At 44.8% G+C, this 284503-nt stretch overlaps 21 protein-coding genes across 24 annotated transcripts in view; 14 read left to right on the forward strand and 7 right to left on the reverse strand.

The window, feature by feature from the left end:
- The window catches only part of LOC131265269 (microfibril-associated glycoprotein 4-like), a 978-nt gene extending 504 nt beyond the window's left edge, over positions 1 to 474 (reverse strand). The window contains exon 1 of the mRNA XM_058267530.1: positions 1 to 474. This exon is cut by the window's left edge and continues 296 nt beyond it. Coding sequence (XP_058123513.1) covers positions 1 to 474 — 474 coding nt within the window.
- Positions 475 to 8664: 8190 nt separating this feature from the next.
- On the reverse strand, positions 8665 to 28109 carry LOC131265270 (uncharacterized). The gene is made up of 16 exons (XM_058267531.1): positions 27541 to 28109; positions 22582 to 22715; positions 22274 to 22416; positions 20342 to 20681; positions 20161 to 20214; positions 17780 to 18061; positions 17271 to 17399; positions 16490 to 16563; positions 14932 to 15032; positions 13287 to 13535; positions 13048 to 13160; positions 12336 to 12556; positions 11707 to 11803; positions 11336 to 11481; positions 10878 to 11114; positions 8665 to 9508 (listed from the first exon to the last, which is right to left on the reverse strand). The coding sequence occupies exons 1-16, from the start codon at positions 28107 to 28109 to the stop codon at positions 9338 to 9340; spliced, it is 3060 nt and encodes a 1019-aa protein (XP_058123514.1). The 3' UTR covers positions 8665 to 9337.
- A 12859-nt stretch (positions 28110 to 40968) lies between these two features.
- On the forward strand, positions 40969 to 44046 carry LOC131266418 (hydroxymethylglutaryl-CoA synthase 1). Of its 2 annotated transcripts, XM_058268933.1 has the most exons (2): positions 40969 to 43552; positions 43813 to 44046. In XM_058268933.1, the coding sequence occupies exons 1-2, from the start codon at positions 42174 to 42176 to the stop codon at positions 43877 to 43879; spliced, it is 1446 nt and encodes a 481-aa protein (XP_058124916.1). In that variant the 5' UTR covers positions 40969 to 42173; the 3' UTR covers positions 43880 to 44046. The 2 variants fall into 2 exon arrangements, with proteins under 2 accessions (XP_058124916.1, XP_058124917.1); XM_058268934.1 differs by having other exon boundaries at positions 40969 to 44046.
- Positions 44047 to 48424: 4378 nt separating this feature from the next.
- Positions 48425 to 50203, reverse strand: LOC131265271 (alpha-N-acetylgalactosaminidase). Its single transcript, XM_058267533.1, has 7 exons — positions 49850 to 50203; positions 49609 to 49783; positions 49442 to 49536; positions 49217 to 49378; positions 48912 to 49124; positions 48653 to 48814; positions 48425 to 48556 (listed from the first exon to the last, which is right to left on the reverse strand). Exons 1-7 carry the CDS (start codon positions 50201 to 50203, stop codon positions 48425 to 48427), a joined length of 1293 nt encoding a protein of 430 aa, XP_058123516.1.
- Positions 50204 to 51732: 1529 nt separating this feature from the next.
- On the forward strand, positions 51733 to 59862 carry LOC131266583 (V-type proton ATPase subunit C). Its single transcript, XM_058269154.1, has 9 exons — positions 51733 to 51950; positions 52748 to 52910; positions 52983 to 53136; positions 57208 to 57394; positions 57458 to 57556; positions 57646 to 57901; positions 57969 to 58066; positions 58140 to 58275; positions 58353 to 59862. Exons 2-9 carry the CDS (start codon positions 52779 to 52781, stop codon positions 58446 to 58448), a joined length of 1158 nt encoding a protein of 385 aa, XP_058125137.1. The 5' UTR covers positions 51733 to 51950; positions 52748 to 52778; the 3' UTR covers positions 58449 to 59862.
- Positions 59863 to 60350: 488 nt separating this feature from the next.
- On the reverse strand, positions 60351 to 61640 carry LOC131263328 (queuosine 5'-phosphate N-glycosylase/hydrolase). The gene has a single exon (XM_058265511.1). It carries the CDS (start codon positions 61638 to 61640, stop codon positions 60474 to 60476), a length of 1167 nt encoding a protein of 388 aa, XP_058121494.1. The 3' UTR covers positions 60351 to 60473.
- A 252-nt stretch (positions 61641 to 61892) lies between these two features.
- Positions 61893 to 62839, reverse strand: LOC131263901 (small ribosomal subunit protein mS38-like). The gene is made up of 3 exons (XM_058266179.1): positions 62734 to 62839; positions 62210 to 62670; positions 61893 to 62136 (listed from the first exon to the last, which is right to left on the reverse strand). The coding sequence occupies exons 1-3, from the start codon at positions 62756 to 62758 to the stop codon at positions 61936 to 61938; spliced, it is 687 nt and encodes a 228-aa protein (XP_058122162.1). The 5' UTR covers positions 62759 to 62839; the 3' UTR covers positions 61893 to 61935.
- Positions 62840 to 63468: 629 nt separating this feature from the next.
- Positions 63469 to 64135, forward strand: LOC131265272 (uncharacterized). The gene is made up of 3 exons (XM_058267534.1): positions 63469 to 63588; positions 63671 to 63808; positions 63887 to 64135. Exons 1-3 carry the CDS (start codon positions 63469 to 63471, stop codon positions 63965 to 63967), a joined length of 339 nt encoding a protein of 112 aa, XP_058123517.1. The 3' UTR covers positions 63968 to 64135.
- A 76-nt stretch (positions 64136 to 64211) lies between these two features.
- Positions 64212 to 99035, reverse strand: LOC131266891 (uncharacterized). Its single transcript, XM_058269572.1, has 18 exons — positions 98893 to 99035; positions 89629 to 89721; positions 89309 to 89526; positions 89083 to 89232; positions 88687 to 88773; positions 76862 to 77073; positions 75689 to 75824; positions 74589 to 74644; positions 73716 to 74503; positions 73432 to 73490; positions 72596 to 72909; positions 70336 to 71875; positions 69984 to 70263; positions 69788 to 69914; positions 66652 to 67548; positions 66284 to 66298; positions 65413 to 65654; positions 64212 to 65149 (listed from the first exon to the last, which is right to left on the reverse strand). The coding sequence occupies exons 1-18, from the start codon at positions 99033 to 99035 to the stop codon at positions 64936 to 64938; spliced, it is 5571 nt and encodes a 1856-aa protein (XP_058125555.1). The 3' UTR covers positions 64212 to 64935.
- A 13366-nt stretch (positions 99036 to 112401) lies between these two features.
- On the forward strand, positions 112402 to 141973 carry LOC131267669 (heme transporter FLVCR2). Of its 2 annotated transcripts, none has more exons than XM_058270599.1 (10): positions 112402 to 112528; positions 122079 to 123334; positions 123762 to 123876; positions 126943 to 127045; positions 128998 to 129222; positions 139033 to 139174; positions 139378 to 139568; positions 140163 to 140287; positions 140509 to 140619; positions 140723 to 141973. In XM_058270599.1, the coding sequence occupies exons 2-10, from the start codon at positions 123193 to 123195 to the stop codon at positions 140994 to 140996; spliced, it is 1428 nt and encodes a 475-aa protein (XP_058126582.1). In that variant the 5' UTR covers positions 112402 to 112528; positions 122079 to 123192; the 3' UTR covers positions 140997 to 141973. The 2 variants fall into 2 exon arrangements, with proteins under 2 accessions (XP_058126582.1, XP_058126581.1); XM_058270598.1 differs by having other exon boundaries at positions 112440 to 112667.
- Positions 141974 to 148478: 6505 nt separating this feature from the next.
- On the forward strand, positions 148479 to 154696 carry LOC131263653 (uncharacterized). The gene is made up of 2 exons (XM_058265885.1): positions 148479 to 148606; positions 153913 to 154696. The coding sequence occupies exon 2, from the start codon at positions 153949 to 153951 to the stop codon at positions 154378 to 154380; it is 432 nt and encodes a 143-aa protein (XP_058121868.1). The 5' UTR covers positions 148479 to 148606; positions 153913 to 153948; the 3' UTR covers positions 154381 to 154696.
- Positions 154697 to 160254: 5558 nt separating this feature from the next.
- On the forward strand, positions 160255 to 162111 carry LOC131263652 (juvenile hormone esterase-like). Its single transcript, XM_058265884.1, is given in 5 exon segments — positions 160255 to 160356; positions 160432 to 161472; positions 161557 to 161823; positions 161825 to 161856; positions 161931 to 162111. Coding segments are annotated over 5 exon segments (1605 nt in total). The 5' UTR covers positions 160255 to 160272.
- A 1255-nt stretch (positions 162112 to 163366) lies between these two features.
- On the forward strand, positions 163367 to 165196 carry LOC131265273 (juvenile hormone esterase-like). The gene is made up of 3 exons (XM_058267535.1): positions 163367 to 163561; positions 163641 to 164684; positions 164753 to 165196. The coding sequence occupies exons 1-3, from the start codon at positions 163367 to 163369 to the stop codon at positions 165194 to 165196; spliced, it is 1683 nt and encodes a 560-aa protein (XP_058123518.1).
- Positions 165197 to 165929: 733 nt separating this feature from the next.
- Positions 165930 to 167773, forward strand: LOC131265274 (juvenile hormone esterase-like). Its single transcript, XM_058267536.1, has 3 exons — positions 165930 to 166151; positions 166218 to 167261; positions 167330 to 167773. Exons 1-3 carry the CDS (start codon positions 165930 to 165932, stop codon positions 167771 to 167773), a joined length of 1710 nt encoding a protein of 569 aa, XP_058123519.1.
- Positions 167774 to 168510: 737 nt separating this feature from the next.
- On the forward strand, positions 168511 to 170366 carry LOC131265275 (juvenile hormone esterase-like). The gene is made up of 3 exons (XM_058267537.1): positions 168511 to 168732; positions 168811 to 169854; positions 169923 to 170366. The coding sequence occupies exons 1-3, from the start codon at positions 168511 to 168513 to the stop codon at positions 170364 to 170366; spliced, it is 1710 nt and encodes a 569-aa protein (XP_058123520.1).
- A 759-nt stretch (positions 170367 to 171125) lies between these two features.
- On the forward strand, positions 171126 to 172975 carry LOC131265276 (juvenile hormone esterase-like). Its single transcript, XM_058267538.1, has 3 exons — positions 171126 to 171353; positions 171420 to 172463; positions 172532 to 172975. Exons 1-3 carry the CDS (start codon positions 171126 to 171128, stop codon positions 172973 to 172975), a joined length of 1716 nt encoding a protein of 571 aa, XP_058123521.1.
- A 1863-nt stretch (positions 172976 to 174838) lies between these two features.
- Positions 174839 to 189264, forward strand: LOC131265277 (uncharacterized). The gene is made up of 7 exons (XM_058267539.1): positions 174839 to 175060; positions 175135 to 176178; positions 176247 to 176678; positions 185024 to 185471; positions 187441 to 187637; positions 187716 to 188759; positions 188824 to 189264. The coding sequence occupies exons 1-7, from the start codon at positions 174839 to 174841 to the stop codon at positions 189262 to 189264; spliced, it is 3828 nt and encodes a 1275-aa protein (XP_058123522.1).
- Positions 189265 to 194009: 4745 nt separating this feature from the next.
- LOC131263650 (juvenile hormone esterase-like) lies at positions 194010 to 198905 on the forward strand. Its single transcript, XM_058265881.1, has 6 exons — positions 194010 to 194285; positions 195370 to 195516; positions 197176 to 197724; positions 197790 to 198137; positions 198209 to 198504; positions 198590 to 198905. Exons 1-6 carry the CDS (start codon positions 194010 to 194012, stop codon positions 198756 to 198758), a joined length of 1785 nt encoding a protein of 594 aa, XP_058121864.1. The 3' UTR covers positions 198759 to 198905.
- Positions 198906 to 199757: 852 nt separating this feature from the next.
- LOC131263651 (juvenile hormone esterase-like) lies at positions 199758 to 201495 on the forward strand. The gene is made up of 3 exons (XM_058265883.1): positions 199758 to 200696; positions 200754 to 201104; positions 201175 to 201495. The coding sequence occupies exons 1-3, from the start codon at positions 199758 to 199760 to the stop codon at positions 201493 to 201495; spliced, it is 1611 nt and encodes a 536-aa protein (XP_058121866.1).
- A 313-nt stretch (positions 201496 to 201808) lies between these two features.
- Positions 201809 to 212884, reverse strand: LOC131267668 (aspartyl/asparaginyl beta-hydroxylase). 2 transcript variants are annotated; one of them, XM_058270597.1, is made up of 10 exons: positions 212715 to 212884; positions 212280 to 212451; positions 210348 to 211019; positions 209185 to 209348; positions 208696 to 209022; positions 208298 to 208553; positions 205036 to 205112; positions 203541 to 203887; positions 202745 to 203467; positions 201809 to 202675 (listed from the first exon to the last, which is right to left on the reverse strand). In XM_058270597.1, the coding sequence occupies exons 2-10, from the start codon at positions 212329 to 212331 to the stop codon at positions 202525 to 202527; spliced, it is 2769 nt and encodes a 922-aa protein (XP_058126580.1). In that variant the 5' UTR covers positions 212332 to 212451; positions 212715 to 212884; the 3' UTR covers positions 201809 to 202524. The 2 variants fall into 2 exon arrangements, with proteins under 2 accessions (XP_058126580.1, XP_058126579.1); XM_058270596.1 differs by having other exon boundaries at positions 212707 to 212884.
- A 1147-nt stretch (positions 212885 to 214031) lies between these two features.
- LOC131267147 (E3 ubiquitin-protein ligase Topors-like) lies at positions 214032 to 219180 on the forward strand. Its single transcript, XM_058269926.1, has 4 exons — positions 214032 to 214706; positions 214808 to 215214; positions 215294 to 218398; positions 218463 to 219180. The coding sequence occupies exons 1-3, from the start codon at positions 214464 to 214466 to the stop codon at positions 218328 to 218330; spliced, it is 3687 nt and encodes a 1228-aa protein (XP_058125909.1). The 5' UTR covers positions 214032 to 214463; the 3' UTR covers positions 218331 to 218398; positions 218463 to 219180.
- Positions 219181 to 284503: the final 65323 nt, after the last annotated feature.

A 284503-nucleotide genomic window follows, 5' to 3' on the forward strand; every position in this document is an offset into this window, starting at 1 on the left:
GAGCCAGAACTCGCCGTGCAGTGTCCCGAAACCTCGCTTGTACTCCTGCCAGTCCCGGAAGAAGTCCACCGAGCCGTCGATGCGCCGCTGGATCACGGTCCAACCGCCTCCTTCGTACTGCTGGTCACAGAGAACCGTCATCGGCTCCCGGAACGGGTGCTCCGGATCGATCTGGTAGATCCCAGACGAGCGCGATGGAATATCGTGACAAGAAGCTGCGAGCGGCACCAGAGCAGCACTACTTCCGGCTATGCGAGCCCCCGTACCGGACGGATTCACCTGGAGCTTCATGAGCAGATCGACCATCTTGGAGAGCTGACGCACGGTATCGTTCGTGAAGGTGAGCAGATCCGACTCGATCGCCTCCATCGAGTTCAACCGGGCGGACAGCAGCTCGTAGCCGAAGCCGGACAAATTTCCATAGCACACGGAACAGAGCGCAAACAGAACAAGTAACCTTCCCGTCACACTCATGATGTTAGATTCTATTTGGTTATTAAAATTCCACTAAACTAAAGAATCGTTTGAACACAGTTGCGTTCGACTCCAGCGCGCGTTGCCTACTGAGCATAAGTTATTTAATCTTCCTTCGCAATCGCCAACGATGCCGAGTTCAGTCGGTAAATCCCCGCGATGCAATCGAAGGCAGACGATGGAAAAAAAGGACCGCAAATACGGTCAAGCTTCTTGTATGATTACAGCCAATTATCAGCATCGTAGCGATGCATCAGCCATCCCATTTTATTTCTTCCATTTACTTTCATTCCAATAATCTCGCTATGGTTTTTTCTTCTCAATTGAAAGCAAATTGTAGTAGTTGATAAAGGTGCGAGTGGGACTTTTATTTGCTTGTTTGAACGTTTGTCTCAAATAAATCGGTGATAAGAGAATGTGGTAAATAGAGTGGGTTCTTATTTCCTCAATTCAATTCGCGATTGAATTCACGTAAAGAAAAATGAACTATTTTCAAATTACCATCGTTAAATTACCAGCAAAAAAGAAAGATAACATAAACGTGTTGTTTTGTAAAATACTGTTTTAAGGTCGTGTATTTGGAACAAATAATCCAGCATGACGCTTTTCAAAACAGAATTCAAGAACATTTTTCCAAACTAGCCAGGTGAACTTATTTGTTCTCCAAAAATCCCCACAAACTGCAATTTCTCCTCTTGACAAAGTTTTAAAGCATTGCTTCGTCACTTGAACGGGAAACCTGGGAAACTCGTCCTCGAGTGTCCGTAACAAGGAACTGCTGGTTACTCCGCGTTTACGGTTCAGGGGTGATTCGTTCAGTGCACGATAGTTTAGCCCACCAGCACCGGCCTCATCCACCATTTGACCATTCGATAATTCGAGTTTAATGAGAAAACTTTCTACAAACCGAGACCCGAAACTGCTACGTGGTGTTTCACGGGGTTTGGAAGGACGGGACAACCAAAAATAACAAAAATCAACCGATTGCATCGGGGAGAGAGTAGAGATCGAGTTGGAAAACAAAGCAAAGAGGAAGAAAGAGATTGAAAGGGAACGGCACGAATTTACTGGATTAATTTTTATCAATTTGGCAAAGTTTAATTAAAAATACTACCCTTCCCGCACACGGAAGTAGTTTTATGACGAGAAAGTTACGCTTAAGCTTGTCCGTCTGGCTAGGAAAGAGCCGAAGGGGCTGTAGAGCTTGTGGGAATGATGTTTAAACTGTGGATGTATTATTCATTACTGGATTACCATGCCTAATATGTCTGCATGAACAATTTATCACGTGAACGGTGCAAGGTTTGAAGTGAGTGATTATACGCTATCATGCAGACGGCTGTGGATTAAAATGGCTCCTGATGGAATCAATGTTGTGTGTACAACCGTTTCTGAATCTGAACTGAACTGAACTGAATCGTTCAACACAACACAAAGCCCCATCATCCGCACAGAATGGGGTCCTAATTGAAACGCAATTGAATCAAAAGCCACTATCCAATTTAAACGCTGGATTCTCGAAACCAGCGCCACTAATAGATTTTCCGCCACCAACGGAATCCGTACGCGTACCACAATCGGATGATCACAATAAAATGTGACTCTGTTTTATCGGGGATAATGAATCGCATTGCATTGCTGGACATTCTCTAAATCAGCTGTGTGTTGGATTTGTTTAACATCCTCGCTGGAAGCTGTTTTTTTTTTGTTTTGCAATGTATTCCAACGGGCCCAGTGACTGAACACTTTAATTGCAGGCTTTTTTCCCATTACCAGCTTTACTAGTTGGTCCAGAGATATGATTATTTTGATGTATAATTATGCAATTGCCATCTGGGGGCACTAAATCGAAAGTCAATAATCACGCGGTTTACGCCAGCCTTTGTTATTTGCGTTAGCTTCAGGACAGGAGATTAGTACAACCGATACAAAAATTACCTAATTACATTTACATGACAAATCATGCCTTCTAGTGACGCTAGTAAGTATCATTATTGCTATTTATTGAATTATGAAGTTATACCATGTACGAAGAGTGTATTAGTTGATTTTGATGATTTATTTATGGCGCAAAGTTGAATGTATCCGTTGATGATATAACCATATTATATCAAGCACCAAATATAAATATCTATTTTCTTTTGGTTATGCTGCAATTTGGTTTGTTGAAAAGTGTTTGTAATTGATGATGTTGTATTCTTAATTTGAACAAAATTTCTTAAATGATCATGCATTGATTTGCTAGATTAGATCAACAAGTTGAAATTGTTTGGCCATCGTTCAACTTGAAATTGTTGGTAAAAAAAAACAACCACACTCGAGAAGAACTAACGCTTTCACACAGAAGCATGCATGTCTCAAAAGTTTCCGACTCTAAACTACCTTTCGTTTCGTGGCGTTTTTAACCCGTTTTCTTTGCCACACGAAGAAGCTGTTGTTATTAATGCTTCAAATTTATCTTCACTCCTGTGCTGAAAGGTAACTGGTAACTCTTAATTTGCACTACCATCACTGGACGCTTTGCCCTTGAATTTTCATACTCAAAAGTTTTCGCATTCCGAAACATCTTCATTCCCTTCCATATACCCCTTCTAGGGTAAACTTTCCGTGTGCATTAATTATGACTTGTTTCTCGCCTAATAAATCAACACACCGCTGTTGGTGCTGCTCTTTGCTTTGTGGAACTGAAAAATGGGCTCCAGTTTATGGAATGATGTAAATTAAGGAATTTCTTTCAATTAAACGAGTGCTTGGATGGAGCGTAGGAAAGTTATATATTTACTTAAACGCTAATGGAAGGCAATGCGTAATCATGTTTATTGGTACATAGTATTTTTTGTTCTTTAATTATTTACCAATGAAAACCGTTTGGTTGTATTGAACATTCAATTCAGTTTGCGTCACTCAACGGTAAAATAATTGCCTCAAGTGCATGTAGCAAATAAATGCCCTCAAACGACTCTCGTGTACTACATCAAAAATCATTTGCGTTATGTGCTGAACGGAAAACCACTCACAACTCGGGCGAGCTTTCCCAACAGTCGGGATGACTTTTCGGCAACGGTCTCTGGCAGCACTCGAAACTTTAAATTGCCAATCAACGGTGCGGATTATTCGCAAATACTCGATCGACCTCCGAGCGGGTTGGAGCCGAAAGCGTCCTGACCAGCATCGACACAAACATCGACTCACTCACACAACTGCGACTGCACAACTGCGCAAGCAGTGCAATTATTAGCGACCTCTTCGGAAAATCCATCCCGGGTGCACCGCGCCGGACCTCAAACCATTGCGACCACCGTCGGATACGTCCGGCAGCTTGTTGAGCGGCTTTTCCAAACCACTAATAGTTGTAGCTTTCGCGGTACCGATTGCACATTTCCGTATGGAAATGCAACTCACAGCGCGCGTTCGAAAAGTTTCGGAAAACCGCAGTGGAAAATCGATTTCAATTCGCCGCCAGCAAACGGGGCTCGGAAAACAGTCGAATGGGTGGTGCGTGCGATTTATGGATGCAAATCGGTGGAGATTTATTCCGAAGCCAGTTGAAAACAGACTTCATCGATGCTTCATTGTTATTAACAGGTCAAAAGACGAGCGAAAAATAAACATTTTCTTGTGCAGTTCATGTTAAATCGGTCTTTTTTTTAATAAATTTTGCTATTTGTTTGTTGTTTATAAGCTCAGAATCCAAAATGTTGAAACTTTAAATATGTTTTCAAACCTGTACTAGAACATATTTTGGAACTTATTTCCATAATTCGATAGCTCAAAGTTAAACCTCTTTATGAAACTTTCTAAACTAACTCTACATTGGAGCAAAGCGTAATGCTCTTTGGTTTTTAAAACAAATGACTTATGACAGTTCCCTTTGAACTATGATGAACTAATGATACTAGTTTGCATGATTCGGCGAGCTAGGATTCAGCTTGGGATGTGTGTCCCTCTTGCATCGTGTCGTTGTAAGAATATCCACTCTATCGATCGTTAAAAACTTATGCTTAAATTCACATCGTTAGTGAAGTCAACAGTTGTTACTCTACCTCTTCAGATATGTATGATGTTTCTGAGGAAAACGTTCAGTCCTCACAACTCTGGATCTAGTTTCTACTGCCCTTTCAATTGTTTTTCTTTTTTCTTCACTTAGCTATTCACTCACTAACTTCAGGGAACTTTCCTCTCTTTTTCATGTCACAACGCACAACAAATTCGATATCAATCGGCAACAGTTATCGGAAGTTGTCAGCGGAGTTCGTTAGAGAAAGCATCGTTAGAAAAACTTATCTTTTTCTCCTCCTCTGAAAAGTGGGAGGTGGGAGGTCAGAGCAGAAGCAATTTCCGGGGAATGTACATGTTTCATCAGCCTTACATTACTTAAAAGTCCACATGTTCTAACATTTTCCTCAGAAAAGGCACGTGTTAGGCATGAAATTTTCTTCGAACTTCGAGCAGCAGAAAGAAACAAAAAGATTGTGAAATTTAGAGTTAATGATAGCTTGTAATTACTGTTCAACATGTGGGCTTTTCACATTCCTCTTCTTAAATCGCGTCCCTCCCTTCGCTTGCACGTGCTTTTTATAACGATACAAACTGCGTTTTAATGATGCCGCTCGTACTCCATCGCAAAACGTGATGTCCGATACGAACGACATGAACGGAAACAGAAAAATGTTCATAAAACTTTCGCAGCGACAAGGCAGAAAATTCCCGTTTCGAAATGACTATATTTATGAACCTATTATTAAACAGCACATATAGCACTTCGTCTGGCCCGGTCCCGGGAAAATCACCGAAGGCGTATCGGTTGTGAATTTTCCTGCCCTATTGATCCAAAGTTATTGGACAATTTCCAATTTTCCCTACCAGCTCCCTGACCACCCCCCGGAGCTGGTCGGCCGGTTATTTGGTTCTAGAATTCAAATCAGCTGATTTGAATATTCATAACATTCTTAATTCCGTTCGATTGTATAATCTGCCACCCCCCTCTTACCGTCAACTGGCAATAGGCGTTTGGTTTTTTGCGATGCCGAAAAGGTCAACTTTGAAGGAACTTGTTATTAGACAAGTTTCTGCGGCATCTTGTTAAAAGTTATTTGGGGAGGGAAGTTTTATGAGTGAACCATGCGTGCGATACTAACAGATCGAAAGTATTATTTAACGTTCAATGAATGGTTCTAACCAATGAAGAATTTAAATCTTACAACAAATAACTGTTTGAAGCAACGCTGATAAACTTCAATATACATTTTTCTATCAAAGTCATGTGAGACACATGCTGTGGGGAGTTAAAAAAATACCTCTTTTTAACTTTAACACGAAAGTAACTTTGACTTCAACAAACGCAAGAGCTAACTCACCAACAAATGGTACTTCACCCGGCCCAAGGGGTGGTGTACTATCTGAACCCGTTATATTGTTCCTGGGTTTTTATTTACAACCTTACTTTTATTTTATTTACCGCTCTCGTTTTTCTTCCGGTCCAACTTACATCTGCTCATCATTGGTTCGTGCTGTGTTCGCTTCTTTTTACCCTCGGAGAAACACATTTTATTCTCTCAAGATTTTTTCGCCCAACATCCTCGAAACCATTCCGGTCCCTGTACGAAACATATGTTACAGCAATGCCATTAGAAAGTACATCTCATCCACCCTGCGCCGGACCGCCCGCCCGAACGGAAGCGTTCCGGGATCTGTTTCCGACAACCCAATGAAAAATAACCAGACGCCAGCTGTGGGCCACCTTCGGCGAGTGTCCTGTGCGATGCTGGAAAACTGGCACTGCACTTTCCCGCTTTCACCTTTCACTCTGGCTCTCCTAACTCTCTTAAGGACAATTATGGGTTGAAAATAAAGCATAAACACACAAAGTGGGACAGCATGCGCCATCCTCAAGCCCTTGCAACCCTTGAAGCGGCTAAGAAAGTTTTCTCTGCGACAATTGTCCGGCGTTCTTACGTCGTCCCGGAAAGCATGATGGTGTTGAATGGTGTTAATATTTTTTCTTGTCTCTCTGTTCCACTTCATAAACACTGGTACTAAGGAAGGATATGAAATGTATGACACGGCTCGACTTTCAGCGCAGCATGTTTGAGCCACGTACGACCGAGTCGAGGAGGGTAAGCATGCAGAACGGATGATGCTCGTTATGCGCTATTTAAGAGGACACTTTTTTAAAGACTCGATTTATCATAACCACCCCAAAAGAAAGGGTGTGACAGTGGTGAACATCCCTAGTTTGTCTGCTCACTGATTGGTGAGCTTAAAGCTAATTTCTTTTTTTGTTTTCAGACGGACGCTTAAGTCCGCCATTACTTTACCCCCGGAAATGAAACGCTTGGGCGAGGATTTATCACTGTCCGCTTGACGAATAAACTTGTTCACTTATTTCCACTCGAGCAATGATAAATTAAATACTGTTTGGCTGCATCCTTTGGCCACCGTGGAGCAGCTCTCGGGCGAAATTCGAAACAATTTGGCCGTCCGCTTGTGGAATCGTGTTTCAAGCATTTTGCAGCATTTTCCGCCTAAACGAGGAAAGGAAAAGCGAAGCTCGCACATTCAGACCAATACAGCGGGTTCTTGGAGTCATTTATCAATCTGTCAATAAGAGCCCTTCGAGGTTCGAGCTCGTCCTAACCTCATCCATCCATCTATCCATCCGTCCGCGACTATCTCGAGCGATCTCGTCTTCTGCGCCACTTCTGATCTCAGGCCCGGCTCGTCAAGTATCAGCTCATCAATTAATCTTTTCCCGCTTCTGGCAAAATAACGGCGGAACAGATTGCAGTCGTCCGAAGGCGTTAAGTCAGTGTGGCTTTGCTCCCGGATCCCTCCCTACTTTTGGGAACGGAGGGGAAAGTTAACAAACGGTTCTCAGAAAACTCGACTCAAGTTAAAATCGAATCAAACACGCGCCCCCTCGCCCGGCTCAAGCGGCCCCACTTTTCCTCGGTCCGTTTATTTCCGACAAACTTGTTCAACTCATGCGAGCAACCAGGGGCAGGAATGGTTTAAAAAGTCATTATGGTTTCAATTATTGAACATACTTGAGCGAAGAAACGAAACGACCGAAGTGCACTTGCTCGAGCACAATTGATAACGAAGTTAAATTAATTGCCTAAATTTAATTGCTAATATAATTGATTCCATCAAGAAATCACTGAAAGGTCAACAGAACGGTTTTTGTAGTGATGTGAATATTTTAAGAGTCAGATTTTCAGCCAAAATCAATTTATTACAATTTAATTTGTTCTAAAAGGGAAATGTTGAGTTAAGTTTGTTAAGTAAACCTTTCACGAAGGATTTTAATGAAGTTAAAAATGTCTTCAATTTCTCTAAAAATATTTATAAAACGTTTCATACCTACGAATGGAATGTAGACTGAGTTAAGCTGAAACTTCAAATGTGAAAGAATTGCCCTCCAAATAAAACAATATTTTAACGAGCACGCGATAAAATTAAATCTTTTACTATGAAATGAAAATCGATCGGTTGAAAAAGATTTTGAAGATCACTTTTAATTAGTACAGCGGGATGAAATTTAGCTTAAGCGCATTCTACTCATGATGACAAAGTTTTATCTCTTTTATCATATCCGATAACCGCGTCAGACATCCTTTAATCTCAACATACTTTCCAACCTGTTTAATCTTCCGGTGGCCCCGAAATGCGTCTCACTTTTCAGCGTTTATTATCATGTGTGGTCAAGTTTTCCGACCCCAACCGCATCAAACACATACACACACACCCGGGCATGGGCACACGAACCCGACAATGGTTACCAACAGCACTGCAGTCGACGCCGTAAAGCACCTTCTGCTGACAGGTTCGAGTTATTAATGGTCACCGGCATCATCAAAGCAACTTACGTTACACGGGTGGCCCACCCCCTACCCCGGATGCGTCCGGGGATCGGGGTAAACCGCAACATATCATCACCGTTATAGTGTGCACCCGATACCACCCGAAAGGCATCGAACCGCAGCAAGCGGGTTTTCCGTTATTAATATGTAAGGCTAGCGGTGGGCACGTGTCAGGCTGTCTCGAGCTTAATCCTGCTCCAAATTGGGGGGTGAGAGTACATTTTTAGGACAACTTACCAGCTCGAACGGTGCAAGAAAAATGCTTTTGTGATGTGACGCAATAAAACCACCATTTGAGTTCACAAAAATCACTATTTATTCATGCCGCATTCATGTACGCTTCATTTTCAATTAGTAAAACTTTCCACCACTTTTCTTTTGCTAGAAAATGTTGAGTCATAATCCTCTCTTTCTTTCTTTCTCTTTCTCTCTTTTACTCTCTCGGTTTATCCCACTGAATTGTGTCGATACTCTTTGATTTCTTCTATTTGTTTTTAATATCATAAGTCCTTTCACTTTGCTTTTGATCTGTATATGGTTAGGTGTATACGAACATTTAAAAATATGTGTTGGCCATTTTTGTCCCCTCATCTTGTAAACACTGGGACGCGTGTGACTGACTCCCACGATTGTTTCATTTTTACATCTTTTATTTGCTTTTTGTTCTCGTTTTCTTTGGATTTCCATCTGCTAGAGTTTATCAGCGACGCCATCGTGTGAGTTGGGGATGTACGACACCGACGAAAAGAGGGATTTGCTGATGGATGAAGGTCCTTTAAGGATTTATTTCGATTTATGTTTTTTTTTTCCATCAACACACTGTTCTTTCGGATAGATTTGCATCGGGCCCCATCACACACCCACACCTAAAGCAACGCAACGAAAGCCCGTTCCAGATGGATTGTGAAAGGGAAAAAGAAAATCTTCAAACCGCAGCCAGGACGCAACTAGCGCCTGAAGCGTCCCTTTGACAGCTTCCACCGGGATCGGGCGAGCCAAACCTAGGGCACGTCCTCCGCCTCGGCGTCGTGGTCGTTGTAGATGTCGTAGCCGGTCTGCATCTGGGGGTTGAGCGTGTCGTCCGTCTTCTCCGTGGCGGTCGTGTTGTATCCTATCTCGTGGTAGCGGATCGGGTAGGTCAACTGATTGCCCTTGTCCCATGTGTACAGCTCCTACGGGGTTGTCAGGTGCGCGGCCGAGACACCGGGCGGGGGGAGAGAAAGAGAGCCCGTTAAATGCTTGACGGTGGTGCGCATGTGGAAGTCTTGCGAAGGGTCCATAAAGTCGACCCACAAGCTCAACTTCCCCAAAAGCTACCAGCTTCTTGACGCATGAATGAAGGATGAGAGCCGTACACCCAACCCCGCTGCACCCTTTCCCCGTTCCGGGGGCGTTCGTATGTGTTCGGAATTGCTAAGAACGGCGGCACGGGATAGACATAGGTACGGCACACACACGTGCTCGGTGGAATATTTATTTCTTGGTGAAAAGTTAGATGCTCGAAGTTCAATATTTGATTAGGCTACTTGGCCCTTCCACTGGCGGAACCTAACCTTTGGAAGGAAATATGGTAGAATAAATGGCAACGGTGAAGGGGAGGAATGTTTGCCAAGGACGTGGTCGAGGGACGGCACGAAAAGAACCAATTTAATTCGATTTCCCACGGATGCGAGGGAAAGTTGTTGATCTAAGGAAATTAATTTCCTCAAGAGAATTGCGCTTGGAATGGTGGCACTGTTGCCGCTTTTCATTTCTGGTTTTTTTTCCGCTCAAGCGTTACACACATTTTATTCTCGGTGTCTATTAATGTTCCCTATAGCGTACTTAATGCACAGCAAAGGAACTCAAATAGATGATGCAATAATTTGAGATGTCTTCTTGTAACCCCGAGATGTACTGCATCATTGATGCCAGATGTGCTTCCAACGGGACCGAGCAACAAACAATAAAACATGTACATTTTGTAAATCATAGCACAAACCCTCCTACACCATAACATCCACCACCGAACATCATTTGTTTCGTTGCACTCTATTTCCTGAAGCACTTGAAGGAGGACACCCAGCCCGGGGTTTCCCGTTCAAGATCATTCGTTCTCTTTAGCAAAATGGCTTTGTCATTACTTTTACTACACAGCTGCAAGGAACCGTGCACCAGCATCCTCCGCTGGAGATCCCGAGGAAATGCTCCGATTTCAAATAAGACGGTCCACAAACATCAAACAACGACAATGGCACCAAAAGCAACAGCGTAATGCAAACAGTCCTCGGACCTCATGTAACTGATTGTCTCATTAATTATAGATTCTTGTGCGGAAGTAGGAGAGAGAGACTCGAGCGGAAATAAAATACACCGCCCCACCGTCTGCTCCCCCACGCACGATGGAGGAAAACAAGAGCCGGAAACCCGTTTCCCACTTTGTCCTTTTTGGCGCGTTCTGTCATCAAACGAACGGGGATGGAAAGGGTGCACCAAACTCACGGTAAATTTGCCTCACTTCCTCGAGTGCAGTTTCTGGTGGAGAGAAATGTATTCGGTTACCTTGCTTTTGTAGTTATATCCGACGGTGGTCGTCTTCCGGAACGGGTTCGTAAACACGAGGTTCACTTCGAGCAGCTTGCTGTGGTAGAGGTCGAGGGCGAGCCGAATCTTGGTGTTCCGCTCGGTGACGGAATCGATCGCGTACAGGACGCCGCACACGATGAACATCTCGCCCACCTTGTGATGGTTCACGCTAATGTTCCAGCCGTACTGCACCGTCAAATTATTTTCGTTCAGCTAGGGGAAAGGGGGAGTGAAAATTACAATGTTACATCGGTGTTGTTTTTCGCACGAAAATTAGACGCGACGATGGCCGTGATGCACCGGTGCGGAATTGGGTTAATGCAACTACGACGGTTGCTGCGTGCAAGTGCACATCGGTTGACGCTTCTCCCGGGGAATGGAAATTGAAAACCATCGCTTTCGACCACCGCGAGCGCAGAATTAATCTTTCTCACCTTGGCAACCATTGTGTTGTTCGAATCTGGCGTACCGTAAATCACCCACAGCCCATTATCGTCGACGTTGAAGTCCATGTAATTAATTTCGGTGGTGTACAGATAATTGGAACCGTTCGTCGTGGCGCCCTCGAGCTCGTTCATTGCTGGCGAAAGCAAAAGGAAAATACGGATTTGTTAGTTTTTCACCACCACCGGTGTGACGGAAAACGTTGCCAACAGGCTTCAGTGATTTTGACAGGTGCAATTCTCCTTCCACGACTACTACGATGACGCTCCCCGTCGTTGGCATGCATCGACGCACTTGCTAGTTGGTAGTTTGTTGCACCGACGAGCACTTGTGCTTTTAAGCGAATAGATTGATCCCTCACCTGTCTGTCGTTCCACGTTCAAGTCGAACTTGATGATTCGCGGCGAGTTGCGTTCATTGTAGTAGAACGAACCGTTGTAGACGACGTGTGCGTTGCCCTGGAAACAGGTAAGCCGACGGTAAGTATGATTTGTTTGAAATTGGCAAAATTTAGTTCAACATTTGGGTTGGTATTACACACACGAATGCAAACAACAGCGATTTTCAAATCAAAAGTGAAAAGCATAAGTATTCTATTTTCCAAATTCAAAAATTCAAAATAGAATTCGAATAGTTCCAGTAAGATCGAAAACATTAAACATTAAAGTGATTCGTAGAATGCAATGGATAGTCCCTATCAGAGCTAGTGTAAGTTGGGAATCAAAAGCAAAAGAAATCACGGAAAGCATTGTGGGAGTGGGACTTTTTGGAAAACTGTTCCTGACTACCAACTTTTCAACTATCGACAGGCTGCAACATCAATGGGAAACTTAGCCGGAAACTTTTAGCCCGTAGTGCCCCTCTCGAAACGATTCGGGTAGGGCCACCCTGTTAACTCCACACGACAAAGTCCCTTCACACACACACACACACACACACACACATTTCGGTCGTCGAAACTGAACGGAGCGTGAACGGAGGAGTACCTACCCGGAAGGGGCGCTCCAGCCGGTACGTCTTGGTGGCGACATTGTTCCGGTACGTGGTCTTGTTGACGAACTCGTACAGCCGGTGGGTGTCGTTCTCCCTGGTGGCCCAAACTTTGCCCTCCATCACCTCGCTCCGGGCGGCCGGATCCTTCAGCCAGGCGCCGTACGACTGCTCGGTGTACTTGTGGTAGACCGGTTTGCCGACCGCGTACAGGACACAGTCTGGAAAGTGGGTACGTTAGAGATGGATGAAGCGGTGGCGTATCACGACCCCGGATTGCTGTTGCCCTGGTGCTAATTTGCTACTAATAAGGTGCCGGACGGACGGATAGGCAAATTTACTCGATAATTTGGCACTGTTTGCGAAGCCAACGGAAGAGCAGTTGTGGAAATCATTATCATTTTGTATTAATTAATTTAAATCCTTAATTTCAACAATTCGTTTGACACGTTAAAGAATAATTTTGGGTTCGATAAATGGAAGTGTCTCTTTCAATGTAATTTCTAGTTAACCCTTGTGATCTGATTTAAATAGTTATTCATTCTAAATCTCTTTTAAGACTTGTTCCTAACATCTCCTAGTGTTAATCAACAATTTAAAATAAATCTTCTTACTATCTTGAGCAATATTTTATCATCAACTGTGTATTCTGTAGGGTAAATATGAATTACGGGAACCCGCAAGGATGTCTACGCCTGGTCAGTCGATTTACCTGTCGTCCTGTTGGGTAATCCGGTGAAGCTGACATTTCCGATGGGTTTGATTTCCAGACTGCCAGAGAACAGATCGTACATCGACACGATGTTATCTTTGCACTTGAGGTCCCTGGCGGGCGGAAGCAATCGACGTCGACGGTCAGAAGAAAAAAAAAACCCCAAAACGCAAAAGGTCAGTACCGCATCATTGCGAGGCCGGCCTCTAATTAACTTTCGTCGGCGCTGGCGAGCTTACCTCGGATCCGGACACTCCGGGCAGGTCGTCGGCGGTCCGCAGATGTCCTCGTACGACTCCTTCTCCGGTGGCTTGGTGCCGTACACGTTGGTGTCGGTCGAGCCCGGCGGCCGGATGATGTACGGCGAGTGCTCCATCAGATGAAACTCGGCCTCGGTCACGCCGAGCTCGTTCTTCGCCGCGCAGTGATACTCGCCGAAATCGTTCGGCCGGATGTTGGTGATGTTCAACCGCATAACGGATTTGTAGCTAGATGAGATTTTGTTTTTGTTGTTAGCGTTTGGAGTTCACGTGAGCGGTGGGTGGAAAAGAAATTGTGGGACGGTCGGAGATGGAAAGTCAAACGCCACACCGGGGAGTGACACAAGTCGTCGCCATGTTTGCGATGGCGCGTTCGACGCTGTCGTCCGGCCGAACTAAGCACTCATAAAACTCAATTACTAATTTCAGGTTTCGTTTAACACAATTTGGGCCGGCCGGCTGGACCGAACGTGGTCATCAGGCCGTGATGTTGAATGGTCGGTGTATGAATATAGCGAGCTTTAACAAGGCAGGGCAGGGTCATTTTTAGCAGACAGCACGTGCAAAAATTGTGCAGCAGACTTTTTGATTATGCACAAACAAACGCTTTAGGAATACTAAAAAAAGAAGTTAATAAAAGTAAACAAACATTTTACAATCATTTCATTAGATTGTACTGGTGCGTCTGTTCATGAAAGAGTAGACTAGAGAACACAACAAGGGTTTCATAAAAGAAAGAAACAAAAAAGCTTTGTGAACGACTCAAACTACATTAGACTGTTTTAAAACAGAGCTACTTTTTTGTGCCGATGTGAAAATAACACAACTTCATGAATTTTATCAACAGCAACTTTCACTGACTCTCCGAGCGGAACATTTTATTTACTAAAGATGTGGAAGTCTAGTTCTGGTGGGGATGTTTTACTGAATTACCCTGCTCTGCCGTAATCAAGAGACACCGGAACGACTGGAATTGGACAAGCCAGTGAAAGTCCACTAATTAAACAACAAACGCAAACAATCCATCGCCAACGGGATCTGTGTCATTTGTATTCTTTTTGTTTTGCCCGCTTCCGGTAGCATGTTCCAAGTTACATTTTCATAGTGAATAATGGACTGGTTTTTATCCGGAATCGAGAAACGACTGCGACTGAGGAATCTGGTTGACAACGGATGGAAAAAGCAGGAAGAAAATTTCCCCATTTTCATTCCGTTTTGCTCGGGGGAAAAGCGAAAACAGGAGGAATGTAAAAACACGCCTGAAAAGTCTCCTGGTTGGGCCTACGTCACGTCACGGGAGGAAATCGAAAATGTTTTTCCACTAAAAACCAACATTAAATTGGGAAAGAAAAGTGAAACGGAAATTCTCTTGCCGTGGAGCTAGAAGTCCTTACACAACAACTGTAACAAACGAATTTGTTTATGCTTGTTGGCTAGTTAAGAAGATGTTTACTCGTTAGCTAAATGGAAAAACAATCGTGAAAATGCCTCTCTTGCTCAATAATGCTACGTTAGGGCATCCAGGATATCGATTTGACATACTTTGGCTTCTATATCGATCGGGTTCTTATAGACACGCCGTGCCACGAACCGGAGCTCCTTTAACACTCCTTTCTCTACTTACCCGTCGTAATGGGTTTCCATCTGAAATTTATCGCCATGCTCCAGCAGCCGCCCGCCGGGATAGCGTTCCCAGTACTTCAGTGCCTCGGGGAATGCTTCCACCTGTAATTACACAAAACCGATAGCGATGGTTACGGCCGGTCGAACGGATACGAGGATGGGAATGGTCCGGTGGGAGAATGGTTATTGACAAGTGATGCATTTTATTTTTGACGGAGCTCGAAACCTGGGATGATGATAATCATGTGTTGTTAAAGTTTCCGAGAAGCAGCATAAAATTATCCGCTTAAATATTATTGACAGGCGCATCACTGAATTAATGTTTTTCCAGCATCATCACAGATATGGTATTTATGTTCAAACAGACAGTGGTTAAAAAAAAAAAGAAATAATAGCATGTTTCACGATGTTCAATTATTTCTGACTGACATGGGAAAAACATCTTTAACAGACCCATTCGATATCAATTTAACTTCGAATCCAAACCAACGTTCTGAGAAGCACGTTCGATAACGGGAGGTTCTCGAACTTTAATCCCTTCCACATCTTTACAGTACCAAACATTCACCAGAAAAGTGAAATTGCCCCCATGGAGGAAAAAACAACACAACCACCTGCTGCTTTCCATTTTCCCTACTACCTACATCCGTTTTCAATCTTTACTTTCTATTCTCGGATACTTTCCCGAGAAAAAAAAGAAGAAAGCCGACCAGAAATGGCGCTCGATGAGATTCAATTTAGATTTATGAGTTCACTGCACGTGGTTGGGCAGCGGTTACCGATTTGATTCGGTTCTGTGCTTCACCCACTCGCATGCGGCTCGTAGACGGAGAAAACGGGGGAAACCCCTAAGCCAGAACCTAACCCTCGGTGGGCCGAACGCGCCGGGTGGAGGGGGGGTGAAAGGGTGGAAAAGTTTAATAAGATTTATGGTGGTGAATCAATTTGCGGTTTACTCGTAGAAAATAAGAAAAGCACCAAGCGGAACCGAAAACGGCCTGTCAAAAGTGTTCTACCGAAAAAAAATCTGTAATCGTGGGTTCTTTAGGCAATGATATACACAGAAATAAAAAAGATAACAACCACCATGCTACAATAACAGATTTTTTTCTACAACAACAGCGTTACATGTTCCCCACATGCCCATGAAAAATAGGCCGTACACCGTGTGCTGGGGAGAAAGAACCAAATTTATGAGTCGTAATTTGGGATGCTTTCCGCACGAGAAAACCGCATCCAACCGGGTCCTCTACAAAAATGGAAAATGGCTCCCGGCTGCATCGAAACCCGTTCCCGGACAGATTGCGTCCACTCGAGCCACGTGATGGAAAGGCCTTACGGAGGGTCTCATTTTTCTTGCCTCACAACGGCAGGGGGGTTTTAAACGTGCCCCAATAACGGTTTATTTCTCCTTTTGGGACAGATTGGCATATCTTGAAGAACGATTTTGAACGTTTTTTTGGTTTTAAACGGTTTAAATTGGGGGATTTCTTTTGGAAATAACACGCTACGCTCCGGGGGAATCCTGAGAATGAAGGGTTTTGTGAACGCACACTTACCTCACAGACGAACGTCACCGTGGAACCGTTGTGTGCGTACGCCATTTGATTCCGCACGCGTATCAAGGGTGCAACTGTGGAAGAAATGTAAATGTGTAGTAGGGGGGCAAAAAACAGAAGGAAAATTGAACTGGCGTATCATTAAACCCAACGAAGGCCAGACTTTAAGTAAAGCTGGCTGAAGTGGGAAAATCCGATTGCTCGCTTTTCCGAGGAACGTCCTCAATGATGAACTTGCATCATTTTCGCACGAGTCTTCATTTCGTGGCATTAAATCAGCATGTTATCTCGCTCGATGCTGACGCTGCATCGCTTACAGCCGTGATCCTTATTAGTCCCGGTTGGGTTCCGAGAGTTTGGCGAGAAGCCCTTCTCACTTGGAGTCGGTCGATTACAACGTAGCAATCCTCCACACCGAAGCCTTATTGGCAGCGAGAACACATGTTGCCGTACGTCGGGAAAGGCTCCGAATTCGACCGGCTTTCACTAGGATGAGGTCCTAAGCAAGGCAGCGTCTTCATCCCCCATTACAGACCCTTTGCAAATAGCTGCCCTTTTTCAGCCGTCCTCGAGAGTGTGTGAACTTGCCAGCCGAAACGAAAGGATCGTGCAATTGCACTCCGGTTTCGGAGCGCTCAAGTGTGGTCATTTGGGTTTCGCAGGCACTTGCAAGGATCATCAATCGCCCGGAGGGTCAAAGTGCACGATTGTCTGGCGAAGCCTGCAGCCAGCTTCCCACCGATAGTGGAACCCCCCATTCTTCTTCCGCCCGAAAACTTACAGTGCACTTCGATGTTGAACGTCTGGTTCGCCGGGGGTGAGATGCCATTGTCCGCCAGACATTGGTACGCGCCCATGTGCACTCGATTGATTTTGGTGATGTTGAGCGTGTGGCCTGCCATCGATGTCGCTGTGGAAGAGGGAGAGGAAAAACGAGTGAAAGCGGTGGCGGCGGCACATCTAACGATGGTGGTCGACGAGAGCATCCTTTTTCCGTGCGGAATAATCGCTGATGCAGAAAGTTGCCATTGTGCCGGGGCGCATTGTGTTCGTACTTTCGGAAAGGCCTTTCCTCTTTTTTTTTCTTCCCATTTGTGGTTTTTACCAAGCGCTAGAGTAACCGTTCCGAATGGCCGATAGCGATGGGATTCACTATTTGCCTCGAACCCCATTATTGACCCCGAGCTGAGCGTCGGCTCGTGGAGTGGTTGAGACCCCACGTGGGGTGCCATTGTAATTTGCCGCAGAACCGGATGTTCGCCGCGGAGAATCATGCCGAAGCCAACTTACCTTCCCAGGCACCGTTGGAAATGGTTTTCCCGTCCGCCCGGCGCCACTCGACGTGCGGTCGGGGTGTCCCGGTGGCGGCGCATCGTAGCCGCAGGTGTGTCCCCTCGTGCACCACGATGGGGCGGAGGGCCTCGACGGTGCCGGAGCCGGCGATGGACGGCGGGACGAGCAGCTCGTTCGAGAACGTATCGTTCACCTTCACCTTCCACGCGTTGATGCCGGGCGTTCCCGGGGTGCCGTTCGTACCCGGCCGGCCCGGTTTGCCCTTCGGGCCGTGGATTCCTGGAAGCGAGAGGAACACGATCAAACACGAGCTCGAGCTGAAAGCAGCACAAACCGCACACCACCTCCGCAAACCCCGGAGTGAGATTGATTTCTTGTCGTGCGCGTTCTAGAAGGTGCTTTCCGTTCGAACGCAATGTAATGATGTTTAACGACCGGGGGGAAGGGAAAGGGAAGGAGGGAAGAGACGGTCGTTGGATCACCGGGTGTAAGCTCGTTTGCTGGCTAAATCTGCACTCTTCCACCATGATCCAGAATACCACAAAAGCTTCTAACAAAGTGTGTGAACATTTCACAAAGCCTTCAGCTGAACAGGATACTGGGAAACATGTAACATATTTTTCTCCATGTTTCATTTTTTCTGATCCACTGTCTTTAAAAAGTTGTTTGGATTAGAGGCATACAACCATGAGTTTTAACAATATAGGCATAACGGCCATATTCGTTCAAGCCTGCCTTTGTAGGCTTTTACTAGACCTTTTCTCTTTGTGTACGTGAATAGTTAGTCCTGTCGTACAAGGGAGGGTTCGGTTTCGGTTGCGATTTGATAGCTTTAAAATTAGTTAAAAACAAATGTAAAAATATTAAAATTCCAAAAATAGTATTTTGTAAACAAAAAACAAAATGTTTTTATCTATCAGCTATTATAGTTATACAAAAGCATTGTTAGAACTAAATTATTTGTTCAGAACAAAAATGATACACAAGTTTACAAAATGAACACTTTTTAGTTGACATTTTATTTGTCTTGAAGTCCTGCTGAAAATTTTGTATTACTTTGGATGGTCTTGAACAAATATTAGCATATTTTCGAAATTCATACATTGAAAAGGTTTCTACAAAAAGTAAAAATCAAACGTTGAGAGCGTATAAAAAACAATTGCCCCTCTAAAGATAAAGAAACAATGTTTTCACATTTTTGATTTTTCACTTTTCCTCGACCAAATGATGCTATTTTCCGTGCATCAGTTTAGGGTGTACCGTTAACCCTTAGAGTAAAATAAATGTGCAACGCTCTTACCCTTTCCTCGTGGCTCGCCCTTGCTGTCGAAACCAATCAATCTGCATTTGGAGTCGATAAATCGAACACCGGGCGCCAGCGGGCGGGAAAGCGGGCGCAATCCCTCCGAGGATCAACGATGGTTGTGAAAACATAATCATGGCTGAGAAATTGCGCCGATTTTCGGCGAGAGTCAACACCGCGCCAACCCCGAATCCCCGCAACCCAAACAATCTATTTCGGTTCGGCGGGAGGATTCGATCGATGAAAGACACTTTCAAGCCGCCCATTCCGCGCCCTGTTCTCGCGCTCAAAGCTCAAGAGGAAAAGCGTCCACATTCGCTGGTTCGGATCTTACACCAGCTACTCCGAAGATGCATTGCAAACATTTAATCAATTCGAAGCTCAATCCGATGGTTCGGGTTGTTGGATTGAAGATGGATTGTAACTGGTTCAATGAGGAGTGGTAGGAAGGGTGAAAGTACGCGAAGGTGATGCTAGCAGCACTGTAAATCTTCGAATCGTTACCAGTTTATTTAACGCCGGTGCAAAACAAACAAGCCTTTGAAGCGAAAAGGGGAGCCGAACAAGCAAAATGGTGGAAATCGATTTCATTTCGATTGGCTTTCGCTACTTTTTCGAAAGTTAAGAAAGGGCTCGGTTGTTGAAGGCTCTTGGAAGGTAAAGAGGTTGTTGGTAAGGATTAAATATTAGACTTTCATCCTAGATGAGTCACAAAAAGCGAACTCACTGTTCTAATTCATCTTTGTACTGTCTTTTAAATGTTTAGGTACTCAGGAAAGCGAGAACTAACGTATATTGAACATTTCTGTTAATTAACTTCAAAGCGCATCCTTGTGCGTTTAAGATTGTGTAACAGGACGGAAGCACAAAGCCCATTCTACCCATGAATCTCAGCCTCTAATTAGCTTTACAAGCATACGCGTCATTCTCCGTACATAACCCGCATTGATACAGGTTTAGAAATCTCGATAAACATCAACTAATTCCAAGAATCACTTTGGAAGCACACAACAAACACGGCCATGCGTGAAAGCACAAGCACTTGTGTTCCTGGTATGCTAATTATCTGACTTACCGCGTGGTCCAGGCAGCCCGGGTGGCCCTGGTGGTCCCATCGGTCCCGGTAGTCCTGTGGGAAATCGAGTGGAAAACTCCTTACATTATGACGTACCGTAATCGGAGATGCATTCATGCGATGCTCGAAGCCATCGGTTCGAGTTCGCAATCGAAGCTTAGAGTGCATCACAAGAGCGTACCGTCTTTGCCATCGATTCCGTGGCGTCCGTCGATACCGGGAATGCCGTCCTTGCCATCCTTGCCCGGAATCCCGTCGGCCCCCGCCCGTCCCGGGACACCGTCCAGACCGGGCTCACCCGGCACTCCGTCCCGCCCGTCGAGCCCAAGGTTGCCCGGGTAGCCGATCTCGCCCTTGGGTCCCCGCGGACCCGGCTTTCCTTCGCGCCCGTCCACCCCCGCCGGCCCTGGCAGGCCCGGATCGCCCCGGTTGCCCTTCGGACCCGGGATGCCGGGCAGTCCGGGGGGTCCCGGTGGACAGTATTCCTTCGTCGCTCGGCAGAAGCCGGTGATGGCATCGAACTGCAATGCGAAGAAAATTCAAAATATGTATGTTATTTATCGAAGCAAGAAAATTGGCCAACCTTAACCAATGGGCTAAAGTATATTTGAAAAATAAATAAATAAAAATAAAATATAACAAATTTGACTTCTTGGAAAAATTGAAAATCATGTGGTTCAATAGTTCAATTGGCAGAATCATCTATCAAATTATTTTGATTTGCGACTGCTTTCTAGAGAGCAAATTTTAAAATTGATTTCAACTTAAATTAGAAACCTACCATAGGTTTGTTTTATTCAGTAAAAAGTTTAAAACAATCTGTTTACAGCAAAAACAACTCAAACCCAAGCAGGGTGTATTAAAAATAAATGAAAAAAATGTTTCAACACTATGAAAATAAAGCTCAAGCAAACCGTATTTATTTTAAATAAGGTCCCATCAACTTAAATTAGAAACCTACCATAGGTTTGTTTTATTCAGTTAAAAGTTTAAAATAATCTGTTTATTACAAAAACAACTCAAACCAACGCAGAGTGTATTAAAAATTAATGAAAAAAATGTTTGAAGACTATAAATCTCAAGCAAACTCAGGCAAAACATTATGAACAACAACAAGGGAGAGCGGAAAATCCAATGAAATAATTAAACCATCGTATTAATTATAAATAAGGGCCCATCGCACATACACACACACATATGCTGAGATCGATATTCCCAGCCTTAATTAATGTTAATGAAAATAGCGTTAACAGCAATTGCATTCCATCAATCCGGCCACCAAGAGACGCCGGCCTGGAAAGTGTCCCCGTCATTTCCGCCATTTATGTTTATTGGATTTTGCGCTCGAGCCCGGATCGGAAACCGATTGACCGATAGTGAGCGATCGGATCGGAAGCGATTGGAACCGGAGGCACCGCATAACCATTTTACGACAATTGCCATAAAATTCGCTTCCGTGATCCGCAAGAACCCGAGGGAAGGGATTTTTTGGATTTTTCTCCGACCCGCCGGAATGGTCCTTTCTTGTTGAACGATCGGATCATATGATACTCCAGTGTGGCCGCATCGGAGCATACGGAAGCCGGAAGCAGTAAAAGGGAATAAAGTGTCGTCTCGCAGCCGTATCGCGAACGTATCACATAAATCCGGAAACGGCACCGCGTCATCGCCTGTCCCGGAATGCACGATGGATGGATCGAATCAATCGTATTTCGCTCATAAAATCAGCAGCACGAACGCTTTACACAACCCTCCCGGGTGCTTCGGGTCCCTCGCGTGCGCCATTGCTTATAACAATCCTTCCATTGCACGCTTTTCCGGCGCAGGGAAAAAATGGGCCACATCTGGCGGAACAGGAACAAGGGGGACGGAGCGCGGGCAATAAATAAAGAAGAAAAATATAGCTCCGGGGGAATATTGTCATATCGCTCGTGGAGAATAGAAGCCGTGGTTCAGTTTTGCGGTGCGATGCATTCGTGTCAACGATTTTGATCCTATTTCCAGCGGCACGAGAAAAATACTATTTCACCACCCTTCCCAACTTCGTCGCACCTCTTGCCACTCCCGGGGGCGCGACGACCGAAGGATCCCAGTATCCAATTCAATCACTTACCGGAATGCGAGAGTAGCTCGTCAGCCAAACCCAGGTATCACCTCCGGGGGCTGCCCCCTTCAGGCCCGTCTTCTTCATTATCTCGCCGTCCTTCTTCTCCAGCTCGGACCGCAGCTTCGGGTTGAAGAACTCCACATTCGGACCTGCGCGCGAGGAAAGTAGGAAAGTGCGGAAGGATTCAATTATCTACCTTACGTCCTTTACGTTTCCGTGTTTTACAGCCGTCCCAATGCAATTTCCCGCCCTTATCGTTGAGCTCATAATTCGCTTGACGAGAAAATGAAGAATACTCATACCGAGTGGCTTACCTTCCTGATCCGGCACAAGGTTATCGTCGAAGGGGTTCAGATCGCGCTTCACTCTGGCCGGCGATCCCTCCCGGGACGACATTTTGCGTTCGTTTTGTACTCTCTGATTCGCTTCTAAGTAAGGCAATGACGTACTGGAAGGGGAGGAACGGTTGGGGGGAAAAGCAATAAAAAGGATTCAGTTTCAAATATGTTTTATCATTCATGGCATTACTCTAAGAAATACGAAGATTATATAATCGGGTAAGGATACTTTGCAGTGTCCTACGACTTTCTCGTTCACTCATGAATCACAAAGTATTGTTTTCAATCTTTATTTCCACGCGCACACCGGTTAAATTAAGTATGAATAATTTAACTTTATCTTTCTCCCACCGGAACCAATATTGTTTATGAAGCACTTTAAAATATCACTACCGCCGTTTAATGGCCGCCGCCTTCCTATCTCGCCCCAAAACCGAAGCGCAGCTGTCTCATAGATCTCCATACAACGTAAGCTATCAAAATTTTAATCATGCACTCTCTGTCCCAAAGTTATCCGACCTTCGTGCACCTTCTAGCAAAACGCCGTCGGATGAGGCAGCAATTTGAAAACTTTGATGGTAAAAAAATATGCCATCGAAAGCCGAAGGCCAGGAGCGATACAAAAACAGCGTCTCGTCTGGCGTTGAGGTTTCCGATGATGAACCGAATGGAACTTTTACGATCGTCGATGAACCCAAAGTTCACAAACCAACCTCATTTGAGCTGTTTCTTTTTTTTTTTTTTTGAAAGCCAAAACAAAAGCGGCTTCGGACTAATTTTTCAAATGACGTACTTTCGCCTTCGAAAGGAAACGACAGTTTAAGGTTTAATCTTTCCCGAGGCATCATCAACGAGGCTTCAAAGGGGAACGGAATAGTAAAGTGGGGCGCCAGTAAAAGCCGACAAAATGTTGGGCACGATTCGCATGAAAAAGTGCCATAAAAAAAGAATCACAAAATGCATCGTAAATCTCCTTTCGGGTGTATTATTCGGCAACGATGAAAGAGTTGTGATAATCGTTTGCCAAAAAAGGCACATAGCTTCGAGGGAAGCTGGGTACGCAATGCAGCATGTCGAGACGACGGAAGTAAATCTTTTGCTTGAGGCCAATTTGGTCCTTTATTGTGTGTGCTATATTTAATTTCTTTTAAGCCATATAGAACCTTTTTTTTTTGGGGAAAAATATTTTCTAAAATTTAAGTACACCAGAGAACATACAGGTAGTGTTGTGTCAAGTAGCTCTTTTCAGTGAGCAGAGCAGAGCCTGCTCGCTCGATTAGATAAGTAGAGTGAGCCACCTAGCTCAACTTGCTCACCTACTGAGCATGCTCACCTACTGAGCATGCTCACCTACTGAGCATGCTCACCTACTGAGCTTACCCACCTACTGTGCTGGTGAGCTCACCTACTAATCTTGCTCAATTACTGAGGTGGCTCACCAAACTCAGTTGTGCTGGAGACTTTCTTTGGGAACCAATACAGACTGAAACTGCTTTGGCATCAATTCCACTAATTTAGTCATTAACAAACGGTATTCTGTTTTATGTACTCTGCGTCCCATTTTCAGTTCCTTGTTGTACCTTGGCATAGGTCGATCTCAAATAAAGTTTAACATTTACCAACCGCATTAAATGAACTAGTTTGACCTTCTAACCTATCAGCTTTACGACCTAAACTAAAGTTACTTAGCTGTCGGTTCAAGGAGATAAAACATACTGTGTTTACTGAGCTACCAGCACAACTGAGTATGCTGAGCTACCTCAGTAATTGAGCAAGCTCAGTAGGTAGGCAAGTTCAGTAGATGAGTAAGCTAAATAGGTGAGCTAGCTCAGTAGGTGAGCCACCTCCGTTTTTGTATCCGGGAGATAGCTCTCTGCTCAGTTAGGTGAGCTGAGTGGATCAGGTAGCTCACCGGCTTACTACACAACATTACATACAGGCTTATCAGCTTCTCTCCATCAACCATCAATTTTGTGCAAACAAAATATGTACCGGTTGATGCGAATGTTTCTCTTTAACTTTGTGTTCCATTTTCCCCTTCGCCGGAGCCTCATTAAACCCAGATGCAGCGTAACAGTATTTGAAGTACTAAAATTAAAACAATTTCCTGTCGCCAGTTTCGTCAGCAAAACGTGACTCTGTGGCGCAAACAGGGCCGGGTTGCATTAAACTACAGCAAGCCCTACACACACACACACCGGAAACTTCTATGTGCGCTCCATGTGGCGCATTTCCCGTTACGCCACTCATATGGTGTAGCTGTGGTACGGGCTTTATGGGATAATTTTCCACCTACACCGACCCCTCCCAGCCCCCCCATTTCACACACACACACACCGGAAGGCTTATCATCATCATCAGTAGTTATTAAACAAGTGCGGGCTGGCTCGAGCCGTAATCCGTGCCGTGTACTGTAACCGAAGACACGGGCCATTTTGCAGCCAACCCGGTTACCGGTTCCTTTTCCTTCCGCCTTCATCCATCCATCCGGTCGTGTGTGTGTGTGTGTGGTGCTGATTTTAAAGAAATTACAACCAAACATTGCAGTTGATGTAGCTTGCAAATTGGGCGGATGTATTCGGTAAGCCAACATTGCAGCCTGCCGGAACACATGTTCGCAGCTCGTGCCCTCTCGGTGGTAATGGGTTGGCGCTGGGAAATACGAAAATTTTCTCCCCCCTACCCCCTCACCAGTTTTGGCTCACTATCGTAGCGAGTTTTGTCGGTGTAAAGTATTATCAACTTTTTCACCGATGCAGTTGTCGTGACTGCGTTTTAGAATATCGCCCTCATCATCATCATCATCATCATCGTCGTCGTCGTCGACGCAGTGTAAACCCTGCAGGAGAAAAAAAAACAATGCGGACACACCAAGACGGTGAGCTCCAGGTGAGCCTGATGTCGGAAGCTTTCGTACGAACGAACAACCGGCTAAGCTCGGGTTGGTTATGCAAACCAAACAACTTACGACGACCAACGCAGGTGTTCCGCTTTGGGCAACTCTGGGCAGGACATTTATCAAGCCGAAAGGCACACGTGCAACCGCATTAACAACCGCACCACAAACAGACAAAGCCCGTTGGCCGTGTCGGTCTCAGACGTTACCCGGAACAAGTGGAGATCCGGAGATTATCGTCCCTCGGAGCGAGTAACGTCCAACGTATTATTTCGAGAAAACCGAACCTCGTAGTAAATCTTGCCAAAAGGCCGACCAAGTTTTACGCCCGGAACACGCCGATAATAAAACATAATTCCAGTAATCGCCTGGCACAGCTTCGAAAGTACTTTTGTCCGACGACGTCATGCTGTAATCCCGGAGCCAACCAGCGAACGATTATGACCCGCCTGCCTACACCTGACCTGATTTCAATAAACTTCCAATTCCCGTTACCGCCACGGGGTGGATTGCAGCTGGATCAAAATGCAATTCCATTTACTTGAACAATAAACGGATGCTCGAGCGAAACGATCGTTGATTTTATTTTTCCATCCTGCACTTCCCCAGGAGCGCTTTTTCACCAACTGACTCCGGAGTCGAAACAGTTTCCTAGTTACCGTTTTACATTTCATGGCAAATGTATCTGCTAACGATAACGCCGCATTACGGCTGACTTGCTGCTTTGGTGAAGAGGGCATCGGGAATCAGAGAATTTCGCATATTTAGTTTCATTAACCTATTCTGCAATGTTTCCCAATACCAGTTTTTCTTTTTTTCCCTCTAGTGTTTGAATTTGTACTGCAAATGCTATCCAATATCCGTACTCCGAAATGGTCGCAGTTTTACTGTTATGGTTTCCAAACAAACTGGGATGATCCGCGCGAGCTGTAACCAGTTAGCGGAAAACACTTCCAATCATTTATGCTACCGTTATCCGGTTTTCCTTCTGCATCAGGTTTCAATAAAAAGAGGACGTCGGTAGAACTGTTTGTTTGCAATTTAATATTGCTTTGTTTCACGGTTCACAGGGTTGTGCGTGGAATGTTTTTCTTTTGCGTTTTCCGAAAGCAAGTAATGCTTTCTAATAAAATACACCGCTCGGCAGCCATAATCATAGCGCCGCGTGTGTTTTCGAAGCCGGTAAACTAGTCGAACCGTAACGAAACCGGATACAGCATATTCCGAACCGCGCGGATGATAAACACAAAAAAACGCTCGCTTCGCTCGATTTGCAACGAATTTCTCCATTTTGGCACGCGATTACAATGTTTCCCCTGCGTTTTGTGTGGCGATAGATAAAACTCGATGCGTATTAAAAGAGCTGGCTTAAGCTGGCCCGTTTTACGACAGTAACCCACACCCTGCCGCCGCGGGTAAATATTCCGAGTTCAGCACTTTCCCGGGGTTTGTTCCTTTTTGCGTTTTGTAACCTCCGAAATAGAATACTTTGGGAAATTTCTGGCAGCAGTTTGAACAAAAAAAATAAAACAACGGTCCTATGAATAATCGCATGTTCCGCGGCTCAGCAGGAGCTTTTTCGGAATACACTGGACCAAACCACCCGACACTCCGGCCCCTCACCCCCCCCCCCCCCCCCCCCCACCCAAAAGAGATGGGTCGCCCAGAGCCATTTCAATTCATTCGGCGAGATTAGGGAACGGTTCGCGGGAAAGCCCAAACATTTGGGAAAGCCCAGTGTTTCCGATCGTGCATGAGTTAGTGTCGAGTCTGTTGCCAACAAAGCGCGTTGCCTGTGAGCGCCCGGCGGTTATCGTGGCAGCTTTTACCACCACTTAATGGACGATTTAATCGGCTTCGTAGGGAAAGGAGGGCTTCGGTTCCAAAACGGCCCGCGGCTGAAGCGTTTTGGGCTGAAATGTTCAATCGATTGATTTTAAAGTGTTCGGGGAAATGTGTTCCCGAGGTGAGCGAGGTGTGAAACGCAGCGTGGGAGAGGAAACACGGTCGAGGTGGTAAAACCCGAGCCCGATACTCACCTAAATTCTGGCACGGTCCGTCTAACGTACGCCAGCAGCTCCCCGCTGAGTTTATCGATGTTTTGCTTCCAGTAGGCGCTCACGAGCGACTCCACCTGGCGGCGCAATTCATCCGCCGAGGGGGCCGCCACCACCTGCACCGGAAGCTGTTGCGCTGGCTGGCCGGGGGCGACCGGTGGCAGGCGGCCATCGACGTACGCGAGCAGGCCGGCCGAGAGCACAAACATTCCCATCAGCAGCACCCCGAGCAGAATGTACACCTGGCCGAGGCTTAGCGATGCACGTTTGAGCTCCACCTGTTTGCCCGCCGGACCGGTTCCACACTGCACAGTCTTTAGCATCGCCTCATACTGCGAACGCTCCTCGCTTCTGCTGCTGGCCTTCTGCTTCGGCTTACCTTCCTTCCGCGACGTGTCGGATGCAACCGGTTCCTGTGACGCCTCGTCGGACGTTCGCCGCTGATCTGACGCTTCCGGGCACGCTGGGTCGGTGGACTGTGGGGCCGAGTTTCCCTTCCCCGGGGAGGACGATGGAGACGCCAACGGGGGCGATAGCCGACGGGAAGTCATACTCTACTCCTCGGACACACACAGTGACGGGTCGGGTAAAAAAAACACTTTTCTATTTCCACTGGAAAATGGGTTGCCTACGGATGCGGCCGATCGCGATTGACATTTCAATTTCCTGCAACGAGAACGAAGGATGCTCGGTGAATGCGCGCGTAGGTGACAATCGTCATTTGTGGATATTTTACTCTCGTTTTCGAAAGTTAGGATGACAAAGTTCGAATGGAAAAAGGCTGTCGTTGACCTCGACGACGACGGTGACAACGATCCTTTCACCGGCAAATGTACTCGAATCTACGCCTGTCATCATGTTAATCATGAAAACTCATCCAACATCAAAGTAGCAGCCGACTCTTTGTTCAGCGGTTTCCGAGCACTCATTTGATTCGTAGTAGTAGGCAGGGGGTTATTCTTGATGTATTATTTTTCTTCCCTTTTCGGGACCAAAACATAAAGATAGCTCGATGGCGAAGAGCGCACGGTAGAAGCGGTGGCTTTTGAAGCGTCCTTTGGAGAAATGGTATTCCCAAAGCGCTCATCATATCGTTTGGCTGCTCGGCTAGCGAGTCTTTTTTGTAACTTGCCCTCTTTTTCCGTCTCTTTTCTTCTTTCCCTCCTTAAAACCATATCGTTATCTTTGCCTTTCCGTTTGCCAAACACTACAAAGCAATCCACCCCGCGGTCCTTTCTCTTTGGGTGAGTACATTTTACGGGCATCATAATTCCCGCTAGCTGCTGGCGGCACAAAATGATCTCGACGCACCCGTAATCATCAAACGCCGGTCGACGGGGAAATGAATTTTCTATGAATCGACATTTCCCACGCCGCCCATCGCCCGGTGGGGGGAGGAGTAGCGGCCGGAAGGGAAACCGGGAGGGAAATTCTCATCATGAACATCATGGGTCACCGGAGAGTACGACTCCAATCCGAGCTGTGGGTATGCGAACCGAAGAAGGAAAGGAATTCGAATCTGTTAACCTCCCACCGTTTTCACTCCCTCGCGGTTGATGATTAATGAACGTGCCCGCGCCCATGCGGCCCAGAGGAAAGAAAACCAGTCGCTGATGGCGGCTGATTCGGATTATTTCGTTTGCCTAATTCCGCGAAGTGAATGCCCGTAGGTTTGCAAGCATCGTACCGTTCGGCTGGAAGGCAAGTAAACCTACTCCTCGTCAAATGTTATTTTTAAGTAGCCGAACTCGAACAGTATGAATATGAATTTTCCGACCGGGCGCGGATCGTGGATAATACCGAACGTTATTACTTTGACCTTTCCAGCATTGGTGTAGTAGCGGTGTTTCTTTTTTTTTGCAACTGATTCGCAAATCATGCTAATTGATTAGAGCCTCGCTCACCAAACTGTATGAATGTATTATGGATGACTCGGTAAAAAAGTTGTTACTCCAACGCAAGCAAACTCAATGCTCGGCCGCCGGTTCGCATGGCCAATTTGAGTTAATTGACCACAAATTACTTTAATCAAACCGAGATATGGGAATTCACGGGGTGGGTGAAAGGGGATGGGGGGAGAGAGGTATTTTATATCATAGTGCAGGATAAAACATACTCAAAACGATTTATTTATAATTATTAGGCCATCTTAATTGTGTTACTTGTTTGCATGCATAATATCTTTGTATTTATATTTTGTTCAACGCAGTAAAGTATTTTCTACAAACAAAAAAGTAATGTTTCTATACATCTTATGCAGTTTATGCTGCTTACTATGTTTTCACTAAATAACGAGCTATTATAATTTTTTTTTTCATTTTTAAATTTAGGCTTACTGAAAAACTCAAAACTCCCTCAAAAGAAAAAAAAAGCGATCACAACATTTTCATTGCATTTTAAAGCTCCAAATTAAACTATAAAATTTAGTTTACAACGAGTAAATGGAAAAAATTAGTATTTTTTAAAATAAAATTATTCCAGATAAATTAAAGATGGAAAAATTGTGACAAGTACATAATATCTATGTTAAATCAACCATTATTATTTCCCAGTAGACGTGTTTTTGTGCAACAAATATCACTATATTGCATGTTATTTAAATAGTTTGCTCTTCATGTTGTGATGTACAGTCAGCATGCAATAATATTTCTTGAAGGGTTAGAACTCTTGAATATTTGATTGTTGAACTCCCGAAACGGTCCCCGAAGTTCCTTGACTCTTGAGCTCTTGAAACGGGTTATTTCATATGATGCAAGAGTGGAAAATTCCCCCGGAAACTCTTTGCTCGAGCATGGTCTCGGTTGTTTGCAACATTTTTGAGTACGACATGTCCGTCCAATTTTCCGCTTATCGTTATATTACTCGGCTCTCCCTACCACGGGATGGCTAGTAGTGACGGGCAGAACATTTAGTTATCCATTTCGGACGCCAGAAGGATGTAAATCTCATTTCCGGTATGCAGCACACGTCGCCGCGCTGCTCCGCGTTGTCATCGGTGAAGCAAAAAGTGATGCCAAACTGGAGAATATACATATTCAGCTGCCATTGCACCAGAATAAAAATAAAAAATAAGCCCGTCAACGCAAGGCATTCCGGCATGTCTGACTTCCGGTTGGTTCCGGCAACGGTCGGGACCATGCTTTTCTATGCTCCATTTTGTTCTCTTCATCCGAGCGCGGAAGGCAGGAAGATGGTAAATATTGCTCCGGTCGGTTGGCTTACTTTTACCGTTGACGAATGTATCCTTGCGGGCGCGCGTTCTGACAGGAGTTATGAAATTCTGTTACAAGAAACTTGCTTGCACTTCGGCAACGATACGAGCGCCACCTTCTGACCCGAACACCGCGCCCCCTTCCCCCGGGGGGATTGTCCCGCGTGTCGATTTAGGATGGAAATACCCGGTTCCCGCTTCTATCTGCTCGGCGCAGCATGAATATACAAAATCGTAAACATACTTTTTTATTGCATTTGGTCTACAGCCAACTACCGGCCCGTCTCCGCTACCCTCTCCCTCTGCTCTCGCGAGATCTAAGCGTGCATTTCGAAGCGCTGGTTCTTGTCGAGGCTTCCGAGCCAACCACAAGGTGCAACCCGGGCAAAGTGGATAAGCCCCGGCGGATATAAACCGAGCAATATGCATGACAAGATTACCTCGCTTTCTTTTTTATATTTCTTCGCCGGCAAACAGTCATGTAGATAACACACACACACACACGCGCGGGCTCCCGGGAGGGATGTCATATAGAAAGAAATTTTACATCCCACGTCTCCTTGTGGGATCATATATGCATTGCGCGAAACATTGTTACCAACTTAGGCCGGGCTCGGGAAGCAGAAGAGGAGCTTGAGCCATACGTATATGTAGTAAAAGCCAGCAGTTTGCTTGCCTACCGCCGTACCAACCATCGAGCGCTCACGTGGTCTATTTTCTTCCCGGAATGTACACAACGTAATGCCCGTAACCGTGGGGCAGCTTCGTAAACTCTTTCAGTGAAAGCATTCCACCGGGCAAGACTTCAACTCCAACACGGGACCTCCTTAAACGGGAGCGAAGGAACGAAGAAGTCGAAGCGGTCGAAATTGAAATTCAAACGGAAGTCGAAATATTGTGCTTGAATAATTTAGGATGAAATATTGCTTTGCAACAATCATGCATCATCTACAAATTGTGGCATCGAACCGGAATGCTGAAGAGGAATGTGTGAGTGTATGTGTGTGTGTGTTTCTGTCCCGACCCGAGCATCCGAGCAATATGGAGAAATTTCCATTCGAATCCATAACTAAACAGGGAACCAAAGGGGAGACGGCCATGAGGTGGGACCAATTGAACGTAAATTGAAACTGAACAGATGATTTGTGGAGGCAAAAATGGGCGAAAGCACGAAACGAACAAACGGAACCCATCAACGACCAGGCGCCTCCATGATGAGTGAAATTTGATTGCACGTGGTTCGGGGATACCGAACCGGGTCCGGGTGTTTGTTATTGGCTCGGAAAGGTGTGATTCATGAAATGGAGCTTTTGTTCTGCGCCACCACCATTGCCGGTGCCCTTTCTTCATCTATTTGACATGTTCTAAAGTGCCACGGTTTACCGTTCGTTAATCGACGTCCGATGGGTTTTCCTTTATTTTTTTCTTCGCTTCCTTTTGAACGCAACTCAACATCTTTTGTGTCGGGACAAAAGGGAAGGTAAAACAGAAACCATTTCCCTGCTGTTCGATCTTGCTGGAAACGCTCGAACAACAAACAAAGCGGCAGGTGCAATACCCCCCCCCCCCCGCCTCCTCTTTCATCCAGCGAACTGGACAACAATAGCGCTGACCAGCGTGTGCTTTAGCTAACAATGAATTTCATATTCCACCGTCGTCGAAGAACTTCTCGGAAGCCGGGCCCGAATTTTAAGCTGCTATACATGTGCCCTAAATTAGAAACGTGCCAAAAGGAAGAGGGCCGACAAAACGAAAAAGAAAACAAACAAGGCTCCGCATTCGGATGGAAATTGAAATTTTTAGAGCCCACAAGCTTAGGGATCTTTCCTTCCCCCCATCATCGATGGCTTTTAGAAGTTTCTTCCGATCTTTAATCGAAAAGCAATAGGCCGGGGGGGGAGGGGTGGGCGGCTGTATCGCAGAAGCCGACAATCCATCCATGCCCCGTTGAAATCGTGATGCAACTTGCACGTGCTGCAGTGAGTTTTCCCATTGCATACTGATCGCATCGAAAGCGGCGTGTGCGGAGAATTTTTATCCTGCCAACATCGGGCCGACAGCTGCATCTGCTCTCCCAGCAGCGCTGCAGAATGCACACATCTGCTTTGGGGCACTTTCAATCAAACGCAAGTCACACGCATGGCGCAAGAACGTCGAAATCCGGAGGCCTTATTCGGCGTGCGTGACGAACAGCTCGACGGAAACGTGCAGGACTGTTGGCATTTGACGAGTACCAATCCTTTCAACTAGCGACGTATGTGTGTGGGTTTGGGAGGTTCAGCGCAATGGATAGATTGACAGGCGCGAAATGGACGAAATCCGGTGGCCAGAGGATTCAACGACCCAGCGGAGCGAAAAGTGAAAAATACCTTTCCTATTCCTGTTGCCGGATATTAGTGTTTGTAGATGATCGACACGCATCGCTGGTTTTCATCCCAAAAGAATAGATGAGCAAGATAAGAGAGTGTCAGCAAAAGAGATTCAAAATGCCTCGGGAGTAGTTGCGCTATTGAAATTATTTCCAAAATTCTCATTTGCCTTTCCGGCTTATTTCGGGTTCTTTTAATTGAAAATTTTGAATCAAAATCATGGAGCTAAATAACGATGATGGAAATTGTGTTTTTGAATTCGCTTATTTGAATCGATAAATCGGATTTGTAGCTTAAAACAGTATGCAAAATTGTTGAATTGAATTGTTCGCTACATTTCATGCTTGGTTAATTAGAATTATTTGATCTTATTCTCAACCCAAGAATTGAGATTCTTTTTAAAAGTATAGTTTTCAAGAGCATAGAATAGTTTGGAATAAAATAAGTAGACAATACTGAATGCCTTGTAAATCGACTTAGGCCAGTCGAAAGTTTACAAGTCCAAAAGTCAAAATATGGATATCAAGAGACACATAATTAGAGAACGTTTAACGCGAAGGTGTTATTAGGAATATTACGTTGACAAAAACCAAAGTTAAATTACATTTTAAACTGATTTTTGGATTAAACTGGCAAAGTTAAGAAGCAAATTACATAATAGGAAGTTTCCCGATCACTGCCAGAATTACAAACACGAAATCTAACTCATATTACAATCTTTATTTCGCTTTAACATTGACGAGATTTTGAATATGTCTACTAAAATCGATTTATGATAACAAAACAAAAACTTCAGTATTGTTGTCTTTTTGACATAATTCTGGAACCTTTGTAACCTTACGGCAAATTGAGCATGAAAATAACTCAAATGGAACTGGATAACGACGATAATACCAAATGAAATAAACATTTTCCACACACATTATTCGAATAATTACATTCAAATATATAATAAGTAACATGCTGAGTGAAAAAGAAAAAGAAATGATTGTTTAACTGAAGTTCATATCATTTTACTCGGGATTACAACATCTCAGAGATTGATATGCAATAAAATTTATCAGCAAGAAGTAATCACTGATCAATCAAAGCTTTCAATAAATAAGCTCCTTTATATATGTTCAAACAAAGGATGAAAAATAGCCTCTCAACCGGATCCAAATACATATTCTCCCACACACACTCACACACTCCACGTGCGTGAAGGCTGTTCAGTATGGGAAAATGGCGCTACTTCACCATAACTGGCAGCTGTTTCGATTGTCGTTATAAAAAAACACCCAAAAAGCGAAACAACGGAACGTCGGGAACAAATTGAGTCATTGGTTTGTGGACTGTTTAATGGACCATTACTAAGAACCATTTGTTTGCTTTAGCACTTTTCCTTTCACCACCACCACCACCACCATCACCCTCCGTGGATGTGAAGTGGATTCGGCAGCAAACGGGAGTGAACAAAATGGCAACGAGGGGAACTTATTTACCCACTAATCCACTTTCACCGTCCATGCCCATCATCGCCAAGTTCCCTCCCCCCTTTCCCCGCACCGAGCCGTGCAAGATTTCATTCCAACTTCAATCCTCGCCCTAAGCCTACAAAATGGAGTTCGGTCTGGAGTGAAATCGAAATGGTGGTCGAAAAGTTAGATCGAGGCATATAAAAATAAAAAGCCAGCTTCTCGAGGCCACAAAGCACGATTACGCCTAACGAAGCTAATTTAGTTCAACAAGATTATAACGTTAGATAAAGTGCCAGTTTTGCAGAACTTCCTTTCCTCCCGCTTTCTTCGGCTCGGCGTTATCTTGGCCTCTCTTAAGCCCTTTATCTATCGCTACCCGGCCGGTTTCCCGTGGGACTGGCCACTTTGCGCTCCCGGGCAATGTGTTCCGGGAGGACCTCGTCTGTTTTTTTGTGTGTGTGCAACTTCATCGATTCGTCCACAATCCTCCTCCTCCTGGTTCAGCCGATGGAAACGAATGATAAGAACAAAAGCACTCTTGCGTGGCTTTCCTCGGGAATGGCGTTTTTGTTCCCCTTCTTCCCATTCTTTTCCGTTTTCTCTTTCGCGGGCTTTTAAACGCGAAGCGTCTGTTTGAATGATGTTAACATCGTGCCAAGAGAGGGGACGATAGATGGATCCCAATTTTTCTGCGTTTCCATTTTCGCCGCAATTTGCGAAAGAAAACCCACCTAGCTTGGGCTGAGATGGGTTCATTGAACCCCGTTTTCTGCAAGCTCATTCCAAGGAACCACCAACCAGAGCTCGCTTCCAACTTCGTGCCAAAGGCTCGGAACCAACGAATGCCGCAATGCCTTTGTCTGAACCGATTGACACAGATTCGGCGTAAAGATGCCATAAATTTGGTTCCCGCGCCGTTTCCCTGCACGCCCCACCGGGGAAAATGGAAAATGCGCTACCTTCTCTTAACTCAAACCCCCCCCGGGGCGAGGCGTGCGTCGCATGCACAATGTGTATGTGTGCTTCTTAACCATGATTAATCGCACGGAACGTGCTCAGGAAAAGGAGGTTGCCCGTAAGAAAAACGGGCTGAGGAGTGAAACGAAACAAAAAGAAAAAAAATCCAAATCGATCCCCAAGAGTAAAGATGACAACTCCACCGACCGCCGTCGACCCCCCTCCCCCTCTCGGCGGAGGAGGTAAACAAGCGGAAGGACCGATAATCGAAGAGCAAGCATTAATGGACTGCCACGCCGGAAGCGGACCCAGATGGCGAAACCGGGACCGGAACCGGGTAATGCCTGCCACCGCGAAGTCAGATTTTCGATCTTCGATCCCGAGGAAAACCCCGAGGAAGGATTTCCACCCGCAGAATAAACATTCATTCCGTTCCATTCGAGCGAAGATGAACTACCGAACGGTAAACGGTGGAAGCCCTTGGTTGTTGATGGTGGAAGCCCCTTGCCGAAGGTCCAGATGGGGGTAAAATCATCGTAAAAGCCCTCTGTCATCCGTCACCGTCCTGATTAAACCAACGTTAGCGGACACAAGTAGTAGAAGGGGGGAAAAAACGCAGAGAAATCGATCGGACGGTGGGAAGTGGCTCCCAGATGGAATTACGACGGGATTATTGGGTGTTACTTATGGCAGGATAAAAAAAAGACGGGAACTAGTCCATCCGTCTCAATTGCTCCCGGAGAGCGTGAAACACCCGGTCAATCATCTGTCAAATTAATTAGATCTATAATCCTTTCCAACATCCCTTCCCTTCCTCCTAAAAAGCTTCAAGAGGGGTAACTTTGGGGTCGATTGAGGCATTGTCTCGAATCTGTCAGGAACATCGATCGGAAGACTTCCACGAAAGCGTGCTTACATCGGAATTCAAGGATCTTAAAGCCATCCCGGCGTGCCACGTGATGTCACCGTGCATGGATCGGTGCTTGAAACCGAAGACTTTCCACCGGGAAAGGGGAAAAACTTTACCACGCTGCCATTTCTTTTTGCGCCTGTAACATTCCCTTAACCTTGTGTGTTATCTTTCGCGCCCTTGGCTAATGAAATTTTCATTCCATTGAGACTGCTCCACCGGCACCAAGTACGTGTCGGGGGGAAAAGAGTTTCTTGTAGCCGCGAGTTGCTTTTTGGTAACGGCAAAAAGAAACCGGGGTAACGGAAAAAAGAGAACCTCGCCAAAAAATAACCTCGACCCAATAATGTGGAATAGAATCGTAAAGATGAGAAACTTACACACTGCGGACTGCGGCCAGGGCACCTCGTTTGGGCTCTTTTTCCTCTTGGAGTTTGTGCTCGTGTTTTTTTTTTTCTTTTTGGAACGCCACGAACGGAAGTAGCCCAAACCACCCGCGGGTTGTCGGGCAGCAGTAAGAAATGCGTTTTTATCACGTCTTCGCAGCGCAAAGAAACCACCAATGTTGGGGGGGAGGAGGGGTGATGCCACTGACAGTACTCTGGTGGTTGGTGGGTGGAAGTCAGAGCGGCCCTACGTTCGCCCACTTCCAGCGCCCAGTTTCACAAATCGGTCGCACAGAGCCACGAGTTTTCCGAGGACACTTTGAAAGCGCAATTCTTTTCCTTTTTTTTCCACCCCCGCGAATGCGGTGCTGCCGGAAGCGACTTGTGGTCCAGGCCGGGGGGGGGGAAGAGGTTCGCACTTCACTTAATCAGACGTTCGCCACACTCCGGCACGAAGAAGCTGGCAGGGCGCGTGATTTTCAATCTTCTACGCCTTCACGACTTCACGACGCTCGCGCGCTCCCAATGGCCACGGCGAGCACGAACCACAATGGGTTGCGCTGGGATAGGCTTAATGCAGCTTCTTCACGACTTTGCCGGTTGCTTTCGAGCATTGGAGTGGGCACTCAACCCGCAGATGCACAAAAAAACCAAGGTACACTTAGTAGAAAGAATGAAACTAAAGAGAAAAGAAAACAACTCAAACTATTTTAATCCGCACGACCGGAAACACTAGCTTGCACCGAAGAATCTGAGCGGCAACCGACGCGGACACTTCGTTACACATTCCGGGTTGCAACACGGTTAGACACCCTTCCGGCGACCAGTTCGAAGCGCGACTGGCGAGCGGCTTACGAGCAGTTCGCCGGCCACGCTAACGATTGCGGCGATTGCGGGCCAGCTTCCGGTTCTGCCGCCGAGCACGCACCAACACGCGGGCAGATCTATCTTTACACTTTCACTCCTATCCACTGGCCGTTGGCGCTGCCGCTGCGGTACTTCCGCAGGCAGGCGGCGACGAGCTGCGATAAAATGTGACACACTTTTTTGCACCCATCGGATGCGAAGAACATAAAGAAGAACATGCTTCCCACGGTGAAGAGGGGGGGGGACGCCTGATGGGATAGGGAGGGAGTGTGGTGTCCGATAGTGGCGCCGATTCCCACTCTAAGCCACACTCCGAGACAAGTTTAGTTTCAGCTGCGTGTTTAGGAAGGTTCGGTCGAATGGTCGAAGCGTTAGATATGACTTTTCCGTTTCGTGGTCTATGCGAAGGTTTCCACCCACACACGGAGGCTGCTATCGCGGTTTTTATTTTTTTTTACTTCACTGCCAAAACCAAATTCACCACAATCTCTCTTTACAGTTCAATTTTGGAACTCCGTTTTAAAGCCTATGTCCATTTCCGTCGCGTAAGCTGGACTTGTGCAATGCGTTTTATTTTATTTGGCTGCAAATAAAGAAAACAAGAAAAACCGACCTCATGGCATAACCTTCAACAACAGCTGTTCCCAGCGTCCAAGATATGCTATCGGTGCTGAATTCGTGCCGTGTGCAATAAAAACTACTTCCGGCTCGAGCCACGAACAAGTGGTTGCTAATTTGTTTTTCATCTTATTTATGCCTATTTATAGCCCCCCATCGTGCCTTTCTGCCGTGTTTGCGCACATGCAGTGTGCATGTTTGTTTTTGCTGTCCCCATCGCTGCCCTGCCGGTCCCTCGGTCATGTGGAAAATTCATGGAAACTGCTGCTCACACGGCTGAACACTTGAAATATATCCGTTTTTGTCCGCGGCGCAATGTTGTGTTTTCTTTTCCGCTTCGTGCCCTTGGGAGTGGGCCTCGTGAAGTGGCGCGCTTTGCTTTTTTTTTGTTGTTGCCCGGTCTCGCTGTCAACCGATGAAAAATTCAGCAGCATGAAACAAGTGAACCGGAAATATGAACAATTTTGTTTCATTTTTTCTTCCCACCCACCCAGTTTTGCTCGAATAAATAAATGCAGCGAGATGTGGATCTTTTTATTTGCTTTCATCCGTTTCGTGCTGCTTTTCTTCTTCCGACACACCTCAACGCACAGTCATGCTTCCGGGATTTGTACAAGTCCTTCCTGCTTTCCATCACCGGGTACACGGCCCCACAAACAAGCACGCACACACACACACAAACACCGGTTGACGGTTGGTGACCGGATTTAAACGTTTTCTTTTTCCAACCGGCTCCGGCAAAGCTCACTTTTCACCTGTTTGGGATGGTTTTTATTTTTCCTCCCAGAATTTGACACATTCTCATGCAAAACCTTCTTCTGCAGAGTTCGCACCGGATGCTAATGCCGAAGGTATTTTTTCCTGCAAAGTCCACACCGGCGTGGGTAACTCGATCAGGAAACTTTTCCCTTTTCCCGGCAAATTCTCCTGTCAAGTGCGGCGACCGTGGGTGTGGGTGTGCGAAAGTAAGAAAAATAAATAAGTAAATATTCGCCTCCAAATTACGCACGGGAATACGAATACGTAATATACTTTGCCCGACCACGCGGGCCTGGCATACGGGGTTTTATCCACGCGAACAGAATCAACGCACCGACTCGACTGATTCCGAAGGCATCGGAAACAACGTTTTTGTTATGCTTTATGCTGCGTTCCATGGGTGGCAACGTGGTTGTGACGGTTGCGAACGGAGCCGCCTTGTAGCATAGTTCACGGTTCATGCAACGTTTTATCACGAAGTCTGAACGCGAACGGCCTCTCCATTCGTGCAGGACTCGGATGAACGTGAATCAACAATTCCCCCGGCTGATCCTCTACCCAACCGGGCCTCCTACCCGTCCAAATGTGGCCCCAAATGGTTGCGCTTGCTGTAAAGCACGTGCAATCAATGCTGCGGCCTCGTGCGCAAGCGCGTGTTTATGTTTTGACTGGTCCTTTGAACCTGAACTCCAAAGGGACACACACGCTGCCACCCCCCATTTTCTGGTGGGGGTCGTGGTACCGGCCATCATTATGGGCGACATGTACAACAGCAAGCATATTGCGATAAAAAACGGCAGACGCCTCACAACTGACAGCTCGCACCGGAAGTAATGTGATTTACTTTTACGACACGCGTGCACCTTATCATATTTCTAAATGGGCTATTTTATCATTTTTATCGTAACTTGATGAAGGTCCATAAAGCACCGGAGAAAGAGACGGCCGTTTGAAGTAGGGAATGGTTTTGCAAACGTGTGGATAATTTGAGTACCAGGAGCCCCTGGGCGAGATGAATCGATGTTGATTTGTTGTTACGTTTTTTATTAAAATCGATTCTTATTTTCGTATTTCATTCCACAACGCTGAAGCGCTGTAATGGTGACATATTTTCAACATTTTTTTTATTTTGTTACAAATTTTTCCCTTTAACAGAAGTTCAATTACCCTTAACAGGCATTCAAATTTCTAATTTCTTCAGCGGTACTAGGCGTCTCCATTGATAAAAGTATTCGCTTGTTTTTTACGATAATAAGTTTTTTTTCTTAACTACTCACTATTGTTAGTGTAGTTTCATCTCCTCATATTCACTTTCACTTTCGCAACCCCAAAATCTCAAATTTTATCACAATTTTTTTAGCTTGAAACAGGTGTAATTGTAATTGTAATTGAAAGCTTTACAAAACCATACACTGGTTAAAATTCAACAAGAGCCATTGTAGCTGTTCAAAAACATCGATTTTTTCAAAAAGAAAGAAATACAATGTATGAAAGATAGTTAATAGGCGTTATTACTGCGAATCCCATTCAAACGATGGCCGGTAAAGCATTCAGAATTAGAAGCAATATACAATCAATAGAAATTACCACTGCATTTAAGTGTATTACGCCTATTATTTTCGAACCACATTTAGATGTTGGGAAAATCACATGTCGATCAACTGTCTCTTTGAATATTCAACTACTGGTATAATACCGGTTCGATAACTTTTAATTACCGTTTCGATGACCGTCAAAATGTCAAATCATAGACTGTCAAACAGATGTTCATCAAATGTAAACAAACATGGAAAACATGAGTACATAGTCCAATTGGCCGGCATGATTTGCATTATACAAAAGTACAGAAATTGAAGTAAAATTAAATCAATAATGGTGGTAGAACCAGGCTCCTAATGAATGAGTTGGTTTAATTTACACGTGGCCAGGGGATCCCAATGTTAAAGACTTTGTTTCTTATGTTATCATTAAGTAAAAGAAGTGAAAAAATATAGTTTGTGTAACAAGTTACAGCCGGCCTGCAACTCGTTCGTACTAATTGTGACAAACCAATTGAAAACCGTCGAAAATCTGGTCAAATTCTAATTATGCACATCAGAGTACAGTAACTGCATGTAATTCCGCTGTGAGGTGGCGTAATAACTTTTTCCGCGAACCGATCATCTTCGCGGCCGCGACCAAATACACGTGTGTGTGGTGGAAAGCTTCTTTTCTCATAACATCTTCGCGAGACACGCGGTTAACATCACGCCACCGACACCGCAGGCGATCAGTCTTGCGACGGAGTTTGCCGCATCCGGACGGAATCGTCTTCACTAAGCCGCCTACTGGAAGAGCATCTGGACATTGTCGCCCACCGACACTTGGAGCTTCTTTTGCTGCCCACTGAAAACTGGCTTGTTCGCAGTGCGTGGATCCGAGTCCGGTCCTACGGAGATACCGATAATCCGGGTGACATAACGCACGATTCCGTAACCTCGAAGCCATCCTCGCTCGCTTCCGGAGACACATCGAGAGGAAAAGCCTTCGTCAACCTTCACGACACGGCCGCTAACCGGACACGGTCGCGTAGATATTATCAATCGAATCTCGAAGTCATCGTTTGAACACGTGTGTTATGTAACGTGGCTGAAGACCGATATCAGGAAAGGCCAACCGAATACCGATAGCCAAACGGAAGACCTCTGCGAGTGCGTTTTAGTAAGCGAGTGTGTGTGCGTAAGTGTATGACCGTAATTCGGACCACAACGGCGTGTCTTCGTTGCCCACAGTGGAATCCGGTTTCCGACAGTGACCTACTAAACGGCCCGGTACGCAGCTAACGGGGCTTCCTCGCGAGTTTTCCGTACGCCAGCTGGAAAGAAAACGCGCACAGGAGCAATCTTCCCCGCCGAAGACGAACGGCGCAACGAAGAGAAAACAGAAACGCGATCGAAACGCAAGAAAGCGTCGATTTTGGTGTGATCGCCGTCCGAGCGAAGCAGCAAAAAAAGAAAGTTAAGCTGTCCGCCCGAGGGGGATAGTCAGCGTGGAGAAAGTTTCCTGCGCCAGTTCAGTGTGTGCCACCGTGCCAGAAAGATGAGCAGCAGCAACGCAGCAGGCCACTGGCCCGAACGGGTTGGAATCAGGGGGATGGAGATCGTGTTTCCGTCGCAATTTGTCGAACAGACGGAACTGGAGGCGTTCGACGGTGTGTCGGCGGGCAAGTACACAGTCGGGCTGGGCCAGCAGCGGATGGGCTTCTGCTCCGACCGGGAGGACATCAACTCGCTGTGCCTTACGGCCGTGCGGAACCTGCTCGATCGCCAGGCGGTCCCGCTCCATCAGATCGGTCGCCTCGAGGTCGGCACCGAGACGATCGTGGACAAATCGAAGAGTGTTAAGTCGGTGCTGATGCAACTGTTCGAACCGGCCGGCGTCACCGACCTGGAGGGAATCGACACGACGAACGCGTGCTACGGTGGAACTGCCGCGCTGCTGAACGCGATCAACTGGATCGAGTCGTCGAGCTGGGATGGCCGGCTCGCGTTGGTCGTATGTGGCGATATTGCCGTGTACGCACAAGGGACGGCCCGACCGACCGGAGGAGCCGGTGCTGTGGCCATGCTGATCGGACCCAACGCACCACTCTGCTTCGATCGGGGACTGCGGGCGTCGTACATGAAGCACGCGTATGACTTCTACAAACCAGACCTCAGCTCGGAGTATCCCGTCGTCGACGGGAAGCTCTCGATCCAGTGCTACCTAAGTGCCCTCGACGCGTGCTACCAGCTGTACGGCAAGAAGTTTGCCCAGCGTCACCCGGACGTCGTCGCTCCCGTCACGCTCGACACGTTCGGCGCGTTCATTTTCCACAGCCCCTACGGCAAGCTGGTACAGAAATCACTCGCTCGAGTTGGCTTGAACGATTTCGTCCTCACGCCCCCCGAACAGCGCGCCAAACTGTTCCCCGGGCAGGCCGAACAGTTCGCCAACGTCCGCCTGGAGGACACCTACTTCGATCGGGACGTGGAGAAAGCCTTCATGACGCAGTACGCAGCAGTTTTTGAGGCGAAAACGAAACGCTCGCTTCATCTGGCGAGTCAGATCGGCAACATGTACACACCCTCGGTGTACAGCTGCCTCGTGTCGCTGCTGATCGGTTCCGACGTGGACGAACTTCTCGGCAAGCGAGTCGGTGTGTTCTCGTACGGTTCCGGGCTTGCCTCGTCGATGTACTCGATCAGCATCACCACCGACCGTGAGCAGCTGGCCGAGTTCAAGCAACATCTCAACTACGTCCAGCCGCTGCTCGAACGCCGCACCAAGGTCGCACCGGCCGAATTCACCGAAATGATGGCGGTCCGGGAGAAGAACAACCACGCGGCACCGTACGAACCGACCGGCTCGGTAGAGGTACTCTTCCCCGGCACGTACTACCTGAAATCGGTCGACTCGATGCACCGGCGAACGTACGAGCGGGTTCCACCAGAGCAACCCTCCTCCTGAGGTGCCCTGCGCCAACGGACGACAACGACTACCACATCCCCCCTCCCCTTTTATAACCTATCACTTCCTTCATCGATGGTGCCGCACGCTCCAAGAGCGTGGCACGCTGCCACGGGCGGTTGACAACAGGACGGAAGGCGTCCACGTGGCTTTGCTTTTTTTTACACTGTACCTCACAGTTTGGTAGATCGTTTACCAGTAGAACAGTAGTGGTTAGTTAGCATGTTAGGAGAATATCCATGATGATTACCCGTTGCGCCCGGGTACCGGGACATTGGACAGCTTATCTCTGTTGATCCGAATGGAAACCATTCGGTTTTGCTCTTTTTCCCTGTTTTTTATCCTCCCCTTCTGCATGTATGTCCTTGTTCCCCGATGTTCTTTTGTTAATGTTAGTATTATTCATTTGCTTTTTTTTCTAATTTGTATTTTTACCTAATAAAATCGAAAGACAAAATGTATGGTGAACTGAAAACAAACACACGGCTAGCGTATTCTTTCATTCAATCGTACTGCACGCCAAACTGAAAGAAATCAAAACCGCACACGCAGCAGAGGGTCTGTAAACTTGTTCATCTTGCCAACGGCTGTATGGCACCATTTTTCACACATTTCAGTGGAAAAAGATGAGCCCTGCGGGTGCCGTCGTTCGCCGTCGGTTCTGGCCACGCCACCAATCCATGAATCATCGCAACGTGATAACATAACGCACGCCGCTATGGCAGCGGGGTGTGTTCGCGAAGAAAGCAGATCGCGATCATCGTAACGTCGTCGAAGAAGGCCGGCCACAGGGAACAGGTTTCGTTTCCATTGCGTCGTTGCGCGGTTGCGATCGTGAAGATCCCGGTTCCGTATCGATTGTGCCACGTTTCGACTATTTATCGTACCCGCGCGTTAATGTGTTTGACGCGACGAATGTTCCCCCAATGATGTTGAATTTTGATGTTTGATTTTGTCTAATAAACCTTTGCCATCGCTCTCCTTCAAGTCGACACGAGGCAACATTTTTGCCGTCTTTCCTTTCCTTAGTTATTCCCAATAACCTTGGAAAAAGATGATGAAACAAAAAAAAAGGAGTCTCTCAACAGGCAAAACCAACGAATGACTACAAACCACGTTTTACGACAATGTTTGTTCTTTGGTTGTTCACGCTTTGGCTATGGGTAAACCCGTTTTTAGAGACGATTTCAATGTCCAGGAACTGTTACAGCACGGCATGGTCCGGGAGTCTACAAATTATGGCACAGGTTTGGGACGAAAAGGGCCAGAAAAGAAAAAAAAATCATCGAATGATTCGAAAACTCAAAGTTTTTAGTATGTTCTAATGCAATCTAACCTTTGAGTTAATTTGAATTAGTAGAGTTAACATTTTCATAGATCGATTTGGGTTAAGAATTTCATGTAGTTGATATAAAAAGTTAAAAAAAACCGTAAAAAAATGTTTCATCTAAATTTGATCTGTAGGGTAACTGTACCAATAGTGGTGCACTTAGTAATATAAATACCAAATAAGTGTAATTTATGAGTGTTAAGAACACAATATTCTACATATTTGAATCAATTATGATCGAAACATGACTTTTCTTCTGAAAAACATCTATTTTCACCGTAAACCATACAAAATACACGAAAAAAAGCGTATTTTTCTTCCTAGTCGGTTGCTCCTATTATGGCGGTATGGTTCCTATAGTTGTGGTATCGTGTTCCTATAGTGGTGGTAGTACGAAAAACTTGAATATATTTTGACTATTACTTAGTTTTGAAGCATATTTCAAACAGAACGGTAAAATACTCCTTGACATATGCGTTGTCATTGAAAAGACTGTGTTGTTTTACCGAAATATGTCCAATTTTAATTCATAAAAAATGCTCTGAATATTACAGCTGAAACTATAGTATATGCTTTATAGCGTATCCTTCGCCCGCTTTCTTTTTTCTTTCCTCTGCTTCTTCTGCTGAGCCTTCTCTCCAGTTCCGCTTTGTTTATTTTGTAGAAACAGAATAAAATCATTAAATTTACCTGATTATGTTGGCCAAAACAGGAATAAAACTAAAATATACTTGTGAAAAACTCTATGGCTACTATAGGAACAACTTGGGTTTTTTGTACCTATAGTGGCACTATAGTAAAAACTATGAAAATATAATGAAATTATGCTAAAATGCACTAAGTTCGTATAAATCAAATATATTGGGGTATGTCAGTAGCGAAATCGTATAGTTTTAATGATTTTGCAGTAATTTATAGCCTTAAGGAAATCATGATATTCGTTATATATTCTTAAGGAATGCAGCATGTTGGGACAACCTGTTTTGAAAATATGAATTTTGGAGCTTCTATATTACGGAATGGGATGATTCATCTTTTGAACACTCCGCAGAAGATCAAAGAACATTTCATAGAAGAACAAATAACTCCATTGTATATATATCGGCGTAGAGCTAGGATTTTATTCCACTACAACCACTATTGGTACTAGCTCCACTATGGGTGCACTTACCCTAGATGCTGCTCATTTAAAAATGCTGCATTGCAACTAAAGGTTCTAATGGTTTTCACTGTTACATTTGTTAAAGTCTGTGCTGCTGTGTAACATAATTCACAGAAGTGAAATTAACAAATGCAAAACTAAAATTATACAATGATCGTCATGACATGGTATGTTTACTGTTCCCAACCGCTAAGAGGAATCAGTTTGTTGAATGCATCGCAGTGCCCTCGCGGGATGGACTTTGGACCATCGGCAGTTGAACACATAAAGAAAAGCGGAATGTGTCATCGGAAGTGGGCATTTCGAGATGCAAGAAACAGCGAAAGCGCACACCGTCAGCCGTACATATAAAGTAAAAACACAGACACAGAAAACAATAAAAATGGTACCGCGCGTGAGCATGGCCATTTCATCGTTAGTTTGAGCTTATCAAGCTAAGAAAAATATCAGCTGCATAGTTTGCAAGCTTATCACGTATCGGGATCGACTGAAGAAATCTATTCCTAAATCTCTTCCTCTCGAAAGAAGCGGAAAAACTTCAACAAGTACGTACCGAGTAAAAAAAACGCTACATTAAAAAACTTTTCGTAAGTGCGATGGCATTTGACGAGGCAAACTAAAGCAAACGTACAGCTAATGGGTTTTGGTGCCCGCGGGGGGGGGGGAAATGGGCTTTCGCAGACCACTGTTTACCGATGTGGATCGTATTGATAGAGCATTACAGCCTGGCAAGGGGCTGATGCCATCCCGCCCGAGGCTATTTTTTTATGCTCACCAAGTTTACCGAAACTCAACCCCATGGACAACGCTGGTAAAGTTGCATAACAACCGATATTTAACACCACAGTGATCGTCAAGGTGGTCTCTTGTGACGGATTTTGATTTTCACAATGGATGTGGGGATCGGTTTACACATACATCGTTTATTCTCTTGAATTTTTTTTATTATTGTCAACGTGTTCGATCGATTTACGCGAACAACAAACATACGATCAACAAAGCGTGGCTCGTGGTTAACTTCATGACTTCATACTCAAAACGTTCACCCGAATGCAGGGAAATTTATTTATAACTCAAGTTTCCCACTGTTACCTCGGTATAATCATCCAACAACTCGACTGGGCTAAGCAACCACTTGAACCGAACACGCGTTTGTTTGTCGAATCCCAAATACATACTTATCGGCCATAACCCAGCAGCACACTTCCGGCTGAACAATTTCGGTGGCTTCCGATTCCGATGCACAGCACCGCTGGGGGCTAATTCCAATTTTTAAATGAGATCAAGGTTCGTGGAAAGAAAGAAGTAAAGTTCGTGGAAAGAAAGTTCCAGTAAAGTAACGAATACATTTTTTATAATTTTGAGAAAGATTTTCCGATTGTTTTTTCCTTGCAAAAAGGGGGTTTTAATTTTGTTATTTTTATAAGCTTAATTAAAACGAAGTAAAATTATGAAAATTAAATTATGTTGATTCACCGTTTACGGATGTCAGCAAACATTTGTTCCAGTACATCTTGCCATTTGATTGTGTTAGGAAAGTTGCAAATACATGTGGCAACATGCGATAACTGCTCGCTGTTCGATCCCACCACGTGCGTTGTTCCGGATTGGTTGTACGGATTGATAATTGTTTATTTTCACCGTCTTTCCTTTCATGACGGCATCGGAGGGTTGCACTTTCCTTGTGCCGAACCGTTAGCCGTGTGGACGAGGTGTAATTGGCTTCAATTTAGCACACACTGCAACGCCGAATGCAACGTGCGAATGAAACGTTCCACATCCGAAACCAGATGGGTTTTGTATGAAAGTTGTAAAGCGGTCGGCGGTGAGGAATGGTTTAATGGCTTAATTTACGCAGACCGTTTCCTTATGGTCAGTAGGGTACGTCCCGATCCACCCTCGCCGACGAAGCGAGGGTGCAAAAAATGTGTGAGTAAGCAGTCGACACTCGAAGCAAGAGATCATATGTAACCTCACTTGAAGCAAAAGACCTTGAGCAAAAGACGAGAAGCAAAAGACAGTAAGCAAAAGACCAGAAGTAAAAGACCATGACACTATCGAAACGGGAACGGACAAGCAAGACGAGTTCTCCACCCTGACCTTGGCCGCCACGTTGTTGGCGAGGTGGGAAGCCGCTGCATGCACGGTGGAAGCATAAAAAAAACGGGATATCCACAGGGGTGTTTATTTGTGTTTGCGCAGGCCACTGTATGGGGCAAAAACAACTCTTATGGTGCGAATCGGCGTGTTTTCATAATACAAACAACGTTGCAAAATACGACCGCATCGCCGTCATGACCTATGATGGTAGCCTACGTCCTAAATAATACCTAATTTAATGATAACCGATTAGAAGCGGATAAAATCCGTTCCATACTGAGGCACGAAGCGGAAGAAGTTGGCCCCGGACGGGTTGACGCGTGTTTCAAAGTTTGCGTTGGCCCTCAGCAGCATCGGTTTGGCGTCCGGGTTGAAGAGATCCTGCAGAAGTGGGATCAGACGAAAGACGGAACGCACATTTACATCCTTGTTCACACACAATGCAGCGATGGGTGTATCTGTTTTCCATAAACTTACGTAAACTTTGTAGCCCTTGATGATGGTGTTGTTGCTGAGCCCGACGTCCTCCTGAAGGTGCACCGTCACCGAGTACGGGGCCCCATCTGCACGGCGGCTAACAAAGGCAACGGCTTGCGTCAACTCGTGGCCCACCCTTGGCAGTACTGGCCGTTTCCAGATCTAAGCGTTTCAAAAGACAAAGATATGACTTGTAGCGCGTTTTCTCTTTCGAAGCTTCCCCATGATTATGCAACGGTCATGCCTATGCCTGCATTACCTCCATTTTGTTGAACGTCTTCACAAGTCTCCCCTGAATGCCGAGTGGGTCCTGGTTCACCTTTATGATGGCCCGGTTAAGCAGGAGCTCCTTGATCTCCGGCGTGACCTTCGCCAGATCGTTGGAGATAAGCACGGGTGCTGCTAGAATCGTCCAAACGGCCAGCTGGGATTTACTCTGGTCGTAGCTTAGTCCGTAGTTTCCTAGAACCAACTGGCAGGGGAACGACGCCACCACGCCACCATTTGAATGTTGATCAAGTATTTTGAATGAGTCAAGTAAGTAGCGAGAACAGATAAACCTACCGTGTCGGGATCATTCCAGTGACCCGGTCCATGGTGTGGTACGATTCTATCCTGATTGTCAGCAAAGTATTTCGTTATCTCGACCACCGACTCATGCGAGTCCTCGATATCGCCCCAGTTACGCCACATGTTACAGGTCTTCTTTAGCTGCTCATAATCGGGCTGTTGGAAAAAAAGAAAGTTTGAACCAACCACCCATGCCTCTTAAATCGCACCTTCACTCACGATGATGCCATCGTACTCCTGGTAAGCCGGCCACGAGCAAGAGTACAGTATCGGTCGCCCAGTCCGATTCATATATTCACCAAACTTAATGTAATCTTTCAACGGAAAAATGGAAACGTTTCTTTCAGTGATAGTAACGGAAAGGATCGATAACACCACAGTCTTACCATCCACCATCAGCTCAACGTCCGCGTAACAGCCATCGATTTTGATAAAGTCCACGTGCCAGTCGGCAAACGTTTGTGCGTCCAGCTTGAAATAGTCCATCATGCCCGGATAGCCGGCACACGTTTTCGTGCCAATGTCTTGATAGATTCCAAACTTAAGGCCTCGCTCGTGGATCTACACGGAAGGGAATGATCATCGTTTTAATGATACGAGCGTGAACGAGTGGCTTATTTTTCTCACATAATCCGCTAGGTGTTTGATTCCGTTTGGAAATCTCTCCTTGTTCGGTTGCAGAACGCCATCCTTGTCGCGTTCATCGGCCATCCAGCAGTCGTCGATGTTGACATACTCGTAGCCAGCATCACGGTATCCTTCCGACACCATCAGATCGGCCATCCTTTTGAACAACTTCTCACTGATGCACTCGTCCGGGTACTTCTTGCAGTCCGTAATGCACCGGAAACGTTCCCAGCTCATCCATCCCATCGGTGGTCGGCGTGCCAATCCATTCTCCAGCCCTAAAACTTGCTCGTTGATGAACCAAACTGTTACAATTGCTCCGAGCAGAAACGCCGGGATCCTGACGTGAACCATCGTCGAACGTTTCCAAAACCTAACAACACCGGGACTAGCTTTCTCAACTGCCGTTGGGCTTCGTTTTATAATGCGACTAGAACGGTTTGAACGCATAATCTAACCCAGTAAGATAGGTGCCGGTTTTATCAATCGTGTCCAACTGTTGACTCTGGTACTCAAGACCATAAAATGCCCAGCAAGACGTCGCAAAGAACATCGACCCGCGCAAAGCCAATTGAAGTGTGCGGTATTTTGATGACCCAAATTTTGTTAGCAGGCTCTTAGGACTGTTTATTGGCCACCGTCTAAACGGCTTTTCATCGGTGCAAGTATTGCATAATGACATTTTCTATATTTATGGGTGTAGTTTTTTATCAGATAACTTTGATGGTTTAAACGTGACGACCAAATGCAGGAGGATTAATGCAATAGTGGCATGGGTCAACATAACTTTTTGTTTTCGCATTTCTGGGTCACAAATGCTGAATCTTCCGTATTTTTTTTTTTTTATTGATGATTTGCTGATGTTCGGTGCTTAATTATGCCAAGCATGCCTGCCAATGGAAACTAATTAGAGGTCATTAGCGAAGGCTCATAATTACGGAAGTCTTAAGAATATGTTTTTATATAGGAACTTTGGATTGAAGTTTTTTCTTCACCTTCCATATATTTGTTACAATTAATTATTTTGATAAAGTAGGTGGACACGTGATATCACATATATCATATGTTCTGTAGATAGGTGGAAACGTAATGCGTTCTGTAATCTAAATAGAATCTTATACCACCAGAAATACATCGCTAATACCCCTTTTGTAATTTCAAGGGTATTTGTGAGCTTTATCGTTTTTTTTAAATTTTCCTAGGATGTTAAATCTCATAATTTAGTAACGGCATAAATTTAAATTTAAGAATATTTGAAAATCATTTCGTGTCACCCTGTGTTTGCATTTGGTAAATCTATTTATGTTTTTCGAGATGAGGGCACAGCCGAACCTATAATAAAGTGGTACATTGTAAAAAGGGCGTAAATATTGCAAAGTTAAAACCAAATTTGCAATTTTAACCAATATTTCTACTTTTAATTCATGCTTCCATGAAGCTTTGTTCAACCAAGCTTGGCTAAAAGGTAAATATTTTTTCTACTGAAAATTACAACTCTGCTGTCAAACGTCGGTGGGGTATAGTGATGGGGTAACTGAATCCCTACAGAGATTCGAATCTTTCGATTTAAATCCATTCTAAGATCCGGATCTTCGAATCCGAATCCCAATCCGTCATATCATGCGTGCTAACCAAATTTACCAATTTTTCATATTATTTGTTACTTTAACAATTGTACAATCAAGGTTCGTATTTATCCAAAATCGAATCAAAGCTTTAGAATCCGTCCGGGATCCAAATCTTTAGAATCTGTCAGATGGGATTCAAATCTTTCGAATCCGTCAAATGGGATTCGAATCTTTAGAATCCGTCTAGGGATCGAATCTTTGAATCCAGATTCTGTCAACACTACACCAACGGTTACCTGAGGTAGGCGGAAGGGGTGAAAAGTAATCACGTGAATATTTGTAGATCTGCTGGTTTTGCGAGCTGCTGCCCGAATCGGAGGATTGCGTATCCCGTGTCCGTGTTTTTCGGATTTTTGCTATCGTTGACCACCGTTTTCCGTCGGTCACTAGGCGTCTTTTGCTGCCTTCCGGACTGTTGTCGGCTGTACCAGCAAAAAGTGCACTGCGCGGATAAACGTTTGTGTTTGCAAGTGGTAAGTAGCCCGAATGTTCCGCAGCGATCTTCTTCGGTTTCACGGGCGGCAGGAGGATTTTTCCCGGCCAAAAAGTAAGCCTCCAAACTGTGCAGTGAAAAATAGAATCGTTGTTGATGAAAACACCATCGATGGGAGAGAAATAACTCCTCGGTTAGCTATCGAAAATACGCTGTGACTGTGAAAACCGTACATGAAACAAGAAAATCAATAATGGTTGACACTCGGTGCAGGGAAAGCCCGATCTTCTTTAGGGGATGCAAAATTAAACCAGGGAATTGCTGTCGTCGAAGGCTTGCACAAACTATTTCCCAACTGCATCACAGCCTGCATTCTACGCTGGAATGTTTCGTCCTGTGTGCATTCCAGCGGATGCAATTGTACGCGAAAAAGTAAGATGTCATGTGACTTATCAGTTCAAAACAGCTGACCATTTTTTCGTTCCGTGCGCTCGCTGTCTCGCTCGATCCGTCCCTGGCACCGTGGTGTCCCATCTCGCTTGGACGGTGTGTAGGTCCCGTGCACCAAAGCAAACGCTAATCGAAGGCGCAGAAAGGCATTGCATAAGCCCGCGGGGAAGCGCGTCCAAATCCTGAAGGACTACTTGACCAATGTCCTGACAAGTGAAGGGTATTATTTGATTAATATCGATTTTCGTTCATCGACTTAAAAACAAAGCAAGCGCAGGCAATCCATCGCAGAACAAGGCGTCCGCGATGCATGCGGACAAGTGGATACATTATTTATCATTTATAGTAGAAAACTTTCCCTAATAACTCTTTACTTTCCTTCCGTAGCCCCACAGTTAACTGCAATTGAGTATCCACAATGGCGGAGTACTGGTTGATATCAGCACCGGGTGACAAAACGATGCAACAAACCTGGGAAACGATGAACAATGTGACCAGCAAGCAGAACAACCTGTGTGAAAACTTTAAGTTTCACATTCCGGATCTGAAGGTTCGATGGAGGGAGGGTAACCGCGGGCCACATCGAGCGGTTTCCAATCAACTACATTTTATGTGCTTTTAGGTTGGAACGCTCGATCAACTGGTCGGTTTGTCGGACGATCTGGGCAAGCTGGATGCTTACGTTGAGCAGACGACCCGTAAGATTTCCGCCTACCTCGGGGACGTGCTGGAAGATCAGCGTGATAAGCTGTACGAGAACTTGCTGGCCAACAACAGTGAGTAATTTGAATCACGCGGGGGAGAAACGTACATTTTGGGGTACGGATTTATCTAAGATACTGCAGTTTGTAGTTTATAGTATTCCTAACGACGCGAATCTGACCAGGAAGTAGAGTAGCCGCATTGCAATGCGCAAAAAGTGGAAGTCAATCATCGGATCAATTGTCGTTCTAAACTCTTTTTTTTCTTTGTAAGGTAGTTGCTATGCTTTTATGCTTTCGTTCGAATTTCATTGCTCGAAAAATTGTGAATCATATTTTAAATGGGGCTGTTCGAAGAAGGTACTAACGAACAATGCATGGTAAAGTTTCTTGGGACACCGTTTTTCTTATGTCATAAATCGATTTTGTTTTTACCACATTGCAAAGAATTGACGATCAGTTTAGCGATCGTCATTTTGCATCAATTCTAAATTTTGGTTTGGGTGATGTTATGTAACTTTTCTGTTATCGAACCCACCACGTTCTTCACCGTTCCTGGACCCTTGTTACCTAAATCCATCTTAAAGACATCCCATTAAAAATACCAAACACTTCCCGCACACACTTTATACGCAATATATACATCCAAATGGTTTTGGGCTCATTACGAAGGCTCGGAGGGATCGGATGAGCAATCCGCGCCCACTACACACGCGGAGCCACCTCTGGAGGCACCGTTTGAGGACGGTAAGCGACAGTTATCTATTCCGGACGATATATCGGCGAGTAGTCGTCCCGCGTTCGTCAGCTATCAGCGACAATATTCTTCCGGACAGAGCCAGGAAGGCGGTCCAACGACAAGTTCCTCGCGCTACGGCAGCCTAACAAACTCATCCTCGTCCGCCTGCTCGGGAGAAAATCAACATGGACCGGTGGTATGCAGCTGTCCGACTTCGACCACCCCGACAACACCGTGCTCACCACCGACGGTGATTTGTCAATTTTTTGACGACACTTCACAACCCGCATCCCCTCATCCCGACCCCGACGGCTGGTGGGATGAGGGTAAAGGTGGGAAAAAGCATAAATCAAAGCACAGAAAATCTCCTAAACCACCGGCCAGTCCGGCTAGCGGCAGTCATAGTCGGAAGGCTAGCAGAGGAAGCCACCAGTTCCTACAGGCAACCGACGATACGGGCTTGTCCTGCGGCGCACCGGAAAGCGAAGGATATAGCGCACCGGAGATGGATCAGGGACCGGAATCTGGATTCGAGTGGCGATGGTTTCATAGGCGCAAACACTCGCACAAATCCAGGTACCGACACACACACACTCATTTCCGGTGGGCGTACCCGTACAACGCCTCCCGATGGTGTCCCGTTGTTGCGTGTCCCTCTTTGTCGCTGTGGATGTTTTTCACGCTTCACGCTGTACCATGTGTGTTGTTTTCAAAAAGTTTGTGCCATGTTCATAATCTGATTCGTTCAAATGTAAAACTAAAAATTAAACTAGATACATAGAACATCAATTGGCCTCTTGCAACGGTAGACTAGCGATGATACCTGTAATTTAATTCTATTCTACACCTCCCTTAAACTTATGCAGTTGTGAGTTAGAAACAAAAATTCGGTCTCTCCATAAAAAGTGCGATACAAAACGATAATACTACTGGTACATGTTTATGAGTTTTTTTTAGCTTACTTTCGTGTATGTTTTAAAAGAGTTATGATGCTCTTTTAGATTATCTTTCTGAGTTTGATCCCTTGTCATGTATCTTTGTTCATCATATGTGCCGGTTGTAATATTGTTTCGTATGATGCAATGCCTTTATCAGTACAGGCCACGTTTAATATTATAGACTAAATTGGGAAAAGATTAATTTATTACATTTCGCTGATTTGAACACCATGTTACGGTACATAGTTCTTTGAATATTATCCTCGTATCGTATCCGTGTATGGTCACTTATTGTATGAAGTTCCTGTCGATCTCATTTCCATCCTAAAACACCTCCACGATCATCATTGGTCCTTTGATGGTATACGTGTCAATCTCTGTCCCTCTGTGTTTATCTTGTAAATGTTCTATTACAATCCTGAATATCTACATTTTGGTGTGGATGATGTGAATATATGAGAAAATGTTCATTGTTTAAATAGTTGTACCATTGAATGTTTCATAAGAGCTTCGTTACAAGCGCTACACCTTGTAGCAGTCTGCTCAAAAACACGGTGTTTGTTTTATGTGTTTGACGAAAAAAAAAACAGATCGTCTTTTTTGAATGAAAGGAAGTGTGTTCTTTTGCAAATATGTAAATCTCGAACATTCCAAACTCCCACTTGCTTCCCATCCTACGCCATCCGCCGGCGGATGGCGGCTGCCAACAGGAGTCGCTCGTCGAGCCATCTGTTCGGTGGCGGAAGTGGCCACGGTTCGGGCCACAGTCTCGTCGGCACCAGTAGCTGCTGCGGCGGCGGTCGAGCTCTCGGCAACTCCCGACACAATCGTCGTCCATCCAGTCCCGATCCGGACGACGATGAGTCGGATGTGTACGGAGGGGCGGCCGTACTGGATCCCGTTGCTTGCCCGCACCCTCCTTCCCATCCTGGAGGAGGGCCACCGGCTTCATCCACTGCGCTGGCCCGTAACGGTCTTCACCTTCGAAAGCAGTCGACGACGGTGGCAAACAAAGGGCATCAATCGCGGGCTCCTTTGGCGGCGGTCATCAATCCAGGTCAGGCCTACCTGGTCCTTACTACTGCCACCATGCCAAAAGTCACCACTCACGACACTTGCAAACACACTTTTATTATTGCTACTGTTGAAATGGTTGTTCTTTACTTTGCATACGCCTTTACTTACTTTTGTTCTGTTCTTTTTAGCCCAACGAAAACCACATGCCGTTGACCGTTGCTCGTGCACCTCCCGTTTCTGCTTCCGATTCCTTACAAAACTCTCTATGGACTGCACCAAAAAGGAGTTCCATTCCACCCTTTCTTCTATGTGCTTGGCCGTTTTTTATTATGCTTGAATAATGCCCCCGTTCCTTCTTGTTTGTTGTCGATATGTGTCGTTAAACACTTTTAATCTCTTTATCGCATCTGTTTTCTCTTCTTTTTAAATTTTCCAGTCCTTGCTCGTTACAGGATCGACATTATGCAGCAATAATCCCGTGTTTGTGTGTGTGTTTTGTCCTTGCGCATTCACGAAAAAATGGAACGATACTTAAACCTATTAATTCCACCCCAAAACGAACAAACAATATTCTCTCCACAAAAACAACAACATCCCCTTCTCATTATCCTCGCTAATCCATATTTTCTTCCACTTAATTTACCTGATTTATGTTTTCCTTGCAAGTGAACGAAGTAGTTTCACATTGGTCCAGTCGGTTGTTGTTACCTTTCTTACGCTTCTTATAGCGTTTAATTTAAACTTTAAAACAATTAGCAAATTTTTATTCATGTTATAAAGACTTTTATTTTCTACTTATCTCCAACCCCCCTATACCTTTCCTTTGCTTCGACCTGTTAAGTTCGATAATTTGTTTTATGTATTTGAAACAAACCAGCATTTTGTTTTAGTTTCAACTGTCTGTGCGTTTCCGTTGGTATCCGAGAAGTTGTTTTCTGTTTTTTAGTGTAGCTATTGAAAGTTGAACACAATTGAACGATTTGATTACATTACATTTTCGATGGTTGCGTCAAGGCAAGCTTCTACTCTATTCAAGCTAGTCAATGAATATGCGTTCGAATGATACAAGTTTACGTGTTACGTACGAAGGAACTTCCCGTTTTAGCCAAACTTGTCCCATTGCTTTGAAGATTTGAGTGTTCCTGCCTTTAAATTATGTCCCGCTTTGCTGTTTTTGTACATTTCGTAGAATGAACAATTTCGATGCAAATCGTGGTTGATGCATATACCTATTGAACAGCACGCGTAATAAATATTCCTTTTTCAGTTTGTGTCCGTGAAATTAAACTTTTGATTTTATTTTGCCAATTTTTTCTTCCGTCAATAACTTTCATGTTTTGTTTTTCTTTCTTTCAAAGCACTGAGACACGGCTGTTGGTGATGAAATGTGCCACAAGAACTATCGTTACTGATCTGCCTTTCTTTGTCTTCTTTCGCTCCATTGTGTAATAGATGACCTTACCTCGTACATCACCCGGTTCCAGTGGGATCTGGCCAAGTACCCGACGAAACAGTCGCTGCGCAACATTGCGGACATCATCTCCAAGCAGGTCGGACAAATCGATGCCGATCTGAAGACGAAGTCTGCCGCGTACAACAATCTGAAGGGTAACCTGCAGAATCTGGAGAAGAAGCAAACGTAAGTTCAGGGTGGGGAAACCGGTGACTGTTGGGATCTTTACCCTGTTTTTCTTTCTTGTAGTGGCAGTTTGCTGACCCGCAACTTAGCGGACTTGGTGAAGAAGGAACACTTCATCCTGGACTCGGAGTACTTGACCACGCTGCTCGTAATCGTACCGAAGTATGCACACGATGGTAGTCCCCAATCTGGTGGACGAGATAGATTTACTTTTATTTGTCTTAACGAAAACGATTTTGCGACTTCCGTAGGGCCAACATCAACGACTGGAATGCACACTATGAAAAGATCACCGACATGATTGTGCCCCGCTCGTCGCAGCTGATCATGCAGGACAGCGACTATGCGCTGGTGAACGTGACCCTGTTCAAGAAGGTGGTGGACGAGTTCAAGTTGCACGCTCGCGAGCGCAAGTTCGTCGTGCGTGAGTTCGTGTACAACGAGGAGGAGCTGGCTGCCGGCAAGAACGAAATCACCAAGCTGGTCACGGACAAGAAGAAGCAATTCGTAAGTAAACGGGACCGTGACAATTGAGGTTGAATTACCATCACCTTGTGTGTTTCGTTTACCGCAGGGTCCGCTGGTCCGATGGCTGAAGGTGAACTTCAGCGAGACCTTCTGTGCCTGGATACACGTGAAGGCACTGCGCGTTTTCGTCGAATCGGTGCTGAGGTACATTTTTGGTTCTTGTGCAATTGTCTTTCTTTCTTGAGGTAAAGTAATCATGTTCTACCTACTTCCGTAGATACGGTCTGCCGGTCAATTTCCAAGCCATTCTTATCCATCCGAACAAGAAGAGCACAAAGCGTCTCCGGGATGTGCTCCAGCAGCTGTACGGACATCTGGATGGTTCGGGCTCATCGGCCGGTGGCAATGCGGATGTAAGTATTCAGCTTCGTTTACACTCTGTCCCGCTCTGAAGCATGTGCTAATGCACTTTTCTTATGTCATCCTCCAGAACGTTGATATTCCTGGGCTCGGTTTTGGACAATCGGAGTACTTCCCCTACGTGTACTATAAACTTAACATCGACATGATCGAGACGAAAGTTTAGGGCGGGATAACCCTTGAGTAATCGGGGAGCAAACACCAGCGATAACAAATCAAGCTGCATTGCATCACCGCTACACACCATACGTGCGCCGTTCAGAATGTTGCTCCATTCGACCAAACTACTAGTTTTGTTCCCTCCCGATTCGATAACGTCCCCAAAAATCAGGGTGCGTTATGCATAGAGAAAGCGCTCGGGTCAGCTTCCCCCCCATCCCTACTGTATTTGTTATGTTTTTTCTCGCACAAAATTCTCGTATCCTTTCCTACACATAAAATTCTTCTAGTTGTGGCACAATTCTGTCGCTAGTTGGGATTCCGTTCAACAACACCTTGCGTTCTCGATTCCCACACGTTCCGTAGACTATTTGTTTTCCTGTTTGTTTCTATTTTCTTTTATATCATTCTCCCCTCCGGTCCTTTCTACGGTCCAAAGGGGAAGAAGTTAAACAAATTTCGCACGCACATCCTTGCGTTGGTTGGTCTGTTTGTAAACTGTTGATTATTTTATTGCTGATTTTTTATTGATTATTGCGTAATGTAGAAGGTACGATAATCGAAGCACGAATTCTATTCGATTCAGTGTAATATTAACTTTATGTCGATAAGTGTTTATAAAGTCAACGAGTACTACGATTCGAGAAGTGCACTGGGCGAGTTTGGATACATTGTAGTATAAAGACCTTGATGGACGAAACTGCTAAAAAAAAATGTTGTGTACATCTTCCCACGTTGGCTGGTTTGGTGAAGAACGGAACAATACCACCCTCATCCGTATCCGTTCCGTCGTTCAGGGTCGCTACTTAAAAAAGAACACAACCCCCCTCCCCGTGGTCCAAACACAATTATAGTATTATCTCGTGTCACAATCACATTCACCAACCGTCGTCCTTTTCGTCGTCGTTGTCGTCGTCGTCGTGTTGAAGTCTGAAAGACTGTTCGTGGGTCTCGTTGGTAATGCTTTCCTTTGAACCGTCAGTGTACCATTCGGATGACGCCCTGGTTCCCGTCACGAAATGCGTAAATTATTCTGTTACGTCCTTTCCTTCCCTACGGACTCATTGATTTCGTTCATTTATCGGTCTGTCTGCTGCCCAGGTCTCGGAAGCCAAATAACACCAGCATAAACATCGCTACAAGGCAATTAGGAAAATTAACATCATGTGCCCCTGTCCTCTCTCTCTCGCTGCCCCTCTCCTCTCCGCAGACAAGGTCCGTTTTGCCCGTAGTAGAGAAAGGTAACTAATATGATGGACGTATAAAAACGAACACGCAAAGAGTGTCAAAAAGACCGTGATCGCATGGTCAACGTATATTGTAAGCTCTAAAGTCTAAACATCCCGCGCCATGCCGGAAGATAGTCCCGCCCCGAGTCCCGGTAACGGGAGGTTCTATTAAACTGTACTCTGTAAGGCATTTCCCGAAAGAAGAGATCGTCTATTCCAAAATGCGTATATAACTATTGTTAAACTGGATTAAACTGTTCCGCTGCTGGTATGGAAGGAAACAATAATCAACTAGTTCATACTTGGGCATGGAAATGGCCGATTTCCCTGTTTCCGTTGATGTCCTCTGTTAAACTTCGTGTAAATAAAGCGTAGTTCCGAAAAGAATTTTAGGCATACGATGGAAAAGAACTATGATATGCACATAAAGATAGCAAATCAGATGGAAAGGTAGTAAAGATTGATAATGGAACTGTTTTGCAAACAAATAATTATGATGATGCTGATGATGATAGGAACATTCCAAGCGAAGCGATGTATTCTGGTTTCCTTTTTCCATTTGCTACGAAAGAAACTGATATTAGTGCGTTGAGTTGACTTTCCACCGGTCATTTTGATTTCTTTCAACAAACGATGAAAGAGTGGAGATGAATAATGGAACAAGTTTAAATTGTTTGTGATGTTATAAAATGGGTTACACATTTTATTGATTTCGAGACGACACAAAATTACACTGATGAGATAGATAGTGGTGTTAATGGTCGAAAACTAAAAGATGAATATTTTCATGCAGTCATTAGTTTTCAGTAATACACGCTGACGGTTTTATGGAACGGGATGTACTCCAATTCCGCCGCATGTTTCCTACGATAATCCCACAGGAAGTGATCCAGAAGGATAGCGTTAACACAGCTCGGTTTTATGTCCGGATGGTTTGCGATAAGTTTCTCCCGCGTGACCACCTTCAGCCGCTCGACGATATGGATGGAGGCGCCCCGTATTTCCAGCTCCTCACGACATCCGTTCTCCAGCAGCTTGTCCTCTTTCAACAGTGCCATAAGCTGCTCGCTGTACGATAAGGTGCCGAAGTGTACGAGCACCTGCGGGACGCGATAGTCGGCAAACATAGTGATGGCATCGATATCGTCGAACTTTCCGAGTCCTTCTCCGCGGAAACAGGACCACAGGTCGCCCACCAGGATCTGTGCGCGTTTGTAGAACGTAACCGGGGTTTCGATGCTATTGTTTTCACCGTGCTTTAGGATGGCGTCATCCCGGAAACACGGGAATTCGTCCACTACACGCTGGAGCAGCCTCACGGCGGAACCGTTGCACGCACGGACACAATTTTCAAACAGTCCATCGTAACGATCGAGCAGCACCCGACCGACCTCGTGCAGGCAGCGAACTCTTTCCTCGAGCAGCGGTGCCTTCGTGTCCGGTTCATCGGAGCGTAGGATTTTTTCCATCTGCTCCAGCGTGATGGACACGTAGAAGGACGGGTTGGTCATGTCGATACCTTCGCGCATGGCCCGATTGATGGCGGCACACAGGGCAAAGTAGCCCGTTTGGCCTTCCACCTTCCACTTGGTCGCATCGTGGCCCGGCGTCCAGAAGCAAAAGTTAAGCGTGTCGATGAGAAATATCCAATTCACCGCATTCGGGTCCTTTGCGGCGGGATGGTGCTCGTGTTGCGAAAAGTTTTCCACATTGATTTCCTTCTCCTTGATACCAAGGATCACCCGGTCCGCTAGCTTCTCGATCGCTGATTCGTGCACGCTAACGTACTTTGCGTTTTTCACGATCAACTCACCCGACGGGCCGGGAAGAAGCTGCGCTGCCATGGTTACTCTTACAGACGAGTGGTAGGATACTTTGATGAGATTACAATTACGAAATTTGTGTAACTTGGTGAAATACAACGGAGCACGTGTTCGTAGCAGAAGCTGACGAAAGCGCGCGCTCGACATCTGCGTTGGTTTTGTTTACGTTGCTCGAGAACCAGTTTTTTCTCCATTTGACAGTGGATACCGATCGTTTATATCGCTGGGGTTGGATAGCTGTAGGCACAGCTAAAAAATATAGATTTTTTGAATATTTTCATATTCATCCATATAAAATTGTTGATGAAGGAAGCGTGCTCCTAAATAAAGCAATTGCTTCATCCAGTATCCACAGTTTCCTCTCTTTTTGAACCGATGGAAATCCAAATGTGGTCATATCCGGTCAAATCAAATACTTTATTGATTGCACTACAATAACACACTATTCAATCCCCAACTTTTGCTTAATGATAAACTGGGGCAATCGTTTGCCTTTCCAGAAGCGTGGAGTAGGTTCATCGGTTGCCTGTCTCAGTTTACTGGCCACGTACGCCTCAGCGGAAAACTTCTCTGCCTCCTTGATTTGATTCAACAGTTCTGCCTGGAACAGTTTCTCCTTTTTCAATTCCCGCCGTTGACGAATCTACATGAAGAAAAACGACGGTAGAAAAAGTTTACTGTTTCACGCCTACATAAAAGATTCTCCAGAAACGTGCCTTAAGCCACTCGAACTTCATCCTCTTGCGCAGCTTCCGCAGTTTGTGTTTGCGCATTTTGCGCCTCCGAATCACGATCAAACGTGCGGCCTGTTTTCCGTTATCATCCTGCGACACAATGCCGGTGGGTAGATCAAGTGTGGGGACTATCTTGAGGCTATCTCCGATTGGCCCATCACCTGTCGGTCGTTGCAAGGGACATTCGATGATTCTCGACACCAGCGGAATGTCTATGATTTCCTTCAGCGGTATTAAGGGATTTCTTCGAATGCCTATTTCCACGTTTCCTGCCCACGTTGGGCTCAAATACATCGACTGTAAACGAAGCAGTTCTAACCGCTCGTTAACACTCGATACTTTTGCCTCGGATGCTCGTTTCAACTGCACGATCGGCAAAGAGGCATTTGCTGTTCGTTCCTGAAGCGCGATGCGGCTGAAGCTGCGTGCCAAAGAGGCAACTCCTGAGGAGGGAAACATATTAGCCAACGAAAGAACCACAATGGTGTCTTATTGCACTTGAATACCTTTAATATGCCGGTGATGGAACATTTTTAGCGACCATCAACAATTCTTCTGCCGCACCACACACGGATGGTTATACAATTTGTTGTTTTGGTTTTCACACCCGGTACCAAACCAGAGTTGGGCGCTCGGAGCAAGAACTCACAGCACACAGTGAGCTCTTCTACTTAAATTTCTCTTTACATTCCGAAACTGTAATTCATACTGCTGCACAAAATGTTCAAAAGTATGCAATTGCAATGCATTGAGATCATTGAGGTTGAGAACAGTTTAGAAATGATTTCATGAATCATGAGTTTCGATACGACTCCTCTACGCAAAGCCATCACTACATTCAGTTTGACATTCAGGTGCCTAATGGTTGAAAACAGCACAAATTGGTGGTAGAAACCGGAAATTTGAATGAATTCGATTCTGTTGCAAGAATTACTTAAATAAATTATATTATATAACTAATTAAAGAAGCTTTTGAGAATGTTCAGATGCAAGAAAATTACAAGAAGTATAAAACTAAACTACGGTAACAGAATAGGGATTTGAAATAGAGATCAAAGAAGTCCTTCTTGAGATTCGTATGATCCTTTCCGCTAGTACGCATGTGCCAATTTTATTCTGTTTTTCATTTTTCCCGGCCCACAAGAAACACAGAAATAGTTGACGGTAAACAAATCTCTCACAGAAGAGTAATTTTAATTGAACCGACTGGTGAATTTGCTGTAGAAAATCATAGCGCCAAAATGAAACAAACTGCCTCCGTCGATCGGTATTTCCTCGTAGTTATCCTTTTCGCCAATGCGTTCGCCGATAAAGTAGTGTTCCAGTTTCCGGAATATGATTTTAAAGAAAGTAGCAAAAATGTAAGTAAACCGATCGATTCGATTGGGATCTAAAGCACTCCAACTGCAATTAACAACGATCGATTTCTTCGCCAACGTGTAGGAACTGAAATTCCGGGAGTACGAGTCGGCCTGCGAACAAAGTTACCGCTGTGCGACGCTCGATGGCATCGAGAGGACCAGATGCGTGCGGGAGTGTATGTCCCCTTCCTGCTATCAGGAAATTTACAAATTTGATGAGGTACGCAAAATGCCACCGCTGGCACGGCGGCATAAGTAAGTAGCAGAATATTGATCGGTGCGAATGTTCTACTTTTAGCTCGAAGAAGGTGAAATCGATGTACGACTGAATTCCTTCCGTGCCTGCTTCATGCAACGAGTGAACCGCAATCGTGACTAAATGTCTCCTGCCCTTCAATCACCACACACACACTAGGCGCATGGTTCCTTCGCACCGGGCAGATGGGTAGATGAAAAGTATCAGTAATATCTGTTCAGTATTAAATCGTCACTAGTATGGAGCGAGTATTCCAGGACCCACTTACCTTCTGACTTAACTGATCAATCAATTTTTTAATAAACTCTCGGATTTACTTTAATCGCAATTTCGGATGTTTTGTTTCGGAACGAAATCGGTTAGAGAGTAAGTTTTTATTTTTCAATGCTTTATTTTCCATCAAATCCATTTTCGTCATCTTAACTGTTCAAGATGAGAAGGAACTAATTCTGAACGAAAACTAATTGCTTCTACAAAGCTCTTATAGAGAAAAAAAGATAGGAAAGAAAGTAGAAGGCAAACCATAAATGCAAAACAATAGAAAGGCAAAACGCTGATATACAAACCAAAAAGGAAAAATAAAACAAAAAGGAAAAAGGAAAAAGTAAAATAAAATAAAATAAAAAGGTGCACCGTGGAGATGAAACAATATCCAAACGAAGGTATTGAAAACGTGGCAGATAATAAATTAACTCTCCTTGTCTGCCTTCCTAATCCTACCGTTACGCTAGGGAGGTTTCTGCTTCGGGTTTGATCACCGGGAGGAATATGAAATTTACTGGGTTTTTTTTTGCATTATGATGTCGTCGCCCCGTGGGCCGGTGCTTTTGCCTCTTCCCTTTACCAAACCTTAAAGACGAGACAACCGGTGGCGGTGCGAATTTGGTTTCGAACATGACTAAATGATATCGCACTGACTCCCCCGGGGTTGTCTGGTTCCAGAGTGGATTACCGATTTTTTTTTTGCGACGACATTTGAATGGCACAACGACTGAAGAGATATTCCCTTGGCAGGGGAAAGGGGAAGCTGGCAGAGACGGCAGCTCTCCTCACTTTTTGTTTCTTCCGATCACTTTTTTTTCCCTCCGGGTTTACGGTTTGTTCCTGAGGCTTTCGAAAAACTCTATACTGGTCTTCAGATGACCCGGCAAAAACACGGGACTGCTAGGACGCTCCGGAGACGCATGGCCACCATCGATTCCACTACCAACACCATCACCTTCACCACCACCACCACCATTTCCACCATTGCTACCGGGCAGTTCCTCGTGCTGGCCCACCTTGTGGTCATCGGTAACGTTGGTCCTGTTTGCAAAAAAGGGGGGCAAAATGGAAAGAAAGAACATCATCATCATAGCTCATTGAGTCCGTTAAGCCCGGATCCGCATGCCATGCGCCAATCTATCGCGGCCAACCGTATGGCCGCCGGCACGGATTACATCTAAAACACACACACACACAAAACCATTATCACACTAAGTTCTAAACTAGTTTAAGCGTCCTATTCTACCAGCTACTTCTACTGCCTAAAGTACGCCCCGCCCGAGCCCGTCCGATCGACGACGTACTTATGCTCACGGATCTGCTTGGAAAGGCTGCGGGCCGTGATGCTGTGGCCAGGCGCCATCGGGTAGAACGTCGACTGCTGCCGGTACGCTTCCAGGTTGATCTTTCGAATTTCCCGAATCTCGTCCCGCACCGCGATGCTGCTGGTGCTGCTGTACTGCCGCTGTCCTTTCGTGCCCGCGTCCGGCATCGCACCGGAGCTACCGTCCTCGTTCAACACATCCGAAGACTGGCGTAGGAAGTCCTAGGCACGAAACAATGATCCGATTAGTACCGTCGTCGAATTTCATCATGCATTCAAATGAAGATCACAAATCGAATGATTCCAAAACACATCATGCAATGTCACACTACACGTGGCGAACGGGAAGTATAGTTCCCAAATGGATGATGCGGGAAGGACATTGTTAGTTCCTGTGGGTTGTAAGTTACGTGGTTAATTCACGGGACACACGGTTTGATCTGTGTATTTGTAGTAGTACGTCTGCCTGTTTGGGTGCATGTATTGTAGGTGTGTGTTTTAAATTTTATTTTATTTAAAACATGGTAAGAAAATGAGTCACAAAAAATTACACATTCATTCAGTGTTATGTATTTGAGGTTACATTACACATGTTCTCCTACGGTACATCTTTACCAATGCAAAACATCTTTTTAGCTTTCAATAAATGTTTATAATTGTTCACTGCTCATGATCGGTTGTGTGTTATTTTAAATTTGTGTAGATTGAAACATAAATGTTCTAAATGCCACATTCACACACACACAAAACATGCACTACAGGAGGAGAGAAAGAACGATTGCGTGAACGATAGCGAGCGAACATGATGGTTAGAGAGCGTGGCTTTTCAGCGCCATATACTGGTACATTACCTTTCTAAGCTTGACCTTTTATATGCCATCATATAGCATCACCATCATCATAAACAAAAAGTCAAATCAAAGACACACAATCCGACGTGTGTGTTTTGCGATTTTAGGGGAAATAAAAAAGAAATACAAGAGGTGAGAAAAGGGTAACGAAAGATTCACTTGCTGGAGGAAAAAAAGCGGGGTGGAGCTAAGGTTCCAGTTTGGATATCCTTGATAGAACACCCTTGCTGACAGACTAACTCCCACTGATGTCCACCAACCGCAAAAAGTTTTACCTAAGGAACTAAGTTCTACTCTAGAAAAGCTAGGAATAAATATCCGCGTAGTTAAAACATCCACCGGATATATATATCCCCCCGGTCACCTACCCGTGGTTTGTAGAGTGGTTTCGGTGGCATCGTGGATACCTCACTGCAGCTTCCACTGTAGCACTTGGCCAGCTCCTTGACCGATGGCAGCACGTCGATCACGTCCCTTTCGATGATGGAAAACTCGCTTCCGTTCGTCGCACGTGTCGCCGGGAAATCGATGTGCAGCGACGAGTGCATCGTGTGCCCGGGGCTGCTAGTGGCAGGGGTCTTGGTCCCCTCACCGGTGGCCAAATTCGAGCTGCTTCCGGTGAAGCTGAGTTTTCGCTTCGGTGCGAAGAACTTGATCGTTTCCGGGGAGAGAGGTTTGACCGCGAACTGCGCCGGCCGTAGGAAGCCTCGTTCGTCCTGACCACCGATCGGGCTCGAAGGTTTGGCCGTCAGAGAGGGCGCTTGAGCGGGGCTAGGGCATGCTGACGCACGATGCACCGGACTCGGTAGCTGAGGTAGGATCTGTAGGATGGTTTCGGATTGCGCGGGCACCCCGGAACGGAACACCTTCGCTTCACCGGTCGTCAGATCGTAGATGCGCGTCACGTCCGAGTCTTCGCTGTAGGTCAAGCTGTCCAGTTCCGGGCGAGCTCCCGAGGACGAGGTTGGCGAGTTGATGCTCACCTCGGACGACGAGCTGATCAGCGATCCGTGCGGTTCCGGCTCGACGGGTACGAGGAAAGCTTCACGAGCCGCCGTACTGAGGTGGTTCACCTTGGTGCCCCCCTTCTTCAGGATGGGATCGTCCGATGTGACCTGTACTGGGCGGGCGGCAAAGACGTTCTCCGCACCGGGATCACGTGGTTTACCGAAGCTACTCGAACGAGACAGAGAGGTTCCGGAACCGGGTGCCAACTTCAGCTGGTTTGATTCACCATCATCCACGTTGCGGGCGAGAAGCAGTGACTGTAAAAAAGGTGGGAAATTGTTAATGGTTGACAACCTTTCAACTTTTTTATACTATTTAACGATTAATTAATTAGTACACAATAATGGAGCTTGGTCGTTCATTAGTAAGGTAGCATTTGTTCACCATCGCATAGAGAGTATTAATTACGCCGTTAATGGAATTCCACCTCCACGTCCACTACGGAGGAGTTAAAAATGTGTCTATATGCCTTCGTTATGGGTAGCTGCAGGTTCCTTCCACACCTGAAAACCGTATCGAGGAATCTGCTCACTTTTTTCGATTCGAATGTTGCCACTTTTCATCTTGCCATTTCCTTCCGTTGCCGATTCCTTGATACGCGTTTTTCCGCCTTTTCTTAGTTGAGCTTGGATTGGTTAGTTCTTACTCCCGGCTCCCCCGACCACCGAACGGCGGACAACTTGGCGCAGGCAGGGTTCGTTTGTGATGTTGTTGGATGGCTGTTGCTGAGGTTGGAATGATGCTGCTTGGTGATGCCCGTCATTAGTGTCGGTGTTACGGTGTTTTGTACCATGTGTTCCCTGTGGTTAACTTGTAGCCCGTCGATGAAATGAATGAATCCTTATGTCGCTTAACTAACACTACGATTCCTTCTACGAGTAATGTACCCTCCTGTCCCAACCACATTCTAAATGCATACGGATGGAAAAGGTTGGAGTATATTTCAACAATCACCAACAACAGTTTATGGGGTTGCATGAGGGCCAAAGTTAATGCTTAAGCTGTCGTTAGGTGTGTGCGACATATATGAATAAAAATGTTACAACACCACCGGATCAACGAGGATGTGCGAGAGGACATTGGACAAGGACAACGGAACGAAAACTTACCCTCCCCACGCGCCCTCCATTGGGACAACAACGGTGTCGCCAACGGATGTGCGCAATTCGCTCCGCTTCGATCGTGTTTCTTGTGGCGACGGTTTGTGTGTTCCCTGAGCGTCTGAGTTATGTGTTCTGTGTCACGTGTTCTGTTGTCAGTGTCTGCAAGAAGAAACTCCACACCAAGACACAACACTCGACGGGCATCTGCCAAACGCGCGCCAGGCACGCCTAGCACGAACCTCCCCAACATCAGGCACAAACGAAACAAACGAAATGAACAATGGCACGAGGGACAACGCATTCCAATTCCACTCAGAAACGGTTCCTTTGAGGTTAACACACCCATTATGATTTTGCTGCTTATTCGGTGGCTGGAGATGGACCAAATGTTATGGAAATGTTTGCTTTCGTGTATTTGCTGTACGGAATGATTCGGGTCACATGCGTGTCTGTTGTTTTACTATCGGCCTACTGCGGTCTCTTTGAATATGGCTTAAAACTATCCACGTACTCCCGTATGAGTTAAAATAGAATGTAACATTTGCTTAAAGATAAAATCAATGTCTTAAAAACAATCTTATTAAAAGTTTCATCCGGAGGATGATAAACGACCACTATCATCCTGCGAAAACAACAACGAATGTGAGTTTTGGTTTTGTTGGCACTGAATAGAACTGCTTAGTAGCCATTGCACAATTGCTTCCTCTCGTGGCCTGCTGCGTCTCGCCGAAAGTTTCGCTCATTTACTCAACGTCGACCGCTGACTATCCGCCCGGCGGATCGCGGGAAAGGTGGAAAACTGTTCGATTCGGTTTTTCACGCTCGCACTGCGCCGTAGCGTGCAGAGGTCGGTGAATACCGTTTCGACCACGGGCCCCGCCAGCACCTGCGTCGGCACGCTGCTGTCCGACGACGACGGTGCTGGCTTACGGGGAGCGGTAAGGTTTCGTTCGGCCCCGGTCCCCCGCCGCGAGGAGGACGCATCGGGACCGGGCGAAGACGTTTGCTCGTCAAAGATGGGATTCAGGACAAAGTGGCGCGTGGTGGCGTGCCGTGCCCGGAAGCTGTCCCGCTTGTAGTCGTTGTGCAGCGTTTCCTGCTCAAACTGGGCGATAATGTGTGCCGGTATGTCGACCGCCGCGGCCGTGTCACTGCCAGCGGCGGACGGTGTTTTCGTCTGGTAGCCCAGATCGACGGACGAGGGGCGCGGATTGATGCCGTGGCCCTGGTGTGTGCCAGCGTCGTGCTGCGGGAGGCTTCGGTTGGAGCGCACGGACGGCGAACGAGCTACCGGGGAGCGGCTCGAGGACGATCCGGTGGCCGACGCGTTATTTAAGAACCTGTCCATGATGTAGGAATCGGTCGGTAGATGATAATAGGTTTGATGACTCACTTTCTCGTCGTCGGTACTGTGCGATAGCTGCTGCGGCTGCTTCTGTTCCACTCCGAGGGTTTGCTTCAACACACCTCCACCCGCTCGGAGACGCTCCGGATCGTTGATATAATATTCCCGACCGATCCTACAAACAAAAAGGTGGGTAAAGAACGAACTAAAGAACTCAAGCACACAGCGATTAAAAAAAACCTACTTTTTCTTCTCCGACAGAGCTCCACCCATCACCGACTGCAGCGAACGATCGTTCTCCGTTCCGGAGTCAACCGGTTCCTTCGGAGAATCCTCATCGTCCAACAGCACAACGGCGGAACCGTTTGGCGCGGCATCCTTTTTGACCAATCGCTCGATCTCGATCATACTGGAGGGACGGCTCTTCTCCGAGAGCCTGCGCTGCAGAGCGTCCGGGGAGTACGGATTGTTGGCGATCGGCTTGGCATTACGCCACTTCAGATGTTCCCGTTCTGCAATGGATCCTTGAGAGAGAAAAACAGGTTAAAACAATTAAGTCTATCAAATCGAAGCACCTTGCGTCGCGAAAATCTTACCCGGTATCAACGTGTCCGCTTCGTCAAGGGACGGTTGATTCTGTTCGTCCATACCACCGTCCGCCGGCACGGCTTCCGTATGATGCCCATTGCTTTCCACTGTCGGCTGCTGTTCCGCTGTCTTTTGTGCTGGAATGATCGAAGAGTCAGCGACGATCGAGGTTTGCGGTGGTGCGTCCGCCAACGACAGTGGGACGTCGAGCGACAGTTCGCTCACAAAACGGGTGTTATTCGAGGGGTTAGTGTCAATGTCGATGGTGCTGGTGCTAATGCAAATAGGTGTCGATACTTGATCCGTGATGTTAGTTGACATGCAATTGTTAATGGTGGTTGTGGTCGAGGCGGTCACGATGGTGGTGGTGGTGGTGTGTGGCGATGAGAGGGATGGAAGGTCGCTGTCGCTAAATGGCATGCTGGTGTCGTCGATCTTCGACTCCGAACGGGACTCGATCGACGCCAGCATCGTCTCCTCGGTGCTAGTTGATGGCAGGGGGAAGGACTCAGTCGCTTCATCGGCACTCGAGGGAACTTCCATCTGCGAGGGAGGATCCTCGATGGAAGGTGTACAGTGTACTGTCACGCTGTGATGGGATGGTTCCGGCGAAGACACCGTGAAAGCCTCCGATGATCGTTCCTCCATCTCTACGGAAGTATCGGAAATGATCTGCACTTGCTCGTCCATGGCGAGGGCTTCCTCAACGTACTCAATATTCTTCAAACTCTCACTGTACTCGGCCATTCTTAGGCTTCCTATCTCAATGGGGCTCGGAAAGGGTTCTTCAAGTTCCAGTAAAGGATATTCGCGGATTGGATGATCTTTGCATGGACTTACTTCCGACACCGTAGGATCTTCCAAGGCCCGTTGCAACTCTTCTCCGAAGGCGTCGAGTGCTTCCAGCGCTTCCGGTGGTTCTACCATTTCCCATTGATCCAATTCCTCCTCAACTGGCTTTACATCCAGCCCCTCCTCGGCTGATGGTCGATTGAGAATGCCTTTAAGTTCCTCACAGTACGCCCGCATCTGTTCCGTTACGGCCACAATTCCAGGATTACGTTCCGGACTCGGTATATTGTTGTCGAACGTTACCAGATCAGCGTGGAGTGTGATTTGTGATGGTTTATCTGTATCTCCCTCCTCGTCCTGAAACGGATTACGGTTCGGTGTTTCGACGACGTTGGGTGCGTTAAGAGTTTTTAGTTGCTCGGAAAACTCTCGCTGCTCCTGATCACGCACGTAAACCGCTGCCGGGGGTGTCTCCCGTATCTGCAGCAAATCGGGCGATGATTGTGCCGTCACGATGGGACGCTGTTCCTGTTCTTCTGCATTATCGGACTCGCTCTGTTCTACAATGGAACTAAACTCCTCGTCGCATCGTTGGAGGCTGTTTGAATCGTGCGGCATATCGGACATACTAAACGGGCCGAGCTCCTCGAAGGACTCGACTAGCATGAGACTGTTGTTGGTCGCCTCGGATACCGTCCTATACTCACTATCATCCTGGATACTATCCATTGGGGAAAGGACAGCGTCGGGTGTTGCCTGAATCGGTTCAATCAGCTCTTCAGCAGACTCTGATATCCCGTCCAAGGAAACATTGACAATGGAAGCATTACCAGAGTTTAAAACTTCAGCTGAGATGGAATCCAGTGGTTCCTGGAAATCTTCAGAAAGCACCAAAGAAGACACAATCTTTTGTTGTGGTTGCTCATTTAGGGTGTTATCTTCCACTGACACGTTCTGCGAAGGTTCCACAGAAGTTGGATCGATCGGTGGCTGGTTTTCTTCCACACGCACAGGGGAAGACACAGACCTTTCAGCCAGGGCAGCTTCATCAACCAGTTGGTCCACTTCAGGGGTAGATAGTTCTTCGATAATAGAACCAGTAACTGTTTCTTTTTCGACATCTTTAGTCGCTAGAACCTCCATCGAGCCTTGTTCAACCGATACCGGATCTCCTTCTGAATGTGTTTGGGTAGATACAGGCTCCTCTACCAATTGCTCAAGGGAATCATCGGTTAAGACAACATCCCCAGTTGTTGCATCCATCACCGAGCTCGGTTCAATTGGCTCCTGATCGTCATTAGATTGTTTTGCGAAAGGTATAATGTCTTTGGCTTGATCATCAAGGTAAGGATCGGTTGAGATAACATCTTCGATCTTTGCCTGGACCTCTGATATCGACGCATCCGGTTGCTGATTAGCTTCTTCTTGTTTCGCTACACACTTTTCAGTCGGGCCAGCTTCATCAACCGGGAGGACCTCTTCGGACAACTTGCCCTTTTCACCGTCCTCCAACTGAACCGTCGCTGAAAGCTCCTCCGAAATCGTAGTCAGCGGGGAACTGTTTTGATCGAACGATTCCTCCATCGGTGTAACCCCGAACGGTGGATCGGAATCTTCCGGATCCATCAGCATCGGCGGTGGAAGCTCCTCCGAAATGGCACCCAACGGTGAACTGCTTGCCATCCGATCGAAAACATCGGTGATCGTCATCATGATCGGATGGGGTGATAGGACCTGCTGCACCGGAGACCCCGGCGGTGACAGAGAATCCAGCAGCAACAGTGGTGGCACTTCCGTTTTCAAACGCTCAGATTGGTTAGTGTTCTCTCCAGCGAGGGCATTATTAGTAAGATTAGTTTCTCTAGCACCACTACCGTTTTCTACACTACTCGACGGGAGGCCCACTGGCCGTCCGGTCGCTACGGTTTCTACTACACTGTCTGCTACGGGATTTGATGGATAAATATTCGAATGCGTATGGTGTTGTTGAGCTTGTTGTTGGTGGTTGGCGGCTGAAGAAAACATGGTTAAGGGAGAGGATTCCGGTGTGAGACAGGCTACGGTTAGTATAGTGTACGCTCCCATACCAAAGGTGTGCGGAAAGGGAGGGGGCGTGTGAGGGTTAAGAGGGTTAGTGCATTCGAAGGGTAGGGCAAACTATGGACGGTGAGCAGTGGCAGCCCACCCGATGGCCAATGTTATTCTGAGCTTCTATGGGTTACTACACGGAGCTAGGGTTGTCGCCCTGGCATCGCCAGTCGTTCGAAGGGTTATGGTAAACTGTAGGACTTGCGGCGACCGGGATGACTTACCTCGATCTATTGGGATTTCTTTGCGGTCTCCGTGACCGTTGGTGCTGGGTTCGGAACTCCTGAAAAAGAAGCGAGAAGGGAATTAGTATTGTTTGCGATAACCAAAGCCTACTAGTGCGTGAAAGTATAGATCAAGTGTTCGTGTGCATACATTTATCATAGGACGAAGGACTGAAACGCAAGCATTTGCAGGTTTAAGCTACATTGCGGACAGGAAAGGACGCTATTGTTTTTGTTCGTGTGTAAATGTGTATGTGAGTGAGATCGACTTGAGTGCTACTCACCGATTGTCACTAGCTTCGGTGCGTTGAAGTAACTTCACGTCATCCGTAATGACGCCGTTGTTCACTTCGAATGGATCGTTCAAGAACGGATTGGTCAATGTGGGATTGGTGGTTTCCACCTTTTCCACCACCGGCCCAATACTGATCAGATCCTCGAGTATGGTTCCGGCGGATCGGTCCTGTTCCCCCAACAGTTGACTATTTTTAGCCTCCGACAGCGCCTCCTCGTTGGCCGGTAGCGAACTGATCGACACGAGACTATCGGCCGGGAAGTTTTCCTCCTCCAGCGAGTCCTGTGGCTTCGACGAGGACGACAAACCCTCGCTCGTCTCGTCCTTGCTGCTCGATCCAGCCGTCAGTGGACTCGCCTCACTCTTGATGACCTCCGGGGCCACGTTGCTATCCGACTCGTACCCTTCGCAGTCCGAGCCCGCCTCGGAGAGATCGCTGATCTCGTCCGCATTCTTGTCACCGATCAGCGCCTTCACCTCCTCCGTTGGCGATGGCACGAGCATGGCGATCGACGACTCGGTCGTTTTCAGCTGGCGCTTGCGAAACAGCCAATTCTCTTCCCACGTCCCGTCGGTCGCGTTCGACTTGAGCGACTGCAGATCGTCGTCTTCTGCGCCCGACCCCGAACCGGTGGTAGTGTCGGAAAGATCCGGCAGCGGAACCTTGTGCCGCTGGATGTAGTCGCTGAGGTAGGACTCGTCCGTATCGGACAGTCGGCGATCGCCCGACGCACTGTAGCTGGCTGCGGCTGCCTCGTGTGCTAGGATCTCGTCGGCCTAAAGTCATCCGCCGGGTGAATCGAACCGAGTGATACGGAGTGTGAGACATATTGCGCGTTAAGCTTACGCATCCGTCACTTACCGTTACGGACATCTGTCTGAGGGCTTCCGCGTTCAGCGCGCCCTTGGGGTGACTACCTCCTGCACGGACAGGGGACAGGCCAGAGGGAATGGAAAAGAAGGCAGAAAAATAGGATATATCAAGAAACAGGATTGGGATACCAGAAGCATAGGCTCGAAAAGTAGCGAAAGCATTAGCACGCATAAGCGAGAGGAACCCGAGGGGGTTGGGTTCGGCAGAGTTCACAACCTATGACCGAGCTGGTATTGTTTTGCAGGAAGCAGTACCATTTCCCAAAAAACTTCCTCCAACTCCATTAAAAAAACAGCTCTAGGTCGCTTTGGTTGCACTTGAGACGGACAGTCAACAAATCACGGCAAAACAAAACTTAAACGTCTCAACATGGACGGCATATGCACGTGGTTCAAAGAAATCTAATTGCATTACCCAAAAAGAAACAAGGAAGAACACTTTCTTCTCTGCTAACAGAAGGAACCACGCATTTCACAACGAAAATAAACGTTGGCGGAAGAAGTAATGCAATTATATACACTTTCCCGGTAAACAGTGGTCGACTAGAGTGTCTGGTTCTTAAAAGGAACAATGTTGAATTGTCAACAAACGGAGATTAACCTTTCGGGGCAAAAGTTCACAGCCCGTATCCAAACACGTGTGTGTTTTGGAAAGTGTTGAAAAGATCCTATACGAGCAGGTGAAGATCGATGGCTATGAGGTTAGTATGTAACCAGAACTTGTGGTGAGAGCTGATACCGTAACCATTGAAATTGAAAGTCACATAATTGGATCAATTTTAAAATCGTCCGTCCGTTCTTGGAACAACGATCGATAGCACAAAAGGTAAGACGCTAATGTAAGATTGACTTTGAAAGATATTGCATTGGCCAACGGAATAGATGGTGTTCACGTGTCACTTGAGAAGTCGGTACCTTACGTTATCAGAGTTCACGTGCAGGTATAGAGGCAGAAAACATTGACGATAGAACACGATCAATAAGAAGCAACATTAAGGTTCAGGGAAGGAAGGAACATTCGCACATCCAACACTTTACCGATTAGCCGTAAGTCTTCTCCTGCTTGTCCACGTCGGTGGACATACTCACCTCCTTCCGTCAGCTGATTGTGGTTCACGTCGACCGGTCCACCACCACCACCACCACCACCTGCAACGTAGTACGGTTTGGCTGCCACGTCACCGGCACTAGGGAAGTTTTTCGGATTCCGATAGTCGTCCACCACCTGGGGCGAGAAGAAAATATTCGATCACGAAGTACAGATAGATCAACCCGATGGCAACCGTGAGCACACTGAGCATTGCATCTGACGCTGAAGAAAACTGCTACCGAGTACTTGAAGACACTTTGGTACGTGTCTCTTATTTGGGGGGCACTGACACAAGACGTTACACCAAGATGCAAAAAGTTTGATATGTGAGTTACGGAAATAGAGTTCTTCTGTTCCTCACTCACAGGGGACAAGTTCAATTAGCGATGGAAACACTTCACAGCCCACAACAACTACACACGCTTATCACTCTTTTCATGTGGTGCGTCTATTGATAAAATCTCGTTACAAAAAGCAATCTTTCGCCTGCATCACAGTCTCTTGGACGTTTCGAAGGCCACCGCACTGTGTGTTGTTTAGATCACAACAACTAGAACTGAACATCGTCTGCTCCAGGGCAGGGACAAATCGTAACTGAGAGCTCGATTGATTTCTGCCGAAAGTGAACGCTAGATAAATTCGTCAAGAAACGTAGCCCCTTCGGGCGATGGTCGATTGCCTTCGGCCGTTCGGTTCTCCGTTGGGTTCTGTCTGTCTGTCACCGTGGTGCGCCACGAGGACCGAAGAGGAATCCGTACAAGTGTCACTGTTGCGAACGGTGGCACCTGCTTCCCTGGCGTGTTCCCTGTTTGAATGAGTATTGTCCGAGGTCGCACTAGCTGTAGTTTCTAATCATACCTTTCGAAGCAAATGTTGCTCTTACTCTGGTCCATTGTTTGCCGTCTTTGCTCGCCAAACCAGATGGTCTTCAGTGTCACATCAGGTTCACCAGAATGGAGGCGTTTCCTTCAGGAAATCGATTATCCATACACTCTACCACCCTCTTAATCGGTCAGTCGGTCGACCGGGGGATTATACGGTAATCTACTTTGGGGTCGAAAGTTAACACTTCACTTCCCAACGCAGATGACGTGCAGGTAACCCCCAGTGCTCCAAATTCGATTGCCAACGGGAACTTGTCTACGGGCCTACGACGACTAGCGACTACCTACCTTGTTGAGCACCGCAGTGGCAACCAGTTGTTCGTACTTCTTCGGATCGAAGTACGGCAAATGTTCTTCCGGCCGTAGCGGGAGGCCACTGTGGTTCAGCAGCTCCGGCAGCTTAGCGATCTCCTCCAGGATCTTCTGTATCAGTCGCTTCAGCTCGAAGTGCTGGTCGCTCGGGCTGTGATGCTGCTGTTGACCTTCCCATAGTGGTAGATCTAGTGGGCGGGTGGCAAAAAAGGTACATTTTTATTAATCAAGTAGGCACTAGGACGACTCGAGTGAACTAGGGAAATGGATAGGCTCTATCCCCAGAAAATCTTTGACAGGAGTACTAAGAAGCCATGCGCTAAAAATAGATAGTGAACGACTAATTGAACAGAACGTGCGTAACGAATAGAGTGATAAAGTGATTCTCATGCCACAAAGGTAGAATAGAGCAAGAGAGAGATATAATGTGTGTGTGTGTATAGAAAGCCCTAGTGAATGAGTAATTGTTGCTGAAACACGTGCTGTAATGGGATGCAATTAATGATTTCACACTCAGTGGCGGAGGTCACGCCGGTTTTCCAAGGGCTAACACACATCTCAAGTACATCATCATCGTCATCAGAGGCTACTCAAGCTACGGTCGGTGTTAAAATCATCAGTTGGTTTTCGTCATACGCTTAGAGTCCAAGAGACAAGAGGTTTTTCTTCTCCTTAACCTGCGATCGCTTTCTTCAACACTAATGTAATGCTAATGTTCTTTGCAAGATGCGAAGAGGTCAGCAGTAACCGGTTCCGTCTTGTAGCTGCGAGTGACATGCAGATTCGCCCCGAGGATCGACCGCTTAATCCAGTTCCAAACGAAGCAAAGGTTATTTTAAGCTCGTTAAGGGTATTTTTTTGCCTCGCAGTACCGGGGCAAGTAATTACTGCAACGGACGAGGTACTGGTCATGAGGAGGTTGCTTAGCTGGTTAGAACACTCTCAGGTGATCAGCCGTTCTCTAGCTGATGATGACGATCATAAAGGCAGTCGATCGACAAGCTCGGTTCAGCGGGTCGCATGTGTAAAATGTGTTTGACTAACACGCGCCGTACTAAGAGAAGAGCCGAACAATCGAGCTTTTGAAAATGTTTCCGTTCATAAGATGCCTCTTTTGATATAACTTGAACAAATTGCCAAATGAAAGTGCAGTTGTTGTGCGAAGCAATGTGTGTTGTGAACAACGTCACGACTTGTCGACGCTGCGAATTACGTCAACAGCGTCGAGATAAATAAAAAATTTAATTGCATTCAATTTAACGGAAGGCAAAATTTTGTACGATCTGTTTGGAAACATTTTATTTTGTCTCCACGTTCGCGACTAAACTAATTGTACAGAAGAAATTATGCATTTTTGCACGTTTCTTCAAATATGTTTTTCTGTTTTAAAAAGCTTTTTTTCATTTTTTTTAAGTTAGTAGAAACTAAGTAAAACAAATTTACCTAATATTTGTGTAAAAAGTAAAACGAGAAACAATTCAAGTAAAACAAATTAGATGGCAAAGTAACAAACCATTTGTTGGCAAACATGCAAAAAGAGAAGAATAGTCTTAATCACCATGCTGCTTACGTGAAGTGTACGGAAGATGATTTCACGGGAAATAAAGCGCCAAACCCCGCAATGACCATCCGCTACGACGTCAAAGATCTGTGTTAGGTAGCGTGCGCGAATTGAGCATTTTTTTAGTGGTTTCTCGCACAGATTGCGAAAAACAGCAATTAATCCGGGTGGTTGGGGGAAAAAAACGAAAAAGAAGCCATAAACATAGGCAATGTCGTGCGTCGGAAAGGCAAAAACAAAACAGAAACCAAAATCTTCAACACAAAAACACCGGTGGCTCGTACCTTTGGCACGTAGTTTGGGGGGGGGGGGGGTAAAAAAATAACAAACCCAAACAACAAGGAACCACCAACCAGCGCGCGGTCCAGCGGTTTGCAAACTGATACCGACCGAGAAGGAAACCCCTTAAGCTTCCTCTAGCTAACTTTGGAGGCCTTGACTTCCGAACAAACTGGCCCCCTCCTCTCCTCCCGCCGACGATAGCGTCCGTTTCGTTTCGATTAATCACGCAAATTATCATTGCTTACACCACTTGCCTTTTGGCGGAGGGAACCCCGCTGGAAAGTGGGTCCAAGATTGCGTGTTTTCCACATGACTGCAGGTCGACAAACATGCTTCCCCCCGACGGACGGACGGTTGGGCGCGGGTGATCTTCCTTTTGTCGTACTGGGAACGCCGCGCCGGGGAAACCGGTGCGATTTGCATAGCGCCGCTTTTTCATGCTCGAGGCAACCAGAAAGCGAATGGGCCCGATTTATACGCTCGATTTGAGGAAGCTTGCATTCGATTTCGATAGAGTAATTGATTTTGAAGACAAGAAAAATAATTACACTTGTCTTAGCAATGTAGTTTAGATTGTAATCACAATGAGAGGAGGACCAACTTCGCAAACAGGTTGTTGCAATGAAGGTCTCACCTTTTGACGGTTAATTAAATGGAAAAAGTGGATTAAAACATTTCTTGTTTTTATTGTATAACATTGAATAAAATTGTATTTGTATCAAATATTAACAAAAAAAAAAAACATCGCACTTCATTAGGTTTTTCAAGAATACAACTTTTAAAATCAATAATCATATATTTCGAGCCTGAAATAGTAAAAGTATTGACACCGAGGGATTTTAAAAATCGCAATTGAATTAAGAATCACTGGATGATAAAAACATGTTGTAATATAGCTCCTTTTAATCGACACCATGCCATTAAACTGGGAAACTATAGATTCATTTTGATCGAAATAGCAAAAATTGCGATCCGTCCTTCGGTACGACCTTCATCATGCAGTGCTCGGTTGTTGGAAACCTGTTCCTCCGATGGGAGGAAGATAAATAAAAAAACCCATTGCACTGGACGAGGTCCAAGGCAATTATGATTGCATGGCCGTTGCAGGGAAATTAAGACGCGGCTGGCGAGGACGGGTTGGTTGCAACGTAACGCGCACCGTTCAATTTGACTGCGCCGTGAAGGGCATGAAGGTCGCGAAATTGAAGAACGAAAGGTGAGCCCTCGAGGGCGCCAGGTTGTTGCGCCACGCCGGTGTCAAGTTCAGCAGGCGACGGTCTTAATCGACGGTCGGGTAAGATATGAGATAACGATCTCACTGCAGCAATTTTCTTTGCGATTGATACCCCGAACTTGGTATCTCTTTTCGCCCCTATGTTAAAATGTAAATATACGTCACGTTCTGCAAATCTATTTCATTTTCTAGTTTCATTGGGTTTTTTTGTGAATTTAACTCACAAGAAAGAGTGCCGAAGGCTTCGTTAAGACAGTGCTATAAAATCTAAGGAATTTGCGACCGAAATTTATCGATTTATTTATCTCTTCTCTTATAGAATGTCTGCAGTGTTTGTGCGGATTATCTAAATACATGTTATGATAAAAGTGAGCTTCAGAGCCTTGGTATCGAGGAATGTAAGATACGGTAGCTAATTATGAGAAATAGTTTCCGTTTTATCTTTTATGTCACATTACACATTCGACTTCAAAACAGGTGATAAAATTCCAAATCTGTCCTTGGTTGCCTGCGGAAACTATGATAAGCCAAAAAAAATCGCATTTCTACCGTCTAATGTCATTATCCAGCTTTCCGCGGAGCAGGAAGTAGGAAGTGTTCGTATTTAACCATTATGTCACGATACGGCCGAACCATCCATGACCGATTGGCCGGCGGTTCCGAGAAGAGAATGGCGTGAAGATGGCTTCAACCGGAATTCGCATCAAACCACGGCATCATTTCGCGTGCGGTTGGAGGCTTCGAAACTTTCCTTTCCTTGATTATTTCTGTCGTTCGAAAGGGAAACTAATACAATTGGCTAACGTTGAGGATGAATTTGTAGCCGCCACGCGCGTGTGGCGTAACACCAGCGAAGGTAAGCGGTAGGGCTGTGTGAAAATCGGGGGAAAGCATTCCCTTCGGTTGCCAATGGTTTGAGAAGCATATTCAACCAAAGGACGCACTCGTTCGTGGTGTCCTTCTCATTTTTTAGGTCACCGTATTGCAGCGCGCCCAAACGACACTTCACACAGTGCTAGAACCAAAATTTGCCATGCAACTTTGCGACGCATTTATGCCGTTAAATTACGATGTTTATGCCGAAAAAGGTAAACAGCTTTTAGCCGGTGGCCTTGCAATCGGTACCGATAAACTGTTTCTTTTTCACCTCGGCCACACGGGTTGCACTCCACTCTAATCGTTTACCAGTTTAACGGTTAAAATTAACGTGTCAGTTACGGTCTTTAGGTGTTTGCATTTGTAAGCGGTATATTTGTCATTTTCTAAATATGAATGTCACCATCAAGAGGCGGTGTAAATTAAAGATGACGAATTAGTGAGGAGAAAATCGACCTCGTCATTTACATCAATCATTGGCAAGATTGATTGATTGCGCATCATAGATGGCTTCGATTGAGAAAATCAAATAACAAACTTTGTTGGTCAATGTTTCAGTCATAGCATAACAGAGGTTTTAGACCATAGATCTTATGTATTTAATTATTAAAATATGTTATCAGACAAAGTCATGTTTGTAATTATACTCGCGAAGTAATGGAATATCGAACCGACTGCTTACCTAGCACAACTTGGATGATGTGGACGATCACATACGAGGTGACAGCGGTGAACAGATAGTAGCTTAGCATCGAGCAGCTGCACACTTCCATCTTGACGCTTTCTTAAATGTATTCTTCTCAAGGAACTATTTTATCACAATCAGTACACACCACGACCAATCACAACCTGTTCACTGCCCTCTTACCGAACGCTGCGTGGGAATGTATAGAATTGATTTACCACTTCTATTCCGAACCGTTTCGAATTGGAACACTTCGAACATTTACGCCGGATGCGGAAATAAATTGCAAATCAACTCGAAGCACTCGCGCACTTGGACGATCAAAATGGATCGATTTTTTTTGGGTTGGGTTTTTAAGTGTTCATCCAAAGCAGTCCCTAATTTCCATCCAAAGTTTCTTCTGGCGTCCCGTGATGATGATGGTGAAGTTTTTGTCCCGCTTTAAGCCGTGGTTCGCGTCTTGTCGACATGGGTTTTTGCCTATGGTAAGTGTTTTTACCCTGCATCAGCACAACTTAATTAAATTTCGCCGAGAGCCGAGAGCGAAGATGTTGCGAGCCGATAGTTCACCGGCGGCATTTCGATGCGATTATTGGAAAAGTTTCATTGTCATTCATCGGTGGCTTCAGCCGGTGGTGTTCTCCTGGAGCTGGGAAAACTCCCATCAAGTTGGTGTGGGAAGAAATATTTCGCGACACCTTGTGCCTTGTTCGCCGATGAAGGCATTGGAAGTGATTTAAGTCTTGCTAAATTCAGTGTGATGCTGCCCCCGGGTTCCCATCTCATCCATGCAAAACATTTCCATGTCTAGTTCAATTTTCGACTCTGTTCCCGTGCTTGCACTTGGCGATAAGATTAGATTTGATTCGGTCGCTAGCTGATAAGATTGGTTTGCTGGTGGTGTTTACTTTCAACTTTGCACATTGAATGTTCATAGCGCCCACACCGGGAACAGTTCGAGGCGAAAAAAAGGAACATCTCCGCAAACTAAACCGCTAAAATCCCGGAGCGGATTATAATGTAGGATTGCGTGGCGGTCGGGTTTGTTCGGAGGCCGAAAATGAGGCTTAAGATATCGGGGGATTTCAAAGGGATTAAACATAAAGGTGGCGCTGTCTGGGTCGGGAGTAGGATATCGTTTTTATGCCGTAGATATTATGGATGACGATAACGGCACTGGAAGGTTTTGCTTACACTGTTAATTTCTAGCGCTCACTGTATACACTTTATACTAGAACTTTGTGTAACTTAGACGTTTGAAATAATTAATCCTTGGAGTTATAAGAACCACTATAAATCATATTTCTCAACAAATTCTTTTCGAGTGTGGCATTAATTGCATGCCAACCCTCGCTTCAAACATAGGTAGATTCTTTACCGTCTGAAACTTTCGTCTTTTCGAAGCGTTTTTTACCAATGAATTTTTATGAATGCGTTCTTCCCACTTCCCCAAAAAAAGAGGCATAAAAACAGAGAACTTAACATTCGACTATAAAATGAATAGTAATTGAACCGTATCATCGTGCTCGTGTGCGGTATTAAATTAATCTGCCACATTTGGAGTCATAGTTCACTTCCTTCCGACGTCGAGAGCAAAAGAAAGAAACACAAAACTGACGGGAAATCTCTATAGGCTAGAAAGCTGAAAAGAGTCTTTTTGAAAACCACGAAAAAATGGAAGTGAATGGAACTTTCTGAACCTCGGCCAGGGGGACACAGAGCATGCAGCGTGCAACGAAAAGGAAAGGTTCCTCCTACCCATAGAAATGAGGTGTGAGGTTGATGATTGTTAAATTGCTAATCAGGCACAGGTTTTAAGACAAGTTTCTTCCACAATCGCCGGTGGTAAAGGGAAGAAGGAAAAGAGTTGGTGTAAAACTCAAGCAAAAAGCACACACAACAGTGATAAGGCCAACCCCAACCGACGGGGAGAGATGCTTTCCCAACTGTCAAAAAAAAAAAAATGTTCATGATAACTTATTCATAAGCTGTATCGAGTGCTTTTCGATTTCGGTTTGATTTGCCGGCGACGTTGGGCAACGTTTGGCTAACTTTTCCACCGATTGAACTTTCCACCCGAGCAACTGGTTCAATCTCGGTGGCCATCTTTTCACCTGTCCTACACGAGCACGATGTTTTTTTTCGATGCCGGTCACTAATTGGGAAATAAAAGCCATTGGAGGCTCATGCTTCACTAAAGATTATCCAATTGGGTTGGTTACGCGGTGACCAGGTTGCGGTGGAGTGTGGCACACGTGCAGAAGAAGATGTCCTGGCCAATCAATGGGGAAAGGTTGGCACTTTTTGGGGGGCAGCTTGTCAAAGGTGACTATGTTGACGTAATACACAGCCTGTTGCTTGATAAGTCACATAAGGCACAATTAGGATTGATGCACTCCATTTAACAGTCTTTTATAATGTTGAACGAGTTATTTAATTTGGAAAATTTAATTCATGTCTGGTTTCATGACATGAAAAACAACTATGCCTCATCTCAAGTGGAAATATACTCAAAGGAAGTTGTAATAAAAAGGCCCAGAATCTACTATTTCCGAGCCTACAAAAATAACTTCCCGATCCTAGAGATAACAAACCGACAGAGATATTCGGCATTTTGTTTCTATTTTCCAACAGCACACCGATAGGACGGTCGGTTTTCCACTCCACACGCACCACAATCAATCAAAACAGCAATAGGTAGCAATTTACGGCACCGTCCGCGATTTATGATTTGCGTCCGAAACCGCGTCACTATCGCCGAATTTCGTGAAACCCGACCGAAGAGCGCCGAGGAACGATGTGCAAGGCGATTATAAAACAAAACACTAGTCATGGGGAGGATTTATGGCCCATTGCAAGGGGGAAAAGGGGAACGGAGCCGAGTGTTCGCTGATACCACGCAATGTGAAATTGATTCGTCGGGAGGATGCTCTAATACAATGTGCAGCAAACGTGCACAAAACAACCAACGAACACCAAGAAAGGTAAGAAACGGGACATAAATCCTTCACGGCGTAACTGGAGCACGTAAACGGAAAGGAAAGCCGTGTATGCAGACTGGACAATTGCCGCCACTATCAAGGATGCAATCAAATCAGAAACGCAAGGTACTTTGGGGAGGGTTTACTTCCCGCAACCGGATGTCCTTGGGATGGGAACTCGTTCCGGGCGTGATTGGATGTCGGTCCAATTGTTATTTTTATTAACTTCTAGCCTTAGGAATGGACGACCCGGGTTAGGGACTACTTTGGATGATGATTTTTTCTAGTAAGTGCCACGGTGTGGTCACAACTCTTATCACGCACGCACTGGAGAGCCACCATTCCACTATTGCCACACACAGTCCCATACGCTGGTGGGTAGGTGTATTTTATTTAACTTTATATCCTCATTAGGTCACACTTGGCGCAGGGCACCGGTATTGGCCAGACACTCTTATCAGAAACTACGAATGTGCGCTACCTCGCTCGCGGTACTTAACAACTAAACCGTGCGCTGGTGTTTCACCCTCGTTACACTGTTCGCTTTATTTATTTTTCGGGCTTGATGTTGTGCCGCGAACCACCGTCGTCGTCGTCGTTGTCGACCGCCACCGTAATCGTGCGCGCGTCCGTTCAGAACTGAGCCGACCCTCGACAACCGACTATCGGTGAACCCGCGCACCGGTGTGTGGCGCTTGTGGGGGCCTCCCAAACACACACCGACACACACGGCACAAACACCCCCTTTCGGAACGGTACCGTTCGCGGTAATCGCGGACTCCACACGATCTCACTTCCACTTGCTGTCTTTCTCTGTTTCTCCATTCTGCGAAACCGCGAGCCTCACGCGAGTTGCGCATAAGATGGAGCACCTTCCGTGTGTGTGTGTTTGGACTTTGGGGCACCTGTTGGTAGCATAGAGCTCCCCGGATGGGCTTCTCGCATGCAAAAGGGTAAGGTGTCGAAAATCCTTGGGCACAGTTTACTCTCAAGAGATGATCGCGGATCATGATCCCCTACCTGATTGTTCTCTCACAAATCTTGTCCACAATCCATTCATACAGGGATTTTCTCGCGAATGTGATCTCACGCTCCTATCAAAGTCCACGACGTTTCTGGCCATAAAAAGGCAATCCAAACATCTCACGGCAACGGTCTCCAGGGAGAGAAGGAATGATCGAAATGGTGGTGTTGGGATGACACCACGAGAAGAAACCAAGTCCCTCAAGAGGAATGGGATTTTACGCAGTTTGACTTCCTGCCGGTGGGAATGCTTTCGTTTTCAGCAACCCATTCGGTGACCTTAAGAAGGACAAGTGCCACTCAGGCGGGAAGCTTTATTTTTCCTTTCTTTGTGTGTGCCTTTCGGGCGTCCATCTTTCATTATGTTTGCTTACGCGCCGGACGTGTCTGAGAGATGCGAAGATCTTGTCTGGTACATCGACGTATGCAAACATACTGGAAGGTGAGGGACAGGAGTTGGTCGGCTTTGACTTGATGGTTCAATCGTGTCCGTTTGAAGTATTATGTAATGTGGCGATCGGAGTCATATTGTAGGAATTAGTTAAATTGATCGGTATCGTCGATCAACTCACTCCGAGCGATGTCCAGCAGGATGGATCATTTTAATGCTCCACGTGACGCGACTCCGCACGCCCTGGAGCCCATTTCTGGTATGGGGCTGCGCAAAATTGCCTTATCATCGCTATCATCATTATTATCATTACCGCCAGCGCCATCCAGGCACTCGTCGTTCGCGTTAGTGTTCGTGCGTGGAAACTTATCTTCGGCCGCACATAAACCTCCCGAACATAGATGTCTCAAGTTCAGGCAAACAATGACAAACACCGGCCACATTCCGCCCCAAATGCACCGTTATCAATCGATTGACGAAAGTGTTTATCAGCGTTTTTTTCACAGTTTTGGTTTGTGGACCAAATCTTTTCTGACACGATGGAATGGATTTTCATTACGCGACCGAGGGTGACAAAGAAATCGGTCCCCGGGGGATGATAAAAATCGACGCCCAATGGCGGGCGAACAAATCCCACTGATTTTACTGATAGTGAAATCGATTTTGGGACCTTTTGGATAGAAATCAGTTCGAACGGTCCACGGTAGAAGAATCATTTTGAAAGCCACCGCGAGCTGGAGATATCCATATGGTAGATAAAGTGTATGCAAGAGACAGTTCAAGAACAGGTTTGCTTCCCCAATTGTGTGTCGAAGCGAGGAAACGGCAAGATGAATCGAAGATGATACTTGCTCTCCTGAAAGCAAACAATGACCGAACGTTTGATTGGAGGTCCGTGTTTAAAAACTGCGTGATGAGTCATTTGGGCAAGGAAACCAGCGGTGAGCAATCCATGCCGGATTGTATCGACCGTTGGGACGCAAAAGTTGTCTTGGAATTAATCAGAAACACAATGAGTATACCATTTCAGCGGTTTGGCGCCTTTGTCAACATTCCTGGGTGATTCAGAAAGGCGTTCAGGCGAAAAATGTTCAGAAAGTTATGTCCGAGTATAAAAACATGTTTAATAAACTTCGATGCTCCTAAAATTATTGAAAATCTAGCAAATATTAAAAAAAGTTACAGTTTGAATTCAAAATATTTTTCTAATATTGATTTAAGTCAACGAACATAACAAGCTTTCAAAAGCAATGCCTTCTTTGTTCTTGGTTTTCTCAAACATAATTCAAGTTAAATAAACTATCTCAAAGCAACCCAAATGCATATTTTACATTTGTTTCGTCACTTGGGTTTAATAGATTTTTTACAATGGAGGTAGTTGTATGCTTGTAAAACTATTTAAAATTCGATAAACTACAGTTTCTAACTCACTGGAACTTGTCGAAAGTGTTGTGAAAAATTGTGTTTTAGAACGTTAACACGTTAACGTGACACGATGGGACACATGCTCGGACCGTGATGATCAATTGTTCGCTCAAATCCTTTCGGAAAAAACTGTTTTTGCCATACGCGGTACGATATTCCATCCCAACGTATCGTACAGACGACGTGAAAAGACGCGTGAACCAATTAGTAACACTTTGATGATTTTGCTCCACCCGAGGGCAACAGAACCGTTTTCCCGGCTAGCACGTGGGTTGTTGTTGTCGTCGATGGAAAAGGACGAAGCTCTAAAGCTGCAAAAAATATGGTATAGTGTCCTCGGAGCTGAAACCGATGTTCCGTTGTGGTGTGTTTATTTTTTCCAGCACCGTCGAACTCCTTCCTTTTCCAATTGTTGAATGCATGATCTCGACGGTGCCTCACCCGGAGAGTGACACATTTTTGCGAAAGTAATTTATGATCACTCGGTCCGACTAGCGGAAGTGAATTCGACCGCCGGAACCGACCCTTCGACGTTTTTTTTTATTCCCTTCGCTCACACACAGCTTCAACGGTGAAGGTCAGGGGTAGAGGCGTGGTGCTGGGAAAATTGCCCCACTTCGGAACATTGTTGTACGGTGCGCGGCTTCACTTTCGGTCAGGGAGAGTGCGCCTGAGAGCACAGCCTGGCGTATAAAGTAATCAATTTTAACACGGTGCGACTTCCGGTCCGTAAAACACCGAGATCTACACGAATTGCACCGAAGTTCAAGCGCAAAGGCTAGACCGATATACGCGGTACAACAAGCTCTCGTGTAAGCTTGTAGGAATAAAAACTGAAGAGGGAGAGAGGGGGTAGCAGTTGAAGGCAAGATTAGATAAAAAGTGGTTTAAGAACGAACATGAGGCCAGGTTCTCAATGCGTGCATTGGATAACAACAGGTGAGAAAATTACAAGATAACGAACGAGCACTGACTCAAGGGCACCGGAGTGGAGCCTCCCGGAATATTAACGGAAACACATGGAAGGAAAGAAAATACATTTTGCGTACGTATTGCGTGCAGATAGAGCTAGAAGGCAAACACACAGGAGGAGAAGAGTTTGGTGCAGCTGATTGTGCGAGAGTTTTGAACAATACAACAGTTAGGCCCGATTGTGAACACAGAGTGTTTTGCACGAAACATTAATAAAACATCGGTAATTTTTACTTGTCATGCAAATATTTGATAGGTGGTGGTGAAGTGCGCTACAAACGCTACCGGTGATCGGGAGTGTCCTAGGGTTTCCCGAGGCTCCCTTGTAGTGGATTTTGTTCGTAAAATCTCATCCGCTTTGAGACTCTTACCCGACATTAGTGAGTGATGTATCGAAAGTTCAAGATTGTACAGACACCTGCTCAAACGTGTGTGGAACTTTCGGAAAAGTCTTATATCTGTTGGGGGTGAACGAAGAAAAATGGAGTGACCAAATGAGCCTGTTGATTGTTAAACGGTCTAAAAATAAGAATCGCAATGCATTTCCGCAATCCATCGAAGAAAACGGAATAGTGGTTTGGTGAATTTAGTGATGCGGTGGTGAAGTTGCCTGCAGGTATGCAAACCGCACTGCATCATTGCTTGCTCGACTGTTTGAACTGCTCGACAACAAGCGCGCGGGAATGTAATGAATGTTTGGCGTGGTTGTGTTTCAATTTCCACGTGGTGTTCGACGGTAAATAAGAAAATAGTTGTAGCGCACTTACAGCTTTCGTGTTTCATGAGCTGCCCAACGGAAACATCGTCTAGCGGTCCGTGCAGCATGGCCGACAGCAGTTCCTCGATAAACTCCCGCACCTTGATGCGCTGGTTCGCCGAAACCGTCGAGCTGCTCGTACTGCGGGCGTCATCGGCATCTGGTGAGATGAGATTCGGACAGAAAAGGGCACATGTATTACTGGTAATAGGTGCGATTACCAACCACGCTCTTACCCAAGCCAAGACCGAGCAGATTGCCATCCCTCAGCTCTACCGGACCGGGCTGCTGGAGCCGGGCGGTCAGCTGATTCAGCAACCACTCGCCTGCCTTCTGCTGGATCACGCGATTCGATTGACACCCGGTGCATTCCCAGATGCCGATCGATTCCACCCACTGGCAGCAGTTCTCTCCGCGGCAGACCAATCTTTCGCAACCACGGCATGTTGCGAAGCTGGCTCGGTTGAATTTAGCGGGGAGAGAAAGAAAACAACAACCACAAACTGGACATTAGAAGGGGGTTCTCGTTCGGGTACGGCCAAGCGGTTGTACCTACCTGTCTGTGCTTTCGAGTTCGACGTTTGCGTTACACATGTAACACTCCGCCACATCGGGCTTTCGTGATGAGCGCCTTCGTTGGCTTAGTTTACTGCAATAAACGAAAAGAATAGAATAAAACAGATTAAAAATACAAATTATAGTACATGTAGAATAAAATCCTGTTTGATTAAAAACAAAAATATGTTTGTCGCCATGAATATTACATTGATTGTCAGACTTTATGTGCAAACAATAATGAAACACAAAATAATAATTCTAATAAACTCTCGCTGGAACTAATCCGGCTTATTTATGGGACTGCATTTTTGCAGCGAGGAACAGCTCTAAATCCAATTGAATCACTGGAATACATCTGGATCAATCCGTCCGCGGTGACATTTCACTTTTCCCAGTAAACGGGACTAGCTTTGCACTCGCTGGACAATAATTAGACATGCATGGCATCCACAACTGTTTCGCCGTCTGCCCTGCGACCGGTTGAGGGCATTAATTCCGTTCGATTAATTCATTCCGCAAGTTTGGAACTTCACTCAAGCGCGCCCTGCATTCGTAGCAACGGCTAGAAGCTGACGTCGTTCGGTTGCGAGGTGGAAGGAAACCTGTTCGCAGTGCATTTAGGGAGACCTGGTAGGACGCGAAATTGGCTGCCAACGGTGTCTTGCGGGTTGGCAAACGGTTCCATGCGCCCGGCGACATTGTCGGTTATATCATCGTGACGGCGTGGTGGTTTTAGTTCGAGGATTCACGCTCTCCACCTTCGTTGATCGATGGGGTAACGATGTCTCAGAGCCTATCCCAGAAGAATTGGGGTGTATACTGCTTATGAACTGTTTTCTTATCGTTATTTGCGACAGGTTATTTTTAAATTCGACCACTAAATAAAGAGTCTTGATGGTTTAAGCAATTTAATACTTAGCGCAGTACTTGGCAGACATCTTCCACTCGATCGATCAAACCATCATCAAGGTTTAATTTTATTTTGTTAAAAATCTCCAAACCATTGGAATCTTTAGAGATTTTGAAATATGTTCAACACCTTCAACTCCCATCTTTTTAGCTTTCCTTTTGAGTGTTCAAGTGGTAATTTAACGAGCGTGAAAAGGGAGGAATGTTTCTATTTCATCAGATAAAAATGAATTTGAACCTTTTTCCGTCTCATTCCCTTCTGATTGGTTGGAGGAAGCGAACCAATTAAATCGGTCGTACACTTTCTCGACTCACTGCGTTTTATCGTACCTTACTGCATCATGTTCGATCGCTGACCGTGAATGATGAATGGAATGTTTAGCTGCACATTCCAGGGAGCCAGAAGGGAAGGATTACAAGGTCTGGTACGAATGTGTATAGTGTTTTTGCATAGCTTAGTTCCCTATTTTCAGCCGTTGGTCAATCACTCGTGATGCAATTAATTTTCCCCATTCGTTAAAAGTAATCTTACTTACTGGCGGGGAAAATTATCTAGCAAGGGATGAGTCGCGTTCACGGTCGGTGGATTTTGGAGGTGCCTCCTAAGGTGCCAATTAGTCACAGGTATTCAGAGTTAGCAAAAACAAAAACAATCAATTATGTAGCTTGCAGGGCATCACTGCTCTGCTTATCAATTCATTATCGAAGTTATGCTCACACACACACATCCACTCGGGCATGGGATCGCGTGGGCGCAATCTCTTCACGGCACAAAGAAAACCTCCTATCGGCTTTCCGGCCGAATTCGGCCCGATTGTGAATGTGATGCACTCAAAACCTATTAATGGGATGTCGTCACAAGATTAACGATCAATTAAAATGTGACGCCTTAGTTTTTTATGTGCCAAATGGCCTTTGACATGGCTGTAGGTTGATAAAAAGTGGAATAAATTTTCGCACCACATCTAAGCCACTAAGATTGAGTAACATCAAAGGGACATTCATCGTTGGTCATTTATGAAAAAAGAAAATAACATTCCTATTCGGTTTAACTCGAAGTTTGTGTAAGTATGCTTTTTATACTTTTGGGATTGAACATTATTTTTACAAATGAAAGATTAATTGTTATTAAAAATGTAGAAAATCGGTTAGAGAGGAAATGTCAACAAGCATCGTTATAAAATCCTAACAATAACCCAGATGGTTTTTTTTTAACTTTTCTTATATTTGCATTTAGAGTAGCATGAGGCAAAGCGTCTTGCAGGGTATTAGTGCAGATTACATGAAACTGCTATCGACATGATTAACTGCCAGAATTCTATAAAACGAAATATAAATGCAAAAATAAACCATTTTATGAGACACAACCCTTTCTACAAAACAATAACAACAGAAGCTAAGAACAATTTGTAAGATAAACCAAATACAGATTGCTTCTAGAAAATAAAAACAAGAAGCAATTTTAAATAAAGTGTCCTACGAAGGTTATAGTAGGGTTACTCAATATTTATGATATTCCATGCAAAACTTTAGTTAGAGTGTAGTGATTTTGAGTGAATTCAATTTCCAAAAGTTGGGAAACTTAACGTATCGAAACAAAAATCATCCAACAGAGTTTTCCATTTTTGTTCCTTATAAAAACTAAAAAAAATGAGTTTTTAAAACCCAAAAATAGCACAATTGCATCGCTTTACTCTTTCCATTGAAGATTTTGTCCGTACATCTAGAAGCAGTTTCAGATGGAACCACTCTTTTCTCCCACCTCGTTCCCATTCAACACGACGCGCGGGGCAGACGACAAGCGGTAATTTCGCAGCTGATAAGCTACTTTTACTTTCGACCGTGGGTCGCGATCCCCAATACCTCCCAAGCCACCCTTCCCTCCCCCATTCGACCCGCCACCCAGTTTCAGTGCGTCGTCTGGATTGCGTCGACATACCAGCGACGATCGAATACAGGAAATGGAGGTTGTGACCAGACCACTGAAGGAGAAGAAAGCTAGAGAAGGTAAGGGAGCGAGAGATAGAGCGAGGGAGAGAGAGAGAGGCTTACAGTGGGACACGTATCACGCAACAGTCGCGATCGTATTCGTTGCGCGCCCCATCCATCGCGGGGTCCACGGGGCCGTGGACCGGACCGGCTTGGCTTTTGGCTTCGATGCGGCAACGATCGACCGAACGCGACCAGTTCCAGTTGTGCGCGCGCCACGGAACGAACGCAAGACGCCAGGAAAAAACGTCGCCAACCCGGGTGCGATCACTGAGAAAGTAGATCGTTGGCAAGTCGCGAGCACGGAGTGGAGAATTCAAAAGAAGAAAATAAGTCTACCGAGTTAAGAGCGTTACGACACGCGGGTCGAGCTATAAGAGACAAAGAGACGGCGGTGCGAGTCGGACAAGGAAATGGTAGATGGCAACAAGTAGATCCCCGGTAACAGTTCACATTTAAATTCGCGAATTGCCGCTAGGCGTCCCAGAAACCAATTACGGGCTTATTGTGTGCGTGCGTATTGTGTGATAAGCTGTGTTTGTTGTGACTGGCATCCGAGACCTTTGGCTAGGGAAGGCTAGGAGCGAGCATCGGAAGCGCGTGTTTGTGGTTGAAACAGCGGAAATGTGCAATTGACACTATCAAGCCGCACTTCTCAAGCGCTCAACCTTCCCGCGCGAACCACATCTCATCAACCAACCCCGATCCGGCCCTCTCCACACACGATGGTGCTGACCGTGTTTATGGTGCAAACGTTGACGACGCTCCTCGAGCCCCCGCCGGCGATCGGCGGTGGTGGCGGCGGGAAGGGGCTGATGCAACCGGGCCAGTCGCATCAACCGCAGGCCAACATCGCGGTGTTTATGTTTCTGTTCATGCTGTGCGCCGCCGAGGTCGTGTTCATCAAGCTGCTCGCCCTGACGTCCTTCGGCGGCGAAACGGTGGCCACGGCTCCAGCATCCTCTTCCCCCGCCCCGCCAGATGCCCCCGCCTCCTCGCAGACGCCCCCCATCGACCGATTACAGCACGGCGTCGAGGTGCTGCTGAACGGCACCGGCGAGGAGCAACCGGGGGTGTGAAAACGAAAAATGGACGAAAGAAAAACGAGCGAAGTCATTTTTCGGGCCACGACGCTCCGCGGAACGGAGCACATGTCCTTGGAAATTGGAAAATCGCCTTCCCTTGGACTAGCAACGCCATCTCGCCATCATCATTCGGGGCGTTGAAGAAATGACGCCGAAAAGTGAAATCTTTCGTGAAGCTTTCAAAACGAAACAAACACCAGTGATGAAGCGTAAAATTTCAACAATAATAGTATAGTAAGGAATAGGGTAAAAATATGTCTGTGCAATATAGATAAACTTTTATTTTAAACCTACAAAGAGTGAGACTCTAAGGACGCATTGGTGACGTGTTGTTATGGGGTATTTATTGCAGCTTGTATAGTTTAACAGATTATTAAAAGCTAGAAGCGTACAGCGAAAGCCGTAAATGTGTAATAATGGAGTTGATAAAAAAAAACAAGTGATAGCAATGTGTATACGAAAAATAAAAATTAAATTACGGCACTCGGATTAACATATTTTCTATCGATTACCCAACGCGCCGTTCGGTTCGAACTGAATACGCCCGAATTGTGTTGCCAAGTGGAATAATTTTCTATATGAATGATGATGACGATCGAACAACAACAAGCAGCGGGTGCTTGATTATCATCATCGTTCTCGTTAGGTGCGTGGAAAATGCTTTGGCCGAGCTAATTCGCGAATCCCCGCGGGGATCATGGATGGAACGGCACGTCATCAGCATCACAATAGGACGTTAATCCATGTTGTGCGCTGCTGCAAAATAAAGAATTTTTGTGATGTTTGAAACATATCAGATGCAATCGATGGGTACTAGGTGAAACAAGACCAGGCAGGAGGATTAAAAGTGCATTAAACCGAAATACAAATATTAGTTTTTGTTCGTAATGCAATCAGGGGGAAGTTTAAAAAAAATCACAAGGAGATTTGGATAAATAATAAAAACTGCCTCCTGATTGGAATTTACCATATGTTAGATAACCGAGTGTTAAAGAATGCACAAGGGATGTACATACGTAACATACAGGAGCATATGAAATTTAAAAATAAATTATTCCTATAATCTAACACATCACATTAAAGCCATCGTTTAACTCATTGTAATTTGACGTTTAAAATAATTAAAAAACAAAACTGGTTAAAGAGGAGAAAGAAACACAGTTGTATATCCGAAACGATCTCGTCGAACGAGGAAGCGAGAAAGTGTATGTCGCGCCCGTCGTCATGGTGATGCCTTTTCTGAGTTGTTAGAAAACGCGAACGAAGGGTAAAATAGTTTGTTGCAAAATGCATTGCCAAAACGGGGTGGAAACATGTTCAAGCCAGCCATCGCGATGTTGTAGAGCGTGGATAATCGATTAAGTTTGTTTTTCACGTTTTGTTTTGTTATATATTTGAAGTTGCGAAATTGTAAGCTAAATTGATGTTGTGGATTGGTTAAATGTTGTGCAAAATGAAGTATCTTGTATTTTGGAATCAAAACGTGCGTCGGTTTTGTGTTTCCTCTATCTCTAAGTCTCTCTAATGTAAGTACAAATTTATTCGGTGCCCACCAAAATTGGTTGAAAATGATTCCTTTTCCGACCCACCGGATACGCTGAAGCATCCGATGAATATGCATTCTGCTCGCAGTGGTGGAAATTGTGCTCGACCGAAAGGCAAACCGTATAAAGAAAGGTGTTTCGATTTGGTGGTAATCTTTTTTTGGTGTGATTTTCTTCTACTTCTGCCTGCCTGCTGGTTTTCTTCCGGTTTGACGTTTTCATTAGCATATCGTGTAGATCGATGACTCGGTTTTGTGTTTCCCTCTATGATCAAGTGCTGGACTGATCATCCGAGGCGTGTGTTGGTGCATTCAATGGAAATAGGTTGGCGCTACACTTACGCCAAACAAGAATCCCAGTCATTCCCCATCCTCTGTTTATGTTGGTGTCTGCATGCTTTGCATCCAGCATTGGGTAATAATTTGTGTTTCCATAGCCCCTTCGGAAGCTTCTCCCTGCCCGGAAAAGGAACGGAGTCAAAATGACGTCCTCCGGTTGAATCCAATTTGGGATCCAGTCACGTTCTTGCAATCCAATGTCTACCATCACAATGCAGGGAAAGGAAGCGGACATACTACCCAAACTACTTCCAACCAGCGCCAGTCAGTTGTAACTCCCTTTGCATGACGGTCAATCAACTGTATAATCGAAATGGGTAAAAGTCCATTTCCGGAACGGCGACGCTGCGTTACTTAATTCATCAAACCGACAAACACCGAATGACGTGTGACGTTGACGAAGCCGTCGTCGAAGCCGTTAAATATTATCAGCGTCGATACAGTCGTAAGCCGTGACGGTTGTCTTCAGGTTGAAATGGTAATTAAATGCGAAGAAAATAAGTGGCCCCATTCGATAACGGAGCGCGTGATGTCAGCGTCGGAGTTGGTGTAAGGTGCACGTTTCTTGACACCTTGGCCTTTTTGTGGTATATCCTTGCACCTCTCGGAGATATAAGTGAATCGGTTAGGAGAATTAGTAGTGAAACAACATGACTACCTATTTTTCTAAAGGTTGTGAAAGAGGTTCCAACGAATCTGCTACACTACGAACAAAAAACTATGCGTGCTTCTCAACTAGTACACCACAAAAACACACACATAAACCGAACACGACACTCACTAATGGTTGTGGTTTTACTAAAAAAATACGATCTACACTTGACTAAACTTAGATGAACTACTTCTACGGAGGTTCAACGACCGAGGTTTGTGCTTAGATACTGTTATAAAAAAGCAGCTTACACCAGAAGCGTTAGGTTTAGTACCCCTTTGGAACACATCACTGTAGCACTTATGAAATTTCGCTTCCCATCCGGCACTCGCACTTTACTGCAGCTGGCAGATACTGATCTGCAATGTGAACACTCGTTTTAGTATTGGTCACAGACAAAAAACAAACCGACTCATCACGACTGCAACAACCTTCCGCATGATATTTCACTGCCATTCATCTCATTGGAATATTTTACTGGGCCATTTTTGCGTCACACTCTTTTTTTCCGCTGAAGATCACAAGTTTAAACCGTTTTTCATAAACGGAAAAGAACCATAAAACGGGGGAAGTAACGCTTTCGAACACCACCACACCTGGGCACCAGGAACGAAAAGCCCGTCTGCGCGTACGGAAGTTAAGCTTGCTGAGGACACCCTGCAGAGTAGGTTGCGTCTAGAACGAACGCCAGCCGGTGACTGCTCGGCCCTACCCGGTAGCGTAAGCGACGAACCCGTCAAACTACAGTCCATCCCGCACCGATGGTCATCCCCTATGGAAAACAACGAACGGCCCGCAATTGGCCGACCAACCCGTCCACCGTGCCTTTGTTTCTTCCCCTCTGGCTCTTTTTTTATGGTTTGTTTTCCCGTTTCGTTACAGCGCGTTTCCTCCCGCACACGATCGCTTACAGAACGTTTCCCGTCCCGCTTGCGCACACCGGAACTGGATAGTTCTTCTCTTGTCGGCTCGTGTTTTTATTCCACAGAAGAAATTGTGTTCCGGATCGCTTTTCCCCTTCTGGTGGTGAGTCTGAAAAATGGGGCGAAACACGGGGGTGATCAACGGAGGGAAAAACGTACCACACCAACATGCACAGCGTGACTCAAGTTCGTGTACGTTTTTCCTCCCGCAGATGTGTTTTTTTTTTGTTCATCTCCAGCTCCGCACTTCCTCATCGACTAGAATAAAAGCCCTCCGTGAAGGTTTGCGCATGTTTTAGCATAAAATAGACACCTCGACTATGTTGGGCTGGATCGCCGCGTGGCCACAATCGACGAGCGCTGCATACACTTTCCCAAGTGATCGTCAAAAGGGACGACCATGTCTTGAGCCGGTCCAATGCTTCCGTTAGCGGTGCTAGAAAGTGCGGGGACGGAAACACAGTCCAACTGTGCGTACGTGAGCTGTATTCGGTAGCCACCCGCTGCTTTTCCTAAACCGTCCGACGTAATTTCTTTTCCATTCAATCTGGGTGGTGTTTTATTTCCGATTGTTGATACGTCAAGACAAAGTGCTGAGTGGCTGTCTTTAGGGCCAGCTACGAACCTACCCCGTGACGGAGAAGAAGTGCGTTCCATCCCTTTCCCTCTTGTATGTGGTTGGGGGAAACTAAGGGAACCTTTTCTTTTCGATTGTGAAATGACGATCGTTTACAGTTAGGGTTATAACCACCCGTTTTAAAACATCTTTTAGCCAAGATGAACAGATACCCCGACCGCTGCTAATAAAGTGCGTATTTTTCTTTTCCTCTTTCCAATCTTCGGTACGATTAAAACGATCAATCAAAATACGTTGATCGTGGTCAACCAGCACCGATGGACCGGGGGCAGGGAACGACGAGGAGGAAAAGCGCGGTTTCCCGACCTGCGGCTCCCGTCATGTGTGACGGAAACGAACACCGACGCACCTTCTGCGTCCAGCCAAGCGAGCGGACACCGTGTGTGTCCAATTGGAGACGCATGTGTGTGGCCGTTAGCCGATGACTTCCGGTCCGCTGGTGTCGGTTAGTTTTTCGCCATTGGGGAACTGTCGCACACTTATACCCTCTCATGCAGGTGTGTTTTGTTGGTAACGTTTTGTTTTCTTCTCCCCTGCCACCCGATCGTTGTTTGCGAAGAGACGAAAATTTAAAAGCAGTTTTCTTTTTTGCTACATTCAGGAGAAAAGCGTTAGTGCGTTTGTTTGCCGTTGGTGAAGGTCATGATTGTTTATGATTTAGCCGGGGGAGCAAATGGAGCGGGGAGGCTTGGGAGGGTTTTGGGGAAACACACAAAGCATAATGTTGGCACGTGTGATTTATGAAAATACATTCAAAAGGAAAGTAAATGAGAAGAGGTACACAATCGTACAAGGATCGATTGAAAGGAAAATTATTCATTACTTTTGTGATCACAATCATATTCAGATAGATTATGCAATTGGGCAATTTTGTTCGTTTTAAAATAAAAATAAATGTGAATCAAAACTGGGTCACAACATTTTCGAAATAAATGATCTGATTTAAACGCCACTAATTTTATGTTAATCAAAGTGTCAATCGAAAACAGCGAACAAGACGAGACAATACATCTTTCTTTAAAAAATACACAATTTAATGCATCATTCCCACCCAATGCAATAATCGAAGAAGAGACAATGTTAACCACCATTCACAACATTGCATTGCATAACGTGCATTGTGCACAGAATGCGAAAATCCACCGCACAACTCATCTCACATTAAACGGTCTAATGTCATCATACCTGCGCAGCAATCGGTGACTTTGGGCGACCAGAAAGATACTCCCAGCGACGCCGATGAGCAGCGTCATGCCGACGCCCGGCGTCAGCTTCATCGTCGACCCCGGCAGCCCCGGACTGCCAAGAAACAGGTCCGTCGGGAGCATTCCGTTGGTTGGGTGAGATCCAGACGGACCCCTCTGACTCTGAAGGTGTCTACTTTAAGCCTTTTTTCTCGAAAAACGTTGAAGATTATTTTTCCACTGGACAAACACCCCGAGACTCATGTCACCCGAACGCTTTCGACACTCCCAACATTGGCGATCTTCTCAACTGACACTACTAGGGATGGGGGGTGATCCCGTCACTTTCACATTAATTGTCTATTTTACACGCTACGGTTTCGGTTTCGATGCGATTGTTTTACCGGTATACGTGCAACCACACTTTAGCCGGCAGGTTTCCCTTGAGACCGATCTGACAACGGAAAGATGACGATACACTTAGATCGGCGATCTGGTGGTTAAATTGAATTCGCAGTGACTCGCAACTTGTATTGTGATGTTGTCCATTTTTTTCTTCACTCCTATCAACCGTCCCTAGTCAACACTCACATGGTTTAATTTGAACATGATACCTTGGGACGAGCGACTGGGATTGATGGGAGATTCCGCAAATAGCTGTAAAATTGTTGATTTTCATTCCATTAACACCATTAACCAGTGGTCAGAAGCTCTTAGGTTGGTTTATTTCGTCGCTTCTTGGTGGGAAAAATGCTGAAGATGGTCGTGATCATGCTTTTCCCATCGTTGAGGTGATATTTTTCAGCGTATCTCGGAACACTTTTTTAATTGTTATCTTGATGGATGAATGCAGTTAAACCTGGCTTAATCTAACTTGTTCAACTTAAATCAATTTAAAGTGAAATCTTTTATTATCACATTGCATTCAAAAACTCATACTACTTAAAGTAACATTCCAATCAACTCAAACACAAACGTATAAGTGACCCTATCAATGGTTAGATAATAAATCATTTAACAGCCCGATAAGACAAATGAGTACCGTTTTTTATGGCATCCGGCTCATGATGTCATGTTAAAGCGATTGGAAGGATTGCATTGGACGACTTTAATTAGTGTATGTGCAACATACGAAAATAAAAACGACAAACGTGCCTACCGGCAGGTTTACATTTTGTTGGACATCGTTATCGATGCCTAATCGCAGTTGATAAGGATAACAATCGAAGGATTTCCTTAATCTCGCTCATTTGATATTTGTTGCATCAATGTTTCTGATAAAAGAACAAACAAACTAGATCAACAAATTGCATTCGATTTAAATTGGTTAAGGGCATAAGGATTAGGAACAAGATAAGAGCTTTTATTTTGGAAAAGTGATTCATCTTGCCTTTGTTCAAGAAGGGATCATACGGTTAGACGTCATGTCTTTTAAGCAATGAATGCAAAAGCTGGAAAAACAGATATTTTGTAACTAAGATTTTGAATTGTCTACAATGATGTAACTAGAGGAATTCTGACTGATGTCATAAGTTCGTGCAATACAATGAAATAGACAAGATAACGGGACACTTGACGTTAGTCTAGGCGAAGTTCCGGCTTGTGTTTACGACAAAGGAGTTATTTATTAAAACATTAACCATTTACTCCTATGCAGGAACTATTGTAACGATATTCCTGTTTAGGTTTCTTGTCTTTTCGTGATGTAAAGATGACCTTGATACATTGGTAAGGGACACGTTAGTTTAATTAAAATTTTCAACACAGACACGACCATCTTTTGCTCCAGCTTCACTGATAACAACGCCCACGACCAACATCCACCGGCTGAGACACTTGTACGCACGTGATGTTTGTCGACACTGAAGGGCCTTTTTCGCTGCCAGACGCCAACGCAAGATAAGCTTGTCGCGGTGAGCCCCTATATGCAATCTACACCACCATCTACGAAGTGCTAAGTGTTTTGTGGGTACGCGAGCGATTGAAATGAAGGCGAAAAAATATACATAACCACGTTACTGCGAAAAAGTCACATGATTCACGTCACTCGCGAAATGTCATTAGTGTTTTACTAAATAGGGATGATAAGTACGAGAACAATTTGAACTAGCAGAGTGAGTTGTGTATCACAACTTAAGCTAACTAATTTATCTAATTCTGGACCAATTTAAAGTCACGATGAAACAGCAGTCGAATGAAACCCAAGGATATACGGCTTAATGATTGTTGCTTCACTTCAAAGATCTCACGATAGGTTGAATATCTCAACCTAAAACAGGATGAACACCAACATTCTCACTGCACTTTTGATGTCAATCCTGCGCAAGCCTTCGCATCGAACTGCAGCAACGAATTCGTCGCCGTGCGGCCTGAACGAGCCTCAAGGTCCTCGCCCTTCGAGTCGCGACTTACTCCTCTCAGGTTGTACCATACACCTGCGCTTATCTGTTCGTGATTCCAAATTATCACCTCCACCTTCCAGCCATTGCTCGCTCGGAACTGGGTGAAGGTGTGCGTGCCTGTTTTTGTTTCCCCCGTTTCTACCACTACGGGATACAGCCTAATGTACACTTTTAACACCGTTTGAACGTCATGCAACCGGAGAAAAACTCGCTGAAGGAAGAAAACGGCACTACCAATTGGTTCCGCAAACAAACGGGCGGGCGGAGCACGAACTCTTCGAGTGGCGAATTCCCGGATACCTTCAATTGTTATTCGCATCCTTCGCGAATGAGTTTATTTGGGGGGTGCTTTTAAAAATAACTCGTTTGCCTTCGACACGCTTTTACAACACTTTATAACTTGCGACGAACTGAAGACGCAAGACACCAGGACTAGCGGGACTTGCCTCGCCGATATGCTCAAGCCGACTGATGCCGTCGATGTTTGTTTGCCATTGCCACCGGTTTCGGTGCATGATTTAAACCCGACCGCGTGTGCACCGCTCCACGTCCGTGTGATGGATCGCCATCTCGCAGGTCGATCTGTCCCCAGATTGGCTGCGATCGAGCGGCCCCCGAAGGCGCACCCGCCTTGGGTAGCGTTCGCATCAGAAAGTAGCTTTTACTTCCCAAACTCGTGGTGGACACGAGCGTGGTGGTCTCTTTCCAGCAACAAAGATCCGCCGCCGACCTTACCTTAAGAAAACAATCGTCGGCCGTCCGCAAAGATCCCACCGGGCCCGAAACAGTGAGGCTCGAGCTGGCCACGGAACGTTCCCTTCGAGTGAATTCCTTGCGCTGCCCCCTCCGGCAAAACGGGTGCACCGGACGATTTCGGAGATCTGTCACATTTGGAGCGTTTGATTGAGCTATTTACCGTTGAGGCCGTTGAGGCAGAAACTACCCTTCAGGGGTATGTTCAGTTCAGGGCCCTTCAACAACGACATCATTGTTCGTTCGCCAGCCCAGGGCTTTTCATTTTTGGGAAGTCTTACACCTCCGAAAATCGCATGTCCCCGCGACAGCCCTGAACAAACACGCGTGTATGTGTGTTCCGTTGAAATACGGTGCAGGCTTCGATCCGATTTCGGGCAAAACCCGTTGGCCGCGCTCATTTCGCTTTTTTAATTGGGAATTGAAAATGAGCGAAAGTGGCAGGCGAAAGGTGCTGCCCCGGAGGGGCACTGCGATGGGTGTGGGTTTGTTTTATGCTAACATGTGCGCCCAAGGTGCTTTTCTTTCTCGATTGCGTGAGGTTCCCATTTTTTGTTTTGTCTCAGAAAAGGATCAGTTTACGGAAGGAATGGGGGTTGGTTGGTGTGTGATGATGGATGGATCCGTATGTCCACTTTTGCCAACTGCTCCACCCGAGGTGCCGGTCGATAAGTTGTGAAACATATGCATGACACATAAGATGGCCTGAGATCTCCGTAACATAGTGTAAAAGACTCTCTAAATCAGCGATGCCAAACCGACTGTTAGAAAATAAACTCCTATTAATAACGCGATGAAAACAAATCGACGGGAAAGGGATCACATAATTGGTTCCGACACCAAGCAATAGCATGTTTTTACCCTTTCCTGCTATGTCACATAGCCTAAGGTTATTTCGTTGGTTCCATCATTATATGTGTTTGGTGTCTTTCTTAATGATATTGCTTCCCCGGGCAGTAGATAACCTATAATCAAAGAGGCACCAGATAACCTATAATATATTTTTCTTCTATCTTGAAGTGATGAGTGACACTTTTGCTTTAGGTCGAAAGGTGGGACTAACCCTAATGTGATGTATTAATTATCAAATGGAAGGTACCCGTTCAAAATCGTCACACATGTTGTGGAAATTAATCTAAAACCCATAACATACGAAATGTTTGTTTTCAAGAATTATTTTTTTAATAAATATAACCAAAATTTAAGCGAAATCCCCTTCAATAGGCTCTGAATAAATTGACACAAAATTCAAATTTTATGCCTCAATTCGATCCCTTGCATTCGGATCAGTTTAGAAGATGGCTCACATTAAGCGGTCGAGTGCTTAGCTATTATTATTCTCCATCGTAGTCGATATCAAGTGTGCGCCGGAAGTCACGCTTCAAGCTCATAAATCTTCTTCTATGCCAAAGTTGGGTCGGCAGCATAAATCCATTAATCCACCGCAAATGCATCGAAAAATTTCCACCTGCAGTCTCAACGATTGAGCGCTCCGCTGGAATGTTGAGCGTATTGCATACCCAAAGGCGCACAACGCGATGCTCATCGATCGTTGCACCACGCGGTTCGCCGTTCGACGATTCCGGTCCCCGTTTGAAACTATTTGCCCTTTCCCCAAGGCGAAAAATAAAACTATCAAGCATATTCTATCATTTCCTGCTCCTTGAATAGGGTTTTTTGAAAAAAAAGCTGTTCGTAAGACTCACCTTAATCGTTCTCGGCGTCGCTGGTAGTCGGGCTGTTCGGCGGTCAGCTTTTCCAGTATGAGCCGATACTGGCGCAGTTTGTCGCTGAACTTAGACAGTTCGATTAGCATTTTGGCGATGGAAGAGAGCCAAAACAGTTGCAAACCAATATTAGGTGCTTTTAGGCCACCCAAAATGTCACTGAAGTGCACGCCGGTATTTGCAAGACACTTTTCACTAGACTATTGCACGTTAAATTCATTTTCTTTTGCTGGCTGAAAGAAAAAAAATGGGGAAAATATATTTTCACTAAACTTCACGACACAAAATAAGACAACCATCATTGATAATAACTCTATAAAATAAACGAGGGTTTTAATTTGTAATGGAAACTTGAACACCACAACCAACAGAAAATAATAAATACGCTTAACTACACGGAACAGATGTTCTAATACGTCGGCGTTGCTTCAAAGTATTATGTCAATGTTTACACATAAGATTATCAACACACCACAAGACACCCAGCAACAACTGCATCTCTGTTTCTTCGTTCTTTGCGAGTTAAGAACGCATCCCAGTAGAATAATAACCGAAGCTGGTCCACGTTAGTGGTGGTTTACTGTGGCAACGACACTGCGCATTGCACCTTAGCTTCCTCGGGAACACACGTCACGCACTACACGCGGCACAATTGTTCTATTAAATGTTGTTGGCACCGTTTTGTGCCACCGATTTCCAACCTTTTTTTTCTTTTAAAGAAGGCAACCCTACCGAGCACATTCCTGCACGCAGCATCGACAAGCGAAAGGCCGGGTAACGGTGCGAAGGTAATAATCGGTGGTCCGGTCGTGACACTCGGGAGCTGCTGCTTCAGCACGCGGAAAACCGATAAAGCAACGTCGTGTGGGTGCTGTTAAACTAGTACCGGTTGCGTATTCTGATGCGGTCACAAGTCGAGCGCGACTGCTTCGGGCAGACGATTGGAAATAACTAACTCCAACCTGGCCAACCTGGAACCCCTGAGGACCATCGGAGTAGTTAACGCTGCACTGATCGCGGCGATTCTACTTGCAGGAGTTTTCTTTTCCCGCCCGCTTCGTTCGTCACATGTTTCGCTAGTTGTAGTAATTCTATTAGATGTCTTGCCGTGGATTTGCGGAATACCCGTCCACACAGGAGCACATTTCCTCCTAGGCACCGAGGTGGAAGGGTCGCGGCGGTCGATTAGCAATTTTCTCACGTTTCGTCACGAGCATGAAAAATAGGAGCTTACCCGCGTGGAGGTCAGAAAATGGCACGAACAAAAACAAAAAAATCTCACAACTAAAAAAAGAAAACTCAATAAGAGAACTAGCTAGAGAAAACAGAAAAAAATCCATCCATCTAGATGATCTTATTTTGCGAAGCGGTGGCACACGACAACACCCGCGACAGATCGAGGGAAACCGGCCGGGAGTGGGAGATAAATTAACGCAACTCCACCTAAATACAATAATGAGGCTTGAAGATCGTTTGCCCCACCGCCGACGCTGACATTCTCCGACCGGACGACGACGGGCTGCCGACTGACTAACCGACTTCTGGCCCGTCCGCCCGGTGCCAGACAAATTGCATCCAAGGAGGCGCAGGTGGCCTTTCGCCGGACGGCCCGTTTTTTTCCATTTGCTTTTCCAAAGCCACCAGAAGGCCGATCTCAGATGGCCAGATCTTCCAAGCGCACGCGGGAATCGCACCCATTTGATGAGCCGCGAGAGGCAACCCGCAACCTTCGCTTCGGATTGAGGTTAGAGGCCGTACAGCTCTCGTGCTGAGAACGTCCGACTTTTCCGACCTGCCTGCATTCGTCCCCACCCCGGGGCGGTGCTTTTCATTTCCGACGGAAAAATGGAACAACCACACCAGCCAGCGGGGTTAACCGAAAAACGATCGTATCGCTCACTTTTCGCACACCGTCAGCGGCCGCCATCAGCCGACGCAGCATCTTCGGCGGAAGCAAATCAACGTCAAAGAGGAAGAACTGGAGGCCACTTTACGCACGCGTCGACGTATATTATGATCACTGCGGTAATACACGGAACTCCAAACAAACGAACCACCCTTACGAAGTACGTCCCTATCTCTGGGGCCCCGCCGTTGCGATGACGGGCTGTATGAGCCCCGACACGTTCTCGTTTATCTTTGACAGCTGTCTTCTGCACGGCTTGTTTTTTATCTGGAGGCCCCCTTTTCCCCTCTCTTTTCTCTTCGCGTCCCTCGTGTGTTTGTCCAGCTTATCACTTTTCGGTTCTCCTCTTGCCGAAGGTCACATCGCAGTTCACGTCCCCTGGAATTGATCACTATCGTGTGATGGAAGATACCCTTCTTTCTGCTAATTGATCGTCACCTACCCACGATCATCAGTCACGGTCACATAAGAGACCGATTGGTAGTCCAGTGTTGCTAATTTTCATTTCATAAAGGTTTCACTACACACATATCTGTAAAACGCACTACAGATCCGGATGATCGAAAGATTCCAGCAAAATTTTGCAGGGGTCGTCAACCCTTTACTTAAGCAGAGTGTTACCATGTTATCGCAAAGTTTTCTTAAATTTTCTTATTATAGAATAAATGTTGGTCTGTGGATCTTAGTACCATTTGCAATACAAAAGAATATACAGCTACAATTTAAAAAAAAAAAATTTTATGTCACCGATCACACGTATTACCACATAACAAGAAATGCACTATTTTAGGATTTTTTACACATTAATTGAATTGCGAAATTTATCGTAATTGATTTTAGCCTAAACTGTCATATGTTTTGTTTTCCGGCCTTATACAGCTCCCAGCTCCCGGACTTTGGCGACCTCTGAGCTAATGTTACACTTTGGCACCGGTGCGTTAAGTGATCCTTTGGGGTTTGCGAGTGTGCGTATTCGACATGCACGATCTTCTACCTTCGGGTGTCCTGTTTTTTTCCAACGTACCCGTCTGTTTGGATACGTTGTTTAACACTTTCACGCTCGAATTACACTCACTCTTGTGCAGTCAGTAAACGCTCTTCATTTTATGTTTGTTTTACTTTTTGCCTAAGCCACCAAAGCACTTCTATTTACGCGAAAGTACCTCGCAACAAAACGAACCAAAAAAAGCTCCGTCCACAAACACGTCAACGCCGGTGGACTGCCGAACAGCTTCTGCGACCTCCGAAATATCGTTCGCAGACCGCGAGCTTCCACCTCGGGCCGCTTGACGCAAACCTTCGCGTCGATGGGCGTTAGGCGCGGGGGAGTGAAGTCACGGTGTGGCCAGGTGCCATCTTTTTTTTTTTTATCGTAATTTCGTGCGGCGAAAGCACACCTAATATGACGCACCGGTAAAAAGATGCTCCACCGTCCCCGGGACGGTTTACAACGCGAGGTAATGGTGTTGGTTTTACAGGAGAAAAAGAAAACTTACATACCGCCGATAGATAACCAAATACCGGCGATCCAACACTGTCGGCGGTAGCAGCTGTAGTGAAACTGAAAAATAAAACACGCGAACAAATTCAAACACACCGTTGGCCGACGTGTGTCGTTGTGTTGCGACGTTAGAACGGAGCGTTCAAAGGAATCTACAATCTCTCACCATTAGTACATTCCGTGTTATTAGGCGCGGGTCCGACATTTGCTACAGCCTCCCAGCTATCCTCTCCACACGCTAGGCCCATTGTTTTACATGGTCAGGGCCACAGTAGTTGGATGTTTGTAGTTAATCGTGTAGCTACATGACTGCATCCACTCGCCTTACCCCTGCCGAGCGAGATGAGGGCATTGCATCTTTGCTCGACTTTTACACACGTGTGTGTTGGTCCATGTAGATAAGCTGCACCAACAGTAACAGCTACTGAGCCGGGTAGCTGGTAGTGCTAAATATTCTCACGTGAATACTCCCGAGCAATGAGCGTTACTAAAAGCCCCCGTTGAGCGGTTGGGTCACACTCCGAAGATGATGTGATCGGGCGAAACGTGGAGTCAAAAGAGTGCAATCAGTCAACACGAGCGCATCAAAGTGAAACATAAATCATTGGGGGAGGAATATATTTTTTCCGCAGTTACGCGAGTTCCCTTTTAAGTTTATTACGTCGACGTTTATTACGTCGTTAAGTTATCGGAAAGCGTGTGAATTGGACGAACATGTTGTCATACCGAATAGTTGAAGAACCGTATCGCAATCAAAAACATCTTGTCGGTAAATTGTTTATAGTTTTCCAACATTAAAAGAACGATTATTAAGAAATCTTTATTTCATGAAAACAAACCGAAAGAATGATGACATTCCAACAGTAACAAGAAAATAGAAAAGTACCCTAAAAACTCGAAACAGAACGACCACGAAAGGTAAACGAGAAAATGCAAATGAAATGAGACTCGACATCATAAACTATTAACTTTACAGCAGCACAATAAAAAAAAGAGAACGAAGGGTGGAAAATTAAATAAAAGGGTACATCATCATTATCATCCCCCGTTCATCGGTGTCGCGGGCCGAGCTTAACGACGAGCACGCTCCAACCTCCTCTCGGAATGCCGGGCGGTATGCAATAATTGCGGCGACATTGTGTTCTCGGCCCGTTGTCGGCCCGTTGGCGTCTTGGCCGGCGCTGATAGAAAGGACCCCGAGGGCGCGAGATACTCGAATGCTCGAAGGGGTTGTGTTAATGCACACACAGAACAATCGTACGGACCCCTAGGGGTAAGAGGCGATTTCTACGTGAGAAAATAAATTGCTAACCGTGTCGACGCGGGAGAATCAATTACAATGGTTGGCATGGTCGTTCGAGGGGAGAAGGAGAGGTGTGGCTTGAAGGAGGACGCAAATTAAGCGGATCAAGCGAAAGGGTACTGGAAAAAAACAGATCGGGCAAGATGTGTGCAATGGTTAAGATGCTGATAAGCGTAGTTGAGATACCGGCGGAGGCGACCGTTAGGAGTTGCTTTTTTTTATTGTTTTCCATCTTTTAATCTGGAACTACAAATCTATATCTCCACCGTGATTACGAAGCGGATGAAACCTTCCAACTTCCTGTAGAGATAAATGAGGGGTATCCAATGTCCATCCGAAGGTGCTTGTTGTGAATAGCTATTCGTGATGCACCGTCAAGTTGTGACTTCGTGTCTGTCTAGGTCTCTTTTTTTAAATCTCCCAGTTGCTCAATGATGGACAGTGTCGATGCTGAAGCCCTGCATGCCAAATCCAAGTGTTACAGCAGCGCGCAAATGAAGGCGTTAGTTGATACTGAAGGGAAACCGGGGAAGATGAACTAATTACCAGGTCACCACCGGTGTTCGTGCGTCGGACTTTTCCTTTTATCTTGCCACATTTATCTGTGGTCCGCACACACTTTCTTCTTCGTGCTACATCTAGACGTTCCCTTCATTCACAACGATTCCGTATTCCAGTGCGCCGCTGCACGTCGTTACGCAAGGTAGCAGCAGTAGTAGCAACCATGCGTGACCGACGCGTTGCCACCCCCGACAGGTTGGATCCCTCATCAGCAGATGTGACGTATGCTTGCAGTCATTTTCCAGATGACGTATGGATTACCGAAATTGTCTCACATTGTTTGTTATTTACGAAAACAGAAAAAGGATAAATCACAGATAATCAGCGAAACGGTGATAATGACGACGATAGCAACTAAAACTTCGAATGGAAAGAGTGAGGTTGATGTAAGTTATTTTAAAAATATACGTCACATTAAATATGCACGTGGTTCCTTCCAGCGCCCTGTGTCTTGTAGTATTATGCCGCCGTTCATTTGTCCTAGCAACTTACCATCGTCCAAGCCTACCAAAGCGTTTATAAACTCGCTCCAAGTTACGAAGCATCACGACGCCTTTCGCCGTTGCCATAGCGATGGCGTGAAAGCTCTCGCCCGCCGTCGATCTCACCGATGATGTTGGTGGTGTGAGTCTACACTGCTTCCAAGCATATACTTCTTCGCGCGCTCACCACTGTCAGGCGAACGGCGGTCTAATGGCGTATCACGTGGTACAACTGCTGCGTCGTTTCTTATCGCCAAACAAAACCCGCGCGTTCTTTATCGCCCCAAGCGGACCCTTTGCATATACCTGCGCCCCTGGTAGTGATGTTAGACGAGAGAAAATACACGATCCACGCTATAAAAGTACTTTGATTAGAGGCGAGGGAAGTGTTCCCCGTATTGCTGGAGCTTTCCATTTGGACGTAGTTCTTTGTTGCCCTTCAATAAAACGAACCTAAGAGATTAGAACAAGATGAGTTTACCTTGATAGGAGAATGGAAACAAAGTACGAGGTAAACTCCGACACATTTATACGGGTACAAATACATCGCCAGTATAATGTTTATGGGGAAGTTGGAGAGAACGCTAGCAGCTTCGTCTTAACCGGGTTGAAGGATTTTCCAAGCTTGCCACCGAGCACAAGGATAGAGCTTTCTCTTTGTAAATTATATTTCTATCCTCTCCATTCAACCCTTGTAGTTTTATATCGACTCATCCTTTTCGGGTTTCTGTCGCCCTGGCAGCCGATACTGGTGGAAAAGTGAAAAACAACATAAAACGCTCGCCATTGCCGTGAAGCATTCTTTAAGGATGCGGTTGTATTGCTTATTTTAAATTGTGCTTTTTGAACACCCTTTAGGATCATTTTTCATCTAACGGACCCGGGGGCTGAACAGGTGTTTGGGTTGGGCACGTTCTTCCGATTTGTTCTCCTTCGCATATCCGTTCCTATTGCAGCCGGTGTCGTTGGGGTAAAGTCGTTATTTTTCCTGATCCATCGTCCTTTTGCGCGTTCAAGGCGCTTGAGTATGTGACAGTGAATTCTGGCGGCAAAGTTACTAGATCCATGAGGTTGATGGTTACACCAGGCAATGACGAGATTTATGGTTGTCGTAAAACAAACGAGGAGACTCAAAGGCTTACACGGAATACCGAGGGTTGTGTCGGTTTCATCTTCTGTGTCGAAACAATGGAACCAATGTAGTTTTATGTTCCTTTTTCGAAAAGTTTAACAATATACCAAATAAAGAGAACAATCTGTCCAATAGTATGACATTGGCAATAAAACATACTCCTTATGTGGTATAACACATTATTGAAACCATCGGGGGTTATTGGACATACGCTTTCAACCAATTTCTGTCCAATGGCAATGGTGTGAAACTATTTACGCTAATTTTCTGACTGATAAAATGAATAAAATACATTACTTAAGATATCTATTTCAAAAACCGATTAAAAAAACTTTTGTAAAAAAGACATTTTCCACAGTAAAACTTTGCTTAAATTACTTTTTCAGGTTTTCCTGTATCCTTATCCCAATAGCAGTCCCTCAATGACTTTGTGAGACTCTGACGTAAACAACCCAATTCCCTACGGTGTACGAGTTTAGTCAAACAAAGGGATACCTTGTCCTTGGGAATAAAAATAAATGATCAAAGTGTTTGCGGGAATATCACTTTGGAAAAACAAACAACACATACCGGGCCGCCTCAGACTGCGTTTCTGCCCCGTTCCCGTACCGACTAACTGACTTCCTGAGCTCCCCTCCCCTCGGTGGCATCAAACGTTCGTTTGTTCGATTTGTGTGGGAAAATTTTTACCAACTCCCAGTCTCTGGCAGCCAGGCAAACAGGAGCATAATGGATCGCACCACGGGATGGCTCACTAAGACCACCGGCAATCGTACGACCAGCAGCAGCAGCGGCCTCTTCAGGTTCTGTAGGGGGGAGAGAGCATATTTTTATCCATCTATGTTTAGCACACATAACCGACAACGGTCCCCGGAGGGACGCGGTTCGATAGTAGCATTCCCCAGCATAAGCATAAAATTCGCTCTCAGTTCCACTTCAGTGTGCGTCGTGAGCTCGTTGGCGAATAGTCGAGGAATCTTGAAGATGTCGGCGGTATGTTTGAATGAAACGGAACATTAAAACTGAAGGAACGCGGAAGACGAGCGGCTTCTATGTTAGGCTGGCTATTTATTCCGAGCACGGTTTGCCGGATGCTGAGCAACGAGAGAAAGTGTTTACGCAGGCCACGAATAAGCACGTGATGTTGGAAGAGGTTCCCCATTCCCCGATGAACGTATCAACACATTTTATCTTACGGTAGCCCCCCCGATATTGAGAGAGAGAGAGTACGATCTTCTGCTGCGCATGGTCCGAAACGTTATCACCGATGAGTACGAGACCAGTAACAGATGTGTTTATGTGCCGCAAAGAATCCCACGTTACCCTGGAGTCCTTGTTTGGTTACGATTTTCAAAATAAACTACCATGTGAGGTCGTCTGCTGAAACGTTATTGCCTACCTTCAGGCGTTAAATTCCTTCCCGGTACTGAGAGCGAAGTGAGAAGGCGGCAATGCAACGTGTGTGGGAAAACTTGTTTTCCATCCGACGCTCAGTGAGAAAATAGTCTGATCCGTTTCCATGCCAATATGTCAAGTGCTTTATCGCGTGTTCAACACCAAGTGAGTTGAGTGTGACCATGGATTACCTCGTGAGATACGACGTTCGTCAGCCGTGTCTCGCACGTGAGAAGGACTATTCGGTCGCGTTTTAGAACAACGTTTGCATCGGGGGACTCGTGATAACAACGAATCGCACAGCCAAGCGACGCCAACATTCGACTCCACGCCTCCGACGGGTTCGGTTCATCATCACCAGCAGCAGCAGCAACAGCAGCAGCAGCAGTGGCAAGCAGCCAAGAAAATAGTTTCCAATCGCGCAAAAGGGATTCCCCCGAGGGTTAGCAACCGGTTCGCACAACTGCCTTTGAAGGTACGTGGCGCGTGCCGTATACAACACTCGCTTCCAAACAGTCAACCGGTGCGCACGTGTTTTCGGTTTTGCCTCAACATTCCAAGGGCCTTGGCCCTGTGTCTATCCAGCGGACTACCTGCGCCAGGTTGAGCCTACGGTGCGTGCATAAGTGCATTGCTTGAGCAAAGCAGAACACGATTTGCATTAACAATTCCTCAACTGTATCGATTTTAGACCCAAGGTTCAAACAGCCAATGTGTATTTCGGTCGCAACTACGTCTACTGTTTCCCGTACAAAGTCATCAGAAGGCAGAAAAAAAGTGAAACTATCAATACAGTTACAAAGTGGAAGCAAGTAGCCAGTGTGCGGTTGAGTGTAGTTACCGACAGCAGTACTCAACAGTACTTTGTAGTACACACCACTCGTGTCTGTTAAGTTTGTGTTTTAAAGCAACTGTTAAACAAATTGAGTTTTGAGTATATTTAATCGTTGATGATTGCAGTTTGTACATGCACTACAAACATCGCGAGTGTTTGAAAACATCACAGCATACGTTGCCGCCGTCAATGTCTTTTTGAAACTCTGAAACAGCAGGTAATAACAAAAAAAACAACCTTGGGTCGAAATCACATGATTACTGGTGCTGCACACAAGTGTATGTGTTTAGTTTTAATACACGTGGTAGCCGAGCGGAGGGAGCGATAGTACCGCCAATCGTCGTAATGTGGATGAGTTAAATGGACACCGCACGGATCAGCTGGTCGTTTGTGGCAGCACAAGTGAAGTTTCGCTGACATTAAACGCTCATTTGTCCGAGTACGCACTCGTCGAGCTGTTAGTTCCCGTCGCGGCACTGATAAGCGCAATATCGGAATCGAATGATTCTGCAATCCCTTCAGCTGTTCGCATTGGCTATTCTACTGCCAACAGGGTACTCGGTCGTTACTGATTAGGGCCACGTTAGTGCTATTGTTGGTAGTATCAGCTGAGTGCGATGGTGCGCCCGTACGGAAGTGAATAGTGAAGTGAAACCAGTACCGCTTGGGTTAGGTTTTTAGCTCTGCAATTGTATGCGCATCAAAATTCCCTCGCGAGTAATGGTGAAGTGCCGACAGTAAACAAATTAACACACAGCTTAAAGTGAAGACTGTGCTGCTGCTGCGACACTTAAAAAACTAAATGCTGGAAGAATCCCGGTTGACGTAAGTTGCTAAGTTTGGCTAGAGAGAAAATAAAATAAACTTAGATTACCATACCTTTCTCAAAAGCATACGATCGTGCTGCTTTGTCTCCAGATCCATTATCGTGAATGTGACTAACCAATATAAATATGGGTGCGCAATGCTTTGCAAAATATCCCGCCTTGTTTGCGGTTGTGGTTAGCTCCCCAGTTTACGGTTTTAATGGTTTTTATTTTATTTTTATTTTTTGTTTTCAAGTAGCAGAACTCAATACAGGTGTTCAGATAGCACACACACACACAAGGCTTTTAGACTTGGGAAATACCACTTTTGGATAACCAAGGCCTTTGTCGTAGCGACAGTCGTAACAACTTGTTTTCTATGAGTATAGAACTGAAAAAACCAGTTTCATACAATAAGAAGATTGTGCTAGAACTTGAGAACATCTTTAGTTTGCTTGTTTTGGAAAAAATAGTATGTTAAAATATTTAAATTCAACTACTATCCCATGTACTAACCCATCTACTATTTGAACAAATGTTTCGACAATTTATCATCAAAATCACAGTTATCGCAACGGTTTAGCCTGCGTGACAGGAACGAATAAAAACAACCCTATCCATCAGCTAGTCTGAGTCGGACGGAAGCAAATTGCTCGCGTAATGCTATCACAGCTGAAAACAATTTAGATCTTCAATCTGCGGCACGCTGGCCGCACTATTTGCACCAACGATTTCATGCTACTTACGCTACTTATGACCGACCGAGCGCCCGGAATGGTACGGCCCTATCTTCCCAACATCTGAGACAATGAAATAATTCAGAGTCGTTCTCGGCAAACCGCATAAAGTACGATTTAATAAAATCTTTTCCTGTTCGTGCACCAAAAGAGACTAAGTTATCTATTAGATTCGCAGTTTTGAGGTAATATTTAATTTTAGGGCAGCTTACTACAGGAAAGAGAATAATTTGATACTAATGAATTTATTACAAACCATCATTGTAACATGCACATAACTGTCAGTTTAAAGTAAAGGAAATCTGCCCTATCTTAAAATCGGTTGTTTGATGCACATGTCGTTTCAGTGATGGTTTAAAATAACGTTTAGCATTGTGGCCACTTGGGCGGCACCATCTGTCCATTTTACGTGACGTTTTCAGAACCGTTACATAACCTGTGCCTAGCTCGTTCAACGGGCTGGTGACATCAGTCCAAACAGCAAATGATGCTATTAAAAAATCCTTTTTGAATCAATCAGGAAAAACAAACGAAAGCCTTGTGGTGTTTGCTCGATGCTTTCGAGGCAGCACACAATGTCGCTTCATTGTAGCACACGTGGTACCGTCGGTAGCCGTCCAATGATGATAGATCGATTAAGTATTTAAAAATAAGTTGGAACCGTTTGACTGCGGTTGCTTTTATTTGCGAATGATGAACTATTAGTGAAGGTGGCTTTCGTAATTGGTTTAAAGTAAATTTAGGCAGGAAGTGGAAACATTAAATAGGAAGTGATTAAGGTCTCGATTGTTTTCCACACAGTTTGTTCGATGCTGGCTAAAGTCAACATGGCAATTATCTTAATGGATCTTGTTTAAATTGACAAACATGTAATGCTGTTTGGATAGTTGTTGCATTCACGTCGATAGTTCAAACACTGAAGTCGGGCAAACATTCTCACGAAACGTGGGTGTTGGACACTTCAGCCTGTAAAGTTGGATCATGCTTTCATTCCCATAATTGTGCTTATACTGCATCAATACATTACGTAACACATTGGTCTGTAAATCTAGAGTTCTATTATCTAATTGGAAAACCCGTACTATGTACTATTTAAACGGATTTAGCTAATCATGGATGAATATGGTGTACCGACAAAGACAGGAACTGTTTTCCTGGTTGTAGCTGATATTTAGATGAAAATAAAGTACGAAATCCTTTTCGCTTACTTTTTAACACGAACAGTGCATAAACCTAACCAAAAACAACCCTCCTCTGGACCAGCTTGAACCCATCGAAAAAAAGACTCCCTCAGCAACGCACCGAAACAAACAGACCACATCCAATTGGTTTCAATTTGCCGGATTACGTACGATAAGAGATAATCTGCGTACCGCAATCGGACGAGTTTATGTTTGTCCCATCCGTGCCCTATACCAAACCCAATGTCAGTCCATTTCCCGATTTGCGGTGCCGCTCGACGAAACGCCAAGGTCTAGGTTGATTTTCGGAGCATGGCACACCGGTTTTATTGGTTCATGAGTGTGCTTCCACACGGAAAGGACGATTGGGACAGGGTCCATTCCAAACCATCTCCGGACCGTAGATAGATTTGCAAAGCACTTGGCGTAAATTGTGCCATAAAGATGATCTTATACCACCTGAGATTAATTTACGATTTCGCAAATTTTTTCCCATTTATCACTTCTTCAGGTTCCTCTCTTTCTTCTCAACTTTTCCTGTCACGCTCGAATCCTTGCGACAAAAGGTAACTAACGAAAAAGCAGTCGTTCACTCCGGAAATGGCAATTACCAGATGAGCCGAAGAGTAAATGTTAGCAAACAACTTCGTTCTCACAAAAAATAGGACAAAAGACAAAGTTTACGTGAAAAATGTGATGTGGTAGTGCTTCCAGAACAGCTGGGCTCGGGAAAACACCCTGGATTTGCCTTGGAGTGTGTTAGGTTTAATACAGACTATTCATTATGGCATCGAGCGCACCGTTTGACCAACAGCCAAGTACGCTACAGGGTAATAATGTTGATTTCAATTTTCGCAATTCTCATTGCCATTCATGTTACGGTCGGCAAGAATATAAATTGCCAATCGTCTCGCGGCTCCTGTTTACGTCCATCAACGTTCCAATTTGTTTTGGCTTCCTATTTAAATACTCGCAAATTGAAAGCGATTGCGACGACGGGACATTTTGACGATTGTTATTATTCGTTTTCTTTACGTCTCCGCTACAGTGAGGTGTTCTAAAAAATTGCAGGTAGTCAGGAAAAACAATCCCAAAAGCCATCAGCGCAAGCCAAAAAATCTGCATCGCTCAAAACAATAAACCAAACAAACGAGAAGCTTTAGGGATAAACGCGCGTCCCCTCGTGGCAGATTCGCTTACAATGGAAATATAGAATGTTGTCTGTCAGTCAGGCAGAAAAAAATTAAGGAAAAACCCCATTACCGGCACTCGGTTTTCATTTCCACGTCGAAAAACGCGGGCACAGACAGGAAGTGAGGATATTAAAACGCCCCCCAGTTTCCGTTCGCGTCTCCGGAAAGCCTCGAGGGTGGATCGTAGCGTCGACATTTTTACGATGGACTTTTCTCGCCCGAACGAGCGTCATTTTCTCACCATCAGCGTGGAAACTTCGGCTAACCTGTCAGCCACAGATAAGCCGGACGAGGCTTGACCTCCCATAAACGCGCGAGCGTGCCCGTGACAATTGTGTGGACCAGCTAACGGTGACACTTCGTTATAATAAACATGCCACAGTGGAAGATGGGCTTTCTGAAGACCGAAGTATCGAGCCGGGCCGGTTTTTAAGGACTACCGAGAGCCATGCGCTTGGCAGTCGATATAATGTACGAAGGCTTATGAACCAATGAAATATGAAGCAAGACTGGTAAAAAGCTCTTTCTCGCTCTCGTTCTGCTTGTTTTTATTGCTCAAATTAATTATAGTTAAGGCAGCTTAACGGCTTCAGCGGCAGGCGGCTTAACATAAATTGAGCAAATCTGATCTTCCTGCCCAGAAATTATGTTATGTTTCCATCATCATTTGTCCACATTTTTTGTTGGACAAATGTTGTAAAGCTTCGATGGTAGACTTATAAACATAAACTATTAATTACTATCATAAGGTTCGGCAGCTTTTGGATCAACGATTTAAAATGTAAACGCCAAATAAACCAGACGTCAAAGACGTATTAACGATAAATTAAAATGTGTAAACATTGAATTTTCTTTTTTGTTGTTGTTGTTGTTGGAATTAACGCTAAAAGTGTTTAATCTTTCCGCAAATGAGTTTACCATTCGCTCTACTCACGGGTTGGGAAATTAATACCCCTCATTTGAAGGATTAATGTCTGTTGGAAAAATGTATTTTCTTTTTAGTGGTATACAAAATGCATTTTGAAAAGGAGCAAATTAAAAATCTCATTGACCCCTGTTTACGGCGGAACACGAAAACCAATACTATAAAAATGGGAAATTGTTGCACCCAGCACGTGACGTCAGCACAAGGCACGCTTCGTGGTTCGGTTGTTTATGTTATGCAAATATTGAAATACCCTGCAGATTTTACTGCATTTGCCTTCCAGTGGCGATCGAGCCTGAGAGCGCATTTGAAGCATGCCCATGAATTAATCAAATTTGCGGTAGATACTTGAAAAATGTTTGAAAAACAAACCAAGTGAAAGCGTCGAACGATCTAGCGTTTGTGGGGGAATAAAGTGAAAAAGGGGAAAACAATTTGTAGGGTGGTGAAAAATGAACAGAAACAAATCAAAAATATTCACAGCCCCATCAGAACGCTTTCACATTTAGTCACTTTTTTTAAGCACCGCATTTCCATCGGGAAATGGTAGACCGGGGCTAGCAGGTCGAACATTTTTCACCGAGTGTCTACCGTGAGTTCTCCGGTCGGGTGACTGATTTGGTGAGGAAACTTAAAAGAACGTAAAACTTTTTCATCTCCGGTTGCGCGCTCGGGAAAGGTTAAAGTAAATCAATCTTGCCACATCAGATAGGCAGACAGGGTACGAAGGAGAGACAATTCAACATAGTTGCTTCAGAATGGAAGACTTTTGAAGTGAGAAACTCAAAGAGTGTAAGGCCGGTAAAGAAAAATGGAGCGCAATTCGTTCGCTTCGTTCCAAAGTTTCCCGTGGGAATGTGGGAACTTGTTTGCGGAGTTGATTAGCTTGTAATGAAGCTGGTTTTTCATATCCCATTTGTCGACTATTTGTGTGCTAGAATGTTTGCTTCGAAGTACGAACAGAAATATAAATTTACCCGATGTTATAATTTTAACTGGAGTGAGAATCAGCCAACAAAACTTTGATTATAATTTGAATAATTAGGGAAATAATTTACCAAAGAACTGGATTTTTGCTATACAAGAACAAAAAATCTATGTCGAGTACCCCTTTTTTCGATCCCATTTTCTTGCACCCTACGGCATTGATTCGCTGCGCAATATTTTACCTCATCAGTTTCACCGTTGAATGGCCGCCATGCTAAGAAGGAAAAAGATAAGATGGTGGTTTTCAGCAAGAAAAGCGAAACCATGAGAGCACCCAGACAGAAAACTGTTGACGTGGAAACCAAACTTGTGGAACAAGCAATCTTCAAAGATCAAAAGCAATTTTCTCGACGATATTTTACTGGCGCGGTTAGCCAGCAAGTGTTTGCGGGAAAATAACGCAAAGTAGCTTTTGATATGCCACGGCAGAACGAACCCGGAACTCCAACGAAGTGGTATCGTTTCATGCAATTCCTGCAGCGAGTTTTCACTTGGACGACAAGCGGATAAGTTTGAATAGATTGCTCAACATTCGATAAACTGGATAAAGGAAATTTTCATGTCACATTGCAGCAAAATAGCCTTGTGGCAAAGCTTTTTAAGCTCTCCAATCCTAGCGTACTTTTGCTGCATTGCTCCATACGTAGAAGCAGAAGCTTTAAGTATGCGAATGGATTCGTTAGGAAGCGGGAATAACATAAACACAAATCACCCCGCTCGGTTTCCTCCATTAACCGGTTCACGTTTCTAACAGCTAATCGACGGAAGGCAACTTTTTCATCGCCCGGAAAAAGGAAAAGGACGATTTGGTGTGATGAATGTGTTGTCGGAGAACTATTTTTCGTTTTCGAAAAGAATTCTTTTCAGATTTTGTTCTCCAACTGTGGGAAGGATTTATCTTTTCTTTTTCTCTAAAACAGATACACATTTTCAACACTGGAAATAAATAACGATATAAACTAGAATTGAAGATAAAAGTTTTGAGACTCAAAAAAAAACATAAAAGTTCATTAGGTAATTGAATGGCCATCATGAAATTTCCCAATTGATTGCTTGGCGCACAACATTGTTCCGATATTTCTACTCCCTGCGTATGAAAGAAATTGCAAACTAAACAATGCTCCCCATCGGCTTCCTACCAACCCTTCGCAGAAAATACAAAGTATTTCTTAAGTGCTCCTCGCAAGTAATTATCCCCACACAGATGGGGAAACGTAGCGTCATTTAGTGAGGGCTGAACACGGTATTTGCTATGATCCATTCATCACACGACATCGTACGATATGTAAAGACCGCTTTCTTATCTGGCATCCGTCGGCCGGCTTTCCAAAATTGAACATTATCATTCCACACGATCCGAGGGTATGGGCACTCGTAAAAGTGTAATTGATGTACCTGACACCTATCGGCAGTAAGATACGGAGCCCCGGAGGCCAAGGGCGAACCCGTATGGTCTCATATGCCGCTTGTTGATAGTAGGATTAATTTCACCAGACGTTTACTAAGCGAGGGTTGAACTTTTATTTCAAAACACAGCCACAAGAGTATATAAAATCGTTTCTTTACCGTTGTAGGGCACATTCGAGATCACTGTGCTCAGACATACCTTCAAGATGACAATGATTCTACGCCGAAATGATTTTTATTTCCTCGAGACGTTTGCTTGCATTCAAAGCTCTGCAGAGTTTTATCCGATTGTGTGGTCTGTTGAGCTGCTTTCAAAAGACTGGAATAACAGGAGACTAGCATAAGTGCTAAGAAATAGCGCGTTCGTTTCTTCCCGAAAGTCCATCCCGAAAGTACCTTGCACAGAATTGAAACGAAAAGAGATCGAGCGCCGTTTTTGCTCTACTTGTTTTTTGTTAGTTTTCGCTTAGCTTTTTATTTGATTTAAAATTGAAAAAGTTTCATATCGGTCGTACTAAGTGCTTAGAAAGGATCGCACGAAGTAGTTTCCTTTCCTCGTCCCATTATTGAACAATGGTTGAGCGGAGAAAAATGGCTTCAACAACACCGAGCTGTGGCGACAACAGAATAATAAAAAAGGCACACTAGTGATAACTCTTTCGCCCGAACATCTCCACTTTCCACAAAAAGGCTCCCTTCCGCGGACGTTCGGGAAAATGGATGCCTATTTGCGCCACCAACCCGAGTAGGGTTCCTGCTTTCTTTCCCGCTCGGAAAGATTCTACTCGTTGCAAAGAAACTCAACTTACTGTCGGGCGGAAATGCAATTTATATTTCACACCGTAATTATGACACCGCAGTTTGGTCTCGTGGCCGAAAATTCGCGGCGCGTACACGATGTAACCATTTTTCCCTTTTCCCCGGTACGTGAGCTTTTCCCCCCACGGCGGCGCAAAAACGAATCACGTGGCAGCAATTGCACCTCGCGCGAGGCACGTGTCAGGATTGCTCAAATTACGCGACACTAATGGTTTCCGAGCCGGGTGAACAATATCTCCGACCCGCAGCAAGTGTTGTTGATGTCACTAGGAGTTCTTTTTTTTTTGCTGCATTTTCTTACCCGAGTTCCAAAAAACCAGCCACCACTTTACAGTAAAGCGTTCCATCTTCAGACAGCTTCCATTCGTTTCGACCTCCAGGGAAATTGACTTTACATACAAATAGAACAAACAGTAACGAAGCACAGAATCACTTTACGTGATTTGGCAGCAAAAGTAGCAAAACGGGGAAACGTAATCCCTTGTCGTTCGGCAGCACGTTGGTGAAGTATTTTCTCAAAGTAGCTTAATTTTTTTTTATTTATCTTCGCGATTACAATTTACGAGACTATAAATAGAAGTTTTGCCTTCGGGTTTGATACTCTCCGGAGCCGAAGGAACGCCGAGATTCTTGTGCAAGAAAAACTTCGATTGCGTAAAATGCAGCTAATCCTTTACTTTGACCGGAAGGGAGTCTAAAGTGAGCCATCTTTTATCATCCTTATCAACACGTTTCATACACGAGGGAACTTTCAGGACACACTACTAATGCGCCAGCTTTGTTAAGGGGATTAGCCGAGCATGAACATTTGTAGCATAGTTTGGACAATTTTCATCGTGGGTATCATATAAAGGATAGGATATTTTATCAATTTTTATGTTCATTATCGTTATTTAAACTTGATAAGGATATTTCCTATCAACTTATTTTAGTTCAATGTTTAAGAGACGAATTTTGAACAGAAATACTTCTTTAAAAATGTTTTTACTTGACAACCGTCTTATTCCTAGATGTCCTTCCCGTTGCGCAACTTTTTATAAAAGGATAACATATTGCGTTACAGAAAAAGACAAGTAAACATGACAAGACAACAACATAGTACACTTTCATCATATTGTTTTCTCTCGTTTCGCAGGACTATCGTATCATCTGCTGCTGCTTTTGCTGCCACCATTCTACCGACGGGACGGTAGAAAAATCCATTATTGTACCGCCCTAGGCCAGCTTTCCTTCAGGAAGGGCATGCAACGAACTCTAAAGCTAGCGCCTCGACCAGAGTGCACTTTCTAAAAATACACATCAGCACCGAAACCCCCATCGCCGGGATCAACCGTCCCTCCGCTGCGCGTCCTTGAGATAAAATCGAAGATTAGCATCACCACAGCTCGCTCCGGAGCATAATGTTGGCGTAATAAACGGCGACAAGACTGGCCCAGTTTGGGCGGATCTAGTGCCGGGGGGTGGATGAAATAAATCAATAGCTGCATTTCAATATTAATAAGCCGCTTTTGTCTGCGCTGCTGCGGTACCTCCGAGAGGAAACCGATTCGAGGGAAAATAATTTTATATGCGCCGCAACGTGAGGTAGCTTTCGAGCACGTGAAAACACACACGGTAGAGGATGCTGCTCTGATGGAGACGATACTGTTGGAAGCGAGTATTTACATCCAACGAGGGTAATTGGCAACGAAGGAAAACGGAGCCAAGAAAGTCTTGCTAGAATACGATCGATCGAATGCAAGCCGTACGAAACCAAGAAGGAAAAGAAGCTCACCAGGTCATACAGTTGGAGGAAGCGATCCGTTTTATGGAACCGTTGCAGATATAGAGAGAAATAAAAACGTTTCTAATGAAATGTAACATGACAATAAGTCCAGTACCTTACTATCACTTTTAATATTACTGTTACCAAAATACGTGAGATTGCTCAGAGAAGGAGAGAAATTTTAAACAAACGCTCTGTCAACAGACGGAAAATCAACGGAAAGAACTCTGGAAACACTTTTAAAAGAAACTTTCCCGGCAAACTATACCATAACTCCCGGAGAGTTCGGAGAAGTCGAAGGAAAAAAAGGAGGAAATAAAATAAACGGCATGAAAAAGTGGTAAACTTTTCCCCTTTTCTCAAGAGCGTTTACAAGGAAAAGAATAAACCAAACAATACAAAGCGTGTCGTCGTCGCCCTGACTTACTGACACAGTACCGACGAGGTATCATCATCAACATCATCATCATTGTCACGTGTCGAAATGGATCTGAAACATTCCAACGTGCCGGAAGTGACGGTCGTAGCCGACGCTTACATGCCCGGCAGCAAGTCATCGGATTTGATCAAACCACCGGCAACGAATGGGTCGAGTGCGACACTCGACAAGCCAGCGCTGGCACCCGGTAAGTACACTTCGTTCCCTTTCATCCATCTTATCTTGTATAAAGATCTACTGGAATGCATGCAGAATTTAAAATATACTTTTATATTTTTACCTACATTCAATTAAAGGTTAAAATTTGAACTTATTTGTTAAAATATTAAATCAAATAAAAAAAATGACAGAGCCTTAAGAGTTTTGCGCATATTTTCTAAAAAAATAAAAGTGTTTAAAAAACCTTAACAAACTGGTCAAAATAACAATTATAAGCAAGCAAAGTTGTTTGTACTGCGAAATCAATCACTCAATGAAAAAAGGCCTCTCTTCGAGGCCCCAGTTAAAATCCCTCGGGGCCCATTAGTAATCCCATATCGCCCCCCCCGTCCCATATCCGAGATGTCAGTCAAGCCCCTCGACTTAATCAATCCAATTTTCCCGCTCATTCACAGGTGAGTTCCGGGTTTACAAACGGCGCTGGTTGGTGCTGGCCATCTTCGTAATGTATTCCGCCTCGAATGCACTCCAGTGGATCCAGTACAGTATCATCGCGAACATCGTCCAACGGTAAGTTACCGAAGCTTCTCCAGTGGATCGTGATCCCATTCGCCCTACGGGTGAGTTCTATCGAACCGAACACAATCCCTTTGGCAGTATCCGACTCAACCTACATGGACGTCCCATGGTCGTGCGGTGTTGATTGGTGCGCGCTGCTTTCCAGCTCCTTCAGAGAACGAAGGATCCGTGTTTGCACTGCTTTCAAAAGCGAACGGAAAACCCTACGTGACCGGTTTTGAGCGATTTTTGTAGTGGGAGTTTTATTTGCCGTCCATCCATTCTTCTACGGTTACCGAAAATCCCAAAACCACCACCAGGCGCCTCCATTGGAGCAAGATGTTGACCGCTCGATGTTGGGGTTTTTCGTTTTTTCCTCGTCCAACAGCACCACGACGATGAACGATTTTTCCGGCAAGCGGTTTTAGATTATTCTTTCCATTCAAAGGCGATTTTTGATGCGCATCACTGTTTTCGGAAAGTTCTTATCTTTCATGGGATCCCTTAAAGTATTACACCTTCTGAACGAGTCGTGCGTTTATACATTCCCCACGTTGATTCGAGAACTTTGCTTAGCGATCATGTTGGAAAAAACAAACACCCGGGAAGGTCGTTCTTCAATCTGATAATATTCCAAGGTGGCACCACCCCTTGATTGTTTTCCATTGCATTGATCAACAAACAAATGAGGCCTCGGGATCCTATCTTCCCTAGTATTGGTGAGGTGGCTGAAGAAAAGTGGAAACGACCCAAGAGAACCCATATCGAGCCCCATTGGAAAGCTACGGTCACCCAAAAGATAAGCTGGCGAAAGAACGTGAGAAGGAATTTTAAATTACAATTTACCAAACGAAAAAGCCAAAAACAGTCTCCTCTAAACGTTGGGTTTCAGATTCGTTCGTTGTACGCGAGAGCACACCTTTTCCACCTTATGGGAAGTGATTTCGTATCTGGTGTACCTTTTTGCTGGTTTTTGCAAACACGGAAATGAATCTTTTCTTTTCTTGTTGGGATGACTGGTTGCTTTTTTTACCTCTTCTCCTTTTTGGTCATGAAAAGCGAACACGTTGTACGCTGCAAACATTCCTCAGTACGAAGGAAAAATATTTAAATACAGATCGGCAGCACAATGGCGCCATCGTGGGGTTAGAATTTTGGGTTCACATAGTTTGCACATGTTTGACGAAAAACAACAAGCAAAATAATGGGGAAAAAAGTTGAGATTCGAAATAAATAGTCAGCTCAATTGTTTTCATATTCATTTAACTGAACCCTTTGCACCTAAAACCAACAAAATTATATTCAAAATCTCAAATATATTTTACTACAAAATTTGTTTGAACGTTTATGAAAGGTACCGTCGTTTTCATTAGGATACGCTATTTTTAGTATAGAAATGCATCGATTGAAATTCAAATTAAAAAAAACTGCTAGCACAGACATGCAGCGCGATTTTCTATTCTAATGACATTCAATTAGATAGCTTATACGGTACGCTTTACCATGTTTTCATTAGCTCGCCGATCCCGCACTCCGTTTAAATGGTTCTATTTCCGGAAAGGTTGTCCTCCGGCGAAGGCAATAACTTTACGCGAACGCCCACATTTGCTGAGTAGTCCACGCGCGGAAAACCAATCTATGACCGCTATCAAACACATCAAACGATCCCATTTTCCACTCTCGATATGGAAATGTCACCATCGGTAGGGCGAGCGTAAGATATGAGCACACACTGGTGACCTTTCCGGACACCGGAACCGAACAGTGACACTCGGGTGGAATGAAATAGGGATAGATGGCAGGATCGGTAGCATTGACCAGGGGTTGGCATACATTTTCTTAAAAGGGTCAGATGATTAAAAATAAATCGAAAGCGCGGACCAGCTACCTTAAACGAAGATTTAATGTTTTAAAAGTAGAACTAAACCTTTTTGAAAGGAGTATCAACTATCTAAATAGTAAAGTTAAGTTCAACATATAAGTTTTAGTTTGTTGTACTGTTAATTAATTTCTTTAATTGTATTTGAAATTAATTATCTACCCAAATTATTTTAAAATATCTTGGTTTTACTGGCATACTCTCAGTAATTAAAATAACTCAGCTACGAGAAATTTTCAATGTTTAATATTTTGAATGTAGCTATTTTGGATGGAAAGTAAACGAGTTTTTGCACAGGATTTTGGACGAGATTAGGCCATTTTAGAACAATGAATAATGCAAATACAATATAGAAAGTCTATCAAAAAGTATACGAAGAATCCACCTGTTATTGAAAACCACGATCGATGATTGCAATCTTTATTTTTGGGAAAAAACAAACCTGACACCATGAACAAATCCGTTAAAATGGATGAGAGGATAAATTGAGATGGATAAAATCAGTAGGCTGCCCTTTACTTTGCCGACCCCTGGCTTAGACGATGGGAGCTTAATTCAGGTCCAATGTTTAATGGCCTGCCTTTACTGGCTGACCATATCCGGTCAGGTTTCGACGGCGGAGGCCGCTCCGATCGACGTGGGAAATTCGATTTATAATGCAATTTTCCACCGTTCAGCCCTATCGGAAAGTGATCGGTTCAATTAACAATCCAGCGACTCGATAAACTGGTTGCGTGAAGGGTTACTGACTGCGTTCGTCGACAGTGAATTAAAATTACATCGCACCGGCCATGCTGCGTTGGGCTGTTTAAAGTAAATGGGCACGCCTTTTTCCACAATTGACCTTTGATCCGGCAGCCACGGACGGCAAGGGGTTTTAATTAAATATCCTTTCATCTCCGTTCCCTCTCACTTGACGTTCAGTAACTAGTAACAGTTAATGGAGGCCGATGTAAGTGACTCACTTTCTGTTCAATTTCATATGCACCCTGAACATCCCCGATGCTGCAATGGGACAATTTCGGTGTTGGTGGTTGACGCCGAAACAAAACAAAAATACACCACACTCCTAACCCACCCACGATTGGACAACGCAAATTCGACCCATTTGTCACCGGCACCTGTGAACGATGGTTGTCCCCGGGCCCCTGGAACCACAAACACAACGCGATTGCATTCCATTCTACCACCACCAACAGCTACTACGACATCACGAGCACCTGGGTCGACTGGACGTCGATGATTTTCATGATCCTCTACATTCCGCTCATCTTTCCGGCCAGCTGGATTCTGGATAAATTGGTAAGTTGCAACGGGGACGACCCCATCTGTTTTAGGACGAACGAACGAAACGTAGTTAGGGTTTGCCAGGCCATCCATACGCCATGTATGCGATGTATTGTCGGCCGCAGGTCCCACGATGTCTGCTTCCAATCGGCCACAATTTGTGGGCGGCGTAAATGTTAGATGTTACGAATACTGTACCTCCAACTAACGAACCAAACTCTTCGGTGCGGCTGTAATTCTATTAGACATTTATTCGTTCGTCACATAAATTAATGGAGTCCGGTGCTTATGACGGACGGGAACAAGCGAGCGGTGGAAATGCACAGCGGTTCCCACCGTTGTTTGGGAGTGCATAAAATGAATCCGGTTCGCAAAGGCGATGATTACGGCACTGGAGGTGAAAGTTCATTTGCAAGCCTTCATTGCAGCGGGGAAAAGAATTATCAGAAAATCCATCATGACGCGTCGGATAGAATAATGCGCTGGAAATGCATATTTCTGTGAAGCATTTTTTTTAAAGCAAGGTGAAATGCAATAATGGTTTCTAACGACATGCAAATCGGCGTGCAAAAGATGATTAATTTCATTTTGAATGCTTTTATCGTTTGAATCTCGGGTGCAAAGAGATTTTTTAATTACCGATCTGGCACAAAAACTAGTTGAAACAAAAAAAAATTAATTGCATTTATTGCAGTAGCAAAAAATGGCTTCTCCCGGTAAAAAGTTGGGACGAGACGAATAAAGTTGGTTAATTAGATATGCTTACGTTACGTATCAGAAATTTTTAATAAGCGGTAGGAAAAGTATTGATTTTCGCTTGTATAATTAAAATTAAACATTAGTTTAGCAAAACATAAATCATGATCTTCCTTTTCGTACTACCTCAAGCAAAAGATAAAATGGTCAGTTGGTATAGAACATTAACGCAGGCGTATAAAACAGTAAGCAACATTGTGCGAGGAAAGGCTTGCTCGGTCCAGTACTACGTTTCCGGCCAGGTCGTTGCTTATCTAGCGGAAAATGTCGAATGCAAATAAATGCATCCCGGGAGGGTGAACACAGCCCGTTACAACGGAACCCATTTCCTCCGTTAATGCTTGCATCCCAACGATGTCGATTCGGACGACTGAGCATGCTTCTGAAACGCAAACTTTGTTCGCACTCCAGCTGGAAGTTGGGTGGCGTTTTTCTACACGCCGTTTTCAGAAGGCACACTGAATAGTTGCATGTCATGCGATCGGTGGCGGGAAATGTTTCCTCATTTATTTTAATGAGATAAAATCTGTCTCTTGTTTGCGCAGTGGACGAGCGATTTCGTAGTTGGAATAGAGAAATAGAACGGTAAGAAGTTATCTGAACCAACACCGTTTTCCATTCATCAGACTACTGGCAGTTTCATGTGGCTTTCTTTTCTTTCCAATGTCTCTAGTATGTGGTGACTATAAAGCTCTTCCTGAATGGAACTGTACGGCTGTGGCGTGTTACTCTGTTTCTACTGGCTCGTTACCATAGAAAAACTATATCGGAAACAGTTTTTCTTACATTTTTGCACCGTGGTAAAAATTCCCGATGGTGCATTTCTAGTCACAGCTGTTGCTGTAATTGAAATTCATGTATGCAACATGCAACGTTGTTTGACGTTGCATAAATCTGAAATGAATTTTCAAAACCACTGAATGAATGGCACTGAATTCGATCGTCAGCGGAAAAGGGATGTGCTTTCGTGTCAGCGTGTGGTTAAATTATGTCATTTAGCCAAATTGACATCAACCAATATTGATCTGAATCTTAAAAATTCTAAGATTTGCTTGATTTTTAATGTTTTAAAGGAATTTTAAAGTATTTTGTGACACTCAAATAATTTAAAGAACTGAAAGAAAAGTCCATTTGAAATTGAAGCAAATCATAGCCCTAAGATTATTGGGTTTATTCAATATTTTCTTCCCGTTTCCTGTTGCTTCCGGTAGGGTCTCCGAATTGCGGCCATCAGTGGCGTCCTGGGAACGTGCCTCGGAGCCTGGGTCAAGTGTTTCTCCGTAAGCCCGGAGCTGTTCTGGGTCGGCTTTGTCGGTCAGTCGATAGTGGCCGCCTCGCAGGTGTTCATTCTATCGCTTCCGGCGAAGGTAGCAGCCGTTTGGTTCGGACCGGATCAAGTCTCGTCGGCGTGCAGTATCGGAGTGTTTGGAAATCAGGTGAGTGCTCAACCCAGTTTATATGTTCACGTGCGATAAAGTGTCTGTCGTGTCGTTCATTCTGCTTCCTCCTTATGGTTCACGAAGGCTTTTCGCTCCATTCCATTCCCGAGGGAACAATATCGAGTTTCGGGCAGTTTCGTGCACGGTAAAGACGTTTTACTTCGCAAGTAGAAAACTTTTCCATTCTGTCACACCCGGATGCATTCGAGTGCACGTGTATTCCTTCGTCTAGAAAGTCCTGCAATTCATCATCACCCCGATGCTAAGCTGCGGCTTTCGGTTTTATTAGGACAACTTCCATTAAAAACAGAGCCCAACACCTCGCGTCGTCAAGCGAATAGTTGGTCCAATGATAATCTCCAGCCACTCCGCCACGCAACGAACGAAGCGTAGATAAATCTTCTACGGACGGCTGAAAGAAAAGTCCTTTGCACTTTAGCAACGATTAAGCCGTGTCGGATGGGTGCGAAACTTTTGCCACGACCTCCAACTCTCGCATCCGGGAACTTTTCCACAAGTCCCCACTCCCAATGGGGCATTATCACGAAAATGGCGGGCGTAAGAGCAACACTTTTCCGACTTTTCCAGCTTCCAGGTTCCATATTTCGCCCGGGTTTCCGGGCGCGCATCCGATGAAACGATGTCGAACGAAATGGGATCGAGCATACGATCGTGAAGCGATTTTGGCTAAAAGCACGAAAAATAATTATCCCTCCTTCGATCATCCCCATTTCTTTCGGCACGCAATGTGCTTCCCCATATGGAAGTGGAAAATAAATACCATACATGTACGCCCGGACGAAAAGGCCTCCGTGGGGGTTGTATTCATTTGCGAAGTTTTCACAGCTTGCGGATAAAAAACTCGTTCTGAATAAAATCCACTGCAACTTCAAACACGAACCAAGAAAACCGCAAAATTGTATAATGGTTCATTGGGAAGAAAAGCCCAGCATCCAAGGAAAACCGAGCACGAAACAATATTAAATGCATCTGTGCACTTGGTTTTATTACTCTAATTGCGTTTTATAGTTGATAAACCACATGCGTATTAACATTCTTGCGACGCTCTTGTTCATTTTATTACCATGTGGGCTGGAGAAATGTCTTGCATAGACATTAAGAATATTTAAAGATATTTTCTTTTTACCGTGTTCATGAAAATAACATATATTCAAACAAGATACTGTAAAAGAATGTATTGTATTTTCAAAAAGTTTTGATTCGATAAGATTTCAAATATACTTGAACTCATAGTTCAACCCATACAGGATATTACTTGGCATTTTAAAACCATAAGTTGCCCTATTTGGATTTTCTTTTATATGATTAACGTCCAAACTGCTTCCCGATTACCATCCATGCCATTATATTCACATCATTCAGCATTACTATCAGACTAGATGAAAAATCACCAACTCAATCGAGTGAAAATCCTATCGGAACTCAATCTGGCCGATGGCATAAAAGATAGCGTTGCATTTAAAGTTCCCTTCCATCCCATTTTATGGGAGACCAAAAAAAGAAAAAAAATACTGCTTCCTTTTGCTGTCCATCATTGATCCTTGCCATCCACACGCCGTTCAACTTTGGTCCGATATGGTGCACAAAGTCCGCCCGCGCGATGAGCTGGAGTGGAAAATGGCGAAGAAAATGGAATGCCATTCCGGCCGCTGCTTGATTGCTACCGGTGGCGCCAGTCATTCCATTGGGAAAATGCTGAAGCCGCCCGAGAGCAGCAACGATTGAGGAAATAGAACGATATAGTAAAAATACCTCATGAGCGAAAGTTGTTGATCAGAAGTTCAACAAGAGAGTGCTTAATTTTCATTATCTGCTTTGGCTTCGTTAGACCGTCGAACGGCGTTCGGAAAGAGATACAAAAAAAAACCATCAGTAAGGAAGCATCAACCCGGCAAAGATAGTGGGAAGGTTCGCAAGGAAAGCATGCGAGACTATAACAGTAGAACCGGTTAATCGTTCGCGTGCACGTGGCGGGAAGTGATCGAATAGAGAGAGCAGAGATAAGGCCACTTTCCAAGAGTTAGAACCACACTCTTCAGCTATTCCTCCATAGTCCCTAAAGCGTGGAAAAGTTGTTCAGCAAATTGGATGTTTAATGAGCGGGTCATAAAGTAGGTCTATGATACTCGCCGACTTGTTAGGCTAGCGAAATGCCCCTTCCAGTCGAGTGTTAGCCCAAGAGATGTAAACTAAACTTATAAAATGAAGCAGACCAATGTGAAGTGCGAGTGGAGCGATATTGTGGACGAGATTTAGCGCGTCTACTTATCTTCTCGATTTTTTTTTCGTGAGTCAAGTTTGATGTTGATTTTGGAAAGTAAAATAGAAGCGATATCAACGATGTGAAAGGCATTCCATTTCGAACAAACTCGTTTAACACCAGACCATGTTTGCCGTGAGTCATTAGAGTCAGTTTAACTCACGCTTGTTTGACAAATTTGTTCGGTGGTCAAAGCGATATTTACTTTGAAAGGGAAGATGCCGACAGTGCGTACGAGTTGTGAGAAGAGGATTAATTTAAGGCTCGTTTAATCCCACCAATCCGCCACAGACGATTGCGGGTGCTTTGTGTTTGAGTAAGTCTTTGGAAACGATAATTTCCTTTGGGACTCCATCCACTCAGCAGCTTCAAACCAACTATTAAAGCCACCAGCCACCCAAAACCACACGGATGTTGTCACGAACTTTCTATCCCCTCGAAGAATTTCACTCCACGACCTGGGCCTGATCTTGCCACTCGTAATCATCTTCCCTCGCGCTTTGCTGGATGCTCTTGAGCGACAGAAAGAATCCCTACCTTAGTTCCTTGAAGGTTGTGTGCACATTCGTTCGCTTCACATACGAAGTACGCTGCGCGCGGGAGAACCCCTCAACCACTCGCATGACAGGATATTACATCAATGTGCCTGCGTAGAATTATGGCTGACGCTGATCGCTGGAGTGAACGCTCGGTTCCGTACGTGGAAGAAAAGGAAAAATCAAGATGCGGAAGCGGCTTTTATGCTAATTTGATGATCCGAGGCTTCACTGTTTCCCACTATCACTTATCCCCATTTTTCCACCCTCGTGAGCATACAGAGTCGCGATTTTAAACCTCAAACCTCGGAGTTTTTCCCTCCAACCTGGGCTTCGTTGTTGAGTTGTTGTTGGCAGCCCTTGTCTCAACGGTGGTTTCGAGTCCCGCGTGGTGCTGCTGGTAATCGATTTCCAGTGAGAAAATTGAATTCCATTTGCACGTGCCTGCGAAAACCGAAATTGGTTTTTGCAATGGATTACCCTGATTTCCCCCCACAAGGTAAAAATCAATGACGCAATATCACATGAAACTACAAAAATTTGTCCTTTATTTATTTGAACCAGGGGAATTACATTCCTTTTATTTATAAAGACATTGTTTAATCTCCCAACAAGTTTTTTCCGATTTAAGATGAATAACATAATTAAAATAAATGCCTAATGTAGATGTAATCATTAAGGTGTGTGGGCAGTAACAAGTATGGTTTAACTGAATAGACACGGAATGAGGTCTGAAGCTTATGAATTCTTCTCATAGTAATTAAGTTTCAGAAAGCTCTTGTAATGTTTCCTTTCGGCCACAAACTACTGCTTTGGTTCGTACACTCCGAAGCTCATGAACTCAACGGAACGTCACAAGACGTCACACAACGTTTCCCACATTTCTCCTCCCGAGCCCACTGCTTGGAGTAGATTAGGCCAGACAACGTTCGCTCATACCATGAAACCAATCAGCGTCACCTTGGGACAGGCGGCATAACGAGAAGATCATACCGCGATCCTTGTTCACGCCGTGTGCCGTCACCGGCTGAACGCAGCATAATCAGCACCGGGAAGGCAAGGATACATGACCCTGGCCACGGGCTGTCAGTTTTCCCAGCTCACGAACCGTTCCGGGGGAGTCGGAGCATGAAACGACACCGAAGCGTAGGCCATCGGCAAAAGCTGATTTATATCGCGAATCGCGTTGATTGCTACGCGTCTTTTATTTGCTGGCGGCAAAAGTGGCAATCGAGAGAGAGAGAGACAGCGCCTCCTGCGATCGAGGACATCGGTAACACATTTCTCAACAACTTCCCGTTGGGTTGGGTGGGTATTTCGTGGTAGCGGTTGAGCGCCAGCTGGTATGGAAGTTTATGTTCGAGATTGATTATTACCATGAGTCAAACGAACAAAAACAACCGAGGCGAAATGTGGAAATGAAGATGCAAGGAGTACTGGGAAATTTATCACCTCAATTTCGTCTCAAAGCGAAAGCGTGAAAAAGTGTTTCTTCCTTGAATGGCGTCCTTGAGGTTTATCATTTTCGTTCAATTTTATTTCCTGCATTTTTCGGCAGACACATTACGTTGCATTTCCTAAACATTTCCAAATGTGAATGTATCGTAGGTAGTCGGGAAGTAGTTCCCACGACTCTGCGTGCATATATTGTCTATGATATATATGATGTTATCTCCATAAATAACATTTTCTGCTTTGATAAATGTTTCGAAATTAACGTGATTTTCCACCTATCCTGTCATATGGAGTGGAAATAGTTAAGCTTCTGCAGATTCGTATTATTATAAATTGTTCTAGGAATTGCTCTCCCGGTCAGTCGACAATAATATGGCGTCCTATTTCCCGCCACTAGGCTGGTTATGCTTCGGTGCGTGGAAATTGCTTCCATGCCTGACATCCAGGCGCGCGTACACACACATAAAAGTGGTTCGTTTTTCCGGGACCCTAGCGCGCCGCATGGTAAATAGGAATCCACTTAAGGAGATTATCGAAACAAGTGGGGTCCCCTATTGAGCTAGCGAGAAGAATTGAAGAGCAACTTGACATCGTCCATTGACGGATGTTACTGCATCCGATGGCTCGTTGGGACGATAATAGGGGAAGTGCCATCGGTGGCGCAGGAGATGTAAAGCAATTTGGTGGGCAAATTGACAACAGCTTTGCTAAACAATTGGAGTACCATCGAGAGCGTTTTCAAGTATGGATATTGATTTCGTTAGGAGAGCAGTGAATTTATGTATTGTACCATTTAGTATACTTCGATTTTCTTTTTAAACGTGTTTATGCTACATACTACAGCTTAATTTTTTGTTAGCTAATTCATTCTACCAATTTAAACTACGTTTTAAAATGGTTTAACGTTCCTGTTGATTTTATTTCACGAATATTGAACAGCAGAATGATAAAATGATGTAATTGAGATTGATGTCAATAAATCATTTCCGGGAGGAAAACTACCAACATAGTGATTGAGTTTGTCTCTTGCAGGTCATTGACTGTGAAGTAACGGCATCCATCGTCCCAGTAAATCTGGCAGTAATTTAATTGAGTCATTGTACTCTCCGATGTCCATCCTAATCCCGTCCGGAAATCGAGCTGACGGGCTCAATTTTTATGCCATGGAGGGGATGAAAATAAAAATCCATTTTCATTTCATAGCTAATTCCAATTCCCCAAAAAGCTTTCCCCTGAAAGGGCGAAATCGGTGGCTGAGAAAAAATGCACCGCCGGTCCAATTACCATTTTACCTATGTCCGGTCGCTCTGGGGGGAACTACGGTCACAACATTGTACCCACTGGGATCCCTGAAACGCATCGTTGGCATCGACTAACCTTCGAGCAATCCATTGGTGCCCATTTTAGTGCACAAATTCAGTTTTATTACACTCCCCGTAAACACTCCGCTCGTCGTTTGATGCGATTGATGGAATTTGCGAACGATTTGAGACCGTGGACCGTGATCGGTTTTCCCAATTCCCGTCTGCCCAGTTGGCTTCCAATGGTGAGAGATTGAAAATATGTATCCGAAAAAAAGGGAACAACATTAAAGGAACCTTTTCTTTTCGCCGACTTTTCGTCTGAAACCATCTCAAATCTCGGTAAAGCATTTGTGGACCTTTCAACCTTCCAAAGGAAAGCACTCTTTTTGTCGACAATGCAGTATTTGGACGAGAGTATTTGTTAGCACCTTCATTTCAACACCGCACTTTCTATGAAGAGAAGGTCTGTAGGGGTCTTCTCAGAAGCATTGTGAGAGTAGTGCCTTCAAAAGGATTCGTAAATTAAGTTCTTTTTGTGCAGAATAACGGAGTTAAATTGATGGAAGTCCACACAAAAACTCGTACATTTGTACCAGACAGACACTTTGTAACACTTTCGACAGCAGATGGCCTGCAGTAAAGCCGATTATGTGTCCATCTTCCATGCAACTGCTTTCTTAGAAAGAGGATTTCCAATATTCCGCCATAGAACGTCATTGCAAAACGAGAATTTTCAGCTGTCCATAATAGTTTTTTAGTTTTGTACATTAAGTAAGTTTTCCAAACATTATTATAACCATAGCTCTTGAAACAATTCATCATTAATTCGTCATTAATTTTTCCACCAGTGAAGAGGGAACTTTCTTTAGTAGGTTCGCTTTTGAGATGTAGTGGAAAAACCAATCGTTTTCTTCTCCAAAAACCTCAATATTTTACGACAAAGAAACCAAGCGAATGCACGCAACTGAAGTATGGCGATACGATTCAGCATAAAGAAAAGTTTTTACGCAAACGTTGCCATTTATTTTACCTTTCAGAAGAGATTACATGTAACGCAATCCGCTGTCGAGCAGTGGACGTAGTATCCTGCTTGCCAAAACCTGGGATAAAGAAGGGACATCCCTTTCGTCTTCCATGTGGAACAATTCCGGACCATAAATCATCAATCTAATCACGCTCGACCACTGCCGACTTGCGTGAGATCCGGGTAGAGCGCGCCCGGTTTGCAGATTGGAATCCGGCGACCAAAGGAATTCCTATCATACACGGTGACTAGTACCTTCGTGACGTGCTGGAAGAACAATGGCATCACTTCGAACCATTCATGTTTCTTTTTCGCACCAGTTCAGATGTCCTTGAGCATGACGCGTTTTGGGTTTATTTCGTGCAGGCGCATAGAAAACCCTCTTCACGAAACTGATCGAGGAAGTATCGTAGCCTTAACTCTGCATTGGCTTAGCTGTCGACTCTTTTTCGGTCAACTTCCCTGTAATGTACTGCAGCACAGCGATGGCTTCGCAATGAAGGCACATAGGTAGTAGACTCTATGCCGCTTGTCTATTGACGAAACGCTCACACGCATTTTCCCGAAACCACACTCGGAAAAGCAATGCTTTTTTTTTAGTTTTTTTAGCAAAAAGCTTTCCTCCATGTGCGTGTCCGCACTTTATCAGAAGAGAAACAGCCGCACTCAATTTTAAGCTGTTGAGAGAAGAGAAAAAAAAGGTGGAAAACGACTATTCAGGCTTTTCCACTCAACCGTACGGAAAAGAAAAAAAAGAACAAAACAATTGAACGCTAACACAAAAAAAGTCCTGATCAACGCACTTTCATCCAGACTCGCTGTTCCAAGAAAGGAGGAGAAAAGGCTATCGAAAACTACCGCAACCGGTAAGTGAGAGGAAATGGAAAGTATCGATCGTTTTCCTCCTTTTTCTTCGCTGCTGCAAATGCGAATGACAAACGATTGCGAGCCCAAAATTTTCCCTCCCATCAAGGCAAGTTTTATCGGACTCACGCATTCGCTTTTTTGTGACATATTTTTGTCATTTTTTTTTATCCCGCCCCGATCATAAATATGATCGATACATTTTGGTCAGAAGGAATTTAAGGATGAAAATCGCATTTCAATTTTACCGTAATTCTTTCGTTCGCACAGTGGTGCGAGTGGGTGGGACAACTTTTGACCAACAAGTTTCCACTTTTAACGCAGCACGAGCTCCACTGACGTTGAAATCGATTCGTCTGTCTGCGGTTTTGTAAATCGAATTGATTTATTGGTTGTCAACTCTTCAACTACCCTGGTATACTTCCTTGATCGTTGGGCTGATGTGACATTTTTTCTCTCCGTACACGAAAAGTTGCTCTTCATACAGTGTTACTCGATTTTAAAAGTACAATATTGGACCAGTGTGTTTGATAAACATTCGTGACTTTAAACAAGTTTGACATAACTTTAAAAAAAAGGTCTGGAAAGTAGCGTCTGCTACAGAGAAAACTTTTCATATTTTAAAAGCAACACAAATCGGTACGCGAATACCATGGCATGTCGGCTTGGCGAGAGATTTATGGAAAGCCGCATTCAAATAAACGTGTGACTTTCCATCCTTACCCCGTTTTTCTCTTTTTGCGGGGAATTCTACCTATGCATGAATGTTAATATCCAGGGTACTTAATCAAGTAAATGTGGTAATTTTCTCTCCATGTATAAAGGCAATAAAATATAATAAATTGATATCACAAAACAAAGGCCCATGCGTTGCCATTGCGTATTGATCGCAATTCAGATTTGTATGTTGTAAAAGAAAAGTTTCAAAAGAAAGAACTATAAGAAAATTAAAAAATAAACATTTCGCACCTTTTCTCATGAAATTAAATTTCAGACGATTACAAAATAAAAAACAACTGTTGATTTAAACTAACTGTAGTTAAAACTGTGAAAAACTAAATCCATAGCATCAAACTAGTAATTAACTCCAAGCTACATAAATTTTACTGATTTTAAATATGGCTAAATGCAAAATGGAAAACAAATTTGTACGAAAACCAACTGTGGACATGTGAAAAAAAAGATTCAATAACTGTTGCGGGTGTGAACAATTTTTCATTGAGGATAATTATATATGTAATCAGCATGGAGCACACACACACAAACGTTCACTCACCAATTTCCCAAAAGAACACCAGCTGTAAACGATGGTTGTCCATCATTCCGAGTGTCACGTACTGTCGCGCACCACATTCATCAAACATGGCTGGCGCTGTTGTATCGCCTACCGCGCTCCCATTCGTTCAACAAATTCGCGCAGTGTATGAATAATTTAAAATATGTTTAATTAAACGCCTTCCGTCCTTCCGGAGGGGAACTCTTTCCCTCTCCTCCTGTCTGCCATCAAGTCTGGAAAAAGCGGCAGCGTAAACGATCGTTACTTTCCCTTCCCCGAACCGGTGGAAAAGCGCTTACGAGGGTGGTTTTTAGCGGAACCACGGGAAGCGAAATAATTTATCAACTTACGGAAGCCTGACCCTTTGCCCTTCCCCCACTATGGAGGTTTTCCCTGGTTTGCCGGCCCTTCCGTGAGCTTTTTTCCGATGGTTTGTTTCCCTTCGTGCTGCTGTAAATCAATCTCATTTTACATAGCACCAGAAGAAGGGCTGACACGGTCTCATCTACATCATACACACACACACACAATCACGCACAAACGCGTACACTTTCAAATGAGCTGCAAGGATGCATGTTTTTCCGGCTACAGTAGGCGTCTGTTTTCAGTAGCCTGCTTTGAAAAGGAAATAATCACTCTCGACGGAGAAAAGCACAAAGCCACACGCAAATATGCAAAGCACGGCGGGAAACGATACGGTGTAGGGTTTATTTTCGTACAGATTAAACCGAACAACCGATGGGCGTTTAACGCTAGGAAAGAAAAAAAAGGATTCGCTTTAGTCCTGGGTATGATAGTTCCCTCCTATTTTTCCATTTGCCGAGAAAATGGGACGTAAAGTCCCAATCCAAACGAACAAAGTGAAACCAAGGAACGGAAAAGGAGGTTTGGGAGGAAATTTATTCGATTTAATTTAAACCGTTCCCGCTACAGCGACATTCCGAGGCCTGAACCTCCCACTCGGGAAAGCTCGCTGCCCTTTTTCGGGTAAAGCCCCTCGTCGTTTATTTCCTTTTCTGAAAGTTTCCCTATTTTCCCCTCTTTTCTCTTTTTTTTTTTTTGGCTAGCTTGGCATAGCGGTCGGCTTTCTGGTGCCGCCGATGCTGGTGGAAAACCATGACGACATCAGTCTCATCGGGAACGATCTTCGGCTGATGTTCTACATCGTGGCCGGCTTCACGACCGTGCTCGTCGTTCTGGTGTTGTTCTGTAAGTAGTCGTCACACGGCCAGCGGGGGGTCATTTCGGGCATTTATTTCCGCACAAACAAACCACCGAAAGTCTCGGGCGATTCAACGAAACCCAAAATATGACCACCGACGTCAGCTGGCAGGCTGCACTCGGTTCCGCTTCCGGGACTGCACTTCCAGTTAATTAAAAATCTTCTTCATTTTTCTCACTCTAATTACCAGTCTTTAAGGCGGCCCCACCGACTCCACCGTCGGCCGCCCAGGAAGCCACGAAAACGCCCAACCCGCTGCAATCGTCACCGTTCCTGCACTCGATCAAGCGGCTCATGCTTAACCGGAACTACGTGCTGCTGCTCATCTCGTACGGCATGAACGTTGGCGTGTTCTACGCCATCTCGACGTTGCTGAATCAGGTATGACTCACTACCACCACCCAACCCAACTCACCTCTCACGCCAAACCACAACCGAACGTTCCATCCGGCAACAAATGTCGCCAACGGCGTAGCAAAAGGGATTGTCGCTCCGGTTGCCTACCCTGCAGGCGTATTGGGGAACCTTCGTTAATTCGTGATCCTAGTTGTCGTCGCAAGCTGGGATTTTCGGCACCCAAACTGGCTTCCCGATACGTGCCGCATGATCCATCATAAGCTTGAGGATAAAATGAACTTTCGACATCATTAATTAAGTTATTTTCTCATTAGTTTCTTTTTGTTCCCTGTGAATCGCACTCTCTCTCTCTCCCTCTGATCTCACTTGCTAAACGAAACGTCATGGTAATGATACAGGGAAAAAAAGAAACATAGAAGGTTAACTCTTCCTAACGAATGAAAGGGTCGAGGGTGGACACGATTTAATCCCGTACGTGCTCCAGTGACAGATGTCACTTGGAAAAAGGGGATTGTTCTCCCCGCTTACAAAAACAACCAGGCGAGGGATGAGGTTGAAAAGTTCCATGCTACATCATTGCAATCATTTCTGTTTATCCTCCGTTCCATCCTCGAACAGATCGTCCTTACGCACTACCCGGGACACGAGGTAGATGCAGGCCGGATTGGTGTTTGCATCGTGTTTGCCGGAATGCTCGGTTCGGTCGCCTGCGGCGTCGTGCTGGACAAGACGCATCGTTTCAAGTAAGTACTAGCGTGTCGTGGGGATTTTCCTAGACCATAGGAGCTTTCCCGGCTGGAAGGAAAGATTATAAGACTTTAATATTTGATGTTGTAAAAAATAATCTCATCTATTTTTACCTCCAATCGTTGTAAGCCAAAAATAGATAAATACCTGAATGTACTGATACACCTTTCTCGAAGATTTACATGCATTACTTCAAACCTTGCTTCCATTCTTTCAGAGAAACTACGCTAGCCGTGTACATATTCACCATGATAGGCATGTGGATCTACACCTTCACCTTATCCGTCGGTCACATTGCGGTGGTGTACGTCACCTCCGCCCTGTTGGGGTAAGCTCTAGGCGAGGTTTAAACCCCCTGTTAATACCCTCTCTGACCGACCAAGCAACCTGTTGCTTAACGAAATATATCTCTTCTGCTCGTTCTCCGGTAGCTTCTTCATGACCGGCTACCTTCCCGTTGGGTTCGAGTTTGCGGCCGAGCTGACATACCCGGAGCCGGAAGGTACATCGACCGGGCTGCTCAATGCGGCCGCTCAAGTGTTCGGCATCACCTTCACCATGCTCTACTCGGAGCTGCTCAACACGAACGGGGACATCGTGGCCAACGTGACGATGGCTGTGATGCTGCTCGTCGGTTCCGTCGTGACCGCCGTCATCCGGTCGGACCTGCGGCGCCAGGCGGCACAGAACCCGCAAAATCCGTAAGCTGAAAGCGTCCCACGAACGGCGGGTCACTCGAAAGTTAAGTCAAACGTCTAGCCGAAGTTGTTTTGTTATCTCTAGTAGCGTCTCAACCGGGAATTGGTATTTTAGGAGTAGTTTATTATCGTTTTACTATTATTTGTTGATTTGCTTTAATTGAATTTAATTGTTAAAATGATTTTACATAATCAATAGGTTTGATCGTCAGACTCGTAAAGTTACTTCTCTAATGATCAAACTTGTCGAAAAGTTGAAACCGGGAAAAGATTATTCTTTACACCATTACGTAGACTTCTTTTTCTAGATTATAAGCTACCATTCGAGTTGTTAGATTTGTTAACCAATTTAAAAAGAAAACACTTTTATCGAAACAACAAAAAACGCTACTAATGATGGATCATAAGCAGCTATAAACTCGTGCTACTGCTTATGCGGAAAACTGATCACGTTTGTTGATGATTTTATCTGAGAGATTTGAAACATTGTCGAAACAAAAGAGAAAAGCATCAAAATGAAATGATTTCACGGAATTTCACATTCATGGTTCTCATTTTCCGCTCTCTGGAACATTGAAAATCATGTGGCGATGTGAATCCGAGAAAAACTTTCCTTCAGAAATCCCACACCGTACGCAGCAAGGGTCACAACAACACAAAAGAAAAGAAAAAAAACCCCAGTAACGATAAGAAAAGCTCGTTTCTGGGGACGAAAGATTAAGAAAAATTGGTAACAAAAAGAGAGCAGCAAACTGAAAGCTGGCAACCTCTGCACAGCAGTGGCGTCAATTAGAAACTCAGCCGGGTTTTCCGGGTAAGCGTTGGCCATCGTTGGAGTGACCAAAACGGACGTTTTAGATTCTTCACTCGGTTTTTGCTCGTTTTGAAGACTGGGGTACTACAAAAAAAAAGTCCAAAAACTCCCAGAAACATTCCCGTTCCGCAAGAAAGTTCTCTCACCCGATGGACGGGGGATGATTTGGCCGTTAAATTTTTACAGCTCCCACAGTTTCGGGTTCGTAATGGATTTTCTACAATTTTTTTTTTCGTCCCCCGGAAGTGTGTTTCGGTTTTGCGGTCGGTTAGTCGCTCAAGTAGCATGATTTGAGATAGGAGTCAAGGAAGCGGGCATAACCGCCATGCTAGAAAAGGATCTTTCTTCCTGAAGAATGTCCTTCGGTAAAGGACTATCTGTTTATTTAGCCTCTTCGCCACGGACAGTTTGCTTATATTGTAAAAGCTGCTGCGGCAAACGACGCCTATCCGGTGTGACGCTTTGCAAGTACCATAACACGATGGGACAACATGATTGTAAACACCATCGCTTTTCTTTACTATTAAAGAAAAACAAGGGTTTTTTTATCGATAGTGATGCAACGTGCCCGGCTCTACAACTTGTTATTGCTGATATTGCTTACCACAACCGAACTAGAATACTTTTCAAATTCTACAGCATAACCCATCGCATTGTGGATGGCAAGAGTTTGTGTAAGAAACAAAACAGTTCCCCATGAATGCAGAGATTGGCGTTAAGTTCGAGGAAAGCAACAAACAATAACTGATGGGAAGCCCACAATTTGTCAACCTTCGTCACAGGGCATACCCAAAGGATCAGGGCAGGAGACAGGAGAAAACTCCTACAATATTAATGAGGCAATAGATCGATTTCATCCAATTAAGGCCGTCTAAGGGATAAAAGACATGATTCTAGAGTGACGCAACAAGAATTTTAAGGTTTATCTTGTTGACAACATTTGGGTCAGTTTTTGTTTTATGAGGAAAATAATGTGGAAACCATGAACACAGCTTGTAAATAATATTGGCGATAATGACTTTTCTATTATCTCACGCAGGATTAAGTTTCCTCCAGCACAGTACACCTCAATTGAGAATTATATTTGTTCCTTCAAGACATATTTTCTTATGGCATCACTAAGCACTGATGTAACAATTAAAATAACCTGTTGGTCGAACATTGTTTTCAACGACGAGAAGTCCATGATTGAAGTCAAACACAGAATGAATCTGTAGTCGTGAAGAATGGAACAGAAAGATAGAAATATGTCACCATTTAACGGACAACCGTCGTCGTTGTTCAGACCATTCCTTCGAACAACATCAGAACCGGCATCGAATCAACTTCATAAATTTCCCGCCCTGCAAACTCATTTTCCTTCTGGCAGATTCCTAGCCGTAAAATAGGGTTACACTTTGGGTGACACTCGGCCGGGCCGGGAAGGCGGTTCCGAATGCTGTCGGGCGAAACGATTCGATTCAACATCATTACGGTTTTTGGGGGTCCCCATCGTGCGTCGAAAACAACGAAGCTACCCGAGGGCGGCATAAATTGAATTTCTTCCTAGTGACCTATCTCCACGCTTCGCCACGGTGAGGTTGAAATTCTCATCGGTATCCTTGCGATGTAATCGAGAGTATTTGTCGTTCCGGGGTGGACAAGGTTCGTCGATTGTACTAACGACTCCTGGAGCGAGCCGAGGCGAGTTCAAGACCGAGACCCAACGACGCCGGAGTGCGCTTTAATTAACAAGACGATACAAACCCATCCTTGAGAGATAGAGCCTCGTGGAGGAAAAATGGTTCTCCTAGCTCCCGACTATTGATCTTGCGACTCGATTTGCACCAAAGAGTGATAAAACGTCCGACTAGCGGAGGGCGCAGTAATTGTGTTGATCGGGTAAAAGTGTCAAGTGCTCAGAAATTGAGATTGTAATTAATTTCCATCGCCATTAACGTCACGCTAGGTTGTCATCCGTCCTCGCTCGAGAGAACTTTCTTGCGCACCTCGCATCCCCATTCCAACTGTCTTTAGTTCCACCAAGTCTTGTTTTTGTTTTGCTTCGTGACTAACGAGACAACCGGCATAAATACCAAATGGATTGTGATTTAATGAATCGAACGGGGATTTGAAATGGTAACAACATCCTTAATTTTATACTAATGAATGGAATACTGTTATGGCGATGAACCAAAGAAACCCAGATGAACCGAGCATTGAAGAAAACGTAATGAACAATTTGTTCTAGAGCTGGGGCGAGTAGAAAACAAATAACAAAGCTCAAACGAATGTTTCCTACGATTCTGTTTGAAGGAAGGATGAATTTATAGAAACAAAATCGTCATGAAGTAGGTGTTTTGAAGCCAGCTGGTAGTACCGGCGAGTAGAGTTTTTAACCTTGTAAATGGCTGCATATGATAATGCAACACAGATCCATTCTGTTAGATAATTGTCTATGCAAGAAACGATTTAGTCTCTGGCGGTGAGGGTGAGTAGGTAACCTAATCGTCTAACGGCAAACCACAGCGAGAGCGACACCATTTCTCAGCCCCCAAGACACTTTAGACCGACCGTATGATGTAGTATTAGCTGTGATATACAAATAAATACATAACTAACTGCAACCTGTTGATAAATGTTGATGATCCTAGTGGAGCGTCAGTAGTAAGAAGTAGACCCACCATCGAGGGGCGTTTAGAAATAATGTGTCTAAGCGAACAGAAATAGAAAAGAAGTAAAAAAAACCAAATAAGACATAACCAGTAGAACTGTGGACAATAAAATTATTACAGGCCGAATGGGATGAGGGGACCTAGCGATCGGCACGTGTAGTGCGTATTTTCAACCCCCCCACGATCCACATATTATGCATGTATGAGTGTGTTTATTATAGAGTAATGCTTCTAGCGGAAACGTATTCGAAACAATAAAATAACTATAACTGCAACGTTATATTTACAGCCGAGGGAAGGCGATAAAACAAAATTAAGGGTGTTTGGGAAGGAAAAGCTGAAAAGAAGCAAACAAATATATATGAAAAGTAAGACTAAACAGAACAAATTTGATACCAACAAGATACAACAATGTAAGTGTTAGCATTTAGAATAGCTTGTTCCATACAGCTTCTTTCCCTCATTGGTTCCAGCGAAAAAGATCTACATGCATTTCGTTCAAAGGAACGGAATCAAAGATACAAACAAAAAAACGTAAAACATAACCTAATGACAATACACATAAAAAACCTAAGCGTGCAAAAGTCCACAGATTTCCCCTAGAGCAGATGTTTAGATATGATCGGCATTTATTTAGATTGCGAATCGAGATATAGGGGGATTTAGACAGTTTTAGCTGTGCGTTGTTGACATGCTTACAAAAATCTAGAGTAAAGTTATGGAGTTAAACTTTAAACATATAATAATGAGCAATTGATGGGACGGTGTAGCGATCGGTCTAGATGCACCATATTATGATATTTTTAACACTGACAAGCATTCATGCAGAGTGAAGCTGAAGCTGGGAAAAGTTCCTGGTTTTTGTTCCCACCTCCCACCCGACAGACATTTATTTGTAGATTTTGTGAAAAATGGGCCATGGGAGACGCTAAACGGTGGTTATAAACCACTTTCCCGCTTTTAAAACAGCATGTTCAAAAACATCCGAAGCTCAATCCGACTCTAGAGTGATTTGTTGATGTAGTAAAAACGTGCCAAAAAAGAATGAAAGATTATATAATCGTGATGTTACTAGTTTTGTACAAGCAAGAGGGATAACAAAACTTGTCTTAGAGTAAAGAATTAAAAAAAAATAAAACATAACAGCAAACCCACCCTACCATCCAAACATTCTAAAATAAATGATGCGTGGAGCATGAGAATAACGAAAACTAGAACCAATATCCACTAGAACAGTGAAGGAAAAGGAAGACAATAAAAATGCAACAAATGAACGAACGAACGGACACCACCAGCGACGAAGCGTCGACTGACAGTATTAAAAGAGATACATTGGTAATAAATGAGATACGTTTCCAACTCGATGGATGAAGGACAAGTCCTTGTGCTTGTGGGTAAGATTTTGTTTGTGGCTAGAAACATTCATTTTACTACGATGATATATTTCTACTAAACAGCTAATGTATCTACTACTACATAGTACTTCGTTCTCTCTAGGATAGAGCAAACCCGTTAGTCTTCAGATCTAAACGGCTATTAACAAAAGTAAACAACTAACTATTATCATGTATTCGATGTAAAAGCTTCAAAAGGGCATGATTTAAAATGAGAGGTCGGAAGTAAAGTTGGGTAACACGTAACAGATGTACATTTGATTGCGCATTGCGAGAGGAATGCATTGTTTAGAAGGTGAGCGAAAGTTTGCGGGCTTGAACAGTAACATAAAACAATAAATTGAAAACACCTCGGAGTGTGCTGCAATAAAAACATCATCATCGTAATAATAAATCACGGGTCTGGTCTTTTTGTGTTTTAATCTTTACACCTTTGCGAAAGAAAACATTCTTGTCTTAAACTAGCTTTTTGCTATGCTGATTCGAAAGAACAACAGAAACACTTGACATGTTCTTAAGAAGACATAAGAGGGTTCCGTATACGGTCTACATGGAACTTCTCGCAATCTTGCGAGTACTTCCGCCAGTCTGGCACAGTATCTAAAAGGAGATATCCTTTATACATTCCAAACGTTCGCTTCGATGCCTGCCTCCTGTCAGGGTCAGGGTTTCTGGAGCATACTCCAACGCCTGGAGCAGAATAATGGCTGAAGCACCTCTCCGAATCTTACGTTTTACCCTACCCCGAATGACACCAAAACAATAGCTCTGAAGGATCGCGTTTCCGGTTTCCGTCACGTCATTGTTTCGGGCTGCTCACGAGAAGATACGAGTAGCCATTCGGTCCTACACGGTACGGTATGGTCCTCGAACGACCCCCTATGATTTGTTTGATGTAAATTTACTCCGCCTTGGATCCATTGTGGGTGTGTGTATCCAAACGACCAGTAGTGTAGCTGACTGCAGAGTCTTATCCATGATTTATGAAGATCTGTTACATTTGATACATGACTGCAACCTTTGAACCGGCATACGGATACGAAACTAACTGCGGGTTAAAGCCTCGGAGTTTCAGCACTAAATTGACTTCATTAAACGTTTTCAATATAAATGCAATCTCGTGCGCAAAATGCAACACACTTCGATCGATTCCATCCGTTCCCGACCAGAACGAATCTAATTAGGCAGAAAGGAAAATGGAAACGATTCTCGTTCGTTTTATTTTAAAATTCCCATTACAGAACTTGTCCATCGAAGAATGACGCCCAGGAAACAAAACCCATTCCAGCTAACAGCTAACGGCAAAGTTTTTAAAGCTAAGCAAAAGTTTCCCCGGTAGAACAAGGGTGGAATGGAAAATGGATGAGTGTTTTTGAAACGTTCCAGCTTTTCCGACCGTTGAACGTTAACAAGTTCGAGAAACGTTTTGCTGTTGAAACAGAGTAAAGTTAAAAAAAAAAAAATGGCGTAAACAATTCGAACACTTTTTTCGACACACTTTGAACAACCTGGCGTCTCCATTGATTTAATACATTTAAAGATTTAAAAAAGTTCTCAAGCAAATTCGTTGGAAAACTATTTGATGGTGTGAAACAATCCTGATAGAATGTGTTTATGTAAATGAGCCAATTTACCCGAAGCTGATGATTCACATGGTTAACAAACCATAAATCAGAACAGTCATACACCCGATTTCACCTACTGGCTTGACTTTCGTGTGAATTGATACAATTTGATTTATTCGAACCAAACCATGGCTACACAAACACTCACTCAGTCCTGTAAACAACTGACGAACGGCACAGATCGCGTTTACTTTCCCCGTAGAAGAAGTAAAACCATCCGAAAAGGAAAGAAAAGAATCTCGAACTGACATTGGATCGGTATGAAAATGTCTTCATTTGCAGCGCTAATTGATGTCGATCCTTGCCCCCCGAGACCGAACACTGCCACAACAGCGCCGTATGAATGATTTAAAAAACGCCGCTGTTTAATCTCTACGATGACACATAATTCCTCACGCTTCACCTCGAGCGCCTAAACATAACCCGAATGAATCAGGTGAATGTTATTCTACCTCGTGCTCGCCAAACCCAAAACAAGTAACAAATTTAACGGCACATCCCACGGACCTGCGGATTCCCTCGCTGTCACTACTATCAAAGTTGATGATTGGTTTGTCATACATTTTATTTCCTCGCCGGCTAACTCTTCTCGCGCGAAACCTGACTCGCGGTCAGTTTTTGGCAATGTGTTGGTAGATTGATGAATCAATCCCCCTTCTCGCAAACGCGTACATAAAAGATCTCCGCCAATTGGCCACACGGATCAGTAAACGTTTCTCCACGCGACACAAAGCACCGGCCTGCCGAACGGAAAACAACTCGAATCATCCAACTGCTCGAATTATCCCGAATCGCGGAACCGCTATCACTGCTCGAGAAAGATCGCGTCGAGCGCGTAACTGACATCCGAATCCCCAAAGACAATCGCGATCGCAGCAGCCGGCGGTTATTTTTGTGCGCTGAGTTTCAAAAACGAAACGTGATTCGTGTGTATCGCATTGTCCGCGTGGTGGGGTGGTGTGAGTGATTTTTACTTCGCGAGTCATCCGCGGGATTGCAAAGTCGCCGGGAAGCCAGTCGGAGTTCAACCGTGCACCAGGCAGCGCACATCTTGGAGATAGCGAAAAGCAACTGAGAGTCAGTCGAAAGAAGCCGCTGAAGATAGTGATTGTATCAAATTTCTCTAGAAGGTAAGTGGTAAAGGTTTTGAGTGAATTACAAAAAAATTGAAACCAGAGTGCAAGTGAATGAAACTTCTTCGGAAAACTATAGTTCGATGGGCATGAAGTGATCGTTACGATATGTTTGAAAGATTAATCAGGCACATGGTGAAGTGAAAGAGTAGGTTAACTTCGAAATGGTCGACAAGAACATTGCAATTAAAGATTAAATGAGGAAATTTACTAATGTAAGCAACCATACAGTAAAATAGATGGTACGCATTATTTAATTTGAAGAAGAGATTGAGGAATCAAATGAGCAAAAAGTTGAGTAAAACCTTTAGTCAACATTGTACATCACCAACGACTGCGAGTATCACAGGAGCAAGTAAAATTTTCATAAAATACCGATGTGTATTTTTAAATGAGTGGTGTGTTTCAACTCAAAATAATCATAAAGGTAATGAGGCTAAGATACGCAAACCAAAGGATAAAACAATTTAAAAAACACAACGTATTGAATATAAGGAAAGTCGTGAGTCTAACAAAAGTGTTTGCATAAGGCAATATGCTATGATTCATTCTCGACCTCCTCAGACAAAGTAAGTTTTATTTTCACAACGATTTATTGAGTACCAAAAAGAAATGAACACAAAGCAAACTCTTATCGTAATCGACAAGTGGAGGTATTGTCGTTGTCTTTCATAGCAGAAATGGAGAACAATACTTAACCTAGAAAACGAAATCATAAAGTCGGCGATTTCGCAAATCACGTGCTCCCACATCTACCACATCTTTTTATCAGTTAAAATCAATCCCTTGATAAAAGAATCCGCACGTTATCGATATTGTCCACGATACGTTACAATATGTGTGGCGCCGATCTTGAGCAGGAAATGCAATAAACAATCGTACTGTAGGCAGTAGGCCGGTGGCCACATGCAGTCACCGGATGTTGCAAATGTTTTGCCTTAATTTATCGCTCAATAGAAAACCCGCGGGTCGCACACACACGCACGGTTCGGTCTGCGGGCGTCTGGTTAATATCGGGAGAAAGAAATTAATTCCCCACGCGGCGAGGAGGAGAGTGCCATAAATTTAAAGCACATCATAACGCACCAGGGCATGCAAATTGTTCCAACCTTCTGTTGCACATTGGCATGCCGTGGGGGGGAAAAAAAGACACCGACCTCCGCGAACTCCAGTCGCGCAGGATCACATATTAATTAACGGAAGTTTAGCAGATGCGGGTTGGCTCGGGTAACATTTGTACATGTGGGACGAGTGTGCGAGACGCTGAAGGACCTGTAGGCTGGCACTTGCCAGACACCCTAATCTGGTTGTCGCGCCAGCTGAGTCACGTCCGCTTTCTCAGAAGTCTCGTCTGCTTCCGGAACCGCGCCTGCCCACAGAAGGGACGCCAACCTCCGCAACCGAGCCGGGGCAACAAGTTCGATTCAAAGAAACGAAAAAAAAAACAGAACAACTTTAAAACGGCCCCCACTCCGAACCAGTCGGATAAAGGGATGATGCATGGTTATGAATTCGCGTGAAGGCTCTTTCCTTTCGCTTCGAGCGGCGCCGAGTCTGGACGGTGGAATCATAAGTCTGGGCCTGGAGGTAGGCAGAAGGCAGCCGACCCAACAGCAAATACACGGATGCAAATGCAATCTGCACTGGCGATGATGCGATCGACACTCGCGTGACTGCTTTTCAAAACATAGCGAACCTCGGCGACCCGGCGGCGGCGTGTTCCTGCACCCAGAAGGCGTGCCAATCGAGGTGGGTTTTGCGATCGTAAAAACGAGCCCGGGGTTTTGATATCTTGACAGCGCCGGTGCTGAAACCCTCGACGTGTGCTAACGACGAAAAATGGAAAGTGTCGGCTGGCTAGACCCACACTATGTCCATCTGGTCGGAATAACGTGAAACACGTTGACAGATTTATGCTCATGAATTGCGTCTACAGCCTTCGTTCCAGCGTGCTTACTCACGAGAAGCTAACGGAGATCAATTTTTATTGAAGTTTTGCTCTTCTCCCATAAAAAAGAAAAAGATGGCGAGGAAATCAAAAGGTGTCGAATTTATGAGACCAGGTGGTAAACATAAATTGGAGGTGAAGCGAACATTTGCTTAACATTGCAAATTAGAAACGGTCATATTTCTGTAGCTGTTTCGTCCTCTTTGAATTATTTTCTGGAGAAAGGTAAAAATGATCTTAATATCAAACAATTTCAATGTATTTTTACATGCTGAAAATCAAGATCGTATATACAATGTGACGTCATCCACTTTAACCTCCATAGACGTTAACAAAATGGTTTGAGATTGCATTTAATCTCTCCCCTCTCGGGTCTAATGAAACGCTCTATTGTTCAAGTCCGGAGTCTGGGGGACAAACGACCGTTTAAAATCTAGCTGAGGAAATTTGAACAATTAAATGACGCTTTTCATATATATTTTTCCCACCGTTCGCCGTACGTCCGTTCGTTGCGGAGCTTCCGGTGTAGGCGAGTGTTGACGACAATTTTCAATTTTTGGTCCACATACAAACGAGGGAAAAAGGATAAATGGGATGAAAAATGAACGACTTCGACAACGGGGCGAAATATTTCACAACTCGTGCAGATTTTTGTTGGGGTTTTTTTTTATGTAGTAGCAACTCTTTCTTGAATCGGTATTGTTCGGGTTTTTTTTCAAAAGGAATTATTAGATCACGCCAAAGCAAAACCAGTCCGGAAAAGAAGAATGGAACAAATTTTCGAATTAAGCATGGACGTTCAAGCCTTTAGCAATGAAGGGGGACCATAAAAAAGCCGAAATTCCTAGTATCGTACCCCTGCTTTTAAATATTTTCTTGAGAAGACATAGAGAGTAAAATATTTAAAACTTTTTTATTGTTTCTCATAATAGATTTTCATATAAAACAAATGAAGAGATATGGTGTGTCTTTTACAGAAAAATGTGTTAGGAAATATATGAACTCTATTGTTCATATAATACTTCAATTTTTTAAAAAGAATAGGAACGCGCTTTCAGACAATTTCGTATCTGATCATTAAGTCGAGTAACAGGATAAAAGGTAGAAACTTTTGGATACATATTAAATACTAAATCAAATATCCTTAAATTATAATCAGAACCATTTCTTATGTTTATGAGGGAAACATTTTTAAAAACTTTGCAAAACTTGACCTCAAACGCGAATTGTTTACATAACGCCATTTCTAGCCAAGAATGTTAATTATGATTTGTGACATTTGTTACGCTCACACCAAAAAACGGTTCGGTGTGTTCTTCATAACAGCGACGTTTAAGACCTTCGCCCCGAAAACGAAACGAAACGAACAAACGATGGTTCGCTAATGTTTCGCGGTGTTTTTGCCCATTTCCCAAAACTCTTCGTCCCAAAACCGATGCTGTGCATTCATTTTCGAGAAATAATTTTAATACCCAATCCCATTGCCTCGCCTCAGAACGTTCCTCCGGCCGTTGCTTACATTTCGCCCTCGAGCCGTGTACACTTTATTACACGGTCATGTCGAGTTTTTCGTCCAATTTTCCCGCGTTAGCTGCGAAAAATGCGCACATAGCTTAGCTTACGGCGACCTCGCTCGCCTTTGTGGGAGAGCCAGAGGACACAAATGGCGGGTGGTGAGGGAGTGTGGAACAAAAAAATACACATGTCCGAGTTGTCTCGCCACAAGATACGCGTCGGAGTGTTCTTGGTTATGGCGCGTGTCCATCTCGGCGATATTCCCTCCTTCACAAAAGCCCCCGTTAGTGTTCTATATGGGAACCATATTTTTGTGAGATCACATTTCGAGCTTCGCTCCTAGCAACAAAACCTCTGGTGGATTACAAAAACGACGGATACGTAGAAAAAATTGCATCCGCGATTGCATTCGTCGGGTCTGCCACGATTAAAGCCACGAGAATTCGCCGAATTTCATTACAAACTCCGAACATCGGCAGGGGTTTTTTTCGATAAGCAAGTCCGTTCGATGATAACGTCGGTCGGTGGTCTGTGGCATCAATTCCAAATGGTCGTAGTGTTTGTTGTTTTGCGTTTGTGTGGATATGTTTTTTCTTCTAACTTATTTACTGCGCGAATGAAAATATAACTCGACCTCTCTTCGAGAAGAAAAAACTTCGAGAGAAAAACTATTCAAAATGTAATTTAACATTCCAAACATTCTATCGAAAATAAAGCAATGGAAAGTTTTCCCAAACCCGCCATAATACCATTACTCTTGTTCTACCGTAATGGTTGACAAATGGAGCAAATGGTTGCGATCGCAAACTCTCCTCCGGTTCCTTTATTAATGACAGCCATTCGCCTTCAAAGTGGGTCCAATTAATTCAAATTAAACACAAACATTGGCACAAGTGCGCCCTCGATGGAGCGGTATTAAAAGAAGGAAATGGGCGAAAAAAGAAGTGCGCCAAAAATAAAGAAACACTATCAAATTGCCATTACACACCGCCCCCCGGCAGCGGCTTGCATCCTTGACGTGCGATCGGGTCCGTTGATCTTGCATTTATTTGAGGAGGAAAGTAAATAAACAAATGTGCTCGCCCGGTTTGCAGCAGGAAGGAAAGCATCGGGTGAATTAAAACATACACATCCAAGCGGACATCGTAAGAGCGAGACGGCCCGAGTGGGTAATGTGATGAGGGGATGAGGGATGAGTCAGACCGTAAAACGGTCAAGTGCCCCGAATGGCGTTAAGGAAAACATCATTTCTCATCATCATCACCTCATCGTCAACGGTCGGGCGAACATGCTTGCTCGGGGGTTCGCTTGACAAACTCGCCCATGGATGGTGTTGTGTTCACGAGGAACTCCCTTTCGGCGAACGATCCGGAAACCTGATCCGTCTTAAAACCGTCTACAGCGACGACGACGACGAAGGAATGTGTCCATTCCATGTCCCGGGTGTGAAGGTGTTTAAAAATATCACGTCCAATCACGGATTTTCCCGGTCAACAACAGGCCAGACGGACTGAAGGCGAGAGTGAAGGAATGCTAGCCGATTTGTAGTAGTTTCGTGTAGGAAGACAACAAAATAGAACGGAGAGCACTCGGGAAAATCCTCCCCGGGAAGTGAAACGTGCGAGTTTGGGAGTCACGCGTTCTTGGTTAGGTTTTCCTCACTTTAAAAACGAACTCGAACAGAAAGCAGACGGAGTCGAAGAAGCTGTCGAACCTTCTGAGTGATATTAGGTTTATGTTTCTTCATACGATTCTTGCACCATCGATCGCGATCGATCTTCTGTCTGGCCTACTAAACATCTTCTTTTTCCTTTTTCTTCTCCTGCTCCCGCCACCACAGCCTTCAAACCCGAACTCAACAAACACTCAGCAAACGATGGCCCTTGCCGAGAGCACCACCAAGACGGAAATGACGCTGACGGAAACGTCGACGCCCGTCATCTCGAAGGAGGTCGTCACGGAGCGGTCGGCCGACGGCGTGTCGGAGAAGAGCATCACGCAGTCGAAGAGCTACGGCTCGGCGAGCGAGAAGTCCATGGTGGAGGAGTCGGCCAACTCGATCACCAAGAGTCAGGAAAAGTCCGAGTCGGCGTTCGCCTCGGAGCGCAGCGTCACCGAGACGGTGTCGGACGGCGGGGCGCTGGCGTCGTCCCTGCTGTCCTCCTCGTCGCTGGTCAGCTCGGTCACCAGCAGCAAGGTGGTCTCGTCGTCCTTCAGCTCGTCCACCTCCTCCTCCGTCTCGTCCTCGATCAAGTCGTCCTCGTCGTTCGACTCCAGCAGCGCGATCGACGAGTTCTTCAAGAACTGAGGGCTGGGATGGCGTCTGGGCGGGCCAACAACGGTCCGGTTTTGTGATCACTATTTTATGATTTTTCGGTTGTACTATCTTACATTTCTGTCGCCCTTGAATCCAGTGTGCGTGTGTTCAGCGTATTCCTAAGACATAAATGAACCAAAACCTACGGAAAATCCAACTGTCGCATTGAAAACAAACGCAAGAAACCTTACACTTCTCTCTGAAATCGCACACGTGCTTCAATACGTCTCCCGTCGGTTGTTTAGTGCGTTCGTGCGAGCCTCTATCATTCGGTGAAAGATCAACAAAACATACTTTAATCGCTAACAGCAACAATGTGTTCTGAAATAAAATAAGAATGATTTAAACGAACAACGCAATCTTCCCTCGGTCGCTTTCTGCGGTTACCATTTCCATTTCCTTTCAAATTTTTGCACCAACGATCAAGGACGATCACACCGAAGGAACCACAAAAAAGTTGGCCGTTTGCGTGCTAAAATTATCCGAAACGAATCGCGGAGAATAAAACGAATGCCGGCGCTCGAACCACGGAAGACGATTAGCTGCGGTTGCCCACGTTTCCCGTTTCGCTTTCCCGCTTTCAACTCCTCCATGCTCTTGTAGTAGTTTCCACTTTGTTTAACTTTGTTTTCATTTTTTTCCCCCTTTACATCTCGGTTATCTTGTTTTCTATTACCACCCAAACCCCCCTGCCTGCATCGCGGGCAGGTGAGCGATTCGGGTGGTTAAATTTCAAATTTCACCGTTCCACGTTCGCTTCCACGCCCGTTCGCGTATTCTCACGCAAACGAATCACTAAAAATAGCCCTTCGGCGGACAATGTGCATCGCGCCGTTGGCTTTCGGACGGGTTTGAATAGAAGAACGAAACACGAGGGAATGCAACTTGCTGGGGGGGGGTTTGTGGCTGGGAAAGGGGACGGCGCAGCATCAGCACACGACAACAGGCTGCCGGCTAATGGAGTGTGGATGAAGTCATCTCCGACTGTCATCCATGACCTCCCGCGTATCTGTGCCCGTGCTCGTGTCTAATTGTTGCCGGCGAGAGGATGGCAACTTTTAGTACCAATTGGGATAATCAATAAAAGCGAGTAAGTTATGCACTTGTCGACTGGTTATGTTGTTGTGCACGTTGCTCGCTTTTACACGTTTCATAAAAAATATCACATCGATTTGGGGAAAATCGATCGCTATTTCCAATTTAAGCGTATTCGTCGGTTATTCGATACGATAAATAAAATATTACCTTCCTTTGTATTTCACATTGGCTTTGATTTTCCAGATTCGAATGAATTTGATATTTAGATATTAATATCAATATTACATTTCGTATGATCTTATTTGTTATTCATTATTGATGCTGCATCCATTCAATGCATTAAAAACTCTACTAAGTTGAACAGCGATAGAGTTTAATAATGCCTTCAATAGTTTGAGTAACATAAAAGCCATTAACACTGTTCAGAAACAAATATGTGGATCAAATTTCGTTACAATGAAATTGGTTTAAGCTTAGTTTGTATAATTAAACCAGTTTTTCCTAGTAAATGTTGGAATAGAAATGTTGAAGTTCAATTAGTTTATATGTGCTACATAAATTTCAATTTTGAAATAAATTCAAACAAAACAGCAAACGACACACTCAGACAAAACCACAAAAGCTGCATAGCCTGACCACATGGAACAATACGAAACTATCGCTAACCTCCGGGACGAACTTTTGCAGTCGTAACGAACAAGTTGCAAACCGCCCGGTCAGAGGTACCGATAATAAACTATCACCACAAATCTGCGGGAAGTGGACAGGATCATCCTCACGTCTCGAAAACACCGGATCCACCCCACTAGTAACGATGACAGGCACATCCTTTGGTCAAAGTCAAGTTCAGCAGAGAACCCCTGAAGTAACCAAAGTTCAAAAAGTCTAAAGTGCAAAATTGCTGCTTCCCACAACCCGGTTCGACACTCGGTGTGCCTTTACTGCGGGAGAAGTAAGAACTCGGCATGCAACCAGTCCTGGGTAATGATTTATGGCTTCGATGAGGGTTTTAGGATGGGAGAACCCCCTGAACCGATCGAACTGACCATAATCCATGTAAGCGCCAGCCTAGTTTCCCTTACAAAATCTGAACGAAAAAAAATTAAACGTTCCATGTTCCAGTTTTCCCGCTCCCGTAGTATGTTACCAGGCTAATTGAAGTCATCCACAAACACCCCTCCCGCTCCACCTCATTATCTCGACAAAAATCACGGCAAAACGAAACTAGAAACCAAACCAATGTCCACCGATGTAGGACAAAGTCATAAAGTTACTGAAAGGGCAGATAATGGTTCGCTAACTTTCACCACCCTTTGCCGGGTCGAAAGACCTTCGTCTCCTGCCATGCGAATGACAATCCTGTTGATGCTGCTGACACAGCCCTACATATGATATAGGCTGGTTTCGAAAAACGATTTGTACGTGGAAAAACTAGGACACTCGAGCCAGTCAACCTTGAAATCGGTCAACAAGGATGATGTTGATGGTGAATCCTTCAACGAAGATTCCGTTCAACATTCCTTGCAAGTTGCAAGCAATGCGTACAAGCTTTTGCGAACAAGTTGTACGAAACATGCTTTCCGAGTTCAAATGAGTACTTTAAACACGATTTCGTTCCGCAAATGAATGGAAAATCAAAAACAAATTGAAAAATTATACTAATCATCTTATTTAAATAAGGTGAGCTGTGTTTGTTCAAATCTAATTACACTACACATAATTTAACCCTTGTAATTTAAACATGTTTTATTGTTGCCTGTCTTGTCCGTTAATGATATGTAAAGCTTACTGTTGTTTCAAATAAAATATATCAAATTATTCTAACAACGCTTAAATAAAAATATTCAATTTGATATCTCACTTGTTTTACATCACTTCCTCATTTGGCCCGCAATGCAAGGGATACCGAATCAACGAGACTTGAGACAAACATCTACCCTTTCAAACAGGTTATCAACAGAGTACAAGTTCTAAGTGCTTCCACTGTGTTTGTGCACGGACTCGTACGGGATTGTAACTTCTTCAAATCGACATCGGTCGATCGCTCGTCAGTTTGTATTCAGGATGTGGTCTGTCAGCAGGGTAACGCGATCGCTGTTATCGCTCTGCGTTTTGCTAGTCTGTTGCTGGTCATCGAAGGTGCACAGCCGCGTCTGTACCGCCGATGCACGATGGAGCGAAGCCGGGATAAAAATCAAAAATTCATTTTTGGTTTTCAGAAAAATGAAACATGTTTTCTTAAACTACAAGATGAAACTAAGAAATGACCCAAAAACTAGAGCCTCTGTTCTTCCAGGTTCTGAGAAACAGCCCGTCAAAGTCAAGATTTGTGAAAATATTGCGTGAAAAATTGAAAAAAATCCATCAACTTTGAAGGTCTGTAACTCGTATAATAATAGCCGGAATCGGATTTCAAGCACAGTTTTGGAAAGGTATATTATCATGCTTTATAATTGTTGACTGTTTGAGTAAATTGAAATTGATTGTCAAAAAATATTAAGCATTGTTTCTCAAAACTCCCGTAAAATTTTTCAATTTTCTGTTTTTAACCTTACGCCATCGCTAAGGATTGTGAAAGATTGTAATATGATGCATACCCACTTATAGTCTAGAATGTTTTGTAATAATAAATGATAGTTTTCTTTGCGCATACGCGCGCATCTTTACGTTATTCTGTACTTTATATGTGAAGCTTATAGTTTATCACCTACTAGGCGTCTCCATCATGCCATATGCAACATCGTGTGTGGTAAGAAATATTTGAAATTCTCATTCAATGAAAAATGTGAAGCAGGGTAGTGGTTGAACATCACGTAAAAGGTGAAAGACAAGCCAAGTCACTGGCAAAGAATGAAATTTGGTTTGGTTTGCTTTGAATGTATCAGGTCGCTTTTATTTGTTCTACAGCTCACAAACCCATCTTTTTATACCCAAAATTCCTCGAAATAATGTACCCTACACTAATACTTTGTTCTGTTTGTACCCTTACATATCATATACGTTTTGATATCATAAACGTTTTGATAAACAATTCTTCTTGCAAGGAAAATATTTGGTATGCGTTAGAGTTAATTGAAAGTAAAGTAAGCATCAAACCTTAAGCATCAATCACACTGCGTGTAGATTATAAACAAATGCTGAAATCAAATTCAAATACAAAAAGCAGAAATCTTGCGGCACCTTTCATCTTCTTTGTGTGATTCACTAAGCGTCGTATTATTGTGCTCGTGGGGCATTGATGGATCTAGTGCACATAGCATTTACAATCAACCGTTTCATGGTTCCGGAGAAAATACTGCATCAGACAGTGATGTACTAGTATCGGCATTAACGCCTATCCGTCTTTCGTTCGTTAGTGACGATTCAGATATCATCTGGATAAACTTGATGCCCCAAAGTGTTAGGTTTTGCAGGCCAATTGTGATCGAGTTTGCGAAAGAGTCAAAAGAAAAAGTTATACAAACAGTAGACGAAATCAAAAGCCAAATAACCAGGTTAGTTCCTTATACAATTCAGCTAAATGAAACAAGTTATGTGACGGTAAATTATTCATTTTCCACGAGTTTAATTGATGGAAAAATGTTGGCATATTTAACCGACACTCTGTCTATGCAAACTTGTTGTATATATGGTGCAAAACCAACAGAAATAAACAGTGTAGAGCAATTAGAAAATGGATTTATTCGAAATGCTGCGAATTTATCTTATAGAATATCTCCACTGCACTGTTGGATGAGATTTTTCGAATGCTTGCACCAAATTTCGTTCAGAATTGAATTAAAAAAATGGAAGGTTACTAAAAATTATAAAAAACATGTACAATGATCGAAAAAAAAATTTATTGGAAAGGATGAACATGGAATTTGGTGTAAAAGTAGATGAACCAAAGCAAATGGGTAAAAATAGTACGACGGGAAATGTTTGTCGTCGGGTTTTTTCAAACATAGAAAAATTGAGCGACATTTTGCAAATAGAAACAGAACTTATAGAAAGGTTTCGAAATATTTTAATAGCCATCAACTGTTCACAGCCTTTAAATCCAAAAACTATGAGTCTATTTTGCCATGACACATACATGTTTTACATACATCATTACAATTGATACAAAATGCCTTCTACTGTCCACAAAGTTCTTGCGCATGTAGGAGAAATCATTGTAAATTCCCCAGGACCATTGGGATCCTTAGGAGAGGAAGCAGCAGAAGGTAGAAATAAAATATACAGAAGGGATAGAAGAGAATATGCCCGTAAAATGTTACGAGAATTCAATATTAAAGACATTTTTATGAGAGCATTACAATCATGCGATCGATACATTTCAACAATATCTCTGGCTAAATCGTTGAAAAATTAAAAAAAATCCCATACCCAGACGCAGTAAAAACATTTTTCGCAGATTACAGCTCCTTAAATAGTAACAATCCCTTGCCAATTCAAAACCAAGAAGATGATGGTACAAGTTCAGAATATTCAGATAGTAGCTCTTCGTTAGGCGACGTTATGTCCGCGTTAGATGCTTTGAATATCAATTATTTTCTAGATGATAATGTTTTGAATGATAGTTTGTAGTAAATTTAGTTTGTTTTATATTAAACTAAAAAAAATCTTTGAGTTAATATAAAAAGAAAGATTGAAAAAATAATGCACCCATAGAAAATTCCAAAAATATGTGGTTTTTGCAGCGCCACCTAACGGGATTGTCCAGAAACATCATAATTCCGTGTAATATAATAGTATTACACGATATTACAATGAAAAAATTTGCAAAACATTTGATTCCGAATTTTATCCCGGCAATTTGCTCTTTTCGCTCCATAGTGCGATGGCTGTATCCTCGGTTTTCCGATGACCGACACGAACAGTGTGCAGTTTGATGCGTTCATTGGAATACCGTACGCGAAGCCACCGGTCGGGAAATTACGTTTCAAGGTGAGGCTTGAGTTTTCCTTCCGGAAGGATATTGGGAAACAACTCCTAAGGTTTTGTTCTTTGTGTTCCGTTTAGAGCCCGATACCGGTCGATCCGTGGACGGGGGAGTACAATGCCACCAGCAGGAAACCATCGTGCATGCAGAGTTCGACCGTACCATTGCGGGATCCAATCATCGGCAATGAGGACTGCCTCTACCTGAACGTATACCGGCCGAAGGAGAACGTCACCCAATCCCTCCCGGTGATGGTGTTCATCCACGGCGGTGGGTACTTCTCCGGTTCGGCCGATCCTCAGTTGTACGGACCCGAGCGTATTCTGGCCACGAAACTTGTGATCCTTGTAACGATCCAGTATCGGCTGGGAGTGTTTGGATTTCTCTCTACGGGCGACGCAGCCGCACCGGGTAATGCCGGAATGCGTGATCAGGTGCTGGCGCTGCGCTGGGTCCAGCGCAATATAGCCACGTTCGGAGGGGATCCCCAGGCGGTAACACTGTTCGGGGAGAGTGCCGGCGGAGCTTCGGTGCAGCTGCACATGATGAGCCCACTCAGTCGGGGTCTTTTCCAGCGAGCCATCCTCATGAGTGGCAGTGCGTTGGCTGTCTGGAGCCTACCGGTGGATGATCCGCTAGCACTCGCCCGTCGTCACGCGAAGCTTATTGGCGTATCGGAGACGGACGAGCTGACAACAGCCGAACTGGTGGATGTGCTGCAGAACATCGACGCCAACGTACTCGTCGCCAGTGAGCAGGCTTTGGGGACCTGGTTCGATCACCCGATCGTCATCTATCGGCCTACGATCGAGAGTGCGGCTGTGCCCGTGGAGGACCGTTTTCTGACGGACGATCCTGGCAAGCAGTGGACCGAAGGGCGCTTTATGAACATTCCTATTCTGCTCGGCACCGTACCGAACGAGGGCGCCGTTGTATCCCTACCCATTCTGCACAACCAAACGATTATGGACCAGTTCAACGAGAATCTGGTCGAGCTGCTTCCGGTCGTACTTGCCCTCAATGCGTCATCAGCGGATTTGGGACGGCTAAAAGAGCGATACTTTCCAAATGCGCCCTCTGATCGGTGGGTGAGCGAGGAAAGCGCGGACAATTTTACAGAGGTATTAATCAACACAAACTCGCGACAGCCAGTATCATGTGCATGTGTACACTAAAACAACACTCTTACTATATAATGTTTGTAGATGGTCTCCGATGCACTGATTAAATATCCCACATTGAAGACGCTCCAAGAGTACCTCAGCCATCCCGCGGAAACCTGCCGTGAGACGACACTGTACTCGTTCGAATTCGTTGGTCGTCACTCGTTTTCCTCGATCTACGTACCGTCGGACGACAAGTACGGGGTGTGCCATCAGGACGAACTGCTGTACCTGTTCCGCATGCCAGACCTCTTTCCGGATTTCCCCTCCGAGTCACCGGAAACCGAAATTGCTACCGTGTGGACTAGTCAGTTTGTTTCTAGTCAATTTTGCTGTTCAAGGGTAACTAGATGAGACATGTGACGGTTCTAAGTTGATATCATCCATTCTAATCATTTTTCTAGTCCTTCCCGAAGAGCGACACCACCAAATTGTGGAGAACAAGTGGAAACGGTGAAATTTGAGAACGCACCTCCAGGAAACGCTACCGAGTCGAAAGTATCGATATCGAGAGAAAGTGGATTAAGTCACAAACTTCAGGAAATGGTTCAGTTCTGGACTACAATCTATCGATCATCTTATGTTGCCTATCATTGACTTAGATATTTTGTTACTTTTTAGAACTTGTTTACGATATAGAATTTAAAATCAATAAACTAAGAACGTACTATTGCACACATGGCAGGGTGTACAGCAATAGACAACTAAACCGTTAATATAAAACCAGATAAACGCTGTGTATACACCTCATTGACCCTTAGCAGATCAACCATCGAGGATGCGCCATAAAAACAGGCAAACGTAACGAAAGAAACATCGCAACAGCTGATCTCTGACCAATTTTACAGTTACTCTTCCGCCAATGATGTAAGCAATTCTCTGATGACGATAATGATTCAAGTTTCCATTCTACCACACTAAATTATTCGCGAACCATAAGAAGGTGGCTCCTTTGTCAATAACATGTTTTGTTAAAACAGGTTTTACAAGTTCACAGGTCGGTACTGAAGGCGAAATTACCAGATTAAGGACAATGTGAAAGTACGTGCCCTTCAAGTATAAAAGAAATGCATTATTGAGCATAACGTTTCAAGGCAAGGACTCACGATCGTGCTTTTGGCATCGCAGATGCAGACTCTCTTTCCACAACGAAACTTGTAGTAAGCTTCCGGACCCCTCGATGAACTCATCGCCCCTCACAATAAGTGGATGACCGAAAAAAAAACTACGTCATAACAAAAGTATAATAAGTAGATTGATTGCTATTTAACTAAACTTGCAAACAGCTGACTATAAAACACTTTCACTTCCCATTTCGCTCTTCGAAACTGATTTTCTCGATCCAATGATCAAAAGCGTGAACCAACACCTTCAGAACCGAAAACAAACTGCTTTGTTTGAAGAAAAAAACACCGGAACGATTGCATCGTTTTTATCGAATTCCCACTGTAAAAATGAAATCACAGACAAAACGTAAAACTGGTTTCCTTTCCATGTTTTTTTTACAAAAAACTGTGATTTTTTGTAGTTTCACTATAACCTGGCTGATCAAGAAAACCAGTCGAATAACCTTTTTTATTTAAAACTGATTCAAGAAAAAGGAAATGGAGAAAGCAAAAATTTGCAGAAAAAGGTCATCGTGAAAGAAACTACTCTTCCGGTATAAAAGGAACGTATTTTCGTCAACAAAGCTTCAGTGCTATTTACTCTCCTTTAGATCTTGGTGTTAACCTATGGTGGAAACCGTAGTTTGTGAAAACTTGTTGATAGAAGAACTTTAACGTGATCTCTACACATTAAGCTGACATAAGAACTTTAATGTGGAATGATCTCTACACTCTTTAATTCAGTGATGCGAGTGTACGTCGGAGTGCTTTTGATATTGTACTGCTTCGGAGGAACAGAAGCGTATTCAAAATGGCCTCGCGTGTGTATTAAAGACGGATGTTTAAGAGGAACTTGGCTGAGAGATAGCGTTGACAGTCCCTATGCTGCGTTTCTGGGTATTCCTTTTGCCAAACCGCCCGTCGGAGATCTTCGATTTAAGGTATACGAAAGCAAGTGATAGCACACATTTTCTTGTCGATTCGTAGCATTTTATAACATTGTTATGTCCCTACCTATAGAACCCACAACCAGCTGATTCATGGGAAGGTGTATACAACGCAACAACAGGCAAAGACGCATGTATTCAAAAAATTTCACTAATTCCTGGTGCTCCAACGTTTGGTGGAGAAGATTGTCTGTATTTGAATGTGTTTGTACCGCAGAATGCGTACTCTCCTGCGCCACGACCTCTCCCCGTCATGGTGTACATTCATGGCGGTGGCTTTTTCTATGGATCGGCCCGATTAAGCGAACTTGATCCGGCGAGAATTATGACACAACGGAGGGTAGTGGTCGTCACGCTACAGTATCGTCTCGGAGTTTTAGGGTTTTTCTCTACGGGTGATAGTTCGGCGTCAGGAAACTACGGCCTGAAGGATCAAGTCATGGCCCTTCGCTGGGTCCAAAGTAATATCCGTGCATTCGGAGGAGATCCCGGACGAGTCACTATCATTGGTCACAGTGCCGGTGGTGTCAGTACCCAGTTACACATGATGAGTCCGCTGAGTCGTGGACTATTCCATCGGGCCATATCAATGAGTGGAAGTGCCCTTGCCAAATGGACTGCTCCGATTCCCGATCCGTTGTCTGTGGCAAGGACCCACGGTCGTATTTTGGGCATCGCGGATGCGGAATCCATGCCCACAATCGAACTAGTAGAAAAATTTCGAGGGATCGACGCAGACATTTTGACAAATAGTATTGATCTCTTGAAGGTTTGGGATATTCACCCTATCTCCCCATACCGTCCGGCTGTCGAATCTCAAGATGAGCCGGATGCGTTCCTGACTGAAGCTCCCAATACAGCCTGGAGTCATGGGAAACATGCGGACGTTGATTGGTTGACGGGATCTATACCAGCCGATGCTTCGGTTTTCACCCAAACGATCTATCGGAACGAGTCGTTGGTCACAGATCTGAACCTCAGGTTTTCTGAAATTCTTAAACTTTTTCTGCTAACGGATATATCATCCAAACAGTTGAAACGCTTAAGGCAACGATACTTTAAGACCACTCCTCCTGACAAATGGGTTACACCTACAAATTACGGAGAAATCACTACTGTAAGTATCTTCTTACAACTGTTATTAAACACACGAACAATAGATTAAATACAAATCCAATTTTCCAGATGCTCTCGGAAGCCGAATTTCTATATCCTATGATCAAAAGTGTCAAGGAGCAGATTCAAAACCGAAATCAAGCAGGATCCACTAGCGTGTACTCCTTCCAATTCCAAGGACGATACTCCTACTCACGAGTCTTCACCGGTACCAATCAGTCGTACGGACTGACCCATGCAGATGAGCTGATTTACCTTTTCAGAATTCCTGTATTCTTCCCTGAGTTTCCTCCCGGTTCACCCGAAGCAGAAATGTGTCAGCTGTGGGTTAAGTTTCTGGTAGATTTTGCGACAAAAACGAACATCAAAAAGGAAGGAACTTGCACCGCACTTCAATGTAATGTGGTGACGTTCGGAAACACTAACAACGTTTATTTCCCAGTCAATAAAACGCTCGTACCTGGGTTAGGTGACGACTTGTACCGGTTTTGGAGGAAATTTTATGGAGAATAAAACAAAAAGAGAATAGAACAGGATATGGTTTTTGTGTGGTGTTGTTAATATTACTACTAATCTAGTTGCTTAATGTACTAGAAGGGTAACATAAGAATGCCTTTACAGGCAAAGTTTAGCGAGAACGACTATAACACTTATTAATGGAAGGATTTGTTCATACTCTACGTATGAACAACAACAGTGTATCTATGTTGTTGATAGATTTACAATCAACGATAGGAATCAATTGGAAGTTCATAATGATGATTTCCAATTTACACTGGTAACACAGTCAAGGTACACTGTGTGATTCTATTATGTATTACTTTTGTTCCACTATGCAAAGTGTGTATGAACTACATCATTACACTAACGGCAATGTGCAGAAAACTACGAGAAATGGATGGAATCTCACCAATATGATGTGAAACCGGTTTAAAGTTTAAATTTGTTACTTCCACCGCAACCTTTGGCCGTATCAAGGACACAGGACAAATGAGTATATATTTTTAAATTGAAATTCGGTAAGCAAAGAGAAAGCAAGAATCTGCAGATTAAGGCCAACGAGAAAGCACTCACCTTTCTGGTATAAAAGCAATGCAATTCCATCAACAGCAGTTCAGTTTGATTTACACTCTTCAGCAAAGAGGAGTTAACACTTGGTGTAAATTGGAAGTTTGTGAAAAGTGAAAAGTTCTTTAATGTAGAATTATCTCTACACAATTAGCTTAAATAACAACTTTAATGTAGAATGATCTCTACACTCTTAAATTCAGTGGTGAGAGTATATGTCGGAGTGCTGTTGATAACCTACTGCTTTAAAGACGCAGAAACGTATCGAAAATTACCTCGCGTGTGCATTAAAGATGGATGTTTAAGAGGAACTTGGCTGAGAGATAGTGCTAACAATCCCTATCCCGCGTTTCTGGGTATTCCTTTTGCCAAACCGCCCGTCGGTGATCTTCGGTTTAAGGTATATGAAAGCAAGTGATACTACACATTTTGTGATGTGATAACATCGTTATACCCCTGCTTATAGAATCCTCAACCGGCTGATTCCTATGAAGGTGTATACGATGCCACAACAGACAAAAATGCTTGTATTCAGAAAGATCCCGACATCGCTAGTTCTCCCGTTTTTGGTGCAGAAGATTGTCTGTATTTGAATGTGTTCACACCGCAAAATGCTTATTCCCCAGCATCGAGACCTTTACCCGTCATGGTGTACATCCATGGTGGAGCCTATACAGTTGGATCGGCCCGATTAAGCCAACTTGATCCAGGAAGAATTATAACAACAAGGAAGGTGGTGGTCGTAACGCTACAATATCGTCTCAGCGTGTTTGGATTTTTCTCTACGGGGGATAGTTCGGCGTCAGGAAACTACGGCCTGAAGGATCAAGTCATGGCCCTTCGCTGGGTCCAAGATAATATCCGAGCTTTCGGAGGAGATCCTCGACGAGTCACTATCTTTGGTCACAGAGCCGGTAGTGCCAGCACTCAGTTTCACATGTTGAGTCCGCTGAGTCGTGGACTATTCCATCGGGTCATATCGATGAGTGGAAGTGCCCTTGCCAAATGGAGCGCTCCGATTCCCGATCCGTTGTCTATGGCAAGGACCCACGGTCGTATTTTGGGCATCGCAGATGCGGAATCTATGTCCACAATCGAACTAGTAGAAAAATTTCGAGGAATTGACGCGGACATTTTGACGCACAGTATTGATCGCTTGAAGGTTTGGGATATTCACCTTAACGCCCCATACCGTCCGACTGTAGAACCTCAAGATGAACTGGATGCGTTCCTGACTGAAGCTCCCAATACAGCCTGGAGTCATGGGAAGTACGCGAGCGTTGATTGGTTGACGGGATCTATACCAGCTGATTCTTCGGTTTTCACCCAAAAGGTCTATCGGAACGAGTCGTTGATCGAGGACCTGAACCTCAGGTTTACTGAAATTCTTGAGCTTATTCTGCTAACGGATATATCATCCAAACAGTTGAAACGCTTAAGGTGGCGTTTTCTTAAAACCACTCCTCCTGACAAATGGATTACGCCTACAAATTACGACGAAGTCACTACTGTAAGTATCTTCTTACAACTGTTATTAAACACACGAACAATAGATTAAATACAAATCCAATTTTCCAGATGCTCTCGGAAGCCGAATTTCTATATCCTATGATCAAAAGTGTCAAGGAGCAGATTCAAACTCGTCAACAAGCAGGATCCACTAGCGTGTACTCCTTCCAGTTCCAAGGACGTTATTCATTCTCACAAATCTTGACCGGTACTAATCAGTCGTACGGACTGACCCATTCAGATCAATTGATCTACCTCTTCAGAATTCCTGAACTCTTCCCTGAGTTTCCTCCCGGTTCACCCGAAGCAGAAATGTGTCAGCTGTGGGTAAAGTTTCTGGTAGATTTTGCGACAAAAACGAACATCAAAAAGGAAGGAACATGCACCGCACTTCAATGTAATGTGGTGACGTTCGGAAACACTAACAACGTTTATTTCCCAGTCAATAAAACGCTCGTACCTGGGTTAGGTGAGGACTTGTACCGGTTTTGGAGGAAATTTTATGGAGAATAAAACAAAAAGAGAATAGAACAGGATATGGTTTTTGTGTGGTGTTGTAAATATTACTACTAATCTAGTTGCTTAATGTACTAGAAGGGTAACATAAGAATGCCTTTAAAGGCAAAGTTTAGCGAGAACGACTATAACACTTATTAATGGAAGGATTTGTTCATACTCTACGTATGAACAACAACAGTGTATCTATGTTGTTGATAGATTTACAATCAACGATAGGAATCAATTGGAAGTTCATAATGATGATTTCCAATTTACACTGGTAATACAGTGAAGACACACTGTATGATTCTGTTATGTACTACTTTTGTTCCACTATGCAAAGTGTGTATGAACTACATCATTACACTCACGGCAATGTGCAGAAAACTACGAGAAATGGATGGAATCTCATCAACAAGATGTGAAACCGGTTTAAAGTTTAAATTTGTTACTTCCATCGCAACCTTCGGTCGTATCAAGGACACAGGACAAATGAGTATATATTTTTAAATTGAAATTCGTTAAGCAAAGAGAAAGCAAGAATCTGCAGATTAAGGCCAAGAAGAGAAAGTACTCACCTTTCTGGTATAAAAGCAATGGAATTCCGTCAACAGCAGTTCAGTTTGATTTACACTCTGCAGCAAAGAGGAGTTAACACTTGGTGAAGATTGGAAGTTTGTGAAAAGTGACAGAAGAACTTCAATGAAGAATTATCTCTACACAATTAGCTTAAATAACAACTTTAATGTAGAATGATCTCTACACACTTAAATTCAGTGGTGAGAGTATATGTCGGACTGCTTTTGATAACCTACTGCTTTAAAGACGCAGAAACGCATCGAAAATTACCTCGCGTGTGCATTAAAGATGGATGTTTAAGAGGAACTTGGCTGAGAGATAGTGCTAACAATCCCTATCCCGCGTTTCTGGGTATTCCTTTTGCCAAACCGCCCGTCGGTGAACTTCGGTTTAAGGTATATGAAAGCAAGTGATACCACACATTTTCTTGTCGATTTGAACATGTGATAACATCGTTATGTCCCTGCTTATAGAATCCTCAACCGGCTGATTCATGGGAAGGTGTATACGATGCAACAACAGATAAAGATGCCTGTATCCAGAAAGCTCCCGACATCGCTAGTTCTCCAGTTTTTGGCGTAGAAGATTGTATGTATTTGAATGTGTTTGTACCGCAGGATGCGTATTCACCAGCAGCGAGACCTTTACCCGTCATGGTGTACATCCATGGTGGAGCTTATACAGTTGGATCGGCCCGATTAAGCGAACTTGATCCGGCGAGAATTATAGCAACACGCAAGGTAGTGGTCGTAACACTACAGTATCGTCTCGGCGTGTTTGGATTTTTCTCTACGGGTGATAGTTCGGCGTCTGGAAATTACGGCCTGAAGGATCAAGTCATGGCCCTTCGCTGGGTCCAAGATAATATCCGAGCTTTCGGAGGAGATCCTCGACGAGTCACTATCTTTGGTCACAGAGCCGGTAGTGCCAGCACTCAGTTTCACATGTTGAGTCCGCTGAGTCGTGGACTCTTCCATCGGGTCATATCAATGAGTGGAAGTGCCCTTGCCAAATGGAGCGCTCCGAATCCCGATTCGTTGTCTGTGGCAAGGACCCACGGTCGTATTTTGGGCATCGCAGATGCGGATTCTATTTCCACAATAGAACTAGTAGAAAAATTTCGAGGAATTGACGCGGACATTTTGACAAACAGTATTGATCGCTTGAAGGTTTGGGATATTCACCTTAACGCCCCATACCGTCCGGCTGTCGAACCTCAAGATGAGCCGGATGCGTTCCTGACTGAAGCTCCCAATACAGCCTGGAGTCATGGGAAGTACGCGAGCGTTGATTGGTTGACGGGATCTATACCAGCTGATTCTTCGGTTTTCACCCAAACGATCTATCGGAATGAGTCGTTGATCGAGGACCTGAACCTCAGGTTTAGTGAAATTCTTGACCTTCTTCTGCTAACGGACATATCATCCAAACAGTTGAAAAGCTTAAGACGGCGTTTTCTTAAAACCACTCCTCCTGACAAATGGATTACGCCTACAAATTACGACGAAGTCACTACTGTAAGTATCTACTTACAACCGTTATTAAACACACGAACAATAGATTAAAAACAATTCCAATTTTCCAGATGCTCTCGGAAGCCGGATTTCTATATCCTATGATCAAAAGTGTCAAGGAGCATATTCAAAACCGAAATCAAGCAAGATCCACTAGCGTGTACTCCTTTCAGTTCCAAGGACGCTATTCATTCTCACAACTCTTCACCGATACCAATCAGTCGTACGAACTGACCCATTCAGATCAATTGATCTACCTTTTCAGAATTCCTGAACTCTTCCCTGAGTTTCCTCCCGGTTCACCCGAAGCAGAAATGTGTCAGCTGTGGGTAAAGTTTCTGGTAGATTTTGCAACAAAAACGAACATCAAAAAAGAAGGAACATGCACCGCGCTTCAATGTAATGTGGTGACGTTCGGAAACACTAACAACATTTATTTCCCAGTCAATAAAACGCTCGTACCTGGGTTAGATGAGGACTTGTACCGATTTTGGAAGAAATTTTATGGAGAATAAAACAAAAAGAGAATAGATCAAAATTTGGTTTTTGTGTGGTGTTGTTAATATTACTACAGTTGCTTAATGTACTAGAAGGGTAAAATAAGAGTGCCCTTAAAAGCAATGTTTAGCGAGAACGACTATAACACTTATTAATGAAAGGATTTGTTCATTCTCTACGTATGAACAACAACAGTGTATCTATGTTGTTGATAGATTTCCAATCAACCATATTCATTTCTAATTGGATATCCATGATGATGATTTTCAATTGGAAGTTCATAATGATGATTTCCAATTCACACTGGTAACACAGTGAAGGTACACTGTGTGATTCTGTTATGTATTACTTTTGTTTCGCTATGCAAAGTGTGTATGAACTACATCATTACACTCACGGCAATGTGCAGAAAATTACGAGAAATGGATGGAATCTTAACAACAGGATGTGAAACCGGTTTAAAGTTTAAATTTCTTCCTTCCACCGCAACCTTCGGCCATATCAAGGACACAGGACAAATGAGTATATATTTTTAAATTGAAATTCGTTAAGCAAAGAGAAAGCAAGAATCTGCAGATTAAGGCCAAGAAGAGAAAGTACTCACCTTTCTGGTATAAAAGAAATGGAATCCCGTCAACAGCAGTTCAGTTTGATTTACACTCTGCAGCAAAGAGGAGTTAACACTTGGTGTAAATTGGAAGTTTGTGAAAAGTGAAAAGTTCTTTAATGTAGAATTATCTCTACACAATTAGCTTAAATAACATCTTTAATGAAGAATGATCTCTACACTCTTAAACTCAGTGGTGAGAGTATATGTTGGAGTGCTGTTGATAACCTACTGCTTTAAAGACGCAGAAACGCATCGAAAATTACCTCGCGTGTGCATTAAAGATGGATGTTTAAGAGGAACTTGGCTGAAAGATCCTCTCCTGCTGAACAATTCCTATGCTGCGTTTCTGGGTATTCCTTTTGCCAAACCGCCCGTCGGTGATCTTCGGTTTAAGGTATATGAAAGCAAGTGATACTACACATTTTGTGATGTGATAACATCGTTATGTCCCTGCTTATAGAATCCTCAACCGGCTGATTCCTATGAAGGTGTATACAATGCCACAACAGATAAAAATGCCTGTATTCAGAAAGCTCCCGACATCGCTAGTTCTCCAGTTTTTGGTGCAGAAGATTGCCTGTATTTGAATGTGTTCACACCGCAAAATGCTTATTCCCCAGCATCGAGACCTTTACCCGTCATGGTGTACATCCACGGTGGAGCCTATACAGTTGGATCGGCCCGATTAAGCCAACTTGATCCAGGAAGAATTATAACAACAAGGAAGGTGGTGGTCGTCACGCTACAGTATCGTCTCAGCGTGTTTGGATTTTTCTCTACGGGTGATAGTTCGGCGTCTGGAAATTACGGCCTGAAGGATCAAGTCATGGCCCTACGCTGGGTCCAAGATAATATCCGAGCTTTCGGAGGAAATCCTCGACGAGTCACTATCTTTGGTCACAGTGCCGGTAGTGGTTGCACTCAGTTTCACATGTTGAGTCCGCTGAGTCGTGGACTATTCCATCGGGTCATATCGATGAGTGGAAGTGCCCTTGCCAAATGGAGCGCTCCGATTCCCGATCCGTTGTCTGTGGCAAGGACCCACGGTCGCATTTTGGGCATCGCAGATGCGGATTCTATTTCCACAATAGAACTAGTAGAAAAATTTCGAGGAATTGACGCGGACATTTTGACGCACAGTATTGATCGCTTGAAGGTTTGGGATATTCACCTTAACGCCCCATACCGTCCGACTGTAGAACCTCAAGATGAACCGGATGCGTTCCTGACTGAAGCTCCCAATACAGCCTGGAGTCATGGGAAGTACGCGAGCGTGGATTGGTTGACGGGATCTATACCAGCTGATTCTTCGGTTTTCACCCAAATGGTCTATCGGAACGAGTCGTTGATCACGGACCTGAACCTCAGGTTTACTGAAATTCTTGACCTTCTTCTGCTAACAGATATATCATCCAAACAGTTGAAACGCTTAAGGCGGCGTTTTCTTAAAACCACTCCTCCTGACAAATGGATTACGCCTACAAATTACGACGAAGTCACTACTGTAAGTATCTACTTACAACCGTTATTAAACACACGAACAATAGATTAAAAACAATTCCAATTTTCCAGATGCTCTCGGAAGCCGGATTTCTATATCCTATGATCAAAAGTGTCAAGGAGCATATTCAAAACCGAAATCAAGCAAGATCCACTAGCGTGTACTCCTTTCAGTTCCAAGGACGCTATTCATTCTCACAAATCTTGACCGGCACCAACCAGTCGTACGGACTGACCCATTCAGATCAATTGATCTACCTTTTCAGAATGCCTGCTATCTTCCCTGAGTTTCCTCCCGGTTCACCCGAAGCAGAAATGTGTCAGCTGTGGGTAAAGTTTCTGGTAGATTTTGCGACAAAAACGAACAACAAAAAGGAGGGAACGTGCACCGCACTTCAATGTAATGTGGTGACGTTCGGAAACACTAACAACGTTTATTTCCCAGTCAATAAAACGCTCGTACCTGGGTTAGATGAGGACTTGTACCAATTTTGGAAGAAATTTTATGGAGAATAAAACAAAAAGAGAATAGATCAAAATTTGGTTTTTGTATGGTGTTGTTAAAGACTAATTAATGAAAGGATTTGTTAATACTCTATGTATGAACTACAAAATTTCATCTATTTTGATGATGGATTTCCAATGAATCATGAAAATATCCAATTGGATCACCATGATGATGATTTCCAATTGGAAGTCCAAGATATTGATTTTAAACTGTAACCGGCCTGCTTCACGAGCCGCAAACTCCAACCGCAAACTCAAAAACCGTATAAGTTTAAGTCAAAATTTTTGCGGTTCGTGTAGCCGCGTTTTGCGGTACCAATTCTGTGATGCTTAGTCTACACGAGGCGCAAAACTCTGAAAACACAGGCGAAAATATCATTTTTTCTGGCACTTTTTTTCGCTTCGTGTAGACGTTGCTATTCGTGAGCCGATGTAGATGTAAGCGCGTTCAGCATTTTTTTGATTGTTTAACTGTAAAAAAACAGCACAGATGTATTGTGTACACTGAAATCTTATCAACAACCACTGTACATTATCAAAAACAACTTTTTTCCATCCACCGGCACTCTTTACCAGGTGCGCAAACTTTTGCAAATCTGTTTTTCACTCGCCGACCGAAAAACAGATTTTCGCTTACTTTGACAGTTGACTGACATCATTTTACCATCTGACAGCATTTTACCGCTAACTCACAGCATTTTACCGTTTGCAAAGGTTGCTTTGCGCTTCGTGTAGACCAAGCATGAGCCACGCTACACGAGCCGCAAACTCAAAAACTTTGCGGCGCAAAGAGGTTTTTGTTTTTGATTTTTCAGTTAACTCGAAAATCTTCATTCAAAGCAAACAAGATCTTATTTCAATGCACACAAAAAGTAAAAGATGGATAATCTGTTGATGAGTGAAGTGTGGCTAACTACCCTATCGCGGGTCATCGAGTTGAGTACCCAAAACTTGCAACAACGCATCAGGCAACGCAATAGGCGTATTGTGCGTAGGCAAGAAGATGGCAACCGTTTGCTGGACAATACTGTAGCAGAGCAAGCAAATGAAACTATAATTAACTTTCTTCGCATAAAAAAGGAAGATTTTGATGCTCTCAAGTTACATAAAAAGTGGTAGGATAAAATATTTTAATCTTTATCATTAAACTTTTTGAAACTTTTGGATAAAATCAGTTGGTGGGCCGGACTTTGCCGACCCCTGATCTATAGTGAATTTATAATTGATATTCTAGCTATAAAATGACAAAATATTACTGAAACTGCAAAATAAACACGTAAATTTATCACCATATGTTCGATTATTTTGTTTTTGAGATTTGTTATGTTTACATTTATTTCTTCTTCATCTTCTTCTTCTGGCGCATTTGAGTATGCGGTTAGCTGCCAAAAACTTCGCGGGTGCAGTTTTCAGCTCACGAAGCTGAAAAGTTTCTGACGCAAACTTTTCGGTTGTTCCCCTCTTTGCGCCGCAAAGTTTTTGAGTTTGCGGGTCGTGTACGGGGCTCTAACAATACATAACTCTCTCAACAGCAGATGTGAAACTGGTTTGAAATTTACATTTGTTACATCTACTCCAACCGTCAGCCGTGTCAATGAGCCAGGCTAGATGAGTATATATATTTTCTTTTTCAAATAAAAATTCGTTCGGCGAATAGAAAGTAAAAATTTGCATATTAAGGCTAACGTGAAAGTATTCGCCCCTCTGGTATAAAAGAAATGCGTTTCCAGCAGTAACAGTTCAGTTCGATTTAAACTCTGTAGCAAAGAGGAGTTAACCTATGGTGGAAACTGTAAAAGTTTGTGAAACTTGTTGACAGAAGAACTTTAACGTGATCTCTACACAATCCCCACATAAGAACTGTTATGTGAAATGATCTCTACACTCTTTAATTCAGTGATACGAGTGTACGTCGGAGTGCTTTTGATATTGTACTGTTTCGGAGAAACAGAAGCGTATTCAAAATGGCCTCGCGTGTGTATTAAAGACGGATGTTTAAGAGGAACTTGGCTGAGAGATAGCGTTGACAGTCCCTATGCTGCGTTTCTGGGTATTCCTTTTGCCAAACCGCCCGTCGGTGATCTTCGGTTTAAGGTATACGAAGTGATACCACACATTTTCTTGTCGATTCGTAGCATTTTATTACATTGTTATGTCCCTATTTACAGAACCCTCAAAAGGCAGATTCATGGGAAGGTGTATACGATGCAACAACAGGCAAAGATGCTTGTATTCAAAAAATTTCACTAATTCCTGGTGCTCCAACGTTTGGTGGAGAAGATTGTCTGTATTTAAATGTGTTTGCACCGCAAAATGCGTACTCTCCTGCACCACGACCTCTCCCCGTCATGGTGTACATTCATGGCGGTGGCTTTTTCTATGGATCGGCCCGATTAAGCCAACTTGATCCGGCGAGAATTATGACACAACGGAGGGTAGTGGTCGTCACACTACAGTATCGTCTCGGAGTTTTAGGGTTTTTCTCTACGGGTGATAGTTCGGCGTCAGGAAACTACGGCCTGAAAGATCAAGTCATGGCCCTTCGCTGGGTCCAAAGTAATATCCGTGCCTTCGGAGGAGATCCCGGACGAGTCACTATCTTCGGTCACAGTGCCGGTGGTGTCAGTACCCAGTTACACATGTTGAGTCTGCTGAGTCGTGGACTATTCCATCGGGCCATATCAATCAGTGGAAGTGCCCTTGCCAAATGGACTGCTCCGATTCCCGATCCGTTGTCTGTGGCAAGAACCCACGGTCGTATTTTGGGCATCGCGGATGCGGAATCCATGCCCACAATCGAACTAGTAGAAAAATTTCGAGGGATCGACGCAGACATTTTGACAAATAGTATTGATCTCTTAAAGGTTTGGGATATTCACCCTATCTCCCCATACCGTCCGGCTGTCGAATCTCAAGATGAGCCGGATGCGTTCCTGACTGAAGCTCCCAATACAGCCTGGAGTCATGGGAAACATGCGAACGTTGATTGGTTGACGGGATCTATACCAGCCGATGCTTCGGTTTTCACCCAAACGATCTATCGGAACGAGTCGTTGGTCGCAGATCTGAACCTCAGGTTTTCTAAAATTCTTAAACTTTTTCTGCTAACGGATATATCATCCAAACATTTGAAAAGCTTAAGGCAACGATACTTTAAGACCACTCCTCCTGACAAATGGATTACGCCTACAAATTACGGAGAAATCACTGCAGTAAGTATCTACTTACAACCGTTATTAAACACACGGACCACAGATTAAAAATAATTTGAATTTCCCAGATGCTCTCCGAAGCCGAATTTCTCTATCCAATGATCAAAAGTGTCAAGGAGCAGATTCAAACTCGTAAACAAGGAGGATCCACTAGCGTGTACTCCTTCCAGTTCCAAGGACGCTATGCATACTCACAAGTCTTCACCGGTACCAATCGGTCGTACGGACTGACCCCTTCAGATCAATTGATCTACCTCTTCAGAATTCCTGAACTCTTCCCTGAGTTTCCTCCCGGTTCACCCGAAGCAGAAATGTGTCAGCTGTGGGTTAAGTTTCTGGTAGATTTTGCGACAAAAACGAACATCAAAAAGGAAGGAATCTGCACCGCGCTTCAATGTAATGTGGTGACATTCGGAAACACTAACAACGTTTATTTCCCAGTCAATAAAACGCTCGTACCTCGGTTAGATGAGGACGTGTACCAGTTTTGGAGGAAATTTTATGGAGAATAAAACAAAAAGAGAATATAACAAGATATGGTTTTTGTGTGGTGTTGTTAATATTACTACTACTCTAATTGCTTAATGTACTAGAAGGGTAAAATAAGAATGCCTTTAAAGGCAAAGTTTAGCGAGAACGACTATAACACTTATTAATGGAAGGATTTGTTCATACTCTACGTATGAACAACAACAGTGTATCTATGTTGTTGATAGATTTCCAATCAACGATAGGAATTAATTGGAAGTTCATAATGATGATTTCAAATTTACACTGGTAATACAGTGAAGACACACTGTATGATTCTATTATGTATTACTTTTGTTCCACTATGCAAAGTGTGTATGAACTACATCATTACACTCATGGCAATGTGTAGAAAACTACGAGAAATGGATGGAATCTCATCAACAAGATGTGAAACCGGTTTAAAGTTTAAATTTGTTACTTCCATCGCAACCTTCGGTCGTATCAAGGACACAGGACAAATGAGTATATAAGTTAAGAATCAAATCGCTACACCACCAACAAACGCAGATGCACCTTCTGCAAACGCAGCTAACAGATCAGATGTCTTCGCCAACGTTCCCAAAACAAACTCAACGGAACGTTGGGCTTCGTCAGCAGTCTCCACGATTCTCCCAACCACGATGCCGATGCCACGTCAGCAATACTCCTCGACGACAGCAGCGACCAACGCGAACGCGAACTCAACGGCAGTTAGTTACAGTTAGCATCTAGACAGGAACAGTACTAGCCGTACTCTTTAGGTTTAAATTTAGTTTTAGTTTTTAAAAACTTTAATGTAACAATAAAAATTATAATTGGCGCAGCCGGGGTAGGATTTTCAGTAGTGTAACGCAGCCGCATTTATTGCTTTCGCAAGTGAATATTGTGAAATTGTGCTGGGAACCATTGAAAATCTTACGGAACCAAAACTCACCGAACGGACATCCCGAGCGAACATCGGAACCCGAACGGAGCCACAACCAGCCAAACGGACATTGGCAGCCGAGCGAACATCGGTACCCGAACGAACATCGGAAACCCTAGATAAGGTAAGAAATTTTTTTTTAATAACTTTAAGTGAATAAAAAAGTGAAGTGAAACAAGTTTAAAAATGGAGCAACAAATTGCAATGTTACAACAAGAATTAGAGAATAGGAATGAAATTATTCATCAATTACAAGTAGAAGCAGCAGGTGCCGCTGAAGCCGCGCACGCAGCACGAGCAGCTCAAGCTGAACATGCTGCGCAAGCACAAAAAGCAGCAGCACAGGCCAACGTAGGAACGGCAAACGCCGAGAGTATTTTGAAAACATTGCAAACGCCTCAGATCATTCGCGATCTACCATCGTTCAGTGGTGACTCAGTGAAACTACACTCATTCATCCGGTCGATTGACAATTTGATACCGCTCATTGATTCGGTACGTGGAACATCCATGCACGTAATCTGGATTCAAGCGATCCGATCAAAAATTGTTGGAGAAGCAGATAATGTGTTAGAGTTGTATGGAACCAATTTAGATTGGGCCGAAATAAAAGCCAATCTAATTACGCATTATAGTGACAGGAGAGATGAAGTTTCGCTAACCCGCGATTTATTCAACACCGCGCAGTCAGGAACAGTGGAAGATTTCTACGGTAGAATCTCCCATATCGTTTCGTTGCTAGTAAATCTACTAAACATAAATGAAAGAAATCCGCAGGTAAAAACAGCAAAGAATGTTTTCTACCAGCAGATGGGACTAAAGGTCTTCCTCTCAGGACTTAAAGAACCATTAGGGCCAATAATCCGCGCACAAGCTCCGAACACCTTAAAAGAAGCATTAAGACTATGCCTTGAAGAAAATAACTACCACTATGGGAAAAACGCACCAAAATCACAACCTCCACCAATCCCATCCAAACCATACCGATTTATACCAACTCCTCATCCACAGAACCCGAGACCATTTCTACCACCAATCCAACCAAGAAATCCGTACCTTCCGTACCCACCAATCCAACAAAGAAATCCATACCTCCCTTACCCAGTAAGACAACAATTTAACCCGTTTCCAATAAACCCAGTAAGACAACAATTTAACCCGTTTCCAATAAACCCAGTAAGACCACAACAAACCCATCAACACAGTCCATTCCCAAGACAACAAAACTTCCCTTTCGCTCAAAAATTCAATTCACATCAAAACACAAAACCAACCCCAATGGAAGTGGATCCTTCGATAAGATCTAGGAAAGTAAATTACTTGAATAGACCTCACTACCAAATCGAAGAAGACCCCTCACAGGAAATGTATCTCCTTGAGCCTCCACAGGAATGGAGTGACTACTATTATTACCAACCCCAAGATGAAGAACAGTATACAGAGTTTGTGGATAACACAACTCACTGCGAAGAACCCACAAGTAGCACGGAGAAACCCACAAAAGAAAAACCAAATGTCGTCACCGACGACCTAAATTTTCAAACAGCCGGTTTCTTAACGGAAAAAACGTAAACAATTGCATCCCCTATATAGAAATTCCAACAAACAAAGGTCCGTTACGCTTCCTAGTAGATACAGGAGCTAACAAAAATTATATCGACCCCAAACATGTTAACTTTGAAAGATGTCGTCAAACAACCCCATTACAAGTTCGTAACGTAAAAGGTTTACACCAAATAAACCGCTATGTCGAATTTAACCCTTTCCCACAAATCAAAAACACAGAAAAATCAACCTTTTTCGTATTCAACTTCCATGACTTCTTCGACGGTCTAATTGGATATGAGACGTTGAAAAGCTCAAAAATAAACATCCGCACAGATACAAATGAACTGGAATTTCCTAATGGAAAAATAAAACTTTTTAATAAATATCCCGAAAAAACTAAAATCAACCTAAACTCAAACGAAACGAAAGCAATCAATTTACCCATAAATTCAGAAGACGGAGATTTTTTCATCGAGAATGACCTTTTCATTCAAAACAACGTACTTATTCATTCTGGTTTATACACCGCACACAATAGACAAACCTATGTTCTGATTTCCAATTTTTCCGATCAGGCATGTGAATTTGATTTAAACGATAATTACATGAACATTGAAATCAATAACTTCGAAACAGGCACCAGCGAAATCCAGCCAAATGCCACAGATACACCAACCCTTGATCAACTACGCTTATCACACCTAAACAGTGACGAACAGAAAAAACTGCTAAAAATAATACACAAATTTGAAGATATTTTATACATTGAAGGAGAAAAGCTAACATTCACCAATGCCATAAAACATACGATAAAAACAAAAGACGATTTGCCGATTCACGCAAAATCGTACCGCTACCCATTTTGCCACAAAGAAGAAGTTCAACGTCAAATTACAAAAATGCTTGAACAAGGCATCATACGACACTCCAGTAGTCCATGGACGTCCCCAGTTTGGATTGTTCCCAAGAAGCTAGATGCTTCTGGTAAACAAAAATGGAGACTAGTAATTGACTACAGAAAATTAAACGAAAAAACCGTTGACGATCGTTATCCAATCCCAAACATTACAGACATTCTAGACAAGTTAGGTCGTTGCATGTATTTCACGACACTCGATCTCGCCTCTGGATTTCACCAAGTCGAGGTTGACGAAGCGGACATTCCGAAAACTGCATTCAGTGTTGAAAATGGACACTATGAATTCCTCAGAATGCCCTTCGGTCTGAAGAATGCACCCTCTACCTTTCAGCGAGTAATGGATAATGTGCTGAGAAAGTACATTGGTCGTACTTGTCTTGTTTATATGGATGATATTATTATTTTCTCCACCAGCCTCACAGAACACTTGGACAGCTTAACAAAAATATTCACTACACTCAGAAAACACAACTTAAAAATACAATTAGATAAAAGTGAATTTCTTCAAAAAGAAGTTGCATTTCTAGGTCACATTGTAACACCCGATGGAGTTAAACCCAATCCCGACAAACTCGAAATTATAAAGCACTGGCCAATCCCACAAAACGAAAAGGAACTACGAGGATTCCTAGGAGTTCTAGGTTATTATCGTAAATTCATTCGTGACTTCGCAAAACTCGCAAAACCATTGACTAATTCTTTGAGAAAAGGAGAGTCAATAACACACTCCAAAGAATTTCTTGCAGCTTTCGAAAAATGCAAAACTATCCTTTCTGGAAGTGATATTTTACAGTACCCAGATTTCACCAAACCATTTGTTTTAACCACAGACGCCTCAAACTTTGCGATAGGAGCAGTTCTATCCCAAGGAACAATAGGAAGTGATAAACCCGTCGCATTCGCATCCAGAACATTGAATAAATCTGAAGAGAAATACTCCACAATAGAAAAAGAACTACTTGCAGTAGTGTGGGCATGCAAATATTTTCGACCATATATTTATGGACGAAAATTCACTCTCTATACCGACCATAAGCCGCTAACATACGGCTTGAATCTGAAAAATACAAACAATAGACTGGTCCATTGGCGCCTCTCATTGAGCGAATTCGATTATGAAATCAAATATCGCCCTGGGAAGCAAAACGTAGTCGCCGATAGTCTTTCACGAATCCAAAACGAGCTAAACACCAACGAGAGCACCTCATCTAACATAAGTGCACACTCAGCAGATACAGATGATTCCGAATTCATCAAATGCACGGAACAACCATTAAATTACTTCAGTAATCAAATCATACTTAAAATCGGACCACAAGATTCTGACCATTACGAGCAAATTTTCCCAAGGATTTTTCGAAGAACAATCACCAAACTTGTTTTCGGTATCCCTGCCATAATTAGAATATTCAAAGAATACATGGATCCTAGAAGAACCAACTGTATAATGTGTCCGGAAAATATAATAAACACCCTTCAAATAGTTTACAAAAATTATTTCAGCAGATGCAGAACATTCAAAATCGTTGTTACTCAAAAGCTTCTAACTGACTTAAAAACGCCTGAAGAACAAAATCACATCATAGAAAAAATACATGAATCAGCTCACAGAGGAATCGAAGAAAACAAAAAGCAAATAGAAAAACAATACTATTTCCCAAAGATGAAACATAAAATCCAACAGTTTATAAAAATCTGCGAAATATGTAATACAAACAAATATGACAGACACCCATACAAAGTACATATTGGACGCACCCCTAACACCACAAGACCCTTTGAAATAGTCCACATCGATATCCTGTTATCACAACCATGCATATTCCTTTCTGCAGTAGATAAATTTTCAAGATACGGAACACTAATATCAATCAAATCAAGAACCATTACAGATATCCGCAGAGGACTACTAAAATTATTCTCCACATACGGCACACCAGGACTGATCGTAAGCGATAACGAACCAGCACTGCGATCAGCGGAGATACGAGGTTTGGCAAATAACTTGAACATTCAAATTCACTTTGTTCCAGCAAATCATAGCGAGAGTAACGGACTAGTCGAGAGATTCCACTCGACGATAGCCGAAATCTATCGATGTATCCAGACGAAGTACCAGGACCTAAGTAAAAAAGAAATCTTTCAAGTGGCTTGCACGTTGTATAATAATACAATACATTCCTCAACAGGATTCAAGCCACGAGAAATATTTTTTGGCCTCAAAGAAGGACAAGAACGTCCCTTAAACATCGATCAGATAATAGAAGAGAAAAACAAGTTCTATGATGAAATAATTTTGGCAAACGAAAAAACTCAAAATAAAAACATAAATTACCACAACAAAAATAGAGAAACACAACCGATCATAGAACCTGGAAAAACAATCTATAAAAAAATCCAAGGCATCAAAAAGAAAACAAAAGAAAAGTACCATCCGACTAGAGCTATCGAAGACAAAGGAAGAGTCGTTATCGATAGGTCTGGACGAGATGTTCACAAGGAAAATATTAAAAGAATTTAAAGCCAACGATAACTAATACTTTCTTATCATTTTAGGATGGAATACTTATTCTTCATCATACTCATCATCCCGTTTTCCACGCCCAAATTTATTCAAATACACGACATAACCAGCAACCAAGGAGCACTCACTCTAAGTGCCGGCGAAGGACGAATCCAGGAGGGATTCAATAGATTAATACACACGATAGATTTAAAAGAATTAGAAGATACAATGAGAATACTAGAAAACTTAGTCTTAAAAGGTAACAATTCAGCAGGAGATTTTTCAAGACTCATAAATCTGAAATTCAACGATATCAAAAAAAGATACAAAACCCTTCTTCCATCGAACTCCAAATCAAAAAGATCCATTGATGCATTAGGAAGCATTATAAAAGTTATCACTGGAAACTTAGATGCAGAGGATATGAGAGAGATAAATTCCCGTATTAAGAACATTAAAGAATCAGACAGCAAGCTTATAGAACAAAACAATAAGCAAGTCAGGATTAACAATGAATTCCTAGACCAATTTAAAAATCTTAGAGAACACATACAAAACCAGGAAAATACAATCCAAAAGCTAATAGCACAAAAAGGTTATACAATCTCAGAGAACACAAAAATTTCAATTCTTTTTCAACTAGATATTATGTTAAGAATCCTAAATACGATAGAAACAGCTATGAGTTTTGCAGAACTCAACATAGTTAGTAGAGATCTATTAAGCATTAGAGAGCTAGAATCAATTGCACAGCAATTAAAACAATCTAACGTCAGAATAGACCATCTTGAGGACGTGTTCGCATACCTGACAACAACCGTATTCTACCATGGAGCCCATCTAGTAATCAGCATCGATATTCCAAACTTAACGCCCACCGTATACAAAAGAATGATTATTGAGGAATTGCCAACAGGGAACAAATCAATTGACATACAGTACCACATCATCCTAACGAATTTAAACGAGACGTTAGCCATTCGAGCGCAAGATAGAGAAACAAGTAACACAAAGCCACACATTTACAAAAGGAACCATCTCGTAAACATAACCGATGGATTCTGTATTGCACCTATAGTGAGAGGAAAACACGGAAAATGTCCATACGTAGAAACCTCCCAAGCTACAGAATACAAACTCCTAACACATGGAACACTAATCGTCAAAACAATGCAAGAAAGCACCGTAATGAGCAGCACATGCGGAATTCCCAAGAAAACACTACAAGGCAACTATCTAATCGTTTTCTACAACTGTACGATCATAATAGGAGATCAACTCTTCGAGAATCTGGAGTTGCATTTTAAGCATCCAATAATAGTGCCACTAGAAAAGCACCAAATAGAAGAAACCAATCTGCGAAAGGCTTACACCGTCTCACAGCTACATGAAATGCACACAGAAACGCGAGAAACGTTAGAATCGATCAAGTTCCAGCAGCATACCTCTATCACGGCAATTTTAATAGTCTTCTCAATTACAATCCTTATAATCATTCTGCTTAAACGAGAAACCATCAAAACATTCTGGACAAGAAGCTCGAGACGCGCTTCTTCTGGGGATGGAGTAGTTAAGAATCAAATCGCTACACCACCAACAAACGCAGATGCACCTTCTGCAAACGCAGCTAACAGATCAGATGTCTTCGCCAACGTTCCCAAAACAAACTCAACGGAACGTTGGGCTTCGTCAGCAGTCTCCACGATTCTCCCAACCACGATGCCGATGCCACGTCAGCAATACTCCTCGACGACAGCAGCGACCAACGCGAACGCGAACTCAACGGCAGTTAGTTACAGTTAGCATCTAGACAGGAACAGTACTAGCCGTACTCTTTAGGTTTAAATTTAGTTTTAGTTTTTAAAAACTTTAATGTAACAATAAAAATTATAATTTATATTTTTAAATTGAAATTCGGTAAGCAAAGAGAAAGCAAGAATCTGCAGATTAAGGCCAACGAGAAAGCACTCACCTTTCTGGTATAAAAGCAATGCAATTCCATCAACAGCAGTTCAGTTTCATTTACACTCTGCAGCAAAGAGGAGTTAACACTTGGTGAAGATTAGAAGTTTGTGAAAAGTGAAAAGTTCTTTAATGTAGAATTATCTCTACACAATTAGCTTAAATAACATCTTTAATGAAGAATGATCTCTACACTCTTAAACTCAGTGGTGAGAGTATATGTTGGAGTGCTGTTGATAACCTACTGCTTTAAAGACGCAGAAACGCATCGAAAATTACCTCGCGTGTGCATTAAAGATGGATGTTTAAGAGGAACTTGGCTGAAAGATCCTCTCCTGCTGAACAATTCCTATGCTGCGTTTCTGGGTATTCCTTTTGCCAAACCGCCCGTCGGTGATCTTCGGTTTAGGGTATATAAAGCAAGTGATACTACACATTTTGTGATGTGATAACATCGTTATGTCCCTGCTTATAGAATCCTCAACCGGCTGATTCCTATGAAGGTGTATACGATGCCACAACAGATAAAAATGCCTGTATTCAGAAAGCTCCCGACATCGCTAGTTCTCCAGTTTTTGGTGCAGAAGATTGCCTGTATTTGAATGTGTTCACACCGCAAAATGCTTATTCCCCAGCATCGAGACCTTTACCCGTCATGGTGTACATCCACGGTGGAGCCTATACAGTTGGATCGGCCCGATTAAGCCAACTTGATCCAGGAAGAATTATAATAACAAGGAAGGTGGTGGTCGTAACGCTACAGTATCGTCTCGGCGTGTTTGGATTTTTCTCTACGGGTGATAGTTCGGCGTCTGGAAATTACGGCCTGAAGGATCAAGTCATGGCCCTTCGCTGGGTCCAAGATAATATCCGAGCTTTCGGAGGAGATCCTCGACGAGTCACTATCTTTGGCCATAGTGCCGGTAGTGGTTGCACTCAGTTTCACATGTTGAGCCCGCTGAGTCGTGGACTATTCCATCGGGTCATATCGATGAGTGGAAGTGCCCTTGCCAAATGGAGCGCTCCGATTCCCGATCCGTTGTCTATGGCAAGGACCCACGGTCGTATTTTGGGCATCGCGGATGCGGAATCTATGTCCACAATAGAACTAGTAGAAAAATTTCGAGGAATTGACGCGGACATTTTGACGAACAGTATTGATCGCTTGAAGGTGTGGGATATTCACCTTAACGCCCCATACCGTCCGACTGTCGAACCTCAAGATGAGCCGGATGCGTTCCTGACTGAAGCTCCCAATACAGCCTGGAGTCATGGGAAGTACGCGAGCGTTGATTGGTTGACGGGATCTATACCAGCTGATTCTTCGGTTTTCACCCAAATGGTCTATCGGAACGAGTCGTTGATCACAGACCTGAACCTCAGGTTTACTGAAATTCTTGACCTTCTTCTGCTAACGGATATATCATCCAAACAGTTGAAACGCTTAAGGTGGCGTTTTCTTAAAACCACTCCTCCTGACAAATGGATTACGCCTACAAATTACGACGAAGTCACTACTGTAAGTATCTACTTACAACCGTTATTAAACACACGAACAATAGATTAAACACAAATCCAATTTTCCAGATGCTCTCCGAAGCCGAATTTCTATATCCTATGATCAAAAGTGTCAAAGAGCAGATTCAAAACCGAAATCAAGCAGGATCCACTAGCGTGTACTCCTTCCAGTTCCAAGGACGTTATTCATTTTCACAAATCTTGACCGGTACTAATCAGTCGTACGGACTGACCCATTCAGATCAATTGATCTACCTTTTCAGAATGCCTGCTATCTTCCCTGAGTTTCCTCCCGGTTCACCCGAAGCAGAAATGTGTCAGCTGTGGGTAAAGTTTCTGGTAGATTTTGCGACAAAAACGAACATCAAAAAGGAGAGAACGTGCACCGCACTTCAATGTAATGTGGTGACGTTCGGAAACACTAACAACGTTTATTTCCCAGTCAATAAAACGCTCGTACCTGGGTTAGATGAGGACTTGTACCGATTTTGGAAGAAGTTTTATGGAGAATAAAACAAAAAGAGCATAGATCAAAATTTGTGTTTTATGTGGTGTTGTTTACATGAAGACTTATTAATGAAAGGATTTGTTCATACTCTATGTATGAACACCAAAAGTTTATCTATTTTGGTGATGGATTTCCAATCAATCATGAAAATGTCCAATTGGATCTCCATGATGATTGTTCAGAACGGAACGGCTGGTTTTAATTGTGTAAATTTGTAACGAGAAGATTCAAGTAGGCGTTTCTTGACTGCGTTTGAAGAGTGCAATTTTTTACCAACGCAGCAGGCTAGATTAAGTTTTTTCTATATCGTAGCAGTCTCTTGCATTTGGATTGTGGCATGAGAAGCACGCGTTTTCAATTTGGAGATAATAGAAATAAAACACAACGTAGAAATCTTTAAAAACTAGGAGCGATAGTTTCAAGAGGCAGTTCGAACGAAACAATGATGTTTTCCAATTGGAAGTCCAAGATATTGATTTAAAACTGTAACACTACATAACTCTCTCAACAGCAGATGTGAAACCGGTTTGAAGTTTACATTTGTTACATCCACCCAAACCCAGTATCAGTGACACAGGCTAGAGGAGTATATATTTTTTTAATTAAAATTCGTTCAGCGAAGAGAAAGTAAAAATTAGCATATTAAGGCTAACGTGAAAGTATTCGCCCTTCTGGTATAAAAGAAAGGCGTTTCCGTCAGTAACAGTTCAGTTCGATTCAAACTCTGTAGCAAAGAGGAGTTAACCTATGGTGGAAACTGTAAAAGTTTGTGAAACTTGTTGACAGAAGAACTTTAACGTGATCTCTACACATTTAGCTGACATAAGAACTTTAATGTGAAATGATCTCTACACTCTTTAATTCAGTGATGCGAGTGTACGTCGGAGTGCTTTTGATATTGTACTGCTTCGGAGGAACAGAAGCGTATTCAAAATGGCCTCGCGTGTGCATTAAAGACGGATGTTTAAGAGGAACTTGGCTGAGAGATAGCGTTGACAGTCCTTATGCTGCGTTTCTGGGTATTCCTTTTGCCAAACCGCCCGTCGGTGATCTTCGGTTTAAGGTATATGAAAGCAAGTGGAACCACACATTTTCTTGTCGATTTGAACATGTGGTAACATCGTTATGTCCCCACTTACAGAACCCTCAACCGATAGATTCATGGGAAAATGTATACGATGCAACAACAGACAAAAATGCTTGTATTCAGAAAGATCCCGTCAATCTAATTTCTCCAATTTATGGCGCAGAAGATTGTCTGTATTTGAATGTGTTTGTACCGCAGGATGGGTACTCTCCAGCAGCGAGACTTTTACCTGTCATGGTGTACATTCATGGTGGATCCTTTACAGTTGGATCGGCCCGATTAAGCCAACTTGATCCGGCGAGAATTATGACACAACGGAAGGTAGTGGTCGTAACGCTACAGTATCGTCTCGGCGTGTTTGGATTTTTCTCTACGGGTGATAGTTCGGCGTCAGGAAACTACGGCCTGAAAGATCAAGTCACGGCCCTTCGCTGGGTCCAAGCTAACATCCGTGCTTTTGGAGGAGATCCCGGACGGGTCACAATCTTCGGTCAGAGTGCCGGTAGTGCCAGCACCCAGTTACACATGTTGAGCCCGCTGAGTCGTGGACTATTCCATCGGGCCATATCGATGAGTGGAAGTGCCCTTGCCAAATGGAGCGCTCCGACTCCTGATCCGCTGTCTGTGGCAAGGACCCACGGTCGCATTTTGGGCATCGCAGATGCAGAGACTATTGCCCCGACGAAACTTGTTAAAAAGCTTCGGAAATTTAGTGCGAGCGAATTATTAACTAGCACCGATGGCTTGAAATTTTGGAAATATCAATCTAGTGTCCCCTATCGTCCCGTTGTGGAACCGCAAAATGAACCGGAGGCATTCCTGACCGAAAATCCCAATACTGCCTGGAGTCTTGGGAAGTACACGAGCGTTCCCTGGCTGACCGGAACCATACCGACAGATGCCTCGTTTCAAACGCAAGTAGTCTACCAGAACAAGTCGCTGATTGCGGAAGTAAACCCCCTATTCCCACAACTGTTTCAAATTTCTCTCCAAACTGAAGTATCGAACGTGGGGTTTGAAAGCTTGAGACGGCGGTTCCTCAAGACCACTCCCCCCAATAAGTGGCTTACGGAAACGAACTATGCCGAAATCACTAAAGTAAGTAGAAGTACCCGAAGTGGTACGGAGGACTGTTGTGATTAGTTTATTTCTAATTTCCCAGATGCTCTCGGAAGCCGATTTCATCTATCCAATGATCAAGGGCGTGAAGCAGTATCTTCAGAACCAGAACCACGCCCCGACGAGTGTGTACTCCTTCCAGTTCAATGGACGGTACTCCTACTCACAAGTCTACACGAGGACCAACACATCCTATGGATTGACTCATCCGGATGAATTGATCTACCTCTTCAGAATTCCTGAACTCTTCCCAGAGTTTCCTCCCGGGTCACCCGAAGCAGAAATGTGCCAGCTGTGGGTGCAGTTTCTTGTGGGGTTTGCTACAAAATCCAACATTAAAAAAGAAGCAACTTGCACTGGGATGCACTGCAACGTGATGACTTTTGCAAATTCCAACAACACTTATTTCCCGGTAAGAAAAACCCTGGTGTCTGGCCTGGATGAAGACATTTACGGGTTCTGGAAGGCATTTTTTGCGGAATGAATCTGCTAACAGGTTCAACTCTGAGATGAACAAGCACCATTAGTTACATGAAGAATATTTAGCACCGAGATAACAGTTTTTTAACAGTATGCACAAAAACTTATCCTTCTATCCAAGGCCGCTTGTATTATTTAGTTCCAATGAGCGACTCCAATCACTTTAAATCGTAAAGGGTTAGCGTTGTGCAAAGCGAGCCGATCACTATCGGTTCAACGACCATCGGTTCCAACGTAGTTGAAGGCCTACATAAGTCGACCGCGATTCGCACACCAGCGGAGCAAGGGTCAACCGATCGAACGTTTATGCCCTGAAAGGGGCAAAACATGTGAGTAAAACTGACGCGATTAGCGGCTAATCAAACGGACGCCCACCTAGATGACCTCCGTCGGCGGGATTCCGATGTTGATTCTATGAACGCGAGTCAGCTAGACTGTGGTAGATAAGGATTTTTTTTTCGCTTCTTGGGAGACTTGCTGACGACGGTTAAAGGTTGCGAATGGCTTCGACAACAAAGTAATTTATTTATTTATAAATAAAAATAAAACCTTATCTGGAACGGGAAAGAGGAACGATTTGCGAAGTGTGCCTACGAGTTTAGTTATAATAAAAACGAGAAAAATGTACACCATGCCGCGGTAATCTATTCTATGTTGAACTAGGCATTAGTGAATTGATGGCAAAAATCTGGAAAGAAATCTAATGGAGTTTTTACTAGCTTTTCCTTTACATGTGACGTTATGAAATTCGAATATTAGAAGGGAATAAAAAATAAAAAGATTTACACACACTCACACAACGGTGGTGACAGTCAAAATACGCTTATGGCGAAATTTCACCACATCGTCCACATGCTCTCGATTTCATCTCACATGCGCCAGTCAAATTGGGTCAAAGTTCGCAGTCAAACACGCATGCCAGACAATCAACCAATGGTGATGGCAAAATGAGGTTAAACCGAATGAATGCAAAAGTGCATCCGTAGCATGCAAGTAAGAATGAAGTGCTAGCAGCGGGCAGAAAATCGTTCCCTTTTCTTCTCGCTGCGGAAGCACTCGTACTTTTGCTTTTGCCTGGCTTTGGCAGTAATAAAAAAAAAATATTCTGGCCAGACGCTTGCGGCGCATGGCCGATGCACTTCGCCGCCAAATATGGGTCAGTATTTTCGATGAATTATGCAAACCAGAAGTGTTGAGCAAACGAAGGGAAAAAGAAGCACCAATCTCGTGGATGCTCCCGTGTCGAGCAGAACGTCTGCAATGAATTGTACATTTGAATTATAGGTTTTTTTTTTTAATCATTTACTTGCATAAATTTCGGCACACCCGACGCCATTGATGGCTATGATTGATTAACGGTTTTGGATGGCACACTTTTAAGCAAATATGAAGATTCGAAAAGTTAAAAGTAGAAAAAATGGCTTACACCGTTGTCCTGTCTTCATTTTTTTTTCTTATATTTAGAAAAAGGTCAAACATTAAAAATTTAACCTATTCTTTTGAACATATTTTATTATAAAGTCGACGTAAAAGTTTCTGCAATAAAAACAAAAAGGAAACATGACCACCTAAATATATAGATGTTTATAGCACTCCACTAACTTGGACAATTGTAGAATAAAGGAACCATCGGGAGGAGTAAACGGAAACTCTATTCTCAAGCAGGAAAAAAAAGCTATAATTTTCACTACAAAAAGAATTATATTGACTAGAAAGGTAAAAAGCGCATTTAAATCTTATCCAATATTTCCAATTAGTATATTCTAATTTACTTTATTGCACACAACAGACAGATAGGGGAACACGCGCCCAATATTTAATACTTGTTGTAATTTCACTTACGCAAAATTGGGTAAAGAAATACATAGGTGGTTCATTTCAGAAACGGATGCATGCAGGATATATTTGTAAGTAAAATGCAACGGCAGCGCGCTCGTGTTTGGCGGCGAGTTTGCCAACGGCTTAAGGCAAATATGTAAGGGGCACACCGTGGTGCGGGTGTTTCCAGCAACCAAAAGGGACAAAACACATCCAACATCGCACATCGATGCAGAAGCAGTCGTGGCTGCTCACCACGGATTTTTTCGTGTATAAAAGACGCATCCTCTGGGGCAGAGACCAACAGTTGTCTCCCAACGTGATTGTTTGGCACATGTCATTTACAATTCTGCAGCCCTTGGCAGGCATTCTCCCGAAAACGGCTCCCCAGTGAAAGTGAAATGGTAATGTGAGCCGTCCTTCTGCAAACGCAAAAGTAAGTGGAACAACTATTTTTAATTCTGATCGTGGTATGAAATATTTTGCTAATTAATACGATATTTTCCTTAAAAAGTAAGCATGTACGCATAAAGTTAAATAATCAACACAAGTGAAAGTTTCACACCGTTTGAAATTTTTTGTAAAAAGAAAGTCTTCGAACGCAGAATTGGCTCCTTGGAGACACTGATATCTTATCTTAACGGTACCGAAATCTTGCATGCGCGCCCAAAAACAACAAATGTTGCAAGTCACTGCTCGATCCAAAATCAGATCATGAAACGGAAGCATGGCTGATAAGGTCCATGTCAGTTGCCGTGTCAGAAATCATTTTTTATCTCCCACGTGCGTGAAAAACGGGGCACGCGCGTTGACATTCCGCTTAAAAACAGATCGCATTACTAAGCGTAATTCGGTGTTTTCGCCAGTAAACACGAATTCCTTTGTTGCATTTTGAAAATTTCATTACAATTCTTACTTCCTACCTTAATGCCACGTCTACATAATCCTACCACCAACTGATACTGTTAGGATATTTACACAGCTTTTACCACCTGATACCGGACACACCTATGAAAGAGATCGGTTTAGTGATGGAAAAAATGCTCAGAATTAATTAGTTAGAACCCGGATGGAGAACTTTTAAATGTCAACAACGTTAATCCAGCTTAGTAACATCCCGAGATAAAAGAAAGCCTTGATGGATAAATGCCCAACTGTTTCGAAGACGCTTTAGTCGGAGGAAAATGAGTTAAGAACTCAATACTCTGCTTTTCTGTTAGCGAATACACGCTTCCGAGAATCTTGTGCCGGTGAGATAAGGAAGCTTCGGTGGTGGCTATTGCTACATATGGCATCTATTACCCAAAGCCTCCTATGTTTCTGAGTATGTTCGATCGGAATAGTTTATGTGGTGGGAAACAACAGATTTGCTATCGTTTCCGGCTAAAACAGGTTCGGTTGTCTAGCCGAAGAAAAAAAACAACATTTCAATGAGAAACGAGACAAAACTAACAGGTTTGTCGCGTGTAAACACAAACCACCTGCGCGTTTCCGCAGATCAAGTTGGGATGGACTAATAAACACCTCTCTGTGCCTATGTTCAGCGCCAACTTTGGTTTTGTAAGTCCATAAGTCACCGATTGCTTGAGAATCTCTGGAGCGTAGTGAGCCGGGATGTTTCTTGTTCACAGAAGGAACCGTGTTCTAACGGTGACCTTAGGCCAGCAAGCACGTGCCGGTGCCAGTTCTTTAGGTCGAAACGATGTAGGTCACGCTTGCACGCGTAGAGTTCTACGACATTGCCGTATCATTTCCCACATTTAGAGGATTGTGCTGGTGGAGGTGTGTCTAAGGGCCGCACGAGCAGCATGGAGTCTGGTAGTTCAATTGAACGCGAGGTGAAGACAGGGAGCATAGCGCGGGAAACAGAACCAAAGGTGATAAGGAGCAAACCGACACTGATCAAATGATTTGAAGACGCGCTTTTCATCGGAATTCATCTTGCGCTAATGTTCCGAGCAGATGAGCTGTGAAGCAAGGGTTGATGTTCGCCCGCGAGTGCCGAATGGGGGGGGGGGGGGGGGGGGGCGGTTGGGGCATGTTTTCATTCATTCTTGCCGGCCTGCGCAGTGCCTCCGCGCGTATCATCGGCCCAGTACGCATCGTGTGGCGCGAGCGAACGGACGTGTGTGTGGCCGTGGCGGTTTTGGAGCGTGTCGTGCGAAGTCGCGTAGTGAAACCGGTGACGCGTGTAGCCAACAACCGTTACGCACTGTCCGAGTGAGGTTCGCGCGAGTGATGTGACGTATTGCTTTATCGTTTGTTCGCGGACGTCAGTGAAATCATCCTTCTTTTCTTATGTGATTACATTGCCCGCTCTTATTCTTTGCTCCCTCGCCTTGTTCGTCTGTTCTCCTATCTCATTCTTTGATAACGAATAGAAATCAGGAAAGCGAGACCGATAGCCGTGCCCATAAGAAACCGAAACTGAACCGCTCTACACCACATGTGTGTTTATTTATGTTTATTTTATCGTAGATTGTTTACTACTTGCGTACACCCGCTGCCCGGGAGGGGTGGCCTTGGAGGAGGTGAACGGTGAGAGGCTGCGACGCCGTGTTGGTGCTAATATAATCATCGAACCCGCCGACTGACCGGTGCAGTGTCTTATCAGAGTTCGCGGATGGAAGACCACGCGCAACCACCACTTTAATCCCGATCGTTGATCAAAAGCACCTTTTATCGCGTGTGCCTTTGAGTGTGTGTATGTGTGTGCGTGTACGGTTTTGCGAGAAAAAAAAAATTAGCGAAAATCTGCGTACGTGTAAACGGAATTGGTCCGACGAAGGGTGGAAAAATAAGTTCCATTTCTAATTACACATCAGCAGAGCAGCGAACGGCAAAAAAAATTTAAAGGACGTAATTTAAAGGACGACAAAAATACACCACACGCCTGTTCCGATAAGGACGGAATTTGCAACCGGCTACAAAATGGCACGCATTGTGGTACTGTTTCTCTTTCTCGTGGTGCACTGTGTCGTGTCGTGCACGAGTAGTAGTAACAAGGAGGGAAGTCCTCTGATTGCGGCCTCAAGGAAACTGAACGAATCATCCTGCCACCCAAAGGAGCAGCTGCGACCACCAAGGATTTGCATCGGAGACGGTTGCCTGCTGGGCACGTTTATGGACGGGCTGAAGGCGGGTCCGTTCGAGGCTTTCTTCGGCATTCCGTTTGCCAGGCCCCCGGTTGGTGAGCTGCGCTTTGCGGTAAGTTACTCTAAGCACCATAGGAATCGACAGTTGTAGGCTCAAATAAACTGCAAAAGTGGAATATGAATGTTTGCGTAACCTTTCAGATTGTATACATTTTTAGTTTATACATTGAAAATTAGGTTTTATAAACTTATTTACAAATTATAAAAATTATTCATCCCCTTTTATTAAATGATTTCTATAACGAGTAGCACAAGCTTAAGATGGAGCTCTCGGATAGCTCGAGAATTTACGTTATATTATTTTTTAACAAAAACTACCGTTTACATAATTTGAATTGTCTGCTTATTTAATTTGCACAAAAGCATGCCATAACATAAAAGTCTAACCACTCCAAAATGATACTTAAAATAAATCCACCGTCAAACGTTGCCATCAAATATGTTATGAAATAATTTATTTTCTATTCCTCTCCATTCACCTAGCTTTCTTAACATTTCTTTTTAATTGACAAAATAATTAATAAAATAAAGCACAAATTTGTGATTTATTGCCATGCGGATTCATCAGCATGAAAAAGACAAACTTATGCTATATAGATCGAAAAGTGCTGACGAGATAATAGGCTATATTTTTCATTTCATTAAGCTAATACACATTCGTTTAGTGGCTGAGACAAAAACTGCCAACTGACTTAAATTTCCACGGTCAAAGTACCGGTTTATTTTTCTGTTCTGTCGTTGACTTTAACGATCTGAGGTATCATATGATGAATGCTTATTATTTCCTTCGGAGCAGCTCATTAAATATCGATTAAATTGTGAAACTGCGGTTTTCCGGTACCTTGTGCTTCTCCTCTCATAACGATCGAGACTCCATTCAATGCAAATTGCTACTTGCTTCGCGTACGTCTAATCTGCCCAACGCCCTAATGTAATTTAAGTGAAGTATACACACGCTTTCAAAGGTGGTTGGTAGCCATCTTATCAATTAATCGCAACATTATTCACAATAGAACACTAGTATGCCTTGTCTTGGGAAGCGTGCTCCAGAATCAGGTCCTAAATTAATATCAACTCCTTCACATTCGATAGCACACTAAGCGTGTTTTACTCTTGATCGTATTTCACTGTCATAGAACCCGGTGCCCAACGACCCATGGACCGAGGAAACCTACAATGCAACCAGCGAGAAGTCAATGTGCCTCCAAAGGAACGATCTGCTAGCGGATCCCACCGTCCAAGGCAGTGAAGATTGCCTCTATCTAAACGTCTACCGACCGAAGGTGAGTCACTGATGCGTCCGGTTCCAATAGAACCTAGCTCCCCCGCCTGGGCCTGCCTGGGTGGGAAACATTCCATCCACGAATCCGAGGCTCGTGGCCACGCGCCAAACGACTAGCACCGCGACGCCGCGCTAGGAGAAGGGATCGCGTGGCAAATGTGTAGTGGCGCCATACGCCAGTAATTAACACCAACAGGACAACCGCCGGTAGTTAGGTGCTTGCGATCGCTGTAAAAAATCGAGCCCTCGCCGACTCATGGCGATTTGATCGATAATGAAACCGTACCTAATGTTACCTTTTTCCTCTGTCTCGGCTCGCTGCCGGCATCGTTTTGCAAAACACAAGCCATGCTGAGCTAGCAACTAACGAATCGATGAGGTTAAGCGGGAAGGTATGGCTGGCGGCATGTTCCGGCTCCGGTTGCACTTGGAGCGCGTGTTGCGTATTAGCAAACGGGCACATTCACCCCTTTTCCCGCAACGAAGACGACCTTCTCGGGGGGAATGAGGGAGACGGTGGAAGGAGAACGTCAGCATTAGGTGTTTGTGTGTGTATGTGTTTTACCTCGTCTCAAACCCTCGTCGGGGCGAGTAGTTTTTTTTTGTTCCGATTGTTGTTTTGACGAACAGACGTCTCGTTAGACGCAGTGGATTAACAGGACTGCCAGTCTGACGTAGAACGCTCGTATAATGGACGATGATCTATGCGCGAGATTTTCATTCCATCCTCCCAACGCAGCAATCAGTAACACGTGGCACCACGTGGCTTTCTCGCGCAACCCATAAACCACCCAGAATGGCGGACAGGTTCGCGCAGATTAAGTCCACGTTAATGCTACATTACATGCAATTTATCACCACCTGTTTACTATTCCATCGTTAATAAATGACACCCACCGACTCCGCCAGCCACACGCCAATGCACGCCGATCGATAAGTATGATTTCAGGAGAAACCCGTTTGGTAGTTAAAAACAATGGTTGCTAGCAAAAAAAAAGCGAACGTTTATAGTCCTAGAACGAGACGAGCCTTTAGCGGGGATCAGGATTGGCTTATTGGGCGTACAAAAACGTTCGCGCAAGTTTTGCCAAATATTCTCAAGCGGAACATTATTTTCCAGTTTCCAGCAAACTACTCAGAAGTCTACTTAATTTGTTACACAATTTGCAATCTAAGAAAACAAACGGTTTTAATAAAATAATTGATTTTGGTGGCTGGCAATCCGCAAATGATTGAACTCAGTGTCACCATTTCAACAACAAAAAATCACCTTATTTCCTGAATACAATCCGTACAAACTCGATAGAAATTGTGCGTTAATTATTTTGGAAAACCATAAATACTATTTCACACTGACAGAAAGTGTATTTGATATCAAGCAGGAAACCTTCAATTCCACAAAATAAATAAGAGATGCTAAAACACCTTAGTAGTCTACCAAAAGTCTACTTACGATTTCGTTGATCCTTGATGAGTTTGCACCGGCAATAGACGACGAACTTTGTTTGTGCAATCTCAAAGTGAACTTGGATGCGCATCAACTGACACAAAAAAAATGAGAGAACAACGTTTAGAGTTCAGAGTTTTAGTTCAGCAGTTAATAGCATGAAGCTGTTCACATTGGCATATGCTTACCATTTCAATCTCCATCCTCCCACAGGGCTGCGATAACTCTACCCGGAAGCTTCCGGTCATGGTGTACATCCACGGCGGAGGGTTCTTCGCCGGCACGGCTAGCCCTTGGGTCGTGGGCCCCGAGTACATCATGGATACCGGTCGTGTCATCCTCGTAACCATCCAGTATCGTCTCGGGGTGCTCGGATTCCTCTCGACCGGCGATGCGGCCGCTCCGGGAAACTTTGGCCTAAAGGATCAAACGCTCGCGCTGCAATGGGTACAGCGGAACATAGGCCACTTCGGTGGAGATCCACGTTTGGTGACGATCGTTGGGCAAAGTGCGGGAGCAACGTCGGTTCACATGCACATGATCAGTCCGCTCAGTCGGGGCTTGTTCCAGCGAGCCATCATGATGAGTGGAAACGCGCTCGTACCTTGGAACATTCCGACCGAGAATCCGCTCACGCTGGCCAGGGCTACGGCGCGTGTGGTCGGTGTAGAAGGCAGCGAGAAACTTTCCACCCGTAAACTAATCGAAGCACTGCAGACCGTACCGGGCGAGAAGCTTGTAGCGAATACGAAGCTACTGAAGGTATGGGAATCCTGGAAGTATCCTTAACCCATGAGCGAGTTGTAACACTGTTGTCCTTTCGGTAGAGTTGGTCCATCGATCCCCTCACGCTCTTCCGGCCGGTGGTGGAGTCAAGGAACTCACCCGTTGCTTTTCTCGTGGAAAAACCGACTGTGAGCTGGCAAACCGGTAAATATCAGCAGGTACCGTGGTTGGCCGGGTTCGTGCCCAACGAGGGTGCCGTACGAGCACTGGCGATCTTCAAGAACGAGCAGCTCTTGAGCGAGCTCAAGAGCAACTTCACCACCATCCTTCCAATCCTGCTGGAACGGCCACCCTCCAATACACTGTTCGAGCGCGTTCGGTCGCGGTTCTTCAAGGATTCAACCCCGGCCGAGCCCATTCGTTCGGAGGATTTACAATCATTCATCGATGTAAGTAGATGCAGCGTTACGCCACACGTTGGAGCGGATGTTTACCAACAAGAAATGCCCTCCTTTTCCAGCTCTACAGTGAAGCGGCGTTCACCTATCCAATACAGTTGGGAGTGAAGCAATACGCGGCCATCGCCGACACCGTCCAGGCACCGGTCGGGGTGTACAAATTCTCCTTCAAAGGCCGCTACTCCTACTCCGCCATCTATGCCGCCGGGGACACCGGCGACTACGGTGTGGTTCACTGTGACGACCTTAACTTTCTCTTCCGATCGCCAGCGATCTTCCCGGACTATCCTGCCGGATCGCCCGAGCTGCGGATGGTAGACACATTCGTTAACTTTTTCATCGACTTCGCCATCAATGGGTACGGAAATACTCCTCGACTACATCTTTTCGGAGTTTCCAACTAAATACCAATCCCCGGTTCACTTTAATCTTCTCTTTTTCAGTCGCTCAACACCGCTCGCCCCGTACCGCGAATGTAAGAACGAAAACCGAATCTACCAATCGATGGACTGTGACGTACAGGAGTTCACGCGCGACGGGGATAACGTTAAGGTGAAGGTGTTCAACGGACGCAACGAGGATATGTTTGCCTTCTGGAAGGATTTCTACTGATAAATCCACTTCCCACTTGTTTGGTGATACCGATTAGTTTTTACGGAACGAACGTGTAACGTCATTGTGATACTTAAAAACGTCAACACTGCTGATTCTGTCAAAAAGTAAACAAGATCGAAGGGACAGCGCAAAAAAAACCAATGGACAGCAAAAAACGAAGCAATCAGTGCAAATGTAAAATATAATGCCTTCCCTTCTAAATTTAAATATTTTTCTATCGTATATTTTCCCTAGGTTGCACCAACTTTACCACATCTATTAGTTTGTAGTATTATCGTACCTTCTGTTTATGGGGAGTCTATGGGGATACGCACCGCCGGAAAGATTTGCAATCGTTAGGTTTAAGGAAAACTGTTGGAAATAAAGGTAAATAAGGGCCAATACCCGAGAAGTAAACCGTGACTACGAGTCATTAACACCTGGAATGTTGCGGACAGGGATTTAAACCCAACGATCGCGCTAATTCAGAAAGTGCTAAATTTTACTACAGTCGTAGGTCAGTTCGGACATCGGTGTTTAAATCGTTTATTGACCCAGTTTCTAATGAGAGAGGTTGTAAATATAGAATCAGATCCAATTCAAGTTTAGGTCAACCTCCAAACTGGTGTTGCTCGCATCGTTCGCGATGTTGTCGGTAAACCTGTTCCCGACACATGGCGCCCCAAAATTTGCACTCCACAAATCAATGCCAAACCAGTTTGAATTTTAACCAGATTAATGGGCAACCACACCGGACAATCCAGGAGGCTGGAACCGACGCAATCGAGAGCTTGAAAAGACAAGCACGTGGATGATTCCTTCAAGGGGTGTGGCCGGGATTGGGTTCTTGGACACGGGCTATGTCTTGGTTCCGGACGAATAATGTCCGCAAATGTGTCACGCCCAGTTTAGCGCATTGAAGAGAAAGTTTGCGCCCGACCAAACCCGAGATCTGGCTGCGCGATCGGTATAAAAGGCTGCCGGATTCTGCAATCGGACAGTTGTGCGTAACTCGTCATGTCACTCGGTGTGCTCGTTGTTCCGGTGTTTTTAGTGCTGTCGTCGTCTGCCACGGTCTCGACCGGCCGACCCGCTGCTCAGAATGTGCCCCGTGTCTGCATCGAAGAAGGGTGTCTGCGTGGGACGTGGATGAGAAGTGTGCAAGGTGAAAGATTCCAGGCGTTCATTGGGATACCTTACGCGAAGCCACCGATCGGAGAGCTACGCTTTGCCGATCCCGTGCCGAACAGTCGCTGGGAGGAAGATGAGCTAGACACTACCGGGCGGTTTCCGCGTGCACCATGTCTCCAACACAATCTCTTCCTTCCCGGACGGGGAGTTGAGGGTAAGGAGGACTGTCTCTATCTGAACGTCTATCGATCGGAGAAGTCGAGGAAAGATATCGACAGCAATGTGAATACAACCTCCACGGCGTTGCCAACCATTGTGTACATTCACGGTGGTGGCTACATGGCCGGTTACACGTCGCCATTGGTCAGCGGAGCGGAAAAACTGATGGACCACTCGGTCATTCTTGTGACCGTCGCGTACCGGCTCGGGGCGTTCGGGTTTCTGTCGACGGGTGATGAAGCTGCCAGTGGAAACTTTGGTCTGAAGGATCAACGATTAGCCCTACGATGGGTCTCCCGAAACATCCAAGCGTTCGGAGGTGATCCTCAGTTAGTTACGATTATGGGTCAGAGTGCGGGCGGTGCGTCGGTTCAGCTGCAGATGATGCATCTCGGCAACGAAGGACTCTTCCAGCGAGCTATTAGCCTCAGTGGAAGTGCTCTTTCGGTGTGGAGTACACCACGACCCGATCCGGAACGCCTTGCTCGTCATCAGGCCGCCCTGGTGGGAGTTGAGGGTGCGGATACTATGTCCACCAGCGAGTTGGTGCAAGCGCTCCGGGCAGTGGATGCTGATCTTTTTGTCAGAAACTTTGCTGGCTTTACGGTAGGTACCATTTCCATCCAATAGAAGCGATTCGTGTTAGTACCTTTCTCCTTACAGAATGGTTCCCGCTACCCCATGATCGTCTATGGACCCACTGTGGAGAAAGCAACCGTTAAAGATGCCTTTCTAACCGAAACACCTCTGAAGTTGTGGTCTCAAGGTGCCATTCTACACACCCCATGGTTGACCGGAACCCTACCAAACGATGGCTTTGTCTTCAGCGCTCCCATACTGAGAGAATCGGACTGTTCGAAGGATACGTTGAGCCAACAGCAGACACTCCTATTGAACGTACTCCGTGGGGCGCATAACTCAAACGCCTTTCCACTGCTAAAGGAACGATTCTTCACCAATGCAACATCGGTTGGCGAATGTTTTACGAAAGAAAACATCCACATTATAACGAAGGTAATACGTCTTACGATGAATCTACCGTTGATGATCGATTGATACCTTATCCTCATGCGTCCTGCAACAGATATTCAACGAAGCCTTCTTCGTGTACCCGATGACACTAAGTGTCCAGCAACATTTGCACCATAAAACGAAAGCAAACACCTCCGGCGCGCCGGTCTATCTGTACCAGTTCAACTATCAAGGCCAAAATTCATATTCATCCATCTTCGTGAACGAAGAAGATGAAAGCGTCACGCGGGACTTTGGCATTGTGCATTGCGATGAGCTGCTTTACATATTCCGCGCACCGGTACTGTTTCCGGACTTTCAGCGTGGCTCGCCGGACGCCAAGGTGTCGCACCGGTTCACCAAGTTTCTGGTCGACTTTGCCCGAACGGGGTAGGTAGAGATTAACTCTAGTGGTTTTTATGAAGCGCAGTAAGTTTTTAAATTTTGTTACCATTGCAGAACTGTCGACGAACGAATGGAGGACTCAAAAACAGACACATTGAATGATGCCATATTTCCACCGGCATTAGAATTGTACAACAAGGAAAGTCAACAGGACCCGCTGGGAATGAGGCGTAGTACAATTTACGATAGGGAAATGTTCGACTTCTGGACGCGTTTCTATGGTTCTTAGAGAATGTCCAGCTTTAGCGAAGATTAAAACGTACCACGTGTTTTGTTTTTAATAAATTTTATTCTTCTCTCAATGGGAGAACATTTTTTCACCATCGTGTACTAATTTTTCTTTTCGTTAATTTTGATTGATTGCTTTGATTGATAACTTCTCTCTTCCGGTTAAGTCTTCTAGTGCTTTACACAACCTAAAATACGGTCTTCCATGACGAATAATCCCACTTTCCCACCGCACTTCTGCTACCAGCAAGTCTTAGTCCTAGTCAGTCACTACGTCATTCTATGTCGTCTTCACTGAATGCCCCCGTGTCCACCCATTCCGCCCAACGCCACTGTCTTTCCTCATATGAAACTCTTCCTAACGATAACCCGTAACACGCGATCGACGATAGGGACGCCTTGCAGCCTCTAGCGCTCCAATGCAGTTCTTCTATGCCTAGCTTTGCCTTTGGTTAAAATACACTTGTGATTCCGGAGAATTTTCTAAACTTATTTTCTGAGCATTCGATTGCTTTCTTCCAACTGGAAAACATCATGTGCCTCCGGTTTGGATTCAAGCCAACCGCTATTCTAATAGAAAGCAAAACTCACTCGCATTCTTTAAAAGACAGCACTACGAATCAAAGAAGAAGAAATAAAAATCTAACTTAACTTACTACACACAACTACCACATATTGCTTGTCAGCCCTCTGTATATATCTATGTATGTACGGTAAAATGCAGAGCTGCGTTCCACGCCACGCTCGTTTCTCGTCGACCGTTGGTTAGAATTCCCTCCAGTGTCGTGCACTAGATTGGAGATAACGATCGGCGCTGGCTTTCGGTGAGATCCGGATGCCATAGATCTATTATAAGCACCAGTCGGGTCGTGGTTCCATTGTGCCACACCTCGTGCTCAAAACTGTCATCAAAAATTAACCATTTTCCGTTCTCCCAAGATCTGGAAAAATACGAGGAAAAAAAACAGTAAGAGAACATTCGCAATCTCTAGGTTAAATGCATCACGTACCGTGTTTTTTCGGCCACCCGTATGTGGGTACCGTCCGGAACGTTCAACCCCAGGTGCGCCCGTATCCTGCAGTTGGTCGGACCGCAGTGTGGCCACACATGCGTCCCAGGTAGCATCACACTAAATTTCACCTGGCCCCGCTTACAGGAACGTGCCGCCGGAAGGTGTTGCTCGATCAGCCGACAGGTAAGGGGCGCTCGGGCACAATTCCTCTCCAGCCGCGACCCTCGGGAGAAAAGCTCGAACTGCTTCCAGTCGCCGCGATCGCGCAAATTCTCTGACTCATTCACAAACACCCCGTCGGCGTTCAGTAGCTTTAGTCCCTCGTCGCGAATCAGCGTCCACTGGCTCCGGACGCGCTCCAGATCGGTCGCGTACGTCGTTTGCTCCACCGTCCAGAAGGGTCGCGATCGCAACCCAACCACGTTGTACAGCGAACGTTGGTAGAGCGAAAGGAATAACTTTTTCTCCACGCCCCTCCGGTAGATGTCGAGCGCTTCCGCGTTCCGTCCAAGCCGTTGCAGGGCATCGCCGAGCTGAAAGTAGAACCGTCCATCCTGCGTTCCTTCGTGGCCCGTATCGATACCCTCTCGCAAGTACTGGGCTCCAAGCTCCATGTTGTTATCGTGCGTTTTCAGCACAAACCCGTAATGGACCAGCGCGAATCCATCGTCGATCCAACGGAGCAATGTTTCGTGCAGGATGGCTTTAGCTTCCGGCAATCTGTGATGACCGAAGTAAAATATTAACCACCGATCCACCAGCATCATCTGCTCCTTTGGTGTAATTAACCAACCTGTTCATGTAGAGATACGTCACGGCGAGCTGATTGCGATAGTGCGGTTCGTCGTCGAATCGTCGAATCAGTATCTCGTGAATCTCGATTGCCTTCGCGTGCTGACCCTGGAACCGCAACCGATCGATGCATCGATCGGCAACCGCCTTCAGCGTCCCATCGTCGACCACCAGGTCCTGGACGATCACCTTACGATACGCAGCGATCGCATCTGTCAGGATGCTATTGCTACGCCGTTGCTCGGCCAATGCATCCAACGCTCGAGCCCGTCCGACTAGCGCCGCAATGGAGTTTGATTTTCGTGCGATGATCCGCTCGAACGCCTCGAGTGCCGGTTGGGCTTGGTTCTGACTTCCGACGATTGCGATTTTTTGGGGTGGTATGATTGTTTTTGTGTGTAGGTTTCGAACAGGTCAACATCAAACATCGTCCGTGTGGGTTATGTTGTTTACCGCATAATTCCGGGAGCATCCCCCGGGATGTGGCGGGGTTAATGGAGCCAAACATTACACACAGGAACACAACAAACAAAAGTTGTTAGTGCAGTAGCAGGTTTAAATGCGCGAAGTTTGAGTAGCAAAACAAAATCAAAAATAAAAATAAAGATCATTTGGAGAAAGGGAAAACAGTGAATACATTAGTTGTTAAGGTAGATAAAAATCAGTAGGTTCGCATAATGGGAATGATGTTGCTCAATTCTTTTATTCCACGCAAAGCCAGGTTCACATTACAGGAAGCAGGCTTTGATTTCATTTTGTGTGGGTGTCCAAAAGGAAATCGACCGCTTGAAAAAAAGGTGGTGAAATCAAAGAATTGTAGCACCATTCCAGGATGCTGTATTTGGGTGAAACACACAGTAATGAAATCACAGATCAGTACACACACACATCAGACACACTCTTACGGTTAACATCCTCCAAACCGCAAGGGGAAAACAAAAAAAAACTCTGGTAAATTAAACAGTCAACAGCCAGTCTGTGCTTCGTCCTTGTCTTAACGATTTGAATTTGTAATTCGAATCTTCGGTAAGCTCGTCGAATTGCAGCTTTCCGTGTCGTAATAGAGCATGTGTTCAGTGGGATTTTTTTGTCATTGTGTTGATGATGTTGACATATTTTTGGTTTTTTTTATCCTTTTTGATCCTCTAATCACAATGGAAAACCGATTTCATATTGCTTCTTTCCTCTTCTTTCCTCTCTTCCTATTACAAGTTGTTCTAAATCTAAGGGATGTCTTACACATGGTTGTGCTCAGGCAGAACTAGTTAAATTAGGGGATATGATGAAGGGCTGGGTTGGGTGGTTTATTTGCTTGTGTGCTATTTGTTTTTATTCGAACCCGAACTCCTAGCAAAGATGAAAACAAAAACGAAGTTAAATTATTTCTTCGATGCGTCCGTACTCGTTCTGATCATTTTGTTTCGAACAGAATAATCCGAGCATAAGATGTTAGACAACGATGTGTGATGAACAAGCACACGGAACACCCTACTCACCTCGTCGAGCTGTTGCTGGGCGCGCCTTAATTCTTCCTGATAGGACCGATCAGCTTCCTCAGCCCTCGTTGGGATTTCTGTTGGGAGCGTTAACGGAAAGGGACGCCGAACAACCGATACGGCGATGGATGTTCAAAGAAAGAAAGACACAAGAGGTTATTAGTTGAGTTTCTAGCGCAAACGCTACAGAGTCAGCACACGCATCGGGCAGCACGTGGGAGTACGCTGTCTGCACTTTGGAAAAGTTGCAGTGCGTTGGCAAATTTGGAATTTCGAGTGAACAACTTGCAGTTTTAGTAAGATTTTCTGGCCTTACGAGACACTACAGAATCACAGAAAACTTTGCCTCTGAACGACATTCTTCTTCCGAGCTTGCTTTGAAAGGTTATTTGTATCGTCGGATGGAAGGATGACGGATAATTTAGAATTCTTGTGCAATATGGAAGCTGGCATGATAGTTTGCGGTGCGAAAAACGAAAAACAAATGTGTGCCTACAAAACTAGAACGCAGCACAGCGGTGATGAAATGAGCTAACCACACGAGAGTGAACGAGCGAGCAGGCGAGCGAGCGAGCGAGCGATGGAGCGGATCAAACACGGTGCGATCGATGGTTCTGTTCCTCTAATAGGCATAAATACTTGTCCACCCTGCAGCGGCCGCCTCATCTTCGTCGTCATCGGGGCTTGTCGCTTCCGTCGTGTTGGCGGTGCTGCTGCTACTACTGGCAGCAGGTAATTTGCCATACTTTTGCTCCAACCGTCGCATAAGATCCGAGTCATCGACATCGGAGGCTTCTTCGTCTTCACCGCCCGGCGGAATGTTGTCGTCAGTGAGCGGTTCCTCCTCCTCGTCGGAGCCGTACTGATTGAGCAGCACCGATTCAATATCATCCAACTCTTCGTCATCCTCGTACACCATATCCTCCTCCTCCTCTCCCTCATACTGGCCGTAATCCTCGCCGTACTCGTCCGGCTCCATCTCTTCCTCGCTGGCGTCGGGTATGAAGAGATTTTCCTTGCTACCATTATCGACTGGTACGGACCAGTTCGCCATACGCTCCGACAGCGGTTCTGGCTCCAGCTCGAACTCAGGTTCTCTTTCCGGCAGCAGAAACTCTACATGTTTCTCGCGAGCCGGCGTGCTTTCGTTCCGGCCTAACGCCGGGCGTTGAAATGATCCGGACTCGGTCGTTGACCGCGCGCTGGTGGCTTCCGTGGGTACAAGCTTATCGAATTCATGATCGAGATCAATCGGTGGTGATGGGATTTCCGAAAGCAATGCCGTGAGCACGGACTTCGCTTCACCCTTCGCACTTACGTTTGCTCCCGCCGTCTCCATAGTAGCCGGATCTCCTCCCTCCTCGGTCGGTATTACGATTGGATCCTTGTGCAAACCATAGATGAGCTTATTCACCGCACCTTTCGGTGGCTTTTTGCTAGTCAAAGGAGATTCCTTCGGCCCTTTCTTCGTCAGATGTGGTTCGGTCGGGGGATGCGCCTCTGGCTGTACATCATACTGTTGCTGCTCCACAACCAGCTCGGCCAACTCTGGTGGGGGGCGATACATCGAGTTGAAGTCTTCGAATGTGATCGGAACGAAAGCACCGATCTCTTGCTCTTGTTTTATCAGATGTTTCTCCTCTTCATCCTCTTCCGCTTCCACTTCTTCCAGCTCTTCATCAAGCTCTTCCATTTCGTAATCGTACTCATCACCAGAGTAGCGTTCCGGATCGCCCTGTTCGTCATATCTGATCACTGAAAAAGTGAACATTTACAGTAGCAAAGCTATGAGACACAACTCCTCCCGTTTGCTTCACTCACCATTGCCTTCGATTACATCGGCATTATCGTTCGAGAGCTGCTCCACCGGACCCGCGTAAATAAAGTCATTCGCAACGGATTTATTGCTTGCGGATGAAGAGGTTTGTGTTGTGGCTTCTTCCTCTCTTTTCTGGGAGGACGGTGAGGCACTGCTCCCCGAACCGTTGTTCGTCCCGACTTTTGAGTTATCATTGGGCGATTTTTCTTCGATGATGAAAATATTGCAAATTACTTAGTTTTCACTCTTTGTTCTATTTTTGTTACGCCATACACAACAGCTTATGAAACAACCAGAAAATTATAACAACACCAACTTACATGCACAATAACGCGCAGTATCAAGTGACAAGGATTTCCTATTTTGTTAGAAAGTCAGTTTTTTTTCACGTTAAATACATTTATGTATGAATTCAAAGAAGCCGTAGTTGGATGGTGACAAGGTTTCAAGGCAATATCGAGCTCGAAAGTGCAAATTATTAGCATTGAGAAAATAGAATGTGAGAAAACATTGAACCAAGCCATACAAAAAAGATCATTATTCAACTAAAAAGATTATCTATAAGAGCTAAAGATAATAAGTGAAACAAAAATAAACGTCGCAAGGCATCTGTTAGAAAACGCCATGCATAAATCAAAAAGTGAGTGTTTGCTTTAAATCGTAGCTACCGAAAGGTGTCAACAAAATAAAATGAAAGCTAAAACAAATAAAAAGAAAACAAGTAAAACACGGCCAAACTATGCCAAGTTAAGCTTTTATCAAAAACCAATAAGAAAAAAAAAATGGAATATTCGTATTAGACATAAAATATCAACAACCAGCACAGAACTACAGCACATTCAACGGGAAGTAAAAAACAGTAACACAAAAACTGTACAACGTACACTTAGGTAAAACAAGACAACTCACTCGTAGGAGCACGTGGACTAGTTAAGAGAAGATGCGCAGCACCGAGCAGTGCAACACCGACAAAGATTTTTACCGTAACTGAAAGTGTAGCCCAACAGGAGTTGTACTTAGTACGATTTACTTTTAATTTTACACGGTAGGAACAGAATTTTTCTAAATGATTTCAACGCTATCAACTACTATACGAACGGGGGAGTTAATCATATGCTAATAATCATCTAATTAAAATAGATCTCGAAATTACACTGGACTCCATTCTAGAGTTGAAGCAATAAGTTGCACTTTCTTATCGAACCAAATGCGGGGAATGTTTCTTCATGATGATGGTGGTTGGGAAGCGGAATGTGGGACTGATCTAGGTAGGCGATGATAGTGAAATACTGTAGAGTGTGATGATGAATTACTCAAGAGCATAAATTTTGTGATTCTGTAGTATTGATTCGTAGGCACAGCGCCTAGTAATTTAATAACAACTCTCCCTTTTAAAACAGCCCCCCTTTCGTTTTCTTCAAATCCGCACCGTTCATCACTTACGTGAAGTTTCCTCTTCCGGTTCGACGGCAGATTTGCGTTCTTCTTCGGCCGCTGTACGACGCTGCTGTTCACTACGCAACTTTGCCAGATATTCCTCCTCACCACCATCGTTGTCGACGAACTCATCAAAACCACCTTCATTTCCATCGTCGTCAGCGTCATCATCATCATCATCATCGTCGTCAGCAGCGTTTGGTTGCTCTGATCCACGCTTTACCTCTTCAATTTCATCCTCGTCGCCGTCATCATCTTCATCCTTAAAATAACGCAATAGAAATATTAGTTACAATTTAAAATCAACGAACTGCCACAACACCAATGTCAAACTGCCACACACAAATTATTTGCCAAACATACAAAGTTAAGTTTGCAAAATATTGCAAACCTTCATGCATTACCTTTCGAAGCTGTGACCCTTTTACAGTATCTTCCTTGATCTCGGGTTCATCGAGTGTTTCCTCCACCAGCGGGACGTCTAGCGATTGGGCAAGTTTGTTATAGTTTCGCACCAACTCGTCCATCTGATTTTTCAGCGTTTCCCCCGTGACAGGCATCACGGACGGCGGTTCAGCGGTTGCTTCTCGCTTTTGATCCGATTGCAAGCCATTCGTTTCAGACTTGTCAATATCAAGCAATTTTTCTATATGATCGGCAGCGGCATCATCTTTCAAATTTTTCATTCGTGCGTTTTTATTAAAGCTTGAATGCAAAGCGTTAGGGGGCTTCTGTAACCAATTAATTGGTGGCGAAAGCAAAAGCATAAGAAAAATAAAACAAATTGAAATAAAATCAAATCACAGAAGTGCTTTATCATGCAGAAAAAAATAATAAATTTTGCGGTAATTTCAATTCTACTCATACATAAAACGAAACTAAGGATACACTACCTCTTCATCGAATGGTGTATCATCCTGATCATCATCTGCTTGAGCAATTTCTTCGATTTCCCTGGCAATGTTTTCTGCATCGTCATCGTTATCGTCGTCGTCATCGTCGTTGTCGTTTCCATCGTTGACAATTTCCGCAGGCACCGGTTTCACCAAGCTTGGTTCTGGAAAATACAGAAGAGATTTAGTGCAAGAAAAAAGTTGCATTATTTTTAAGATTAAATGAAGTGGTCACATGTTTGGGGTTAAGTGAAAATGCAATCGCAAGTGTTGTACGCTAATGGACTTAAGAAACCCTAAATACTAACCATCATTATCTTCCTGATCTTCTACTACTTCCAAATTTTCGTCACCATCATCATCATCATCATTATCATCATCAACATCATCATCAACATCAATATTAGTTTCCTTTGCAGCAGTCTCATTATTTTCCTCATCATCATCATCATCATCATCATCATCATTATTATCGTCAGCACTTTCGTCATTATTTTCCGGGGCAGTATTTACCACTACTGTAGGATTTGGAAAAGGAAAATTTGATTGGATAGCTTAAAACGCTCAGAATTATTCAAAAATTAAATTCAAAAGCAAAGCACGAAAATTTATGTTCTCAAAACGATCAAAACAAAAATAGCATCCGCTAATGAAATGGAATAACTCTGTTCGCACAAAAGATGAAATCATTTTGCAACCTTTCTTGGCAGTATTATCCTTATCAGTAGCTTTTTGTTAGTCCTTTCGGTAAGCATGATCATTTTTCGAGGATTAATTATGGCTAAAAAAATCAAGCCATTGTAAAGCAAAGCTTGAACTCTGTTCGATTGTCACAAACATCGAATTAAAGCAGCAAAGTGAAACATAAACATTCTTTACCATCGTCATTTTCATTATCCTGTTCATCCTTGTCATTGCCAATTATGTTGTTTTCATTGTCATCATCGTCATCATCATCATCATCATCCTTTTGATCATTGTTGTTAGTTTCCTCACTCTGTTTCAGATCAAAATGTTCATCATCATCGTCATTTGCGTCGTCATCGTCGTCGTCATTGTTATTAGCAACATTAGATTGGTCGTTGGCACCTAAAACGTGCCAGGAACTGAGACATAATTACGAACGACCGAAAGAAAGCCACTGGAGATAGTTTATAACTTACCGTTATCATCGTCATCGTCATCATCACCATCACCATCATCGTCCTGCTCATCGTCGTCATCGTCTTGAGCCTGCGCAAAGGCCTCCTGGCGGGCAGCTGCCTCTTGTTGGGCGAAAATCTCTTCCACCTCATCATCTTCTAGCTTCTGTGCCGGGCCCTCATCGTCGTCATCTTCGTCCTGCCCCTGTGCGCCATCGTCGTCGTCATCATGATCCTCTACTTCCGCGTACGGAGCTCCATCATCATGATCGTCATCTTCGCCACCATGCTCATCGTCATCGTCGTGATCGTCTACGGCATGCTCCGCGCCACCATTATCATGATCGTCGTGATCATCCAGCGAATTGATGGCCGCCAGTATTTCCTCGTGATGATGGTCGTCCTGCCGGGTCTCGTCGACCCAGCCGTTAAAGAACTCCGAGTATCGGGATTCGGACAGCGGTGTATCCTCGTTTGAAACGCCTTGATTCTCCATGATGATCAGTCCAATCAATGCACCCAAGCCGGCCAGCAAAATAAAGAAGACGACCTTCGCACACCAGTGCCCACCGGTTCCATGGTCACTGTGGATGTGCATCTGCACGTCGCTTGGATCCTTGGCGGCCTGGGCAGCACCGGCCGATTGTTGCTTCGGGGCATGAACTGTCGTTTCCTTTACCATATCTTCGTCATCTGGCAGAGAAAGGGTTAAAAGTGTTTGTTAGTTTACTTTTGTTATACAGTTAATGGTTTTTCGAATACAACGCGATAGGGGGTCGTGCCAAAAACCCTCCACATGGCATGTGACGTGGCACACGTCACAACGACGACCACGCGGCAGTCTCACTTTCATCGCCAAACTCGCAAGGGGGTAGACATGAAGAAAGAACGGAGTGCAAGGGCACACACATTCTTCCTTCCCCGTTTACGACTTTTGCTAAATGATATTTTTATATCGTTGGCGCGGCGCAGCTACCGGCAACAAAAACGCCGGCACATGATGGCCTGACGAGGCGCAAAATAAACGCGCGCTCGCGGAAAACGGGACATGGCAGTAAAATGTGCGTATCGCGCCGAGAAAAATAACATCAAATGTAAAAACAGCGTTTCCCTTTCGAAGAAGAATGGTGCTATCGAACCTTTGCACCGAAGATGTCGCGCATTTTGCATCCTTCACAGCTGCGTCAGCTCGGGACGACCGTTTGACCCGGCGGATGTTGTTTACGGGAATGGTTTCTTACGGTTCTTTTGCGTAGGATACACGGAGAAAACATTCCCATCGAATGATGTTGTTGCATTTCAGTAACGCAGTAGACTCCAAATTGCGTTCAAAATCAAAATGTACCATTTACGCAATTCTGATACTTTTAAAAAACTTCGAAAAATGCAATCAATGCGTAGTAACCTAAGGATTCCCTAGAATGGATAGCTGATTTAGTGGTTTAAAAATCATTAAATTTACGTGTAATTTAAAAAATCCTCCATTTCATGCCGTGCATTTATCAATGTTTAAAGGAAGTGGTTATCCTGCAACTTTCATCAAATCAAGTAGGTTTAAAATATTGTGAAACACGTTGTATCAGTTCAAATGGAAACCAGCAACAACGATGGATCAGGGAACGCACACCGGACCGGACAGGACCGAGCACTAATACACCAGAAAATCCGGAGCTATTTAAAGATTTTCAGACAAGCTAATAATGTTCTAAATTAAAAGCGACCTCAAGGGAGGCCAAATGAAAACCGCTGTCACAGCTGCCTCCGGTCAAGCGAAGATGTACCACCAGCAGTAGAACTTCATTTCCTATCAGTAGAATGATTTAAATGAACGAAAAGGAAAACGGCCCAAACACCGTCTCCGACTAAACGCAACGTATACCCCCGTGGCCGTTCTCAGTCAGTTTCCGGTCTTATTTAGCATATCACTCGCGAACCGTGGACAAGTGGACCTACCTTTTTTCCTTTTCTTATCCTTCCGCTTCTTCGGTTGCGTATCACCGGACATTTTCGGTTCCCTTCGTTCTTCTCAGTGCGCTCTGGCACCGGGTTCTGGGCGATGGAAGATTCTTATCACTGCTCACGTTGGCGTTGCGTCTGATAGCAACCCGGAACGTCCTAGTTGATGCTGGGGTTGTAACACAAAAAAATTAAATAAGCGAAAAATAGCTTCCACTGTAGCACTGCAGCCGTAACACTTTCTACACTTCCGCCGTGTTGTGTTGAGCAGTGCCAACTACGATAATAACAGAGCGGGTAAAACGGAGGAATATATCTTTGGAAGGCGAAACGCGACTATGTTCTAAATAAAGATCGCTGCCCCTTTCCCATCGATGCTTCTTCGGGTCGGTGGGGGGTTTTCACCCTCACTTTTGCTACCAACCTGCGGACCTGTGGCCGACACCGAGGGTCCTCTCGGAAAATATCACTCCGCGCTCTGTTACTGTTTGATTGCTACTGAGACGATCGTAGGAAGATTTTAAAACAGCTCACGATCGTCTGACGATCGCGGACGAAGGCGAGACTAGAGAATCAGAATGCGCACGGGCAGATAATGTATTTGTAGAAGTGTCGCTTTCTTTTCAACACTGGGGATTGTCATATGCCATCGAATTTAAATATTTTTTGTGTCGATGGCGCAACTGTTTTCAAATGCGATCGCAAGTTTTCTGTGTGCTAGAAACAGCTGGAAGACATGACTGAGAGTTGTGTACAAATAGCAAACCAAAACTAAAAGCAAACGTAAGAACCGACACAAAAACACTTTACTAGCGAAAGAGACCTTAATTTAATTTGATATTCACTTTATTTTTCATAAATATTCCAAAAATTTTCAAAACACCCGGCGAGCCCGATCAAAACAATCCACAATTCAATACAAATCTGATTGTACTACAACTTGCGAGCAGTGCGGCCAATTTTCACAAAATTTGAACGAACCGATTTACCGAAAATATTAAGGTTATTGAAGTCTCGTACGTAAATAAGTAACTTCTAGAGACAAAGTTACGCGAAAAACGATTTTAAGCCCTTTTGTAAGCTAATGTTTTTACGAACACTATCGTCAAACCAGAATTTGTGGAATAGAAGATATTTTTTATAGAATGGAAGAAATATAAAACTTGAACATTGTTTGTATATCGTTTGTTAAACCAAGATGATAATAATGAAGAGCTGATTTTTAACCCTATTCTCTCTGTTTCCATTACTAAACGAATGAAATGATAACAATCGATGCCAATGTAAGCGCGTATAAATTGTTTATCGAAGTTATTCCTCGATGCTTTTGATTGTCGAAAGGTAATGTCAATGTGGCCATGAACTTACCTTTCTACACTATATACCTCATTTGACAGCTGGTTTTACGAACGGTATTGTTTACAATATGTGGCTTGAAGCGCAAAGGGAACAACACATTTATCATTGCAGGTTCAATCTGCTATTACCGAGCGAAGAGTTGATTTTTCTAGAATTTTTATGGTAAAAGCATTTTATTTTTATATAGGTTGACTATTGTTCACCAAACAATGATCTGTTTTAGAGGAATGTTGTGAAATCCCTACCAAAAGCAACCTGTTTTTTTAGCAGAAACTGGTTTGAGATAGTTCACCGTCGCCTCGATAAACGTCAGGTTCGCGCAGAAGGCTGTTTTGATCGTCCTGATGGATTTCATTGGAATCGATAGTGGAAGTTCGACAGTTCAATGAAATTCACTTCTTTTTGTGGCGTTGGTGCTTGAAAACGTTTCCCCAACAGTTCTAAAAAAGCGAACAAAAAGTGTACCGTGTGTGTATAACGTGCAATTGCTTTTCGTTAGTCAGATTCCTCTTTCCCGAGATGATTTACGTTTCACTCATAATGGCGTAAAGTGTGGTAATGGGATGACCAAATGTTTCCCTGTGTTGTGAAGGTTCCTCGGCTAAAAACGATCCTGTGCCGCACCAAAGACCAAAAGATAACTTGCTCGGCTTGAACTAGAACAAGCAGTGATTGAATGAGCGTAGTATTTAGATATTGTGTGGGAACAGTGTGATTACGGAGCATTCCAACTGCACCTACCGTAGGGGGTATTAGTTTAGTGGCGTAAGAAAAGTGGGTGAAAAATCTGTTGCCGTTAACGAAAACAAACAGCTTCCCACGATGGAGGAGCTCGGCGTAGTCGATTGCCCTCCGACACCGGAAATACTTCCCGTCTCGAGCACACCGCCAGCGCGTCACGAGATCACGTACAGCTCATCCTCGGAAGATCCGGACGAGTCGGCGGATGGTCGCCGTTCACCGCCGCCCAAGTGCGCCATCTGCCTGGGCAAGTGTCGCCAGCCGTCGTACACCAATTCCTGTAGTCACCGATTTTGCTTCCAGTGTTTGTGGGAGTGGAGCAAGGTGTGTCATCCATGACTGTCTGCCATCCCCGGGGGCCCACCCGCCCGCCCGCGCTCGCAAGCTCAATTCATTGGCTCCGTTCGATACGCTTCATCTTTTAGGTCAAACCGGAGTGTCCGCTGTGCAAGCAGTCGTTCATCGAGATCGCCTACCGCAACCGTGTGGACAGCCAGCCGCTTATAACTCCGGTGCCCCGCCCGACGGACGAGCAGCGCCACGAAATCTACCAGCAGCAGCTGAACTTTCTCCTCACCGAGCGAGCTCCTCACCGCTTCCTTTACAGCACGTCGATTCGTATGCGGCCGAGCCAGAGCGAGCTGCTGCAGGAGCTATTTATGCATCAGTCCAACGACGTGCAGCGATTTGTCCGTGAGTTCGGCAACCAGCCGATCCCGTCGCGTCTCAATACCATCGAATGGAGGCGGTTCATTTACGTGCAGCGACTTTTCGCTCGTCCCCTGCCCGACATCAACGGCTGCTTCCGCGATACATCGGCTAGCTATTATCAGTAAGTCAAGCAAATAGCATTTAATAGCAACAACGAAATGCAAGACCCCCCATTCAACGTATATCGCTTTTCTTTTAAGGAACAATTCGGCACAACTTAACCGCATACTGCCGTGGGCCGACCGGGAGCTGTTTGCGATAAGCGTACCTCGGTCCGGGATACACGTGATCACGATGATGCAGGAAACCGATGTCGAGTCGCAGAGCTTTCTGGACGGGTTGAACCACATCTTACCGCTCCAGTACCGGGCACACTTCCAGCACGAGCTGGTAAACTTTGCCCGCTCGCCTTTCGACATGATCGGTTACGATCGGTGCGTCCAGTATGATCCCCCGTTCAGCGTTCGGCTCAGCCTACCGACGAGTCCACGGAACGTCGTCATCTCGTCCTCGGAACCAGACGATGACGAGATAGTCTACCTACCATCGCCTCCAGGGCCTGCTCCTGCCTCCGCCGGTAGCAGTAGCAACAACAACAGCAACCACAGCACCAGCCATAGCAACGGGTCACAAGGTAGCGTCAGCAGCCGACGCGTCGGACGCACACAGTTCCACATCGAAGCACGTTCGTCCGTTCAAACGGTCATCATGACCGGAACGTTGCGTGAGTCGGGCGCTTCGGCTGGCGCTTCGGATGGGACGGTCCCGCTGGCAACGACTGGCACCCAAACGGCGCAGGTGATCGAAGTAAACGATGATGCGCCGCCACCAACAGCTCAAACCGCGCCCACACTGATGCACCGTCCCGGAACGTACACGCTGCGCGACGGCGACAACATCGAGCTCTCGTCCAGCGACTCCGACGAGTGTCAGTTCGTGCGGGAACAAAAACCGCCTCACCTGCGTACGCCCGATCACGTGGTTGATCTCGAGTCGGCCAGCGACAGTGACGTGGTGTTCGTGGACGAAGCCAGTACCATTCCGGCACCGAAAGTTTCCTCGGCGGAAGGCGGAGCTGCAGGTGCTGCTGGTACTGCATCGCAAACGAGCCAACAGGATGCGCTGAAGAAGGAAACATCGACCGGGTGCCTCGAGTACAACCAGGGTGCATCGACCAGCTCGGGGTACTGCGGTGGAATGAGCGGGGGAAGTGGTGCGAGCGGAAGCGGCACGACGGTTGGACTGCGGCCGAGACACTACGCTATGCCATCGCTCAATCGTTACGCAGGCGGCATCGGAATGAAGAGCATCTATGAGGCGAGCGATACGGACGACGACAGCGATGGAGAGGGAGTGTTGGGGTCGGCTTACAAAGGCTCGTCTGAGAGTAGCTCGGCGAGCTCATCGCACGAGGAGTTCCGATTTAGGAGCGTCCATCAGCAACCTTCGCGCGGGAGAAAGCGGAAACGGCTCGTCAAAAGAGTGGCCGCTCCGCCCAAGCAAAGGGGAAAGAAGGAACTGCGCGATCGAGCAAAGGATGTCAGTAGCGACAGTAGCATTGCCAGTGGTAGTAGTGCTACCAGTAGCAGCTCCAGAAGCAGCAGCAGTAGTAGCAGCAGTAGCAGCACTAATAGTAGTTCCAGTAGAAGCAGCAGTACCAGCTCTACTAACAGCAGTAGCAGCAGCAGCTCCAGCACCAGCAGCAGCAGTAGCACCAACAGCAGTCTGCCCTCGGAGGCTGTAAAACCAGCGAAACGCAGAAAGCGTCAAACGAGTAGCAACCCAAAGGCCGCGGCGAAGGGGGCAAAGTCTAAGAAGGCTCGAAAAAGCAAACAGCCGACCGGAGCAAGCGCTAAACTTCCCAAGGATGTCGCACCGGACGTGGGTGTGAAATCGAACCGTCGCAATAGGTCACAGCAGCCGCCCCGTACCCCGGTGACTGGCAACAGCAAAGCCAGCACAAAAGCTAGTTCCAAAGGCACGAAGCGCAGGAAAACGAAGGCCAAAACTTCCGACACTCGAACTCGAGGCGGCAAACGGACAAAGCGTAGTGCAAAGATGGAAGCGGAAGTCCACCAAGCGTCCCCGGTGGTGGAGACACAGCGACGAGCGGCACGTGATCACTATTTCGTCGAAACGCGCCCTTCCTGTTCCCCGACCGAGGAAGCGGACAATAGGACACGCCGTCTAAAGAGTGTCATCATAAAGCGTTGCCATTACAACCGGAAACCAAACACGGCAACGACAACCACAACGACGACGACGACGACGATGACAACGACGACGACGACGGTGGGGTTTGAGGAGGAACCAACGCAGCGAACATCTTCCACCGTACCGGTCGATGTGAAAATCTCCATCCGGATACCCGCGACGGTGGAAGCCACACTCAATCCAGAACCTTCCACCTCAGGACTTCCACTTCCCGTTGCCCAATCGGTGGATGAGGCCACCGACAGACGGCAGGAAACGGCCGCAACGTTACTGCAGCTCTCCTCGCCCGCGTCCGATTCGGGCTCAGAAACGGCCGAACTGGACGAGCGTGTTTGGGACATTTTAAAGCTCCCCTTGGATATCGTTCCCTCCGCAAGCGCACCGGAACGCAATCCGATGATGTCGGCGGTACAAGCAGAGCAGCATCCCACAGATGGCCCAGAGGAAACTCTCCAAACGCAACAATCAACCGAAGACGACCACCAACAACCGTTTCCACTGGACGACGGCGGTGGGATTTTGATGGAAGAGGAAAGCAATTCCATCGCTTCCGAATCCCTCTTCGTACCGGAGGTCAGCTGGGAACTGGGAACGGGTGAGGCGACGACGCATGTTCACGACGGTGCCTCGAGTTCGCACGAGCCACCACTAGCGACGGCCATCGCCGAGGACCGGCTGTCGTCGGCTGGCGCCTCACCGTTTTCTTCGGTTTCGTTCCCACCATCGACGGCATCGTTTTCTACCTCGCCCACACTTTCGCTGGCCGTCCCGACCCGGCCGGCGTCCCCCGTCGAGCTGCTCGATGTGGTCGGTACGATAGACAGCGAATCGCCCCTGCCCTCGTCCGTCGTCGATATCGGTACGATCGATGGAACGATAGACGACATTATGGCAACGGAAGAGGTTTCGGCCATCGAGGAGACGCCCGCAGCGTCCGACGCACTGCCCGATGGGTGCGTGTTGGAAGCGATACCAGAGGCCAGTGCTGGCACTGAGACGGTCGGAGCCGAGGTGGAGCTGTGAGACTTGTTGCGCGTAATCGATTTTATCGATTGGTAGTAAATGACCCCAAGCGAGCGCACACGCACGATGTACGTATACTTTGAGTGGGTTTCCTTCCGACAGAACATTCTGATGAAATGATTTTCTTTACAGGTTACTTCCAATGCCCCAATGCACAGGAAAGAGCATGCCCAATACCGTATTTGTATATAAGGAATAGTAATAATAGCATGTCTTAGAAGTAATAGTACCAGGAATTGGGCTCGAGATTTTTTAAATTAAATTCGAAAGCTGTCACAAAGGATGGCAAATTTTTGCATACTTTTTTTTCGCATCCCTTTCCCTTCTGTCACAACAATCCACTTTGGACCGCTTGGGCAATGGCCGTCGTCAGGTGGGCTCGTAATAACTGGCAGCAGCTCCCAAGGTACACTTCGTTTGTAGCTATTGCTGTATACCCACTATCCGTTGGGTTCGATACCCTCTTGCCCCCGGTGTACATCAGAATGGACTAAGCAAATCAAACTGTACATATAACCGTTTATGTAGTATTAAGACTTGTCCGGTAAACTAGATTTTATTTCTGACTATACATATGTAAGAGTAAAAAACGATCAATTGAGAAAAAGTTAAAAAAAAGAAAAAAAAATATCCAAACGAACAATTTTCCGTAACAAATGAAAATTCTACCGACAAAAAAAACGACAGGCGCTCTTGAAGATGGCAGGAAGGGCTAGGGGAAAAGAATTAATTCCGTACCGAATACCGGTACGGTCCGTTCGCGCCAAACATTCTGGTTTGTGTGCATTGCAACTGTGTAATGTCGTGAAATGATTATTAATATATTTTTGCCCCTAATCGGTTGATTGCATATTATTTCTTTTCGTTCAAAATTCCAGTTTTAAAGTAATAAACGGTATTGATTGATAAAACCGAGCGTTTGAAACTAGGACGATTAATACTGGAAAGAATATGGAAGTAAGGACCAGTGTCTTTCTACTCGTTCATCAGAGACCTGAAGTGTGTCAAGTGCCTTATGATACACGAGATGGATATCAAGGCTCTCAACTCGGAACGCGAAAGGGCAATGCCTTAGAAGCACTGTCGCAGTGAACGGTAATGTACCTTACGTACGTGCGGGGTGCTGCATTTTCGGCACAGTCATAATTTCGATTAATAACTTATTTTTCTTAATTCTTTCAGGCTATTCGTGCTTTCTCAGGCTCTACATCCGAACGAATCCTGTGTAGGGTAAGTGATTGGACTCAAGCTTGAGCTGTAATTTAGCTTTCCATTTGGGCATGAGTTTTAGCTACAGCTACAGATCGACTCTAAGAAGCTAAAGAAGCTTAAGAAAGGCTGCCAACGTCAAGAAATCTACCCTATAATTTTGACAGGAAATATTGAATCCAAACGGATTTGCTCCTAAGCATCCCTGGCAGGATCAGTATTCATTCCTAATTGTTAAAAAAAGCTTCTTTATAACCGGGAGTAGATTGTATTCTGGTGTTTTGGTCGTGGGTTTGCTTATTTTCATCTTTTTTGGGCCTACAACCTCTTATCTATCGTTCAGTAGAAGAGTAGAAGAATATATTACGAGCTGATGATCTTCCTCCCGAGCACGACCAAGGAGTTTTCTTGAATAGTATGGTCAGATAAGGTTTATTTGTTGAAAGCTTTCAAATAATGGAATAATTGAATACAGTGATACGGATTTGAGCCATTAGTTCGGCCCATTGCCTTATCCGGATTGTAACAGGTGTTGACGGTTGTGTTTTTTTGCTTCTTTGAAGGTTACATTTTCTCGCCTCGTATTTCCCCCCCGGCAGCCACATGTTGGAGTTTACACGCAGCCAAGTACGATTTCCAGGTGTAGCGCGTGGAAAACTTCACCTGCCAGGGTACGTGCCCATTTGTCCGACCTTCAACTTGTGAATGTGTGAGAAAAAAAAATGTAAACTCCCGTTCGAGCGGAGAAAAGCTCCGATCTCAAGAGTACGGCTTTCGGATGGTTGGTGCGGGGGACGATAATTATGCTTCCACCCGATCCGAACTTCTTCTTGGGTGCTTGGGTGCATTCCCCGTGCATGCGACGGGGTGGTTTCTCCACCCTCCCCCCCCCAAAGTACTTGTTGCTCGTGAAGGTTTTATGCTTTATGCGTCTGCTTGCCCCCCCTCCGGTACGTAAATTATCAATTCCTCTTCCGGCTGCGGCGGCGTGCGCCTTCAGCTGATCATTACTGCCATTGTTTTCCCGGGCCGCCTTTTTAACTCGAGCCCTGCATGTGGGTTCGGTGTGTGGTGTTAGATACAGCAAACGCACACGCGAGAATATGATGCCATTATCTTTACGGCTCGCTGGTCGGGTTGGAGGCAGTGGAATGAACTCTTTCGAGCGATGGAGGTTGCTGGAAGTTTGTGTGTTTAGCATTTTTCAACTCCCACACTCGGTTCGGTAGCGCCACCGTACAGTTGCCTTCCATCGCTCAACTTCTCGCAACCATTTGCGGAAGGAAAGTGTCCCATTAGCCAGTCAGCACCATGCCAGGCAACCGAAGGATTTTCCCGCAAAAGGTTAGCGTGAAACGGAATCCCATTAAAAACGCGCAGGAACCTACCGGTTGTCTGCGATGCCCACGGCCACAACCACCAACGTATCAATCAAATCGAACAACGCCTTCGCACTTCCAAACGGCGCGTGACAATCGTGACAATGTTTTCGTTCCATTCCAATCCTTTCCAGCCACCATCCTTCGTTCCGTTTGTTTTATTTGATTTCGTTTCCTCACTACATGAAAGCTGTCTTTTCCTGGGAGCTCCCATTCCGGTCCACCCAGTGGGGGAAAGATCTTTTGCTACGGAGGGCACAGCTTTTCGCCTGTTCCTTTGCCGAATCGAATTGCCTGGGACGACTCCTTCGGTTTCCCAAACGGGTTGCGTCAAGCTAACGGGATCATGGGAAGAAAGGAAAAGGTTCGTAATGCTTTCCTTGGGCTGGTGTATGTGTGTATGTGTGTGTGTGTCTTCAAGAGATGTCACACTAAGCAGCGGGGGGTGGTGCACCTTTCTCCTTCCTTTATCCCGGCCCTTCACCCCTCACAAGACACAGTCGGAGGCGGAAAAAAGGCGTTGCATAAAAATCAATTTTTATTAGTACGACCTGCACACGACGACACATTACTGTCACGTTGTTCCCGTCACCTTTTCCCTGCTGCAAAACCCAGCGGCGCAGTTGTGGGCGCTTTTCCTCACAATCGCCTGCCCAGGGCCCGAGGGACATATACTGAGAGAGAGAGAGAGAGCGGGGTGGGGTTTCCGTGTCGCGAAAGTATCGTGAATATGATTCGTGTTTTGCCGGGTAGATTTAATCTCGCGCTCCTACCGAGCTGGTCGCGGAAGGGAAGGCACGGGGGGGAGCATTCTGGCAGGCTTTGGGACACCCTGTTTTCCGTGAGCATCTGGTGCACGATTCTCTAGCCATTGATTTTACCGGTGCGATACATAAAACTTCTCGTGAAGCTCAACAGGGGAAGGATCTGTTGTTGTTGTTGGGAAAATTTACTCCACCGAGTTTATGGCGATGATAATTGCACGATGTTCCGCGCGGAACGAATTGCAATTGATTATGATTTTTGTTATGGTCACAGGATTTACAACCTCAACGTCAGCCGGCACAGCCGTGGAGTGTGAGAATTGTTGCGAAGAGAAGAAAGGTAAAAGCTTTCTAACTAAAAGGAGAATGGTTCACTTTAAAAACTAAACGCGAAACAGTCTCTCTTAAGGAAAGTTTTGTTTTTACCTCTTGGAATACAAATTACAGTTGACGTTTAACTTTTAATATTTTCAGATAGATAGATCTCTTGAACAATCTGTAAAATATCCTATTCGACAAATCTATCGACGTGATAATTTTAGTAGATTATGCTGTAAGCAACACAACTGCTTAACTTCTAAACTGGCTTTATCTATGAATATTACTTGTTAGTTGGTAGAAACATTTAGCATCAACTGTTCTTATATTTTCTCAGTCATTTAAAAAATGTAGTCTTATATGTTTCAATAACGAAATGAAACGTTCCTTGGTTAACGAAGGAAAAACGATTCGCTTTTTGTCAAAAATCTTAAAATTGCTTTGAATACAAAACATTATATTTTCAATGAAAAATGTGAGTATAAGGCAAAGAAAAAATATGATGCACAACGTCAGCATTATCAAGATCTTTTCCCATTCGAAACCAATCTTAAATATAAACGAGAAGATGCTGGAGAACCTATCAACCTGTTTGGATATCCTCCGATATAGGCCAGTTCGGCAAGATGATGTTGTTCGATCCGTATCGATTGCTTCAAAAAGTGCAACCTCAATGTGCCGATCGGCACCAAAAAGAAGTTCGTGCGCCTTTCTTCCAAAAGCGGCGCTCGGGCAAACGATCAGCCTAATCAGCGTTTAGGCATTAATTTGAAACATTCTTCAATCCCTTCTGTTCGGTGGTGCTTTTTTTCAACGCAATTTGAAGCATTTCGACGCGCCTTTCGTTGGTTTAGATTGCGTAACTAACTGGCCGTGGATGTAACAGAATCCCCATTGTCCTGAGTGAGGCTCCCCAAGCGATTCCTCGTTTTCTTCAGCTACTTTCAAATCCCCGTCCGTTTAACCTCATTCATGGCCATTCCCTCCACCAGCTGGTGTTCGTGGTGCGGGAAGATTTGCGGCATCGCGATTCGCAAAATTTACCATCCACGCCGTCTTCATCGCCCAAAAAGGGATAGTGTGTCAATCGTCGGTACCGTGCACTGTGGGAAGGGAGAAAGGGCATCAGAATGAAAATACCAGAAGCCTTACCCTGCTGTAGAAGTGGTGAAATGCATCGACCACCGCAGAGGGAAGCTACCGATCGGTCGAGCGATCGTGATGCAGCGTGGAAAATGTCTTCATTTCACCGTTCGGTGAAACACTTCGACATTTATCGCTTGGGATTAACGGTTGCGTCGTTGGAGATCCCATATCTCTCTTTCCCTCGCCATTTGAAACACACTCCAGCAGATTTTCGAAAGGTTCAGAACGGAGTTGAAATGTATGCTGCTCGGTTGTGATTTTCCTACAACGCAGTGACAAATTTGGAATAATAATTGACCTCACCTACGGACTCTTCCGCTGTCACTGATGCCGCTGCTGTCACTCTATTCCCCACGCGAGTGTCTCCTAAACGTTTGCGCACGGCAAAAGATTGCGATCGCGTTATTGTTACGCAACCGGAGAGTGTGCAAGAAACCACCACCGATCCATAAGGAACGCGATCGCGATCACGTCGTACGCACCCTTTTTCGGGGGGGCCGCTCCTTGCGAGCAGATTTTCATTGCAAACTCATGCGGGCGAAAGCACACCGTCAATGGCGTCCTATGACGAAATCCCATCCTTCTCCTCACCGGCGAATCGGGTGCCTGGGTCTCCACCGGGTCTCCTACTGCTCGCGGTAGCTGTCTTGCCGTTTCCATAAGCTGACGATGATTAATATCGCACTCGCACATAAACACACACACTAGTTTTCGAACAAGCGTTCTTTGCCATTCCTAGTTCCCGTCTGCAAAGAAGGTCCCAACCAGCTATAACTGCTCTTTCCTGCTGCCGAGATCCCGATGAACTTCTCATGCCATCAGTTAGTTCCTTCTTACTTTCTTGAGCCGCTTAGGGACGCCCCATTGATGCCTCACCTCCCCATCCGAAATGGGCGTCCAGAGTTCAATGAGCGTCATATAATCCTGAAACAATCGAAAGGGTGGAGATCGGCAACGCCGAAGCGGTGGGAGAGGGGGTGTGAAATTTATTACATACTTATACGATTCCGCGTGTGAGCCTATTTGGAACGCCGTAACCACACTGGAAGGCGGACCACACCCGGCTTGACGTTCCCTGGTGGTGGGTTCCCGGGGGATCGTGCTCACTCCTAGCGACACTAGGAAGCCCCGGGGCCGAGGGTATGGACATATTAGTGCAACATTGTTGCACAATCTGTACCGAAAAAGGGAAATGAAGCCGTAAGGGAATGGCCGATGCGCTTACCGTTGGGAAGTATGCTAATGACCGAGCGAGTTCCAACCAAGAGCTAGATATATAGTCTCGGGATGTATAAGGAAGCTAGAACACGGACCGGGTTCAAGGTGCAATCCGCTATCTATTGCAGTAGGTTTGTGTTCCTCTGGTAGGAAGGAACCTACCTTTCAGTGCATCCAATGTCCGATGGAAGAATAGAACGAACCTCGACCAAGTGGCGGTAATTAAGAGCCATGTAACTTTAATGAGTTTCGGCAATAAAAATAAACTTTTACGACGTTTTATAGGGGGTAACTGGATTACTCCTGATTGATTTGAAGCCCGTGTCTCTCGCTCTCAACCAACCTCCAAGGTTGATCAAGGCCTCCCGATCTGGGATCTCCGGTGGAACCAGTCCGGTCCGGCGATAGGGTAACACGCCATAACACCACATGAAGCCTCTGGAGCCGGTCATTGGACCGTCGTCGCCCGCGAAGAGCACCACGCTAATGATCCTCAGCTTCTTTGCTGAGCCTGGCCCATGGGAGAATGCCGACTGGATGTGGAGTGAAACAAAATCAGGCGAGAAAATAGCCTTTTTTTTTGTCTCCAATTGGTAACGCTCGCCTTACAAGGGTGAGCTCCTTGCTGGTGTCGTCGCTGGCGTGAACTTGTTTGGCGCACTTGGACACCGGATCGTACCAGGGATCGTAGTGTGGATAACGCAACGGGCAGGGAGCCAGACCGGGAGTGTGTTTTGAGCCCTTTCTGTTGTTCCAATGGTACCGTTTGTTGAGGTTTCTTGAGGTCCGTGCTCGTCCGTAGAGTTGTCGCGCTTTTTTTTTTGGTGACGTAACGAGCCTGCAACGCGGTTGATGGATACAGGCCGTTTGGTGTAGTGGCGGCTAGGTAGAGTACAACGAGAATGAAAACCTTCCGTAGTCAATCAACGAAGCAGGCGTCTGCTCGAGAAGCAGATTAAACAGAGCATCATAAGGGAGGCCTAGAGTTAGACGGGAGCTAAAATAATTGTTTTTATTGTTACGTGTAGAATGGCGAGCATTAAAACGTACGGTCAGTAACAGTCGAAACTGTGGTTACAAAATAATTGTCAACCCACGCTTATCCAATCTTTCCGATTTGGTTTTCAATTAAGGCTACTGTGGATTGTTTTATTTATTTATTTTTCTAAACAAATGTTTTTTTAAGTTTCCTAAGAATCCACGACTGATTATGGCATTCAAATCCGTTTCCGAGTACATTTTTTTATGAGTATTATTTCGATGAAAACGTGAAAAAGCTGTGTGAAACAAGAAAAAGACTAAAATTACGTAGTTTTATAAAACACGACCGCAATTTGGAGATTTTTTTAATTGTTACAATCAAACTGTAGGGTATAATATTGTGGAAGTTTTAATTTAATTTTAAAACTATTTACTAAAATATGTTCACTGCTTAACAATGCTCGAACTGCAACTAAACACATTATCGAATCTTGCTGACGCAAAGCCATTAACAAAGGCTAAACGTTCTTTTTTTATTAATTTCATTTGTAAAAATAGAAAATATATCATAAATATTGTAAATACGATGAACAAATCATTTAATTGAAATTCACATTCTGATTGGTTAAAATGTAGGATAAATCATGTTGAAATATCTCAAAAAACCAACCTACTAACTCCACCGTTCCCTTCAGTTGCCCAAACGGAGTAAGGCAAGATAAATCCTAGTCAGTATGATGCGATGAATCAACAACAACAACGGGTGCTCAGCTCTTCGCTATTCATCGCCGTTTTGTCACGCTTCTCTTCGTCGTGGAGAAAAGTCGATCTTTTTCCATTCTTCCGCCCAACTTTGGTGTGGTGCAATAGCGTAACTTGCTTGGGCTTCTTTTCTTCACCCTTCCCGCGTGGAAGGAGCCAGTTTTGTGCGGTCAGTTTGTTTTTCTATTGTAATCCTTCCCGCGGTTATAACCACGGCGTGACGATCTTTTACTCGTTGCTTTCGCTTCGGGAGAAAAGCCTCCCCCGGTTCCAGCCAAGGGTGGGTGGTTTGCAGGGAGCGAAAGATGTCGGCTTCCAGTTGTTACTTTGCGCGATGGGGTAGGAGGACGATGATTATTATTATTTTGGTCACCGCTTCCCTTGCCCCATCCGCTTGCCAATCAACCAAGGCAGCATGTCAAGAGCCGGAGTTGGCCAACAGGAGGAGGATCGTTAACAACAAAACCCACGGTTTCGGTACGTTCCTATTGAGGTCCAGTGTCGAAATGGAACTTTTTGGTAGCTACTGGTGCCAGATAGACCTACTTATATCGCTTGGCCGACATAGGTCACCCCGCTTAAAACAACGGGTCAAAGAAATGACCTTACGAAACTGCAAACCGATTGCCAGCTAACAGAAAACCCTGCGCAATCAAACAAATCGTTCTTCCAGCGCATTTACGGCTTGATCAATGTCTGTTTTCGTCAATTCCAATCCCTCCGGGTGGGTGGTTACGGAATGACCTTCGGAGGTGGTTAAAATTGATAGCCAATCTGTTGCCAGTTTGACCCCGGCGCTTGCAAAGCTCTCTCCCGCGGGGCAAACATACTTTTGGGGCATGCCATTGCATTGGCCCGGCATGCCGACTCCGATGACTAATCCTACGCCCGTGACTCAGTGTTCAATCATTTGCAGAATTCTACAACCGAACGCGAACCCAAGGGGGGAACTTAGAGCCGCAGTCCAAGGTGAATGTTGTTCTTTTTATGTGGCTTGCATGGAAAATGTTTACTGATTTTCCACAAACTTTAGTGGGTGGTTCAGGAGAATTGATAAATTTTTCGTTAAACTTAATGTTTCGATCAGTTTGATGTATAGAAGTTTTGATAACGTTTTCAACCGAATATTTTTAATATTCTACTAAAACTAGACAAAACGAAATTTATCTTCATCACCCTGTGATGTAAACATGTTACATGAGAAAAACAAATCCAAAACCCTCCACTTTATGCTTCATATGCTGTGCCGCATAAACCAAGCGTTGGGCCGTAAGCTCGGCGGCCATTTTGGAGGGTGGATTGAAACCCTTCCAACCCTCCCTCTAACGATCTCTGCACACATTTTTCGCGATTTATCCAGCACTAGCAAACCGATCGATATTGTTTGCAAATCGCACAATGCAATCCATCGCCGAACGAAAATCCGCTCGGACAGTCGCAGTTCCCTTTATTTATTTCTATGCGCGTTATTGGCATGCTTATGGTGGGCCCTATGGGTGGTACATCGGGCGGCGCGGAGGGACACGTGCTAGTGACACTCTGGTCCGCCGGCCTCGGTACGACTCTGTGACATATGCTTTTTGTCCGGCACCTCTTCGCCGCTGGACGCCCCCTTTTTTTGTTCTTCCGACCGTCTCACCGGAGGCAGCATAAATCTCGTCTCCATCCGTTCGCGGGCCGCTCAGCGTCTGGTCTCCGGGGTGGAAATGTGAAGCGGAATTGCGGACACCAGAGGGCATTGGGTGAGGGTTGAGGGCGGTGGGCTTGAGTCTTATGGTAGCAACAAATAACATACTCCACAGCGGGATCGAAGTTGGCGTTTTTTTACCATCATTCTTCCTTTCTTGCGGTAGGCCTACGGTGTGTCCGATGGAGTTGGTCGGGAATGGTCGTACGATGTTGTTTTTTTTTATTGGTTCAAACCATTCAACGACTACCGCTCCGCAAATCATCGAAGGCGGACGGTGAGGGGGAAAAATACTCTGTTGAAAAACGCCAACCGACCGGGAGCAAGAAGGAAACGGGGAGTTTTTTCCATCCAGCCCGTTCTTGACGTGCGCCACGCGGACAGCAAGTGGTGCTTGCCGAGCGGTCCTTCAATCATCGGCACCTACTTGAGGCACCGGGTTCCGCCTCACCACTTGAACCGTGCGCGGTGGGGTTGACCAACTGATCGATCTTGCTCGAAGCCACCCCGCTAAGTACAATGTTGTTGCCGATCGATAGCACACTTCTTTTGTGTGTGTGTGTGTGTGTGGTTGGAGTCAAGCACCGCCGTTCTTAGCACCGCTGTCGCTGTATTTATGCACATATGTCTCTTTCCTAGTTCGCTTAGTCTTCTGTGCTATCTTGAGTAGATCTCGAGACAGGGAACACCGCACCGTTCAAAGGTCTATGACACGTCGACGCACGTCGAATGAATGCTCGAATCGTGCGCATTTACTGAAGTTAGTCATCGTGGTATTGTGGTATTTGGCAGTGAATTTGATTGAGGAATAAAGTTAGCTCATAAACGCTGGTTGGTAAGTTTACTAATCCTTAAAGACACGCTGAGTTTATTCGCTAATGACTGCATCTTAGATATGTTCAGGGCTATAAAGCTAGTCAAAGCTGCGAGATCCGTTGTTTTACAACAACACGATGATTTTTAAGATTACGGATTCGTAGCTTTAGCGTAACGATTTAAAAATTATTCAAAACACTCAAGATACCAAGAAGGCCAAAGCCAAGAAAAGTATAAGCAGAAGATTAGTTCATCTGTTTACATAAACATTCGTCTATTTACATCAAACTAAACTTTAATGTTTTTTAAGACATTTGCAACAATTTCACCCAACAATTTGTAACCCAGACAAATAACTAACTACGATATTTTATGATTTTTAGGAATCGTTTAGCAAGAAGCAAAACAAAAAATTTACTCATTATTCCCGGTGCTTGTAACAGAGTAAATTTTTTCCCGCTTTTTCACCCTATTTATCAGTTTGTTTAACTCTAATCGTTCCCTTTTCATCTGAAAGGAGCTGTTAGAGAGATTTCGGACTTACGGGTCCGAACTGTCTCTGACATTGATGCACTGGGCTATAAACATATCCGTACATTACAATACTAACCCGAAAGCATATCGTTTTCGTTTAGTTTCTTAAGTAATGCGTTATTGTCTTCTAAACCGTGGGAAAAAAGAAAAATGTTTTTATTTCACTTTCTTATCTTTGCAAGAAAAGATCAAATCTATTATTTGTGTTTTGATTGATTGTAAAAAATGTCTAACCTTTTGATGTGTCCTTATAAAATGATTTAAAAAAAGAATGAAACGACCCTCTAAGTGCATTTTTACTGCATTCCTTCAAGAAACGGCACGGTTGTGTTAAAAATTTTGATGGTTCGGCCCATGACTATTTAACCCGCGGGCATGGAGGTGATTTCTGGTGAATTCGCGTATAATTGATGACAAATGATGTAGATTAACTGCACCGGGGCACTTTTAATTATCGCCGCTCCTTGGACCGCACCCGACCGAAGCGGATGGAACTCCGCGATGCAAGCGCGCCGATGCAGCAGCATTCGTAGGACGATTCGTGCTGCAAAACCGAAACCCGACTGCGCTGGCTCGTCCTAATGGGCCATAAAATAAAACGGTCTTGCGTCGTCCCTGACACTCCTGCCCATCTCCCAGGGCTTCGTTGCTCCCATTTTAATGTCGAAAAACGAACCGACGAACCAACGCAGCTTCGTGATGGATTGAAAGACTAGGCTTCTGCTTTTTTCCCCCGCTCCATTCGGCTGAAACGGGATGAAATCTTAGCTAATGTCCGTTGCCTTGACCGGGGTGCCCCCGGGCTGACGACCCGGCTCGAAATTACCACCGGTTCGTATGTTTATGTCGGTAATTTGAGCGACCATTTCCGCATTTCGAGCCCCTTGCTTGCCCATTGCGTGCCGACGCAGCAAAACCGATTTGCGGATTTCATGGCCGCACCACCCAAATTTGGCCATGAATCAATTAGACCCTTTTTTTGCCAGCGAGTGCGCCGGCGAGAGTTGAAATCATCTTCAATTTAAGGTTCGCAATGCCCTGTTCTGACCGGACCCGGAGTCCCTCCCGGGGATCCCGTGAGAGTCATGCTATTTAATCTTAGAATTCAAGGACACACAAAAGCATCTGACAAGTGAAAAAAAGGGATCGTCCAAAAAACCCGAACGAAACCCCGGGTTCCAAGATCATCGTCGCACAGGTTCGAAACCGGGCCGGCAATAATCGAAAATTGATAAATTATATCATTATCGAAGGCTCGGCTGTTAAGGGTCGTGTTCGGAAGCTGTCGACACTCAACTCCGGGCCCGCGATATAAACACTTTGGTGGCACTTGGCTCAGTCGAGACCGGTCCTGCTGACGACGATCTGCCGGATGTATCGATAGTAATAATCAATGGTTTACCGCGATGGTTCGCTTACACCTATACTTAGGCCGCAAACGCAATCCCTACCGGACACACATTTACGCACTGGTGTTGATGATCGTTCGAAGGGGTAAAGCCGAGCCGATGTCTCAACACCCGCGACCGTCCGCAGGACAACGAGCCGGTTGACGAGTAAGTAAACACGATCAGTAATTGAGCGAAATCAATGATAATGATTGTTATTACTATTACCACCGGTTCCCTTTTCGGGCTCGAGAAATTGCACGCGAGGCTTGCTTCCACTTTAGTTTCTCACTGTTGATGGACCGTTCTGGAGCCGTCTCCAGGGTAACTCCAGACCACTCGACCGCTCGGTGTGAAATCCCATTTAGTCCCCGTTACCATTACGCTTCCCTACTTTTGCCCACCGGTGAACTGTCAGAACAGGAACACCGTGCGCACTAATTGAACCTTCGGTGAAGTTATTTTGATAATCTGCGCACAATGGTACGCGAGTAAACGGTTGCGTTCCGTCGAGGTGATGATTGAGGAAGGTTGCGAAAGTCCTTGAACCCAATGTCAGGCAGTTGGGCTGTATGACTCACTTTGTTTATTCTCATCGTGAGGTGAGGACTGATTCCTATCATGTCATATGTGGTCAGGACATACGGTCATGGGATGTACCGCACACGAGCGTCATGGGTTCGTGATCATACCTCACCGTAGCAAGGGATCCCGGCGTGAGGCGGCTGATTAATTTTTAGTATCATTTTTAATGACCAACACCGATGACGCCATCCCCTTCGGTCTTGCCACTCACCACGTTCAGCACGTTCTCCGGTGAGGATCCGTTTCTCGGGCTCGTCGAAACTCGCAAAAATGGTGATCTCGGATGTGCAGGAACGGATCATCCGATGATCGACCAGGAATGTTCTGTTCCGTCCAGGTTTTGTTGCCCGGTCATGATTTATGATTCACCCCTCCGAGTGCACCTGTGTGTCGGATCGTGCGAATCGAGGGTCCGGTGAAGGACACATCGCTTCGTTCTCGGACGAATTTGTGAGCTCATAAGCCTACTTTTATGCGTTCCTCCTCCATGTTTCACCTTGGCGATAACGAGAAGTTTTATGTACCAATGCGCTAAAGGGTCAAAGGGAATCAAGGATGTCCCGCGAGCGCCTGACTGATTGATTGACTGATCGATGGGTGATCAATGGGAGGTACCAAGGTAAGGTCGGGCAGCGCTTGAAGTTGCTATGGCTAGAGTTTACGATTTGGGACGATGGCCGTGAAATGAAACCTTAAGAATGGAAACTTGAAGTTCTGAACAAGAGAAAACTCTCGTCATCCTGTTTTGTGTTCGATGGCTTAGAAGCAAAGCAAACGCGCTAGTTGTTATAATGATGATGTCAGTTTTAATTCTTTCAATAGCTGAGGTCATCAGCTGACTTTGGCAATAATAACAAAATAGTTGTAGGTCTTAGTTCAGCATAAAATCAAATCATGGATAATGAAGAGCTACGCAATATTCTCTTGTAGTTATATGGACAAAATTGAGGGAAACAGTAAAGTAATCGTAATTATCTCTTCCTCTTCTATACGTAGAGTATCCAAATTAAGATAGGCTTCAGGATCCGCCAAATGGAAAAACTTGCATGTATTTTAACTTACTTGTTCCATTACTTCGTGTTTTGTCTCCTAGATGAACTAACGAATTATTTTATTTGATATTGAAAAAACAAACCACACTCAGCTAAACTTCATACGACTTTGGTATAATTGTTTTTCTTTTTCTTAAAATATTTCAAAGTGATCCTTCCCTTGGGAATGCGGTGTATCAGGGCCAAGCGCTGTTTAAGATGTTCTAGTCGTACGCGCGGTTCTTCTGTCGCACATCGGAACGCGACCCTATAGGTCGTGGTCGTGGTCAACATCGCAATGTTGCGGGCGATTGTAGTAACATTAATGAAAAGCAAAAAATAAAACATACTGCCTCGCCGAATGTCAGAGCCCAACGCTTCCGGGAAGAAGGTCGCCCTGAAGGGGAGGGAGAGAGAATTCCAGACTCGGTCACTGCGAAATCGGTACTGTCCACCGTGGCCAAAGGGGCATCGGCAGTGGCGGTTCTATCTACAGTCACCGTCGCCTCATTTGCCATTCCAGCGCTGCGTTGTGCAGGATTGTCATGAATAAACATGAGGAGAAAGAAGTGCGAGCTCGGCGTTGGCGTTGCGCTGAAGTTAAAACCGCCCCCTGGGAGGGGATGGTATGTAAACCGGTGCAGTACTGGAGTGTCAGTACCGCTTAAGGGTATTTTGTTATCGCGCTGAAAGAAGAACCTATTGAAAAATGCAGATGTTGCACAGTGGAGTGCTATTCTGATATTTGAAGATTAAAATAAAAAATTTTAGGGAAGTTTGTGTGCGTTTAAAATATCCTCAAATGAAAATGGCGTACGATTTCATACCAACAAGTAGGATAAATAGGTCTACGATTCAAATATAATTATCCACACGTTTTATGGTTATCGAATGAATAAAACACCTGATAAATAACACCCAGGGCAACTTGAACCTTACGATCTTATCACCAAGATTACTAGAACTAGAGGTTGGGTCACACAGCTTTTCATGTCTGTTTACCTTGTTGGTAATGATGACCAAAAAAAATCAATTTTAAGGTTAGAATTGCCGGGTGTTGTAGATACACAGATAGGTGTTTGCCTTAAAGTTCCAATAAAATAGTTTTTCTGATACAGGAACCATATGGTTGGTAGCAGTCGATCAGTATAAATGTGTTTTACATCCTGGTTTAGCTGTTTTTTGTTACAGAATTGAGTTCAAACGTTCATTACGAATGTTTGTTTTGGGTATCATAAATTCCAAGATGGCGCTATGTTCACCTGTCAAATCACTCCACATAAACTAACCTTGAAAGTAACCTTGCTTATCACACTTTTTGGACATAAAACTACGCGAAGCTCCCACCGTGCGAATCGCTACGGTGCCATTTGAATAAAAGAAAGATTAGCGGTTTACCCATACCTTAGCAGGCTGTGCGAAGCTTCTTCAACTGTCAATTCATCCGTGTTCAAGTCCCGCTCAAGAAGTTTCTCCCATCAACTGCACAATCGAGGCAAGCTTTGGGTTTTACCGGGCTTTGGGTTGCTTTTCGCTACTGCGAGGATGGATTAATCGACGATGCGTTGTCACCGTGGAAGACTACAAAGGAATCGTTGCATCGCAATTTCCGCCCTGTCCACTTAACCTTACCCGCCGTTCGGTTGCGTTTTATCGTTCGCCCCAACGGGGTTTCGCATTTGGTTGACGAATACAAATTAGAAGCTTGGGATGGAATGGCGACGAGAACGGGAGAGTATTTGCACAGTTCGTCACTTGGTCAACGGAGTCAGCTTCCGTCGAGTTCTGGACATCCCCCCGGAGTGGTTTCGCAAACGGAAAAGGACGATCGTGTAAACGGCCCTACGCCATATAAAGGCATCGGACCAACATGGCGATGCACCGACCGATGTTCGAAGTGGCTGGCAAATTACGGAATTCCGTTATTTCCGCGGAAACATAATCCACCACGCGCCAACATAATAACATTTTAACGACGGGCGGAGGGTGGGTGGCACGCGCGCACACCAAACCGGTGTCCCACCCGCTCCCCCGACTTCCCGACCGATGTCCGATGGTATGTCGCATGTCGTGGCTGCATCCGGCACGCGGTGTGATTCTAATCGGTTCCAAAACAATAAATTGCTCCACCACCCACCCACCCACCCACCCACCCCCACACGCGGGCAAGTGGCATCGGCACGGAGAAAGGTCATTTCCCTGCAGTACGCACATCGCGGCTGCGGCTTTTCCGGTGGGGGTTATGCAATGCGCGGGACGTCACGTCGTAGCATCGGGACGGGGACGGGAGGGCCATTGGGGCTTTCGCGCCACCCGCGGCCTCAGATTATCGCCAAGCTCGCGTTTACCGCTACTTGACGGTGTGCGGTAGTAGTTTTCTTTTTCCCCTGGCCCAGCGCCTCTTGGCTTGTCCGTTCTAATCAACGGTATCGATCGGTGCAAGCGGCCGGCCACTAACCAAACGAACCGGTTCCACACCCGGTGACAGGTTGGTTTGTGCAAATACGATTTATGGTAATGAATTTTGCCGACCACCGTTACGGGTTGTTCTTACGGAGCTGGTTTTGGCCGCCGAAATTGGTTTTCAGCGCCGCTTGCCTGCCGCGTCCATTACTGTTCGTTCTCGGAAGCATTAATTGAAACCTCGTTATATTTTTAGAACAGATTCTAAGACACCGTGACAGTTCTTCGGAATAGCACGAGTTGATTTTAAACAAATTAAACTCAAGTGAGCTGTAGAAATAGGATCTATTTTACAACAAATTGTTGTATTATTATCTGAAAGATAATCTATGCTGAAATTCCTTTTGAAACGTCCTTAAAATAGAAGTCGAATTAAATGATTCATAACATACTAAATAAAGATTTCAAGAACAAAAGATTTCAAAATAATAATAAAACAATAAGTATTAAACTAAATTTCTACAAATTAAATAGTAACTTTTGCATATCCTCCTTCTATGACCCATTCCATCAATTTGCGACATCCTCGATTCAAAAAAAGGTTTCAAAATGAGTTTATTTCGCGTACTTTACCAGCTCAGTAGTTAATGATTCATGTAATCTGTTGAAAGCTGTTATGCTTATTAGTTAACAAATCAAATTGCTCCAAATTTGGTTGGACAAATGTCTTCTTTTACGAAAGAGTTGACAGTTTTCACGATATTTTCAACTTATGATATCCGTTTAGCTACTCTATTTTGTTTCGATGAAACCCTAAAAATGTTAAAAAGGTCACAAATACAAGTGCTATTTCATTTACTATGTTACTATTTAATTATGTGATTACAAAAATGTGCAAACTAACCCGACTATGGTGGCAGCTTATGGATTCAATTCAAATCAACCACGTTGGTGACTTGTTAAAAAATCGGTGGTTATGTTTTTACTTCCCTAAATGAAATTTCCTTTCAAATCATCAAACAGCTTCATGATTGTCCGCGCATTGGAAAGCTAATCGGGATTGGCTTTCTTCGCTTTTCACACATTATAGCCGCCACCGGCAACAAAAGCATTCCTCGGGGCACAATCCGCCCGGAAAAGATTTGTTGATTTTTCGGGCTCCCGATCTATTTATGGCTGACGAAAGAATGAGGGTGGTTACGGCCACAAAAAAAAAGTGTTATCTCATCATGCTCATCATCCATCGGCTAACTATTTGAAGCTTCACTTCACGCTCCGCCTGGGCCAGAATGGGGCTAGAAGTTCTTGAAGAGGAAAAATAGGTAGTTGTCAGATCTAAGATTCGTGGTGATGATTGGGTGTTTTTCTCTCTCGCTCTCTCTCTCTCCTTCTGCTCCCTGTCTAACCCTACCTAACTACCGTGAAGGTCGGCGAAACCAAGCCACAGCGAAGAAGGCTCCAAATTAGGCATCCAAAAATGGTGCGTGATTAGCGGTGCTTGCAGGAATTAGTTCGCCTCCGGAGATGATTGAACTGGAACTGAATGCTGCCGAGGACCGGGGACTGTACAAGGGGGGGGAGGGATCTGGAGCTCTTTGGACAGAATGGATGTTGACATTTACCGTTCACCTCGGCTAAGTCGACCTCGTCAGCTTTGACACCGTTGTTGTTGTGGGATCATATAGAATATTTAGTTTTTCTTCTTATAGTTTTCCTCAAGATTATATCTTAACTCCAACAAAAAGCTTTTGAAGAACTCGGTTCATTTTTTGGAGTTCCAAAACAAACTCCCGAGCAGTGCACAGTTTTAGAAGTTCTATACTTCCTTACTTTTCCGAGGGTTCTTTGGGACCCTAAACAAGCCTTTCTCCAACTCTTTCTGCTGATTTCAATGAGTTTGTTCGGTTCACCCACTATATCCTGGAAGAGAATAGACATAGGGAAAGAAAATTAAACGCCAACTAGCGTATGACGGACAAATTGAATAGATCGGGTTAAACCTCTCCCTTTACAATGGCGAATTCCCATTCTTGCTCGTTTTTGACATCGCAACGGTGAATGATAATGATGGCCCTACGTATACGGTATGTGATGATCGGCCCCATTCGTTTCCTCCCGTTCTGGAGCACATCTTGTGGGTGGCGCTGGAAACATCACCCCCACCTGGAATGGTTTGCCCGAAGGAGAGACGCTGCTGTGAACGCGTATTTGCAAATGAAATTGAACCACCATTGCAGGCGGGAGATTAAATGAGGCAAGCAAGCGGGGTTGTTCTGGTAGTTCCTTTTTGTCGTGAGTCAAGCACCGTAGAATACAGCACCCGGACAGCCAGTGATCTCCAGTGCCGCAGATTACGGGGGAGGACTTACTTCTCAAAAGCGTTCTTGAACGTGAACAACGGTGCCAAATGGCTGAAGAAATGCATGCCTACATCGGGTCGGCATTCACCGCGTTGTCGGCTGAGTGATGGGTGGGAAGATTGCTTCCGGGTGTCGGGTTGTGTTCTGACACGTGAAAAGGGGAAAAGAGCAGCCAGTAGACCATCAAGTAGAAGCTGGGACGGGTTCAGTCAGTACGACAAACAGTGCATGTCTGCCGGGCTTGCTTCTCACATGGGGTCACTTTCCTAGTAAGAGAAACCCAACTCCACAACGGGAGAACTTGGAACGTAGAATTTACAAAAGCAAATAGAAGGGTTCAATAAGCAAGTACTCTTCCCTGGTTTTAAGATTGGCGATCCACCGTTCGATTACTGTAAAATCGGCAAAGGCTAGAATAAGGACGCCTATTGATCTAAATTCTGAGTGTTCTATGGTCAATTTCCAACGGTGCTTGGGGCGATCTCCTGAGTGGAACAATGGTGAACGGGATACAGTAATGAACAAAATGATACATTAAATCGTAAATAGGAAATTGGACGACCGAAAAAGATCGACGCCATTATTATTACGCTTTGTAGGTTCCACTGAGGTATTGGGAACCTTTAACCAACAGTGAACCAATGTTCATCCCGTCTACAAGCTGCCCGGCTTATGATGAGGCCCAATAAACTCTTTACCAGCCCTACTGGGAATTGATATTGTCGACGGAATTCTGCATCTCACCATCCACTACCGTTTCGTTAGCGTGGCCGCGAATGCTGTGATTTTGTTGATTTACCTGGCGAAACAGGGACAGGGCTAGGTCAAGCTCGTTTTCCCTTGGGATTCCCGTAATCATAGGCTTTGGCTAACGCTACTGCCCGGCAGGAAAAGGGAGGCTTTAACTGTTTCGCAAATGCCCACCGAAGCCTTACCCTTGTTTTTCGACGGGAGCACGCAAAAAAAAAGAACTAGTTGATAGTTTTCAAAGTTCACCTCAAATTCCACTAGAACGGTAATGTTTGGCCAAGAGCGTAAAGGTTACTCTGGGAAAGTTTGGTGAAACTCTAACAGATCAAGATATGGATTAACTCCTGAAGACTTCTTTGGTACTGAATGTTTAAAATTGAGAATTGAAGTTGGAATTTAAATATGTTCAATGAACATTAAAATACAGTAATTTTCCCACGAAGGAGTAAATAAAAAGGCTGAAGGATCTCTGGGGATGAATCGATATGAAGTTCTATAATGCTAAATTGCACAATGGATTATCATTGTTCTTTTTGATGATCCCCTTTGCCACATGGGAACGTGATTCATAGGTTTTTGTTAGCTGAAGAACCTTTTTCTTTGCCGTTTGAGTGTTCAAGAGCTATGTGTTATTGTGTTCATCCCTTTGGGGCGCGAGACTCGCGTACACTTGGCATGCAGAACACGGGGACGATCGAAACGAAGCCGGGGATTGACGGATGTCTTCGGGCCCGGGCGGTCCCCGAGGCGGTGACAAGTTGTTACTTTTTATTTGCGTTCGTCCACGTTTGCAGCAAAACAATATTAAAATGACTGCGCCGTGGAGGGAATATTAATTAAATCCACCGCTCAAGAACCATTTCTTGTCTACGATGTATGTGATGAGCCGAGGGAGACGATCGAAGAGAATCGCTGTTTGTTTGACACCGATCGGCATTATGGCGAAGTGCGAATGGGTTGACAAGAAAAGTAAACAACAATAAGGATCACCTTGTGCGAAATGCGTGTCGTATTTGTGTAAATGTTCTTTCTCCTGTTAGTGCTGCACCATATGGGTGGAGAATCGTTTAAGAACACCGATACGATCGTGTCACCTGCTGGTTCGATCGATCTTGAAGATGATTAATCGCTCGGTGCGTGCTGTGAAGAGTAAAACGAGCCTGGGAGATACGTTACCGAAAGGGTTCAATGGCCGATTCGAGCGACAAACAAAACAAAACGACGATGCCGATGGCGATCGCGTTTGCCACCGGTTGGTGCAGTATTTTCTTTGCCCATTCGTCGTCGTCAAACAAACAATGCAAATGACTCACGTCTTGCGGGCTTTCTGCCACCAAAGATGCTGAAGGAATGCACCCCGGGGGCAGAAAAAAAGGTGAAGTGAAGAGAGAGAGACTCGCGGTGTGGTGTCGTTAAATTATTTGCTCGACCCGGCGGCTGCAATCCGATGCACCGGCACGCAACGGAAGAAGGAAAAAGGTGCCAACGGATGTGTTCTGCCTGTCATCTGCGGCGATCCGGCGGCGTTGGACGCTGTAGGTGGTTGAACGGATCCCGTGGCCGTTTCTCTAGTTCCCTCTCTCTACTGGCGTGTCTTTCTTTTCCCCTCCCCATCCAGACGGGACGATGGATCATTATGAACCTGTCAGCCGATCCGCGTAGAACCCATTATTTACGCAAACAGTCATCATAAATTGAAATGTTGTTTATTGCACTCGTTTCAATTTTCATTACAATCGGATACCATTTTCTTTTTCTATCTTTTCGTGGCGTTTTTCCCTCTCTCTTGCTCTAGCTCTTGTTGTTTACCCACTGTGTTGTCACTGGCAAGGAGGTTCGTCGCCTCCAAGTGCATTGAGCACCTTTGTTCTGCGTTACTTTTTTTCTTTCCCGTTTATTTTTTTCAAGACGACTCCCTGTAGAGACTTCACTGTCCGTGTCCAGTGGCTTGTTTCCGTTTGCGGAAACGTTTCCTGCTGGCGATACGCATGCTAAAACGTGGAATATTATGTCAAAACGTTCTTCGGGAATAATGTTCTTTATTCAGCGCGTTGTATCGGAATGTGAGTTTATTTCTTAATGCGTGTTTTTACTAGACATCTTGCATTAGTTATAGAAAACAGCTGGATACTTCACACATTTTTTAACTAATTTTTAGATCAATTATAATTTACCAAGCAACGTTACAAGTTTCGGGTTGCAGGTGATAGTTCATTTTATTTTTACGTACAATTTAAGAAACAAATCTCTTAAGTCTCGTTATCATTTGACACTTTTGAGTCACAACAAGTGCAGAAAAGTATCAAAAACGATCGTGTTATAATAGAACTCGCAAAAGATTCCAGTTCATGTTTGCGATCGCCTGTTCTTCGCTCACACGTGAAGGAATCATCCCTTGATGGCCTCTTCTAAAACAAAAAAAGAAAAAACTACACTCCATACGTGACAGTTTAGTCAAGATTCCTTCCCAAGCAACTCCAGGCTCCGTCTATTTTATCTTGCGTTCGCGAAGGGAAAATCAATTACCCTCCGCACGGTGGAGTGCAAAATGTTAAAGGCGTCAAAGTGCATCGGACGTGACTTTGGCTCCTCCGTCGATGCCGGCACGCAGTACCCAGCGACCAGAGAACATTATCAGCATCGTTTTGCGTACACTCCGACCGTTCCTTGGTGCCAGCCGTGCACCAAGCGACTCCAGAATGTATGCGTACCGTATGCAGTTTCCAGTCCTTGCGCCGCAAAAAGTGGACGCAAAGGAAAATCTAATGGGAGATCAATGGGAAAACCACGGTTCGTGTTCCACGGATTACATGTCATCAAATATGATTACATAAAAATTACTCCACACCGTCGCTCCGCACGGTGGGGGAAGATGAGTTCGTTGCGAATCGGAAAAGGGTCTTAAGCCAAATGGTGGAGAAAAAGAACAACCCTCGTGGGTGCTCCTCCTCCTCCTTCGCTGGCTGATCTTTCCCTTCTCAGGTTTGCGTTCTTTGCCGCAGTGGCTTCTCACCCAAGTACACGATGCACGAAAGCTGTAGTGTGTTGAAGGTGCGCAGGAAAAGAAAACGTGACTCTACGGATGATTGTGAAAATGTGCCTATCGTGCATTGGGTTGGAATGACTTTTTCGCTATGGCGTAATAGACAAGCTGGATGATGGCAGTCAAAACAATATCGTCATTATTTACGGAAAATGATTGCGGAATTTTGCAAAGAGTAAATATTTTTAGAAGAAGGAAAAGATTATTTGAAAGGTATTGAATTCGATTGTTGGCTCGTTTAACGAATTTGTTTTGCACATAAGTTTCGTTAAAATGAATTTAACATACGACACAAAATGTTATTCATCAATGAATAATAATCGCTAGTAACAAGCAAAGCTAAAAATGCTTTTACGAATTGTTCTTTCGCTTTAGTTTTAATTTAGAAAAGAAACAAGCAACACACGTAAAATGAAATGGATCATTAAGCGGCGGAAACTCTACATAAGCGGTTAGAACCGAGATTTATTAAAGGATAGTAAAACGAGAGTTCAAGTACATCGTGCCACGTGGAAACGCGGACCGAAACCACCCGCTCGGTCGCAGAAGCGTTTTCATTTTCGATTTTAATAAAGCATCACCGCTCCGTCGTGCTCAATTCGCATGCTGTCTTCCAACCCGCGGAGGCTTATGCTCGAACGACTCACCCTCTTCCTTCGCTTCTTTTCATCAACCTGGTAGAGGGAAGCAGGAGTAGAAAAAAAGCGTTCCGATTCAACCTGCTTCGGATTCAGCTTCAGCCGGGCTTCATGCTCCTCCGTGGTCGTCGTCGTCGTCGTCATCGTCGCTGTCGAGTTTGCTTGTGCGAAGTTTTTCCCTTCCGTGTATTTCCAACCATTCCCCTCCATCTGCCTCCCCTGGGCGGTGCGTTTCAGTCTCTCGACGACGACGACGACGAGGAGTGCGGTTTCGCTTGGCTCGTCGCTCATAACATCTCCGCTGGCCCGATGTTTCCGTCTGCCATTGACCCTGGCATCGCGGCGTACCGTCGGAACGATGATGAGCATCGGACTGGGCCGGCAGGTAGCACGTGGGGGAGCGAGCTGAACGGAGAAAAACCTTGACTTCTAACCGCCGTTTGCGTCGGATGTTTGTGTTGATGCACTTCCACCGTAGGAGCTTCCCGCCGTCGTCCGCTTCGGCGTCGGAGTTCCTTGCCCAGCGAAGCTGTCACGCCAATGGGTCAGCATAACCCGTAGGGGTAGTGGACGGATTGAGAGGGGCTCGAATTCGGCACTTACCAAGTTTGCTGTGATTAAATTGGAACTAAATTGTGTTGTTATAATTTATACAACATTGCATAGATGGAAGCATTAATAGAAGAAAACATTTTTTTATTCTCGAAACTTCTCAATCAATTCTAATTAGAACAGCAACATCCTCCAAGCATGATTGCATTGGAGGTAATTCCGTACCCGTTCTGTGCATGAAGCATATGTACATCGCCAGCGCAAACTCCACATGGGGGTATTCATCGCGCAGATGATCATGTTCCGGCCTCCAACAAACGTCAACAACCGCTCCGATGACGTCGGTTCAGCCGAGCGTACTTATGCTCGTACCATAATCATAAAACCATAAAGACCCGAGTGTGCTTTACTTGTATCGCAAGCCGATGAAACGAGACAAGATTTTACAGCATATGCATCGAATGTTTCCCCTTGCTGGTTTGTTGCTTTTGCAGAAATTGTTCACGACCATCTTCTCGCACCGAGAGCCAGAACCAGACACGGAACCACCACGGAACGACGCTGGAACCTATGATCATCTTCCCCCCTACGAGAACCCGCCTTAAGGCACGTTTCCTCTGGCGAGCGCTAGAGGATCATTTTCTATGATCTCCCTAGTTTCCAGTTCCTTGCCAGCACCGTGAAGCAGTGGATAGCTGTTCCGGTTGTTCAGTAACGATAATGTTCCCAATTTCCTATCGTTTGGCCAGGCATGCTCGTCTTCCAAAGGCCGAGTTATAAAAGTTGCAGCTATTACCGACACCGATCATGCAGCACGTTTTCTGTTTCTTTATGATTTTCTGAAAAGCATTACTGATAGTTTCATTTATGTTTATATGAATAAAATTAGTATTATTATACCCTCGAGGGCAATACAACAATCAATATAAATTTTGCGTTCAGGACACATTTTGTCTAACAACGAATATTTCCAAGAAACTGAAAAAGTTTAGGCAAATTTTTAAAGCGCTTTAGACATTCAAAAACATGAAAAAATAGATAAAAACTTTCATGCATGTTATCTTTCTGCTTATCACCAACGTTTGCGTCTTTATCTTTATTAATTCTATTTTTAAGAATCACAAACGAGTTTCAGAACAGCAGACCAATTATTGGAATTTTTAAAAATAATACTCCGTTTCATTTTAAAATTCTATTATACCGATACAAATAGTAGTTTTAGTTGCAAGAATAAGCACTTAATATTGTAAATTTATAAAAGTTGTATGATTTGGAATTGAAATGTACAAAAGAATGCAACAGTTTTTATTAATTCCAGACTAGTTTCTAGAAACAGGAAAGAATGTTATAATTTTAAGTATGTTCAATAGATTCACGGATAATTGGTGCAGCACAGTTTAACAGGTATTGATATGGTTGCAATAAAACAAAAATAAAGCAATCGCATCTACAGCTTTGCATTTTCCATAATTGGTTGCTTTTGAGCTAAAGAAATCAAAAGAATACTTAGCAGTTTAGTTTGGACGTCTCCTTTTTATCAAATTGAATTTATTCTTTTGAATAAAATATTTGACAATAAAACATGATTAATCAAGATTCCAAATTGCAAAATAAGTTAAATACGTCAAAAAAAATTAGTAAAATGTTAAAGGAACTATAAGATCACCGAACAGCTAGTGTAGAAACTTCTGATAGAATCTTCTACGCATCCATCCCGAACCATAATTGACGGTTTTGGCAGCGCCTAAGGTTCGATCGTTCCTCCGAAATTGAGTGACGTGCCTTCGAAGTGGAATTCCGACCGATGATGATTCGTTCGTCCAGAGTGAGTTATTATTTCCGATGATGCTGCGCGGCCATCGTCTCGCTACATCTCGCACCGGTCCGCGGAGTAGTGAACAATTTTTCGACAGTTGAAGGTCACGTCCAAACGCCCTGCGATGCGAGCCGAACGCACAAATCGTCGACATCCGATCGTGGATCCGCTGATGGTTCTTCCGCAAAAGTGCACGTTCTGATCGATTCCGGATGATTTTTCCGCGGCGCGGTTGAGGCTACGGTTCATGGCATCCGTTCCGTTAGGTCACGATCGGTCCCTGATGGGGATGACCTGGGTAGTTTGGTTAGGTTCGTCCGTCGTTTCCCCCCCCCAGCGACTCCTCCCGCGGGGTCTCCCGCGGGGTGTCGTGATTAGATAATCATAGGCCGGGCTTTTCGGGCGACTGGAGCGAGTGAGTAGTTTATTTCAGTTTTGTCTTCGCAGTTTCCACCAGACCGTTCCAGACGAGGGGGAGAGGGGGTTCCTAAGAGATTCTAGGAGAGGAAGAGGAAGAAAAAACCTCTAGGTGGATGTTGCTGCGCAGGTTTTTCTCCGGGCGGGCCAGACCTTCGGTATGCGGGCTGGGAAAACTGGTTGGTACCACCCCAGACCAGCCCTTTTTTGTATCCGAGGTGCATGCATAAGTGATAGGCGCAAGCAAAACAAAAAAAAAAACGGGAAGAAAAGTGTGCAACGGCCCTTGGGAGTTTGAGATAAATTAAATTTTATGACTTACCACAAAGTTCACTCTCCATCTCCCTCATCCCTCGTTCTCGGTGTCGTTCTATCCCTTAGTTGCGAGTCATACGTCTTCACAGACTCGGAGCTTCGAGAAGCATCTTCCTTGCGAGGGGGGGGGGATGAAATTCTCCGCCCTTGCGACAAACGGGACCCGCACGATTTCGCATCCCACCCCCCCGCTCTAGTTGGGCACAACCCCCCGCCCCATCCCTAAGACGAGGCCGCGCAACATTGTTGATCGACCGGTCCGGGACGATCCTCGTGCAGCGCATTTTCTTAGTCATTACCGGTTGTTTCCCAATGTGTTTTTCCCTTTTTTTCCGTACCTGTGTGTGTGTGTGTTTGTAGCAAAAACTGCAGACGATGTTTTTACTCCAATACCCTAGTCGGGGTTCCTGATCCCAGCCAACCATCCTAGCTGCCGGTTTCTACGGCCTATCCACGGTTGCGTGTTCTGATGGACGGCGAGAAACACCTTCCCCCCTCCCCCTCTACTCTGGCCAATGATCGCTCGATCGGGACGAGCGAGTCATTACCGCTTTTACATAATTTTAACTCGTTGCCGCCCGCTGCTTGCTTGGTCGAGCTCCTCCCGAAGGGTTGGCTACGCGAGACAAAAACAAAAAACGCACGAGAAGAATACCCCCAACGCGATTCCCAGCATGGCAGCAAGGTCTTCGAGGTGGGACGTTCTGTTTTTTTTTTGTTTTTTTTGTATGCCATTCGCCGTGCGGGGTTGATGGGCTCGTTTCATTTGTTCTACGCCTCGCTATAAATCACCCTTCACGAGCCCAGCGGAGTGGAAAGAAAATAGGGCTCGAATGGCGCACACACACACACACACACACACATACCGAACCGGGCGTCCCGGTCTCGTCACCCGGGCAGGATCAAGGAGATCGGCTATTAACAACAATCAACTAGACGTAACTTCCTTCGCGCGCGTTCGGGCTAGAACAAGGTGCAGCAGCAGATGGCATCATCGGAAATGGGGTTGTCTGCCACGGCAGAAAACCGGAGTGGAAAAAGGGGGGTGGCGGGGAGGAGGGAGGGGAAATTCACAAGTAGATACAACGGGGTCTCTCCCCGTGATAGAAGAAGGGACAGATCGTCCGGAGGATCAATAACCTTCCTGATGAGAGAGTGGTTTGCTTCCAGCCCGCTTCCCAAACCGGGCCCTTTCCTCCTGGCAGCTCCATTTTGGGACAAGGTTCTTCATCTGTGTGTGTGTGTGTGTGCGGGATGTTTTGTTGTTGTATGTTTTCTCCTCGGGGCGCCCCGTTACGTGACCATTTGCGACGAGAGTCGATCGATCTCCACTTCCCTTGCGATCGATCAGGAGGAGAAGCCCAACAAGCTGAAGCTAGTAGATGCTGGTGCCTGCCTCGGCTCCATCCCGGTTGAAGACCCAGACAGTGCGTCTTGGCCGCGGCGGGATTCCGTTCCCTTGTCCAGGGCCTTTTGTGTATCCTTTACCGGACTGGACCGACCTCAAGGGCTTGTTATGAAATTTCCACGAGGAAGGAAGAAAAACTTGTCCGCCCAATCGATCGATCGATCGTCTTAGAGGAGCCGGTGGTTGCAGCGATGCGGACTGAGTCAGCCAGTCAGTGAACTTTCCCTCCCCCTCTCCTCCCCTACCCCACGCAGACCTTTCCCGGAGGCGTACCCTGATGCTCTACAAACATCGGACATTGCGATCATAACAAAGAATGAAAATCCCTTCAAACAGGGGTTGTTATCGTAAGGGCGCGATTGTTTGCTCCCCAGCGAGGAACCTTATAGGATCGAGGAAAGTCTAGGGATTATGTAGTTTGTTTTACCGTTGGAGTAAGCGTTACGGTATCGGTGGTTACATAATTTATCTGTTTCCCCCCTTCAAGCCAGGTTTCAAGAACGAGTATACCGTGGCATAAAGACTTGTTTCAAGACGTTTACAGTGAAATCAGTTGGTAATTTCGATTATTTGAATCTATTTTACAGAACAAAATATTGTAAACAAAAATTAGTTTATTGACTTTACCTAGCAATTAAGTCTTAGGCAAATAATCTAACAGGAAACATCCACGATGTTGTAAAGAATAAAACTTAAATCGCATAAGAAGAATCAAAGCATCAAACGGTAGAATTATGTCTGACATCGATTAGAACTGTCCACAAACTGACGTAAACAATTAGCCATTATCCCAACAAACATCTCGATCGGTTTAATATCCTTCCCGGGTTTACGATGTCTGATTGAAACATGATATTATCGCGATCGAGTTGTGAATGTTTGTGTCTACAGTTTTCGACCATTTCCCGCTTCCCATCTAGCACAAAAAAAAAAAAAAACAAATCAACTTTGAAGGAAGCAAAAAACGTAAGACCAACACGCTTAGTTCCCAGCGGACAAAAGCTCTCAGCGGTCGCGAATCAACCGACTGTTAAAGTCTCAATTCGCATCGCATCGATGGACACCACGTGCGTGATGGTGACAGGCCGAGGAGCAAAAACCGACGTCGGCGAAGGCAAACGTATACACAAACGTAAATCTTGGAGCCGAAAAATTACCATCCAAAGGAGCGCGGCGTGAGCCAATTTTCTAAGCCGCCTTCTAATTACGTCGCTGACTGAAAATCAATTATCGCTCGTGTTCGCGTTCGCGCGGGGTTTTTTTGTTCGCTTTGTGATTTTTCCTCCAATTTTGGATGGAAGATGAGGGGGCAAGTCGGTAGGAGCCGTGAGAAAAAGGAGGAAGAAAACAAAGCGACACACAATCAAGCGACGATCCCGATGTCCCGGGAAGGTTCGACCCTTCCGAGCATCCGAAAATGCAGAATCGGAGGCATAAATCGGCGAATTAACGCCGTTCTGGGGTTTGTTTTTTTTTTGTCGCTGTTCAGCATTTTCTGCTTCTCGGCTCGTTATTTGTTGCTTTAGGATTTTTCCGCCGAGCCCGAGTGTTTGGACCGAATCCGGAGCCGGTTCACGAGAAAACGCGCAAACCCCTGATGCGCACCGGTGGCATCGACATCGCCCATTAGCGCGATTAAGCAGGGTTTCGGAATGCAGATAGCCGTTGCCACCCTTTCCATCCGGGCCAACCCGCCATCCATTGTGGCAATGCTGCAGCCACCCGTTGTGAAAAGTTGGCGAAAAGTTTCATTTTCAGGAAGATTCATGTTTCAATACCCCGATTGAAGACCGAAACGACGCCGCGGACGATTGTCAAATTAAAGGTATGAAATGGAAAAAACGGAGAGATAAAATAAATATAAAGATCCTGGGATCATGAGAACGTAGGTCCGTTTTGATGATTTGTGCTTTGTTGTTTTTTTGGGACCGCAGCTTTACACAGACATTTGGCTTGGCGAACACCGGGTTTTGGGTCATGGGCCGGCTTGTCTCTGTTCTGGCGATGTCATGCTGGTGACTAATTGATATTCCCTGCGGTGCGATAGAACGGGCTTTCGGGCCCGTAATGCAATCATAATAATTAACATTATTAATATTTCTATCCGCCCGTCGGTGAGTTTTGTCCATTTTGCAGAAAAGGAACCGACCACTTGAGGTTTCTGCAACGTTGCATAAAAATTTCTGTAGAAGGAAATATGTTTTAAAGGACATTCTTCAAGACGGCATTTTCAAATAAGAAAATTGGCTGAGCAAAACGATGTCTAGAATAATTGGAAAACTGTAACACTCAAGAGCTTCTTAATTCTAGTTTGAATTTATTTTAGATAAATCAATTGTATAACTGTGCTGCGATGGTATCGATAACTCAGTCAAATTAAATTTTAAATTGATTAAATTTAATTAAAAACTCAATTGATTTAAGGTTTATGGAATTTAAGAAGTTTTGTATAAAACACGTTTGTTTAAAGATTTGTATTTTTAAAATGCGGGATGAAAGAATGATTCTAACACTGTTCTACAGTTTTCATTCCGTAAACTGATCGTTATATTACATTATTAAGTACAAAAATTATTAACTGACAACGAAATAAAAAATGAGTAACTACACGGAGGAAAAAAAACTACTTATGCTACGTATCTTAACTTAATGATTCTCTGATTTTTCCTCTCTATCAACCGTATTAGCATCTTCTTTTAGGACATTTGTTTTCTTTTAAAGACAGCCTTACTGTTCATGACCTTTGGTCCTAATTAACCTTCTTAGGTACGCTTTCCGGATTGGGAAAGAAAATACGGGATGACTTGGAAAATTAAAAATAAACCCTTAAGATATGGAAAACGATTGCACAGGGCCGCGGAAACCCGTGGAAGGGCCACCGGGTTCGATTGTGACGCAATTAAAACCCGCACCGGTAATTGATTCCTATTCCCCCGCGCGAGGTCGGAAGACATTACGAAAGTTAATCGTCATTTACTTTCGTCATCCGCTTTCGGGCGGCAAAGGGAGGGAAAACTCCCTTTCGCTCGCTAATCTGCTGGCGACAAGGTTTTGGGAAAATGGTCTCCCGCCCGGGGTCGACAACGGCAGGAAGCGGGTTGGGTGGGTGGGTCTGATTTTCGTGGCTTCAAGCTCACGTTTCGCTGCGAGCGAAAATTGTTCCAATACGCCTTCGCCCCAAACGTGGTTTCGGAAAAGTGGCATCGAGCCTCGGACGGGTTGAACCTTGGTGGAGGTTGCGAAGAGGGTTGGAGGAGGTGAAGTGGCGAAAGGCAGGAGTAAAATAATGGCACCGAAAGGTATGCCCCGGCCAGATCGATGGCAATGGCGTGCCAAATTCGCAAAAATGTTTTCCATCCTTCGCGCACAAGCAAACCCCTCCGACTCCCAAACCTCCAACTCTCCAACCCCCCCTGGGTGGGGAGGCACAATTTGCAGATAAATCCAGGCCGCAGCCGAGGTCGGCCTGTCCGGAGGCGCAGGAAGGCGCTGTGGCCGCGCGTTCCGTACGATTGAGGTTAAACGTTGGCTTTGGCAAAAGCGACGACGATGTTGTTGGTGCGGGTTTGGCCCACGCATTGTCGACTCCCGCTGCCGATGATGGAATTTTGGGATAAATTTATAACCGTCTCAAGAACAGCTCGCTTCACCCCCTTCCCCGTCCGCGCCGGATGTTCTTCAAATCAATTCTTCTTCCACCGTGCATCCTAATCCCGGAGAATGATTCACCGACCCGATTCACCATCGGGAGCGAAACATTCCGTAACGCACTTGCCCTGCCCCGGTACCGCCGGTAACGCTTCGGGAGGCACAAGATTTGAAGGAATGCTACCAATTCCCTCCCTCCCCCCACCTCGGCCGGTACATTACTTCGCGTGCGGGTTCGATGGCGGCGAAAAATTCTCAGGAAACTTTAAGCGGACCTCCAACCGTGTTCGAAACAGACGGGTTGGTAATGAATTTATGGCAGTTTGGTGAAAATTTTGCGATTCGGGGATTCGGGGGATTCGGATTAGGGCGGAGATTTTAATCGGAGGCTTATTCGAGCGGACAATACCGACCGGGATAGGGGTTTGAACTTGACGAAAGGCGTCGGTTCAGGCCGATAAAGTCATTAAGCGGGGGGAAGATTTGGATAGCCCGAATAGAGCTGTTTCAGTTGATAAAGCTTATTTTATGCCGGGAGCATACAGTGGGAGTTGGGACAAAGTTCGATAAATTTGAATAATACTAATTATGGTAGTATTTGCTACGCTCAATTATCTTGTGCTTTGAAAAAGAATTCATTTTCAATTACAAAGATTACCGATCACTGTTAAATCAGTGTAAGAGCTTCACAAATAATTTCACCTCAGGTTCTATGTAATGCAATTTTTCTCTATTCTATTCGAAATCTATTTGTATTTAACATCATATTACATTCATAAATATATTCTCAGAAAATTCCACTCAAAATCTATTTGTATTAAACATCATACTACATTCACGAATATATTCTCAGAAAATTTGAATTCAACCATCTGGTTCTACTTCTTAACATCGACTATAGAAAACAACTCGTGTAGGACTTAGGAATCTCCCCGGTGGTATTTGTTTAGAAGGAATGGAGACGGTGTAGCCGGTTGACAGTGACACGATATTTTCCGCGCTGTCTGGGTGCGTAAATTGAGTCAATTACACACACGGCATGGTTGGCGTCCTAATGTGAAACACCCGTGCTCTAATCGGATGTGGCGCCATCTCCGTGGAGAGTTAGCGTAAGGAAGTCGAGTAGGTTGTACTAAAAGTAATGACTAGAGTTACATTTTAAATTGCTTGGAATTAGATTATTTTGATCGATACTCTAAAGTTTTAAATATGGTAATAATTTACTACTAAAGCATTCTACCATCTATAACATCAACAGTATTTAGATAGAGAGTAAATATAACAAACGAAGTATGGTTGTTACGTCTCAGTCAACTTTTCCAAAGCCAACTTATTCTCTCTTGTTTCAAAAAAAAACCTCGGCCGACGTGCCTTCTAATGACACTTTTTGCTGCCCTAGCTCTCCTGCCTTACTTCTACCCACGAAATGTAATAATTAATCGTTGTCGCGGTTGCCGGCCACGGGCCCGATGTAAGCTGCGCTGCCCTAGGCATGCGGCTGCAGCCGGACAACCCTTAAGAACTGGCAGGCGGAGTTGCTTGTACTAAAAAAAGAACAGAAGAAAGACCCCGAATCAAACAATTTGCCGCGCGACCAGTTCACGGTGGCCCGGTTCGACCCGGCCTAAGGCCCTAAGGTGTAGAACACAAATTCACGAGCACGAATCCCTTCCCACCCCGGGTCCGGGCCAACAGAGAACCGAGCTTCCGATCGCGCGGCTCCGAACGGGGCCACCAGTGGTGGTTCAATTTGAATAATTTCTATGTCAATCCGGCGGCGCACCGTAATGGTGGGGCCTTTTGTTTTCATTTGCGCCATACCAGAGGCCCGGACTCCAGGCCACCGATTTTGCCTGACGTCAGTGACGCAGCGAGCATGTTCGCGTAACCACAAACCTCTTCGGCTACTACCTTTTCGTTGGCCTCTCCGCACCTCCAGTCCTTGGTGGTCAGCGCGTCATCGTCATCATAAACAGCCGCGAGCTGCAATGATCGCGGATCATTGTGGAGTTCGGGCTTAGATTCGAGTTGCGCCCCCGCATTCCAGTATCGATCTACTCGGAGGTGCTAGTATGAGAAGTGGACTTTTGGATCGGACAAGTTTCCGTCGCGGATCGAAGCTGTTGGATCAAAGAGTCTTCCTACCCGCGCCGTTTCGTGCACCCTACGGTCGTAATTATCAGGGCATATAATAATTCAGTCGAGCTGTTTGACCTTATCGGGAAATACAGTCAAGGTCTCCGGCGCGCGGTGATGGAAGATCGGAAAAGTCCGTCATCATCCGTATGACTTGTCCAAAATGGGAAGCAGGAAATTGAACCGGCCAATGAATTGATATTGCGCACCGCAAATAAACTACGTCTCTGTGTATCCGCATACCTTTTGTTGTTTACAGATGTTTGTGGGTTTAATTAAGATCTTTAAGTTAAACAAAAATGCAGTTGACATGTGAAATCTTCAATAAGGAAGCTTTCATACATAATATTTGTGAATTGAGAATTATCCACAACAACTTTAATGTTTTCTACCAAGATCAATCAAAAGACAGGTCGGGTCAAAGCTATTTTTTGCTTTGCCATTGTCGTCACAGTTGGTTGAAAAAGTGTTTACAAAAATGTCTAGCATACTTATGGGAGATCTCCGCCAAAATCTTCGCGAAATAGGTAATTGGTAATTCTAGATCACAGTATCCATGATCTCGCGGATAGAAATTGCTCTTCTGTGTGAAGTCATGGGATATAGATCCTTTAGCTCGCTTCCTCCAGAACATATTTTGAATGCCTCAATTCCTTGTTCTGCTGATGAAACATACCAAATTTGCAGTTCCACCTCACTTTCCTGGCTGCTCGTGAGAGGTAAACAAAATTTCAACCAACTATTAAACATGTTCCCACGGTTTTTCTCTCGTTACATGGTATGCTGCGACCTCTTTTCCAATGACTTTGTTTTTTACTATACGAAGCCTACTTGATATGAAATTTTTACAATCTAATTTGTCGAGTGTTGTGAAATTATTTTCTTTTCGGTTGATATTCATTTCTTAACTCGTGTTAATTGTTGTGTTAATGAGGCCTAACGTTGCAATAATTGAGTTGAATAATTAGTTTAAATTGTGATCGAGTCTCGTTAGGCTAAAAATGTACTAGATGACCTTCGAAGACGATTCCTGGATCCAGACACGGACACTTGCGAGAAGCATCGACAAATAGTCAGACGACCGCACACAAACACGTGCTGGATGGGAGTCCAAGGCAAGTCTCCGGTAATTTGCACACTTATCTAAATCGTTCACTTCCACCTGCATAATTTGGCCACAGCTCGGCGGTGGCGGATGTGTTCCCGACCGGTCGGATCTTGCTCTCGATCCACTCGGTTGACTTCCCGCGCCAGGTCTGGTTTTTCCAGGGACGTATTCCACGAAAGGGGCACCATGTAGACACCGAAAATCGGCGTTCCCGAGCAACAACCGGCCCTGACCGTGCCTTGCCGAAGCTAAACACACTGCTCCTCTTCCGACGCTATTCACCTTCCCCGCCGTCAGCTTAACGTCAAACGGCGGCCAGAAAGTTGGCTGGGAAAATGTGACCGTCTGCTGAGTTCGGCTGTAATTTTCGAGTAGTCATGGTTTTCAACAAATTTTTCGCCAATTTTCGCCCATCTGGAGGCGTTCGTGACCCCCCGCACCCTTTCCGCTAAGCCCCTCCCCAGCTAAGTATGTTTGGTCGTGGTGCTGTCCGCGGCTCTGTGCGTAATCTGCTTAGCCGTCGACGGGCTTTGCCCAACCCGAAGAATGGCCGCACGAAAATAAATGGAGACCACAGAATATGAAACGCTTTTCGGCTGCTGCTACTGTTAAACGATCTGCGGCCGGAGCGCGTTTATTGGCCCACGTCAGTCGACGTTTACTTTCGCGCTGAATCGCCATTGAATCGCCGGTTTCCACGCCGTTCTTCTGTGCCTCGCTGTTTCGTTCTTTTCACTTTTGGCACTCCCCTTGGACCACTGGTCGCACCTCCGTGGGTAAAGTTTTCCACACGATCGAAGGAAGCAGCTCGCGGAAACAGATGGTTGACGTTGCTTGACCGCTGCCCGAAGACCATTGACCCCGCGCGATCGTCGACGAAAAAAGCGGGAAGAGTTTTATGAAGTACGACGCCCGGTTTGGAGTTTACGTATCGTGACGTAGTGATGACTTAATCTGACACTTTTTTTTAGCCATTTCTTGACGGAAACGAGATGGTTGTTCGGAGGAGATCCCGGTGATAGGAAACCCCATGATCCCCCGGAGCTGCCTTCCCGTGATTGGCGTGTGAATCTCCGATTTCGACGGAAGGCAACGTACGATCTAATTCCTAACGATTAGAAGACTGCCGAAAAGCAAATCGTTCTTACGAGATGGAATGAAGAAAAGGGTCTCATTTTGATCTGCACACGGTTTTATGGCCAAATGTCAGTTCTTGTTTCTATTTTTTATTGCATTGTTTTTGGTTTAATCTTGTGGAATATTTAGGAAATAATTTAGCTTCGTTAGCTTGAATAACACTATTTTTTTACAAAAAAACAGAGAAATTTCGTGGTATCAATATATTGGCAAACTCTTCCCTAAAACGCCGCAACACGTAACGTTAAAATTACACCTTTCATTCATTGTGAACTCTTCAAACTGACAGATTCCACCTAGTCTTCAACCAATCTCGGATGTCAGCTGTTGAACCAACATGGCTTCCAATGGACGAATCCTTGAAGTTTGGACCGTTTTCACTTGGCACAAAACAACCGCCCCAAAACCTTCTCAAAGTTTATGAAATAAAAACATAAATAACACCAAACTGTTTCGATGCTGAACATCATCATCAACATCATCCCGCACGTCACGGATTTGGATTCGGAGAAAATGGATGTTTTCCGTTTGAAAGTGAAACTATTTTTTTTTTCTCGCTCGGTTTTGTGAAGCCCACGCCCACGGCTACGTCGGTTGCTCCTCGATCTTGGCCGGGTTTTTTTTCGAACGGAACGGATTCGATCTTGGGCGGGAATCTCGGTCGGAACGATCGTTCCATCGTCAACCGCTGTTCACGGTCGGGGCCTACCTTCCGGGAACGCGAGATCCGGTAAGCCTGGCTCGGTTTTTTTTTGTGTTCGCTAGAAGGGGGAAAAGGCGGTGAGCTGTTAAGCGGATCTTGAGACTCTCACTTTTCGCCCGGGGTTTTTCGTGCGGGCCATCTTTTCCGCCCCTTCCGAGTGTGTGTTTCGGATTGGATTTTTCGTTGCGCGCGCCATAATTACCGATCTTCGTTGAAGCGACTCGGAAGAGCGTCTTTATTTAAAGCCCTTTTTTTCTGAAAGTGGAAACCTTTGCTTCGATAATCAATATATCTGGCGTGATGGGAAAAGTAAGAACAGTAAGCCATGATTATTTTATTTGTATGCTCATGTTGGGAAGATATTTCGAAACCGATGTAGTGTTTCAAAAAGAATGTATAATAAATACAACGTCAATAAAATTTCCTTTAATTTATTCATCAATTTTAAATTTTCCTGTTTGTTCCATACGATAAATTTGATCAATGTATGCTCAACTTCATCATAAGTCGGAAGAAAATGCCACCTAATTATAGTTGGGAAAGCCTCCGTCGAAGAGAGTAAGCGAGATCGCACAATTATGTTAACAAAGTGTCTCGCCAATAATTGTCGACTTGGCACAAAACGAGAGTAAAACCGTGGCCACGATCGCGGGAAAATCAAATGGGAGGAAACTGCGAAAAGCGCACGCCACTAACTGGCACTTGCACTTAGGGAAGCGTGAAAAACTAATCGATTATCTACGACGAAAGCTGTCGCTATGGGGGTTTCACGTCTGGCTCGTTTTAATATATCTTCCGCCCGCCGGATGTCGTTGTGGCCTTCAGCCGGTTGTCTCTCACTCTCACTCTCACTCTCTCCTTCTCGCTTTACCCTTCGGTTGATGGTAATTTCGAGTTTCCACGCCAAATTAAAACCTCGTCAGCGAAGCAACCATGCGAGTGAGGTAGAAAATTTCCATTTCCCACCACTCCCTGCCTTGTGGTTACCGCTCCGATCCGACCGCTTCGGAAAAACAACTCAACCGAGTTCATTGAAAGGCCTACCCAAACAAACCAACCTCCTGATGAACTTCGAGTGAGTTTTCCAACGCGATCGTCACTGTCACCAAGTTTATGGGGCCGGAAGATCGTGGTAGGAGGGGACGTGGAGCGGGCGAGGGGAAAGGAAGGAAAATGCCACCCCGTCCCGCGTGCTCACGCAGTCGTAACCGGTGGCGCTTAATTATCGCGCGGTGAGGTTGACAGTGCACTTCCGAACGAATGTTTTCTCCTCACAAGACCGCGGAGAAGGGGGGGAGAGAAACCCGGAGTATTTTCCGGAGGTCGGCACACGATCACGCCAATCGACGGCGATGACGAGACGATGATGATGCGCAAGGACCATCCGGTTGAAGCAAGTGACAAGCATACAACGTCCAGCGCAATGCCGTAGTTTATCTCACGGCGAAGATGAGCTGTTTCTCCTTCTCTTTCTCTCTAAACGCGATGACGAAACCGCGCTCGATCGTGTGCCACCGAGGGCCACCTAATGAGACGCCCTATCGAGGTGAGTTACGATTAATTCGCGGTACATTAAAAACCGCCCTCCTGGGCCTTCGACGGCGGGCCGGTATCATCGTTGACAAACCGTTCGATTAGCCTTGGTTAGAGTTGAGCGGGAAAACGTAATGTTTGGATGACGAGAAAACGATTCAAACACAACAGCCCATCTTTACCGGACACGATTAACGAGCAGATAAGTTTATGGCCCTCGCAACGATGTGGGAGGTTTTTCTAAAGACATCTGCTTAAGATGCTTTGGATTCGTGTTGTGTAATTTGGGATCTAAGTTGCGTGAAACTGTCTTGCTAAACTGTATTTCGAACGCAGGGCGAATTAAGCATCGTAAAATAGGTTACATAACATGAGTTTTAAGTTGAGGAAAAACCAAGAAATTTTATGATTTTTAAACAAAGTTTACAGCGTTTAACATAGTTCAAACATTGTTTTTTATTTGTTGTAAAAGAATTTTTTAACACTGTTTTTAAGTGTTGTGCTTAATGAGTCTTTTGGTGAGATTCATTCATATGAATCTTTGACCTAAAATTCATTCAGATGGATTCATAAATCTTCAGAGATTCGAATCTTCAAACCTTAATGAATCTTTCGAAACCTAAATGAATCTTCATGAATTTTTCCTGGATCTGTCATCACGAATATCCATGGTTCTTTCACTGGCATGGATCATCAGCGACCAAAAAAAATGAGGGTTCTCTTCACCCATTTTTGGTTCATTACTTTTCATCAGTTGATGTGTCTTTGGGATTCATGAATCTCTCGTCGAAAGATTCATGAATCTTCAACATGCAAAGAATCATTGAGATTCATGAATCTGAATCTGAATTACCCACCACTAATGTTTTTGTTTTTTAATTGCTTGTTGTTTATCAGGATGTTTTGCTTTGTTGTTTATTTTCGAAGTATAAATCAATAACATCTACACCATTGACTATACATTACAATTATTTCTTAGGGTAGATAGCAATATTGTTACTTGTTACTACCATTGTTGCTTGTTTTAATTCTCTTCATCAAATACACCCATAGAACTCAGAACAAAATGAAATGTAATACCATTACTTGAAGACAAATTTCCTTTCCTTTTAATAGATTGGCAAGCGTATAGTTTCCGGGAAACAAACTAATGCACAAAACTTACTCCATGCTACAACCTTCCCGATGGTTGGCGTCTTACCCCGTCCCGACCGGAAACGGATGCTTAGACAGCTGGCGTAATGGTTGCTAATTGGCCGGCGAGAAAGAGCGAAAATGTCTTCGCAATTTAAAGGATGAAGAGAACGGTTTGGGAACGCTCTGCGCTCTTGGCAGGACACGAGAGGCTACGGAAGAAGAAGGTGGTCACAAGTGAAGATGTCCGGCGTGGTGAACTTGCCGTCGCGGCCGCTGTGTGTCTTTGGAGTCGAGTCGATAATCGATTCTCAGACTAACCTGTACTTAACCACCGGTATAAAATGATGATGATGATGATGATGATGATGTTGGGCACCTAAGAAGAACGCTGACCGAAACGACGGAAGGTGACGCTGTGGTAATGAATTTATCCTTCTTGCAACACACTCACCATCACTGAGTTGGAAGGAGTTCATAGTGTTAGAAGTATGTCTCAAGAGTGGCAAAAACTAGCTTCCTTTCGGCTAACTTCCCTCACTCCGTCATCGCTGGAGAGTCTTATGAGAAATATCAAACAATTTATTCAGTGCCAATAAAAGCCAATTCCTGCTCGGGCAAAGGAAAGTACGACGACCCGCAGCCGCGCAACAAGTGGCTCGGAAAAGCGGTAGCACCCTGGCAGGTGATTAATGTAATGGATTGATGATGCTTGCCCCGCCGCGGTACTTGGCGTTCACCTCACCCGGCTCCCTCCTCCTAGGTGTGTTTATTTTCATTTTTTTTCACTTCCTTCTCTCAGATTTTGTTTTTTATCTAATTACAACCACCACCTCGGCAAGCCCACGGACGGCCCCATGTGTTGCCCAACGCTGGCCGGTTGCTTGACGCTGGAGAGTTGCGAATTTTCCGTCCACTCGGCGCTGAGTGCGCGCGGTCTAGACTTTCGAGGCATCTCCTAATTGCAAGCGTCGTTAAGACGTGTGCAGCACATTTGTTAAGGAGTTGGGGTGTCGAGTGGAAAACTTGGACGGCCGACCAGCTGCTAACTACTATTGACCTTCCCGGGGGTGATGGTTACCTTGACTTGGCTTGGCATGATTGTGAGTAGTGTTGTGTAGTGAGCAGATGAGCTACCTGAGCCGCTCTGCTCACCTCACTGAGCAGAGAGCTACCTCTCTGAAACAAAAACTGAGGTGGCTCACCAACTGAGGTTGCTCACCTACTGAGGTGGCTCACCTACTGAGGTGGCTCACCTACTGAGGTGGCTCACCTACTGAGGTGGCTCACCTACTGAGGTGGCTCACCTACTGAGGTGGCTCACCTACTGGTGGCTCACCTACTGGTGGCTCATCAAACTCAGTTGTGCGGTGGCTCAGTAAACTCAGTTGTGCTGGTGGCTCAGCAAAATCAATTGTGCGGTGGCTCATCAAACTCAATTGTACTGGTGGCTCTTCAAACTCATTTGTACCGGTGGCTCAGTAAACACAGTATGTTTCATGTCCATGAACCGACAGTTGAGTAACATAGTAAAACTGATAAGTTAGATCACCGACACTGGCGGACTGACACTGGCGGACCGACACGACTCATAGATTTGTCAGTCCCAAGGGACCGACGTGACGTGAACGAAAACTTCACCCAACGGAAACGGTCAGTCCCCAGGGACTGACATGGCGGTTAACGTGTTACCAACCGCATTAAACGAACATGTTTGACCATCTAACTTATCAGTTTTACTATGTTACTCAACTGTCGGTTCATGGACATAAAACATACTGTGTTTACTGAGCCACCGGTACAAATGAGTTTGAAGAGCCACCAGTACAATTGAGTTTGATGAGCCACCAGCACAATTGAGTTTGCTGAGCCACCAGCACAACTGTGTTTGATGAGCCACCGCACAACTGAGTTTGATGAGCCACCAGTAGGTGAGCCACCTCAGTAGGTGAGCCACCTCAGTAGGAGAGCCACTTCAGTAGGTGAGCCACCTCAGTAGGTGAGCAAGCTCAGTTGGTGAGCCACCTCACTTGGTGAGTCACCTCAGTAATAACAGCTCAGCTCAGTAGCAAGCTGAGCAGCTGAGCTAGGTGGCTCGCTCTGCTCATCTAATTGAGCGAGCAGGCTCTGCGCTGCTCAATGAAAAGAGCTACTTGACACAACACTAATTGTGAGTGATGGATAAAAGGTTGATTGCTGACAAAGTGTTACAGGCAACATTATTTCTAAAACAATGTTTGCCCGGGAGGGAAATAAAAAATAAAATCAATTTTATACTAAATTGAAAAAGAAATTCAGTTTTGGAAATGTAAACTGTGTATTTCAAATTTGTTATGGTAATACAATTTTTCAAATGAAAGCATCAAGCAGCTGTGAATTTATTTATTTTATCTGCTCGTCAGAAGATCCATTTATTATTCATGCCGAACCGAACGAGCGATTCGTAAGAGGCACACATTTTAATGACCTGAGAAAGAACGTATTAGCATGAGGCCGGGATGATTCACTCCGTGCCGTCACAAACCGGTCCTCGGAGCGACTGTCTCATCCTCATCTGAGGTGCCGAGCGAATCGCCACGAAAGTGCCCGCTAAAAGAGACATTTTTAATGGCATCGTGTTTCTTTTACGCACGCACGTTTATATCTAATGAATTTGCCCGCGCTCAAGTTTGATTGGGGAAGCACTGAAATTGAAGCCACAACGATGGATTGGTTGCGATGGGGAACCACAATAATGCTCGATTTACAATTGGGATCCAGTTCCAGCACGGTCCCCCGGCGGCATTCGGCAGGATGTGCTGCTGCAACGCGTTTTGCTCATTAAGTTTTATGTCCTTCTAAGCCTCCTCCGATCCGAGTGAGTGTCTTGGAGTCGTCGCCATAAAATGGGATCCCCGTTTATGACGGGCTCGAGGAATGTTGTCCTTTCGTGTAGTCTACCTTCTTTCTCGTCTTCACCCAAAATGCATCCGTTATACTTGCACCGCAAACTTATACTCCCATCGTTCGAGGTATTATTTTTCAGAAGGAAAAGTTTAACGTAAAAAGTTTGTCACTCTTGTTTTTAGGTACTTCAGAGAGGAAATTTTCTCCTTCAAGAACGCTCCGAGCCCTTTGGCAAGCAAACTTAGATTGCTGTTTATGCTGCTACGCCCAGCAGCTGTCCAGTTCTTCCAGGGAAGATGATAGATGCGGAACTTTCTTGTCTTTTGTAGAAAGTTCTCCACGCTGGGGCGGGAAATTATTGACCATTTTCATCTACAATTATTGGACGTTCCGGTTTCGTTCGTGTTTTTTTTTCTTCATCAACAAAGGTGAGTTTAGTTAAATGAGCAAGTTCTAGGAAACTTGAACCGACTCTTTCGCGGAAGGTGCTAGGATTTGAGGATCCTACACCACAAACTACCCTGCTCGATTGGAGAACTTTCGAAAGTTATTCTGACCCATCAGCTTTGGTTCCTTTACGGTTGGTCCAAAAAACGATCCACCGAAGGTTGGTGGAACCTTTTTCAAGGGCTCTCCGGCCCGGTTTGGTGGAGCAAAGGGTAAAAAACGACACTAACCTAAACGTAGAGAGAAAAGCACGTCGATGGAGCACATCGCACATCGGTCGCTTCTCCGTTGCGGCGTCGGGAAGACGATCGTGCTTCGCCGAAGAATACACTCTCCTTTCCGTGCGGACTGCAGAATTGCAGAACTGGTTTTTGGTGCGCTCATCTTCGCTGCAATTCGTCCGGGCTGGCGCGGCGGGTGCAGGGTGGTGCCGAGGCTTTCCAAACCGAGCCCACTCCCAGGGGCAGCAGCAGCAGCGTGTCTGTTTGGTTTCCCGTCCGTGTCCGGTTGTGTTTGTTCATGTTTCACCAAACATGAAGATGATGCCCCCGCGGGTACGGATCCCGGTTCTGCAGCGAGACCATCCTCCTTCGGTGGGATCGGCATTTACTGCTGGCTGAGTGGCCATTTTTTTTTTCTCTCCCCTGCCAGAAATGTGTACCACTTGCTATGAGTGTGTGTTTGTTTGGGGTTTTGTTGCAATTTTGCTTACTTCTGTATTGGGAAATATTTGAGAAGCTGTTTGCCCACATTCATTCGAATATTGAACCTATTTTTTTTCGTTGCCGTTCTTATCTCTACATCCCTTCCCGTGGATCAGAAAGTTCACCTTCACCGAATGGCGCTGCTGTCTTTTCGAGTGATTTCATTCTCGATCCGCACTCCATCGATCATAAGCGACGAACCCGCCGCGGATCGGAGGAAACGTGTTTTAGCCGTCGCGTATATTCGTCCATCGAACTTGTGGGCCTACAGGAACAGAAAAGGGATGGAAATGAGTGGGGAAAAAAAAAGAAAGAAAAAACGGAAAGAAGGTAACAAACCCTTCGAACGGAACGGAAGAAGAATGTTTCTTCCACCGTGTTTTTCGCAACTTGCCCGAGAATTATGCTTCCTGTCCGTTCGGTCCGTCCCGGTATCGTATGGTGTGCTTTTTACCCCCCTCTTTCTGGTAAAAAGAAGGGGGGAGGGGTGGGTAAAACGCCCTTGCCACTCGCGGTAGTGTAAAACGAAGAACAGCGAAAACGTGTGTGGAGAATCGAACCGAGAACGGAACGGATGGAAAGCGCGAAGTGTAAGCGAAGCGAGAGTTTTTTTTTATTCCTCCCCCTTGTCGAGGGTTGGAACCGGAAAGGATGTGCACACGATGGAAGCAGTTGGTGGTGGAAAACGACGACGCAAGACACGGATAGAAGGTGCAGAGTACGTGAGCCTTTTCGATTGCGATGCTTATGCTTTAGTTGCTTGTTTTTTTATTTTTGTCTTTCGTTCGTCTGTTCCTTTTTTCCCTTTTCGTCACGAACGAAGCTGCATTTGGCTGGTGTTTCTCGCGCAAGAGCGACCGGGCCACCTTTCCACGAACCGCGATGATATCTCGCGCAGTTTTGTGCACGCGCTGCATTCACTTCACGCGAACGGGGAAAAGCTTTTCCCTTTCGTCTTCGCGCTTTTCTCCCGTTGTTCAACGCGAAAGGAGTAGCACTCAGCGGTGTTCACTCGCAAAAGCTCCTCTCCGCCGTGGTTCGTTTCGTTCGGTGGAGGAGGTGTGCGTTTTGAGAGGCTGCTTGAGAGATGGGGGGTGGCGCGCGCTCCGGGTTGCGATGGGGGCTGCTTTATTTATGTTTTCGTTTCGCCCAAGAATCAACTGGTTTTCTTATCTCCTTCCTGCAGCAACGTCGAGCACGCTGCAGCTCGCATCCTGCTTTCCCGCATCTCGCGAGTCTGGTTCATTCTGCCTTCTTCGTTTTCGTCTTTTTTCTATCTCCGATGGGGGTTTTTCCTCGCACTAACCCTTATGCACTGCGCGGCGCTGTGTTACGTGTGTGGAGATGGTTTCGTTTCGAGTTCGCGTCGCGACTAAAGTATCGTTGACTTTCCTCTCCTCCTTTTCATGCGCCCCACATGACCTCCATCCTTTTCCCTCTCTTTCTATCTCATCTCCTTTTTTATTCCTTGGCGTGTGCAGCGACTGGTAGCCCTTTAACTTTTCCCTTGCCCTTGCTCGAGCCCTTCGAACTAAAGCCGGTCTTCTTGAGATTCAAGAGAGAAATGTACGCACACAAACACACACACACTCACACCCTTCCAGGCAAGGCCAGCATCCCTGTGGCAGGGGGCAGCACGATCTGGATGCGGTAATAATTCATTTGTATTTATTCTCATTTCTCTTTTATGCTAAAACGCGCCTATGCTGAGGGCTATGCAGCGGGTGCCGTTCGGCTGCAAGCTGGAGGTCTTCCTGATCCGCTAGAAGTGATACCGGGGAACCGGGGGCGGAGAGGAAGATGTAAATATGTTGTGTGTGTGGTTTTTTTAAGCACCCTCGGCCGTTCGCCTATGAAACGAAACCTGAAGCTCGGGAGACGTATGCGATGCGGGACTAGAACTGTTGCTTATGAGTTACACTGTACAACCGCTCGGTTGATATTAAGTTCCACAAGAGGGTACATATTGGTACTCTTGTTTTTTACAATATTCGCCATCTTCAAATGAATACTTGTGAAAGTTTCTACACTTTCCCTGCAATATTTGTACCGACCATCTTCGGAGGCGAATCTGAAATTCAAACGCTGCCCGATTCTAGCATCGAAAGGGCTCTGAAAGCTTTTGAGAGCGACTGAAATAAGGGTGAAACGAAGGTGTGAGAGAGTGGGAGGCTTCAAGAGAGGAATGAATCCCACGTGAGATACCTCGCGCTCGCGGTTGCAGTAAGATGAACATTTGTTTGCGACGGCGGCGTTGTTTTGTTTTCATTGGTACTTGAACTTTATTTGAAATCAAAGATATACAACAGTTTTTGAGAGAAAAATAAGAAAGAAACCCTTATACACCCAGCGACTGTCGTTTGTTTTGTTTATCCACACTGCAACGACTTGTAAGATTCCCCCTGGCGTGGGTGCAAATTTCACATTCTACACACATTAAAAGTCTCATTAGCATAGCGCCGCCGGTTGGAAGTTGTGCCCTATCGTCGGTGCGATCTGTACGGGCCCTGGGCATGAGTGAAATGTGCGGAAAAGCGTGTGTTCTATGTGGCAGCGCTGGTGCTAATTAACATTGCACATCTCGCGTGGTTAGAACGGACCCGAAAAAGCACACACAAGCCCAACCCTGCGGCCCGGCGACGTCCACCGTGCCCGTGAAAGCGGGTGGTAATAAGGCTATCGCCAGCAGAACGCATGCATGATGAGCATAAAAATACACAGTTACTCAACCACCGGAACCGGCGTGCAATCGGTCGTTACGCGTGGACGGTTTTCCGTGCATAGGACGGCTCGATGTGGTTGTTTTTTTTATCTTCCTGGGCGAGATAATTTTGCAGCAACGTGTTGGGTTTTTGCTGATAGTCATAATTTAAACATAAAACATGACTTCGAACAGTGTCGATCGGTTATGTGTAGCTATTTTTAAATATATTGAAAACATTTGGTATAAACTAAATAATCACATTCATACAAAAAAACCATTAGGGAAATCAAGTAATTCTTCTACCTTGGAACCGCTTCGATGAAGGCTACAACCCTGGTTAGCCGGTGTGTTCATTCATTTACTCGCGCTCAAAAGTCAAAAAGCTCGCTCTCCAGCAACGCTTTTCGTCGGATGAGCGCCAATGTTGTGTGCGCGCTATCTGCGGGAGCTTGGGCGATGCGTTCGTGCTCCACCGAGCGTCAGTCGAGTGTTAAGCCTCCAACAGTACGCACGGCACACAGCAAGTCTTTGGCAGACGGCGTCTGACGGCAGACTGCATTGCCGGTTGCGTTGCAAAGAGACTTCCCGTTTTACATTCCGCGATTCCTTTCTTACCGCCCAGGGAAATCTTCCATCGTGTGAAAAGTTCCAATTGCACCGAGTGTAAACAGTCAACCGTAAGCGGTACGACCTTGCAGAAATTTTAGCTTTTAGTATTAAGACTAATCTCCCGGATTTGTGAGTTGTTTGTTGTCGTTCAGTGAAAGCGACCGGCGAACGATGCATTGCAGTTTAGTTTGTCCTACGTCCAGATTCAAGTGAGCCGTGATCACACGCACAAGTATTCATTAAAAAGTGCAGCTAAGTTTACCGTACAGCTTCCTGAATTGTCACTATTTTTTTTCTGTGGAGCATAACATTTGCGTTTCACTGTGCATCAAGTGTGGTTCGGCGAGAAAGTGAGCGCAGCATCTGAGCCATCGACCCGGTTTTACATTTGGTTCGCCGTGCGCAACGTCAAAGTGTTGTCACATTTCTCTTCTCTCTACCTGGTGCGCGTGTGTGTGTTTGGAAGCTGCGCGTGAAGCTGAACCCCACCAGTTTTTGTGTTGTTGATTTTTGGGCTCAAGAAATTTTAACGCGCCACCAGATGTGTGTTGATCGGGTCTGCCAGTGTTCGACGTTTTGAAGGAACGACGGCCAGAACGGATGGTACATTAAAATGCACTGCTTCACGCACAAATGCTTTCCATCGCAGTACCGAGTGTTTGTTTTGTGTAGGTGGAATGAGGTGTTTAATTTTGTCTTCAACGGCAGGACATAGAAAAATCCACATACAGTAACTAGATGACAGCTGGCTTTTAAAAAGTTGTACGCAGAGTGTTTTGACGTTTCCGTTGCCATAGCAATTTTCCCATGGCTGCAATGTAATTTTTAACATTTAGCCCCTAAAAATATATTTTCTCAAAATATTCCATTACTTACCATTTTTAATTGTAATTTATAATTGCAATCCATGTTACCCTAGGTTTCTTCAAGTGAGTTTAGGATCGAATGTTGCCTCATGCTTTCGAAGTGTTCGAGTGAGTGTTCTTTGAAAAAAAGTTTGATAATAAATTCATTCCGACGATCGTCGATACTGCGGTTTGTTAGCACGTTTCAGCTCGAAGCATCCAAGTGATCAGGAAATTTCACAAATACACACTCCTACAGGCATCGCAAAGAGTGCTCCCGCAAATCGTTACCAGCTGCTGTACCATCCTTCGCGTTCGCGAGGTTTCACGGGCCAACAGTGTCGCCACAAAAGTAGGGCTCGCAGCGAAAGGTAAAAGTGTGGTTAAACGTGTGAAACAAATCGCGCCCACAGGAAGCCCACCGTTCGAGTGCGCGGGGCAGGCCCAAAAGTGAGAGCTAAGCTCAAGGAGGTGTCAAGTGAAGAAGTGTCTCATCGAGCTCAGGTGAAGAAGAAGTGAAATTAATCGCGACCACGGTGAGCTCGGATGTGCCGAAAGTATTGCACACAGTGTTAAACAGAAAACAGAGTACACACCTTACTGCCGGCAGCTTGGGGCGACGTCGCACAAGGGACCTCGCGTTATTAACAGTCCAACACGTTCGGTGCGGGCAGTGTTTAGTCAACTCCGTAGTCTTCACAGCGCGTCCAGGAGTGGAACTCCCATCGAAGCACGGTCAGCACTACAAACTAAAAGTAAGTATGGCGCGTACGCCGGGAAACCGCAGGGATCTTGCAAACCTTGAGCACATCGAGGTCGTCTCGATTGGAGGGTTTCCAAAAAGGTTGCAAACATGAACCGGTCCCTACCATGGCAAGTGGTTCACCGTCGAAGGGAAAAGGTTTCAGGAACTGGACACGAATAAAGGGGCTGAAGCAAACAGCGAAACAAGAACATCCAAGCAATCGACGCCGGACGGCTAGACAGTCGTGGACCGTGTGTTCCGGCGCTCTGTAGCTGTTGTCCAAGTGTCCGTGTAATCTGGTACACGGGAAAGTCTACGCCTGGACTGGAGACATTTTTCCACTAAGGTTCGCGCAAGTGTTGCGGACAACAGCGGGGCAGAGAGGGTTCTGGTCTCGTTTTTAATTTTTCGGACCGATAACCTTCACGCTGTGTATCTCCGTTTCGTTCGCTCCTTCTTCCAAAAATGTCGCGTTTCGTCCGAAATGGAAAGCCACCGAGAGTTGTGTGCCGGTTTGTTGGTTGAACATGTGTATGGACTCTCGTGTTGTGGCAAACACTATAACCACTGATCCCCGACGACATCGCGATTCCAGCTCGTTCGTGTACGTGTTGGGGTTTTAATTTTCCCTTTTTGTTTTTGTTTTCTACGCCGGACGCAATGTTTTTGAGTGACTTACACGGAGTTGCATCAGTGCATCGCTTCGTTTGGTAAAACTTTTCCCTCAACAAGGTTCTCCGTACGTCCTGACATGGCATTTTCATTTTTAGAAAAGTTATCCTCTTGCAGTTGGGGTCGAAGATGACCAGTCGTGTGTCTTTAGTCAGTTGAAGGAATTTAATTGCATCCATGAGTTTCCTTACTTTTCCCTTTATTGTCCATTTTACTTTCGGAGAGTGAAATTTCACACTCATTAGAAACTAACTTGACTTCTGCCATTTCAGTTTGGAAGAGTTTTGCAGAAACGGCGTACGTTTAGGTTGTTTTTATTTTTTGATTTTTCAAAAAAGTCATAAACCATGAGCAACAATGACAATCTAGGTGTTTATGACACTTGCTGTTGACACTGCTTGTTCAAACTTGATATTTACAAACGGGCGAAGGAGGGAGGATGCTATGCGATGTATTTCCTTGAACTTTATCGTAGTCCATGATGTTTGAGTTTTTGAGAAGGCTTACATATAATTACAAGATTACTAATTTTGTGCTTAGTACTGCTATAAAGAAGAATTAAAAAATAGATCCAACCATCTCAACTCAGCGAAATATAATTGAAAAAGATACACTATGACTTCTATCGAAGAAAAAGAACGATGATTTATTTAAATTCTCTTATTACGCCACCAACGGTAGTTGCGCTTGAAGCGATATAAAACCCAATCACAATCGAACCGACCCCGGTTGCCCCGGGGGGAATGTGAAAATTGCCCACGAATTCGTGAGCCGACTGTCACACAACGGTACAAACGCGCTTTAATCAGCTGACGGAAGTGGATCAACTATTTGACCCGTGTGTGCGTGGGCTTTCCTTCGATCCGGTTTACATGCTCCCGGTTGCTGTCGTGCAGTTAGCACACGGCAACAATGTAACCGAAACGCTCGGTTACCGAAGCATGCTGACTCGAGCACGCCATGGACCGATTTATTCCGTCCCCTTTTTAGTGGAGCCATGGAGTGAATGGTCGTTCTGTTGAGTGCAGATAGACCAGGTCTACTTCGAATCAGTGGTTCTAGACACGGAATGGGGTGTCAAGTGGTGTAGCGACAAACCAAAAAAAAAAACAACAATCCATCAAACTCACGAACCAGCGACGAACCCGGGATATTGAAATCTCTACCAAACGGCGAACCTTCTCTTTTTTCTCCCCCCCGGCACGACGACGTTTAACACTGCCTGCTTCGATAGACAACTGTTTCACTGATTGATGTGGCATTGGGTGAGCATTTATAACGTTACAAAAATCTAGCCTCCCTTCGCCGGTGGTAAGGTCGATGACCGGCAGCATAAAAGCATTTATACGAAATGAATTGATAGCTGATCCCACGAAGAACAAAAAAAAAACCTTCCCAAGGGAACAGGATAACTTTCCGTTAGTCTTCTTCAGCTCACTTTTCGTAATCGGTTTCCGTCCGAAGGCTTACGGAAATGAAATATGAATCCATTTATTATTTGCAAGAATGGAGAATGATTTTTTTTTGTTTCATGCAACGAAGAGAAATAAAAAAAACATGAAATTTCACCCTTAACATGAACAACCAAATGAATAGTTCCTTTTACAGAAACAAAACCATAAATAGGTACTTAACCATTTGACAAACCACTCAAAACGAGGCAAAGGGTGCGATAATTTGCTCGATCCGATGTTCCCCCCCCCTCTCTCTCATCGTAAGCCCCCTCCCCCTTGGTGCCATCCCATAATACGATAACGAGCTCAGTGTGATCATTTTATGTTGATTAAATTGACATCATTCATTAGGCAAAAATAATGCCCCTTCCGGTTGCGGCAGTTTAGCAGTTGCGAGGAGCGGGCAGTATCCGTTCTTCAGTTGCCGACTCCCGGAAGCGTTTTCCACCCACTCCTCTTCGCCCACTACCACGCGGATCGATAATTGGTGAAGCTGCTTTTAAATGAGCCAATCCTTTGTCCGGCTGTCATCAAACATTCGGTTATGCGGACCACTCGGAAACCTCTCCTGTTGTCCACAGCCACTACGCATCCCGCTACGCAAACACACTGCAGCTGGTGCACGGATCGATAAATGCAGTTGGCGGGATTAACTCGCATTTGCATTGCACGAGCGGGAGGCCATCCTCCCCGTTTAAGTTAGTACAATACAATGTTAATTACCGTTGTCAATTACCCAACAAAGCCTAGGAATTTGTTCAGCCTTTAGACATTTTCGGCACAAAACGGGACGACACCTGCGTGCGAGTTGTTCGAATGGGATTTAAATTAGCCTTAGCGGAGCTATTATCGTGATGAAGTAGAAGTTAGAACGTAAATAAGGACTTCTAAACCAAGTAGATGTTGTGTTTTTGTTGGTAAACGTTTAACGTCTTTATCGTTATAAAGTTTAAAATTAGGTAGTTGTTGGAACCGCTGTAATGTATCGGTCCAACGAAACTGTCCGAACGGAAACGTCGCCGCGACGGCGATGTTTTTGTAATTGTATAAAAGGGATGGAAGGATGCGCCTTCGTCCTCTTGGTAAAACGTAAGCGAGAAAGCCAGACGATTGTTGTTACAATAAAAACGATCTGTTCACAAAGGCAAGAAAAGCTGGATAATTTCTATTCTCGGTTTACGTAGAGCCCGTTAAAGACGATAGTCTTTAACAGTAGTCATAACTGTTTTAATAGAAATGTGTAAAGATCAACCTGTTGACTCGGCGAACCCTTCGAAAACTAACTAACAAGTTTTAAGAATAATCTGAAAGCTGTGCACTGTCTGTAAATCTCTAGCGTAAAGCACCTCTGGAGATAGTTCTCGGGATATGGTTGGATAGCGCGTTGCTCGCTTCAGCTCCATAAACCTCTCACAGAACACACTCAAATAAATACCTTCCGAAGCGCTGGCAGGGAAAGGTGCAGTCGAGACTTAGTGAACTATTAAACGATTCGACGTAAAAGGCAAGGCGGGAAGGCAAAACGGGCAACGAGCGGTGCGGTGTGAAACTTTTCATCGTACACCAGCGTCAAGGTAATCGTCCCTCGAGGCGTTGCGTTTGCGGCGCTCGGTTCCGAACCCGTATCGGACGGAGATTCCTGTGACATTTCAATTCCTCTTCGCGCCAGAAGTGCATCGGTTGGTCGTCGTTTGTAGGTGTGTGCCGCAGCAAAAACCCCCGTTCGATGCATCGAGCCGAGCTTCAGAAGGCATCGAGCTTTGAGGGGCACGACACCATTTAACAGATGCACCACGGTCTTAGGACGCGAATGCCACTCGACAGGTATGGCTCACGCGTGGCTCCCGACCGAGTTGTATCCTCTTCGGTGATCTCTGGAGACGATGTCGTCGGTGTGTTGTTGTTGTTTTGAGCCAGCTCGACAGCATTGGCTTCTTTGAGTTTCTTCCCAAGCCTACCATTTCCCCCCTTCAAACGTCGAATGACAAAAGGCAGCGTTAAATGTTACGCCACGGCGAGCCGGCTTTTCCTTCTCCGACGAAACATCAAAGCCGAAACGAACGAACGAAACGGCCAAGTCGTCAAGAAAACGGACGGATCGGAAAACTTTCCGGGGCAGACTGCACTCCGGTGCACGATCCCTAAACCGATGTCTGTCGTGCGAGTGTGCCGTGTGGCAATTGCATCTTGTTGCACACGGGCAAAAGGGTAATGGAAAACATCCTAAAAACAACACTCCCCGTTTTGTGCCATTTCAAGTCGATTTTCTGACGCCATTTGATTGTTCGCACAACAACTGTGTTTGTGCTCTGATGTATCTCTGGTTTGATTTGTTTCCCTATGGTTTTTGGATTTTTGTTGCCCAATCTCAACTTTTAAAGAATTTTCTTTCACGGTTATTTACTTTAAGGATCGGCTTTTTTAGTTAAAACAGATTTACGCAATGCCTGTTACTCGTTCTGGGTAAGGTTGGGCACCTTTCCAATGGCTTATCCAACCACCATCTCACGCAATCCGATGCCACCATTTTACAACATCCATCAATCGCAAAATAAACCTCACACAAATTGCACCAAACTTATGGAAAGGTTTTAATGCGATTCCGCTCAGTTGGGATTATGTGGCATTCTCTCCGGTCTTTCGAAAAAGGAATCTACGCCTGATTATTGACCCGCCGCATATGGCGAGGTCGCTAGTAAAACCCATCGGTACTGAAAAATGTCTCCCTCCCTGCTGCACATGCGATAAAAGTGCAGCAGTTTGTACATTTGTAAATACAAAAAAATAATACCGATCGCCCGCACCGGCGATGCTTATAATCGAACTTTCGCACCTGCCTGTCCGTGGCCATTTTGATTGGTTATTGGCGTATATAACTCTTTTTTTGCTTAATCCGTTAGCCTGCACTGGGTCGGTTTTTGATCGCTGGCTCGCATGGCATGCCATACCGCCACACCCTTCGTGGACCAACGCTCCGGGGGGAAAGGAGCCCAAGGGCGTATGCGAATGCAAATATGAGCCTCTTTTTTTATGTAGTTTGTCATAATTGAAGGTTTGTTAATTAATTATGGATGCATGGAGAGTATACAAGAAAAAAAGACTAAATCCAAATTTAAGCTAAAATGGTTACGCCTCGCTTCGAAGGTGGATCGATGCCAGTTTGATTGAGTTTTTATTCTGGAAATATAGTTTTGTAGTTTGCCATCTGTTTTTTCCATAAAATATTGGTTCATGTGGTGTTATTTGGTGGGAGAGTCCATGTTCAAAGATAATTGAATTGGTGTAGTTTGAGTTCCAGGATGTGTATCCTCTACCTGGATTATTGTTGTCTGACATTTTTTGTGTGTATATCAACCCACTTTCCCTGTACTGCATTCGAGTAGGTCGTCATCCGATGGAAAAGTCCCTCGATTGATCCAACGGGGTGTCGGACAGTGACAGATTGATCGGGTGCATTGTAGCCGGCACCGAACTCCGGGGACTCCGGCCCATAGACCGGCACGCGCACATTTCATCCGGAGGCGCGGCTTGACGATGCAAATTGAAAATGCAACACGCGATCGGCGTGTCCTGCGGTGCGGCTTAGGAGCTCCAAGCCCATAAGCCAAGCCAATCTCGTTCGAGGTCCGCCACCGTAGACACCGCGCGCACGATAGAACTGGGTGTGGAAACATCAAAACCCTCCGTGGCGCTAATGGACGTCTACCACGGTGCCATTTCCGTTCGCCCCCTTTGGGGTTTCGTACAAAAACCTAAGCCCCACTGACCTCGGTGGTCATCTCGGAAGGGGGCAAAGAGAAACAAAAAAAAAACCGGAACCACTCCTCCCCTACAGGCGTGTCCTGTTAATCAGAAACCGGCCTTTTCAGCACCTCCGAACCGAACCTGATGCTAAAAATGTGCGAACCACCATCAAATTTGTTTGATGCCGATGGTTTCCAATTTGTTTTCACCAACTGATGGGAGGCGTGATGAATCAATTATAGAATCGCTTCACCCCTCCGTGAAGACTCACAATCGGTTGCGATTTTGCAGACAGATTCTGTCAATGTCAACCGTGTAACGGCGTGCATAGGAAAACAGAAGCCAGATGGCAAAGATCAAATGTAGTGTAATGGGTTTGTTTTTAGCTTGTTCTTCAAATCACAATCGTTGGCAAGGGAATTACTTCCACCGATCAAACGTTGGAATATGGAAATGGATTGGTGCAGTACTTGTGCTTTGATCATCGACCGATGTTGACCGACCACTTCTAAGGCCTAACGAAAAACATTCTAGAGTTTAAAGAGTATGACATTTTTATAGCTACTCAACTTGGGTCACAAAAAACACACACGGTTAAACAGCATCGGAAGGATCAATCTATTTCTACCGAACCTATTCTTACCTCCAACGCACTCGCTTTCCGGATATCTGTACAAGCTGCATCAGCTCGGAATGCGTCCAATGTAAATAGGAGGCCCGAGAGGCAAAAGGTAAAAATCCTACCCACTTCGGCACGGCTTGCTGACCGCCTCCCGCCATTCCGGCCAAGCTTAAACTGCATTGCTGCCCAAGGGGGGGGGGAGCCCATGGTATCCCTGGAGCAGCGTGCAACAAGGCGTTTGCAGTGCTCGTTCAGACGTTCTCATATTGTCGCTAGACTCGGGTGTGTGTCCAGTTCCGTTGGCGAGTGAAATCGACTGGTCAAACATGACGCACAACGTGCCTATCTAGGGGGGATTGAGGGACAAAAAACCGTCCGTCGTGTTGCAAGGAACGTCGATTAGCTCCATGAAATCATCATCGTCGTCGTCGTCCAGGGTGAGTAAATCCCCTCATCCGGTCACCCAGAGGACATCTATCACCCCTCGTTCTGGTGGGTTTTGGTGAGGAGGAGTGGTACAAAAAATTCAATTCTCCGGAGCGCCACTTCAACAGACGTGCGTTTGGGCGTCCGGGCTTTTGGGAGTCGGTCCGTCGGCTCGGGACAACTTTTGCATGCTGATAGATGTCGGTTTGTTCACGCCGCTTGGGGAGGTGAAAAACGGGGTGCCCACCCGGTGCCAAACGAGTTGCTTTCCGGCCCGAATACACATTAACCTCTCGGGGGAATAGACACGCTCTAGGCTCGTCCGTCATGAACATGGGAGCGACAAAGGAAGGGCATAGAATCGAAGCCGGTAGCACGCAATGGTCAATGTAATAACGACTGCACATTCGGTACGGTTGTGGGGTTTTTCCCGGATGAAAACATGGCTGGATCAAAAAAACCTCAAAGACAAGTGAAGGAAAACCTGTCACTCCTATGTCTCACCCATCCCATAAAACCCTTGGGAGGTCCTGCTCTTCACTAGCGTATCAAAGGATGTACTCTCGGTGCACAATTGCAGCTGCAGTTTGTTTGCTAAATAAACATACGTCGAATTTTACCATCCAATATTGTACCCTCACATCTGGACGTCAGCACGTGTCAGCAAGGATTCTAATTGACTTGACGCTTGGACGCATTCCGGTTGAAAGCAATCTCCAAATTCAGCAACCATGTCATCGAGGCAGTCGAGTGCCCCTCAGTTTCATTTCAAACGAGTGGACATATGTTTGACCTCATCAGAAGTTGATCTTCGAAATTGACAAAATTCCTTTACATCTTCCAGACTCGGCCATCGATTGAAGTGATGGACAAACCAACGTAAACCACAAAGCAAAGTGTAGCATGTTGGAAGCAGCTGTTATTACATTTGCACCAGGGAGATTTTCGAAGTAGTGAAGACTAGAGTGGTGTAAATCTGATTCAGATTCATGAGTCTGAATGAATCTCTGCCTTATAAGGGATTCATGAATCTGGAGTCTAGAGATTCATGAATCCTAAAGACACTCCAACTGATGGAAAGTCACCAGCCAAAAATGGGTTGAGGGACCCCTTTTGTTTTATTTTTGGTCGCATTGTCCACGCCTATGGTAGAATCGGAGAAATTCGCGACAGATCCATGAAAGGTTCATGAAGATTCATTAAGTTTTCGGGCTTTGAAGATTCGAATCCGCAAAGATTCATTAATCCATCTGAATGAATTTAAGGTGAAAGATTCATATGAATGAATCTCGCCAAAAGATTCATTAAGCACACCACTAGTGAAGACCAAAACCATCGATTCGGGCGATTCGGGATGAAACAGTTTGTTCCATACCATCACATTATTCGTCCCATCCTTCCCATTGCTTCCCTGTTCCGGGGATAGGAGCTTTCCTTTCAGCTGTTTGTATAGCGGGATTAGAGAGAATAAAAACTGAAAATCCTGCCCCACCCTGTTCTCGGACGTTTTCCTACTTTGCGCCGGCAAATGCTTTCGTTGAATGAAACACTAGCCCGTTACCTTGCGAAACATCTTTTCGTCTGCACAAACATTTTTTTCCTTTTTAATAATAGCTCACTTAAAGAATAGAATTAAAATTCTTTTAATTTCGTTACCTCCCGGAGCCGATCGAGTGAAGTGCGGGCAAAACAAAAAACCAACCCGGCCAGACCGAAGCTATACATCATAAACGTAATCATCATCAGTCGTTGGGAGACCGGTGGCGCTGTGCCGGAGCTATTGCCGGGGCATAAAGTTGGTAACAACAACATCAGCACGGTAATCAAAATTGCTTGTTGAGGTTGAACGTTCTTGCTAACAGTTTTCTTTCCTTTTCTGTTTTCGGCTGTTCTATTTGAGCCTATTCTGCTCTGAAAAACGCCCTCCCTCCCTCCCTCCCGAGCTCCTTGTTGCCTTTCTTGTTGTTTTCGGAATGGGTTTGCTAGTTGCTGCCTCACTCGGATCTAGTTTAGAGTCCGCCTCTCGGCGAAACTCGTTCTGATCGCTGCGAGTTGTTCGATCGGCGACGGTGGGGGGGATGTTCGGTGAAAACTTCCTCCAACGGGCTCGCAGAAGCGGAAATTGGCGATAAAACCGCCCGACAAGCCTCTCAGAAGCTCAAACCACCGCCCCGGCTGCGATGGAGTGAAGGGAAAACAACCCGATCCTGGGGCGGGGAGGGAAAAGATGATTGCAGAATGATAGCACTTCTGTTTGAACGAGCTCCTCCAAGCAACCCAAGCTGGGGAGGGAGTATATGGGTCGGGGAAGAATAGAGTCCGACCGGGGCGCAGAAATCGTTAATGGATCTACAACCTCGCGCGAGCCCGCTAAAGAAGACTCCTTTGCCATCTTGGTCGGTTTGCGTTTTTTTTTTTTTTTGTTGTGTTTCACTCTGTTTTGATAGCGGGCAAGAAGTGATCGGAAGCGATCACCGGGTCGGTAGCAATTGTTGCGACCGGTTGCTTGAACCTGCGAGTGCTTGGCTCCCCGATGGACGCTTGCTTAAGACGCGAGGCGCTCTTGAGCTTAAGCTGTTTTCCTTCTTCAAGTCCCACTGAATGGGGAAGCCATAAACAGAGTGTTTAGTTTAGATTTAATTATGGCGAAATCTAAGTGTAAGCTTCGTTCGCGCTCGTGTGAGCTGGCAATATGACACGTTCATTTATCGCAACAACAGCTGATACTCGAAATGAACCCCATTCCCGACGATTGCCTTTCCGAAGAGAACGATCGCTTCCTTCACCACTGAAGTATAAAAAAAAAGGGGGCACGATCGTATCAGCGATGACCGGGCGGGATGTAGGAAGGGTTCTTTCGGAACTCTTCACGAACCACCGAAGGCAGAACACCGGAATGGATGGGAATGAGTTGTAAATTAGACGTACTTTGCATAAATTAGTTTGCCGGGAAGCTTGAAACTGAATCGATCGATGGTGGCCCACCGCCGGCGGTGGGAATTCTAATATCAGGGGGGAGGGGAGGCGCGGTGGAAGGAAATGTGGTTTCCTGCTGGCTCGATTCCGCCCTCCCAACCCTTTGCCGGTGCGCGGGGTCGTCTTCTAGGCAGGAATAGTTTTGATTCGTTTCGGTTGGCTTCAGATGGAAAAATAACATATGTTTAAGTACTTTTTAAGAATAGCTTTTTTCCCCAAATTGACCATTAACATCGGGGGGTAATGTAATAATGTGGTAAAAATGTGTCTGATGGTGGATTTAACGAAATTTACATGAATGTAATATTCCTAATCCAACTTCTCATTTCGGAACCATAATTGTACTATAGCGATTGCAAAATTGGATATATCTTATTTAATGTCCTTATTCTGATAAGATTTGGCCCAAACGAATTTTCCAAACCCACGAGTGAGTATAATTGGTTTCTTTTCGTTCCACCTCACTTGCATAATCATTCTGCTTTCGGAGAATGAAATGAAACACTTTTCTGCAATGAAGGGCGTACGCCGAATTCCGGGAAAACAACTGAAGATTGTTCGCAAAGGATAAGCGTTCCCGTTTAACAGTTTGATTTAATCAAATCCGTGATTCAACGGAGCAAGATGAAAGATCAAATAAAGCTTTATCAACCTTCAATGGTCCTCTCGGAAGCGCCGGTGCCCGGGTAATGAGACCGGGCTGGTAAAGGGCTCCGAACCAAGGCGTTTGCCAGAGACGTCTTCCGAGCTTCCGCATTGTTCGTTTATGATGGCGAAAGAGGAAAATCGCTCTTTTTGAAATTGAGTTTTTGCGCTCTCGCTACATTCAGCTAAACGATGTCGGAAGTGGAAGGGAAAATGAATGCTTCGAAGGACCGCCAGTTTGTGAGTTTAAGCAGTGCCGGTAGAATTGGAAGAATAATTCGCTTTTGTTTGAGCGACAGAACTTCCAATACTTCATTAGCAAACGAAGTGAAGTGGGTAACGATGCAAGCGAAATGTCTTGATGAACACAGAGCGAGGGATTTCCCTCGACGCTGCAGAGTTCCTTACTGCGATTGCGTTTGTTTTGTTTTACATTAGCAAGATTCAACAAAGCGAGCTAAAGTAGTAAATGTTGCATCCCTTGGCCTCCGAATTGGGCCTGATTATGAGTGAAGCGAGGCAGAAGATTTTGTAAGCTTTAGCAAATCCATTCGAGCAAACTAGCCTCCGGGGAATGGGAAGAGAAAAGCTCATCATTTGTAATCCATTTACTCCAATGATCCTTCGCCCCCTCCGCTAGAAATGGCAGAACAGATTGGAGCAGGCTGCGATCGTAATTTATACCTCCACCAGGGAACTGTTCCGATAGATATTCATGGCAACCGCATGTTGTACCCTTTCTGGAAATGCCCGTTCCATGGGGAAGATGTTTATACGCGGTCTGTTTGCCGGGGAGATAATGGAAGACCTTCGGGTCGAGGGAAACCGGCCCGAGGTTATCATTCTTTTTGACTTCCTATTATTTTATTTGTTTTATTTTTTCCCGAGGGGGCGGCGTCGGTGAATACCAACGCCTCCCAGGGAAGCCTTAAATTGTATTCATGATTTTCTCGCGCCGAAATCTAAGAATCAATCGGCGTCTCAGAACGTTCGCAGGCCGCGGGATTAAGATATTAGAATAACAATACAAGAAGGCGGGTGTAAGGAAGCTGAACCGAAGGGCTGAGAATGCGGGCGAATGGAAACATCCGTTTGATGTTAAGCTTCGGGCGATGCTGCTGATGATGATGAAGCAATCAGTGAGCCCGCGAGAAACCAGCGTGAAAATATGACCAGCGGGATAGTTTCTTCCCTAAAGTAATCCCGATACGATCTGCCTTCGAGCTAGTTCAACTGTTTCGGGGTCCGCCCGAAGATTCGGCGGGGTGTCGTTGCAAAGGGGAAGAAAAAAGAATCACCCATCCCCAAAGCGAACCTTTAATTAATTTAAATGAGCTTCGCCATTTTGGTCGCACCATCGTAAATGGCGATTTTCCCAGCCAAGCGCCCGGGATTGTGGTGGCTTTTCTCGGGAAAAACGGCTTCGAACATGGAAACAAAGTAAATCAAAACTCCCGGAACAAGTAAGACTATCTTCGTTCTCAGCAGGTACGGACAATGGAGTGGGAATTTCGGGGCAGGTCTTTTGGTAGAGGAGAACCGTCCGATATATAAGGGTTCGAGACACGTGACGTTCTTACGAATTATGGCTACACCCTCTAGTCATTAACAGAAGAGATGACAACATTCAATTACGCAATGTGACTCGGCAGTTGGTGTTATTCCCAAAAATACCTTAGGTTACTCAATTTCACGCACGCAAATAGTATGTCAAGGCAGTCAAAGGGGAATACCCTTGAAAGCGATAAGAATGTGTTTATCATCGACGTGCGTTCGGTTGCTTATGCCGTCCAAAACATTTCATCGATAAATCTTTCACGGTCCACTCTTATCTCGATGCAGCGATTTGTTTTATCGTCGACCTAATTTGTCTAATTGGTGGTTTGGTAACCGGTCATGCATACACCATTGATTTGTCTGCGTCTAAAAGCGTTACGCATGACTGATGGCTTCTTGCCTAATAGACCGACCGTAAAGATACGAGGTATTTGAATGTTCGATAAGAGCGGGACATTGTGGTTTTCGTTATCGATTGGTTTTCTTGTTCGGTGTGTGTGATATTTGATAAGAATGCCGTGTGGTGTTTCAATGGCAAGAACATGTATGTCAAGAGCGTGTTCTTCCATCGTCCTGATGAGAAATCGTTACCCTTGCAGAACAACGTGTGTGATTCATCATGCGACAAAGAAACGCCAACCTGTCGACATCTCGCCACGGTTGTCTTGAGACCGTGGCCAGCCATGCACGTGAACTATATTCTCACATTACTAGATGTGTTCCCATCAATTGTTGCTCCGTGGCGCGTTTCAATGTCATGCCTAAAAGAAATTGACACCGTCCACCGTCAAGGACGCGCTGGACATGAAAATCTGCCCTCAAGAAAGGTCCTCCAGGTCTTTCCCAGGTGGTGGGTATCGGTTGCACGAGTCAAGTTCAACATTGCGTGATGAAGTCTTACCCCTTGGACAGGAAGTAAACGCGTTCGCGCGGCGTCCACGGGAAATTGAATCCTACCTGTAAAAAAGCCGTTGGTCTTCAGCCGTTTATGTCTCGGGTTGGGTTTTTTTTTATCAGGTCGTGTAAGGTGAACTGGGTTGATGCGTGGTGCGTAAAGTCATCCGATTGCCTTTTGGGAAATTGTGATTCCCGCCGGTTGCGTGTCGCCAGTTCAAGGTCGATGTTAATTCTGCGTAAAACGATCAACCAAGAAAACGAAAATCGGAGGTGGAGTAAAGAAAAGCAGCAAACATCATTCATTGGTAATCGAAGCCTGTCCGACGATGTGGCTAGCTCTGCTTACGCAAGAACAGGCGTCCTTAGTGCGTGTGGCTTCCCAAGACGCAAGCGTGTCATAAAAATGTCTATATGATGTGGATGCGCGTCGCGTCGCGCACATTGATTCGTTCGACGTGAATTCGCGCGCCTTCGATTGCGTGTACGCTTCAAAACACACACGCACGCACTTTCTGGTTTCTTGGAGGCCCAAAGCTGTCCAAGAAGCCAAGTCGCTCGAGGAGGAAAGCGAATGAATGAATTTGCATAACGACTCCACCGGCGATGGTTTGGTTCTTCGTTCCGATGTTTAAAAAATGATTTGATATCTTCCATCCGCCTTCCAACTTGGACCCGGAGGTGGTGACGATGGGAAGCCACGTCAGGCATACGAAAAGTGTTGACACTCGTGTGCATCCGGTAACGGAAAAATTCCTCACCTCGTTATGAATATTTCGGTGAAGCGTCGATACGAGCTTTATTTGATTTTATTCTTGACGGGAAGTGTGTCGAAGACCAATGCAGGAGAAAGAAAAACAGCAAACAAAACAGTATACAAGCTTTTCCAACCCGAAAGAAAACACTTAAGCCACAATGGTACGAGAAAGAAAAACAGTACTTTTGTGAAAATTTGAACAAAAACGCTAGCGCCTTCATTTTTACAACAATCCTCGGACCCCGTTAATGGCATGCGTTAATCTCTCGCCACTTTCCTGCTGGCAAAATAAGTACAGGGCCCGTCGTCCGGGCGTCTCATGCAGATACCGTTAGTGTGTATGCTCCGAAAGAAAGGAAAACACACACACACACACGGGGGGGATAGGGCAAGAAAAGCGTCCACTGGTGGCGCGCGGAAGCCCAGAAACAAGCAGAAGACGGTGAAATAATACCGTACAAAAACAAAATGCAGGTCACATGTTGAGGGCGACGGACCAGGACAACTACCGTTAGGAGGGCAGTAGAAATTTGTGTTTTCTTTTTTGCGCCCTTTGTTTTTTTTTGTTCAGTACCCGCGCCAAGAAACCGGGGGGGGGGGGGGGGGGGGGGGTGGGGTAGGAAAAGCTTCGTTTCATCGATTGACGAATGGGTCGGGATTGAGGGAGCAAAAGGAGGCGAACGAGCCAATTTTTGCAATCTCATCTCTGGCCTATCGTTGCCAAAAATGTCGAACCCCCCCCCCCCCCCCCCCTTCCCTTCACCCGTTTTTCCCGTTCGATCGAGGTACCGACGTTAACCCGAAGCCATCCATGCTGGCGAGCGATTCCATTTCGTCCCGTTTTTTCACCCCCGTCGTTCAATATTCTACGCCGAACTAATCAATCGACAACGGTTTCGCAAAAAAGAAAGAAATATCACATACATACACATGCGGGAGATACAAAAGGCACCCCCATGTCCCGGCACCTACAAGAACAAGCGGGAACGGCTTTGGGGAGCCGGTTGCTTTGCGAAAATCAATTTTCCAAACCCCGAGCCGGTTTTTCGCCAAAGCGGGTTGTCATCTTCGGCAGCCGTTCGGGTGGAGGGACTTCTCTTCAGCTTCTCATTAACAAAACTGTGGGGTGGTAAAAAAATTGTCCATCCATAGTCTAAGTGGTTCGAAAGTTCAATTCCAGCGTCCATCGACCCATCGACTCAACGCCAAAGGGTTGAAAGCACTCCACTCGAGTGGAGGAGAAAAATGGCTGTCCATCATTCAACGTTTCTGTGAACGGTTTCGTTTAATTAACATGTCCACATGCATTTCGTTGGAGTTTTACGATCCTTCCTATGCACCGTGTCAGTTTCTATGTTTTCTCCTCTCTCTTCTAACAGAGGAAGAAAACGATCCTCAAACAACATGCGTCTTTTACCCAGCGACACCCAATGTCCGTACAAAATATCAAGGTTTATTGCTAGGCGTGTTTAGTGAGACTGGGGACCCACACTTACACTAAGGCCTTACCTGTATGGCGAAAACACCAATAAACAAATCTTCGCAACCACGCGTCATTTCCTTCTGCACAACAAATGTCATGCATCGTGGGGTTGTTGGGTGAGTCCGAAGGTCCGCTGTGCTATTCTCAATGTGGATGCAATTAATGAGTTGGTTTTTTGAACCACTCTGCATCGAACGGGCCGGCGGATTGGCAAACCTTAAGCTGTTGTCCTTCTCGCATGCCTCTGGCGAAGTCGAAGCATTCCGTCGTGAGTGTTAATTCTTCACAGATCGTTCCTTAGTCTAGGTTTTTTTGTGTTTCTTTTGTTTCTCTCATAAATGTGTGAAATGTTAATTTTAAGAAGTATAAGCAGTAGCCAAAACACAATATGTTGTTTTGTTTTCACAATCAAATGTCAGACGAGTTGAACATGAGTTAAGCGAGCTTTGTGTTTATCCTTTCTGTATGTTTCTTAACATATTGCACACTGTTTGGTCACTCTCTGAAGTCATTAATTTGTTCGAACTACTTTTATACTTTCTGTTTTATTACTATTATTAATTTTATTTTAGTTTTTTTATTATATTATTATTATTATATTGTTATTATTATTTCTTTATTTATTGACTTCAAACAACTAGACCATGTCAAAACTTAGAGATAACTTATCTTGTTTTGTTTTCACAATCAAATGTCAGATGCGTCGAACATGAGCTAAGCGAGCTTTGTGTTTATCGTTTCTGTATGTTTCTTAACATATTGCACACTGTTTGGTCACTCTCTGAAGTCATTAATTTGTTCGAACTACTTTTATACTTTCTGTTTTATTACTATTATTAATTTTATTTTAGTTTTTTTATTATATTATTATTATTATATTGTTATTATTATTTCTTTATTTATTGACTTCAAACAACTAGACCATGTCAAAACTTAGAGATAACTTATCTTGTTTTGTTTTCACAATCAAATGTCAGATGCGTCGAACATGAGCTAAGCGAGCTTTGTGTTTATCGTTTCTGTATGTTTCTTAACATATTGCACACTCTTTGGTCACTCTATGAAGTCAATAATTTATTCGAACTACTTTTATACTTTCTGTTTTATTACTATTATTAATTTTATTTTAGTTTTTTTATTATATTATTATTATTATATTGTTATTATTATTTCTTTATTTATTGACTTCAAACAACTAGACCATGTCAAAACATAGAGATAACTTATCTCTAGTTTAAGTTAAAACAGTTAAACAAAAATTAAAAATATTTATTATGGCTAAGGGGACGAGGATACACATGTAAGAATGTTTTCAGATCAGTCCCGAAACTACTCTTATACAAGCGATTGAACAAAAACAATCAGCAAAAGCTCTTAAATTGATTATCACTTTAAATTGTGTTGTATTGTAATTGTAGCTATAAACCATCCAACAACTAGTCTTAATATTCAGAGATTCCGAAGCAATCAAGAACATAAAAAGAGAATCTGCTATAATTAATTGATCTAGTATAATGCTATCACTACAACCATCGGACAGGGGTCGAAGAAAATCAATCTAGTAACACCCGTCTAATCCACTTCCTTTTCTCTGCTTCTTTTCATTTCCAGCGTAAGTTCTTCATCAACACCTTGTGAGGTACGAGAAGGGTTTTACCACAACCCCATTAAATTCGAAGGTGTTCCGATCCTATCGCACAACGTTGACATCCTGCGAGATTACGGGAGCTGGTAAGATTTTACAATATTAGCCGATGCTAATCGGACACTTCGACTTTGCCAAGCTCTTGGAAGCAAGAAGACGAATTCCACCCACAGACAAGATTAAAATAAGCAAAACGAAAAAACCAACCTTTTCCGACGGTTACAAATTGCCAAAAGTCGCTACTCTGTCGCCGACACAGAGGAGACGTAAGGTCAACCGGGTTTGAGAGTGACAGGTTTTAATGGAGTTAGAATTTCCATCAAGCAATGCGGAGTTCTTCTTCGTCGATCCAGTACCTGTCACAGTCGGGACGACGACGGCATCGACGTAAGGACCTCGACTTGGGTACCCTCGACATTGATCCCCCGCGCGTTATGATATCAATCTCACTCCAATCTGCGCATCGGGAAACATTCAAAGTCATCCATCTCCTCGTCCGGGAGGTGGGTTCCATTTTCCGTTCCGGTGTGGTGTCTTCCACGGAAAACACGTGAATTATGCCACCGGTAGTCGGTTTCATCCTTTTTCCCGTTCGATGAAAAGCACACACACGGAGAGATGGAATTCGGTTCAACTCAGAGATATTTCATCCGACCTCGAACGGTTGGTGTCACCGATAAGGAAAAGGGATCCTTTGGGGAGCTTTGTCGAAGGCTAATTTTTCCACCACATTTCCCACCCCTTTTGTGCATGAGAGTCACTCCCGGAAAGGCGCCCGTGACATTAGCGAGCGAGTTCGTCTTCCGGTGGAAAGCGAGCAATCTCTTATCCGGGCGATGAATGTTTGAACGTGTCGGTGCCGTGGTTTTCCACCATCCGTGGGGTTAAATTCAATCGAGAGCCTCGTCGGGAAAAGTTGGCCAACCCGTTGGGGGCCGGGGCTCATATCCTGCCTGCTCGATAGTTTGTATGGCTGCTTCGCCGGAAACTCGACTACGCTTTGTGGCGAAAGTACTTGCCAGAACCGGGTTAAGGTTTCCTCTGCCGGGGACGCCAGGGTTAACAAGGACGAATCGCTGGCACGAGGTTGGGCGTAATGGCGTGATTGCTTGTTCGTGAATTTATCAAACAACCGGGCGTACCAGCAGCAGCTTCACCTGTGTCCTCCTTTGTGCGCCGGCTGTCACGGACCGCTTTACGATGCGCTGCAATATCCTTTTCCACCGCGTAGATGCGCCCGACACACACAGGAACACGCCCACGGCTGAAGGGTGTAATATTTTCTTATCAACAGGCAAACGGAAAACCGAAGTGGCACATCATGTAAAGCGGGTACGTGCGGGCACGGAGTCAAACGAGCGGATCGATTTACGACACACTCTGCGCTTATGCAAACCTCCCGGAGTGGGACGCTCGTCCTTTGCCCAGCCCTTCTTCGG

This window comes from Anopheles coustani, chromosome 2 (genome assembly GCF_943734705.1).
Source record: "Anopheles coustani chromosome 2, idAnoCousDA_361_x.2, whole genome shotgun sequence".
Lineage (NCBI taxonomy): Eukaryota > Metazoa > Arthropoda > Insecta > Diptera > Culicidae > Anopheles > Anopheles coustani.

What these genes read in the sequence shown, in the direction of transcription:
- LOC131265273 (XM_058267535.1), top strand. Translation starts at nt 163,367, where the DNA reads ATGCGAGTGTACGTCGGAGTGCTTTTGATATTGTACTGCTTCGGAGGA. An exon ending in TCGGAGATCTTCGATTTAAG is followed by an intron (nt 163,562 to 163,640) that starts GTATACGAAAGC and finishes CCCTACCTATAG; the next exon opens with AACCCACAACCAGCTGATTC. An exon ending in ATTACGGAGAAATCACTACT is followed by an intron (nt 164,685 to 164,752) that starts GTAAGTATCTTC and finishes CCAATTTTCCAG; the next exon opens with ATGCTCTCGGAAGCCGAATT.
- LOC131266891 (XM_058269572.1), bottom strand. Translation starts at nt 99,035, where the DNA reads ATGCTCCCGACGGACCTGTTTCTTGGCAGTCCGGGGCTGCCGGGGTCG. An exon ending in AGTCACCGATTGCTGCGCAG is followed by an intron (nt 89,722 to 98,892) that starts GTATGATGACAT and finishes CGTTTATTGCAG; the next exon opens with TAAACTAAGCCAACGAAGGC. An exon ending in GCTCATGAAACACGAAAGCT is followed by an intron (nt 88,774 to 89,082) that starts GTAAGTGCGCTA and finishes CACCCCCAACAG; the next exon opens with ATATAAGACTTTTCCGAAAG.
- LOC131265272 (XM_058267534.1), top strand. Translation starts at nt 63,469, where the DNA reads ATGAAACAAACTGCCTCCGTCGATCGGTATTTCCTCGTAGTTATCCTT. An exon ending in TTAAAGAAAGTAGCAAAAAT is followed by an intron (nt 63,589 to 63,670) that starts GTAAGTAAACCG and finishes GCCAACGTGTAG; the next exon opens with GAACTGAAATTCCGGGAGTA. An exon ending in AAATTTACAAATTTGATGAG is followed by an intron (nt 63,809 to 63,886) that starts GTACGCAAAATG and finishes TTCTACTTTTAG; the next exon opens with CTCGAAGAAGGTGAAATCGA.
- LOC131263651 (XM_058265883.1), top strand. Translation starts at nt 199,758, where the DNA reads ATGTCACTCGGTGTGCTCGTTGTTCCGGTGTTTTTAGTGCTGTCGTCG. An exon ending in GAAACTTTGCTGGCTTTACG is followed by an intron (nt 200,697 to 200,753) that starts GTAGGTACCATT and finishes TTCTCCTTACAG; the next exon opens with AATGGTTCCCGCTACCCCAT. An exon ending in ACATCCACATTATAACGAAG is followed by an intron (nt 201,105 to 201,174) that starts GTAATACGTCTT and finishes GTCCTGCAACAG; the next exon opens with ATATTCAACGAAGCCTTCTT.
- LOC131267147 (XM_058269926.1), top strand. Translation starts at nt 214,464, where the DNA reads ATGGAGGAGCTCGGCGTAGTCGATTGCCCTCCGACACCGGAAATACTT. An exon ending in GTTTGTGGGAGTGGAGCAAG is followed by an intron (nt 214,707 to 214,807) that starts GTGTGTCATCCA and finishes TTCATCTTTTAG; the next exon opens with GTCAAACCGGAGTGTCCGCT. An exon ending in ACATCGGCTAGCTATTATCA is followed by an intron (nt 215,215 to 215,293) that starts GTAAGTCAAGCA and finishes TTTTCTTTTAAG; the next exon opens with GAACAATTCGGCACAACTTA.
- LOC131265270 (XM_058267531.1), bottom strand. Translation starts at nt 28,109, where the DNA reads ATGACTTCCCGTCGGCTATCGCCCCCGTTGGCGTCTCCATCGTCCTCC. An exon ending in TTCCAACGGTGCCTGGGAAG is followed by an intron (nt 17,400 to 17,779) that starts GTAAGTTGGCTT and finishes CCTCTTCCACAG; the next exon opens with CGACATCGATGGCAGGCCAC. An exon ending in CGGTGACGTTCGTCTGTGAG is followed by an intron (nt 15,033 to 16,489) that starts GTAAGTGTGCGT and finishes GTGTAATTACAG; the next exon opens with GTGGAAGCATTCCCCGAGGC.
- LOC131265274 (XM_058267536.1), top strand. Translation starts at nt 165,930, where the DNA reads ATGATCTCTACACTCTTAAATTCAGTGGTGAGAGTATATGTCGGAGTG. An exon ending in TCGGTGATCTTCGGTTTAAG is followed by an intron (nt 166,152 to 166,217) that starts GTATATGAAAGC and finishes CCCTGCTTATAG; the next exon opens with AATCCTCAACCGGCTGATTC. An exon ending in ATTACGACGAAGTCACTACT is followed by an intron (nt 167,262 to 167,329) that starts GTAAGTATCTTC and finishes CCAATTTTCCAG; the next exon opens with ATGCTCTCGGAAGCCGAATT.
- LOC131263650 (XM_058265881.1), top strand. Translation starts at nt 194,010, where the DNA reads ATGGCACGCATTGTGGTACTGTTTCTCTTTCTCGTGGTGCACTGTGTC. An exon ending in TAAACGTCTACCGACCGAAG is followed by an intron (nt 195,517 to 197,175) that starts GTGAGTCACTGA and finishes ATCCTCCCACAG; the next exon opens with GGCTGCGATAACTCTACCCG. An exon ending in CGAATACGAAGCTACTGAAG is followed by an intron (nt 197,725 to 197,789) that starts GTATGGGAATCC and finishes TCCTTTCGGTAG; the next exon opens with AGTTGGTCCATCGATCCCCT.
- LOC131265271 (XM_058267533.1), bottom strand. Translation starts at nt 50,203, where the DNA reads ATGGTTCACGTCAGGATCCCGGCGTTTCTGCTCGGAGCAATTGTAACA. An exon ending in TCAAACACCTAGCGGATTAT is followed by an intron (nt 49,784 to 49,849) that starts GTGAGAAAAATA and finishes CCTTCCGTGTAG; the next exon opens with ATCCACGAGCGAGGCCTTAA. An exon ending in AGGAGTACGATGGCATCATC is followed by an intron (nt 49,379 to 49,441) that starts GTGAGTGAAGGT and finishes TTTTTCCAACAG; the next exon opens with CCCGATTATGAGCAGCTAAA.
- LOC131265276 (XM_058267538.1), top strand. Translation starts at nt 171,126, where the DNA reads ATGATCTCTACACTCTTAAACTCAGTGGTGAGAGTATATGTTGGAGTG. An exon ending in TCGGTGATCTTCGGTTTAAG is followed by an intron (nt 171,354 to 171,419) that starts GTATATGAAAGC and finishes CCCTGCTTATAG; the next exon opens with AATCCTCAACCGGCTGATTC. An exon ending in ATTACGACGAAGTCACTACT is followed by an intron (nt 172,464 to 172,531) that starts GTAAGTATCTAC and finishes CCAATTTTCCAG; the next exon opens with ATGCTCTCGGAAGCCGGATT.
- LOC131263653 (XM_058265885.1), top strand. Translation starts at nt 153,949, where the DNA reads ATGGCCCTTGCCGAGAGCACCACCAAGACGGAAATGACGCTGACGGAA.
- LOC131263328 (XM_058265511.1), bottom strand. Translation starts at nt 61,640, where the DNA reads ATGTCGAGCGCGCGCTTTCGTCAGCTTCTGCTACGAACACGTGCTCCG.
- LOC131267669 (XM_058270599.1), top strand. Translation starts at nt 123,193, where the DNA reads ATGGATCTGAAACATTCCAACGTGCCGGAAGTGACGGTCGTAGCCGAC. An exon ending in CGTCGTTCTGGTGTTGTTCT is followed by an intron (nt 139,175 to 139,377) that starts GTAAGTAGTCGT and finishes TCTAATTACCAG; the next exon opens with TCTTTAAGGCGGCCCCACCG. An exon ending in TCTCGACGTTGCTGAATCAG is followed by an intron (nt 139,569 to 140,162) that starts GTATGACTCACT and finishes ATCCTCGAACAG; the next exon opens with ATCGTCCTTACGCACTACCC.
- LOC131266583 (XM_058269154.1), top strand. Translation starts at nt 52,779, where the DNA reads ATGGCGGAGTACTGGTTGATATCAGCACCGGGTGACAAAACGATGCAA. An exon ending in TTCACATTCCGGATCTGAAG is followed by an intron (nt 52,911 to 52,982) that starts GTTCGATGGAGG and finishes ATGTGCTTTTAG; the next exon opens with GTTGGAACGCTCGATCAACT. An exon ending in GAACTTGCTGGCCAACAACA is followed by an intron (nt 53,137 to 57,207) that starts GTGAGTAATTTG and finishes ATTGTGTAATAG; the next exon opens with ATGACCTTACCTCGTACATC.
- LOC131267668 (XM_058270597.1), bottom strand. Translation starts at nt 212,331, where the DNA reads ATGTCCGGTGATACGCAACCGAAGAAGCGGAAGGATAAGAAAAGGAAA. An exon ending in TGACGATGACGATGATAACG is followed by an intron (nt 209,349 to 210,347) that starts GTAAGTTATAAA and finishes TGTATTTTCCAG; the next exon opens with AACCAAGCTTGGTGAAACCG. An exon ending in CCCAGCAACAGCTCGACGAG is followed by an intron (nt 203,888 to 205,035) that starts GTGAGTAGGGTG and finishes GTCGGAAGTCAG; the next exon opens with AACCAAGCCCAACCGGCACT.
- LOC131263901 (XM_058266179.1), bottom strand. Translation starts at nt 62,758, where the DNA reads ATGTTCCATCACCGGCATATTAAAG. An exon ending in CCATCACCGGCATATTAAAG is followed by an intron (nt 62,671 to 62,733) that starts GTATTCAAGTGC and finishes TTCCCTCCTCAG; the next exon opens with GAGTTGCCTCTTTGGCACGC. An exon ending in TGAAGTTCGAGTGGCTTAAG is followed by an intron (nt 62,137 to 62,209) that starts GCACGTTTCTGG and finishes TTCTTCATGTAG; the next exon opens with ATTCGTCAACGGCGGGAATT.
- LOC131265277 (XM_058267539.1), top strand. Translation starts at nt 174,839, where the DNA reads ATGATCTCTACACTCTTTAATTCAGTGATACGAGTGTACGTCGGAGTG. An exon ending in TATCTTTGGCCATAGTGCCG is followed by an intron (nt 185,472 to 187,440) that starts GTAGTGGTTGCA and finishes TCTTTAATTCAG; the next exon opens with TGATGCGAGTGTACGTCGGA. An exon ending in TCGGTGATCTTCGGTTTAAG is followed by an intron (nt 187,638 to 187,715) that starts GTATATGAAAGC and finishes CCCCACTTACAG; the next exon opens with AACCCTCAACCGATAGATTC.
- LOC131266418 (XM_058268933.1), top strand. Translation starts at nt 42,174, where the DNA reads ATGAGCAGCAGCAACGCAGCAGGCCACTGGCCCGAACGGGTTGGAATC. An exon ending in ATGCACCGGCGAACGTACGA is followed by an intron (nt 43,553 to 43,812) that starts GCGGGTTCCACC and finishes TTAGCATGTTAG; the next exon opens with GAGAATATCCATGATGATTA.
- LOC131265275 (XM_058267537.1), top strand. Translation starts at nt 168,511, where the DNA reads ATGATCTCTACACACTTAAATTCAGTGGTGAGAGTATATGTCGGACTG. An exon ending in TCGGTGAACTTCGGTTTAAG is followed by an intron (nt 168,733 to 168,810) that starts GTATATGAAAGC and finishes CCCTGCTTATAG; the next exon opens with AATCCTCAACCGGCTGATTC. An exon ending in ATTACGACGAAGTCACTACT is followed by an intron (nt 169,855 to 169,922) that starts GTAAGTATCTAC and finishes CCAATTTTCCAG; the next exon opens with ATGCTCTCGGAAGCCGGATT.